At 40.6% G+C, this 207,981-nt stretch overlaps 5 protein-coding genes across 5 annotated transcripts; 2 read left to right on the plus strand and 3 right to left on the minus strand.

The window, feature by feature from the left end:
• The first annotated feature begins 8,084 nt into the window (after positions 1 to 8,084).
• CFH (complement factor H) lies at positions 8,085 to 36,420 on the plus strand. Its single transcript, XM_054285840.1, has 24 exons — positions 8,085 to 8,246; positions 12,038 to 12,223; positions 13,962 to 14,067; positions 14,776 to 14,852; positions 16,437 to 16,631; positions 18,852 to 19,022; positions 20,442 to 20,621; positions 22,064 to 22,264; positions 23,515 to 23,685; positions 24,029 to 24,205; positions 25,082 to 25,258; positions 25,416 to 25,589; positions 26,767 to 26,949; positions 27,560 to 27,742; positions 28,258 to 28,440; positions 29,636 to 29,815; positions 30,213 to 30,419; positions 31,038 to 31,223; positions 31,904 to 32,080; positions 33,045 to 33,221; positions 33,694 to 33,876; positions 34,463 to 34,663; positions 34,932 to 35,126; positions 35,269 to 36,420. Coding segments are annotated over exons 1-24 (3,933 nt in total). The 5' UTR covers positions 8,085 to 8,185; the 3' UTR covers positions 35,271 to 36,420.
• A 457-nt stretch (positions 36,421 to 36,877) lies between these two features.
• On the minus strand, positions 36,878 to 46,548 carry LOC128943071 (coagulation factor XIII B chain-like). Its single transcript, XM_054285844.1, has 11 exons — positions 46,467 to 46,548; positions 45,202 to 45,402; positions 44,547 to 44,732; positions 43,533 to 43,709; positions 43,263 to 43,439; positions 41,918 to 42,088; positions 41,491 to 41,586; positions 40,656 to 40,838; positions 38,989 to 39,192; positions 38,445 to 38,627; positions 36,878 to 37,727 (listed from the first exon to the last, which is right to left on the minus strand). Exons 1-11 carry the CDS (start codon positions 46,546 to 46,548, stop codon positions 37,504 to 37,506), a joined length of 1,884 nt encoding a protein of 627 aa, XP_054141819.1. The 3' UTR covers positions 36,878 to 37,503.
• Positions 46,549 to 47,919: 1,371 nt separating this feature from the next.
• Positions 47,920 to 74,963, minus strand: ASPM (assembly factor for spindle microtubules). The gene is made up of 29 exons (XM_054285838.1): positions 74,658 to 74,963; positions 73,369 to 73,512; positions 71,629 to 72,985; positions 69,732 to 69,833; positions 68,846 to 68,992; positions 67,983 to 68,228; positions 67,779 to 67,846; positions 67,101 to 67,242; positions 66,893 to 67,023; positions 66,462 to 66,637; positions 66,216 to 66,361; positions 66,052 to 66,137; positions 64,517 to 64,732; positions 63,863 to 64,073; positions 63,634 to 63,779; positions 63,398 to 63,526; positions 62,322 to 62,516; positions 56,469 to 61,094; positions 55,398 to 55,547; positions 54,929 to 55,095; positions 53,953 to 54,112; positions 53,240 to 53,449; positions 52,578 to 52,727; positions 50,932 to 51,123; positions 49,893 to 50,085; positions 49,248 to 49,402; positions 48,536 to 48,712; positions 48,121 to 48,293; positions 47,920 to 48,042 (listed from the first exon to the last, which is right to left on the minus strand). Exons 1-29 carry the CDS (start codon positions 74,961 to 74,963, stop codon positions 47,937 to 47,939), a joined length of 10,407 nt encoding a protein of 3,468 aa, XP_054141813.1. The 3' UTR covers positions 47,920 to 47,936.
• Positions 74,964 to 75,537: 574 nt separating this feature from the next.
• Positions 75,538 to 92,818, minus strand: ZBTB41 (zinc finger and BTB domain containing 41). Its single transcript, XM_054285845.1, has 11 exons — positions 92,752 to 92,818; positions 90,861 to 92,064; positions 89,475 to 89,682; positions 88,690 to 88,759; positions 86,167 to 86,314; positions 85,350 to 85,479; positions 84,662 to 84,757; positions 84,045 to 84,151; positions 82,509 to 82,614; positions 81,400 to 81,488; positions 75,538 to 80,656 (listed from the first exon to the last, which is right to left on the minus strand). Exons 2-11 carry the CDS (start codon positions 91,981 to 91,983, stop codon positions 80,013 to 80,015), a joined length of 2,721 nt encoding a protein of 906 aa, XP_054141820.1. The 5' UTR covers positions 91,984 to 92,064; positions 92,752 to 92,818; the 3' UTR covers positions 75,538 to 80,012.
• A 15,115-nt stretch (positions 92,819 to 107,933) lies between these two features.
• Positions 107,934 to 204,409, plus strand: CRB1 (crumbs cell polarity complex component 1). The gene is made up of 12 exons (XM_054285839.1): positions 107,934 to 108,303; positions 135,023 to 135,607; positions 141,612 to 141,807; positions 146,097 to 146,236; positions 147,653 to 147,835; positions 169,117 to 170,064; positions 173,490 to 174,040; positions 174,431 to 174,596; positions 176,718 to 177,624; positions 178,887 to 179,015; positions 181,963 to 182,089; positions 203,895 to 204,409. Exons 1-12 carry the CDS (start codon positions 108,228 to 108,230, stop codon positions 204,108 to 204,110), a joined length of 4,224 nt encoding a protein of 1,407 aa, XP_054141814.1. The 5' UTR covers positions 107,934 to 108,227; the 3' UTR covers positions 204,111 to 204,409.
• Positions 204,410 to 207,981: the final 3,572 nt, after the last annotated feature.

Consider the following 207,981-nt stretch of genomic DNA (forward strand, 5'->3'; position numbering starts at 1 on the left):
TTAACATGTGTTTTCATACTTGAGGAGCTAAGTAGCAGGAGAAGCTTTTGCTCTTTTTCTACCATGGAAATGCACTTCAGACAGGTAATAGCTGACTGGGAAATGAGCAACCTGGTGAGCAGTTGAGCAGAGCTAATAGAAAACAAACTCATTACTGAGGCTATAGTCATGCAATTTATACAGATGCTTAATTCTGTGCTCCCAAGTAATAGAAACTCTTTGCAATGTAAAATGTGTTTTTACATGTCTGACAGTCCGATGCCTGATCCCTCTGAAAAGCCCTAAGTGTATAAAATTGGGCAGAAAGGGGGTTTTAGTCTGCTAAATCCAGTATTTTGATTAGTAACTCAAAACACTTGGGCAACTTTTGTCTTCAAGCAGAGGAGACACTGAGTCATCTGCTTGGAGACAGGTGCTGCTTATGAGCCATTATACTGGGTCACCGTGCTCAAGCCAGGTGTTCCTTGTTAGGTGTTTGTGTTAAAGAAAAGCTGTGAGCCACACTCAGGAGCAAATGTAGGTTTGTGCTTTTGGGATGGTTCTGGCCCTGAGAAGTGTCAGGGGCATCTGTGACCCTGACTTAGGGACTGAAAATAGACTTTAATCGATCCGTTCTTTTTTGTCAGAGTGGGTATAGCTGGGTAGCTCTCAGTATTTGACTGAAGTCTGAGAAAGAGAGGGCATTTAAGAACTGTGTATCTGAGTTTACTGCTAGTGACTGGATTTAGATCCTGGATCATACTTAGGTACAGAAAGAACAAAAAAAAATTACTTGTTTTTTCTTTTTAGGTTACCATATTATTGATGGCATATAGGTAAAACAGACAGAAGCAATGCAAATGGCTTCTGCACTTTTTGAACTTTTTGAAGTGTATATGGAAGGAAACACAGGTTATTCTTACTGTTCTTAATTCAAGATGTTCTACCCTGCTATCTGAATTATGCAATCTTCTGTAATAACGTAAATCAGATTATCAGGTTAGGTTTTGATATTTTGCTCAAAATGCTTTCAAGGTTCTCTTTAATCAGTTTGATTATTGACACTTACTGGGAAATTCTTTAGTGATGGTATTGATACCTAAAATTATTCAAAATTTATTGAAGGGAGTTGGAGAAGCATCTTGGCCATGATAAGCTGCTCATTTTCAACTTGTGAATGTGTTGCTGGTCCTCAGCATTGAGGTGCTGAAATAGTCCTGTCCTGCTAGACAGCGTTCTGCCCTGTTCCCTCCATTGATGCTCAAATATCTACCGTGGCTCAGAGACTCGTCCTCCCCAGCTGATAAGCTTATCATTCCAACCATTGTTTTTGTTCTGCTAAATAATAATCTGAGGTTGGGGGAAGAAACAACACCAGTAAATACAAATTTTTTTTGACAAAAGGGTGAAGAAGGATGAGGTGTTAATGCACAGTAACTTGTCTTTATTGTCCTTTCAAGGAAAATAGTCTGGTATTGTCTGGGTGGCATTCAGGTAACTCATGCACAAGGCACTGTAAGGTGTAGTCTGGGCAGAAGTGGAAAATGGTCAGTGGAAATTCCCTCTCTGCAGAGTTTGTGTGGTTATTTTTGATTTGTCTGTTGGTATTACTAAAGGGTTAGGCAGGCTGAAAAATTGGTTGGCTAAAATAAAAATAAATCAAGCTCATTTTGAGTTTTTTTCCCAAGTCTCTTTTTTTAATTTTTTTATTTTTCTTCCCCATAATTAAGAAGCATCTGGATGTTTGTGTTGCTGTTGGGAACTTTGGAAGTCTCCCATTTCTGCCAGGTGATCAGTTCTCACTCAAGTATGTGTGGCTTTGGGTTTAAGGCTAGAATAGGGAACTAGAGTACTGACAGTTCGGCAGCCCTTAGAACAGTTCTGCACCTTTGGGAGCTGAATAGAATATTTAGGAACTCAGCATTCAGAGTTCAAAAATTATTTGGGGTTTAGATTAGTAAACTGTACTTCATTAATCTTTTATTTACTTAGGCTGCAGTTTCATTTCCAAAATAGTCTGTAGGAAAAATCATCATGACTATATCTGTTAAAATGTACCTAGATGGAAGTCTGAAGAGTCCTTGCTGATAAATACTCCTTACAACAGAAAACTGAATTTCAGCATTAAGAAAGGCATACTTCTCAGTTTAAAAACAACATTGTTTACTTTTTAAATAAATTTGTTACCATCTTTTTTCTTTCCTGGGGCTTTCAGACCATCAACTGCAAAAGCAATCTCAAATCTGAAGTACAGGTGCCTTATTGGACTAAAACTGGCTGTGCTAGGCTGAGTTTCAGCATCCTGGAATCTGAATGAATCTGAGAGATTAAATCAAATCAGGAGCAAAAACTGGTGAGAGCTGTATTTTGAGGACACTCCCTATTTACCTACCTTGGTACAGGATTGTTATTTAATGATGTGGAGTGTAGGACTAAAGAATACATCAGTGAATGTCTGGATGGGTTTAAACTCATTGACTGCAATTTTGAATTTTTAAAATACTGCCCACTGATAATCCTGGCTAATGGACCTTGGCCAGGATGCCAAAGAGGATTTTGAGTTGGAGGAGGGTAAAATGACCTGGAAGTTCTATATCCTTTGGTTTATCTTCACCCAGTATTTGTGCTTCTTGAGGCTGATGGAAAGCTAAGGGATGTTGCTGAGCACTGCAACATTTGTAGAGCTCACAGCACTTTGAGATTGTACTTTTAGATCCTTACCTCCACAGTATCTCATTCTTGCACATTTTCTTCATGTAATCTAAAATAAAATCTCTTAGGCCTATTTTCTGTGTCAGTTACTGCTGGATGAGGGCAGCCTGTTTTATCTTCTCCATTTTTGTGACCATAACACCAAACTGTTTATTTCCATTTCAGCTCCAACTACTGCATGGACTCTGTCTCATTCTTTTGTGTCATTTCCTATTCAAATGATTACTTGTCTTACATCTTTTCCTAACAGCCTCTGTTCACACACATTATAATGTGAAAGCATCATCATTTTCTTACTTCTCCCTTGCTGCAAAGGAATTGTCACTGCAATCCCACTCTTCTCTTTCACATCCCTTTCTTTAAAAGGACTTCCTAGGGAGTTAGGGCAATGTTAGCTTATTGGGTTTGTCCTTTTTTGTTTGCTTTTACACAAATGGGATTTTTGGCTTTTGGAAATAAGGCCCATTTTTGCTTTACAGTACAGTCTGGGGGTGGGGTCTGAGTATTACCATAGCATAAAAATGACAGTGTAGCCCAGTAAGTTTCTGCAGAAAGAAATGCTTGTGTCACCCCCTTGCTGGGTAGCTGGGTCATGTGCTGAGCTAGTAACAGGGAGAGTTGATGGTAACTTTAATTGTCCTTTAGGAAAGTGCAACCACTGGGGGAGTATTACTGATATGTAATAAAACTTTGAAAAAAAAAAATCATCATTTTTTGCAATCTCCAGAACTGCTCCATGCTGGCTTTTGTTGTTTGTTTTTTTTTTTTTTTTTAATGACTATTTATTTCTAAGCAAGTCTTGCTATTCTTATAAACCTTTAAATCTTTATTTATACCATTTACTTTTTATTGACCATTTTGCACATCTCTTTATTTTATTGTCTGATATATCTTCCAGAGTGCAATGCTGCAATGTTTGGAATGGTTTAAACTTCAGGGGAAAAAATGTTCTTGGAGTCCTCCTATCTTTCCACTTGATGCCTGTTTTTTTAAATGGCTGTGCAGTAGCAGACTGTTCTGCTGGCATGAAAGGTTTGATAGTGATTCAGAAACAGTAACAGACTGAAATAGCCTAAAGTGAGAACAGAGTTTTAAGGTCACTGTAAAGCTCCAAAGCTAGGGCACAAAGTGAAATGAGAGATTTCAAATTTGATGATTCCTCTGAAAGCACTACCAAAAAAAAAAAAAAAAAAAGGAGGTGGTTTGGTGGTTTCATGTATCTAATTAAACTGCAGTGTTAGTAGGTAGAAGGCATGTTTTCCACAGCCCAGTGAGCAGGACTCTGCACTGCAAGCACGATCTGTAGAGAGCTGTTTGAGACAGGGCATCCAATATGACCTGATCCTTTTAGTGTTCTGTGCTAAGGCATCAGAGAAGAGATCTGAAAGGGACAGTGCACACTTCAGGGCCATCTGGGGCCTGGTGCACTCCAGCCCTGTGGCATCTGTGTGACCTGGAAAGGAGCTGCAGGACCATGAGAGCAGCACACTGCGTCACGGGAGAGCAGAGCAAGCTGCTGGGAAGTGGTGATAACCTGGGAATTGCCTTCCAGTCAATCCTCACTTGGCTGCGAGTAGGAGGACTAACTTCATTTCAAAGTAGGGTTACTGACAGCTGCTTTTATATAGGAGGAGAACATCTTTTTTTGCAAAGAACACCCTTTCAAGTAATTTTCACTTCACTTTTGAGTATAGAGCACCAAGGCAGGGGAATGAGGTGGTAGTTAAACACAAGTAATCAGAAGTGGGTTTATATTACTTTTAGAATTGGACATGCTATATATATTAGACAGGAGTGTCTAAGCACGTGCTGTTATCTAATTTACTTTAGAAGAAGCTGAAGGAATGTTCCTAAAGAATTCCTAAAGGAATATCCTAAAAAATAATATTGTGTTTCTGTTTGCAAGGATGCTCCCACAGCCCATTCTTGGTAAAATGGCCTGAAGAGCAACAGCTGTTAAGACAGGAATGCAAGTTCAAGCATCCTAATCTGTCTGAGAGTGCCTGTAGCACAGCTGATCCTGTTAAAGGGGATGACGAACTGCTAGAGAGTTACCAAGTGAGTTCTGAAATAAGGGAAGGGCCAATTTGGAAAGAAATGTATGGGCCAAATTGTAACAGGAGGGAAAACAGTAGGAATGGAGCAAGTGGTCAAAACCAGAGGAGGTGGGTTTGACACTGTTTGTTGTATGTTCAGCCCCTGCCGTCGCAAACTCCATGGGGACATGCCAGCAGCCTTTGTCCCGCTCGGGCAGTGACCGGGCAGCTGGCACAGGTCGGGACTGGCAGCTGGGGGTGTGGTGCCTCTCCCTGCTGTGTGCATCAGCAGTGGTGAGGAGCAGCCAAGTGCGCAGCAGTAAGTGCCCACATCTGCAGGGGTACCTGTGAGAGGGAAACTGTGTCTATAGCTGTGGGCGGGTGGGTGCACAGCTTTGTGTGCATGATTAGAACTTTGGGGGATTAGTGAAGAAAGGTTCTTTATTTGTGGGGTGTTTATTGACATTTTGTTTAACAGTGTATTGCCCATACTGGATCTGAAAGTGTATTCCACTGATTGCCAGTTAATTGTGTTCTATTTATAAATCAATAAACCAGTTTGGTTATGATTTGCTTTAAATGAAATAAAGTGAGCAGTTTTTCCCTGTCACACCCTTAGGTTGTGATTGTAGCAGTTATGTGATGTGTTAATATAATTATGAGTCACAGAAGTCGTGTGCTAGTGGGAGGAGAGACAAATGTTGAGGTTGCAAAGACAATCTCACTATTAATACAGTGGGATAGGACATTTTCATGGCAATTGTTGGACAGAGCAGTGGCTGATGCTTCTGTGTGCTCTAATGAGGTCATTAAACTCAAGTGTGACAGCAAGCATGCTGTTGGAACATGCTGAAATTATGCTGGCCAGAGATGCTATTTCAGCTGTGGCTAATTAAGCTTCTATTACCAGTTATCATTAGTCCCCTATGGAATACATTGACTTCCTGAGATCTGTGTTCCTAACACAAAATGGCTTCCAAACACTGGTCTGAAAATTATTCTGGTTTGGGCAAACACTCTGAACTTTGATGTTAAGCCTCCATGTTGAGTAAGGAACTAATAAAAACCTGAGTGCCTTATTCTGACCTCACACTGACTCTGCTTTGTGAAGGAGTTTTGGGTCAGATAACTTCCAACCTGTACTTTCCTGTGATCTCACACCTTGACATGCAGTACAGGGAATATGTGGTGACATTGTGGCTGTCTGGCTGTGTCCACAGCAGTATTTTGAGTGCAGTCACACCAGCTCTCAAAGCAGCAGCTCTGCTTCCTTAGATGAAATCCAGCTGCTCTTGGTTGCATAACTACTTTGATGTTTCTGCTTTTCTCATGAGTAGGAGGTAAACTCCAAAGATGAGGTTTTTTTCTCCTTGCCTTAGAGGTCCTGAGGCATGGTTTGTCTGTGTGCTATGTTTTGGTAGACACTGGAGGTGGCTGAACAAAGTGAGAACCGATTAAAGACAATAGATCTTGAACTGATAGCCCATGGAAGAGGTGAGGAAGGAAAGACAGTTTAAGCTCCTAATTCTATTTCCATTTGCCTAGTGTAAGTTTAGTAAATGACCTAAGATCACAAACCCAGGACTGGAAAGGACTGAGTCTGGTCCCTCACTTTGTGATTGAAGATGTTTTTTTTGTATAGGCCTATGTTATGTGTATACAAATATTGCTTCAAAGTTCAAATATTGCTACAAATATTCCTTCAAGTATTTACCAACAAATATTCCTTCAAATATTTACCAACTAAGTCTTCTATTTTCAGTTTAAATCTATTCATAGACATTGTATATCTGGTTTTGTGTCCTTATCTTTTAGCTTAAATAGTTTTAGCAATGCCTGTATTTATAGAGAGCAGTCAGGAAATTTGTGATACCACTTCCAGTTCTGGTTCAGCTATACCTGAAAGTATCTTTGACTGTATTTCAAGCCCATAATTATTTGACAAGTAGTTTAATAACTCAAAAGCAGTTTGATAAAACCTGAACCAATTTGATGGCATCAAACTTCATGGCATCACACTATTTAATACTTAAAACTGGAGAAATTGCAACTTCAACAGGTGCATGAAATATCCATTTACTGATAAGGTGTGCCCCAGTAACTGCAAGCTGGATGCCGATCGATCATCACAGGGTCATGGAGCACGGTGAGAGTTCATTCTCCACAGGAGTCATTTGTCAAGGGGAAGGGAAAGGAGGAGACATTTTGCTCTCTGAAGTCATTTCTGTAGGAGAAACAGCTGAGTGCCAGTTTTACTGAGACCATTTCTTAGAACTGGTGACTGAAAACACAGCCCAAAGTTAAAAAATAAATATTCCACCTGCATTTTAAGAAGAGAAAAAGTTTTAACTGCTGTAAATGCTGTGGAATTCAGGTTTGATTTGAGATCTGATCTGTAGACACTCGTTTTTATCCTATAGCAGCACAGTAACTAAGCTAGTGATTGTTAAGGATATGTTATGTGGGTTTTTGGGAGCATGCACAAGATGGATCTCTGTGTACTTCATCCAGTCAGACATCACCACTGTGGGGCATCTGGCCTGTGGCTGTTTTATGTTCATCTCCTGTGAGCACTTTGTACTATTACTTTTTTTTCTCCCTAATTCTCAGTCTCAAACAATTCTCTTCATAAGATCTACATTTCCACTGGAGAGCACTTGTAAAGCCAAGACATTTCATGAAACTGTTGATAAGACTATTGCTTACATAAACCCATGGGTAGTTCCTTTGCTAGGCATAAATATATATCTGTTCCTTTTTGCATAGTTTTATATTTTTCTTTGGAAGGTTCATTATCTGTGCTATACTCCATTCAAATCTTCTTGTCATTTCTCATGTTCTACTGAAGTGCTTCATCACCTGGGTTTATTTAATGAGGAATATGACCAAATGCATTTCCTTTGCTGTGGGTAGTGGGTGATCTTCTATAGAAACCAGTGAGTGACCCCTTAGTCCCTCTGTACTTTTGCCTGCTTTTTATTTTGATTGTTTGCAACCTATGTTTGGAATTGTATGTGTAGAGAAGTTCATTTTTACACACAGTTCACATGAATTTGTTTTCTAACTAAGCATATAACACACAAGGAATTGCAAAATAATTTATTTGTACAGCTTTTAGATATCAAAAGACATAACCTTATATGATCGTGGAAGGGATAAATATGGGAAAAAATGTGTGATGTAAAAATAAGCAGACCACAGGGAAAGGAGTGTGTCGACCTAAATTGCCAGGCATTTGTTTATTCATTTAGCAAGGTTCAGAGAGGGGGTAAAAAAAAGAAACACTTGTGTGTTGCAAGAGGTTTAGGGGAAGTGACTGCTGAAATCAGAGTATAAATGTTTTGCAAGGTCGGTCCATGGACCAGTTAAGTAAAAAAGCAGTGGAAATAGCACAAAGTAATGAATAAAAAAGTAGGCTGCAATACTGGATGTGTTTGCTGAGGGTTTGAATCTCTAGAATGTCGTTCCTGGGCTATGCAGCTCTGCTCGTGTGTTGGATGCATTGTGCTGCACAAAGAGGTAAGCTTTAACTGCTCTCTTAGAGTGTGTGTGAAGGTGGTAACTAAAGCAATATGCAAAGGCTTTGTAGGTTTTTTTCATGAACTTCTGACAATAATTGACATTTCTTCTGGCAGCTTTTAGTACCTTTAGTATTTAGTGTCCTGTCATAGGATTTTTTTCACCTATTTATTTTGCTGTTATTAATCTGTTGCCCAACTTTTCAAATGCTTTATGTCACTATAAACTGGAGCCAGACAACTGATTTTCTGTTAATTATGTTTGCTAATTGTTTTAATATCTAAAACCAGGAAGCAACTGGTAGATTAAAGTAGAAATGCACATTTATAGAATATTATTTTCTGTCTGGAATAACCTGTAAGATGATCTGAGGAGGATGAATGATTACTACATTGACTGAAAAACTTCTAATATATCTATTGACCGACTGGTTTTAGTCTAGGAGATAAATATATCCAGGTATGCTTTTTTCATGTTTGAAGAGGTAGCTAGTATTCTATGCATCTTTTCAGAAACATCTGGTGTTTTCTGTTTCTCTCTTCAGTGTATTTTTCTTCATTTGTTTTTATATTTTTTTATCCTTAGTTATTTAATTTGTTTGCTTTATGTCTGAGTTTCTTGGCATAGAGTGTTGTGCAAAGAGTGCTGTGTGGTTTTGAGCTGGAATGTCTTTGCTCAGTTCAGGTTGGTTTTCATTTCAGTTGAAAGTTATGAAGACCTTATTAATCACAAAGATCCAATGGATTTTACTTTGAAAAACTGAAAAATCAGAAAATTAAAACAATGTCCTATCTTAATTAAATATAAATAAATATTGCCTCAAAGCAACTAATAGTCTCATTTTTTTGCAAAGAAGTGCAGAAAAGTCCTGGAATTTGAAACTAAAGTTTGCCTGAATTTGCACTTTGTTTTCACAATGCTTTATTTAGGTCAGGGAGATTGGAAAAAAAATATGAATGCAGCAAAATTTGATTTACCCAGGACAGCTATTACCAGGGGTCATGCAGGATTCTTGTTTAAGCTTCATGCTGAAAGTCTGTGAGAGTTGTGGAAAGTCTTCTGAGAGCTGGGTTTTGCACAAGGAGTGGAAGCCATTTGCACCTGGATTTGTAATTCTGCTTGCACTTTGTAGAAGCTGCTACAGAATATTGTTGGCAAAAAAGCAGCTTGAGCTATTTCTAACTGAGGTCAAGTCACATGTAAATACTGAATGAGTAATTCCAGCTCTCCTGTCTGTCAGTAAGGAATTTGAAGGTATCCATTCTGTGCATGCTTTTTAATATAGAAATAAACCCCTCTGGTATTGGTGAGTGCATGGTGGAATTAATATAGGAAGTACAACCTGCCGGCAGATTTCTTCACCTCAAGCCTCTAAGAAACTGCATACACAGATACATATATATAGACTCACATACACATACTCTGACACTTGATGGTCACTCATAGTTTAACATCAGGGCAGGAGTGGGGAAGAGTTGAGATAAAACCCAGCGAGATCCAGCAAATCTTAGTAATGGTGAAGAGACTAAAGAGATTATCTTAAACTGGGGGCAGGGGGGTTTAATGTAAGCAAGGAAGAGTTAAGAGGCTGCATTCTGCACAGCAGGCAATAAATGTATGATATAATTCAGAGGGAGGAATAGAGAAGCTCTCACTGTACTCAATAACCTGTTTTTTTAAATTATGGATTTCAGTGTGCGCTCTCAGCTTGCAAACTGAACGTGCTAATTCAAACAAGGTATAATTAGAAATATGTGGAGTTAGAAACATTCTTTTTCTTGCCATTGAAAAGAACTTTTTGGGTAAACTAACAATTTTTAACGCATTTGAAAGAACCAGCTAGAGGATTCCTGTTCATTTTGCTTATTCCTACATTTTGCAAAAAATGTTGTTAGAATTTGAGTCTGTCTTTTCTTGCTAAAAAAAGCCTCTCCTACGTTTTTTAGAGTAGCCTAGTACCCTCTAGTGCACAGAAACAATAATTTTTATTCAGATGTAATCATTCATAGGAGGGAGAATATTTATCAAAGCAATTGGAAAAAATGGGTGTGGGCACACTCTTCATTTAGCACATCAGCAGTATTGTCAAAGCTTGTCTAATTCTTCTGGCTACTTAAAAGAGCCAAACTAAAGTTATTAAAGCTCAAAATTACCATTCTTTTCAAACTATACAGTTTCAAATAATGTGTTTTTTTCTTTGCAACAAATCTTTTTTTCCCCATTTTTAAAACCATTTTATAAAATTATGCCTCTAATTTGGTTGGTACTCCCCTGACTGAAATACAGCAAATGAGTTCTCAAGGGTGTGTCTTTGTAAACTCAAGTAAAACTCACTTTCCACTCTTTGGGATTTCTAACACAAAATGAGAAGATAAAATACACCTTCTTCCACATCAGCTGCTTAATGTGTGGTGTCATCTCTGCAGTGCAGTTCAGTGAGCTTTAACTCCACATCCCTCACACGAGGTAAGATCCCAAAGATTTTTTTTCCCCCAGTCCTATTTCCAGGCAGCACCTGGGTAACCCATAGGAAGGTTTCAATGAGGATGCTGCTGCTTTCTGAAACCCATGAACTTACAGCTGAACTGGGGAGAGGACACCTGTGCCAGGTCTCTGCTGAGTAATGCATCTACTCACCAAAGGATTTCCTTCCCTCATGGACATTTCTTCTCCCATTTACTTTCTATACAGAGATTTCATTCCTTTTCCAAGGCTTTATTCCTCAGGGCTTGTTTTATTTATTCCTGATGAATGCTCACCTTTCCATCATGTTCAGATGGAAAAAAAGAGTTCATTACATTTAATTAGCTAGGCTGTTCAGAGACTGTTACTCTGGGTGAAACTTCATCTTCCAAAATGTGTACATTTCAGTCACCCAAGCCCTGTAAATTAGTCACTGAAATTAGGGCAATTATTTCTTGACAAAATCCTTTAATTTTTCGTTAACAGTTTCCCAACATTTGCTTCTTTTCTCTTTGGTCCGACTTTGCTCATTCTCAAGCTGTTGAGGAACTTCTTAATAAAATAAATTCAGGTTCGTTTGTTGTGGTTCATATGGGCATGGCTGTACATTTCATGTGCACTGAAGGAGGCCCAGAAAGGAGCTTTTGGGCAAGGACTGTATAATACTGAGCTAATAAGAAATACCAGACACCACCATCCACTCCCCAAACTATGCTTGGAAGCTAAAGGTCAGAGTGAATACCCAGAATTAATTATATTGTGTAACAAGGAACTTGTAAGTAAGGAACAAGAGGAAATAAGTTTTGGAATATCAGGTGATCTGAGCCTGGAGAGAAAGTTTAGGCAATGTAAAGGTGAGTGAAGGTTTGGCAGAACGTAATCAATGACGTGTGAAATAATGTCAGTAAAGGTGGTGGTGGGTGGAGAAGAAAATAGTTTGAAAGGAGACTGCAGAGTGCCCAGAGTTGTTCTCTGTGGCAGTGGGAGGACAGGCCTGGAGCAGCTGCTGCAGATGGAAGGGCAGGAGGTGTCTGCAGTCAGAGCCAGGGCACTGATCTCCCTGCAGGCTGTGTAACTAAAATCTGTTTCATGAACCATCACTGTCCTGGATGGTTCCTTGGCACCTGGCTATTCCTGTGTCCTCCTAAATGTCTAGTCACATTCCTACAAAATGTGCATCCTTGTCACTTTCCTATTTTGTGCTGATTCAATAGCAAACACTCATCACAAATGGCCCCAGGATTTCTTGCTACATTTCCTATTGCAAGATTGTTTTGGTGTTTGTAGCACGTACTTCAGTCACCAATGTTTTTATTTCAAATTTCTAGCTTGTGAAGGACCTCCTCCTAGGAGAGTAAAAGAAGTGCCTACTAAAACCTGGGACAAGCCTCCCTATCCCCATGGGACCCAAGCAATTTACAATTGTCGGCCTGGATATGTAAAAGTTGGGCGAGTTGGGTTTCGGTGCATTGATGGAGTGTGGAAGGAGCTGAGTCCAGGGACAGAATGCAAAAGTAAGTATTTGTGCAAAACATCTGCAAACATTTGATCTGGCAGACCATATGCCTTGCCAGTGATGTCAATGTGAAATTGTACCTTTACTCATAAATTACTTGTTGCTGCACTCTTTAAAATATTACCTTAAAAAGGATATGTGCATAAGGGAACTTCTTTTAAGTTCCTTTTCTCCAGATCAAAGGATTTATTTTTTTTCTTTACAGAAGATCTTATTCTAGACCAGACTTACTAACCCAATTTACATTATTAAAATCAATTATTCAGTTCTTAGAAGCTTGCTTTCAAAAATTTTTAGTCTAAGCAGGATAAAGCACAAACCTGGCTTCTGAATGTGAGTCAAGAGACAGATTATTCAACTATTTCTCTGAAAGATATCATTTCTTGTAAGTGGGAAATTATTTTTCCCTGCCTTTTCTTTTAAGCTGTAATTCACAATTAGGATGAGAGCTGCTATTTATTATCTCTAGCGTACTGTGCTGAGAGTTTTCAAGTATCACACACTCTCATACAGAATTCATTATTGAAGAAATTGAAGTTTTTTATCATTAGCGAGTAGGTACTTCTTTTCTGTAATAAATGAGCTTTGAACACAAAGGAATTTTAGAAACAAGGGGTTATGATTGTGTATCTAACATACAACATTTTTACTAGTACAATATAAATATTTGGTTTGAGAACATAAGTCCTGGGTGTTCAGAGAGAGATTAATACACACCATGAGTAAGAATTATTAAGTCACTAATAGGTTTTTTTACATTTTTGACTGAGTGTCTGTCTCAGTGTTCAGATTTCATTGTGTAAGCAGTGAGTGAGCAGAGCCCTTCCAGAATTTGGTTTGCAGGATGTTTTAGCAAATGCTGCCACCCAGTGAGCAGGGCTGCCACCGGCACGGAGAGCATGGGGAGAGGAGGGGATGCTCTGCTCATCCTGGGGGTCCCTCGGCAGGACAGGGACACAAACACTAATCAGGAGCTGCCATTTCCTCTGAATCCCCCTGCAGCAGCTTTGGGGCCTGCTCAAACACATCTTCGTTGGTAAAAACGGAGGATGTTGGTAGGCCCCAAGAATTAAATTGCCTTGCTTGACAAGAATCAGGAAAGATTTCTGCTGAGGAGGGGTAATAGGTTTCAGCTATGCAGTTTATTTTGCAGTCCATGTTATGAGATCAAAAGAGGATGAGTGAGAGTGTTCATCTTTTCCACTCTTTTGGGAATCCAAAGCAAAGAGCTAGGGCCAGGCCATAAGGAAAGTCCGGTGGGGAGCTTTGAGCAGCAGGCACTAAGGACCAAAAATAACTCCTGTGCCTTTGGTCACCCTACTTCCCTCAGCACAGTCCTCAACAGAATTCAGGAAATTTCATTTCTGATTTGGATTCTCTACTGGAGGCTTTGGTGTTACAAATTGTATGAAAATTGCCATAAATTTGTCATAAAAATGAATATGAGTTCAGCCTTTTTAAAGGAATAAAACATCCTGATTTGTGGTTTGGGGTTTGTTGCAGGTAGGTTGGTTTTGTTTCTTTTTTTGAATAAGCATACTCTAGTATGTTATCATTGAAAACTATGAAAATAGTGATAAAAAAGAGATGTTAATCAAACTTATGCTGAACATTTCTGAATTTTTGAAACCCCTAAAGACCATACTCACTACTAATCACTGGAAAAATGCTGTCTTTCTCATTTTCACTTTTCTATGTAAGTAAGGCTTTTTCCCTTTTTTTTTTTTTTCAACCAGATAAGCCCTGTGGACATCCTGGAGACACTGACTTTGGTTTCTTTGAACTTACCAGTGGAACTGAATTTGTTTTTGGTGCCAGAGTTGAGTACAGATGTAACGATGGGTAATACTCATTTAATTCAATGTATGAGAATTAACATAAGGTGTTAATTATACTGTCAGTTATACATTTATTCTCTGTAATACAGTTTATTAATATTTAATGCTTGCTTACATGTTGTAAAAATGTTTGAAGGAAGATATTTCTGGCAGACTCACGTGTCTTCACTAAATGCTTGAAAGAAATTCTCTATCTATCTTCTCCACTGAAAACTGCAGCAAGTCAAATACATGGTATTATTGTGCTTGTGTCTGGGTATTTTCCTCCTGAAAAGCAAATCAGCTTTGGTACAGTGCTTTAGCCATGCTTTTGCAGTTGTTATGTTACTGGAATCTAGCCCGAGTTCCACAAGAGAGTTCCAAAAATCAATATTCTCCTTAATCCCTTCAGTTCCTCACTGTCTTTTCAGAGTAGCTGTCCTTCCTCTGAGTGCATTTGTTATGTAGCCAAAGCTTACTATCTCTGTAATGAAGAAGCCTTCTTCCTTATTCCTTCCTACTCTCTGATTTGATTCGATATTTTTTCCATGTGCAAACAAAAGACAGTACATAGGGAAAATGCAGGTAAAAAGCTGCTCAGTGCTGTCACATTTTGGTTATTCTATGCTGGAACACCTGAAGCCATCTTCCTCTGCTTCAAAAACAGCAGCACTGTTGTTTCTGTCACATAATGCAAGTGTATTTTAGTATTTTTTGCCTTTTATTTGGTAAGGTACCAGATGCTCAGCCAAAGGAATTACCGTGAGTGTCAGGCAGATGGATGGAGCAATGACATCCCTCACTGTGAAGGTAAATGGAGTTTGACATTAAATTCTCTGTTAAATTGTCTTTATATCTGTCTGATGCTATCTAAAATAGTCTGTGATTGCTTTACTAGTATTAATTCACCTATGTTTAAAGTCAAGTTAGGCAGCAGAGAAGCTCTTGCAGTGACTTCTCAGCTCTTTTAGTCTTTAGCTCTTTTTAGCTTTTGTTAAAAACCCTTCCCAAAGTGGAGTCCTGTCACTTCCAGACAGGCCTAAAGCTCTCCCCCAAAAGCCCTGACAGAGTAGCTGCCTACAAAACATGGTTGCCAATGGCATTTGGGATGATGAGTTTCAAGCCAGCGTGAAGGCTTTTGTGTTTTTTAGCTACTTTCCTCCTCCAACCTTGTGAACATCCTAAGCATTAAGATTTTGTTAAGGTCTCCCTATTAGCATACTAATAAGGAAGACATTCAGTAAGCAAGAGTGAGAGCAAGGGGGACACAGACATCAAGACTTAATAGACTGGATGGCTCCGATTATGGTTTTAGAAACCTTTTCACCAGTCTCAAGCCTGTATGATCATGAAAATAATGTTCCTGCTCTTCACAAGGATAATTTTTAACTGCTTTATTTTAACATATGTGGGCAGCAGTGACATTTTTGTTTGGGTTAAGCATCTGATGTCAGGAAAGGGTCTCTAAGAGCAAATAAAAGTAGATATCTTGACAAGAGCTTGTTGTCTGTGGTTTAATATTTCTGTGGATTTAGATACTTTGCGTTTAGTTTACTGGATTTTGAGGGCACTCACACTTAGGTATTGAGGTCTGTCTGCACCAAATGGAGCAAGGGTTTCCAACATTTTTGTCATGTCTCATCAAGATACTTCAGTTTCAAAGTCCTCCTAAGTTATTTCTGTCCTGGTTGAGTTTTCACTGAATTAAAGAAAGAAAGAATTTGTACAGTGCCCTAAATGTGAAGAACCTATGAGACAGAATATGAGCTCATGGAAAAGGCAGATGACTTCTAAGATGGCAAATGTAAGAGAGAAGCAGCTTTGGTAAACAATACAAAATCCACTTTTGTACCTGCTCAGTGATATCCATATCCATCTAAGAATGAGCTTTGATAGTCATTTCCCCCCTTAATAAGACATATCTGATGAGATAAGTTAATTCTTTTTTTTTCTACAGGTACATAATTGGGAGATACAAGAGCTCTAATTAATGTCTGCCAATGTGTTTGTTTACTTTAGTAACATAATTGCTCTGATATCCTTAATGAGAATTTATAACGGAACTGAATTAGAATTTTAGCTAATTACACACTGTTGTAGGCAGTGTGTAATTCAGCACTGTTCCAGATAGCAAACTGTCCTTAGCAAACTCAGTTTGGCACAACTCTAAGCAAAGTCAACTGATTTTGGCAAATTTTAATGGTGTCAGTCAAGGCTCAGCTAACCATAATTTAGGTTGGGTGAGATCATCTAATTCAGTGGATGCTCTGTCTTATTTTTTTTATATGTGTAAAATATTTTCTGTATTTTAACTTTTTTGTGTGACAGCTTATTTTACAGACCTCAAAATTACTTTTTTCCCTTTCTTTGTTTGTTTTTTTTTTTTTTTTCCAGTGATAAAGTGTTTACCTGTACAAGAACCTGAAAATGGAAGGATAATTATGACTGGTGCATTTGAGCTAGGCCAAGAATATTCCTTTGGCCAGGTTGTAAATTTTGAATGTAATGCAAAATACAAGCTTGTTGGAGCTAAAGAAATTGTTTGCTCTGCTAATGGAGAATGGAGCAGCGATGTGCCTCAGTGCAAAGGTAAAAAGGACACTATTGACTGTGTGTCATTAAGATGCTTTGTTCTCACAGACTCCTAAATCATGGCCACCGTATGGGAAGCCACAAAGTTTTCACTTTCTCTCACAGCAACTAAGCTTGGTGTGTCTATAAACAAGCTCCAGTGCATATATGAAAAAGTAGGATAAGAAAGAGAAATATAATAGTATTGGATACTAAGATAAGGATAATAGAGCATCTGTTTGTTCCATATTTTTCCCACAAGCTGTATATTTTGCCAGGCTGCACTCTAATTCTTTGGTATATCTGCATAAGAGTCAACCAGTTCAGTGTTGATTTAACTAAAGTAATCAGAAACAACTTTGAATCTGTGTAAAACAAGTTTAGTTAACAAGTAGGACTTTAATTCTTAGGGTACGTAGAATTAAAAAAAAAGTTAGATTTTTCTTTCCTCACACTAATGTGTTTGGAAAAGTTGGAAGGTTTGTGTTTAGTTTTTGCAGAACCCCAGAATCAGTGAGGTAGTGTGGTACTTCTGAAGGTCCCTCAAAGCAATTAGCTGGGGCAAGTTGCTCAAAAAAATGTTCAGTCTGCTTTGGATATCTCCAAGGATGGAGATGCACAGTTTCCCTGGGTAACCCGCTGCAGTGGTTGAACTATCTTTAGTGAAAACTTAGCAGTGGCATTTCCTGTGTTTCATTTGGTGCCCATTGCTTCTCACTGTATGGCTGGTGGCCAGTGAGGAAGGTCCAGTTCCATCACCTTTGCTTCTGCCTGCCCCACTGAAGCCAGGAATTTACTCATGTAAAACAGATTGCCCTCCTCCCCCGAGCTTTCCTTACTCCAGACTCTCTTAAACCTCTCTCTCTACCTGTCAGTTTTTCCAACTCCTTAATTATCCTCCTGTCCCTGACTGGATCTGCTCCACTATGTCCTGATCTTTCCTCTGCTGGGAGTTCTGCCCTGCAGAGATGTGGAGGGGCAGCATCACCCCCTTTGGCCTGCTGGCAGCACTTTTCCCAGTGGAGCCAAGAGTGTTTTCTTTGCTGCAAGGGCCCATTGCTGGCCCCTGTCCAACCTGTCCATCAGGACCACCAGCTTTTTTTTTTCTGCAAAACTGCTTTTCAGCCAGTCAATCCCACACTGCCCTGCCTGCAGCTGGCACCGGTGGATGGGATTATTTCTCCCAGTTTCTGAAAAAAGAATGGATGGGATTGGATTGTCAGGGTATGAGAATGAGTCCCAGGAAGATTATGGCAACCAACACTTAAATATTCAGAACATCAAGTTTCTTAGATTATTTCTATGTTATTTGATCATGAAGTATGTGTTTAGAAGAGCAGAATACACGTCAGGATGGCAAATATATTTATGGCTTATTCACAATTCCAGTACTGCTTTTTGCTGCTTAGAAACCCCCCTTTACTGTTTTTTGTACAGCCTGAAGTGGAATTAAACATTTATGCTTGTAACATTTTCAGAATATAGTGAATTTCATGAAACAATGACCGTTCTCATGAGCAATATTTCATTTTAAACACAAAGTAAATTTTGTAAAAGAATCCAAGAGAACTCTTTGGTGTCCTGTTCTGTGACCTCAGAAACAAAACATTGAATATCTTCTGGCTTTATGAATGCATTTTTAGGAAACTGCAAGATCATGGTGGTTTTATTTGGTTTGGCAAGGAACTGGGAACATTGATGTTTTCTTATAGATATCAAGCATTCTAGTGTCAATTTCCAGATACTTTAAATTCTTTTCTCCTTTTGATGTCTTGATTTAACTAATAGCCTACTGGCTCTGAGAGCACAATAGGTCTGTTGGAAATTACAAAAAAATTATCTGAAAAATAGAAAATCCTAAATTTCAGCTACCCTGATATCTTATTTTGGAATGTCTTCTGCCTTATCTCTTGATTCTAAATCCATTAAAGTACAAATCAAAGCCCTGAAATCTGTCTCATGAACCAATTTGCAATTGAAGCTGTGCTACACCACATGTTCCACCTGGAACTCAGAATCAAATAAATGCTCAAATAAGTTCCAAATGGCTTCCAAATGCAAAAGTTTTTGTGCATTGAAATTAACCCCTGTACACCCCCCCCCCCCCAAAAAAACCCCAAAAAACCAAACCAAAACAAACCAAACAAAAAAAAACCAACCTAAATTTTATTTTAATAGAAATTTATCCTGAGCAACTAAAAATTAAAATATGTGAATTTTTGTCTGTTTCAATTTCAGAAATTAACTGTGATGTGCCAGAAATCCTTCATGGATATGTCCGTTCTCCAAGGAAGTCTTACAAGGAAAATGAGCTGCTGCAGTTTTTCTGTAAAGAAGGATATAAATATGGGAACAAAGCAGATGCACTGTGCACTGCATCAGGATGGAATCCACCTCCCTATTGCACTGGTCAGTCTTCCCTAAAGTAGTTTTGCACTTTAGTTGGGTTTGGAAGTAATTTTAGAGATTAAAAAGTTCATTCATGACAAAATAATCCATCCACATCCAATATCCATGAAAACTGGAAGGATTAAGTGCTGAGGGGCCCAAAGAACTGGATAAGAGTTTTCCATGAAGAGCAGGAGCAAAACCAGAATCTTGTGAATCTCTACAAATTCATATATTTACAATGCTAAAGGCCCCTATTGTTTTTTAACTCTCAAATGCCTTCATGTGACAAATCCATAATTCCTGAGGCTAGTCCTGTTTGATATCAGCCCTATGGGTTATGGATTTTGCTTCAATTACAGCACTTAAAGGCTGTATTTAAATCTCTGAATATGCTTGTCATATCCCAACTGAAATAGTTTCATAAAATTTTGGAGAATTTATCAGTGCCTTGAATTTTCTTCAAGAATTTGCCAAAATCTTGAAACTGGGAAAAAAATGTTGGCAACAGGGCAACATGATAGGATTTTATGCACCACCCACCTTCCTGGGACTTCTTCCAGAAAGACTCCTTTAGAAATAAAGACTTGTTGTCAGTCTTGGAACCCAATCAGTTTTTGACCTTTCTGATTCAAGATTAGTAATGTCATTAATTAATATGCATTGCCAACAGTTTGACAACATACTGCTTTTAAGGAGTGCCAAACAAAAGGACACTCATATGCTGGGCTCTGTTACTTGAGGTGTACTCAGACAATGGTTCTGGATCCTACTGGGTTTATCTCTGGACCTAGAGATTCAACAGGGCGTGCATGAAAACTGATTCACCCACCCCCACAGCACAGCAGCACCAACCTGTGGTTGCCTTACAGTCATCCCCTCCCAGCCCTCGGGGTGCTGGTGATATTTTCTGAACTCGAAGAAGACACAAAACCCCCAAAAGACAGGAGTTTATAAATCTGTTAGCCTGACTTCTTTGAGCATGAAGGTATCTTGAGTTTTTAGAATAATATTCTTGACCTTTTTCAGTACTTCCAGTGTCACTGAAGGACACTAATCTTAATCACACAACCTTTGAATGATCAGTTCCTAGTCAAGTATAATTATTTCTGCATTTAGGACTTGCCAGTGAAATTGTCCTCCTTTGGGACAGTGTCCGTAAACAAGCCCAGCAAAACCCAGCTGCAGATCTAAAGGAAAAAATTAGGTTTGGTTTGATGGCTTCCAGTTCTTTCTCTAACCATTCTGTTTGCAATTAAGTTTTAATCTTCTAATTAACATGACATCAGTAACAGCTATCACTCTTCTCTTACAGAACCACACGCTTCTAAGAAACATCTTTTTAAACAATTTTATACAGTTATGGCCAATATAGTATGGAAACAAGAACTTATGCAATACATTTAAACATATTCTTATTTTTTTCCTGTTTTTATTTAGAAATTGTATGCTCTCCTCCAGTAATTTCCTCTGGGAACTTTATACCTCAAAAAGACAAGTACACAGTGGGTAATACAATCACAGTAGAGTGTGATGATGGGTTTCATTTTAAAGCAATAACTGGCAGAAGCACAGCTGAATGCACCAAGAATGGCTGGGTGCCTGAACCAGCTTGTGTCCGTAAGTAGCTCTCATCAGTAAAGTTACAATGTGGAATTGTTGGAAGTATCTCAGAGAAAATAAGTTAAGAGCAAAATTTGAGGAGCATTAAATATGATAGTTGCTTATTTTTTTCTTTGTACTGTAAAGCTTAATTTGATGGTTTAGAAAAATCACCTGTAAAAACAATGGTGTAATCCAGATTTACATTGTGTTTATTAACACACATATTACCTCTTACTTTATTTGTAAATCTGTTAAAATGGGCTACAGTCAGCTCACTGTCAGGAAGGTTTGTGCTCCACCTGAGGAATAGCATCCCAGTCAGGGTTAGAGGACGTGGGGAGTTTAAAGTAGCCAAACCACAGGTAATGATTGGAAAATACCTTTCCTTCTAGTATCACAGCTCTAGATTTTTACTTGTAATTTGATGTTATGGACAGTCACAGGATTTTATCTATTTTATAGCCTGTCAGATAACGAAGCAAGGGATTCTTGATGGTTGATGAGTTATTTCTTGGGTTAAACTTCCCATAACTGCAATTAAAGTTTTGCCCAGTAGGCACAGTATAAAAAAACCAAATATATAAATTAGCGGCTAGTGTCAAAATTTAACACTCTTTCATCTTTGGCCACTGAAAATAAAACTTCAAATGTGAGAGAAGCCCTGATGAAATCAGTCTTGTAAAGGAACCTTTGGATAAGATGATTAGAGCTATTTCTGAAACATGTTCTTTTAGTATCTGGGTTTTCTCTTATCAGTCGGGTTCTAAAATTCAGGTGTCATTCTGAGCCCACTTCACTCATAATTGAATGGTCTGCTCTGCCCTGGCATGTAGACTCTGGGTCAGAACATTTGGGAGGAGCATGGGTAAACTTGAATGGAAGTTTCTGAGAATCTCCTCCTTCTATCCTGGACTTTTCCCTGGAAAGGATCAGTTATTTTGTGGAACCAAGAGAATAAAATTAAAATGCTGCAGCTTTAAAATAAAAATGAAAAGAGTCAGGAAGAGCCTTAGGTGCAGGAGCCCAAAAGTTATAAATGGAGGTGGCAGGAGTCATCTCAGTGTTAAGAGTCCACAGTTCAGTTTCTATATCTGAGCCAGATGACTGGGCTCCCTCTGTGGTCAGAGTAGTAAATTTAATCAAGACCCTCTCCAGTGCCATCTCACTGTACAATGAATACTAACCTTTGGTCTCACAAATCACCCTCAGGATTCTGCAGAGAGTGCTGGCTGGATTTCTGCTGGTTGCAATGGAATGGAGGGAAGTAACACAGCTGTAGGCAAAGACCCCAGGAGCAGAGTGTGGTTGTTCCTGCACTCCTTACCATCTTCCAGGGTGTGCAGTCCTGGTTCTGTGCATTTCTGAAAATACTCAGATGATGAAGCTGAATCTGAGTTGTGTCCTGAGCTTTTTATTGTGCATGTGTTGATATTGTTGCTGTTCCATTCTGTTTCAAGGGAAGCCGTGTGAATACCCACCTATAGAAAATGGCCAATTAACTTATTCGCATGAGCACTATAGAGACTATTACTTTCCAAAAAGATTTGGACAGACTGTAGATTACCGCTGCCTCAATGGCTATTCAACCCCCACTGGACATGGCTGGGTTCGAATTACCTGTACTGAAAGGGGCTGGGTTCCAGAGCCAAAATGTCTGAGTAAGTACATTTCCACTATATACTCAATTCTGGGTTAATTATCAAAGATCTTTGCAGCAGAACTTTTTCTGATGGAATACAAGACAAAACAGTTGCTGAAAGTCAAATTGCTTTAGGTGACCCCTGGAACTGTACCCAGACTGTCTTCCTATCTGCAGAGCATAAAATGTCACCTGGGGACACTCAGATATCATGCTTTTGGATTTTGAAGATTGCTTACTCCTGAAGATATTCATAAGACTAAGAAATATATATAAACCTTCCTCTTCTCTGGCTTCTGGTAATATGAAAGTATATACTTTCATCTGCACCACTGCTGCACACACAAAGTTTCTACTCTATGTAAATATATTCTCCCTTCTGTGGCTTGGGCACTTTGGCGCTTAGTCTTCATCTTCTCTGAAAAGCATTGCCTGGTTCCTTTGGAAAACTGAATTTTAGAGCTGAAAAGGTGTCACATTTTGCAATAAGCTGAAATGGATTATGGTAACAGCAAGAGAACCAGATACACTGACTCAGATTTAAAATTAATTTGACTTAAAATTAATCTAAAGCAGCGAGATGAGATCTCCTCTCACACATCTTCAGTCACAGCAAAGTACCTACCTACTGGTAGGGCACAAAAGTGGACTGCAAAAGGTTGCTCTTTCCTCATTGCCCTCAGTAGAGTGGTGCTCATTGCAGGAGGTGAGTGGAGCCCTGCCTGGAGGAAAGGAGCAGGCACTCAGATAACACAGTTTAACATCTCTTCAGCCATCTGCCATATGTCTGGATTCTTGGGGACAGGAGGCCTTAGAGCCAGCGTGCTAAGCTGTTGCTAAAATCTCTAGAGCTGGTTTGAGAGGCTGCTACACTTCCACAGAATGATAAAATCTCCTGGAGGCAAATGCTGGAGTTCACTCTGGGCATGCACTAACATTTTAGAGATGAACGAGAGCAAACCGATGTGAGAGGCACTGAAGTGAGCCAAGCTTGCTTGTGAACAACGAGTAAGAGATTTTTGGTTACTAGGCCACCTCTTATTACTTTAAGTAGTGACTTCCAGTTCTGATCTTGTGGTCCATTAACCACAAGGCACTGAAACAAAACACTCTTTCATTCAGATTTGCACACGAGTGTCTTTTTGTGATACAAGGCTACAGAAAAGTGCTTGGAGACCTGTTTGTTAGTAACAGTTCTTAAGGATTTATTTCCCTCAGTTCTTGCTGTAGAAACTTCTGTGGTTAAATGTACTTTCCTTCCTCCTTTAGAACAATGTTTCACCGGACAGCTGGCGGGCGGTTATTTCCTATACGGGAACAATTATTTCGTGGAAGGTGACAGAGTCAGATACACCTGCCACCCTGACTTCCAGGCTCAGCACAACGAGGTCACATGCACCAGGAATGGCTGGGCACCTCCTCCCAGGTGTACCCGTAAAAGTGAGTGTGCTTGCATTTTGGTGAGGTTTCTAGCTAAAACTATTTGCTGTAGCAGTAATTTCTGAAAATGAAGACTCTCCTTCACAAAATGATTTAACATACTACAGAAGTTTTCTCTCAGAATATAGGTCTGAAACATCCAACCAAGACTTCCATTCATTTAAATAACATATTAAGCATTATGTATTAGCAATGTATGGAATTAAAAATGTATTCAGTTGACCATGTATTAAACAATTTTCTCAATCCTACTGCTGCTTCTCCTGTCATCCTTCTGCTCTGATTTTTATGCATGTAGCTTGGCAGTGCTTTACTTGGAAGAAATCTTGTCTCTTTCTTTCAGAAAAGTGCCAGGATATCATTGTTGAGAATGGCTATTTGAACTCGGATAGGAGAACATTCAATTTAAAGGAGAAGATCCCGTATGTATGTCATGCTGGGTTTGTGACTCCAGAAGGACAAGAATTAGGATACACACAGTGCAAAGAGGGTGGCTGGACTCCACCTCCAAAGTGCATCAGTGAGTAGCTAAAGGTTTCAGGGCTCCCTGTCATTGTCACCAGTATGTCCTGTGGGCATGGTGTTCTGTGATGTTCTCTGGCCTCACAGATTTGTCACTTTGACTTGTAGAGGTTTCTTAATGGGCAGAGGGACACTCAGATAGAGGGCTGATTCTCCAGAGATTAACCTCTCTCAGACTCCAAGAAATAGAGAGAAAATGTAAAGGATCTTCTTGGATTTCTTTAGCACTGAGTAAATGGTAATCACTGACCTCTTCAGTGGTTCTTCCCTGATACAAGGTACATTTGCCCAAATTTACTCCCAGTTTATGAAGCAACATCTGTGAACCAAGGCATTCCACCAAGAACTTTATTTAAATGTGACAAAACTAGAGACAAAGAGAATTAATAATTTCAAAGTTCCTTCCTCTCCTGAACGCAGCTGTCGTACAGTTGGAGACTTAATCTTGTATTGTTATATGTTGGTCATAATATTGACCAACTTTAGCTACTGTTTTATCTTGTCCTTTTATTTCAGACTGCCTTTACCTAGGATTTTGTGGCTTTTTTCTGACTCACAACTGACCATGGGAACAGCAGTACAAACTATTTGCTATGACACCTAAACTTATATTAATGATAATACAGATAATGATAATAATATGTAGCTAAAGGAAATAATTGAATCTAAGGATGAAATATTTACCCTAAAAATTACTTCTAGACAAATTCTGGAAGATTAATACAATAGATAATATGTGAATATGCCGCATGTTCTACAATAATATTCAGACAATGTAGAATTACTGATGTTTCAAATATACCTACAGGGATGATACTTCCAAAGAGCAGTGTTTCTGGGTAACTAAATTCACTAACTGTGTTTTATTCTACAGAATCATGTAAAGCACCAGAGGACATTTTGATTCGCCCCACAAACAAAACTGTGTTCCTGCCTGAAGATACAATTGAGTATTCATGTTTGGAGGGATACAGGACTACAAATAACATGCCAACTGATACCACAACATGTGGCAAAAATGGAGAATGGAGTCCAGAACCTGAGTGTCGTGGTGAATATTTTTGTGTTTGCTAATCACTGTCACTCTCTGTATATACTCTGTGAACCTTTTTTTCTTTAAGCCTTCCTTTGGTTTTGTTCTAACCAGTAGCATTTAATGTACTTTCTGTAGGTTGTCCACTATATGTTAAAATATTTTTTCTCTACAGAAATCGAATGTATGCTGCTGCCATTGAGAAATGGGAATTTCTCTCCCAAAGAGGGTAAATACCACAGTGGAGCTGTTGTGACATTTACCTGTGCAAAAAACTACATAAGGGTGGGACCTGCCTCTGCTCAGTGCTACCACTTTGGATGGTTTCCATCACCACCAGTGTGTCAAGGTAATTCTGCAATACTGAAACTGAGCTGGTAAATTACTTGCACAAAATATTAATCAGGTTATTGACTTTAATGTTGAAAACTTGTTCACAACTTCATAAATAATGTGCAGTATAGGAATGATTAATTTGAGTAGTGTCCTCTCTTACTGTATTCCAAAGGTCCTGGTTTTGGCATTTTAATATTGATACTTATCAGATAATGCACCCTGTGCTCTTTTTTTTCTGATCATATAAAATTGAGGGAAAAAAATGGTTTTGGAGGTGACACAGAGCTGGACCCAAAAAAGAAAAAAGAAACCCGGTGAAGGATTTTCCCATGAAATTCTTAGTTTCATATAGTAGGATGAGTACATTCATACAGCAGGAAAATATGTATCCCTTTACTTAGTGTTCTTAATTTAGTACACAACTTCCTGGCATCTGAGAAGAGCTTTTTGTGCTGGTGCTGAGCCCTTTCATGAGATGCATCAGCTTTCACAAAGCTTAAAAGAAAAAAGGGACCTCCCACTCAATCACTTTTTTGGTGACTTTTACTCTGTCATCCTTTTTGCTCACACTCTTTTGCATTTAAAAGCAAGTCTGTTTCATATATTTGGCTCTTTAACTCAGGAACATTTTAAGCTCCCTTAATAGGAGTTCTACTCACTGCATCAAAAGTGAATTCCTTTAATATACAGTGTGTATGGAGGGCTTTGTTTGGGTTTGTTTGTCTGTTTGTTTTGTTTTGTGTGTGTTTGTTGTTGTTGTGGTGGTGTTTGTTTTGGGTTTGTTTTTTTGGGTTTTTTTCTGGGTGATTTTTAGGACATAGGTTATTCCCTGCAGAATTATCAATTTTCTTATTTTCTTTCAAGAATACTGAAGTTACCATTCTTGTTACACTTTTTTTTACTTTTCCCTTAAAACGGGGTTGGTTTTATCAAACATTTTTCTCAGAGCAGGCATTGACAGTGCATGGAAGTGAGAGACAAGAGTGAGCCTGGTCACATGTATCTGTTTGTGATCTCCAGCCCAGCACAAATCCAGACATTCAAAGGCATAAATCAATCACCTGTTGAACCTGTTTCTCTGATTTTCCTTCACTTTAACTGATACATTCAATATGGTTTATGTTGCACTTAACATATAATTGTGGTGAAAGTACTGAGTTCAGAGCATAGACTTGATCTCTTGATTTCAGTGAGTGTCAAAGGCTGTGGAGCTCCCCCTGAAATTCCCAGTGGGGGAATTGTTGGTGGCTCTGTGGAACAGTACCAGCATGGGGCCACAAAGCAATATGAATGTAACAGCGAATTTAAGTTGGTTGGATCAAAGGAAATAGAATGTGTTGATGGACAGTGGTCACCTCCTCCCTCTTGCATTGGTAAGCTACACGGCTCTTACTTCTGACAAGTCTGTAATTCTCTGCAGTCTATTACCTCATAGATATTTTCACAATTAAAAATATGTATTAGCAGATGTAATGTTCTGTTCAAAGTAAGAAAATAATAAAATAAAATTGCATGACAAGCCATTACCTTGTGCTGTCACTACTGCTGTAGCAGAACTGCAGATCTCATGGAGAGGTGACAGCTCTGCAGTCCTGTAAGAGACCTTACAATGGTTTCAGTTCTTGTAATAATTCTGACTGAAACATTATGAATGTGCAGGTGTATGATCAATTATAATTTTGACTGATCACAGCCAGTGATTTAGGTGACTTCAATTAATTGAAGTTTTCCTTACTCTGTAGTGTGAACTGGAACTACCTGTGGATCATGCCAGTGTTGGAAAAAGAAGGGAAAAGGCAGGAAATCAATTTAGCAAACTGGCTAAAAGATATACATACCCCAGCTGTGTTGAAATTTAGTTGCTACAATTAGTGGGTGTAGGTTTGGTTCACCAAATGCAAATATGGTTATTTTAAGGGTTTTTTTCAGCTATTGATATGTGATTCCTGTATTATTATGGAATACTTTTTCTCTTTTCAACAGAAGACAAAATGCCCTGTGACTCACCTTCCTCTATCCCGAATGTTGTTCTGCATCAGGCAGACCAGGCCCAGTATTCACATGGGGATGAAGTAACTTGTACATGTAAACCAGGCTCTGACAATACTGAGCAAATGAAAATAAAATGTCTTAATGGAGAATGGAAGCCTTTACCTGTTTGTGCTGGTAATCTGTTTCCATAATATTTCCGATGTGAGTGTAATATAGTTGCATACCAAATTTGACTACAAAATGGACTTCAGCCATCTGTATGTAGCCAGACATGCTAGAGTTTAATGCATCAAAACTGAGTGGTTTTAATTTACTCCTTTTAAATGGAAGCAAGTCCTTCATCCTGGAAAGACTCTGCACCTACAGCTTTGTAAAGGGAAAGAAATAGACATTTGCCCAGTGGTTAAAGTCAATTATTAAAAGGAATTAAAAGTTATGTTAATAGCCACAACTTTTTAAGCTTGTCCCACCATAACCACTTTTATGTGGATTAGTCCTCACAGTGACAGAATGAGTAAGGTTGGAAGGGCCCCAGTGGGTCAGCTGGTCCAACCTCCCTGCTCAAGCACCCACCCAGTAAAGTTCTTCCTCAAGTTCACATGGAACTTCTGTACAAATGATGACATCTTCATCATTATATATATTGTTGGATCTAAATCTATTTTTAAGCTCTTTTTATTTTTTTTCAGATGCATTCCCTCAATGTGTAATTCCAGAGGATGTTTTGCTGGTGTACTCTGGCCACTATTCCATGTCAAGAAGGAAGACTGGGTTCCAAAAAGTTATACATTATAAATGTCCATTAAATGATGAAAATGTTAAACAGGCAACTTGTGTGTCTGGGAGATGGACACCAGAGATTGCATGTACAGGTGTGTTCTTACATTTGGACCATTTCTTTTGATGCCAGCATGATAAATGCTCATTATGAAGGATTCTTAGCACTGCTGTATCCTTAGGCTGAAATAGAAAGGTTTACTTGATTATATCAAGGGTAATTGTGGCCATCATTGGAGCAGGTAACTAGGTTTAGAGATGCACCACTTTAGTAAGGCAGACATAATGCTCTCTACTCTGACAATTGGAATGGTTGTTGCTGGCACTTCTGATGTGAGAAAAGATGCAATGATAAGTTTAAGCTTAATTCTTCAAAAGGCTTTACCCCGATGCAAAACAGAGAGCACGTAGCTCAAGCTCCAGTCAAAGTTCCTTTATTTCCTCTAAACCTTCAAAATTTTTCTTTTCTATTTTTTCCCTCCATTTTCCAACTCCCTCCTAGTGAAACTATGAGAAAAAAGCTGAGTTGGCCAGTGAAAAAGCACAGACCCAGAGGAGGCTGCCCATATGTCACACACCAGAGGTCAATGTCTTCAGGGCTGCCTTTATGCATGGCAGAACAGGATATTGTCTGTAGAAAGCGTGATTGTTAAACAACCATTACCTCATTTCTCACTTTGGTTATACCACATTTAAAGTGGGAAAAGTATGGCAATCACTGTCCCTTCCTCAGTTTTCTGGAACCACTAGAAGCAAGAAACCAAGCACTGAAAGACTCCTCAGATCTCTGTCCTACATCTACCTCATTCTCTCCCTTTTTCTTTCCTTTGGCAGAAAGAATCCTTCATTCTTGGAGTGGAAAAAATTTAGCCTATTTTTTTCTTTTCTTTTAACTTTCTCATTTAGCTCTATCAGCTTAGTCTGAAGAAAAAACAAAACTCCAGACTTTGGTTCAATTTTCCTAAAGGAGTTCATTATAGAGAGAGGAACAGAAGAAGCACACAAGAGTGTGCAGCTGTGTGAGAAAGAAAGGAACAACTACAAGAAACTCCGTCTTAGCTTGGTGTAGACAGCTGTGACTGTCTTTTCTATGACTCTGAAAGCATATGAGCAGCTGAAGGCAACTCTGCTGTTTCTGAAGCAGAGCCAAATGATCATAGTATTAATCAAAGCTTGAGATAGCTATTGGAGTTATCTAGCACCAGTGTTGGTTTAGTTGTTTGTGTTGTAATCTCTGCTGAACTGCTACACTTTCTTTTGTTCTATTGTAACATGAATATGTGTCCTCAGCTGAGAAGAATGCGTGCCCACCTCCACCTCAGGTCCCTGGAACTCAGCAGACAACAGCAGGAAGAAACTTCAGGATTGGGAGTAAAGCATTTTTTTCATGTCCCGTCGGTTTCCAGCTCGTCGGTACAAAGGACATAACCTGTATAGACGGGAAATGGCAATCACCACCTCACTGTGAGGGTCAGTACTGGCACATTTCTTTTCCATCATTTGTTATGAATGTCTGTGTTACTCATCTGCAGTCATCAAGAGCAAGAGAGGCTGCTGTAACTTACCTAAGATTTCCATGGACAGGGAACTGCAGGAAAGCAGTAGAACATAAGTTGCTAAAAAGGTGCAAACAACTGCAGTTTTTTCATTTACACAGACTTATCTGAGATGGCATATACAATTTTCAGGTAGTCCCTCAAGAGCTGTGTGCTTATTTTTTTGTTTAGTATATTGCCTAACAGAGTCTCAGTTTTGACTGGAGGCCTTAAATAATGTCCTCGATTCTGTAAATTATTTATTACTTAGTTACAGTTGCAATATTGATTTACTTGCATTATTGTTTTTCTGTGTTGTCTGTGTTTTTTAGAAAAACCATGTTTGCCACCAGAATCTGTAGAATATGCTGATGCTCCCAGGCTTGAAAATCCAAACTTAAGAATTGAAAGAGAAGGGAAAACAATGTATCTGGCTGGTGCTAGACTTAAGTATGTTTGTCGTTCTGGATACATGTTAAATGGATCCACAGAGAGAAGTTGCTCTATGGGAAACTGGACTGCAGCTCCTTCATGTTTGGGTAATATCAAAAATTACTTTTTTTTTTAAGTACATTTCGCAATTAACTGGAAAAAATTGTAAACTGGAGATTGATCATTAAAAGTGCATTTTTCTACTTTATATTTTGCTGTGGAATCTTCCATCATGGATGTCTTCAGAAAAATCCTGATTGGATGCAAAACTGACATCCTTTATGCAGCTTACTTTTTAAGTATTCCTTCATATTCTTGTAGTCTTTTCTCAGTTCATACCCCTCAGATGAGTCCTAGGCATATCCTCCTGATCCAAAGATCTCTTTTCCAGAGTCCACTGGTGACTAAAAGTGGCTGTGGTGCCTCAGGGCTGGAAATCGCATCAGGGTAGCAAGGGACAAAGGCCTCCGGTAAAACTTTCTGGCATGTTTAGAAACAGAATTGGAGTGTTTCAGCAGCTGAAGTCTGTATATTTGGGGGAATGATTTCTTTAATCTTCTGTATGCTACCTTTTATACATTTATTAACTAATTATAATTATACAATCCACTGTTAGCAGATGACTGTGCTGATGTTAGAAATAGCTCTCTAAAGCACCTGTTCGATGCAGTAAGTACACTTCTTCAATGTGTATCACACACATCAGATTTCTGTTATCTTTTCAGAAATGCCATGTGGAAGTGTTCCAAAAGTTGCCAATGCTCAGTTTGAAGGCAGAAAGAAAGAATCTTATGAGCCTGGTGAAACAGTTCGCTACCAGTGTGGTCCAGGGTTCCAGATTGTTGGTTCCCCTGAAATTTTCTGCAGGAAGGGAAATTGGACATCACCTTCCACTTCACCCTTCTGTAGAGGTATGGGTTCTACTTCTAAGTAATCCATGATCCTTCTTAGCATTTCATGTTGTGAATTAAGATAATTTTTACTTGGGCATGCAGGTGAGTCAGGCCAATAGAGCCAACAGGTGACTTGCTTTGAATGGGCTGCTACCACACCTATTTTTCTGGCTTCTGGAAAACAACATGCAAGGTAGATCAGCAAAGCAACCATCTCCCCATGGGCTGGAGCTGGTAGCTGAATCCTGGCTCTCTTGAAGTCAAGCAGGCAGACATTAGGGAAGAATCCAGCATCCTGGCTGCAAAGGAGCAGATAGCTCTGGGGCAATGGATCTTATTTTCACGTCACTAGCATGTCAGTTGCTGACAAGCACCTTCAAATAGTAAATAAATTGTGTCTTTCCAAACTAGTGGCACACGATGCTGTGCAGCACAGCTGGCTGATCTCTGTGACCTCTCTTTTTAGTTTTTATAGGCAAACAATACTGGGTGCTGAAGCATTGCAGAATAAACCATATAATATATCAGAATAAACCTTTTTCTACCTTTAGAAAATGGTGTGCATTCCTCAAAGTGCTTTTTGCTCACCAGGAGCTCTGGAATGCAGTGCTGTGTGAGTTTTGTGTTGCCCACCAGGAGCTCTGGAATGCCGTGCTGTGTGGGTTTTGTGTCTCTCACTGCAATTCCTCTCTCTGCAGATGTCAGCTGTGGAGCTGCGCTGGAGATCCCCGACGCGCGCATGGCAGACGCTCCTCAGGAGAGGTACCTGCCCGGGGCCAGGGTGCACTATCAGTGTGAAAGGAACTTCCAGATGATGGGTGCAAATTACATCCTTTGCTCAAATGGTCAATGGTCAGAAGCCCCAGTTTGCAGAGGTAGGAATCTGTGCTTTCACCTTGCCTGTTAGCGTAGAGGCAACCCGTTCTCTATTGAAATACTCTGAAGACTTTGCCTTTTTTACTTGTTTTCTTTGACTACCCCAGCTTTGAACTCGCTATTGCTTCCTTGCACAGAAATTTAATTAAATTTGTTGCTTCTAGAGATACTGGGAATATTTTCTTCAATAGCAAAAATGTTCCTGAAGCAGCAGGGCCTAAGACGTGCTGCTCTGTCATTCTCCTGTATGCTGTTGGTATTTCCCCAGTGCCCGCCACTTCAGTGGCTTTCAGTGGACACACACCTAAGGGCTTCTCTCTTGTGTTTGAAGCTGAATGGAAGCAGCAGTAGGACAGAGAAGCAGCTCTGCTTCTGCAGTGCTCCACTCTGGCCAATGCAGAACCTAGCAGAGCCCCAGATCTAAACCATGTAAGATCTGCTAGGGCCATGGAAGTGGAAAGATTGTTCCTGTGACAAGAAACATTCAGGAATGCTCCAGAGTCCCCCATTCCAATCTGTGGCTGCAGGGTGAGCACAGCTCCGTGGAGCTGGCTGTGCTTACCCAGCCCTGAGCAGCACAGGCTGACAAGCTCCTGCAGCACGGCCAGCCCTCCACTGGAGAGCTCTGCACTCCAGCAGGGAATCTGTTTGGCTGCTACCCCTGTGGTTTCCAGGAAGGCCAGGGCTCCCCAGGGAAAGACAAGGCTGGTGTGGTTCTTGTATATAAGTACAGAAACACTGGCTTTCTCTAGAAGCTCTCATTGACCCTGACATCTCCTGAGAGTCCCAGTGTTCTGCTGCCACTGCCACATCTCATTGCTTTCCCCATGGTGAATTCCTCTGACCCACCTGAGGCAGAAAATCTGTACAGAAATTGTAACAAGGCTAATTCCTTTCACTTGTGGTTGTATAGATGAACATCTTAATAACTGGAAAGGTGACTGCAGCCGTGGTTTTTTTCAGATGTGAGATGTGATCCTCCTCCACAAATTGCTGGTGGTAGCATTGAAGGTATTAGAAAGTCAAAGTATATGCCTGGAGAGAGTGCAAATTATCAGTGCTGGAAAAATTTTAAGATGACCGGGCCTTCTACTGTAGTGTGCAAAAATGGGTCCTGGACAGAGCTGCCAACATGCAAAGGTAACTTCTCTCTGTCTCTCTCTCTCCATTCAGCCTCCTGTCAGTGATAGCATCATGAAGCTGCCTCATTGTCATTTAGCATCTCAGTGCCCTCACGGTGCACAGCTGCCATGGATCTGGCACACTCAGGACAAGGCAGGCCATTCCCCAGGTCTCTGTTCAGATGGGGTGAATTTACCAAGCTGAGGTACCCAGGTGGCTTCACTCAAGAGGGCCAAGTGCCACACCTTATGCGGGACAAGATGAAACCCTGCAGACAGCTGCAAGCACTTAAACTGTGCTCAGAGGGGGTGAGCTGGCAGTTGTCAGCCTGAACTTTGGAGAAATGAGAAACTCTTGCTCCTGCCAGCTGTTTGGTTCTCTCTCTGTTTTACTCCGCTTCTCTAAGTAGTGCCAAGATAGTGTGGGTGTTATTTCTGACCAAACCTTCTCTGCAGCTGAACTTCCTCTCTGATTGGGAAATTTCTTTCAGGACAAGCTGGGAGATGTGGCACACCTCCAGCTATTCAAAGTGGAGAGCTTCTTCACTTCCCCTTGCTAGAATATCAAGAAGGTAATACTGTGGAGTATAAATGCCCAGATTTCTATATCCTGGAAGGATCTCCGACAATCACCTGTCGCAATGGGCAGTGGACAGACCCCCCAGTTTGCCTGGGTAGGTTGAAGCATGTGCTGGGTGGCCAAAGGCTGTGTGACTGCTCCTCTTGTCTTCTTCTGAGACCCTGAGGGCAGCACTGGTGCTGGGACCGAAATGCTGGCAGGGCAAATTGGCAGCGCATCCTCCTTTTGTCTCAAAGGAATTTCTGCCAAAATTGGGCTTGTGGGCTTGGGTCACAGCTCCACCCAGCAGGCTGTGAGCCAGGAGGATGGGTCTGAATGAGTGTCAGTGCTGGGGAAAGTCAGGAGTGCATCTGTGATGAGAAAACAAATTTAGAGAAGTACAGAGCAGAAGGGAAGGAGGGATCTCTCAAAAATATATATGGGGAAGTTCATTGGTGTTTGGTGTCTTCCCCACCTGTGCTTCATTCTTGCCCTGCATGACTGACAGTGTGACAAGGCTTCTCCCAAGGCTTTTTTTTCCCCTTTAGCTTGGATGTGAATGTCTTTTCTGTTGCAAGTAACAGAGGGTCAGAGCACACTTGGAAGCGTCTTTGATGTGAAGGACTTCTGTAGGCTCTAGGGGCAAAGCATGTGGTGTGTCTGTATGAAGTACTGACAACTCTTTGCTTGACTTTTTCAAGTGGCCTGTACAGCATCAAAGGAAGATATGGACAGAAACAATATTGAGCTGAAATGGCGTGGCCAAGCCAAGCTGTACTCCACATCGGGTGACTTTATCGAGTTCCGCTGTAAACCAGGATATTTGGAACATCCAAGTAGTCCCAACTTCAGAGTCCAGTGTGTGGAGGGGACATTGAACTACCCATTTTGCACACTGGGAAGTAAGTAATCCCCTCTTTGCCTTTGCTGCTCTGTTGTTGCATTTTTAGTGCTGAAGGTAAGCAGAAAGCCCTTGGCTTTCCTGGCTGTGAGCCAGGGTGTGGGAGCTGCAGGAATAGAGGGGCAGTGCCCCCAGGAAGTCATTGCCCAGCACATTTTCCCCACCTGAGCTGGGGAAAGGGCACCTGGGGTACTCACAGGGGGTGCCAACAGAGCATCAGTTGTTTGGTGTGAGATTTACAGGCAAGTAACAGAATTATTTTTCTGCAGGCAACTGTATTCTGGATAGGAGCACCATGGAAGAGAACAACATTCAGTTGCAGTCACCCAGGCAGTCAAGCCCTCACTATGGCTCAGGGGACCCTGTTGTGTTTGAGTGCAAGCCCTACTTCCGGCCGGTTTCCCAGAGGGAGAGATTCAACACCCAGTGCCTGGATGGAGTGATTCCATATCCTCTGTGTCAGTGTAAGTGCTTGCTGCCAAAGACATGGGGCACAGGCTGTAGGAGGCAGTTCTGCTCAAATTTCCTGTTCACTGCTCTGAGGAGCCCCTGGGGTCTGTCAGGATTGGTATTGATGCCTTTTCCCCTTTTTTTCTCTTTACACAGAATTGTTGTTGTTTGGGTAAAAGGAAATGACGTGAGAGAGCCCAGCTGCAGCAATGACAGAGCCCTCAACCAATCTCCTGACTTGAGCTCAACTTTTCCTGGCGTTTCCCATTTTGCTGTGCTTTGTTTGCAGCTTAGCCAATGTTCTGTCTTGGAATTTGTTCTTGTTTTTATTACTGGATGGTTGTCTTTGCATATTATCCACATTAGATCTAGTTTTGTAAATGTATTTACATTTTATGCAGACAAAAGGTTGTGCTTACATTTTATCCATTCTATCCTGATCTCACTGTTATTTTATTAACAATTGTGGCCTGTAAACAGGCTGGCTTTGGTGGCATACTGAGACAAGAATTAAAGATGACAGTTAATTTGATTATCAGCACACAAAGCATATTTGGCCTTGTATATTCCTACTTTCTTCTCTATGCACTTGCTTGGAAATGAGTCTGGGGTGAGTGTCCTGAGTGCCTGAGCAGAAAGAGCAAGTAATGGAGTCTCCTTTGAACAGCTTGAGGCAGTCTCTAGCCAGAACCAGTTTTTCTGGGAGATTTGCCTGCAAAGGCAAGATGTTGGGGAGCAAGTGATTGGGATTTCTAGGGGAAGGTGTAGACAAATTCCTGCTCCAGGTCCTGGATGGGCCAGTCTGTGCCACCCCCAGCCTATCTGCCCTTCACAAACAAGGAGAAAGGGGCTTGTGGAAATCAGTGGCAGCCTGGCTGTGGCAGCTATGTGCTAATGCACTCCTTGATACAGAAGAGAGAAAAAAGCAAGTACCAGAGTACAAATCCTACACCTTAGAGGAGCAGACTTCTACTTATTTAGGAAAATAGGAGTCCAGAAAAGCTTATAGGTCTTGAAGCACAGAATCCTGCAAGCACAAGATTATTCAGTTCTCATCTTCAGGAGGAAAAACACATCTACCTAGACCGACTTATCTCATCAGAGACTGCACAGAGGTCTCTGAAGCAGAAAAAAAATCAATGTACAGGGGATTGCGGCAAAAACAAGCTCCAAGGTGAGCTATCCATGGCATTGATGTGGCATGTATGGATGTTAGAAAAGCTGAAGCTCAGAGTGGCACTTACAAGGGACATTAAGGGTCACAAGAAGGGATTCTGTTGCTACACGAGGATTAAAACAATCAGTAAGAAAATGTGGCATGTCACTAAAGCAGGTAGGTGGGGCAGCAGCCCCACAGGAAGCTTGAGTATTTGATATGTTCTTTGCCTCCAAGTTCATCAACAAGATGCTGCCTTCATGTCTGCAATGCCCCTCATCCTGCCCTGTGGTTACCGCCACACAGGGCACGATGTGTGTGTACATCCAGAGCAAGTGATGGGGGTGAATGAATTCTACTTCCAACAGCTGTTCCAGCAAGGGCCTTTTAATCCCTTTTGCTCCAGTTTGCTCTGTAAGAGGAAGGGTATTGCTGTATACGCACTGTGTAAAGTATTTTTATCAACCTTTTTTTCCACCTGTTGGTTGGCTGGACTCTGACTAAAGAAGCAGAATTTGTCTATTCCTGAATGCTTTCATTTCTTTTTCTGTCTTATTAATTCATGTAACTCTTGCAAAAGCTTTGGAAACCATACAGAGCACCATACATGCTATGATTTCACAGACAGATGAGTTTAGACATGAAAGACAGAAGACACCCTTAGAGTGGCTTTTTTATTAAACCAGACTAAAATGGATGCAAGGCAAACTTTGTCCACATTCCTGGATTTTCTTCATAGTTGTAGTCACACTTGTTCTCAGGCAGACCCTCAAGAGTATCAATATTTAAGTATATAGGAAATCATACCAGGTACTTGCATTTTAATATTCTTAAAATAGTTTAAAAAAAAACCACCAAACTTTTCAGTCAATTTGTATACTTCTAGGTGTTAAGTAGTTTTACAGATCCCTTAAAAACTTTTTTATATTTGCTCTTTTATATTGTTCCTCAAGGTCAGTCCTTTAGAGGCTCCTTACCTGTGAAGGGAGAATGAGTGCTGTTAAGGTGTACAAATCCTTCCTCCAGCTTTTTCAATGTGTATGCCAATATTGCATCCCTGTGCTGCACTGCTCATCCTCATCCCATAAAGGCCTTTCCCTTCCATCCCCCTGCAGCTCAATCTCAACACTCAATTCCCAAAGCTGAGTGGAGCAGCCTGGAGAACACGAGGCCACCCTAATTCACCTGCTAATAAGAGATAAAGAACACATACATACCTTTCCTATGGCCTTTCCTCAAGTCCATACTTGCTTTTCTCTTTCAACACACCTTGGATATGCCAGCTGTCCTCTCTCACACTGTACTTGAAATAAAGTTGTGCCAGATTCTGCTCCAAAATGGTTCTGTTTGCAGTAAAATCCAACATAATCCCCATGGTAAAAGTAAACTTGGTCTGCATAGAATGCTTGTAGCAGCACATTATTTTTTTCCATTTCAGTTTTTGACAAAGTACATGGCTCTAAAAAAGAGAGACTTGATCACTGCTAATAAATTGATTCTTTTCCACTGCTAATAAATTGATTATTTTTGGAACAGACTATTTTGACCAGGCTACACTAAAACTGCTAATTATTTCCTATTGTCTTATTATACTACAGGCACATCATAGTTAAGGAAATAAAAAAACCCCACCATTTAAGCTTAACTTGCTTCTTTGTAAACTTTTATATGTCATTCGAAGACACTGAAATTGAGACTTAAAAGTTCTAGCTGACAAGACTCATAAATTATAAGGATCTGATTTTAGAGACAATTGGGGTTTTCAGCCTGGCAAAAAGAAGGATGCAGGGAGACCTCATTGCACCTTTCCAGAGCCTAAAAGGGTTTATAAGAAAGAAGAAGACAGAGTTTTTAGTAGGGCCTGGAGCAATAGGACAAGGGGTTGTGGTTTTAAACTATAAGAGGGTAGATTCAGCCTAGACATAGGGAAGTCATTACCACCAGTGAGAAGGGGAAAACACTGGAACAATTTTCTCTATTTTCCCTTCTCCCAGAAAGGCAGTGGTTGCCCATTTCCTGGGAAAGGCCAAGGTCAGGCTGGGGAGGGCTCTGAGCAGCCCTGCTCACTGCAGGGGATTGGACCAGATGGCCCTTCCAGGTCACTCCCAGGCTGTTCCTTGAGGCTTTGAATTCTATATAGAAATAAGTGGTTTTTTATCTTGTTTATCACACCTACCTATACAAACTGGAGGTGAGGTCCATTGTCCTTCAGAGCAGTAGATTCTCTCAGAGCCTTGCAAAAAATGATACTCAGAGCAAATATACTGAACTGAAGAGCCACTGTCATACTGGGGCAGTGCTGGGACAGTCAGAGCTCCATTTGCAATAGAGGGTGGAGAGCCACATTTTTCTGTAGCAGCTGCAACAACAATAAAAACATTTAAGAATATGAAACTAAAAAATTGACTGCTTTATCATAAATTAAATGAACATGAAGGTTTTCTTTTTACAGCTCTCTTTCTACAGAGCTTTCAGTTTCCTGGGCTCAGAGCAGAGCTTCCCCCTCCCTTCTACAGCCTTGCACAGCAAAGGGAGGTGTATCACTTTTCCAAGCTTGGCTATATTCAACAATAGAGGTGCCTTGTGCATCTCTATTGCTGAAGCCTAAACACTGATTATTTACAGCAGGCTCCAGGCCCACACTAAAAGCAAAGCAAATAATTTCTAAATAGGTCTAAGATGGAGTAATTAAAAATGCAATAAAAAAATTATTGCTTTACCTTGAATAACACATTTTGGATAATTCAGTCTGCCTTGGTCACACTGTGTCCTCCCAGGAGATGGAATGGCAGTCTGGAGAAAACTAAATCCCTGTTTACATTCAAACTCTATGAGATCTCCATGGAGGAAAACTAATTCTTCCCGTCTCCATTTCAGTGTTAAGTTGTTGCTGTCCATATCAGTTACATTCAGAGTACATGGTTCTAAGAAATAAAAATGTATTTTAATAAGGAGACACCTTAACTGGTTTCTTAGCTCCCTTTTGTAGGAGTGAAGAAAGAGAACTCCATGTCAGTCAATAATTCTAAAATGCTTCTGAATTTTGCAAGACAAAGAACTACAGATGCATTAAAAAAGTGCAAATGGAAAGAAGTTGTCTGAAGCGACAGCAAAAATCAAATACATGCAAAAGGAATGACTGCTTTCTGACAAGTTCTTAAAACCCAGTGCCAGGATCACATCAGGGAGTGTAGCTTTCCATTAGATGATTAACCTCATTAACTACTGAAACCACTGTTCACCATCAATAAAGCCTACAAAAATAGATTTCTACAGGTTCCATGAGAATCACTGGGTGATAAAGGCCCTTACTGATGTTTTGCTGAGGGAAAGGCAAGGAGAACTCAGTTATTGGCAGTCTGGTGATAGTGGGGTAACACCAAATTCACATGGAATTTTCCTGAAGCTCAGTGTAACACCAAATTCCCCTGGAATTTTCCTGAAGTTAACATCAGCATGGTGTTTGTTTGTTTAGGTGAGTGTGTAAAAGAAATCTCAGAGAACATGCAAAGGATGATGGGCTAATTGAGATGTTAACGAGATAAACAACGCTCACAGGAAGTGAGATTTCATTATTTCACAGGATTTGTTAAATTTGAGTACTCAGATCCAAAATTGCTGACCTGGACCTTTCGGTCTAGATGAGGTAACTTCTGTTCATTTAGAAATATGCAATTAAAACTGAACTGATTGTGTATTTTTATTTTCACAGTAGATTACAAACTGAAAGGTGAGTCAATTTAACACAGGATGTTAGTAAAATTTAATTATTTTATTAGAGGAAGGAAGGAAAGATAAACAAAAAACTCTTGTTTGTATTCCTGCTAGCGCTTTTCTACTGGGAGTTCTATACATTGTTTTGAGCAGCATACATAAAAGCAGCACAGAAAAATTTGGAAGTCCACACCAGCATGAAACAACAGATATAAAGACGCGTAATTAAAAAAAAAAAGCCTGAAAGTTTAAAAACAAAAGTCCAAGAAGCCATTGCTAATTCTTTGTTAATTGTATCTAAAAGCCATTTTGGGAATGGCTACACCATTCCTTCTAATCATCTACTGAAAGACAGGAAGAAATTATCTGAATGGACAATATGGAGGAAAGAAATTGGAGAATCCTCCCAGGAAACAGGAATAGCTAGATACTAGAATAGCTCACTCAGGAAACAGAGGAATCTATTTAATTGGCTGGTTTTAAGAACAGGCCAGAGGATACCCAGCAGAAGAGGCCTGCTAAAAATTTGATTGTGGTTCATCCTCCTAATTCTGGAATCTTTATTAACTCCAATGAAAGAAAATATGGTGATGAAAAGATTATTTAGAAGTTCCTGCCGATTTTCCCTTTTTATATTAAATATGAAATTTGTTGTTTTCCTTCCAAGACTCACCTAAGCAGGCTGGTTGTTCTGTCCAGTTTCCTTGGTGACAATAAACAGTACTGGGACCATCCAAAATGTGGTAATACTGACAAACATATTCTACCCAGGAACCATTTTTGTAACTTGCCAGTACTGGGCCCAGGACAGCACCATTTTTAACCACAGGTGGAGAGGCACAGTCTTGCTGCATTTCTGATATGGGATAGAGAGAGAGGCAATTAAATCTAGATTAGATTACAACATTGTTAACACTGGTGAAAGTATTAAACCAATACTAGGCTGAGCAAGAAAATTTGCAAACAAAGAATCCAAACCAATACAATTCCTTTTCCAGGTTTCAGTTTTGGAAACTCTACCCTTGCCTTTCTGAATTTTAGACATGCATTTTATTTCCCTCCATACTTTACATCTATGCCTACTTTTGACTCTTGCTAGTTTACACTCAATACAGATTAATTATTTTTATGTGATGTAGACCATCTTATTTGTTACTTTATATGTTTCATCTATATGTGGCTCAAAAAAACTCTCATTGTAAGTATTAATCAAAGGAACAACAAAATACTCATGGAGCTGCATGTCCAAATAATACTAAAGGGTATAAAATGACTGAGTGTAAACGCTCTGCATGAAATAAAATTACAAATACAGAGCAGGCTTATTGGTGTAATTTAGAAAAAAGTAGCAATAGCCTTTTATTTATTGGCTACATTGACATCTGTAGCCCATGCAAGCATTTTCAAGAATAAGGAACTGTCCTATAACAAAAGAATAAAAGTAGTCATAAAATGCCTATAATTGGATTAGAGAGTCCCTTTTAAATAGAAGAACAATGTTCACCTACTCAAATCTTCATTGTGATGTGTTTGGTTTGCCCTTGTTTCTGCATCTCCCTCGAATAATGGTGGTGCTGTCCCAGATTCCTGGTTATCCACAGCTCCTGTAACCGTAGCAGAGACTCAGAACCAGTTTGCACAGAAACAACTCATTCTAAAGTACCAAAACAGGCAGATATGATGCGCTGCAAAATGTAATAATCCCAGTTTTCCAGGGAAGGTGTTACAGGTGGCAGATGAATTCACCTAGCTCATCCTTTTTAATCTGGGAACCACAGATTGCCTGTAAAATATGCAGCACTTTGCCTCTCAAGCCTTTTAAGAGAGGAAGGATAACAGTTTTGCAGATAGAGAAACTGAGACTCTCCAGAAAATTAAGGCATGGGTTGAAGAATCATTTCAGTTCAGTTGTCAGCCTTCACAGAAGTAACTCACCAATACAGATAGAGGGTGATGTCCATTTTCCTCCTTCACACTGGATTTCCTCAGATCCTCTCCTTCCCAAGGTGCACTGTACATTAACTTTGTCTCCATTATGATATGTTCTTCTGGCTGCGCTGATATGGCCATGAGGGAGTGGTGGTGGAGGACATTTATTTTTTACGTCTGAAAATAAAAATTGCAGATTGTTTTCTGTCTTACCAAAACCATGTGCACAATTAAGCTCACCATACACAAAGCAGGCCTATCATTCAAAAGGCTTTTTTTGGCTAAGCCGGAGTAATTTCTTAATCAAATTTTCTTAATTTTCTTAATACAATTGGAGACCCAAACAAACAAGTGATTTTGCATTCCACAAATACAAAATAAAAGTACTATGTCATTGTAGTGCTATAAACAAATTTGTAATTTCTCCACAGAGACTTAATAAAATGTCCTCTGTAGGACTCCAGGAAATAGAGATTTCCCTTACCCTCCATTCATATACTATTTAAAGCAGATTATGTATTAATTCTAATGCTACAGAAGAAGCAATGAGCATAGCCCATTTCCTATCTCCAAATTAAATTTGTGATTACTGTACCCTCAAAAGTAGATTTAGACCTTGTTTTAATCCTCCTGAGCATCTCCACCTTCTCTGCACTCACTCAAGGAAAGTTTCTGCTGTGTCATGAGAATAAACACAGGGCTGGAGTCTAAGCTGTAGTAAAGGCTGTTTTGTGCTGCTTCCTGCTCTACTCTATATCTCTATAGCTTCACCTTCCATTCTTTTGGAACTTTCTTTACTGAGACTCTCCATTATTCCCCAGTGACTGGGGAAGTGATAGCAATTGCTAAAGGTGTGTTTCTGTCCTCAGGACAACCTTTTATTTTATATGTTCAGAACAAGTAAAGTTTGGGGAGGCTGTACAACTCTGAAAAGTACCACAAGCTAAGGAGAACCTTGCTACAAATTTTATTTTTAATGCCTCTTAAGAGGTACATCCCCGGACCACAAGGCAGGATTAAGCAGGCCTGGTTAACCCTTCATGTATTCTGAACAGTTTATTGAGCTTCAGGGTCTAAAAAATTCCCTGTAACTGTTGATTTCTGCTTCTGTGGGATACAACTCGGACAGACAACAGTATGAGACAGTATCTGTCCTGCTGTTAGAGTTCACTGAAATGTAGTTCCAATTACCATTGCCTCCCTTCCGGCTGTCCTGGCTCCTTGCCCTTTGACTAGCACTTGATTTACATTTAGGCTGTATTTTTATTTTGTATTCATAAAGCATTTCTTGAAAGAAGGTGTGAGCTTTTCTCTAAGAATTTGACACAGTAAAACTATAAAAGCAAGGTACCTTCACACACTGGAGGGTCTGGATACCACCCAAAATTGTAGCACTGAATTAAATCAAATCCAGTGACAGAATAATGTTTGTCACAGAAAAAGTGAACTACATCTCCTTCTTCATAGCTTTTCTTCACAGGATAGAAACCTCCATGAGCTACTTCGCTCAAAGCGGAGCAGGTTATCCCTGGGAAGAAAAGACAGCAGTGAAACCCCGGCAGGCTCCCTCCAGGGGGTGATTTATGTGTCAGTGGATGAGCTTGCAGGGCTGCGGACGTACTGGTGCAGCGTGGGGGCAGATCCCAGCCGTGGGGCAGGCACAGCGCGGTGGCGGCGGCGCTCCCGGTGGCGGAGCGGAATCCCGGCCGGCAGCGGTAGCGCAGCGTCCCGTTCTGCCGCACCTCCCGCGCCGTGTCTGCATAGCTGCCGTGCTCTAGCCGCGGCACCTGGCACCGCCCTGGGGGAGATAAAACACAGGCATGAGCATGGCATGCTCTTCTTGGGGAGTGTTCCAAAGCTTCCCTTACATACACCTTAAAAGTGGCCAGAGCCCAGGCAAAATAATGAATAACTACAAACGCAGCTGTTGGCACGAGTGTTTTGTCATTTGGAACAGAAAGTTTGTATGGGAATGGATTTATTTGAAACAGCGTGATTCAATCTCTACTGATTCCTTTTACATCTATTGTCACAGACATGTTTTATGAAAAATCCTTTCCTTAGGATTTTTTCTCCTGAGAAGCCGAGAGGCCTCAGGAACAAAATGTAACCAATGGTTATCTGCTGCTGTGGAATGCAACAGGTGCATCTGTGATTGGTCTCATGTGCTTGTTTCTAATTAATGGCCAAACACAGTCAGCTGGCTTGGACTCCCTGTCCGAGACACAAGCTTTTGTTATCATTCCATTCCTGTTCTACTCTTAGCTAGCCTTCTGATTAAATCCTTTCTTCTATTCTTTTAGTATAGTTTTAATATAATATATATTATAAAATAAGAAATCAAGCCTTCTGAAACAGAGTCAACATCCTCGTCTCTTTCCCTCATCCTGAGACCCTGCGAACACCACCACAATCTTTTTACATCTATAATTTTACAGCTATCATTTTACATGTAATCTTTACAAAATCAGCAGCATGTGAAACCTGACAAGCTTTTTCCCAGAGGTACAGCTGAGAACCTGCTTTAGGATCACTCAAATGACAGCCCATCATAGGCAGTTTGGCCCTACAGCAAAGACAGTGGAATTCCAGACTTCTGCAAGAGATTAGAAAGGAGAGAAGTGCACAACACTACCAAGTGTTTTAGTACAGCTTGGCTGGGAGGACCATCCTTGTGGCTGACACTGCACTGTATCTTCAGCAGCACCACCTGGGGTGAGGTAGCCTGGATTACATTTGTATTGCAGTTTCTCATGGATTTTGAAGTCCATTTCTGTGCTGTAAAAAGAGCCATTTTCCAAAAGAGGCTTGGTGCATTTTCCTGAAGGATAGAAGACAGCTTGGTTAGAAAGAAAGAATGGAATATTTTTTTTTCCTGCAAGCAAAAGGGGTTTGTAGCAATACTGATCTGATTGTCTCAATTTATTGAAGAAACTCTGCTCCAGTCATCAAACTATAAATCAAACCACCACATGGAATACAGCCAAGAGATCTAGAGCTAGGGAGACTCAAGAAGTTATACATCTAAGGGAAAACTAATAGTTTTCCCAGACTAAGAAAACTGGAAAACTTTATGTTCTTATATAAAAATATAAATGGGTAAATTCCCTTAAAATATGTATTGGTGTAAAAATATTCCATATATAAACCTAAGTAGTCTCGACATAAATAATTGATTGCACCTTGGACATTTTATCCCTTCTGCTCTGCAGCTTCTTTTCCTCCATGCCCCAGGAAAACCAGCCAGGAAATGCCCCTGCTGGAAGCAATGATGAATAAAGCTAACTCACTGTAGCATCGAGGCACTGGAGACCATCCTTTTGCTGTACAAGTTATTCTTCCATCTTGAGTCCCACTTTCAGTTGTGTAACCAACCACACAAGAATAGGAGAGCTTTTTTCCTTTATGCATAGGGAAATAGTAACTTTTGAAACTGTAATAGTACTGGGGAAGGTTTCCATTTTCTATCTGTGGCAAATCACAAGGTGCATCTGTAAAAAGATCAATATATTTCCCACTAAAAAATTCCAGCCCAGATATGAATGGTTTTGCAATAATTTATCTAATATGAGCTTGACTGATTCAGGCTTTCAAACAAGAACAAAATTCTGAATACTTACAAACATGAAGGGCCTTTTGAGACCTGCTGAAACGAAGACATACTACAATTTTATCAGCTTTTGCTCTTGGGGTTTCATAAGAATATCAGCTGTAGAATAAAGCCTCCTAATGTGAACTGTGGCAAACTGATGCAGGACACCTTAATTTTACCCTATTTTGCCCAGAAGCACGAGAACCCTTTGCTGCACAAACTTACCAATGCCTACTGTAAAATTCAGTGACAAGTGTCAGGATTAGCAGTGATTCAGCTCCCTAATTCAGAAGATGCTACCAGAAAAGTAGGATAAGCTGCTAGGAGGCAATATAGGAGTTAGGCTTGCTTAAGAAAGGAATTTAAGAACAGTCAATAGAAAAGAAACAAGAAATGGAGATGAAAGAAATAACAAGGAGAATGGCAATTAAAAAAAAAACAAAACAATTCCCAATAATAGGAGAAAACATTTATAAAGAATAGTGCTGAATATGACATTAGGTTACTTAAAGAAACACCAAAATAACAAAACCAAAACAAACAAAAAATCCAAAAACAACAACCAAAATAAATCAGTGCTGAAAATAGGGACAGAAAAATGCAGGACCACTCCACATTAACTTCTGCAGGTTCCATTTAACTTCCACTATTTTGCTTTGTAACAAAGTGAAAAACACTTCAATCCCCAAGACACTTCAAGACATGAAATGCTTTAATAGTACAAAATTTCAAATAGTATATATTGTAATAGTAAAACATTCCTAAAGAAATTTCTTCTGAACTAAAGGCTGAACATTTCAATATGACAGTTTTGAGGCTTAGACAGGAATCAGCCATGTCACAACAGAATTGTATTTAAATTTTAAAAACAGTTTACTCAGTAAAGAGATGAAAGACATTGCACTTAAGTTACCAAGACTGCATAATCTAGATTCAATGTACAATAGAATTCAGTGTATTTACCTTCTGCAAAGAGTTTCCTTGAGCACACCATAACTAGGAAGATAAAATAGCTTTTAAATCTCATCTTCTTTACTGTCTCCATTTACAGTTTCCACCAGCTGTGAAAACTCCCTAAGTATTACTTTTGTAAATAATTAACTGAATTTTCAAAGGTATTCAACAAATGCCTTAATGTCTATGGTATTTTGTAACAAGTTAATTCACTGGAAAAACTATTTTCATTTGTATTAGTTCTCCAAATAACTTGGCTCCAGACTGGCAGGATTCTACTTCCATTTGGCAGACTTTGCCACCTGTAAATTATCATTTTACAGTGAAATCAGGCAAAGAGCTTATGGAACAATTTGAGCTTGCTGATTACTGTTCCCCTCACAACCTCCAGAGTCCCAAGTTTAAAGGGCATTCTGTTATCAGATTATTTACCTTGGCTGAAATTAGAGAAAATAGACAATTCCCCCATCCTCCAGCCTATCTCCTGAGTAAACCAGGCAGTTGCATACTATAGATATTCATAATTTTGGAATTTCTTACATGAACAACATAGCCACTATTATTATCTGTTTTAGTTGTGTTGAATACAGCAAGTCTTTTCCAAGTATTTTTTTAAACAAAACAAGACAAAAAAATGAACCTAATTTACAGTCACCTCACTGACTAATAGCTATCAGTTGATTTAACATCATTAGAGCTATAAGGCTTAAATTTGGAAATAGAAGGGTATAATTTTACAGTTTGCATTATCTTGGCCTTTCTCTGAGAAAATTCTGCAATTCTGAGAATGCAGAAGAGAACAGAATGAACAGGGATGCTGTGATGAACACAATCTCTTCAGCCAGAAGAGATGCATGCTTGTATGTATTGCTCACTTGATAGGAAACTCACAGATCACCTCCCTTGAAGTGTCAGGTCAGAATTTGTAAATTCACCCTTACAACATATCTTGTTGTTCCATCACTATCTTGCAATGTTTACAAAACAGAGAAATTATATTTTCTTTTCTTGCTGCCATACATGATCCCTCAAGACATTACTAAAGTGGACTCAAGCTCCCCAAAACCAGCCAGTTTTGAAATCCACAGCCCAAGCCTCCCTTTCTACACCTCTCTAGATCAGACATTACTGTCCCCCACAATCAACTGCTTTTAATAGAATTCTACAATATCTAATCAGAGTGAAGAATGCCATGCTATTTTAATAGTCACAGTTGTGGGACAACAATATATTACTGCACCAGTGAGATTTCCAGTAAAATCCAGTTAAATGATTTTATTGTACAATTGCTTTTGATAGTAGTACAAAATAGGGTTTCAAAACTGTATGCAATACAAGATGTTTTACCAAAATGTTAATGTTAATCTTAAAAAACATTTCCAATGGTAGTTTAACATTATTTGCTTTTTAAAAAAAATCATTTATCCATTTACTACATACATATAGTACAAATATATCTTCCTATACATCATTTACATTTCAGTAGTAGGCAATACCAAGTGTGTCCATCACCATCACAATTGCTTGCAGAGGATCCACGACTTCTTGCATGTTATCTTTCCTCAAGACCCAGTCTGGTTTAATCCTGTGAAAAGATCAGTGGCTTGCATGAAAATATTTCAATGTCACAGCAGAAATACAAGACCAATTTTTAAGCACTTACCTTGAAACTGTTTTTATTCTCAGAGGAGTTACTGGAACACAGGAGCTCCCAGCTAAGGCGGGGTTTGTTTTGTGCTTCACAAGTGTTCTCTCTGCATCCATCCTGTGTTTCCGAGCCGTGAGCTTGTAGAGGCTCTGGATGCAAGGAACAGTTCTTGGCATGCCTCGGATTTCCTGAGGAAAGAAAGGGGAAAACAGCACACAGTCAATACTGCAAGTCCAAAAGCAGCCTAAATCAAGAAAATATGAGTGTGTTCACCTTCTTGGAAATGCTTTTTTTTAAACTAGAGTTTAGTTGAAATTAATACCACAGCCATAACAGGTACGAGAGAGAAAAAAAAATTTCAAACACCACCAAAACATGCAAGAAAAGTATGTTAAATGAAACCACTAAACCCAAAACATTTAGGTCTTACCAAAGCTCTTTTAGAGTCCTTTGAAAGGATGGCCAGCAAACAACAGGTCTTTGTGAAAATGCTTCCTCCTTTCTCTGAAACTTTGTCCCCAGCTTTGCCTCTGTACATTTGCAGTAGGTCTAGTAAAGTATCTACAGAATTTTCAGCTTCATAAACTGCTCGAGTAGTTCTTTCATACTGTTAAATGAGAAAGAGACAAGAGAGCTTCTATAGACAGATCTTTAAAGCATCCTTAGTTTACAGGTTATTAATTAGAGGTTAGAGGAAAAAGTAAAGCTCATATTCTCATATATAGAATAAATTTGTAGATGAACTGGTGTCCAAGCAATACAAATCACTTCTGTATTTACACAATTGTAACAGATTATAAAAAGGTGCCTTTTGTGCTTCCTCCCTTGTTTAGAAACCCATAGAATCTGATTCTATATTTATAATAAATAAATAAATTAGAAGAATTTCAGACAAATTTAAAAAATTGTGATAACTTGCAATGCCTTGAGGCCATGAAATCGTTTTTTCACCAAAAACCTTAATATAAATATTACAAAGTAAATAACTGGTTTCAAAACAACAGTGAAAATTCAGAACCTATTTTTATTCAAAAGAACTATTCTTGTTGCTCCAGATTTATTGAGAAATTTTGTGGATAAACAAGTACTACAATAAAGTAGCTAACTGCTTATAAACCTGCAAAAGAAAAAATTCAAGTTACCTTTGAAACATTGAGCAGAACCTGAACTGAGTATCTGATCACCTCCATGCACGGAACACTCCGGTTGCAGCTTCGAATCAGAAGGAAAACACTGAAGATTGCTCTGCTCTGGGCCATATTTTCACAACACAGTGGGGACAGCCTGGTAGCCACCTCTAAAACAATTAAAGAAAACAAATAGAGAAAAGAAAATTCTGAACGTCAAGCAAAATAATTACAAACTAGGATTTCTCCATTTTTAACTAAAAGTGCAAAGTAAAAACTGCAATTATTGATTTAAGAAAGTGTTTTTAAAGCAAGTTTAAATACTCTAGACTAAACATTAAGAAGACAAAATGATCACAGAGAACATATACTGCTAGTAAAAATGATAATAAACTTATGTTAGGTATAGCACTACTAGGACTGACAGAAAATTTTAGAGCAATCATACAGGTGTTCCTTTCTCCACATAACCATTTAAATATTATTCTTAAATCAATAATCTAATTTTAGTCTGGAAAACCCTCCATTATACCCTCTAACATTCACATTTTATAATCATGCAGAAAGCCTAAATATCATTATGAACTCTCCTCAGCTGAAAAAAAATCCAGTTTTTATCCTTCTGAAAATCCATGAGTTAAAATAAAACAAAATACTGACCAAGATGCTTTAGTGCTGCAAGAATGTAGGAGAGATGTTTGTATTTTAGAAGGTGATCAATTGCAATTGCAGTTCTGTTGCCCAGCTTATTTTCTTCTCTGCTCTTTTCATTGGCCTTTATTAAACTGCACCTTAAAGATCTGGTTTTTGCTGTGTCAGTCATCTTTCTCCAAGAATATCCCCTCCACAATGCCTACAGAAAGGGAATTCCATAAAGAGAAAAAGTGGCAAAGGAGAGAAGACAACTGAACTTTCATCACCATTCCAAATCAGTTTTACACAAGTCTGACAAAGTATTGAATGACCTTAGCTATTCAGTTTTAAGTCATTAACACTCAAGTGTTTATTTGTTTAACTTTTGTTACCATTAGATTGGATGTGACATACACATGTGATCAGGGTCTAAGAAGAAAAAAGTTTTTTAATCTGTGTGTTCTTTACCTTGTATACTCTTAACAAAACGTGATCTCAAGTTATTAACTACATCACAATAACTTATTCTATTCATTGGTGCAAAGCAATTAATGTCAATATAATTGGTAAAAGTTTTACAGAAATTTAACAAGACATGTATACACATCTACTTATGCACACAGTCTAGCTTTCCAAAATTTTCACGTATCTTTTCTGATCAGTTTCTATGCTGATGGCTTTGTCTTCTTTTTTGCTATGGATACACTCGAAAATCATCAATTGTTATTTTTTCTATTAACTCAGCTTTGCTTGCAGGCTAGCTGTCAAGCCCCTTTATACTTTTTATCTTCAAATACTGGACTTTCAAGACAAAAGGCAAAAAAATCCACGCACATTCAGTCTACACAGTGAGTCATCTCAAACATTATCTGCTTAGTATTCCTACATGATCTGTTTGCCTTCAGCCTTCATGGCTAAATCACAGCTGACTTGGCTTGTAATTTCACTGATAAAGTCATTGGAAAGAGGAAAGATATTTTCTTTGGTCAAAAACCTATGAGGAAAAAAAACAGCAGACAGAAATAACCAACCCCAAAGCTGCTATTTCCTCACAAGAGACGCTCACCTGAAATTTCACTATCCCCACGGCCAGCCTCCTCCTGCGCCGGCGGGCGAGGAAGGCGCGGGCGCTCCTCTGGATGACGGCGGCGGCGCGGTGCCTGCGGCTCAGCCAGGCTCGCACGGCGCGCTGCAGCCACACCACCCTGCCGCGGTCCCGCACGAACCGCCGGCGCTGCGCCCGCGCCCGGAACCAGCTCTGTGCCAAATAAAAACACCCTTTTGGTTACTCAGGTTCCCTTTTCACACCCTAATGAGCGCTGATAAAATGTGAGTGTTTTAACATGAGCTTTGATAGATATAGGCACTATAAACTTCATCAGTCATAAATAACCTCCATGACTCTGATTGGGCTTGGGTAGCTGAAATGCAAGACTGCAAAATGCAAGACAAAATCTTAACTGCGAGCCACTAATTCACAGAATTCAGAGGTTGACCAGGTTGGCAGAGACCTTCAAGATCACTGAGTCCAACCCATGCCCCAACACCTCAACTAGACCATGGCACTGAGTGCCACATCCAATCTTGTTTTAAACATATCCAGAGATGGTGCCTCCACCACCTCCCCAGGCAGCCATTCCAGAACTTTATCACCCTTTCTGTAAAAAACCTTTTCCTAATATCCAACCTATATTTCCCTTGACACACTAGGGAAGCATTCTGAGGAGAGAAGGGTAGAGGAGGGGATAGATATAATGGCTTTCAGTTAGAAGGAACCTACAATGATCATCCAGACCAACTGTCTGACCAAAAGATAAAATATGTAACTCTCCCAATTTACACTTTTGTCCAGCACTACTATGCCCTAGGAGTTCTCTCTTGGTTGGCTTTTAAGGAGAACCACTTTTCTCATTTCCCAGCTCTGTTTCTTCCCTTCTATAAACAAAGAAGGGAGATAAGGTGTGCCAAATCAGAGCAAAAAACCCCTTTTCCATCCATTTTCTCTTGCCTTAAAGAGAAAATCTAACTTATGGGGAGAAATAACAGATTTTTATAAATGGAGAATTAGTAGGGCAAAGTTTGCCATGGCAGCCATGACCAGAGAACAGCTATTTCAGAGCTCCCATTTCAGCCTCTCCATTTATCTAGTCCTGGCTTCCCATACTGGAACTAAGCTAATGGTCAATTTGGAGACCTGCAAATAATTTTTACAATTTTGTAGTGTTGCAATACAGACCTGATTTTGATATTGTTTTTAGATAAGTAAAACCTGGTTTCATTGAAATGCTGGAACCTACACAGGCTTTGATATCACTGGCAGATCAGAAGCATCCAACCAAATAAATCACAGTATCCCCAGGGATTGTTCATGTAAGGAGATGCTCTACATTTCAGAAACTTTACAGGTTGTTATGTCTGATCTTTTCTACTTCCAGTAGGACATAAAGAAATAGGCCAAGACAGCACTCAGATTTCTTTAGCAAGCTTGATGGTCTGAAGGAAACAAACTTTCCTGTCCATTCTCAGCTTTAAAATGCTTAATCCTCCAGAACTTGTTCAGGTGTGTATAAGCAGCATTATTTAACAAATCACAGTCTCCCTAATTTAGCTTTATTTTCACATGTAAAGGAACTACATTGTCTTAATGATACAGCTTAGCTCATAGAAAACAAGTCAGACTATTACAAATCATTCAGCCTTAATCAGACCAACCTGTATTATAAGAACAGATGAGATTTGGGTTTGTGCAAGTTTTAAGGTGAGGTGTAGCCTGAAGGCCCTTTGAATTTTAATTGCTGAGATGTGATGATATACTGCGGCTGTAAAATAAAGAAGTCTCTTCTTTTGTTTCTGTTCTGAAATCTGTTGAAGGAAAACAAAATGGGGAACATTATTAATTTTCATACTCTGAGGTAGTTGGATATCCACATAAAGAACATAGTCCACAACAATACACTATTAGATACTGAAAATCACCTCAGAACTAAAGTAAGCTACCACTCTGCAGCACTAGGTCTCTAATTTAAATGGTAAGACAGAGAAGTGATTGTAAGAAATATTATCAATACATGGCAGAGAACAATTTCACTGCAAGCCTATGTGTGCAGAATTATCAATTACAGGTAAGCCACAAAGATCTCAGAAGCTAAAACAGCACCCAACAGTGAAAATTTACTTTAGTTCTAAAGAATTGTAAGAAAAGGCTCTAACTGTGATCTATTCTGACCCCAACCAACACTCAAAGCAGCCAACAAGAACTTAATTTCAACACCAAGAAATCAATTTTTCCTCTCCTTGCCAGTCAGAATTAATGGTAAAACAGCTCTAGAGATACTTTACATCCAAAGCAAAGTTTTAATTTGAATTATACCAACCTTTTTCCTGACTAAATAACCCCGGATAAATGCTTGCAGTTTAATGACAGCTCTTCTAGTCTTATTGTATTTCATAAATTGAAGCCTGCCTTCCTGCCAAGCCCGCAGATGTTTTTGGATAATTACAGCAGCAGCTTTTTGTTGAACAAATTTCCTTCTTGCCTTGAAACCTCTATATGCACTTTGGATCAGACATGCAGCCTGGTGCTTCTGAAAAAGATACTAAAAGAATACACTGATAATTAAAATTTGTTCATTCATGTCAGGATCAATATACATTTATTTTTAGTTCTAGGGTTTTTTTCCATCATAAGAACAAAAATGGAATGAGAAGTACAAGTAAACTCATACAGTAGCAGTTTATATAAAACGCACTTTCACAGTCTGGAAGGTCTTTTCATAAATGGGGTCAAAATATGGGCTTAATCTTTTGCAAACAATAAAGCCAGCAGAAAATTTGGCATTTTATTTTGGTATCTGTATATAGAGGGATAATTCAACAATTGGAACTGTTCAAAATCAAGAATCAATCCTGTTGCTTAAAGCAAAAGAAGGGTATTTAATATTTTGGAGATTGAACACCTTCGATTTGAACAATCTTCACCCAGGTTCCACCTTTTCTACGCTTCTGCACATTCATGACAAAAATCACTCAAATACACTGAAAACTTTTCAAGTAACCATGACACATCAGAGTGCAAGTGAAAACACACCTCTCTTAGAAGTCTCCTGGCCCTGTACTGCCTGTATGCCAGCTGGATCTTAACTGCAGCACTCCTGGTTGCCAGAAATTGCTGCCGGAGCCTTCGTGCAGCGCGGGTCGCTCTCCAGACTCTTTGGATGGTAAGGGCACAGGACTTCATTTGCAAAAACCTAACATGGAAATGCAGTTTTAAGTAAGAAAACAGTGATGGTTTATGAAATCATTAACATAGATATTGGGAAAGCACAGTTGTTCTCAACCAGATCTTGTAACACCAGAAAACAGGAATAGCCAGCAGCATTGGCAGAAAGACTGATTTTAAACAAAGACACTTTCTGGTTTCCCACAGGAGGTGTTTCCCTAACTTACTGCCAAAGGATGCTGGATAGGGACACAGCAGTTTGAAAGGCATTGGACAGACTGACATGCAACAGGTCCATAAAAGGATATTAACAGGAATAGACAGGGATGTTTAAAAAGCAGGGATGCTGAGGGAGGACCTTGTATCACTGAACAGCATCCCCAACTGCTACTGGCATGGGACAGTTCAGAAGCAGATGAGCTACCAGGCTGATCTCATAGCAAAATAAACATAAACCAGTTTAACTATTCCATTGTGGATGAAAATGAAATAGTTTTTCCACCTACAAGTTGTATGCTGGAATTTTAACAATATCCAGAACATTTTTCTTGCAAAAGAGAGAAGTGAAAAAGAGATCAAAGCTTACTCTTACTAGAGCCCCAGTATAAAAATTAAATTTGTGAAGGAGCTTCCATTCCAGGAAAACAATTAAATGTAACAAAAATCTTGTGCAAAAGAGCAACCCCACCTGCACCAATAGGGTTATATTGGTGCACACATTACAAGGATGCTGCAGGGGCAGAACCTGAGAACCTGAAGAGTTCTACAGAGTGCAGTGCAGCACTAAATAATTACATAACAAAAGCTTTAAAAGTGGAATGATGCATCTCAGATGGGGTATTACCGAGTCTGCAGCTGTCTGGCTCTGAAGTGCCTCTGGATAACCAGGGTAGCTCTGAGGACAGACATGTATTCCTTCCGAGCCTTGTGACCTCGGAACCAGGCTTGGATGACTCGTGCTGCTCTCATTTTGCTAACCCACTGCCTGGCTTTATAACCTCTGTATGCGGCCTATTAGAGAAATAAAAATTAAAAAAATAAATTCAGAAGTGTTAACGGAATGAACAAAATTAAAAAGAAAAATATCACATCAACAGGAACAATTTTTGGCATTTCTATCTCTAAAATTCTACAAATATTTAAGTTCTCACAGCTAGAAGATGTTTTCAAAAACACATGAAACATATTCAGGGAAATACCACAAATGCCACTCTTTAATATTAGTCTGCAAAAATAACTATACTGCAAAGAAACAAATACAAAAGATTAAAAAACCCAAACAAACACTCAACAAAAACCACTTTAATCATTACCTGAATTGTAATGGCAGCTTTTTTCATTTGATGGAATCTGTGTTGATCAATATTTCGCATCCGATGGGCTCTGTAGTGCTGCTGTATTAACACAGCAGAAGATTTGCACAGAAGATATTTCTGTCTCTGAATAAATCCACGGAAAGAGGCCTTCAAAGAAAAAGACAAACTTGGAATATTTCACCACTTGCATCATATAGGCTGGGAATGTTTGTGTATTTCTATGCACAGCTGTACTCACTGGCTTGTTATAAAAACAACAATTAAATAAACATATTTGCAATGTCAAAAGTAATTCTTTTTTTCTACCTTTTAAGGAAAGCAACTATCCTTATATTGTTCAGGATGTATAAGTTAAACATTGAGAAAAAAACTAGCAGCTACCAATCCCCCCAAAACATGGAGGTGAGGAAAGCACATCTGATTTCTGTTAAGTAGAGCATGTGGTCTCCAAAAACAGAGCAGAACCAACCTAAGACATTCTCATAGAATGCTAGAATGGTTTGGGTTGGAACGGACTTTTAAAGATAATCTAGCTCCAACCCACCCAACATGGGCAGGGATACCCATTAGATCAGGGTTCTAAGGGCCACAAATCATTATGGAGAGTTTATTTATTTCCCTTCCTTGATTTAGGGGAATTTCCCTCCTTACATTCCTCTTCAAAATGTCAGTTATGCACTTTGATTAGTCTAGGGTCAATTAGTGAACCTAGGAAGACTAAAATGATTGATTTACTCACAGCTTCTTAAACCTGAGTTCTTAGGAATGTAGCAATCATGGTTTTTGCCATCCATGGCACTTTATACCCACTACCAGTGCCCTTCTCATGAAAAGATCTTTCATTCATATTCCCATCAAAGAAAACATTCATAAAGCCATTAATACTTAAGAGGTAAAATTCAGTTGTCTTAAAGAACCTTATTTGTGTGTGCTGTGGTACTAAGCTTTATACATCTGCCTTGTAGTACACTTCAGAAACTGATTCTACTGTGGTTTTCAAGAATCTTTATAACACCTACAAATGAAAAACAAAACACCCAAATCCCAGTACTAATCATTTAGAAGTACCTGAATTTTAATGGTGTTTTCTTTCATTTTGTGAAACCTCTTCCTTTGGATGTATCCTCTGACTGTGGCCTGCACAAGGACAATGTTCCTGCGGGTTTGTAGGTAAGTCATTCTCTGGTGCTTCACAGTCAGGTGGGATCGGTAGTGTCGCTGCAGGACAACTGCTGCTCTTTTATAGCTCATGTACTGTGACTGACATTTATGCATTAAGTAATAGGATTGCAATGTAACAGCTGCTGCTCTGAGCTGGATGTATTTTCTACGCTGCAGAGCCATCTGAAGAAAAGACTGAATCTTCCTTGCGGCTCGTAGCTGCTTTGCTGTTTTTCTTGCTTTCGTGGCTCGGAAGGCACACTGAATTACCACTATGGCTTGTCTTTGAGCCAAGTACTGTGCTCTCTGTGCACGAGCCCTGAGACACGATCGGTACCACCTCTGAACAGCCACTGCTGAGCTCCGGAGCAGTGCATAGCGGGTCCGGGCTCTCCGGCCTCGGAACACGGACTGGATCGTCACTGCTGCTGACTTCTGGGCAAGAAAGCGTCTCCTCTCCACGCACATTCGTAGGAACGACTGAATGCGCCGTGCAGCCACATTGGCTTTATACAACTGCCTGGCTTTCCTAGCACGAAAAGCAGTTTGGAGGCAAATGACAGCCTTTCTTATTTCTGCAAAATTTCTCATAGCAGCTTCTCTTGCCATTTTGGCTCTGAACCTCTGCTGCGTGACTGTGGCAGCCCAGCACAGCTGTTTGTAACACCTACGCTGTACATACATGCGATAGCTGGACTGTATTACAACTGCTGAACCGTGCAGGAGTTTCAGTTCCTGCTGTGCCCTCATGCCCCTGTATGCTGCCTGAATAACAAGAACGGAATTCTTCATTGTCAGATACATCTCGCGCTGGTTCTTTCCTTTCAAATAGCATCGGTAGTAGTTCTGTATAAGCACAGCTGCAACTCTCATATTCTGATAGGCCCTTCTGTCCCTGAGCATTCTGTAGGCTGCCTGTATTGTACTGGCAGCTGAATGCATGTGCTTGAGACTCCTCCTCACCCTGACACCTCTGTACACAGCCTGGATGTGAATAGCTGCTCTGCGGAGACAGTGGTATTCCAAAGCATGCTGTCTTGCCAGAACTAAAGCTCGGTACCTTCTCTGAAAGACAAGAGTAGCTGCTTTAAGGGAGAGGTATCTCTGACGTTCTCTGAAGGCTTTGAAGGTTTTCTGAAGCACAGTTGCAGCACGGTGCATTTCTCGCTGTTGTTTTCTCACTCGCATGTCTCGAAAAGCCCTCTGGATACAAGTTGCTGCTTTCTTCAATGAAGTGTAATGCTCTACAGCAATTTTCCTCAGCCTGTGGGCTCTGTACCTCCTCTGTATGAGCTGAGCTGCCCACTGAACTCTTCTGTAATGACAGCGCTGCCTATACATTCGGTAGTTTCTCTGTATTGCAAGTGCTGCCTCATGTTGTCTCTTCAGGAAGCATCTTGTTTTCATTCCTCTGTAGGCAGCTTGAAGAAGTAAAACAGAATTGTACAGTTTTAAGTACTTTTCTCTCTCACGCTTCCCTTCTCTGTAAGCTCGATAACGTTGCTGTATGATTACTGAAGCAAGCCTGAGTGCTTGATAAGAAGTGTACATTTTATGCATTCTTACCATTGCTTGAATAACTGTAGCAGCTTGATGCATTTGCTGCATTTTTTTCCTTACCACAAACCCTCTATAAGCAGACTGTATGATAACAGTGGCATTAAGGAGAGAGAGATATTTTTGACGCTGAATATTTGCTAGTTTTGTGGCTCTGTATTTTCTCTGAATTACAATGGCAGCTGACTTAATAGAAAGAAAATGTTTTCTTTCAAGGATAGCTCTAAACCTTCTTTGAATAATCACAGCCGATTCATTCATGGTTCTGATAAGCCTTCTTGTTTTCATACCACGGAATGCAGCCTGGATGTGCAGTACAGCATTTTTTATAATCATGTAGTTCTGAACTTGTGCATCTCTCTCCTTACAAGCACGGAACCACTGCTGAATCTGCCTCGTTGCAAGCAACAACTTTCTGAAATCCCTCTGTTGTTTGTGCATCCGATAATAGGACTGGATTATTGTTGCTGACTGGTGCATAGTTTTTAAGTCTTGTCGGACTTTCATGCCTCTGCAAGCAGCCTGGAGGATGATAACAGACTTCTTTAGTTCCAAGTACTCTTTGTGTTGTACTTTACCTAAACAAAATGCTCTGTATTGCCTTTGGATTCTTATTGCTGCCATTCGCATTGACTGATACTTTCTGCTCATGCAATACATCTTAAACGTGGCTTGGATACAAACAGCTGCTTGGTGCATACACTGAACCTGTCGCCTCACTCTTACACCTCTGTAAATCGCCTGCACTTGGACTGTGACTCTTTTTAAAGACAAATACCTCTGCCTTTCACATTTAGCATGAGTAACTGCACGGTAACGCCTTTGAACGGCTACAGCTGCAGATCTAAGTCTTTCGTATTCCTTCTTGACCAGGTAAGATTTGAAGGCAGCTTGTATAATTGTAGCAGCTTTGTTTAGTTTGTTCAATTGTCTCCTCACACTCATCCCACGGTAAGCAGACTGCAAGACTAATGCAGCTGCCTGGGTTTTTAGATAAACTGCACGTTGGGTTTTTTTCATACAGTAGGCTGTGTAGTATTTCTGAATCACCAAAGTGGCTTGTCTTAGTTTCTTGTATTTTAGTTGATTTATGTGCATTCTGTAATAGGATTGAATAACTGTTGCAAGATGATGTTGCTTCTGAATGGTTTTTCTCACAGCTTTCCCCCTCCATAGTGCCTGAACACACACTGCAGCATTTCGCAGCTGAAGGTATTCTTGCCGTTGTCTCTGGCCTAGAACCTTGGCTCTGTAATGCCTTTGGATGGTTAGCACAGCGTGCTTCACAAGCTTGAATTTCTTCACAGCCATGAATTTTCTGAAGGTAGACTGTATCTTAGTAGCAGCAACATGCTGTCTTTGAATCTGCTTTTGCACCCTCCAGCCACGAAAAGCTGCTTGTAAAGAAAGCACTGCTGCTCTTGTCATTAAGAAGTTCAGTCTTTGCCTCTTACCACCCTTACAATTTCTGTACCACCTCTGAATCACAATGGAGGCCTGAACCATTGCCTTGTGTTTCACTCGTGCAGCATGAGCTCTAAAAGCAGCCTGAATTTTAATAGCAGCTCTGCATTCAAGTTTGAGCTTTTTGCGTGTTTTATAGCCCCTGTAGGCTGCCTGTAAGCACACAGCTGCTTTTCTAACTTGCAAGAACTCCTGCCTGTGACACCGGGTCTTTCTGCAGGCACGGTAACGTTGTTGAATGACAGTGGCAGCACTACAGATGCTTAAGTACCGTTGCCGGTCCCTTTTCATTCTGTAGCAGGCCTGAAGTAATACTGCAGCCTCCCTCCACCTTTGTATTTGTTTCCTGACAAGACAGCCTCGAACTAGAGCCTGAATTCTTATGCAACCTCTCTTCAATTTCTTGTAATCTTCTTTAAACTGAAGAGCATGTCTCCGAGAGCGATACCTTCGCTGGACGTAAAGCGCTGCTTCCCTCAGCGCACAGTAACGCTTACGGACCTGCCTCATCTTTGCCAGAGCTTGGATCTTCACCGTGGCCTCTCTCAAGGTTTTAAATCTCTTCCGGGCAACATAAGCACGGAAAGTGGACTGGATTTTGATTACAGATCTCAGGATACAAGCCTGTCTCCTGGCCTGCATCCCTCTGTAGGCAGACTGGAGAACAATTGCAGCCAGGCGCACCCTCTGGAAAGCGGCAGCTGCTTTTTTAGCAGCCACGTGTGCCCTATACCGGGTTTGAATTACAGAAGCAGCATTTTTAACCTCTTTGTATCTTTTTACTTGTTGGTATTTTCTCACGTGAGACTGCAATGTAGTAACAGATTTTTTTAACTGCAGGAATCTTTGTTTCTCCCGTTTCATTCTCCACAGTGATTGAATAACACACGCTGCTTTTGTTTGTCTGTACAGCTCTCGTGCCTTCATGCCTCTGAAAGCAGCTTGGAGAACTATCACTGCTGCACGCGTTTGCAAGTAGGACCCTCTCTCACCTTTGCCCAGTTTGTAAGCTCTGTAATACTGCTGAATTGTCACTATTTTTGCTCTGCGCTCCTGGTAAACACGTCTGGCCAGCTGACTCCTGTACCAAGCCTGAATCTTGATAACATTTTGCTTAACATGTAGATACTGCTTCAGGTCTCTGTGCATCCTGTACCAAGACTGTATGACAAGGGCAGCCCTCTTTCTCTTAGCCAGTTTTGAAGATTGCCATTTTCGGAAATAACTCTGAATCACCAAAGCTGCTTTAATTTTCTGCTGAATTTTGTATTTTCTCCATCTTCTGAATGCAGACTGAATAGTAAGTGCTGAAGACTTTAGGATTTGGTATCTTTGTCGATCTATTTTTGCCAACTTAGCTGCACGCAGATGTCTCTGAATTGTCACAGTAGCCCAAACAATTTGTTTATATGCAGCAACAGACTTCACCATCCTTATCCTTGCTTGTACAAAAATAACACAGTGTCTTAGCTGTAAGTATCTTCTCCTTGCAGAGTATCTCCTCCAATAAGTCTGCAGGTTAAAAAAGAAAAAAAATTAGTATTTTATTCACAGTATGTTGAGTTAAGCATAAATGAGGACTGTCATCTTCAGACTTTATAGGATTTCTTACTCCTATACTTATCAGAACCACAGAGTATTTGGAGCTGGAAGATGTGACAGCTAACAGCTGTCCTGGAGCCCTCACAGTCATAGACAACAGTAATTGGAACTGGACCAGTCTATGCCCTTAGGGCAAAGAAGCAAACACACCTAGGAAAAGGCACTGAGAACCAGGAGATTCAAATTCCAACAACAGACACCAAGCCAATCCCTGATGAGCACAGACACAGGCAGCCATTGGCCAGTGACCTGGGTGTAACCAAATTCAGCCAATTAGGACCAACCATGAGGGTGTTTGAAAGCCATACAAAAGGGAACTGTACTCAAGGAAATTGGCTATTGCTGCAGGAAATTTGGTGTGTTGAGTCACATCCATCTCAACAAGGATTGAGTCCTAGACTTGACTGAATGGCCCAGACCAGGATCAAACCCATGACTTTGGTGTTATTGGTGCCATGCTTTAACCAAATGAGCTTATCTCTGGCTCTTAATCCCTAGGAAGTCAAATCCAGAAATCTATTTTAAAAAAAGAAAAAAAGGAAAAGCTAGATGTTTTTTCAGCATTTTCAATTCTAGCAACAGCAGATTCCCTTTTACACAATCTGATAAATCAGCAATTCTTTAAAATCCAGTCTGAAAAGTCTTAGGACTGAAATATTTATCTTTGGGTAATGGTGCTGAAAGTATCTTGAGAAACTGAATTATCTGCCCAAACTACCATTGCCATGTCTGCCACTTTGAATGTGCCCACTGCAGGTGACATAACACTAGGAGAGTAATTTTATTTTCTTTTTAAAGCTTCTTTAAGTAATACTCAGCAGCTGCAAAGAAGAAAACCAACACAATCTCATGAGTCCTTACATTAATGTTTAATGTCCTGTGTTTTAATGCCTATGGTACTCCAAAATATTCACCCAGAAGGAATAATTGTTAATTTAACAGCACATTACCATCCCTCCCTAGAGAGAAAAACTTACTAAACCTCTCAAAAGCAGAGGGGGGAAAAAATTTGAAAAAGTATTACATTTCATGAAAGCATTAATTGCTGCAGGCAGCACAAATGGACCTTAGCAAGGCTCTTTCTTAGAGGTTTCAAGGGGTTTCCTTGCTGTGTAATCTTGCTTTAGGTTGTATTACCTGAATGATTGTGGCAGATTTATTTCTGGCTTCCTCCAGTTTTGCCTTTTTCAGATTGAAGAGAGTCCTCCTGGCCAAGTATCCTCTCCAGTGTTTCTGGATGAAAATGGCTGCATTCTCTCTCCTCAGGATGCGCCGGTGAGCCAAAAAGTTCATTGCAGATTTCTGAATTATCCGAGCAGCTCTGTCTCTTTCCTACAAAGAGTAAATTTCCACTGAATATTACCTATGGAATTTTCACTCAATTTTTTTATTTGAATAACTATCCACATCAATTTCATAAAATTATACTACATATACATACATTATAAGATTAATTAATAAAAATAATGCCTGCAATGTTTAAAGCGTTTTGGTTTTGATTCCTTCTTCCCTACCAGCATCTTTACTATTATTTCAAAAGAGTTGTAAAGGGAGAGTTTTGTCATCATTGTTAAGGTTGGGTAGATTTTATACAGTAAAGAAACTGGAGATGAAAAAGCCTAAATAGAACCTCTGTCCCTTTCCACACCACAGATTCTCAGAATATTTCACTCGAATACTGTTTCAACATCAATATGTAACCCAGTACAACACAGACAACCTTAAGGTGCCATAGTTTTAAAACCTTCACTAAATCTGGTATAACCATCACAAAATCAAGATACAGAACATAAGAACTCATGAAATTCAATTCAAAAGACTGGTGAAACTTGGCTCCTTAACAAAAATAGTAAATCCATGCAGAAGTTTAATTTCTCTTCTCATCTTATAGACATTAATAGGGATTAACTATTCCTCTAGTTTTAAGGAAGCAGTGCAACTATTTTATCTTTGAAATAGCGGGAGAAGAGCTTAAGGGGTGACACACAAAAAATAACAGTAGCCTCTAAACACCTGTAGGTACTTCAGAAGCCTAAAAGAAAAGCGGAGTTTAGTAGATTACACCACCAAGCAGGCCACATATTTTTATAATACAAATGGCACTCATTAGTTTAAATGCCAATATAAGTCCAACAGAACTGTATTTTCTATTGAATTTATATTATCTTTTTTTTTAATGTAGAAGCTGTGGATATTGCACAAGCAAAGAGTACCTGAGAGAGTTTCAGTTCCCTTTTCAGCCTGTACTTCCTCCAAGCAGCCTGAATTAAACGAGCAGCTCGGGTTTCTTGGCGAAGATCGAGGAGCCGTGAACACAGAAATGACAGGTAGGTGATAACAACCTGCAGAAACACACAACACAGCAGCCTTTTGTAAGGCTATACAAAAGAGCAGGACACATTCACTTGAGGGCAGAACACGTTTATACCAACTCTGAAGGCATTTTTACCTTCTCATCAGGAATTGTATTTGACATGTCTGCGTGATGAATCATTGCTGGTATCCCGCCTAGATCAGAAACTGCAGCATTGATCAGCTGGAAGTTTTGCTTTTCATTGTCCAGAAGTTCCTTGTATAGGACTGAAGGAGCTACAGCTTTGTAAAGATAAAACATTAGTCAAATCCAATTGTGCAAAGAAATAGATTTAATATGAACTTCTGTACATCAAATAACTCACTTTGATCAAATGTTTCTTCCACAGCATTTAGAGAAGTGTCAGACTCAGATGAGGAGGAAGAGTTTAGTCCCGCTGTAACAGTTCTTGAACATTCTACAGTTTGAGTTGTTCGTTGGCACACAGCTTCCAAAGGTATGTAACAGGGGTGATAGTGATGAATCAAATAACATAATACTCTGCCATCTGAGAAACACACTGTGAAATTTTCCACCTGTTAAATAAAATACAAATTCCCTGAATTTTTTGTACTAGTCAATTGGTATAAACTGGCTATAGAATTCTTCTCTTGTACCTTTAAATGTAACCAAGTGCAAATTATTTTCTAACAAAAAAATTTTAAATAGCTAGTAAAAGGCTCAGTAAAATTCCACAAACAATTCCCATTCCAGCAAAAAATGTTCAATTTTTAAAAAGTATTTTTATGCACAAGACTAATTAGAAGGGGAAAATTTTTTCACAGGTTTAAAAAGAGAGGTGCAGCTAAACTCACAGAACAATGGTTACTTCAAATCAGATTAAACAGAGTGCAGAAGAATATTTACAAATAATTTCCATTGACTTCTACTACATATTTAATGGTTTGAAGAACTCTGCTCTGTAAAGGATTACAACAGCACAGGGTGTACTTGTGGAAGTGTACACAAAACTATTTACCTTGATATTGTAAAATCTACAAACAGCATTAACCCATGCCATCAGCAGCTTCACATTTTCACTGTAAGTCTGAGATGAGAAGTTACTACTGTCTTGCTGTACTCTAAAAGAATTTTGAGATGTCTTCATAGCACCCAATAGTGCTTTTGTCTTGTGTGTGTTCTTCAAAAACTCAATTTCTTCTTTTAAATGTTCCACATTCAGAAAAACATCCACCTGTTAGGAAGAAAAACAAAAAATGGACATCTCAACAGTCTGACATGTCCTGCATTACAGCTGCTAGATACAGTGCTTTAGACATGGCATTTTAAAGAGAATCTACACTCACTTCTTAGCAGCACCTGTCTCACAATCAGTAGTGGATAATCTGGACTTGCCAGCATAGATGGCAGATAAAAACCTCTAAATCTACCCTTTCCACTGTTCTGTGTAAAAGAGTTACTGCACTAGTTAATAGTTGGGAGAAGCAGGGCAATTCCCTGTGTAATTTCAATGTGCTCTCAGAGGAAACAAAAATTTCAGTGTCCTGCCTGCAGTTCCCCTGAACCCATGTAACAATCCTCCTCCTTTAAGGGATTCCAGAAGGACTCGAGCTGGTTGGAGAACAAGCAGCATAGCCACAGGGCTTGGATAAAGCCACTACTCACTCAAGTTACTTCTCTGATCAAAAGCAATGCAACTGTGACACATGCATCAGAAGAACTAACTGAAGGAAGTTAACTACTTAATAGTGCAACAGTACTCAAGAAAGAAAATAATTACATTTGACTTTTATTGTATTGTCTATCTTAGTTATAGTTCTGTGGCAGAAGTCTTTAATAGTCAGAAGTCTTTAATATTCTTGCTTTACATATACTTAATTGCACTTACATTCCTGACTACTTAGTGAAATTCCACCTCAACTTTTATCCTATTCTGCCTTTCATAATGTTATGTTCCTTCCAACTGGATTTGTCAGTTGGACACTTATTTTTAAAATACCCTCTGACTCAAGTTAACTCTTAAAACAAATTAAGAAAACTATTTTGACTTCCTCTACTAACTTTTGAAATGTCATTGTAGTAATGCCTAAGAAATCTTCATTCTTATTTCAAGGATGCTTCATCAACAGTTTCAGATAAAAGTAAGAAAAGCAGAAGAGCTATAGCTTCAGAGTTTATATTGCCTAGCAGTGTAACCTCAAAATGTCCTTTTCAGTTATTAAGAGTCTACCTGCAGTTTGCAATCAACATTATTTTACTTTTGAGTATAAATTCTGCTACTCTACAGCATAAACTCACTTTTTTCCAAAAATCTGAACGAATGTGTAAGAAAAAGCACAGTTAAAACATTATCCAAGCTGTATTGTTAAGGAATAATTAGCAGTTTACTAAAGTTCACATGGAGCTTTGAATGCACAAAGCAAATAATTTCAGTCTAAAATGTGATTAGTAGAGGCTTTCACAGACATCAAATAGTCCTGAAAGAGTGGTGTTTTTCATTATTACTCCTTTGTAACTAGCAAAAACCAAACAAAATAATCAATTGAATAGTACCTGGAAGGCAAAGACAATTTTCCACAGCAGTGCTAACGTTCGTTCCCTGTGTCTATCCACAATATCCCTGGAGTCAATTGAAGCACCTATCAAATAAAACAAGGGATTAAAGTGTGCACTAGTTATCTGATGCACTTACAATAACCCTGATTTCTAGGCCTTACCAGTTTCATCTTTCAAGTGCACTCCTCGCTCTTTAAGGACATTGAGAGCAATATCCACATTATGCATCTTCTGTAGCCGACTGATTGCAGGAACTCTCAGTTGTTTTGAAAGACTCCAGTTTTTGGTCAGAAGCTCCACTGTTCTCCTAACAAAGGTAATTGCATGGTTTAATACCTCTGATGAGCTCACATTAAATATGATATAAAAGAAAATAAATATTTCAATAGAATTCTGTATCAACGCACACAAGACGAATGCCACATTGTAAGTCCACAGCCAGGTTTGTTACAGCAAAATCAAATTCATCCAGTGGAGTCTGAACATGACTGACAGGCAGTCCTAGGAAACCCAGATGGCGGGAAAGGTCACCCTCACCACTCAGGAAGTCCCGGGAAAATGCAAGCAAAAGGTCTTTGCTAGCCTAAAGTAAAAACAAACGAAAAAAAGAAATCTTAACACTACAGTAGTTGTCAATCCGAATACAATTTTCATCCCTTGTACCTCCCAAATTACATTTCATATTTCCTTGTATAATTCTTAAAATTATGTGGGTTTTTTAAAAATTATTTATAGCAAGTCACCTAACTTTAACTTTTGTCAGATTAAAAACAATAAAAAAATTATACACTGAGTCTTAGGACAACAATGGAGGAAGACATCAAATCCCAGCTCTCACCTTGAACTCTGCATCCTTACAAAAGAGGCAGGGGTCATGGTCAATCATCCTGGACCGTTTGGCACAATCCAGAAAACAAACCAACAGCAGCAATTTTTTCAGTGTGAATTTTGACAAAGCTTCTTCATGACCTGAAATGATAGAACTCAGTAAGTGATAGTTTAAAAATGAGGTGCTACAAATAAATTGTTTTGGAAGCAGTTGTTACCTTCCCGGTAAAGGTGGGGCACAACAGGATGTCTGTATTCAGCTGCAATGTCAGGGTTCCACAGCAAGCGGTTAAGGATAAATATTGCTAAACCCATAACATCACTGTTACTCTCCAAAGCTATCAGTTCTCCATAAATAGTCTAATATGAAAGAAAGGGAAAAAAGTGTTAAAAGTTACCTTAAATACTATGTGATTTTGTGAACAAAATACATTATTGAATCTCTAAAATAATGAATGGAAATTGATCTCTAAATATCAAACAGTTTTCAAGTTAGTCCCAGAAAGGTAAAGCCAAAGGAAATTTCAGAAGATCTAATTTCATTCCAAAACATGTATGGTCATCCATGTCTGAGAAACCAATCAAGAATTTCTTTAAGATGGCCACATTTTTGTCCAGTTTAGTAAAGTGAAACTGACAGGAAATGCTTTTGTGTTATTGGCCATGGAATTAACTTCCACCATTCTTGATTAAATATTTTACTTCTTAATAAGGTAATCACTTTTTTAAAGCAAGTATTTTGTAGCAATTTAAAACATATGCATCATGCTGTAACTGAATTGAACCAACCTGAATTAGTATGATAGACAATATAAAGAAACCCAAAACAACCTCTACTAAAAAAATTGCTAAATGTCCTTTGAACTTAGATTATAGACTTTACACAGTGAACTTACCTCCAGACCTATACGCAGCCATAAAGGGTTGTAAGATAAAAGCCAATTAAGGACTTTCTGCCTCTCTCCTGCAAGACAGCATTTTTTAATATTAGATCCTGCAAACATTTCAGATTAATGCAAAAATTTCTATTAACCGATTTCAGATTAAAAAAGTCAGTGTGTGAATAGCCCTTTTGCCACTCCGGGTGTCAGTCTCTTTACCTATGTCTTTCCAGAGGTGCCTGTCCCTGCGGACCAGCAGGCGCCGGCTCTCGATCTCCCCCTCGAGCCTCTGGATGGCCCTGACCATGGTTTCGCAGGTGAACAGGCGGCAGGCCTCGCGCCGCAGCCGGTTCAGCTTGCGCCGGGCTGTGTACGCTTTCAGCGACGCCTCGTCCTTCGTGGGTGCCTTAGGAAGGCTCCTTTTGTGATGGGTCTCTTCCCCCAGGATAAGAGCAGCTGCATTTACTGTTTAAACATGCACAAAGAGCAAGCACTTACATCTCAAATAAAGGTAGCTTTGCACACCTCATTGATTTTTTCTCCTCTTGAAGCTGAAGTTTTGTTGTCTTTATTCTGACTGATGATTTATCCTTCAGGAAGCCTGTCAGCTGTTGCACTATACATATGTTGCCAAGTACGAGAATACTAGTCTACTATTAAATATAAGAACACTCATGAAATAAGTGAGCAGTGCTAGGAATTCAGTTTTAAGATTAATGGTTCCATCTTTGGTTTTTCCAAATGAAGCCAAGGACAGAGCAAAAAGCAGGCTATCCTTTTAGTAAAGTGCCAGCTATAATATTTTCCAGCAGGTGGGTATTCCCCACTCACCACCCACTGAGAAGTGCCACAGCCACACATTCCAGTATATTCTTGGTGCAGTGCACCCTCCCCATGCAGGGGTGTGTTGCGCTGAGCTTGCCATGAGCTGGTGAGCCATCCACACTGATCAGAAGGGGGAAAATATGACAATATGATTCTGAAAAGGTTTAGTGTGAAATGAGTACTACTACTTGTTACTGTTAATAAGTGTATTACATAAAGCTTGAGAAAATGAGAAGACAAAACTATTGTACTCTTACCTTGTGAGGTATTTGTTTTTACATTGAAGTCATCGGGGGTAAGTACAAAATTTAACCACCAGGTGAAACCTCGCTGCTGCTTCTCCTTCCAACGTTCATCATAAAACATGTTTTTAGCAGCAAAAGGCATTGGGTGCCTAGGGATGACTAAAAAAAAAAGTAAAACAACAAAAAACTTTCGTTTTTGCAGTTCTTGAAATGTTAGATAACCAATATGCATTTAATTCTGGAAAGGATTACTGCTTGACACTCCATTTAGCACAACAGCCAAAAAGGCAAATTGTTAAAATCTTCAGTGACTTGCAGATCAGGGATTATTAATACACTTCAGCCACAAAAAATGGCTTGAGTTGTTACAGCCCTAGAACTAAGACAAGATACCTAGAACCCAGGCCATTTGCAGTGAGGTAAATTCAAACAGAACTGGATTACATCCAGGAAGAACCATTTTTCTGGTTAGATCAACTTAGTATTGTTAACTCTGCAAAATTTTTATCTTGTTGGGATGAAAATTTCTCTTCTGCGGTATTCTGTTGTTGCCTTGAAATGTTATCAGATATGGAAGAGGCATTTAACTGATAGCCATCAGTTAAATCTGTTAAAGCTGGGAGCTTTATAAGTCTAAAAGCTCTAATACAGCTTTTAGATTTATAGGCCAATCTGGAAAAAAGTAACATCTACTTTTAGCTGACCATGTGCTGCAACCAATTTTCTTATAAGTAGTCAAAACAGATCACAAAAGGTTACATACATTGTTCCACTTAGGTATTGATTCATTTCAGATACCATCTTCCATTTCAGTTCTAAGCAGTTAGGTCTTACCTGACACCAGCAGTACAATTGTGACACTGTTCAGTGTTGTACCAAACACCGGGAGTCTGCCTACCTGTTTTCAGTGGTTTCACAAATGTCAGGTGGGACTGGGCCAATCCAGGGACAGGTTTACTAATTCTCCTGCTAGCTTTAGGTGCCTTCTGAAGTGAAGAACCTACAAGCATTAACACACAATTATCAACAGCAAATATGTCAGTGAAAGTTAACATATTGAAGTTTGTATCACTTCTAAATTACAGAACTAGAGTAATTCCCCATGAACCATTCAAAAGATACTGATGATTTAAAAAGGGGAGGAAGGAAGGTGTGTGGATGCAGGGAACTGGTGAGCCCCACTTCTGTGCCTGGGAATATCATGGAACAGATCCTCATGGAAGTGATGTTGAAGCACATATAAGACAAGGAGGTGATTGAAGACAGTGAGCATGGCTTTACTAAGGGCAGATTGTCCCTGCCCTGTGGGGTGGTCCTCTGTAGTGGAGTGGCTGACACAGTCAACAAGGGAAACCAGCTGATGTCATCTACCTAGAGTTCTGTAAACCCTTCCACATGGACCCACCTGGCATCCTCATCTCCACATTGGAGAGATGTGGATTTGGAGGGTGTACCATTGGGTTGATAAGGAATTGCAGCCTGAGGGTTGTGGTCCATGGCTGTAATGCCCAGGTGAAGGCTGGTGATGAGCAGTGGCCCTCAGGGACCTGCCTTGGGACTGGTGCTTTTTAATGCTTTATCAATGACAGAGAGATTGAGCACATCTGCAGGTGACACAACAGACTAGGAGAAGAACCCAGAGAGAGAAGCCCTGCAGAGGAAGAATCAGGGGTTCTGGTGGATGAAAAGCTGGACATGAGCCAAGAGTGTGCACTCAAAGCCCAGAAGGCAAACTGAATCCTGGGCTGCCCTTGTCCAGCCCATCTAGCTTTATCCTGATGGATTATTAGAAATAACCTGATAGATAACACACCTTTTCCTGCTGCATATCAATACTTCAGCACACTGTTTTTACACAACACATCTTAAAAAGCCTGACATTGAATGCACTACTGAAAGCCCCAAATCAAATCCAGATCACAGAACAGATCACTTAACTGAAGAAAGCAGTATGTGCTATTTTGATCTGAAAGCTATGATTAATTTTTCCTGGTAGTTAAATTTTGCAAATTAAATGCATCTTTAAGTCCCAGGCCCTCATTCCTTTCACATTCCAGAGCACATTTGGGGTTAGAACAGTTAGAAAACCAAAAATAAACTGAAATGCAAGTGTCAGCATTTTCTGATCTCCAAGCAATAAACTATTGGCAAACAATAAGGCAGAGACAACTACACAAGACTGACTAATCACAGACAGTAAAACGCAGGCAGAATGAAAAAGACAGAGGAACTTCTTCACTGGAAGGGTGGTTAGGAATTATCACAGGCTGCCCAGGAAAGGGGTGGAATCACCATCCCTTAAGTGTTGAAAAGGTGCATGGATGTGGCACCTAGGGTTACAGTTTAGTGGTGAACACAGTGGTGCCAAATTAATGGTTGGATTCAATGTTCCAAGGGATCTTTTCCAACCTTCATGATACTACTTTGAAAATATGTGACAACAGCAATGGAGGCAAACACAACGGTAAATGTACAAGTGACAAATCTTGTGCAGTATCTTTCCAGAAAATGTGATCTATGTAACAAGGTCTCTGCTCAAGAGCTTTTAGATACTTTATCTATTAATGTCCTTAACAAATTTACACAGGAATAAAGTAAATTTGAAGCCAATTACATAACCAAAACTCCAACCTAGTTTTCAGTTTTTTCAAACATAGATACCTAACAAATTGCAAAAGCCCACATTTCAGAGATATAAAACATTGCTGGCTGTTGCTACACAGTTTAGTTTGCTATATACATTTCCTAATCAAAGGATCTTTAAGAAAATGGTAAAAGAAGGAAACACTGCTCACCAGCTTTCTTCCTCTGCCCTACTCTCTCTCCACTGCTGGGTTTGAAGGCCGATGGTCCTCTAGTTGTATGTGTTTGATTGTCCATCCTAGAGGTAAGAGCTCTTTTTCTCTCCACTTCTTCCACAAGCACTGGAGCTGTAACTTTACCATTTCCTACAAATGCTTCACTCTTCCTCTTACGACACAAAGAAGTTGATCCAGTAGGAGATGAATTTACCTTGTCAGTGTGACACTTATTTTCAGATGAAATGGGAGCTGTGACTGGCAGCTGTTTAGATCTTTCTGCTTCCATTTGTCCAGGCACCACATCAGCACATCCTGTTATTGCTTTATTAAGGCATTTTTTAGATTTTGGCTGGCGTGTTTCTGTTCTTGTTTGTTCAGCAGCACCACGCTTACTTTTTATGACAGTGGCAGAAAGAACTGGACGCTTCTTTGGTCGCTCTCTCTGAGAGGGATTGTCAGTCTGAAGTTCCTCTGCAGAAGGAAAACTGCACTGATCTTCCTTGGGTTTATCACAACCAAATCTCTGTGATTTCACATTATGCAACACAGAGACTTCATTTAAGCCGTGTTCTATGTGAACATGTGTGTCTGTTACTACACCTCCATCTTTTTTCCATTTTGCAGGTAGACATCTCTTAATAACATAAGTCTCTGTGGTGGATGATATTAATGCTGCCTCAGGTTTAGGAGTCTTTGATGGTTTATTTGACAAATTGTCCTTCACAAATTGATCAGGTGACAGAATTGAAATAGGCAGTTCTATTACATCAATATCCCCTTGATAATTGTCATTTACAAAAGCATCTGGACTTAAAATTCTCCTTGTACTTAAAACAGGCATGGAGGCTGAGTGTTCTGGAGTGGAAACTGGTGAGAGTGTGAAATTAAGAACCCTTCCATCATCTGAAATTGGCAATTGTGCTAATCCAGCAGAACTGGAGGCACTCTCAGGTTGCAATTGGTTGTGCTCAGTAAGACATTTATTGATGTAGCAGGTGTCTGTCTCAGGCAACAGCTCCTTATTTCCAGAGGCAGCAATATCCCCAAATGCAGTAGACCTTCTCAGGGCAAGTGGTGTGTGAACAGTATTGCTGTGCTCCTCTGGCCCGGGGGCAATGGGAGATGGAGGCAGCTGATTCTCAGAGCCAGCGAGAGAGCCATTTCCCTGGGATGCACCATTCTGCTCTGTGCTCTGATTCTCACATGACTGAAGGGGACTTCTAAGTCTAGCCATCTTCTGAGAAACTTGAAATGTTTTATTAACATTTTTTATTTCTACAGTACTCTTCTTAGCTTTTATTGCAGATGTTCCTGAAGAGTTCTTCTTTTTTAATGTTTCCCAAAGACTCTTCTGAAAAAGAACCATACATAAAAGTTAGTGTGCTGGCTTTCTAAATTCTTCAACATGTAAAAGTAAACATTACTAGCATACCCATAGCTTTATAGTTTTAAGAAAACTATAAAAAGAATTCTTGATCAAAAACTCACAATACCTTTTTTGCAGGCTTGAAAACCATCTTTTTGGTCGTGTTTCAATTTTATTATTTAAGCTGTAGTTTATCAGTACCTACTTTCCAACCCAGCCAAAAAAAGTTGAAGACAATGCACAGCATCATTTCCACAGCATCACTTATAATTTTATAGTCCTCCTTCACTAAATTTTCTAGTGATAAAAGCAATATTTGCATCAGAGATGCCAAAGTAACAGAATAGATACAATAAACACACACTCACCTTTTTCTTCGGGGGCTGTTCAGCAGCACCAAGGAGCACGGCCTGATGTTTTACAACATCATTAACAACAAAAGTCACCAGTTCTCTGATTTTTCCTTCTTCTAATGGTGTCCACATGATAGAAACAAATATTCTTTGTCCTGACTATTGGAAAAAAAAAAATTAATATTTAGCATTTAGGTACACTTTGGCAACACTGAAGAGCAAGTAATCAACCAAACAATGAGCAGTATATAGAATATATATTATGACAACATTAAATGATAAAAAATTGTTAAATGTTTAAATGTCAATTTTCCCTCCTTGGCATGTAAATTTAAGAAACCCCTATCAAAAATGTTGTCTTACTGAAAGGATTTCTGAATCAAACTACAGTGGAAAACAAGAAAGAATACACATAACTATAACACACAGGAGAAGGTTCGAGTAAAGGTGAGAACAAGAAATTACATAATTTTTGCACGTATTAACGAAATAAGTCCTCCAGAGTAACTTTGAGAGAATTATGGTGGGACAAATAATCAGAGGTTGATTAACTCAGGACCTTAGCTAGCCCTAAGTGTAAATGTTTTTAGTCAAATTTGACATACAAGTCTTTCAACAAAAAGTAAGACACTGCAAATTATCAAGGAAGTAATGAAGCTTTCTATTCATTAATTCCTAGAGGAACATATCATTCGAGCACTTTGCAGTGAGACTTCACACTGGTTTTATAAGCCTATTGGTGCAAGAGATGTCCAGAGCGTTTCTTCCTCTCTCACAAACACTCTGGACAGTCTAGACAATTGTAGATATATGCTCGTCTTCAAAACTGGCATTGATTGGACTAGCCACAGTTTGCATTTCCTGAAGCATCGTAAATGTTTAATCCTATTTTAAGCACGCCTTGCCCTCCGTTGTGCCAGCTAATGAACGTGCAGAACAGTGAACCAGCATCCTCTTCCCTCAGCTTCTCCTAAACATACGCCCTGAAACTTTTTGACAGCTCTCTGTCTTTAGAACAACATTCCCGAAGAGCAGTTCGTTTCATTTCATTGTTTATCCTCACAGCAAACACCTCTCTATTGGAGCAGGTTGCAGCGCCCTTGCACAGCTGACAGCCCCCCCTACCCTGAGGGCCCCAGCCCCGGCCCCGGCATGCCCGGCTGCCGCCGCCCTCGGGCCGAACCGAACAGCGGCCCACACCGCCCTCCGCAGCTCTGGGCCCGCGGCCGCCCCACGTCTCCTCCCGAGCCCCGGCCCTGCGGCCGCCAGAGCTCCCGCCCGTCTCCTGGCGGGTCCCCCCGTACCTCCACAAAGAAGCGGCGGCGCTCGATGCTGAAGCCGCGGGCAGCGGCGGGAAAGCGCTCGATGACCACCTCGGCATCATCCTCGTTGGGGTTGTCGATGCCCAGCAGGCGCGTGCGGGAGGTGCCCACACGCAGCCGGCCGAAGCTGAGGAAGGGCGGCCGGGAAAAGTAGCTCAGGACCAGCACGGCGGGCTCCTCATCCGCGTCCTCCTCCTCGCCGCCCCGCGGGGCCCAGCGCCGCCGGCCGGGCTTGCTGGCGGGGCTGCTGTCCCCCCGCACCGCTGCGGCGACGGAGCCCGCGGCCATGGCCGGACAGGCGCGGAGCAGCGGCTCCTCACGGCAGCGCTGTGCCAACCGCCGCTCGCGCGTTCAAACCCACGGCTCCGCCAATCCCCGCGCGGACCGGGCAGGATAGCCCCGCCTCCTCGCTTCTCAGCCAATCGCAGCGCGGCTCGCTCCTTTTTCCAACCCGCCCCCTCGCCCGTCCGCCAATCAGCTCCCGGCGCTTCATTTAAACAGCACGAGTTCGCGGGGCCGCGAGCGCAGCGCGTGAGGGTTCCGAGGGTTCGAAATGGAAACAAAACAAGGGCGAGAGCAACGGCCGTGAGGGGACAGCGCTCCGAACCGCGCCCGGAACACACCCACAGCCACGCTAAACCCACGGCGGCTGTAAAGAGATTTAATTCACAAAATACTTTAAAATCAAAAGTAGAATGAGACACACGCAATACTGATGAGAACACCGGCCTCATCTGCTTCCGCTTTATAAATGTTGAAAGACACCCAAATGCTGTATTTTCATGCTGCTGGAAAACAAAAAGGGGCAGAAATCAAAGCTAACACAAGCACCCCTGCAAGAAATCCTGTGAAGCACACAACGTTAAGACAAAAGAACTTTACTTTTCCATAGCAAACAAAATTACACATAGGACTGAGTACTTCCACATTTACAGTACACTTCCTAACTTTTCCTTACAGCAAAGGATTTCCCCTAAAAAGACAACTTTCAAGACTTTCATCTAAAATACCGGCCTGTACAGATCACATTTAAAACACATTATCTCAATATATGAGTGACAAAATACTGAGTTCTTTTCACCCTATTCTTTCATATAAAAGGACCAACATTTAACATGATCAAAATTATTATGGGGGATTAAAAAAAAAAAAAAATTGTCATTTTTTACCTTTAATCCATCAAAACGTTTTAAACAAAAACATTTCTAATGAACCATGAAAAACACCCTTTTGGCCTTAAGCAAGGTGACCGCCCTGCATTACATTCTGCCAGTGAGATTGCTGGAAGCACAGGATGAAATATCCAAATTGTTGTGAGACTGCTGTAGAGCAAGATCCCCCAGGACAACAAGGACCTACAGATAAATGCATTCTGCTTCCCTTCAGCCTCTGGCACATGGGGAACATACAGACTGTATCAGGTGTGCTTGTGCGTTCCACACAGAGAAAATTCACATCTTTTTTATTGTTATCAGGGAAAAAAAAAACCCTATTTCATTTACAACAGACTTCATTCATAATGCTACATTCATGAACTCCTACAGAGAAGTTATTTTAAATTTTAAAATTAGGGGTCATTTATTCCTTAGCAGTCCATAGCAAGTTTCCTGTTCAATCAAGCACATTGCGAGGCGACTCCTTGGAAGTGTTCTTCAGCTCTGGAGACTCTTCCACATTTGTTACAGGGAAATAAGCTCAGGTCTTTGATGACACCAAACACATCTTTTGTCATTGTGGTCTGGCATGACCCTTCTTTAGGAACAACTCCTGGAAATTATAATCCAGATAATAGTAGCACTATATTTTTAAGGAAACCATTGCCTTACAGAAAAATATCTGAACCATTACAATGACTGATGTTCAGCATGAAAAGAACCCATGAGGAATATACCTCTCTAAGAAAAATGTCAGTGCTCAAAGAGGAAATTGCAGTACAAATAAATAAACTGAACATAAGACCCACTGAAAGAATTAAAGGCAGAAGACCAGTCTACAACCAGAAATTTGTATAGCAAAAAAATACAGAATTTAATGTTTGAACAGAACAAGTGCACTAAGTTCTCAGATCTCAGAATCACACAGCAGTCTGGAGTACCAGCACAGACTCCACTTTTCTTCCCCAAAGGTCAGCATGTGGAAAACATCAACTTTTTGCAATGTGCCACTAAACACTCTACAGATCTTTTTAAGAGACACCTGCTTCTTCCTTCTTTAGCAATAAACACTCAACTAATCTAGGGACTGCCTGGTAAAACATTTATTGTAAATGCCCCCTCCACATCAACAGCACCCACACTCTCTGATGAGCACATACTGATTGGGGGGAGCAGACACTGAGGAGTTCCAGCCCATGAGCTGTGAGGTGCAGAACTCTGCCCTTCCACCCAGTCCTCCTACCAGGGACTACCTTCTATCAAGCAGAAACCAGATACTTTCACCTACCAAACAAAGTACCAGCCCACGAAAATTTACTTTGCTCATATATGAACTTTAAGTAGATGTAAAGCCATATGAATTATAGCTCATGATATTAAATAAAAATAAAAACTATGCATCTAGCACATAAGCTTTCCTATTGTCTTTCACTGTCAACTGGTAATGATCCAGCCTGACCAGCAGGAACAAACATTGACTAGTAGGGTTATCTGCAAACAAAAGAACACCAAAGAACTAGCAGGTAATTTTTTCCAGGAATGACTAGTAATTCTGGTCACCCAAATAGCAAAGACCACACTCGTTTTTCTCAAAAACGAGTCCTTTCATAGTCCATTTCTTGTTGGGCATGCACAAACATGGAGCCCTTTGAAAGTTACGGACCTTAATGTTTTCTGAGTAACAACTCAACTAGACAAAAAAGCCATTCTTTAGAATAGACATAAAAGGCACAATCATGAAAGAATTTTTAAAAGGACATTATCAAGTAAATACTCCAAATTCCATTTCAGTGTTTTCCTAGAGTGCCTTCCAAACAGACTGGACTTTAAAAGAAACAATTATGAACCAACCACTTGGAAGCTACTGTTTTGTCAAAAGCCCACAATACTTATTTCTACTGTAGGACAGAAAAGACAAGAAATAACAAAGAATTAGGCTTTTAGTCTGAGCACTGCACTGACACCATTGATGTTGGGTTACTTTCAACAGTACAATTACAAATGCAGTAGAAATCATGTTCCATGTGCACATGAATAGTATAATTATGATACACACATGTAGACTTGAAAAGTACACATAAACCAGCCATTTTAAAGCCATGGAGTGTGAAGATGACAGAAACAGTTTTATTTTGAAAGGAGATGAAAGGTGGAGTTAGAAAGCAGAAAGGGTAGTACTTGATAGTGTCCTTTAAAAGGTGGCATTCAATGGCCTTGTTATTGCTGAGTATTTGCTAGTCTTCAGCTTCTTCCCAGATCTATTTACAGCATGTCAGTCTGAACATTCCCAGAGCACAGCTCTAAATTTTACTTTAGAGATACAAACATAGAACAGTTAAACATATGTAGTCCTGTTTTAGAAACTGAACTTTTAAAGTTTAGGACTTCTATTGTGCTTCTTTGGCTAAGTCCTATTTAAATATTGGTAACACAATTCTATAACTCTGCCACTATTTAACAGCTAACAGAAATCTTTGGTGTGTTTAGGTTAAGAATCCATTAGGGTACAAGCTTTAAAATATGAACATTCAGGCAGTTCTGGCCCCTCTCCTGCAAACTGCTCAACACTGAAGTAGATGATTAATAGAATCTAACACCAAAGTATCTGAATACAATCTCAAATGATCTGTGCCACTTGAGAGTTTGTAGAACTGTGATAAGAGAATCATCTTATCACCACAACTCCCTTGTGCTCAGCTCATTGAATAAATTTAACAGTTATAACAATACACATAAATCCAGTTTCCCATTTTAAAGATTCTTTCAGATAATAATTTAAGAATACAGAAAAGTGGAGGGAAATTTCAATCTTAATTCTCATCTTAGTAAGATGGAAATCTTATTATACAATTCTTGTGAGGAATTATGAAGATGATAAAGTTACTTCAGATACTTTCTTTGGCATCATATTCACCAAACAAACACAGAATAATTATTTTTAAAGTACACTTAAAAGAGAAAGCTTGATGAAGTTAAACTATACTAGATTTCATGGTGACACCAGACTTGTAGTTCTAGATGGGTTTTTTTGAAAAAAACCCCTTATGTCTAGTAAAGAAAGAGCTAAAAATAATTAGACATAAAATACTCTCAAGAGTTTAACTTTGGTTTATAAACACAGTACAAGAAAGTGAGAAACAAAACAATTTAATTAGCAACTCACAAGAGATTTAGCATTACTGATTTTCTTTTTTTTTTAAATAGAAATTAAATACTGTTCTGGAACAGTCTTTAAATTTCTCCTCTATCACAGATAACCTGAAAATGGGCACATTAATGTCGGACCCTGATATCATTTCTGCTTTAGCAAGGGTCAACCATGCCAACCCTTTGTGACTATTCATGTTTTAAAATGACCTTGCAAATACTGCCATTCTTTCAAAGTTAGAGTGCGGGGTACACTTTAGAAGACAAAGAAGATTGAAAAAGCAAGAAAAAATGCGCCTTAAAATTACATAGAACTAAGTGTAGAAACTTGACAATACCATTGTCTAGCTCTTCCCAAATTATTCAACATTAGAGATCAAAGAAGAGCTAAGAGGCCAAATTTAGGCAGCCTAATTGTACTCAGGGGGATCACTGAACACCTTGTTTAGTGTCTTCATAAAGTATCATAAATCACTTTTCAGAAGAACCTAGTGCCTGTGTTCACTGGCTAGGCTCTACAGTCCAGCCACCTTTAAAACCCTCCAAAAATGCCTCATGTTCAAGAAAATTATATATTAATTTCTGTGTGAAACATAATTCAAAGTTTGTGTTTCACAGCCCTGCCTGCCCTTAGAAACTTTTATGAATTTTAAATACTCCTTATTCTTTTAGAATGCTTTCCATTCCACTTAAAACATTAACTCAAAGTGAGATGCAGAAAGGCAAACAATTTTTATAAATTAATAGCCAGATATGTAATTACATTTTCAGCCACTATCCTTAAAAGATATTTCTGAGCATTACTTTTAAAAGACCATCTATAAGATTTTTAAAAACTCTTAAAATCACAAGAAACACTCTTCCGTATGCATCAAATTGCGCCTAAATGTTCAAATATTATGTAAACAAATTGTTTTCCCAAAACTATGCAGGAGACTTGATGAGTCCAAATAAAATATAAAATATAAATCTCACTGCCATATCAGCCTTCTGGTGGCCGACGGCTTAGTAAATTCGGTGGAATGTTAGGGTCTGATCACGAATGTTCGTTGTTTGAAATATTCTGTACAGTGGGAGTTGTATCCAGCCCCAGTAAAGTCCCAAGATATGACTGGTCTCTGGGATCCAGCATCTGCTCAGGCCTCACAGGATGAACAATGTTTGCAGGCTGTGGAGTCAGGGTGTATTTCTCCAAGAAGGAGAGCTCCGTGGCGCGCTGATAATCCGGCTGCTCGGGCTGCGGGGGCAGCATGCCGTGGGGCTGAGCGCCGTGCTGCACCAGCTCTGCCTGGGGCTCTGCCATGGGCACAGGGACCAGAGTCACAGGCACACAAACTTCTGGGGATACATTCTGCAGCAAACTTTTGGCTTCTGATTGATATGCTTTGGACTGTTCCACATATTGTTTAGCCTCCGTTTGGTAAACTTTGTCATCAGAGGTGTACTGCACAGGTAAGGACACTAGCTTTTCCTCTGGAGAAGATGCCAATGCCTCTTCTGCAGCCTTAGACCCATGAACGTGATCAATGTGATACTTCAGCTTGTCTTTTCGTTTAAATGTTGCATTGCAGTGCTGGCAGTTAAAGGGTCGAGCATCTGAATGAATAACCATGTGTTTTGTTAATGTCTTCTTAATTCTGAAAGACTGATTACAGATCTGACATTTGTAGGGCTTCTCACCTGCAAAGACAGGGAAGTAACCATTAGATACTCTGAGTAACATCAAATCACACATAAATATGGAAATACTTTCCGTGAATTATGGCATCAAGACTTACAGTGAAACAATTTTACTGAAGACAAACTGTAAGTTCAGCATCAATTTCAGAATCAAGAGAGTCATCAGGAATTTGTTTAGAAGTTATATTGGCATACTCTTCTCCTTACATACAAGTCTCTCATTACTCTGGACTTATGTTAGACTACAAACTAAATATAAAAGAACAGTCTTTTAACAATTATGATGCTGGGATTAAGTGAGCTCTATACATTTCAAAAGACAATGATTTTCCTAAACACAAGGCAGGAAAAACAAAGTCAAAGAGGAAGGACACAGCCCTTTCCAAAGGGAGTTCACTCCTTGTTTAGATTAGCACTTGAAATGCAGTAATCTCTGGAGCACAGAAACATTTAGAAGGTGTGGGTAAATTTGGCAAGAACACACATACCAGTGAACTGAAGGAGGAGGTGCAAAAAGTGCCCCACAAACCTGAGCTGAGATTATCAGTACTCCAGCTAAACAATCATAAAACAGTATTCAGGAATGGCCAGTATATGAGAATGAATAAAATCTTGCTGCTTTCTCCTAATCTCATCCTGAATGCTCAACAACTATCATGAATAAAATCATTGAATCAATATTAATGCATAAAAATACATTCCTACATGTTTTGTGGTTTAGTTTGGGTTTATCTTCTTTTTACCTGAATGTGTCCTAAAATGCATTTCCAAACTGGATTTCCCTTTAAAAACTTTCTTACAGACTTCACACTGGTGAAACGTTGCTTTATATCTTTAAAGAAAAGAAGACATTTCATGTTATTTTTGTTTGTAACCAACTAACAGTAAAGTTATGTCCACAGTCCCTTCTGAAATCTTTAACTGCAAAATAGCTAAATACCAAACTTGCTAAATTTCCTCATTTCTGTTCCTATTTCCTGGCATCCACATACCAGTAAGGTCAATTAGATTCTTTTCAATATTCAATTTTTATTATCTGTTGGGATGGCACTTAAATATTCAAAGAACAAAAGCCACTAAAACTTATTTTTAACCCCACAAATCTTGTTATGCAGCATTTTGTTGCCCAACACTCACAAGAAGGTTTTACTTTGACAGAATCAGGCCATAAATAAGGTTCTAGGAAAGGCAGAATTTCTAGGTAGGCTACTGCCTACAAAGGGAAAAAAACAGAATTAGCAATGTACTGTACTTTTAAGTCAGACATATCTTTAATGGCTTCTACACAACACTAATGAGTACTAACAGCTAGAACACATCATTTGACAAACAACCAGAGCTGTTTATTTCAAAACTCTGAGAGGTTTATTTTTAGAGCTCCAGAGTTTTAAAACCCTGTTGCATTTTTAAGGTAGAGACACAACTTGGGTTTCAAAGTTTTTACCTCCTTTCAGAGCCACTAATCTGCTGCCAGCTTCTAAAATATCTTAAATGTGAGATAATTCTCCCCGTGCTCACATGATGACTAATAATTCAGTTTTAACTAGTCTGCAATGAGAATATTACAGCAAACCATCAAGTAAGAACAAAACTGAGACAGATATGTGACAAATTAAATCTGATCCTTTTTAATGCTTTAATTTACTTAATTGTGCTACAAATGAAATACCTATCTTAAATTGTGGAGGCATTTTTCTGATATTCCCTTCAAACTGTAATAACATCTCTATGAAGCCTGAGGTACAGGCATGACCAACACACAGATAAGCAGAACTCTTTCACACATGCAAGTCCCAACAAAATCAGTTATATTACAGAAGCATTTATGCAGTTGTACAAACCCCACACTTACTTCTGCCAGACTTTTTCTCCTAGATGAACACTTTTATAATGAACAGTGAGGTGATCTCGACGGCCAAAGCATTTTCCACATTCCTCACACTGATGTGCTTTTTCACCTACAAGGGCAAAATTCAATACATTTTGGTTAAATCTTTTTGGAACTTCTTAAATGTCTATGACCTATAATCATGTTCCCAATGTTCAGCCAAGCTCTTCCACACCTCACTTGGAGAAGGATTCTCTCTTATTAAAGAAGAATATTTAGGAAGCATGGTGGTTCTATCAGAGTAATGATGTTAACAGGACTAATCCATGTGATTCCTGCAAAGAACTTTGTGCTCCAATTCAGGAAACACTTCCCCAAACACTCACTGCATGGTAGTACAAGTGAGTGACTAGGAATGTACTCTCTTCATTATGACCTGAAACAGGGTACCTTCAATAACTCAGCTGTTTTAAAGAGAACCTAATTGAAACACACCAATTATTTTCAGCTACTAATTTGTATAACTAAAAATTTCACCTCAGTATTTATCATTTTAATCATCCTGATGTACATAGTTACCTTTTTGTTTTATGCTGCTGTTTAAGAGTATCATGATGCTTTTCAGTCATCTTGAGATCTTCCACAAAGTGGCAGAATATTTCTTCTCATGTAAATAGGGGTGTGGACAGTCAAAGAATGTAACTTTCTAGAGGGGGAAAAGCAAATAGAGCAGAAAAGAGGATTTTTTTGTTTTGTTTTGGCTTTTTTGTTTTGTTTTGGTTTTTTGCACTTGGAGTTTTCAAAGATTTCTTTATTTCATAGCAGACATTATGATTTCAAACACCAGGAAAGAAGCTGTCTTTCACATAAAGACTCAGAAAGTTTAGACTCTGATCACTTTCATACTTCCATGCTGCCTACAAAGTATTTTGCCTCCAAGAATGTTGTATTTCATCTGGATCCTGTTGTGAAAAAGTCACTGGTGAATCTTTGCTTTTCCTATATATTTAGTAACCTTTCTTCTCTCAGAGCAACAGATTTTTTTTCTTCCTCCTGAACATCTCCATCTGTTCATAGGGCTGATTCCCTCAGCCTTCCTTCCCTCTTTCCCACAAGAGAGATTTCAGAAGCACCTCTCTGATGTTCTTTGCAATGAAGTGATCAGTGTACAAACTTTGACAGAGACTCTGACAGCTTCTTCTGTGTTGTGGCAATAATGTTTCACACAATTGCTATTAAAAAAAAGAAATCTGGAATCATTAAAAATCCTCCTTTTTCACTTTTGCTTTTTTGTATTTGTGATTGTTAAAGCAATTCATTGTTACATGTTTTTGACTGTCCCTCAGCCTTCCATGTTATCAGGGAGGAAACATTTGGCTTTCAAACCTTTAAAACATGTAAGACTAACTCTGCTTTAGCAGAACTTAAAAAGAATGGCAGGAACTTTTATAAGGCCTAAAACATTGCATGCACTGAAAAAAAAATTTCCATCATTAACTTTTTATTTGGTTTCATTTCAAAATAGTAATTTTTAAGCCAACTTCCAAAGAAAATACCTACCTGAATGTATTTTTTTGTGTTTTGTCAGATGGTCATGCCGAATAAACGTTTTCCCACATTCTTCACATTCATATCTCTTGTCATCATGATGCACTCTTAGATGAAGTCTGCATATTGAGTCATAAACATGACCATAAAATACAATTCCATTAAAACAATCTGTACTGCTAATTCAATGCAAAATAGCAGAAAATGCAGTCTTTATTGCTTCACATAAGTATCAGGAAGTAACTTCAGCTGAACCACACCTGAATTGTTCTTAGAAAGCAAGAGAGAGCTGAGCTCTCTTATGTGAAATTAATTTAGTGGGATATTTGACTCCTCTGCTTATTTTCTGTTTGAATAACAAAAGCACAAAAGTTTCATATGTGCAAAAATCTCAATTTTGTAGGGGTTTTTTCTGTGTTTAAGCCACTAATGTATTACAAATTAAATTAATTCTGACACATTAGCAATATATTTTTTAAACTGAAAGATGTTTAGAATATTTACTAATGCTCTCAGAGGTGGAGTACATCAAACACATACATTACAAAGAATTATGTCAATAACATGAATGCATATACATTACCAAATAAGCAAAACAGCTTACCAGCTTGTTTAATAAAGATCTATACCTGTAAGAGCTTCCATGACGAAAACTCTGCCCACAAATACTGCAAAGATGAGGCTTCTCTCCACTGTGAATTCTCAGATGTTCTTTCAAAGTTGTTCTGTTTAACAAAGCCAGTAAAATTTAATTTTAAGCAATATCCCTTAGTGAAAAAGTGAAAACATACTATCTTTTTGTCAATTTCTCTTACTGTGATGGATCACAATAGATCTGAATGGCTGTATAAATTCAGATATACACACCAACACATGCATAAAAAACAGTCTGGCAACCTATTTACTGAACCAACTGGGTCCATAAACAATATCAGGAAAGAAAGAAAACACTAAAATTTGGAAATATACATTCAAGAAAACATCTTTCAAAAAAAATTGCAAGATGTTTTTGCACAACAGAGAAACTTAAGTTTCTTAACAGTAAGAAACTTATGTGAAGTGAATGAGAGATAAGATTTTCTTAATATATTTGCACTTCATATTAATTACCCACAGCTGTTACCCTTAATTTTAGAGGTGATCAGAAAAATCCCATGCTACCTGTGGCTCTCACGCTACCTTTTAACACACTAACACTCTGAAATGGTCTCGTTTATGTTAAAAACTCCAAGCGCATTCAACAGCAACCAAAGCATGGTAAATATTGCTGTGCTCTGCTGAAGTTCAAGCAGTTCAAGTAGTCAGCCAAGTCCTTACCGTTCCCTGACGGATTTCCCACAGATGAAACATGTCCATTTCCTCTTTCCCCCATGAGTACATTCGATGTGGCGTTTCAGATTCCCTGTGTCATTAAACTGGCGGCCACAAATATCACAAGGAAAAGGCCCTACAGAGAGAAAGACAGAGCAGGATTGACTGACAGCTAAAATAAACAACAAGCCCAGACTGGTTACTTTTGAAAACCCTCATCAATTTACAAAGCAAAAGTTTTGTCTAATAAATTGTTGATCTTTAGTACAGTCAGCATACTTTAGATTTTGTGAGCTTTCTGCTAAGTTACATCTAAAATCTGGCATTTTGGCAAATTTCATGACAGTAAAGCAAAAATTCAGAATTCACAGTCAAAAGCAATTAAGCCCACTTAGACCACTTGAAATAAAAAATTCTTATTAACCATCTAGTTCCTACCCAGCAGAAATAATCAGTAGTACAAAAAAAGTCTGAAGAATACTTCAGGAGGAAGGAAAAGGTCTTTTGAAAACTTCAGGAAGAATCTGACTCCCTAGCTGTAAATCAATTTTGTGCAAAAAACTTTCAAATCAAACTAACCTTAATTCTTCTTCCTCCCCAAAATTCTGACTTTTTTGGGTACAAGAGAATGCCTCAAAAAGACAGCTGAACACAAAAGTAAAAACTCAATCAACAAAAAACCTTCCCACAACTCTCCCCCAAAAGTGGAAGAGAGAATTGTAAAAGGAGGTGAGGTGGAAACCAGACTGACCAGGACATAAAACGGTGGGGGAATGTTTTACTTTAAATCTAGTGTTTACATGACAGAAGAAGGTTTCTATACCGAGATGGAATTTTTCCTGATGTTTCAGTCTTGCAAACCGGGATTTAAAATGCTCCTCACAGTAGGTACATTTGAAGGGTTTGTCCTGAGAGTGAAGGATCATATGCTCTTCTAAGTGAGGTCTTCGAGTGAAAGATTTCTTACAAATCTGAAATGATACCACACTTTGTCAAAGATACATCCATTATAACCAGATTCTTTTCCTATTCATAAACTCATAATATTTTATTTCATCTGCACTCTGCAGCAATGTAAGATTAAACACACATTCTTCAAAAACCTCTATGTCAGTGTGGAAAGCCTTGCAGTCAACATCAAAACCAACCTGTGCTCTACATAAGCTAGAGTGGACTGTAATGTATAGATTAGGAGGCAGACCCATGGCAGCCTAAATCAAATACTGGAAACTCCTGCACGCAGTCATATGTTCGTCCCCAGTCCTTCTTTCTACTGACTCCAGCACTTCCCAAACTCCCATCCTAGGGTGTTTCAACACTGTAACTCAGCCAAAAATAACCCAGTGGAAAAAAAGCAAATAGCTTTGGCTTGGTTTTGGATGCCGAAACAGTTTAGTTGGACTGTGGTAAAAGTTGTTGCAGTATAAACTACTGTAGAACCAAAGTCATACCTGTTCCATTATTTCCTCTGGGAAATTCCCTGACAACAGGTCTTAAAGAGAAAATGCCAATACCAACAAGGAAAAGTAACTCAAAATACATTTTAGAGTACAGGACCATCACAAGCCTAACATTATGCGTGCTTTTTAGTACTGCTTTCAGATTAACCAAAATGTTCAAGAATTATTAGCAGTGACTTAAATAAGCACACAGTACAATTACAGCATTGAATCCACAGCTCAAATTCAGGCATTTAAACCAGGTATCACAATTTATCATCAGGGTCCAATGCTTCAACACACACAATGCTCATATATTTCCCTGTGAGACTCCTGCTGTTGTTTATGACAGCTCAGCTGAGCACTACAACTCCCACACATTAACTCCTGCAATCAGCTTCACAGAGCACACATGAACAGGAAATCAAAACCAGCAGCTCTATTTGTTTAAAAGCTCATTAATGTTAAATATAGGTAAGAAAATCCATATTTGTACAAAGCGTAATAGCCCTCTTGCTTTTCCATACTATTAATATGTATTGTTTGTGTAAATCTGCTCATTTTCCTCAAGGATTAAAATATGATCAGCCAATCCTGTTGTTCACAGACAGATTACAGCATAAACCAATAACCTTAGTGAATCGTGCAGCTTACATTTGTGGCACCTTTGCCCTCAGAACACACTACATGAACAAACAAAGCCACAGCACAGCACCCAAGGGTGCTGTTCAATGTCCACCTGCTGCAAAAGTTGGAATTCTACCTCCTTTTAATTCAAGTCCATTTTCAATGCACATGAGCTGTACAGGAGCAGCAGCTCACTTCTTTAAAAATTTCTACTTACAACGTTCAATTTAAAAAGTAAACCCACAAACCAGGAAGTGGAGTTTATCAAACCCTCATCTGGTAACACACTTTCCCAGGAACGAATGTCAACAATGTTGCACAATTGATTCTCACCATTAAAATGTTTCTTATCTGGTAACAAACAGAATCTGTAACACATTCACACATTACAGCTTCACCTGGAAGATAACACCCTTTGATGAACCAGGTAATAACCGTCAACCACCATCCCACCAGCTGCACAATGAACAATACAAATTCCTACAGCTGATATCTCCCAGCTTCCTACTGTATGTTTACAACTGAAAGTTCTCAAATAAAGCAAGGTTTATAATTATGTTACAGCCCCTAATATTACAGACATACTGCAGCATACAGCAGCCTGCACAAACAAAACAGCTGCCCTAAAAAACAACAAGAAACCCAATTCCCTTACAAAAATAGCAACAACAAAACCTCACATCTGAAACCTTAAAACATTATTTGGCAGCATACACAAAGAGAATGGAAATTCTACAATTCCTTTTTAGATCAGATGTAGTTTCACACATATACCTCTCAGAGGAAAATCAAGTAAAGTATTCTGTGATTTTACAACTAGAGATAAATTTAGCACAAATTCACAATTCTGTTGACATGCATATGCAGCTAAATGAGAAAATGTTTCATATTTAACGTGTATTTTTCTCACAACTGAAAGATCCTTCCTGTAACAGTATACCTTATGGTCAGTGTTATGTGTAATTAACAGGAGAGCAAATACTGGTTTTAAAGCACTCATAACACTCAAGTCTAATCTGTAAACTGATGTATTTGAAAAGATAATACTGCCTCTAACTATTTTAGAATTCAAATTTGGATTATTTATCTGACCAGAGGCTGTACAAATAGACAAAGTTCAGCCCTTAAATCAGCAGACAGAGGAAATGTATCACTCAGAGGAAAACCATCCTCTAGAAAGCTTTCTGAGATTTCACAGAAACACATACCAGATTTTCATTGAAGTTCACAGAAGGTAAACTCTGTACAGAACAAAAAAAAAGTTCTGAAGGATTACTTACATCACATTTCCAACCTTCACTCTTTGTCTTCTTGATAGAAAGAAATTCTTGCACATTCTCTGGATGAAACCTAGGAGAAAGAAGCTGAAAGTAGTCATAACTATCCAGGATGAAGATAATCTAAATACTAAATATCTATTTCTAAGCTTTATATGTCATGGAAGTTGCTCACCACACTGGCAGAACAGAATACTGATGCTGAAACAATTCTAATGACACAAGTAACTGGAAAGCAGTGCTGACTATGTAGAACCTCATACAGGACTCCTGTAGAACCTCATACAACATTTGATAAGACCGAAATTTCAACTTATGGATATTTACAAAGAAAAAAGGGCAGTATGTAAATATTAATACTTTATAATTAGACCTGCCATAAATTGATTATCTAAAAGCATCTGCTCAGAAATGGTTTAGACAGGTATTATCATCAACAGTAAAGCACTGACATCTAAAACTAAAGAAGGTATTTTACTCTACCTTCAAATTAAAAGCAGTCAGGTAATTTTTAAGTATGATATGTTCTGACTGTGCTAGCTTATCTGAAAGATTCTAAAATTTGTAATAAAAACTTTTGGCAGAACCCCCATAGAAGCACTACTGCTATTTCTTACTGCAGGTTAGGTGATACTGCTAATCCCCAAGTCCTTTGAAAAGGCAGTTATTTGAAGAAATTGTTATAAAATTAATGCAGACCATGCTGTGTTTATATACATGCTTATCTCCACTTTTAAAATGAAAAAAATGCTTCTTCAGAAATGCTAGACACATTATGCCATACTTGCCTCTTCACATGCTTCGCTAAGGTCTTCTTGCTTGCATGGAGCTTATTGCAGTAGGGACATTTGTGCTCCTTCTTATGAAAGTCAGTGTCACTGGAGTGTTTCTTTCTGTGCACGGTCAGGTTGGACTTGGTGGAGTAGCGCTGGTGACAAATATCACATTCAAAAGGCTTCTCACCTGTGTGGACACGGGTGTGGCTCTCATATTTACCTGCACAACAAAGTCAAATCTGTCAGCATGACCTGTAACAAGTATTACCTGCAACAGGCATGTTTGGGGTTGGTTCTGTAATCTCCCTCACGTGCAGTCAAGCTCTAAGTACCCTCCACATCCCTCCAAAGATCCCTACTGGCTTACACCACTGAAAACTGCCCAGTGCTCACCTTTGTGTTTGATCCAAGGTCTCTCCAAACACTTCCATCTTCCTACAAGTTTGTACAAGGGTTACAAGTCACTCTTGTTCAAACCTACAGCATAGTCTGATCTTAAATACTGCAAATTACAGTCCTATTCTTTCACTACACTGATCATGAGTACCTTTGCAGAACGGGGAACGGCCTCCCAACAAACTGGCAATCTTAAGGTACTTTCAAATAGCAGAACACTGAATGAAAGACACAAACCCTTGCACATTATCTGTATTTGTGACCCAAAAAACTACCAGAAACAAAAAAGCTACTCTCTCATTTCTTTCACATGGCTTGTATTCCCTCTTCTGTTTGCCAATGTTTTTTCTGAGGACAAAATTCTGCCCTGTGGATAAATCTACCTCATGTCAATAACAGCCTCTCTGCTTTGTACCAGATTTTACTTTTTTCTCTGTAGAACATACACACATGCTGCTGTATAGTACTGTAAATTTATGAGCTTCTGCAGCTCATAAATTTAACATGTAAGTCAATTGTCCATTGTAATACAAGCTTATAAAGAAATACTTTATGTATCACTTATTTTAATGCATGCTTGTAATGAATTTTTTGAGCACAGAACTAGAATTCTAAGTTATGAAAGTGCAAAGAGAAAAGGGCTTCCAATGCATGCAGAATCAAAATGTACCATTCCAACCCTAAATACTCACAGGCCATTTATTTCTGCACAGTAGCTGTGCTTTTACACACTGTGCTAACAAGAAGAATCCAGAGCAGTGGAAGAGAAATAAATGTAGTATATTTCCAGATTTTTAAAATAATGCGCTCAGATAATTTTTTAAACTATTTAGCACCACAAACGTAATAACTTCATACACTTCAAGAAAATAGCAGCACACTGGATCAATGAGATGATCCAGAAATTCTTATATTCACTCTCCAGGACAGAGAAAAAGAACTTGGTTTATTTCCCACACAAACAGCACCCCCATGAAGCAGATGAACCTAACTTGCTCTTACCTATTCGATCAAACTTTTTGTCACACTTGGGACACTGCAGAAGCTTTTTGCTACTGCTCTGAATGATGACTGGAGCTAAGCCTTCAGGAATATTCCCCATTGAGTCAACTGCCTCAGAACCCTCTTCAGCATCATTCTGTTCCTTTTCGCTTTGTTCTTCAGATTCCGAATCTTCACATGACATTTCCTCTTCCTGCCCATCTTCATCCACGTTGGACTCACTTTCACTGTCTTCAAATTCACTCCTCTCAGATGTGTCCTTGTCAGAACTGACCTTCTCCAAGTTGCTGTCAGAGGCATCACCACTTTCATTGTCACTGATACCGAACTTAGCTGGACACTTACGGCTTCTCGTGGAGCGCCGAGTGGAAAAGCTGGCCTTCTCAACCATTTTTAACCCATGCTTTTGTTCCAGGGAAAGGGGGCGGTGGGCTTTAGCCAAATGATTCTCCAAGGACTTCTTGTAACAGAAACTTCGACCACAAAAAGTGCACTGATGACTACTTAACAGTTTACCTGTCAGTTCACTGAGTGTTTCTACTGGTGTAGGTGCATCAGTAACCACATCAGTCTGTACACTGGAAACATTTTCGTTATTTAGTAACTTCACTGCATCTATGATATCTAAAAATTTTGCTGCTTCCAGCACTAGTGGAATTTCATTTTTATACACAAAAAATTCAGAAGTGTAAAGAAACTCAAGCAAATGTTGAAATACAGAATGAGTTACATGATCTAACGTGACAACGTCGGTGCTCGGATTTTTGCTCAAACAGGCATGAAAATAACTACTCCCAACAGCCACAACAACTTTGTGAGCACTAAATTCTTTTCCTTCTACAATTATGAGTAAATCACAAAACGATGGATGTTTCTGTCTATCATCATTTAAGTATTTCAGTAGATTTTTGTTATATTGCAATGAGCTTAGGAGCTTTCTTTGCTCTGGTGATGGTGAAAGTTCTCGGGAAGATTCGAGCTGATCTGCAGGAGCTACTTCTGCAGACTTGGAGACAATTTCTTGCGCACAGTCCACTACAAGAATCTGTTCTGAAGTATCTTTCTCATGGCCAAGATGAACCTTTTCATTTAGACTTGCAGCGAGCCGTCTCCTTTTCTTCATTGCAAAAGTGCAACTTCAGGATCAGGAGCTTCATAGGTGATTACCAAAGAGTTCCCGTGAAGACTTGGTTCTGCTCCAGACCTTAAGAAAATATGCAACAGTAATTTCATACTCTGCCAAAATAGTTATGATAAAAATTATTCACAGCACTTAAACATTATTTCAATTTTTAATAACGCTTTCTATAATTCACTGTTAGTTTTATGTATTGGTGTAACTGAGGTTTTAATTAAATCACTAAACTCTCCTTGCGTTGCAGACCGCGGCACAACCTGCTGCGAGCCAGGGAGCAGACGCTGCCTATTATTAGCTCTAAGGCGGCGGCCGGGCTGGCTTCGTTCGGCTCCGGCCGCATTTAGCCTGCGCCCCACTCCGGGCCGGGCGTGCACTGGTGTTATTATTACTACACCGAAGCTCCTTCTCTTTCCGTTTCACCCCAACACGGCAAAGCGACCCCAGCTGCTCCCCAGGCCGGGCCGGACCCCCCGGGCCGCCTGGCCCGGCCCTACCGCGCCCGTCCCCGCCGAGCGGCCGCGCTGCCCCTGCCCCGGGGACCCGGGGGCGCTGCCTTTGTCCCCCGCCGAGGGCAGGGCAGGGCCGGGCGGGTCAGAGCCGGCCCGAGCGGGATCAGCGGCACCAAGCGCAGGGGCACCGAGGACGCTGCGGTCCCGCGGCGCTTAAGATGGCCGCGCCCGCCCCCCTGTCCCGCACCGTCCCCGTCCCGTCCCGTTCCCCCGCGCTGCCACGGCGCGGCCCTGTCCATCGCACCTGCGCGGCGCCGGGCGCTCCCGGGGCCGCTCGGCCGCCCAACGCCGCTGCCCCCGGTCCGGCCCCGCGCCCGCCGCTTCCGGGCCCGCCGCCCGCGTCAGCGGGGTCACGGCGGCGCTTCCGAGCGGGGCGGGGCGCGGCGGCTGCGCGGGCGGATCCGGGACCGGGGCCGCGCCCTGACAGGGCCCGGTGCCGGAACGCTGCCCCGAGGGTGAAAGTAGCGGGCAAGAACCAGGAGAGCTCCCTCAAACAGCGGCAGCGACTCGGGATGGCCGAGCTGCCACCGGCTCTGCGCCATGATACCCCTCAGAGACTGACTCCGCTCTGAGGCAGTGCGCGTAGGGGCTTGTGAAATTCCCGAGTTTCCTGCTTCCCCTAGTTCTGTTCAATAATACCAGTTTTAATTTGTTTTCTGCTTGAGTATTTTGAAGCACTTGACATGAAATTGCCACTTTCCGCGCTTCCCGGGCGGCAGGAGGAGCAACCGCAGAGATGCCCTCGGCTGGGTGCCGCTCCTCAGCGTACGGAAGGCGCTGCCCGCTGTTCTCCAGCTCCATCTCTGCCCCAAGATAAACAACTGCCAGGGACAATGTGACACCGAAAATGAGCTTGTTTTCCTGACAGCCTTAAAGAAGGATTAATGGAGGATTAAACTGTATTGTACCACATGCAATCAGTATTTGTGATCTGTAAATGGATACTGAACAAAGTGTGACTCGAAGGTCTTGCCTTTTAAAATAAAAATACAATAAAAATACTGAATGTTCTTAAAGCATTTGTTACCTCCTGAGTGTTGCTGTAGTGCCTGTACTCACAGCCCTGCCGTTTCCTTGAAGTCTACATATATTTAACTTCGACTTTGGGTTTGTTGTTGTTTGGTTTTTTCATTTGTAATAGTACATTACAATCAAATTAATTCAATAGCAAACTGTTTCAAATCATATTCTAAGTAGCATCAGTTCTTTTATTCAGTTATTCTATAGTGAAGCAATAGTGTCAATAAAAATAGAGCAATCAACATTACTTTGGTTTTCTTGCACCGAAGACAAAAATCTACTTACCTCTTAGCCATCTGCTCCTTCAGGATGTTCCTTGTGCATGCCCACCTTTTATTTCTGCAGAATAGTTAAACAGTACATAAAGAAGTTTCTCTGTTTGGTAACTTTCTCAGTTTTGATTTTGCATGGAAAAAGAAAGTTCTGGAGCAAGGCACTTTAGATTTTAAGATGAGCCTTACATTTCACTCTAATCTGAATAGCAAGCACATAAAAACATCATTAGTGGGTAATTGGCTTCTTGGGTCTTACTGTTTCCATAGCAAATCCCTCATTTGCAAAGTATAAAACTAAGTGCTTCATCAGTTTTTATGAAGGAAAATGCAGCCTTGATGAGAACTATTTTACCAGCAAGCAGAACCAAGCTAGGGATGTGCTCCCTGGGATGGGGATAGTTTCTCCTGTGTTGTTGGGGGGAAGGGTTTGGGTTTTATTCCCTAGATAACTACCTGATTTTTTCTTTATTTGCTTCTGCTATTCTTTACTCTGTGTTGAGTACAATGTGGTTTCTTGGCAGTCTACAAAGCATCTACAGCTTATTGCCAAACTGTACAAGTTCAGCAGGCATTTTGACTTAGCACAAGCCTAGGTAACGCTTTTTTTCTCTTGCTATTTTATGATACATGAAGGATTTAGTTCAAAGAAAAATTGTACAGTGCTAAGTGATCCATTACCATGCCTGGCATTGCTGCAGTAATTATGCTCTGGAAACAAAATGTCCTTGAAATCTCAGGTCATTATGGCTCTTTCAGCATTAAGTCTACAGTTGGTAGAAAGTACAAGTGGTACAGACAAAATTTAACTATATTAATCCCTTTTGTTCCAATGCTTATTCATGCTACATTTTCTTGCCAGTTAATAGACTATTCCACATAGGTTAAAAAGCTTACTTTTACTTTCATTAAAGATAACATCAAATACCAAATAAGCACTTGCTCACCTACTGTACAGAACTTGCAAATGCAGCTGCTTTGATTTGTCCAGGAAAACAGTATATTTATCAAATAAATAGTTCTGAATTGTTGGGAATTAAGAAGTATCTTTGTGCAAGAAGGTTTGGTTTTGAAGGAGGTGGTTTCATCTTAAAGTACTTGTTCTCCAGCTCAAAATCTTCCCTTCTGAGATACAGTGGAACTAGAAATGACAGATACTTGAATCAAATACTATTTAAATAATAAGTAGATAGGGAATCAACTCTTAAGTTAAGCAGTCAGCTGCCAACTAACCAGAAATAAACTTACATAAAAATAGCATTCAAGTTTTAATACCTGGTTGGGTTATTTCAGTTTATTGCCAATATATTCCTTAAGAACTGATGACTGTAAGCACCCAGTTATAAATCTAGTAGCACATACATTCACATTCTCCTTCAAACAGCTGCCTTTACTTTGGCCACAACAGTTTTGCTAAGGTAAATGTCTCTCTCTCTAGGAATTTTATTGCTAATTTGCCATGAGTTCATGGTGCATGACACTGCTGAAACCTGACCTGTGCTGTCATTCTTCCTTTTTGTATCCCAGATGTGTCAGTGATGGGTGGGACCTAGGGAAGAAGCCACAAAGCCTATACTTCCTCTAGTCTGAGATTTTTCTGTATTTTATTGCCAATCACCACATACACACAAATGTTTTAAATTAGGCTGTGAAGTGAAAGGGTTATAAGATTGCCTAGAGACTCCAACAAGATTTCTAGCCAACAGTGCTGAATAAAGTCCATTGCTGGAACCATTGCCAAGAAATTCTTTCACATAGGCCATGAAAAGACCACCCCAGTCTCTCAATTCAGCACTCTCTGGGGCACTAATCAGCTGGAGCTCGTTGTACTATTATGGATGCTTGACATGTGAATCATGTTGATCAGGCCTCTGCCTTTGTCTCCTGCCTAAACTGCAGCCAGTGAAATGTGGAGAGAAAGAGGTCAGATCCACTCTGACTCTATCAGCCTGCCTCATTCCATCCAGGAAGTCTAGTGCAGGGAAGGGTGGACACCACCTCTGCTTGGGTTTTGTTCTCTGGAGTGTTGTGTAGGCAGACATGAGTTAATAACCATGATCTGCCATCTTTTTCCAGGGGATTCATACAGTGTGAAGTTGCAGAGAGCTATATGGCTACAGACTCCACAGAACAGAATTCCTCATGGAATGCTAATCCAATGCAGCCCTGAGGTGAAATCAGCAGGGGCCACAAACAAGGCACTCCCTGCTGTCCCTGTAAAACAGAAATGCTAGGTCTGTTAATTCTGAACTCAGTACTAGACCAGATCTACAGGTGCACTGCATTGCCTTCCCACTTTGAAAAAGATGGCAACTGAAGAAATCCTGGCTAGAGGGAAATTGCCCGTGTGAGCTCCTGCCATCCCTGCCTGCTCCACCCGATCCACCCTGGCAGCTCAGGGGAAAGGAGGGTGAGAGGAAAGCTGAACCAGAGAGAATAGCACGGGAGGAAATATCTGTCTGCCCTCTACTGATGCAAGTCTTAAGCAGTGCTACAAAATTGCTGTAAATTGAAGCTGTACCCCTGCCTGAAGCTATGTAAAGAAGAAACAAGGACTTAACATGTTAATTTTCTGTTGTTTTGGGTGACATTTTCAACAGACCACACTAAACCTTTTGCAATAACATGCCACTAGCATCAGAGGTATTTTCCTTTAAACAAGGCAAGAACTGGGGAGAAGTGAAATATCTTTTTTACATCAGCTGGAATATGTCACCATTGGAACTAAAAACAGTGCCCCAGCTCTGGGAGTGTGACCTTGAAAAGACTTCATGTGCCCAAAATCATCTTTATTTTTCCAGCCATATCAGCTGGTTAGTAAAAGGTATTGCCTCTCCCAATAAATCTTGCTTTATTTATTGCCTTAGACTATTGTAACTGCAACAACATTATCAAATTATCAGGTTAAACAAGCATAATCAGACTTTCCTGTACAGAAATAATCTTGGTTCTCAAAAGATTGTGAAAATGTACAGAGTAAACAGCATGAAGTTGTTTCTCTGTGTCTTACATTGCTGCATTTCCATTGCACTGCCCAGTGAGAGACCTGTGAAGCTGCTGGGGCACCCTGAGTGCTGAGGCCCTGGTACGAGACAACAAGAATTTCAGTCATGGAGGGTAGCAGGGAGCTGATGTCACTGTCACTTTTTTCAGTCAACCAGAAACCAATTATCCCTGGCTGACAGGCCAAATTAAATCATTGGGTGGAAGGAGATGCCAGCTATCCTCCCCTAGATTAGGTAATTGGGGCTTTATTACACTCAGACCTGGCGCTGTTTGTTTGGCCACAGAATACACCTAAGAGCCATGCTGGTCTGTCTGTCTCTCTTTCCATCCTTTCCATATGCATTCATATATTTTTAATCCCTGAGAAAATTGTCTGTGTTTTACATTAAAAATGCTAATATTTTCATTTATCTAATATTAATAGATCCTTCTATCTATCCAAGTTTATAGAGAACATGAAGTTAGGAGTTCTGCCATGGAAGGCCTCAGATGGCAGCTTTGTACTGATTTATACTTGAGATCTCAGGTTTTTATCTAGTATTCTTGCAAAGATATAGAAAGTTTTTAGCTTATACTTCTTTGGAACTTAAGATATGTTTGACATAGTATCAGGCTGAATTACTGGATTGTTTGGAGCAGAAGAAGTGAGGCACTAAGGTGTCAAAGTCCCCTCTAGTTCACATTAGCACCTGGTTGTGGCCCTCCAAGGTGTTCACGAACACATTGCTTGCAGTGACACAAGGAAGTGGTACTGAACTAGCTCATTTAAATTACCAAGGTTAAATCTGCCCAGCAGAAAGCAGAATTTGGTACACAGGGTAAAATACAACTATACTGCATGTAAGAACCTGGGTGTACAATGTGCTCAGTAGTTTTTATTGGAGAGGAAAAAAAATACATTTGCTATTGAAGACTTTTCAGAAATAGAGTATAATGCATTGAAGCTTCTGAATGGGATAAAAAATTGGAAAGCTGATGGTGGTAATTCCTTGGAAAGTTAACACATGAGGCTGACAAATTACCAGCAGCTATTAAGCCATTGTGCCTTCAGAAAGTATCTGGTGTGTAATTATAAGGACAGCTAGAAGCACTCAGGCCTATCAGCTCAGTGTTTATCAAGGCTTCCCAGAGCTCTTCTCCTTCCCTTTGTGATGAACCTTGACATGGTTACAGTTGTCAGGGAACCAAACTCCAGCTCTCTGCTAGAGAGGCAGGGTACTTCAAGGTGTAGGAGAGATTAAAATGCTGTTCTGCACCCTCCTGAATCACTAGCCATGTAATCTGTAGAAGCTATTTGTTTTGAATTATGAAGTCAGAAGCGTGTATAATCTACAACACATTTTCCCCAAGAGACACAATTGCAGAAACTCAAGGATGTTTCAGTGTTAAATGAGCTTTCCAACTGCCATTCTTAATTTGTCTGAATTTACATATTCCATGGTGTATTGCCCATTTACTCACAGTCAGGATAAAAGGCTGCAGTTATAAAGTCCTGTGTCACTCTGCCGACTGTTAGAAACAAACATTACATAATGAAAGCATTATATCTGTTTCTGGAGCAGCACTATAGTGTGAGAATTTCAGGACCCTATTTAATTTTAGGTGACATTCATTATCTGTTCTCTTAATTACATTTGAATAGTAATTACAATATTTTCCTAAGAAAGTATAATTAGATTCTGATATCAAGAGGCAGACTACAAGTACATTAATTAGGCTTTGAGACCACTATTAAAAACCTGGAGCAAGATAAAAGTGCTTCCAGTCAAAAAAGCAAGCACACAACACAGAGAAAAATGTTTTAACCAAAAAAATAAGGAAATACAGAATGAATTATGCATTGTTAGCAATCCAATGCACATAAACAGCCAGCTTGTACAACAAACTTGTACAAGAAATGGCTACAGGAAAGTTATTTTTAAGGAATGATACTAACCAATGTAAAAACAGCTAACAATTAAATGACAACTGAGCTAGTAAAATGTCTGTATAAATAAATGCAGTGGCAAGAAAAGAACTTGTAGTCATTCCAAAGTAAGCATAACCCTATGAAATAATCCCATAACAATCCCCTTGTAACAGTGACCTTCCCAAATGAAAAAATGAGCCAAACCCACTTGCTGCCTGGGGTGGCACTGGAGCCAAACCCCTTTCAGTGAATTTGGTACATATTTGATTGTATGTGTCTCTTTGGTGTAGTTTGTTGCTATCCCAAAAGTAATGTTATTTGGAAAGAAGCATTCATTTCCAATAAAAACAGTGGAGGGGGAGACCCAGTTTGTAAATTATTTTCCTTTTATTAGGCAAACTTCATAGAGCACTGTAGCCTTCAAAAGGCTACTTGCTTTCCTTCTGGAGCAGTTATGGCTGCTCATTCTTTTCCGTGGCTGAATTTTATGCCACCCATCCCTTTACCAGCCTCAGCCATAACAACCATGGATGTTTTTAGTGCTGTTGGTTCTGTGGCAAAAGGGCTGACAGGAACTTGGGTGCCTTTTCATGCTAAAGGTCTGATATTGCTTTTCTTCTTCTGAGTGGCTTTTAAATTCTGTTTTCACTAGTGCATGTTACTTGAATCAAGAAATGGAGAAGAAACTTCAAAGTACATCTGGGAGTGAGATTGCTTTCTTCTCCTTCAAAAATATTTTTCTTTTTCTGAACTAAACCACAGATTGAAATCTTTAATTTTTGTTTATTACCTTGAAAATATGTGATATCAGAATTGGCTTGGATTAGTTGAAAGGTTTGATTGGAGGAATCTTAATTTATGTTTCAAACTTTTCAAAATACCTTACTTTACTTGTTCAAAGAGAAAAAAAAGCAAGAAGGTAATAGCTTCTAAAATTGCCAAAACTTCTTTTTCAGCAAATTTTAAATAAAATATGTTTTAAAAGCCTCACAACTACACACACACACAACACAGAGAAAAATAAAGTACAGAAACCTCACCCTCTTCCTTCTCGAAGGCTTCAAAAATTTCTGGCCAGCTTCACTTCAAAGACCTGGTGGTTTAGAGAGACCAGCATCTACCTTTGAATTTCTGCTCAGTATTGGGAAAAGGGCTTTCACATGGTACAAAACAGTACAAAACAATTTTACTTAATCTAGCTCATGGTAAATGTGAGTGGATTAATTCACCTATTATTGCTAGAAAATGTGTCAAATTTGCATCAATTTGGCCAGACAGAAAATTTTTCTTGCCTGTCTTGAATTACAAGTATAACACCTATTCTCAGAATCACTGTGCCTTGAGGCACAAAGACGAATATGGTCCTAAAGAAATGCCAAACTGTTAGAGAGTCACACTAAGTGAGCACAAACCAAGCTGTCTATTAGATTAATTATTTCCACAGCTTCTAGTGGAGGGAAGAGCAAATACAGAACATTCTGCATGCCCAGCCTTCAGAGAGTTCATTCCATTTCTAGAACCCTTGTGATTGCCATGTCAGAATGGAATTTGGTATCATTCTTGTGGGCTATTGGTTTCCCAGCTTATTTAAAGGCTGTTATAGAAGGACATGTTACATTAATCTACTTCACCAAATTAATACTGAAGTCTGACTTTGCTGCTGCAGGAGTCAAGGGGATCAAGGTTAACATGGCTCACGTTTATCCATTCTTCAGTAGTCAGATGCTGCCAGAGACTGTTCCATTCACTCAATTAATCTTATTTTGGACAAGTGAGCTGTATGAGCTGTGTCTTTAGACCACAGTCTATTTAGCAACTTGCAGGGCTACATTTCTGAAAGAGCTCATCATTTGCCATTATTCAGGCATGTGAGTGCCCATAGGTTTAGCTGGGAACTAAAAGTCTTCCAGAAGTGCTGTGGGGTTGTGGAGATTCTCATCACCCTGTCACACCAGTGGCAACATCCTCAATTCTGAGTGCAGCTGAAGCTAATAGGAAATCTTACCCTGCCAGCATGGGGAGCTCCTGCAGCACATACAGGCCATGCTACTGGGGAGGTTTTTTGTTTGCTACTGTGAACACAAGCTACTGAGGATGAAGTTTGACAGCAAAATCTTGTTTCCCTGATAATGCTAATAACATTGGAAGCACTGGCTTAGTTGTTCTTGTACCCCAGAAACTCAGAAACTCTCAGATTTAGAAGTCTCAGTCCCACAAAACTGTATTTGGTGAATGTTGGTGCTAAAGTCAAATCTGGGTGCTAAGACCAGAGGTCTCAGCACCTGCCCATGCACAACAAGCATATTCAGCCAGACTTTTGGTGTATTGGAAGAACTTATTATTAAAATGCCATTAAAAAAAAAGGAGAAAAACCATGAAAAATATTTGATATAAGGAAAATGGAAAGCACTGCATGAAGTTCAACATATGCAAAGATCTCAGCTTGCCCACAGACAAAAATTAAGATGCAGTTCAGCAACAAACCACCTGGTGATTTGAGGGGCTCTCTGGAAGAATGAAAGTCAACTACAGTAGGAATGTCTCCTCCTTCCCCCTCTCACATCCAACACGATGCTTAGAGGTCAAACTGTGCCCCCTCCATCCAGGGGTGTTTTCCTTTCACTGGCATCGGCACATGGTGACATCACATACATCACCATCACTGAGGGGAGCATCATCACCAGTGGCTGAAGTAGGTGTGAAATAATCAAAATCAGCACAAGTTTGGAAGCCAGAGTATTTCATTTTACCTTGTGAACAATGTAATTCAAACTGACAAACTTTCAGGATTTAGTTCAGTACAAAACTGCAGCCTTTGAGAAAGGCATTGGCATTAAGATGAATGCTGTCTTACCCAATCTTAACAGAAACTTGAAATCCCTTTGGGGCACCTACTGCTGCTTATTGTTCCCATAATATTATCTAATACTTAAACACAGAGGCCAACATTTCCAAGAGGAATTTAGTGCTTGCCACGATCCACACCAAGACACTTCAGAGATGCCTACAGGGAAATTTTGCTTTGTGCTTTCTGCAAGTCACATCCTTTAGCTGAAAACCTGCAAATCCAGGAGATCCAGATCGTCAGATGCTTTTCAAAACCTTGTCACACTCAATACACAATGACTGAATACAGAAGAGGGGAAAAAAAGGATATTAGAGATCATAAAAAATTAAGAATCTTCTGTATTTGCCTGTTACAAAAGTTACTTTTCGACTGTTACGATGTTTTTGCATTGCATGTTTAACTACCTCAAAATAATTTATCACTGCTAGTACAGTGAAGAAAACCAGAGTAAGAATTAGTTTTGTGTCCCTCAGCCCAGTGCTTGGCCTGTGAAACTAACTCCCTTGTCACTTTTCTCTATTTGCAAAGACCAAAATTCCTCCCAAGATCTCCTTCCCAGCCTCTCCACTTGACTGTAGTCATCATCCTGCCCTGTCCCCAGGACAACTGCAGAAGTAAAATGTTTACATGCAAAGTGTTAAAATCAAGCATATTTGGTTACTAATTCTGCCTTTCTTTCTCCTTCTCTACACTGTTGCCTGCTGGAATTTCTGGGTCTAAATTCCTTCTAAAACCACTTTGTATTGATCAGATGAAATCATGCTACAAACCTATGTAAATCTTTTCCAAATAGCTTTGAAACTGTGGCTGAACTATACAACTATATCCCCTGAAACAGATGGGATTTTTAATTTAATTCCAATGCTTTCATGTTTAGGTTTTTCTGGTTTGTAGTATGAATTAACTCACTCTGAAGGAAATTAAAAAGGAGAATTAGAAGAGGATTTGTAAGACTGTTAACAAGTCTAGTCTGCTTAAGTGAAAAGCACAGAGGGAAAAATAAATGTACAACCCATTTAGAACTTAATATATCAGTGCTTTTGTAAAAACACAATTTGCCTCATTTTCTCAAGCACTCTATAACCTTGGCACTCACAGGAAGCTTATTGGTACAGACAGAAACTTCCTGATTAGACGGTTCATTAGCAGCAAGGTACAGAATACTAATTGCCAATTTTCATCTGCATTGACAAGGCCTGACCTAGCATTCATCTGATTGAAATTGCTTCCCTGGTGATGCCTCTTGCTTCCCGATTCCACCTTCCCAGCCACACACAATATGATAAAAACATGTTATTTCACAAAAATTCATCAAAGATAAGAATAAGTGAATCACACACTTTATTGACTGCAGGGGAATCCTGTCCTGCCTTGCACAGCCACTTTGTTTTGCCTGCCTATAGGTAAAATACTCAGGAGAGACTTCATATGAAAACCAAAACAGCTTTCCTTGCTCCCACTATTTCTATCACATCCACAATTAGATCTGTCTGAGCAAATCAGCTTGACACTCCTGTAATCTTTGGTTAAATTTGTATTTTAGGTTGGCACATAGAAATCCCTCATTACTCAGTAAGAAAGTGGCTACCATGGGAATCAAAAAAGAAGTCATAATTTCAAAAACTGTTTTACATTTTAAAAAGCAATATGCTTGGCAGGTCTGGCAAGATAATTTTCAGATAAAGCCCTTCAGTTTCATAAAAAAAATTAGTAATCTGAAAATAGGCAGAACTGACAGGTCATGTTCTGGTGCTTTACTCTGGCTGGGAGAGACATAAAAGGAGCACAGCAAGAGTTCAGAACCCCAAACACTTGTACACCCTAATATAAAGGAAAAGGAAGCTCAAAAGAAGTATCATTTATAGACTAAGAAGTTAAATACTGTCATCAAATATTTGTTGCCTCTGGAAAAGTATGGACCAAAGGAAATTCCAGTTCCCTCTTGCCCAATTCTTTTGTGGGTGGTTATCTTCACAAGCATTGCAGGAAATCAATGCAATCAGAGTTGTTCTTGTTGCAAAGAGGCTAATTAAAATGTAAATAGATCTATAGTGGTTTTGTTAATGAGGTAAACAACCTCCTCTTTCAATACAACTCTATCTACAAGACCTTTCAGCCATCCCTTATTCACACCGGTTTATCCATTGCCTTGGTTTGTCCTCTCATAATTACCCAAATGCAACAAGCTGAAGAAAAAAATTATCTATCAGTTGGTCAATGAGGAGGTACATAAAGTACCATAAACAGGAGGATGATCTGGATGACTTGGTCAGGTCCACTGTTCTAGGAAACTCCATCATCCTCAGTTTTCAATAAATACGTCAGAACGTATTTTAATGCCCAAAGCAGGATGTCAGACCAGAGTGACCTCATGCTTGAATGCTCCATAGTTTTTTATAAAGTAAGCTCTCCCATTGGTGAACAGGGAACACCAGTGAAATTTAGAATCCCAGTTTCATCCCTGATGAAATTCAGCAAGAATTGAAGAGAAGATGTTGTATTCTTGTCATATTCATGTTTCTCAAGTCCCATACTGTACCGAGCCATTCTTCTCTGCATCACAGCCCTTCGTGTGTCTTCTCAGGGGCTCCTCCTGGGCTCTCGACCCACCCCTATTTATTCCAGTTGCCTTCACGAGCTACAGCTGCTGCCCAGCTAAGGACTTTGCAGCTGTAGCTCGTTTGGAGCAACTCGGACCCACACAGATCTTACAATACATAGATCTTAACAGGGACTCTCTCCATAACAATACATATATTCAGGCCCCCACAAGAAGATGTACACAAGAAGCACCACTGAATATGAGTAAGAAAATGAAAGATCCTAGGGAAAATCAGGGACTATTTTAAAAACAGAGTCTTTCTGCATTAGCTATGCAGAACTGGGGACTGAGCTAATACAGGCTGGAGCTTGTGCAGGCAATCTAATGCTATAGGAAACCTCTGTTTTAACAGAATCACAGGAATATATGGTGGGAAGGGACCACCTGCTCAAAGCACATCTCATTTGAGCAGGTCACAGAGGGCACTGTCCTGCTGAGTTCTGCATATCCAAAACCTCACCAGGGCAAATGTTATCTTCAGCTCAGTCACTCTTCCACCACCCCATGAAATCACCCACCTGTTCCTGACTATTACCAGTGCCTTACTTGCCAGTGAACAAAGGGATTGTTAATAAAAGCTTCAGGTTAGTCAGCATCAGGCATTTTGTAAAATCACATCTTCCACTTGCAAGATAGGTTTACACTTTACATGAATTACTTAACTATTCTAGTTTCTGTTCATTTTGTAGTTTACTTTAAAAGTACCAAAACATTGGAAAAGAAGTGCCAATTACTTAGGAAAATCACCCGTAAATATATTTGATCAAGAAGGCATAGGATGGCATCAATAAAAATTGCACTTTAAATTGGAGCAACACTGAACAATCAGAAAACATGCCTAGCAGTGAGAAGCAGAAGATACACAATTAATTAGTACTGCTGTCATCTGAAAATTGAAAACACTGCAAGCAAAAGATGTTAGATAATGAAATTAGTTGGACAGAGTTGCATAAAATGTCTTGGAAGAGATGACACTGACTAGTGTAGCCTGATGCCACATCACTCTGTCATTTTTGCATGGAAGCAATCAGAACAGAAAAGGCAGCAGTTAAGTGAAAGCAAATGACAACACAAGCCTCTTTTCTCTGAGAAAATGGCATAGCCTCTGACTTTTGTGACTGCAGAATCTCATCAAAGCTAAGCTGTACTGAGAAAGCATGGAAATTACATTTAGATGTTATGTTTCACTGTGTACAAATGATATGCATGCAGAAATTCAAGCCTCCTCCTGTAGGCAACTTCAAGGAATTAGGGCAGTGATAAGTTAATTTAGTCTATTCCCCATTAAATTCTGGGATACGAATAGCTCACGAAGAAGAAACATTTGAAAAAAGGCATTGGGAAATGCAAAGCTAAGTTTCAAACAGGTTTAAAAAAGCTCTTTTGGTCCTAAAAGTGACTACATTTTAATAACTTTAGAAAGACCTAGGAGGTGTTCATATACTTGCTGTATGTTTTGTAATTACCACAGAGCTACACAGTATTTAATTCCAATATCAACATGTGTTAACACAATACATTTAAGTTCTCAGATTGGTGGCATATCCCCATGTCTGAGAGCTCCTAAGTTTCCTTGGAGTACAGATTTTCCAGGTACTTGTGTATTTTTCAGAAAAAATATCCAGATTTAATAGATGTCACTTTTTTCTTGAAATACTTAACACATATCCCTCAGAATTGAAAACTTTGTATTTGCTTAAATTTGGGGTCTTTCAGAATACTCACAAAATTTCTTTTTCAAATTGACAAGAATATGAATCCAGAAAATACTGTTGTTCTAAGTAAGTTATATGGTGACAAATTTAAATAATAATGTACTTAAAGCAGGCAATCAGCACTGAGTTAAACTGCATAATTTAACCTGACAAAAGAATTCCCTGATGACAGTGGTATTTTCATGCTCACGTTGTAATGATTATATATCTTACTGCATAATTTCAAACAGAAACAAAGTAGACAGATGGCAAGGAGAAGGAAACATCCAAACAACTACAAATGTAAATATAAAAGAAAGGGGATTACAAAAAGTGAAAGAGCTGAGAACTACAATTAGCCATTTAATTATGTTTAACTTGATAGTCATCTAAGTACTTTGCACTAGGACCCCCATTCATCATAATGCTCATAGCCCATGACATTTGGCCAGGAAATCCAGCCTGGGCTGTCATCAGAGAGGTCAGAGCTGGAGAGTGGAGCAGGAGGGCTCAGGGGAGGGTGGAGGCTTCCTGGGGAGCAGATGATGGAGCTGCTTGGACTGCTGGTGCCAGGAGAAGAGAGAGAGGGTCTGGAAAGGTTTGCCACAGGGTCAGCAATGGGTGAGTGCAGCTACACACAAATTAATGAGATGGGAAAGAAGGAGGAGCTTTGCTGCAGGAGAAAATTTTAAATTAATCAGTTTACTGAGCTTAATGAGTGATGTGAAAGTACCTACCTATTAAAAACAGCTTTAGTGAATTCATGTTGGCATCACCAGTCTGCTCCATATACATCTGAGGCCTTCAGCAAATACTTGACTTTCAGCTTGTACTTTGTTAAGTGTACATGTAAAATTAAACTCAGTATCAAAGGCTTCCTGAACTGGGGATTACCATTCCGCTGAAGTGGGGAGGACAAGCACAATACCAAATGTATTGAGTGCTACCTGCTTGACAGTAACATAATGTAGCAATGAGCAAGCAGATTTTTCAGGCTTGGGAATGCCTGTATTTTCAGTGAGGCAAGGAGGGTAAGTGCAAAGAGCCAAAGGAGGATTGCTAGGGGAGAAGGTGGTGGAAAGAGGAGATTCACTGCCAAACAGGCAGCTCATCTCTGTCTTGGCCTCAGAGCCAGACTGGTGCTGTGGCACCCATTGCTGTGGACACCCAGACTGGGTTGTGTGAGGTGCCAGAGTTTGTACTGGATCATAGTATGAGTACAGCCCCCGGGGCTGCTGCTGTGTGCCCTCACTTTCCCTTCTGCTTGAGCAGGACCAGGATTTCATCTGAGAACAAAGCCATGATCCATGGATGAGGCACTGCACAGGGAGTGCTGGGCACAAACAGACACTGCCTGTGCCGTGGGGGCAGCTGGGGAAGGCACTTAGTATCAGCTGTTTAATACCAGCCCTGGCTAAACCAAATGGAGCCCATGCCCTGCTGCCATCCCCTTCTCTTATCGATCCTGCTGTGACACCTCCTGGTTCTGTAAGTGACTGGTTCCTCCATGAGCAGTTCAAGATTGTAACACAAGCTGATGAAGCTCAGAGGTCCTGTGCCAGCTCCTAGGAGTGTGCTTTTTAGCCACTCCAGTGTAAACAATACCAACAAAACAAAAAAAATATAATACTGAGGAAGAGAGCAGACTAACATCTCACTAAATGAAAAGACTGAGAATGTGGATGTTTCACCTTTTCACTTCACGTGCTAACGGTGTAACATAACAGAAAAAATGCAGAAAGCAGAAAGTGTTTGTGAGCTGACTGTGCAAGAAAACGTCAAGTGTTTGCACCGTGGATGAGGAGAGCCGTGTGGTGGGTTTGGTGCAGATAAGGAGCGCCGAGGTTTGGTGCAGATAAAGAGCGCAGGGGTTCGGGCTCTCCGGGCGGCGGTGCCGTGGCTGCGCTGCGGGGCAGGCAGAGCCCAGCAGAGCAGAGCGGGGCAGGCAGAGCTCCGAAGAGCGGAGCGGGGCAGGCAGAGCCCAGCAGAGCAGAGCGGGGCAGGCAGAGCTCCGAAGAGCGGAGCGGGGCAGGCACAGCCCAGCACAGCACAGCCCAGCGGAGCAGAGCGCACCATTCATCCCCAGCACGGCTGGGGACAGACTCCAGTCCAGCTCCCACACAAATCTGCACCAGGTTTGAAAAGCCACTCGGACCTGCCGAAGTAAGACCTTGACAATCACAACACAAAACTGCCTTTTGAATCCGAGTGTGCAGGTTTGCAGGCTGAGGAGGGGCACGGGCAGGGATGGCTCGTAGGGGGCCGGGTGCCCCGGGTGTGCCCTTAGCTTCAGACACCAGCAGAAAGCAGTGAGCATCAGCACCAGCCCTTTGGACAACAGGCAACTCGGCAGAGGATGTCCTATCAAGATGAATATGGCTCATTCAAGAATTAACTCTCTACTCATCTTCTACCTCGGTTTTTTGCTGCTCATCCATTTAAAAAGTAAGATTTGCACTTTTTCTTATTGTTCTGACATGTCCTCTGGGGAGATGGTTAGACATGCACTTCTAGCAGAAAGCTTGTGTTGTCAGAAGGCTTTAAAAATTTGATGGAGATGCCAAAAAAATTTGGTCCATGAAACTAAGTTGTATGAACTCGTTGCTTGATAGCTTTCCTGATCTCCATGCTTTGACTTTTTTTATTTTTAATAAGGAATGAAAGCATTTTGTTGCTTTGCATATTCAAAGTACAGTAATAAATTATTTTGCTAAAACTGTGCCTATACTTTAAAGTTTGCCTTTTGATACCACTCATTCAGTAAATCTAAACTTATTTATCCTTTGCTTAAACTGTTCATGTTATGTTTTTCAGTAGTATTGCTTTATTATATATACTTTCTAAACTACAGTGTCTAGAGAAAGCAGTTATTAACTCTGCTGTATTTGGTGTTGTAAAATATGTCCATTACGAGGGAGCATGACAGTCCAACTACTTTTATAGAGAAAAAATGTTCTCGGCAAACTTCCACATAAACAGAAGTGTGCAAAATAGAGGAAGTCACAATGGGTTTCCTTGATAACTGTGTCAGATGGCTGAGAGTAAATGCAAGCCAAGGAGGCTAAATGGCCTCAGCTGGTGAGGCTGCTGTGTGTGTGTGAAAAGCAGCAGCTCTTGAACATGTTTAAAATGAAGATCTGCAGGATGTGTGCCTGAGGAGGCTGTTTGATTTGTGTCTGTTGCATGTGAATAGCAATAACACAAAGCTTTGAGCAGCTGCCATTAAACAAGAAGACTTGGCATTAGCGTTCGGTGTTGTGTAATCTGGGTCACCTTCTGTTGCTGCATCACTCAAATTGTTACTTGGACAGTTTACAGCCCAACATAAATTAAAGACTAAAAAGCAAACAGATGCAGTTGAATCAACCAGCACTGAAAAAAAAAATCCCACACTTGAAAATATAAGAAAAATACAGAATGTCATAGAAACATCATTTTATGCTAGTAATTTTCTTTTAGGGGATGTACTGATGTGAATCAGGGAAACCAAAGTCCTTTTTTAAAATCAACTCACAACAGGACATATCCTAAAAAAAAAAAAACCAACAACAACAACAACAACAAAAAAAAAACCAACAAAAAAACTCAAAACAACAAAAAACTGGACCTTTAAGTTTCACAAAGTAATTTTCAAAGTTCATCCTGTAGGATGAACAGCCAGAAAGTCTCTAAGAAAGAGTCTGCTATCTAAGTAAAGGAACGTAATAGTAGTTGTGTTAGTTAAGAAAATTCCTTTTTTCCACAAGGCAGGCAAATCAGAACAAAATATAAAAGCTTTGGGAAGGGGAACTAAAAATTAAGTTTTATAAATTAAGAAGATCACAATAAAAACATCATACACAAAGAAAACATCGTTAGAATGAAAACAAGAAAAAAGGCCCCAGGAATCAGTTTAAAGAGAGAAGATAAATACAAGTTTTGGCTTTCACCTCGGGTGAGCTTTGCTCAGTGCAGGATGCCAAAGGCAAGGAAAGTAATTGTGTGTCATTTTATGCCTTTTCCTTAGCCCACTTAACTGGGATGACAGCTCGGATGTGCCATGGGTGTTCGCTGGGTTCTGGCCATATGGCCAGTCTCAAACAAGGGGCTTTTCAGTCTTGGAGAACTTTCTCAGGTAGAACTGTGGCTGTTGTCACAGTGTGACACAAATTGATATTCCAGGATGGAGCAGTTGCCTCAGGAACCAGAATCAGGCTCAGGACCATACCTTCAGCTGCCAGTGCTGTGTATTTAATGATCTGGAGAGGTGTTTTCTCTTTAGAAAGCTTGTACCCCACTTGAAACTTCAAAGTTTCTGTTAATAAAATCATAACTGTGAACAGATGAGACAAAGGTAGAAGCAGAACTGACTGCAATTACTTCCCTACTTAAAAATTAAAGCTGAGAAAGACCAAGACAGAAAAGCTGAGGAAAAAATGGAACAGAGGTGATTGATGATATTATTTATAGAAGTTGTATCTGCCATTATGTTTTTAAAATCAGTTTACTGGATTTGTCTTCCCCCAGAGATTCTAATCTTAAATCCTGCTTAAAGGCAGAATGTTCTTTATAACTATTTACTCTATACAATTTGGAAAATAAATAGTATTTAGGAGCCATGAACTCCGGATGCAAGCATTCAATACAAGTTGGGTTTATATGGCATTTTGTGAACATCATTTGTTTCTATAAATCATACCCAATGAACCACTCACAGAAAATTAATGTGGGGGCATCCAGAGATGCCCAGCTCTGTGTGAGGAGGGACCAAGAATCATTATGTACAACAGGGACAGGAAGCATGTCCCAAGTCCAGAACAACACTGATAACTCATTGCTGCCGTACTATTGTCTAACAGGAATCACAAGCATGAAACTGTGGGCAGGGAGTTGTTTATGAAATAGAGGAAGAGAAATTCTGATAAATACAGGTACATTTACACATCCGTTTTGGAAGTGATTCTATCTGAAGTCAAGTTCAAAATCTTTTCATTCAACATTTAAGTACTGATTTTTTAAACAAGTTTTACAATGGATTGTAAAAATTCAATCAATTCTAAAATTCAATCAAGTATTCTATCAATACTGCAGAATTGTCTTCATTTTGGGAAAAATATAGACAAAGAACATTTAGGGTCAAAATTATTGCCGATACATACTGTGGATGCCCCATCTCTAAAAGGGTTCAAGGCCTGGTCTAGTGGAAGTTGTTCCTGCTCACAGCAGGGGTGTTCAAACTAGATGATCTTTAAGGTCCTTTCTAACCCAAACCATTCTGTAATTCTGTTTTTTTCCATTTTAGTAACCTTCCAGGAGAGCTGAAAAAATGTATTATTTACTTCAAAATCAATGCCTCATAAATTGTTCAAATGTTCATAAATTAAGAATGGAAATTCATTTGGGATTGCTGTTAATGTGAGCAAAATATCTGAGCTTTACTTGCAGCCTTTATCTACCCCTCTGAGATGCTGGCACTATGCAATTTTTCCCCATGGATAAGAACTCTTAATTTCACACAACTATTCCCATTACTCACAAAACTTCTAATTACTGCTTAATTACTGTGTTAGGAATAAAGCTCTGCTTATAAAGAGATTTGTGGTTTTGCTCACACTGCTCATCCCTCATGCACACCCGGCTGATGTAAGGAGCTTTCCAGCAAAGTCTTGTTAGTGTGGTTTGATGAGTTCACAGCCCATTCTGCAGCTCCTCATTAGCCCTCCGTGGAGCTGAGCCTGTCAGAGCTGCACTCAGCAGCCCTGCAGCCCTGCCTCCATCCTGGCTGTCACACATGGCATCTGGAGCACAGCAAAAATGAAACATCCTTCAGATGTCTGCCATCATCTCCAGTAAGTTAAAAGCAACAGCTTCTAGACACAGTTGTGCTGGGTTGGGTTTTTTTTTTTTTCCTTTTCATGTGTATATTTTATTATGGATAGCATCTCCTTCTCTGGAATGAAACTAAATCTTAAGAGTGAAAACTAGTAGCCCTGTAACTTAAGAAAAACGCAGTAACTACTGCAAGATAAATGTGTAAAAGTGACGTTAAGAACATCCCAGCCACAACTGTACTTGAGCCACTCAGTTCAAATTCTTACAAGGCATCCTTAGGGAGCTACACCTACCATTGCAAGAGCAGAGAAGAATACCAGGTTACAGACCCCTCTCTGTCTGTAACCTGGGAACTGTCACCACTGTGAACCTCTGGAGATTAAACATTTCCCCACATCTCATTTTGTCACTCAGAAATTACAGTGCAAGATAGCAGCTTCTTCAAAAATTCACCTCTCAAATGACAGTGATTTTGGCAATACAGGACAAGGCACTGGATGACATATTCACAGTCACACAAGCAAAAGGGAATTCTGCAGCAAGGACAGAGATCAATCTCTGTAAGCAGGTTGTTTGTGACTAATGACCTATTAGGAAAGAGTCTGAGGGGCAAAAAAGGAAGTTGTGCTAAAAGGTGTTTTATCATTCATGCTTAACTAGAAGCAGAGACCTCACACAGATCCTGAAACACTGGTGTATGTTATCCTGTATCCATGATAATGGACTGGAGAAGCTGAGGCTGGAAAGTTAATCTAATACAAGCAGAGGATATAAATCTAATGCTTTAGTATATACATAAACCTTTCAAAGGGGTCCCCACACAAAGTTTGTCTGTCTGTCTGTCTGTCTGTCTGCCTGTCTATCTATCTATCTCCCTCTCTCTCTCCAGTTTTTTGTTCTCCCTGTTACTTTGATAAACCTAAAGCACCTAGGGAGTCTTTTCCTTGTGCAAATCTCTACACCTTTTCCTCTCTGTTAGAGGAAGCTCACAAAAAAACCCAGTGCTGTTTAGAGAGTGCTCAAATTTTGATGGCCGAATTGGGCACTTCCCCTCTGAAAAGTTACAGGGAAAGGCAAATATTTTGCTGTTGTGTGTTGACAGTAAAATGACTTGTAAGACACAGGAGAGCAATCAAACCACTGTTCAGTACTGGCTGTATCCAGTTTTGAGTGCTGCTGTGAGCAAGAGAGAGGTAATTAGGAAAATGCTGGAAAGGGACAGCAAAAATAGAAGACATTTAGAAAGATGTGCCCTCTGAGAAAGGGTCACAGGAAGGGAAGCCTGAGGGAAGACATGATTACAGTCTTACCTCCACAAAAGAGAATGGCAATCAAGGATGGTGATGAGATCAGTTGCTCCCTGTCACCTCCAGAAGGGCAGGCTCTGGAAAATAATAGATTCCATGTACATCAGGGAAGATTTGTGTGAACTTTCCCAACTGAAGGATAATTAAGGCACTATATCAGAACTTTTTAATGAATGGGTTAGATAAATATCTGCCAGAGAGTGTCTAGACTGCCGTCTCACAGCTGGTGTTACACAGACCCCGGGCAGTCAGCACCACCCTGGGGGATCTGTGAAGGTCTCAGGGGACAGAGCCCCAGAGAGGCCCAGGTGGGGACTTGGCCCCAAGGGCTGTGGTGGCACTGAGGCTCCAGGGCAGCTCAGGAACAGCTCTGGGGCAGGCTGAGCAGATGGCTCTCTTCCCTTCTGCACAACTGGGGATTATGTGCTGTGCAAAACAAAGGCAGCCCTGGACTCAGCCCCCTGTGTTGCAGCAAAAACAGAATTGTTGTCTAAATTTCAGTGAGAAAATAGTTTACTCTCATTCTTTGAGACATCAAGACTTATCTTTTGGCTACTGAAGGCACTGATTACAATGAGAACAGAAAGTACCCCCATGCTAGAGATAATGTTGTTTGATTTCTGGGTTTTGGAGTGAAATCACTTACATTTTTACTTGCATTTTGAGTACACTTGATATGTTGACAATATAATGCATGAAAATATAATTAATGCATGGATTATCAATATCAAAATTTTCATGGTCAGAAACCTGAAAAGGAATGGAAAACAGAGATTGCCTGCTGAACCTGCCAGCTTCTCACTTCATAGAAAAAAGCAATGCAAGACTGGAACTTAATGCACAAAAACAATTAGCAGTAAATTCCTAGGAAACTGTTCCAACTGGCCATTCTGGATACAGTGCAACAAATTTACATTGGAGTAGGAGTTCTGCTTTATCTAAGAGAAGTTTAACGTTTTATTTTGATGGCAGCAAAAATTGCTCATTTATTAAATATCAAGGTTTAAATATATATATATATATATATATATATATATATATATATATATATACATATATATATAGCCAGCTACAAAGCAATAAATAAATATGTCTTAGTCCATGTCACTTAACTCTCTCTAATAAGTAAATCAGAGAAACAGCAGCCTAAGTGCCTTTGATACTGCCTATAGGAGTTTGCAGCCAAAGACCTCCCAGGGATACTTCTACTTTTGGGTTTGTTTTTATAATTCACATTCCAACATTAAGAAAATCTTTTAGACAATGCCTCAATCTCTAGGCAAACTTGAGTATTCCCTTTACTCTTTGTGGTGGCCCAAAAATGGACAAAAGGCCCATTTTCTAAGGGAAGCTTTTAAAACTAATTGACTCATCTGGAGCAAGGAGATAAGTGATACATATTGCTTTCCAGATTGATTTCACAGATTAATTTGTTGGTTTTAGGGACTGACATGTTTTGTCAGTTCTCACTGTACTTCTCTGTTTCCTCAGCCATTACCAGTGCTGTATTGTGTGGAAGCCCTCTCACACCAGCAAACAGCAAAAAAACCCAACAACCCAGATAAACCCTTTTCCAATGGGATTCTTATCTTTACTTCATATTGATTATATCTTACTCACCCATAAAATGGCTCAGGAGGAAGCCGCTTCCATCTTTTGACAAAGACTGCAGCTGACAGGGCCTCTGGGCGGGCACCACGCAGCTGCCACTGCAGCTCTGCAGGGCTCCTCCAGGCCCAGCAAAACGTCCCTCTCCAGGCATCAACAAAGCAGGGCTGCTGCAACTTCAGGGTTAGGCAGCTTCTGCCTGCCTGGAATCTTATCAGCGGGGACAGAAATCAGAATATTTCAAGGGCTAAATATTTCTGTGGGTAGAAAAGGGGCATGGGCTGCTAACCCGTCACTGTGTCCCCTCTCCAGCAGCTGAGGATCAGGGCACTTGCCTGGTGCATCCTTCTGTACTGGGAAATTCTGTGCCTGAATAATTGTGGCCTGGGTGGATGCTGGCAGGCAAGGGGAGAAACTCCTTGCTTCTTTTTACTGTTGCTGCTTGCCTGCCCAAGGCTGAGCATACTGGCAGCCTAGTGCCTTAAACTTTTCCTTGAATAATGAGACAGACAAAGCATCTTTATCTGCATTAGCCAGGGGCTTTGCAGACAGGACACATTCCTTCAAAGTGCACTCAATCACACTGATTGAGATCAAGGCTGTGAGTAAACAAACAAAACTTTGTACCCCTCCCTTAGAGCCCAGCCATGGACACAATGGCCTGACAGCTCCTTTGCTGGGCTTTCTGAGAGGTACAACTATGCTGTTGTATACTGTGGTGCTACCAAAGGCTGACTGTCCTCTGAAACAAAGGCCAGGGATGCTCTAATTCACATCCAGACTGCCAGGGAGGCTACAGACAGCATGAGAGGCAGTGGACACTGGCCACACTCTTCCCTTGACAGTTCCCGTCTCCCTTGCTGGGGTTTCCATCAGGAAGATACAGAACACTTCATTAGCTCCTTCTTCCACAAGAAGGGCCCTAGCTCTGAATTTGACTGTGACACATTTCTTTGCGTCTTTGAATGTGAGCTAGAGGACTTTGAAAACAACACAATTTGACAGGAAGCCAAAGCAAGGACACAGAATGACAGACAGTCATCAGTCTGCAAGGATCCAAGCAACTGCAATTTAGGTAACCTGCACTGACAGATTACTCACAGCAGGGAACCCAAAACCCTCACTGTAATCATGCAGCCTTGAAAAGATATCTCTATACAGCAGTACTTCTGAGGTGTTTAGCCAAGCTTTGTGGCAATTTGTAGGTGCTTCCAAAGCAGCTGTGCTACCACTCCTGCTATGGCAAACCATCCCTGAGTGTCCACACAGCTGGAAGAAGAGATCAGGCTCTGTCATCTGCAGAGAACAGCCTGCAGTGTAACTCACCACCCTCCCAACAGCTGGAAAGAGAGCCCCTGAGAGTGTGTCTGAACTAATATACATCACCTTGCTGCTCCTTGGGCATCAGCTCCTTCCTGCTGCAGGAAGAGTGCAGCTGTGCTGGCTGTAAGGAAGGCAAAACACTACAGAAGTCTGACATGGTGTAAAGAAATAAAAACTGTGCCCGCTCTTCTCCAACAGCCCCGTAATTTCCTTTGATAACCCCATAAATAAAATACAGAGAGAGGAGGCACCAATCTTGTGAAATAAGCAATCAGAGGCTGCATAACAAAAGAAATGTGCAATGCCAGTGAGGAGAGGCCAAGGAATGACACTGATGTATCAGAGATTGCATCAGAGCTATTAAATGGGATGAAAATATGCAAGGCCCTTGTGAGCTCTTCTTTTCTCTGTTCAATCTTAAAAGAATTCTGGAAGTAAGCCTCCACTGATTCCTACCATAAAATGTGGGAAAATATGTGTTTGTGGAATGATAACCCAAGCCTTTTTGATCCCCATCTGTATATGTATTTGGAGCAAAATGCAAGTAGGTGCCTCTGCAATGCAGCTGCAAAAAGCAAATGTCTGCCCATCATTTCGTAGGACTCACCAACTCAGTTTTTCTAACTAAACCCATCCCTTCTCTCTTATTAAATACAGCTGACATTTGTAATTCAAGTTGTAATACTAATGGTACTGAACATTTTGCAAGCCTCAACCCATGTAAAAATGCCCTCAGTTTGATATAACAAGAACTATCCGTTCTGTTTTCTCATGAGTATGTCTTAAATGTCTGATTCAATTTAAGTCTAACATCTTCCCATTTTGGAGCTCGTGGAAAAGTGCAAGAAGATTAAAGTTACTAAAATCAATTGCCATTTTCACATTCCAAAGGCTATTTCCAAAGAATATTGTGTTTTCTAAAAAACAAGTGGGCAACTTGGGATTGCCACCATTTTCCAGAGTAGTGAAGTGACAAGACTGAGAGGGGTTTGGAGCAAACCTCTAATGGAGCTAAAGAGCAGAAGGCAGGATTGACACTGAACACCTTTGAAGGATATGGATATAAAAATCTTTCCAGCAAACAGTCTGACCTAATGATCTGACAAATCATAGAAAGGAATTAAAAAAGGGAGAAATGTAGCTCTCTGCAGACAGCACAACAAAATCAGATCTATTTTTACAGTGCTTCTACTACAGCCTTAAAGCCATAAACACTCCATTCTTCATTTTGTTTGGGGAATTGCCTACAGAGTCATGCAGGCACTCTGTGTTCCCAGAGGTCTCTGTCAGTGTTCTCTCTGCCCAGGGACCAGGGAAAATACCCTAGAGTGGCCCTCCTGTATCCCCAGCCAGCAACTCTGAGCTGGCAATGGGTTGCTGCAGTCACACAGGCATCTGTTGCCTGGAATTCTGCTATTCCACAAGGAACCTTGAGCAGAGTTTATTTCAGGGGTTTTTTTCTGGTTTAACTTCCTAAGTCCTTTCATTTTGTGTTATGTCCAGCCAGGACCAGCATGGCTTTGCTTATGAAACCAGAAGTCAGAGGTTGTAATCAAGAGTGATTTCTTCTCAAGGAGATGGAGAATTATGTCTTTTGAGATGTTTAATTGACTGCAATCAATTACTCTGCTAGTTGTATTCCAGCTCTTAAACTAAACTTTGAGGGAACTGCATTCTTCAATACTATTAGAAGCAAATGGAGACTCTTATTACACTTACTGAGATTTTTGTACAAGAGATAAGCAGCATCACAAATGTGCTTGCATCTTGAATTGCACAATTTCTTCTTTGGGCTAAGATAAAAACATGTTCTAGAGGGGACTCAAACAACAACTGCCAACGCTATTTAATTGTGCTTCAGTTTCAGACAGATTGTGTCAACATTTCTACAGACACGGGAACCCTTTCCTTACTTTTATTAGCATAATTGCAAACACCCAGAGAGCTGAGAGATGGATTTTCCTGTCTTTTAAACCTGCTCATCTTTTATGCAAGGGCTCTGAATCAGTCTGAAGAATTCTGGGTCTTCATGGGTGACTGCTTCTTTTCTGCAATCCCTGATGAGCACCAACACTTTCATTAACCACAGGCATGTGGTTACACATGCTTACAGTAAACCTGGCTTCCCAAAAATAAGAAATTTGTACTAAATCATTAGAGAAAGTTCCGAGAAGTAGTCACATCATAGGCAAAGGGTGCTGAGCTTTCTGCTCTAGTTGATGCAAGGCCTTGGACTAGATGATCACCATTAGTCCCTTCCAATGCTTTCTGTTCCATGTGAACCACTTGGGTTTTAGCTGAGCCCATTACTACAATGCTGACAAAGCAATCACTTCAGGGAGTGTATCAGAAGTGCTGTCTCACCAATTCTGACACATTTTTTACCATTCAGTAATTAAAGGTCTTCAGAGTTTTCTGGATGCTGGTTAGTGACAGAAAAAAATTGCAAAGTGGAAAGTATGAGGGAAGAAACTACAACATATGTTTCAGACTCTTTTGGAGGGAAAAAAAACCCAACAAACAAAAAAATCTGTTTATAGATTCATTGGAAAAAAAATCAACAAAGAAGAAGTCTCCACTGTGTTACCACTGTAACCACTGAGGTGCAGACTCACCTACTAGGTGAGGACTTAGTCCTCACTTCAGGACTCCCTGCAAAGCAGTAGGAATGTGAATGTGGCCCTGAATAAGACCCCATGCTCAGAAATGTACCTAGATATTAAGGATGAAAACAGTCTTAACAGAAAGGAAACTCCTATGTGCAGAGTTTGAATTCTATAATGAATGTTCAGCTACCACAGGGACATCTGTAAAACTTGCCTCTTGCCTTTAAAAAAGGTCTAGTGTTCTTAAAATCTTGACCTCAGTGAGAGGTCCAGTGATTCAGCCTTTCAAACTGCAGTCATGCCCTATTCCAGCTATTACATGCCTCATTTCTGTTAATCTTCTCTAATTAGTTCTGCTTCTCGTCTTAGAATCTAACATTTTCTTGTGATAATACCAAGGGCTCTGCTTTCATGTTCAAGGTCAGTCCAGCATTTCACCTTGTAAAACTCATTTGTCCTCCCTGCACTTACACGTGTACCTTGAGTTGAGAAAGACATCAGTTTAGACTCTCTCAAAGATATTTACTGGCTTTAAAGTTATCCTTAAAGCTGTGGTCATGCCCAGCAGAGTCATACAAGTGTGAAGGAACAGACTTCTTTCAGATTCTTTCTCTTCCCTGCAAATATGCAGAGAAAATTTCTCCCATTAATATAATTTCAGCTTTTCCCTTGTGAGTTATTTTGCATGTTTTACAGCACATCAGCAGATTGGGCCTCAGAGCCTGCAAGGAGGCACCTGACAGTTGTGCAGGTGAGAATGCTGAGCTGAGAAGGGCAAGGTGAATACCTTGCTTGCAGTGAGAGTGCTGTGAACGCAATCCAAGTGATCTCCCTGTTCAAATCACTAAATTTGGATCTTGTGTTTCTCCCTTCATATGCTATACACACACATTAATATAGATATGTATTAGCAGGAGGACACACATAGAGTTTTCCAGATTCTTCTTGCGCCTGAGAGATCTGTAATATGGCAAGCATTTCTTTTGTAATAATGGCATTATTGTTTACTCACTCTTATAAGAAATGGAGGCACTTTTCATATGTGCAATTTCCATTGCTGACTGTAAGAATTTACCTATCACTCCTTCCATTGATCACTCTTAGCTGCCTCTTTTGAAGGGCCCAGGTCACTCACCTGCCATCCCACAGCCCTTCCTGTGTGAGGGCTGCAGAGACCCAGCATTACTGGAGCCACATGATGGCTGAGGTGTGAACACTAATGGGAGGAGGCATCTGAGCCCCAGGCAAGGATCACACTCTTCTCCAGCTGATGCTCAATCCAAAATGGCAGACTATTTTCAGGTTAAAAAACCTTAACTGGGCAAGGGGGAAAAGTCAGCCTTCAGTGATACATAACCTAGGCTACAATCAGTTTAGGCAGCTTCCTTTGAGCATTGCTGCTGCAGCTGGGGATAAAATTTGCCAGGTCACCCAGGCTTGATGCTTTTATACTTAATAAAAAAATGCTGTCATGAATTACAAATAAGCATAAACCAGCAATAGGATAACTGCAGAAAAGCAAGCATTTTTATGGTTCAGTTATTTCATATGCAAGAAATAAAAAATTGTTAACTTTTCAACCTACCTCCTTAAAATAAATTATAATAAATACATAAATACAATATATGGAAAATACTTGGCCTTTTAAATTTTGAATAGTTAACACTTAATTCTTGTATCTGAAAATATAATCCCTGAAGTATTTGGTGGAGTTTATGGAACTGTTTATGATTTGACTTTTCTTAAACCTCTCGAGTGGGATTTATAATGTTATTAGAAATCATTGACAACAGGGTGTCTGTTTTTTCCAGAACTGCAATATATTGGCAAATATCCAACGAAACCCTCTTACATTCAATTATCCTGATGTCCAGGAAAAGGACAGAAATTGTAGAAAACCCTTTCGTTCTCCCCATCTCTAAGGCAGAAGAGGAAGGAACAGCACACACACAATGACCAAATTCACAGATTTTCTGCAAGACCAGTACCTAATTTTAAAACCTGAAAACTGTTAAGCACTTCACACTGCACAAGCCTTCAGTAGAGATGTACTGTAGTACAGGGCTTTGGTACCAGAATTCAGCCCCAGATGAGCTGCACTTCTGTACTTTGTTCATCCTTGTGACAATGTGTCACCTTTCCAAGGATATTTCAGAACAAAAATACACTGTGGAGGTAAGTTAAGTTGTGCCTTAAGGAGGTTAAGTTGTGCCTTAACCCTGAACTGATTTGGGAACAGGACACTCAGCACCTTTCAGTGCTGACTATCCACAAGCAGAGGTCTTGTCTCATGACACCTAGTAAAGTGTCTGGTAATCACATCAAGTGGGAAAACCCTTCACCTTCCCCTCAGTGGGCAAGGCAACATCTTTCCTCCCTGAGGTACACAGCTTAGAAAGAGAAAAGAAGTGTTAGGGAGCATCATTGAGGAGGTGACATGGGACAAGAAAAATGGACAATAGACATCCTCACAAACTGCTCTCCTAAGTTTTTCTTTACCTCCAAGTTGTCATCCAGACATGTTCCTAAGCAGTAACTTAATTACCTCCACTTTATTCTCTCTTGCTCAGCGCATGGTGACAATGGTTTTATCGTGGAAGTATTTTCTCTAGAGAGCACTCTGAGTACTGACAGCTCTTTCCTCTTTCTCTCCTTCACACTGTCACCCTTCTATATTTGCCTTGACACTGTCTTCACATTGTCTTGACATTGTTCTGACAGTTAAGAAAACTCAATCACTGCAGCAAACAGCCATGACAATGCAGAGAAGAAAGAAGAAAAGTGTTATGAAAATTGTTGAGGAACTGTGAAGGTTTACAGGCTAGTGAAAACAGGATTTTGCTTTTTCTAAACTCCATTCCTAGTGAGTTTTCAATAAAAGGCTGATTTAAGAAAGTCTTCAGCCAAGGCTGGCAAAAGTCATCTCAAAGGCAATTGGCAGTTATGGATTCTGTATCTGAAATTCAGATTTCCTAGATAACAATCCCTCTTACTGCCATCAGGTTAGGTACATTGTGGGAGATACTTCAGCCCAAATCCTGGGGAGAAGGGATGCTGCATTACTGTGAAATGCTGCCTTGGGACCCTCCAACTACACTTTCTCCCTAGTATGCTGTTCAATCTGGGATCCCCTTTGAGGGCAACCAGAAAAGAAAGGTGGCCACAGGAAAAAAAAAAATCAGGGTAGCTGGAGCTTTAGTTCCCTTTGCTAATAATAAAATCAAATTTTGATCTATTGGCTCACAAATTAGAAGAGGAGCCTAGAAAGGATTGCAATCAGTCTGACAAATGCCAAATGTTGTGGTAACAGGTAAAAAACCCAGCACAAGTAGCCTAAGTTTAGTATCTATTTCTCTACTTGAATTAAACTTCTGAGCAACTCCTTAACTGGGTATAGTATGGACATACTAAAGTGCTGTACTTGACAAGTTAAGCTTTGTGATTCAACAATTTGACAAAATCACGGTTGATTTGAATAGGAATTCTGATCATCAGGAACCATGTGGGGAAGGTTGATGGGTTTTATTTTGTGGTTTGTTCATTTGATTTAGAAAAGCACATATAGTTTTGATACTAGTTCAAATTCTTAGTAGCTACAAGAACACCTAGGTAATAAAAAAATTACCTAAAAATTTACTTTATACTATCTTGGCATGCATACAATCCACATTTTACCTGAAAAATGCAGTTAAAGCTCATCCCTTGCAAAGCAGAAGCTCATCAACACCGCTCTGTAGGGCACCTGCAGTGCTCCCTGCAGGTCACACAAGCTTCTCCAGGAGGAGCATTTTCTCCCCTCTCAGACTGCTGTCTTCTCCCTAAAGAACTTAGGGAGAGAAGTCATCTGAAGCTTACTCCCTTTTCCTCAGAGCCCTGGGGGCAGCAGGGCTGGTGGCCAGGCACTGCCCCTCTCCTCACAGAGAGGCTCTTCTCCAACACCTCCCAAACTGCAGGGCCATCCTGGCATCCAAGAGCCAAATGAGGTGGCACAGGCTGCAGGGCTCCATGACACCTGAGCCCAGCCCCCCTCCAGGTCCCTGAGGCAGGAGGAGCAGAGCCCTGCAGGTGCTGATTTGTAACCTGCTGACAGACCTGCCTCTACCTCTGCACACTCAACCCAACAGGAATGGCACCCACATGGCTGGGGAGAGGAACCCTCTGCTTCCTGAGTACAAGTCAGGAAATCCTGGATGTATCTCTGTCACACATTGCAGATTGCAGTGTGAGGAAAATGTTAGTGAAAGCTTCTTATGAGACCAGAACGTACAGAAATAAACCTATCCCAGCCCATTAATACAACTTTTTGATTACAAGGATGAATCAACACATGCTAAGAGTAAAGTGAACAAGCACATATGCAGACTGATGCTCACCTGGTTAATTTTATGGCTAACTTCATATGTTTAATCATGATGACCAAAGCACAGGTAAGACAAAAGCAGAGCAGAGGCAAAATTAGCCTAAAGAGTCAAGGCAGAAACAATATGCTTCCATTTATCCAGAGAGAAAATTAAGCTTCAAATGCTTCTGCCTGAACTCACTTGATGAAGCATGGTCTTGATACAATTAAGAAAATAGCACAAAGGAAAGGTTTCCACATAAGTGCAGACACTTCTGAACCATATAAGTAATATAATATTTATTCTCATATAGCATTTATTCTAAATCCTATATTGGGTGGTTATACTGCAACTGCTCTGGCAGGCTGAATGACAAACATTTTGGTGCTTCCTTCCTACACTTTTATGTCTACATGCTCCCTTTATTATTAATGGCATAATATTTGCTACAGTTGGTTATCATGGTCAAATCAATACCAAAGTGCCTTGAAAAGACACCAGAGCTGAGCCCCTAATTAAGTACAATATTTTGTTCCTTTTAAATGAGACACTGTTTGAGGAGTGCAGTAAGAGTGCCTTGTTCTGTTCAAGGTATCTATAATTAATAACCCCAATGATCAAAGGAAGTGTGATCCTAAGAGGAAATGGCTTTTGAGGATCCCTAGGTATTAAGTACTGAGAACTACTTCCCAATCTGTTCTGCAGCCTCTCAGCACACTATGATGTGTGATGCCCTTTGGGATCATAAAACAAGCCCCATCATAGATCTCTCTGAAAAAAACTGCTCCCAGCAAGATAGTCACCAGATATTATTAATCACTTATTCATTATAGCCATGAAATCTTACTTAATTTTTTTCCTGCCCAGACCCTTACTGTCACACAGATCTCCTTTATTTATTTAGCATAATTTGATATAAAGCAAGGCAGGACACTGCCCTATAATTTACCCTGCACTGGCAGGTCTGGACTAGTATTGTGAGGAAGGCCTCTTCCCCCCAAACTGGGTATTCCTTTTGTTTTATCATTATTGTATGGCACCAAAGTTTATTGAGGTACAGTAAGCACCTGGATGTCAAGCTGTGGAGACTTTATTCTCCTGCTCACTGATCTTATTTTCCACTCCCCAGCCACCACACCACCAACAGCCAGAGCTCTCCCTGCATCCTTAGAGCAGATTTGTGTGAATCAAAAAAAACCTGTCACTGCAGCAGAATGGCTGAATGTCATATCCAGGGGAATAGCAGGCCAGAGCAGCATCACTGTCCTCTGGATCATCCTGAGGAGTGTGAGCACTTCAGCAGAGCACAGCGGCATCAGTGCTGCCCCGTGGAGCCACCGCCGGCATCATGTCCTGGGGCTACAATTACTGCAGGCTCACTCACCAGCCACACCAACTTACTGTAATCTCCCGTCCCTGCCCTGGAAACACAAGTCTGCTTTGGATCAGGCCTCAGAGGAAGAATAGGAGAATGCATGGAAAAAAAAATATAAGACGGGAAGGGAGAACTGGGAAAGGAACGAGAGATGAGGAGTTAGATCTACCTCCTCCACACATTAAATAGACAGAGAAAACAAAGGAGACTATTAATGGGGAAATAGAAATTTTAAAAGCCTTCAAGAAATTACTCTACTGATTGCTAATGGTGAATAAACATTCATTCATTTATTCATAGTTTAAAATTTTTCATCATTTTACTGGCAAAAATGGTAATGATCTAATTTTGATAAATGATTGCTGGACATCTCTTCACTTATAGCAGATATTTAATGCCCTGGTGGCAGGTGGTTTTATTCTAAAGCATGCCATTACATTAAGCTTTAGCAATTTGACTTTTAGTGATATTCTTCTAATATGGAAGGCTTATTTCTTAGCATATTCCCCAAGGAAGGCTCCTGGGAATACACTGATGCTGGTGAATATTCTGGTTTTGTTTTACTTCTACAGTGAAGCATCTTAAAAATGTTTAAGGGAAAGGTATCCCTAATTATACAGTGGGTTTTCAATACCTACTTTTCCTTTGGGTCAGTCACTCCTCCTCAGTGCTTCTGAGCCTGCTCTGGAACTAAAAAGTGGTAAAACCATGAAACAAATTCATTCTTGTTCTGTTGCAAGACAGTAGAGTTTTTAGGGTGCTACAATACAGTCTGCAGGCCAGGAAAGCTGCCACAGATTTTGTGTCAGAGCCATGACTGTATTCAGTTTCATGGGTCACTGGAACTAGTGTTCCAAAGGCCAGCCCTCTGCAGAAGTTCACATGATAATATCCTTCTGCTGGGCCTGGGACTGGTTTCTGTCTGTGTGAAGTTGGTGAGGGCAACTTGTGCAGCTCACAGTCACATCACAATTATGTGTATTGGCCTTGGCTCTGAGGGGAAGCTGCCCTCAGCAGAGGGGCTCAGCAGGAGAGATGAGGAAATTCAGGCTGTGCCAGTTCCCCCTGACACTCCATCCTGTCCCAAAACACAGGAGCTGCAGCTTTCCCCAAGCAGTCTTGAAAACCCAGTTGGTAATTAGTTCACGCAGAGCTAATTGTAGGTGATTTCTATTGAAAATAATTTAGCACGTAAGAGAAAGGGCTGGAATGTGAACTCTTCTACAAAGTTCATGCTGGAAAAGCATGGCCTTGCTTTCTCTGTACTTACTGCCCATTGTAGCCACATTGAAGCTTTCTTTGGAGTCCTGTGGCATTTAAAGCACAGTGCACTGCATCTCCAGCCACATAATGCTGATCTGTCCCAGGGCTGATTACTTTTTTTAAGTCTGAGGAGACAGAAAAAGCAGCATCATGATTTTGATATGCTGCAGTTTGATGTCATCAGGAACATCTTGTCCTCATTTGTGTTATTAAGAACCTACTGCAGGCAATCTCAACATCTGCACACATCAGGACTTGGCTCTCCCTGTGTTACAGGCTGCTATGATACATTTCTAACAATCAGGGCTTTAAGCTTATGCAGTTATGACTCACAGAAAGGAATCATACCTGGGCCAGCATTACAGACATTTGAGGTTACATTTTAAAATCACAGCACCTTTATGTGCCACTGTACTAGCAGAATCACTGCTTCATGCTCTTTTCATATTAAAAAAAGGAAAGAAGCAACGAATGGCAGAACCTCAACTAAAGAAGACTGAAGAGGATGTCTTATAATGCCTTTCAAATGCAAACAACACATTGACTCAGAATTTGGACATGAAATCAATTTTGTACTCAGTTTTCAGCCCCTCTACTGGAGGGACTCTTAGCAGCATTTCTGAGTGCCTCTTCTGTGCTGTGCTAGTGGTTGAGCACAGAGGGAGCTCAGCTGCTTGCATGTTCCCACCTAAAGCAAAGCTCAGCCCTGCGAGTCAGCAGTAGCTGGTCTGTTTGAGGGGCAGCATCCCCAGCTCAGCCAAGCCCTCAGCTCCTTCCTGAGGCTGAATTCAGGAGGAGCCAGAGGCTCAGCGGCAGCTGGAATCCTCTGTCTTTAAAAAATGCCTTAAACTCTTTCCAGACTCCAGAGAAGCTGTGAGACCTTGTGTCTCTCAAGGTGAGATTTGGCCTTTTCAAGAGACAAACTGCTCCTTTGCTCTGTATTTTCCACTATTTGGAATTCATACAGAAGCAGGAGCAACTGGATTTTACCCAAACTCACAAACTAACAGTTTTATGCTGTGTTCCTGAAAATCCCCCCCCTGATGCAGAGAAGGAGACCATGCTTTGGTCTTTCTGCAACCTTTTCTAGCTCTGGCACCAATTCCCTTGCTATTTTGCCAGGCATCCACTTCATCCTTCCTTCCTAGCACAGCTGCAAATACAGCTGGTATCTTCCCAACTGCAAGCACTCTTTCATCTTTCCTCTTCCCCGGCAGCACTTGCACCCTCAGAGTGTTCTGATACTGGGTTTACAAATAGCAGCTTGCACAAAGAGCAGAAGCATCTACATCAAGTTTTACAACACTTTGGCTTTAGGGACCAAGTCAGCAGCAACACTTTGCATAATGGCACCACAAATCCACCCATCCAAACAAGTTCATCTAGGCATGCCAAGAAACCTCACCAAAGGCAATCCAGGATAAGATTTTAAAGTGTAAGGCATAATTCAATGCCTAACTAAACCACTAAGGTTTTCTCTCTTTATTTCTGGCAAGACCTTTCACCTCACAGGAGAGAACTTTACACCTGTGGTTCTGTATCCTGAGTTACATGCTGAGGATGTCCCCAGCTTTAATGAAGCCTTAAGAGAAGTTCAGGCAGGAAAGGTATTGATTGAATCCTTGGGACAAAGACATTTAATCCACAAAATCACCAATCTTTCCTATAAGAAATCAAGCTTATTACCTAAATAGAATTGCTTCAGATTTTGAGCAAAATTGATTTTCTATGTTCTTTACCTCTGAAGAACTGAAAGAAAGGCAAGTTTGAAGCTGGGCCACTACCATGTACTGCAGTTGCTGCTCACCTGTCTATTTATCTCCCACGTCACTGTGTGGATAAGTCCTCTTCTGTACTATTAAGAATAAATTCTGCTGTGTGATCTCAACTTTAAAAAAAAAAAATTCAGCACTTCTAGAGGGACAAAGAATACCTCATTATACTCACTATACTTCTCTTCTGCAGACTTAGAAGATAAAAATGAGGACAAATATAATGAAACTCTTAAAGGGGAGAGTTACATTCAGAGAGAGTGTGTACAAGGATTGCACAGCAGAAATCAGTTCAGTTTCTACATCTGTGTCCACACCGTTTACTGCAATGGATATCAGCTGCCTCCTGGCCTGATCACCCACTGCTCTACACCTTACACAAACAAGAGTATCTGTGCACAGTAAAAGCAGGATGATCACTGTACACTACCACCTTAAACTGCAGTGCTGTGTGCTAAACATAAAGGGAAAGAAGCAGAGCATCAAATCTTTCATTCTCATTAGAAACCAGTCTACTTGCATTGCTAGTAGCACTGTGCCTTGATGTCCAACTGAACCAAAAATCCTCCAAATTCAATGCACAGGAGCCCTGTTGAGCTCCTGGGCCTGATTCCCCTCCTGTTCCCAGCACAAACACTAGGTATGATCCCAAGTAAAGTGAAAGCCGAAAATTATTTACACTTAGAAGAAGGTATTTACCTCATTTTTGTTTGTTTGTTTGGGACAGCTGGTGGCATTGCTGTGGTGCTCAGTGCAGGCATGGGGGCAGCTGTAAGGGCTGCTGCAGTGCTCACGGGTAAGGGAGTCTGGGGTGGCACAAATGGTAAAAGGCAGAGAAGGACAATGACAGCCAGCACTAACTGCCTTTATTCTCAGCAAGTCAGAGTGAACAGAAAAGTTTAGGAAAGACTGAAATTAAGACATTGGTTTAATAACCAGTTCTGTAATTTCAATCACAAACAGTGTTGCCTAAACAACATTTTAAAATTTTAATGCCATTCCACTGTTATTCTTACACTAATATACCATACTTTTTATTCAGAAAATAAGTTAATTTACTTTCCTTGATTTTGCTGATACAAATGTACCTAAAACCAAATTTGGCTTTTTTGATAGCAATGGAATATTTGTGTAACCACCTTTTTTCTTTCCTGCCTGTGTGTGGTGCTGGTTACTATGGTAATAAACGTGACTCAAGATTTAAAGCCTGAAAGTGGTTTCTATAACAACATGCTAGGATGTTTTGGACACACAATTGAAATTAAAGATTCAGGATTAACTCTTTATGACCACAGTATTTGCAGACACAAGTGCTTGTTTGTTTGGCAAAAGTTTGGTCATCCCTTCCCAAAGCAGGATTTTCCATGGAGCAGATTGAGTAATAATGACTCCAGCTGTGGATAGAGCAGGTAGGGGCTGGGGGCTTGTGATTTCCTCACAGGGGAAACATGCAAAGCACAAATGGCACCACAGTAACTACAAGCTGCCCATCACAGTGAATAATTAAGATGGTAATACAAATGTACTGGGAGATTGGAAGGGTTAAAATGGTATTAGTGCAATACTTAGAAAGTTTGAGACTGTGCAAAAAACAAAATTATTTGTTTACATGGAAAAGCTATTTTGAGGGCTTAGACAGCCCCTTACCTGGCTCTGTTTTATCCAGAACATGGTTTCCTGTCCTTTCCTTCCCCATCTGCCAAATGCAGGAGTGACATCTCTGCCTTTCAGTCCATGGTAAAGGCACCTGCTTCCAATCTCTGTCCCTGCTGATTATGCAGCTGTGCTTATCTCTTCCCCAGTTCTTCATGATACATCAAGACTGAACATCTATCTGCACACCCACAACTTTCTAAGGCTGTCTTTGCAGGGAAGTTATTGTCAGAGTGATGAACTGTATTTTTTGTGTCATGGTGCACTGCAGATAAATGGAGAGAGGATTAGTTACACCAAAGCCACGGCTCCTCAATGCAGCAGTAAATGCCTTGGGCGATATTTTAATATTTCCAGTTAAATGATAATTATTTCAAGATCTCAGTACAGTAACAGAGCTTGATATTTCAGTGACACAGATTCACACTCTTGTTTTAAAATCCCAAGGGCAGGTTTCAAACAAGTAATGAGCATGAGCATTGAAGGTTTATGTTTCTGACTCCAGCCACTGGGCTATCTAAATCCTTGCTACCATCATGTTATCCTGTGACTTTTTTAGTGAGCTGATTTGATCACAATGTAAGCCTTTAGCTGTGAACAAATGCTGTATGCTGGTTTTTATTCATCAGAACCCAGACTGAAGTAACAGCACTAAGAGAAGCAGTGGTTGCTTCATTTGTGATCTAATTTTCTTTCTAGTGACTGACCACCACGAGGATGTCAATTATAGATGCCATTCCAACAAATTTTAAAAAACAAAACCAAAAAGAACAACCCCCCCCCCCCATCCTCCCCCCAAAAAAAACCAAACACAAAACGAAACTCACAGGTAACACATTTTCTGATGTTGAAGTTGGGGGTTTTTTCTAGAGCCAAACATGTCACTATTGCAATTCAATCCTTCTTTCCTAAAGAGTGTTTTTTAAATTTAATCTCTCAATCCATAGACCAGAGGTTTTTTGCTATCCATTTTTTTTCTCCAAAATGTATAGCTTAGTACATAGTCAGGTTTTGTTGTGAACTGCTTTATCTGCCCTGGCTGGTGTAGCTTCCTAGTTTTAATTTCAAATGTATAAAGTAATAACTCTTTGTTTAAAAAAAAGGAAAGGAAAAAAGTCCTCAAAGCACAGCAAAATCATCAGTGATGGTGAATATATGGGCATTAAGAAGTTCTCTATATTATAATGTATTTTTTCCCCTTAGAAAATAGACTGGCTCTGTTAAGAAGGTCAGAAAATCTTGCAGCATACGTAAAAGATTCTGAAGTTGTTAGTGTTGAGAGGTTCCGTGAAGCTCAGAGTCCTCCTTCAGGGGCAGAAGGCACATCTGAAGAACAGCACTGCAAATTACAAGCAGCCTTCAGGCACGATGAGATGATTAGCAAAGTGCAGGCATGGCCACAGCCATGTGAACTCTGGTTCAGAACAGTGTGATTAGCACTGATTGAAATCTGATTTTAAATGCTGCCACTGATTATGATATTTCACTAACTCATACAAAGAGTTGGGTTCTGAAAGAACAAGTCTGTGCTGAAAGATATTTCTGATACAAAGAGCCCAAAACAGATTGCAAAAGATTTATCTGGGGGCTTTGAGTGGCTGAGATTGCTAATTGTGAGAACTTAGAAGAATATTTTGAAAAATGGACATGAACCCACTAAATCTCTGATTCAAACAGGATCTACGAAAAAAACCCTCAAAATTGTCAGGGAAGATATGCAGATGAGCTTTTCAAAATTATCTGCTTTACTGAGGAACAATAATCAGATTATCTCTGCCAAAATGCTTTGGCCATTTCAAAATCCCTGCCCTGTTTATGACAGCTTTTCCCTAATTCAATTTTGGCCTTCTATCCTCATTGACATGCATTTCTAACATCATAAAAATTATTTTGTATCACTACAGCAGTTTCTGATAATTCAGAAGCCTTTACCAGCCAAAATCATGCATTTTTAGTGCTTATTAGCTCAAGTATTCATACACTAACACGATCACTTCAATGAATTTAAATAATCTTGTGCAAGAGCAAAAAACCAAAGCTAAAACTGTCTTTTTCTTGGCATTTCTTATATTAAGAGTGCCAGTTCCTGCAATAGCTGCAGGTATGGCCATGTTTCTGGTAGTATGGATGCTGTGCCAGTAGATGGCAAGCTTTACTGCAAAGAATTTCACTGCCAACCATCTCATCTGCATCTCAAGGATTTAACCATGGGGCAAAACGCTTGGCACTAAATCCTCTTGTAATTAGATTAAAGTACCACTGTTTATAAAGAGACTGATAATTACCTCAAGTGTCAGTCAATGTAAATCCAAAGCAATCAGCATTTTGTTTCCATTTTTCCTAAGTTACATACGAGTTTTAAGACTCTGTCAGAACAAGTCACTGCTGAAGTGACCTTAATTGCTTAGGAATGAAAAACAGCTCCTCTGCACATCTGAGGTAGAGCATGAGGCTTTTCCTGGTTATCCTTCTGCAACCTGGCCAAAACCCAAGCTCCACTGAAACATTTCTGTCCCTTTGCAGCTCTTTCTTTGAATGCAGAAGAGAATATTTTTAAAGCATCTGCCCAAACTGAGACAGTCTTTGCATCAATCATCACATTGCATCACAGGGCATGCAGGAGCTTCTACCTGCCATACTCTTCATCCTCCTTCCATGCAGCTCTCAGCTCAGGAGGTTCCCAAATCCCTCCTTCCACATCACTCCAGGGCAGCAAGGAAACTCAGTTTCCACAGGGTAGCAAGGGAGGTAGTGCAAATAACTTATCTGAAACAGGTGGGAAATGGTGTTAGAACTAGCAGTCCAGAATCCAAGGATTAGCTGAAGCACTCACATCACTCAGGAATATGACTTTTTAAAATAAAGACATCATGGATATGTCCAGGTGAACTGCCTACCACTTGATAACCCTCTGATGATCACATTTCTGAGATGCAGTTTTGCTGCTGAGACAAACTGCTAAAGAGTACCCTTAAAATCTTGGTCTCTGCCTTTAAACTACAACCAAGCTAAAACTCAGCATGGTTACATCTCTGCTAAGAACTTCAAAATTCCTGAGTTCCTCAAGAACTACACAAATCATCAAAACCATGGCACAGTGCATTAGAATAAAGCCAGAACACCAAAAATGCTGCTCTTTCACTATCAACTTGTCATACAAATAAGACAAGAGTATCTTCTAGGGAGTATTGGATTTAATGAATTGTCTGTTGGCAATTTCTGGCAATTCGAGATTAATTTTATAAAAGCTACAAAATTTGAAATTAAAACACTGCTTAAAAAAATCCAGGAAAGGTTTTCTGTGTCTTTCCCATAGTGATGCCACCCTGCAGACAAATTGGCTGCCTTCACTCCATACAGACAGTGCTTTTAGGGCTGTCTTTCCCCTTCTCTCATTTTCCCTCCACTCTTACTGCCTCAGAAAGCGATGAAGCTTTTTAACCAGTGCTCACTCTTGCTATCAAAACTGCAGAATGGCAAACACATCATGCACTCACACAGTCATTATAACAAACTCAGCCTGTTGCATGCAAATTATCTCTGGAAAAGCAGTAATAATTAACTAAATTGCTTCTCATGTCACTGTGGTCCTGTGTAAGAAAGCACTCGAATGATTGACCTCACCTCTTGTAGCTTACACAGTACAACAGTCAGACAACATTATAACTTGATCATAATTAATTTATTCAAATTTGCAATGTTTCCCCAAACATACACTTTAATGAATTTTAAATAGGTACACAGACTGAAAAGAAAGCTCTCTAAAGTAGTGCAAAAAAAAATGCAGGATGCAGAAGTTCCTAAGGATCACAGTTTTGCTCATTTTAACTGTAATTAATAGATTGCAGTAAGCTCTGTATAATCCAGGCTAAAGAAAAAAACCTAAATGCATGGGCAAAGCACAAAATTATGTAAACCAGGACATAAGAACATACATGAGAGTATGCTGACGAAGAGAAAGGTCTGAGTTACTGCTGACAGTGGTGCAGATCAGTACATTTGACCAATGTCTTGAATTTTTGCATTCAGTGAGAGCTCTGAGCTGGAGCAAGTGCAACCATCACTGCATAAGGATGAAATACCTGCTCCCAAAACTGATTATTAACAGGTTTGGGGAGGGTCATTTTAAAGGCAGGCTAATCCAAAAGTACTATTTTGTTCTGTTTTCCTTCAGAGAACATGAGGTAACACTCCAGTTCTCCTGCTAATCAATGTTTCGTTTGCTTTCTATGTAATCCTTAAGACCACTCTTGGTTTTAAATCACAGCGTCACTGCTGCTATCAATGTTACTACATAAATCTCTGTTCTCCTTGCTCAAACAAGTATTAATTACTTATCTGGCTCACAAAATGTACCTATTCATGAACATCAAGTTCATTCAGACTGGTGCTTCTAATTCTCAGAGGCACTGCTGCTCCTGTGTACACCTCAAGTCAGAAAGCACAACAGTCATGCACAGATAATTTTTAAGCCTTTCCATTGATTATCTTAGTGTCAAACCTACACAAGCAGTCTTTCCTAAGTAGTTAAGCCTTCTGATACTTTCTTTCCCCACTTCCCCCTCCTAGGAGAAAAACAGATTAAATTGTATTATATACTAATATTATACACTATATATATATATATACATATATATATATAGATAGATAGATAGATATAGATATATATATATACACACTAATATTATACACTAAAATGCACACCATGGAAACACACCATGACCAGTCAGTTTGTATTCTCTGACACCCCCCTGGATGGTTTGTTGGTATCCTAGGGTGACCAACCCTAGCCTCTCCCTTTTCCAGGAATCTGTCCCAGGCCTTTATCAGCATTGGTTTAACTCCAGTCACTGAAGTCTCCATCTCTGCTCACCTCTTCTCTTTCAGTGCCCCATCTCCATCTCTACTGTGTCTGCTCTCCCGAATCTCAGTTCAAGAACTGGGAAGAAATTAGAGACTGATGGTAAAGGTGTCTGAATTCCTCTGAGGGGCTCAGCTCCTCCACAACACCCTGCTTGCAGAAACACACACTGTTCTGCTGCTGTAGAAGACACATACCCTTCATATATCCAAACAATACTCCAGAATAAAAGTATAAAACAAATATTAAAAAAAATGTTTACAGTACTTACATTTAAATAATTTAATGCAACTTTTGTGCTCCAGCTCATGAGTCTTTCTCTTACAAATTGCCTTCTCTCCTAAAGAAACATTCAGCTTAATTTCAGAGTCTTGGCCCAGATACAGCTGCTTCAGTGTATCCCAGAGGTGGATTCTGAACAATGCTGGTAACAGCTCACCCTCCTTGACTGGGAAGTGGGAAGTAGATCTTGCTATTGTTATTCCTTACAGCTGCAAGGCAACTCCAAGTGGCCGTTAATTACTGACAGAACCTCAGTTCCCAGAGGGTAAGCAAGTAAAGGAACATCTTTGCACCATGTTCACCGTGTCCTTCCAGCCTGGGAGGCTGGATGGCTCTCACAGGGCTGTTTTGCATCTCAGGTGTTTGGTAGATTCTTTGTGGTGGAGATGCTGTACACCTGTGAAATTACTACTTATAATCAGCAAATCAAAATCAAGGTGTCTGATGGTTTGAACTGTTTATTTGAGCTGTAACTGCATCTGAGTAATATAGCTTGCGAAACCCAATGCAAAAAATCATCCACTACAAAAGAATGGTACCACCACAGAAGTGATATTGAACTAAAAAAAGGTGGTCCATCTCCTTTCTCTAGTAACAAAAACATAAACCTTAAATATACCTGAATGATGTGTTCCATATTGTTGGATATCCATTGACAACAACTGATATTGTCTCAACTATACTATTAATAAAGTGTTAAACAATCCTGACACTCCAGACCATGGTTGTTGAAAGAGGCAAGAACAGGAAATTACAACTTACTCAAGTTTTCATAATTGTTTTCATTTTACATTCATTAGTCTACTAAGGCATCACACAGTTGCCAGTCCCATTTTCTTCTCAATAGCCAGCAATTGGTGCTGTGGGTTTTGAAGCACAGTTGTGTTAAGAACCACACTTCTTTCACTGTTGGTTAGTCCCAGTGCTGTGAATTCCTCAGGATTTTTTGTATTTCTCTCCTAGAATCCCTCTGCATGAGGAATGATTCCAGGTGCCTGTCAAACTCTTGCCAAAAGAACTCTACGTGTGTCGATGGTCATGAAGATGACCCTTGCCTTTGTGCAGACCCATCAGTGGACAGTGTGGAGGAACTCTGCAACAAAACCTCCAACCCTTGCTCCTCCAACCCTTGTCTCCAAAACTCTACCTGCCTGGGCTCTGCTGGGAACCTCAGCCTGCCCTGCAAGTGCCCCGCTGGGTCCGACGGCCCTGCCTGTCAGCGAGCTGCCAGTGAGTGTGACAGCAACCCGTGTGAGCACGGGGGCACGTGCCAGAGCAGCCTGGAGGGGCCCACGTGCCTGTGCAGCGCTGGCTACACGGGCAGGCTGTGCGAGAGGGACGTGGACGAGTGCAGCTCCGAGCCGTGCCGCAACGGGGCCCTGTGCCGGGACGGCGTGGGCCACTACTCCTGCTACTGCGTGCCGGGCTACCAGGGCAGGCACTGCGACCTGGAAGTGAACGAGTGTGCCTCGGAGCCCTGCCTCAACGGGGCCACCTGCCTCAACCAGATCGGGCACTACGACTGCATCTGCCCCCCTGGCTACACCGGTAAGTGAGCCCTTTTCATTACAACAACTTCTCCTCTGGGTCCTGTGGAACCATCATAACTCATGTTTCAGGTTCAACTCCCTCGCCCACACGTGAATTTAGCTGCCACATTCACATTCTCTGAAAAATCCCTTCGCCCAGGATTTTTCTCCTGGGAAACTGAGAAGCCTCAGAGAAAAAGGAAAACAATTTTTATCTCATTTGCTTCTCTTGTGTTGTGCTTACATGCGGAAAGTGTTTGGAGATTGTTTACCCACACGTGATTGTTTCACTGGATTCTGGTGCGAGTTATTTTGACTCAATGGCCAATTAGTGCCAAGCTGTGTCGAGACTCTGGAGAGAGTCACGAGTTTTCATTATTATCCTTTTAGCATTGTGTAAATATCCTTTCTGTATTCTTTAGTACAGTTTAGTTCAGTACTCTTTAATATAAAATAGTAGCATAAAATAATAAATTAGCCTTCTGAGAACAGGTGAGTCAGATTCATCATCCCTTCCTTTGTCAGGGATCCCTGCAAATACAATATTTAGCCATATCTGCATTACCACCTTGCCTTCAGCTTCAGCACCAGTGGCTGTTGATACATTATGGATAACCACATCACTGTGAACTACTGACAACAGAAAGAGAAGGGTTAAAGAAATCTCACATCCACCAAAATCTACACAGCAGTTTTGTGAACACCAAGCTATGTCGGGGGCTAGGTGGACTTTGCTTTTAAAAGAAACATTCTCAAAATGCTCTCTTCAAAGTGCTATATCTAGTTTTTTTCTGAGGATCAAAACCTGTGTTTGACAGATTTAAAAATTAGATCAAAGTAGACAAATGCTACTTCAAACTTAGACATTTCATATTAAATTTATCTCATCTGCCCTTCTCAGAAACAAAGGACTCATTTGCAACTAGAACATTATGTAAGTTACATGGACAAGTGTTATGTTCCCAAACTGCCCATTTTTTGATAATCCCATTTTATATAGCTCCATTTTTAAGGTACAGGTGTGATTTTTCTTCCCTACTTCCTCTACTGGAAACCATATAATTCTTGTTGGAAGACAGGTCCCTTCAAATTTCAAAGCTGTATTCAGGGCTAGGACTGTGAAAGGTAGCACACTGAATCATTAAAAGGAGAAAAGGGAAGGCATTTTAGTGATAGACTGCCAGTCAGGTAAGCAAAGGAAAAGAAATAGTCATACAGCAGAAAGGGGAGAAAAAACAGCTATTGCTTCAAGTGATTCAAATGAATAAGAAATAAGAGATGTGGTTTACAGCTCCGTCCCCAAATCCCCATGCAGGAGGGGAAGTCAGAGGTAAAAAGCAGCTTTCCTGTGTCTAACACAGCGCTCGTTGGAAGGCAGCCCTTGGTTAATATCCCTTATGAGCACAGAGAATGTTATTTGAAGGAAGCTTGTTACCTTCCTGCCACCCCGCTGCTGCCAGGGGGTGTCGGAGCCCGGGCCAGCTGAGGAGAAAACTGCACAACTGAGGGATAGCCAAAGAGCAGAAGGAAGGAAAAACCTATTAACAACCAGCATGGTTACTCTGCAATGATCACACTCAGCCCAGACCTCCTGTTGTATTCAGGAAACTGTATTTGTTTAACTGGCGCTGTTAGTGGGGTCCAGGCCTGGATCCACAGCCCAGAAACTTGGGTTTGAAAGAGCTGGAATATACACCTTAGAGACAAAGGGAGAGAAAACATATTGAAATAGTAAAGCCCAAACAAAAAGAAACAAAAATTTAGGTCAACACAAACTGCTGATGGAAACTCACTCTGCCGGAGTTGCTCCACTTTCATCATGAAATTCTGCTGTTTCCCAAGCTGATGCTCTCTTCTCTCACCAAAAAAAAGTCACCAAAGCTCCACACTTTGCACAAGCAGAGTTAAGAAATGAGGAGAGAACCAAGGAAGGAGAAAAGGTCTAAAATACACAGCAGAAGAGGCTGCAGTGTTTTGACATACAGCTCCAACACTGCTTCCAGCAGCAAAAGAGACTAACCATAGGAATTCTGTAGAGAAGTAGCAGACCATTCCTCCAGCAGTAAAACATCAGCTTTTAAAAGCTACTTAACAAAATGATTTTTCAGAAGCATTCTTTTCTGTTGTTTTTTTGCACCTTGCTGTGAGTTGTGCTAAATGCACAAGCCAGAGGGACTACAGGATGAAAGCCTTGAGGTGTCCCCAGTGGTAATAAAATCCCTCATTTACCCCGTCAGGGGATCTTGCCAACCATTATTATCCTGGCCTGACATCATGAATTACTGTGGGAAGTCATCCAGCCTCATCTCATTTCCCTAAGTTGTGAAAACAGGTTGTATCTCTTGATATGCAGGTAAAGAAGGTACAGTAAATCTATAGCTGCAATATTAACCAAATGCATGAGTTACTGGCTGCTGTTGCTACTTGTTTCATGGACTATGACTGCTATTTTTTGTGATTGGTATGCTGCAGCACTTCTTAAAATAGCTGAGAAATGTCACACATAATTCTTACACAAATGGAGGTGGTTAGAATGCACCAAGAGCCAAAGACTGGAAAATTCAGCATGAAATCTGCAGTTTCTATGATAATGTTCTGCATGTGTGAAATTATTTACAAGACATGTGTCACACAGCTGTTAAATAACGAAGTTCAATTGGTTTGTTGAAGTTTTGCTGGCTACCCTAATCAATTGCATTTTCTCCTCCATTGGACTAATTGCACTTGCTTTTAATTCACCCCAACAGAGCACGGTGTAAGAGCCTGTTACTACCCACAGCTACATGCATTAATTACCTTGCTGAAGCCAGTCCTCTACTGCCAGTGAACATTCCAGTGAACTCTCAGGAGTGCGTGGCAGTTCCAAAACCCATTCTCAGCCTAAGACAGCAAGAGAAAGCATTTCAGTTGCAGACAAAGTAGGTGCAGGGAGCTGGATTTGTTCTTTGTGCAATACCGTTCACGATGAGGTAACCATCGCTGCAATGACGTCTTACAATTTGAGGAAATTACTCCTGATAGATCTCCAAGCTTTCATTCAGGATTCTCATCAATACTGTATGTGCTATGCAAATATTAAGAACAGATGCATCATAAATAAGTCTTAGGCACTTAAAGGCAAGCAGAGGCACAGCAGCTCTACCATGGGATGGAAAACCTCAAGTAGAGATCTCACTTCCCAACAAGCTCATGTCCCTGTCATTGTGGATGTAATGGCAAACCACACGGTCCATCCAGCAGCAACTGCCAGCAGTGCAAAGCCTGTTTCCTTCCCCAGCTTCCCAGTTTCAAACCAGCACTCCCCACCTAGCGTCCTAGCCAGCCCAGGTATTCAGCACTGCTCAGATGCCCAAGCTCAAAAGGGACAAGCCTTGATCAAAGAAACACAACCTCTCCCTCTGTCTAATTTTGGATGTAACACTCTTCCTGCGGCTTCAAGCCTGGTGCCTATAAATTAGTCATGTGACACAATCCATCCAAATAATGGCACACAAGATTACTTTTTACAGAATGAGGAATTTGGGGACAGCCCTCTGGACCTGCTGCACAGCATCTTAGTGCAGAATAGCAGAAAGGGTGACCTGCTTACCAATTCCCAGCCATATTAAGAATGTGCAGGTCCTCATGGAAGTACAGTGAGCCTGCAAACCCCTAGTATCTTTGAGCAGAAAGTGATTTTACACTCTATCTGTTGGCATGCAAGTTTGCAAACATTGCCTGTGTGTCCTTCATCCTCACTTGTGTTTTATTCACTGGGGATGTAGAAAGAAGTGCACAGTAGGACTCAGCGGAGAAGCAAGCAGTATAAGAAACAAGCCTGATTCTTCAGAGAAACTGCAAATGTTACAAATGTGACTTCTCCCCACCTTCCCAGCATTTCAATTCAAACCATTTGTGTGGTCTGGTGCATGCAGGGATGCTCAGCCTGCTCCAGGACACCCAGGGAGCCTCAGCTCATGGTGGTGCAGCCCTGTGCAATAACTGTGGCGGGGCTCCTTGGCACTCTCCTTCCCGCCTGGCATATGATATTTGGCATACAGCATATTTGTGACAGAATGTTAGACTGAGGTGAAAATGCAGATCTAATCTTTTCATCTCTCTTCTACACATCTAAGAAAGCCTGACAGCAGACTCAGCGGAGGCTAGGAAGGGATTCCCCCTGTCTGCATGGCAGATCGCATTGGCTGGATGCATTATACAGGGAGAAGTTTTCTTCTGAGGCAACATTGCCGAAGGCAGGTTACTGGGCTTGATAGATTAAAGACATGAACCAAAACAACAACGCTATGTTCTCATGTTAATTGTCAGGCTGTTCTCAGGCCTGTAGTTTTAAATTTGGCTGAGCTGAGGATCAGTTGAACAGGGCTTGTTTTGTCACATGATTTTTAGTGTTCGCAGTGAGCTGTTAACAAGCTCTGGCAGATTTACGGTCACTAGACACACTTCTGCAAACACATTGTTTATAATTACAGTGAATTCACAGGGCAATGACCACAGAGGGACTGCTTGCTATATCTGGCTGCAATGTACATTACCATAAAGCCGTCAGAGAGCGTTCCTGGGCTGGGCTCTCCTGGCAGGCTCCCGCTGAAAGTAGTGGTTAGCTGAGCAGTGAACCTTGAACTGGGGGCATGCCACTGGCAGCTTCCCCATCCACTCTGTGGTCTCAAGCAACTATTTCTCAACTGCTGAAAATAGGAACTTGCACTTTAATGTTCAAAGACAACGAAAAATAGTTATGAGTCAACATCTGCAATTTTTGGGTTGGCATTTTAAGATCTTGCCCAGTACTTATCCATAGTACAAATTTATTCTTTTAAAACAAAGATGCTCACAAGCATCAAAATTAATTATTCATGAAGTGACAGTGCTAAATATTATCAATCTCTATGTTTTAAGAAAGATGCTCAAAGTTATAATGTACAAATTTCATAGCAGTAGAGAGCTGACAAAAGGAGCATAAAGAGTTAGAGATGAGTTTCTAAATAAATTGCAAGAGTGATACTATCATCAAGCATGCCTGTTCCCTCTGTTCAAAGAGTACCCTATCATCTTTTACTGAAAACTTCACTTTTACCAAAAAAGAAAAAAAAAAAAGAACCCATTCTCAGGGCTGCAGTTTTCTTTCAAGTAGGAAATTCCCCTGGAAACTTTTCAATACTGCAGCTACTTCGACAAGCCAAATAAAAAATAAGGAAATTTGCTTCAAAGCAGCTTCTTCATTATAATTTGCCACTTTGCATCTGTTTTGTGGCTGATACTGTAGCTGCTGAAAAAACCTGACTTGGCAGTTGAAAATTATTTGAAAATGTTACTTTATTGCTCCAAACACTAAGTGCATAACCATACAAAACCCTTAAATAATCAAAGCTGCAAGGCACTAGTTATTAAATTTTCTTAGTGTCTCCTGGTCTGCGCTAGAGATAAGAAAAGGAGCGTATATGTAACCTGCCAACTATCACAAATAGCTGTGAAGTCACATTAGAACTGATTTATTTCTAGCAATTATCTCTGAAGAGCAGCTCCAAGATTCTGACCTGCTGCAAATACAGCACCACAGACCCATTTACCTGCACATTGATAAGCCTTAAAAAAAATTAAGCACTGCTAAACAAGACACTTCCCAATGAATTAAAAAAACTGGGAATTGTCCATCTAAAGGCCAATTTTAAATGGACTCTTATGACATCAATAAACTGCTGGTCTCTTCTGTATAAAGTAAATAGGACAGTAGCATTGTTTGAATGAACTGAAAATTAGTTTGTCCTGTCTCCGTGTTCAAGCTAACAGACAAAGTTATTTTACATGTTCTTGTGAAAACAATTGGCTTGTTCTTTTGTAAATTCTGCCAAGCCTTGAAAAAAACTAGTTGTGCAAAGCACATTGAGGAGGAAATGTCTTTAAAAATCAGGCAACTGCATAAAGAAAAAAAATATTATGTGACTATTGTACTTCAGGCAGTCCTTGCTGAGATTTCCAAAGCTGTCTCCTAAGCCTGGAGTTTATTTTCTCTGCTTCTGAAGGTACGAACTGTGAGGTGGAAATCGACGAGTGCTTGTCCCAGCCTTGCCTGAACGGGGGGACCTGCCACGATTCCCTGGGGAGCTTCTCCTGCTCGTGCCCGCAGGGCTTCCTCGGGGACCTCTGCGGCACCGACATCGACGAGTGCTCCAGCCAGCCCTGCCTGCACGGGGGACAGTGCACGGACATGGCCAATGGGTAGGTGTGCCAGCCCTGCCTGCACGGGGGACACTGCATGGATGGCACCAACGGGTAGGTGTGCCAGCCCTGCCTGCACAGGGGACACTGCATGGATGGCACCAACGGGTAGGTGTGCCAGCCCTGCCTGCACAGGGGACGCTGCATGGATGGCACCAACGGGTAGGTGTGCCAGCCCTGCCTGCACAGGGGACGCTGCATGGATGGCACCAATGGGTAGGTGTGCCAGCCCTGCCTGCACAGGGGACGCTGCATGGATGGCACCAACGGGTAGGTGTGCCAGCCCTGCCTGCACAAGGGACAGTGCATGGATGGCACCAACGGGTAGGTGTGCCAGCCCTGCCTGCACAGGGGACGCTGCATGGATGGCACCAATGGGTAGGTGTGCCAGCCCTGCCTGCACAGGGGACGCTGCATGGATGGCACCAATGGGTAGGTGTGCCAGCCCTGCCTGCACAAGGGACAGTGCATGGATGGCACCAATGGGTAGGTGTGCCAGCCCTGCCTGCACAAGGGACAGTGCATGGATGGCACCAACGGGTAGGTGTGCCAGCCCTGCCTGCACAGGGGACAGTGCATGGATGGCACCAATGGGTAGGTGTGCCAGCCCTGCCTGCACAGGGGACACTGCATGGATGGCACCAATGGGTAGGTGTGCCAGCCCTGCCTGCACAGGGGACAGTGCATGGATGGCACCAATGGGTAGGTGTGCCAGCCCTGCCTGCACAAGGGACACTGCATGGATGGCACCAATGGGTAGGTGTGCCAGCCCTGCCTGCACAGGGGACGCTGCACGGGTGGCACCAATGGGTAGGTGTGCCAGCCCTGCCTGCACGGGGGACAGTGCATGGATGGCACCAATGGGTAGGTGTGCCAGCCCTGCCTGCACAGGGGACGCTGCACGGGTGGCACCAATGGGTAGGTGTGCCAGCCCTGGCAGGGCTCAGCCAGGTGCCCCTGGGGTGGGAATGCTACAGGAGCCTGCCAGGCCTGGTAGTTCATTCTCCTTCCCCATTCTAGATTTCACTCCTTGGCCCTGCACTATTCTCAGTTTTGATTTGAAAACGATCAAAGAATGCCAGTCTGGTGTCAGAGCCAATAGGACAACAAAACATTTATGGCAAAGACTGACCGAGAAGTGTATTTTTCATATTTGTACTTTAAATATTTACAACGCACTGTTTTCCTGACTGTTAGTACTGTCGTTTAGATATGAATTCTGTTTCTAATGCTTACCAAACTTTAGTTTCCAAGAAATACGTGAGACTGTATAAAACTGAATTTGCTGACAGCAGCTGCCCACACTGACAGACAGAAGGACTACAAGAGAAAAACTGTAATAACTGTAACCATAGTAATAGATATCATTAGCAAAAGTGTCAGAAACTTTACAGGTATAGAGTACAACAGCTACTTGTTCAAAACAACCTGCAGTCCATGGGCAAAAAAATAACAGTAGTAATTCAAAAAAAAAAGAAAAAGAGAATACAAGGCAAAGGAAAAGTGAGATTCTCCCCCTACTGTTACTGGCCCCACACAGAGGTCCAAGCAGAGCTCTGGCATTCAATCACCAAAACTGGATTTCTGGCTCAGCATGAGCTTCCCAACCTGAACACACATATGTATATTAGCCCAGTCTGGAAGTTCCCCAGTGTATTCATGCAGGTGCTCCTCTTGCCAGTACAGGATTTTTCCTTTATTGTGTATTTTCCAGTTTTTATAAAGCAGATTTGAAGACTCTGGTGCCCCAAAAATCAGTCCAGAAGTCATGTCAGCAAAAGGCATGCTTGCCTTGAGTGAGGGGGTAAGAGATCCTGTTCTGGGAATGAGTTTTTGTGCAGTGTGTTGACATGGCACCAGCCCTGTGGAGCTTCTTGTCAGCACTGAATGGCTCTGAGCAGGACAAAGCAATTTATTATTTCCCAGTGTAGCTAAAGCACCATAGCAGTGAGAGGGGGTCACCTTGGACCTGAATCACTCAGACCTGTCTGGTAACCTGGAAGCCTTTTGAGAATACACGTGTGAGGTGAGCAACTGGGATGCTCATTCAGGCCAGACTTAATCCTGCTCATTTTTCTCCTGGCTTTTAAATCTGAGGTACATGCAAGACCAATTTTAATTGGCTTGTAATACTGCGGGATATCTGGAGCACAATTGGAGCTCTTTCTGTATTTGTTATGTGATGGAAAGGAACGGACAACAAAGCAACTCAAAACAGAAGGGTGTCCAGCAACTTCCTTTCTTTTATGTATTTTTGGGGATAAATGAAGAATTGGGGTATTTAAGCAGGAGTTTTTCTTTTCTGACTAATCTACAGTACAGCTGAGGCTTCGGTGTCTGCCATCAGCTCTCACAGAAACGTGTACGAGGCAATGGATCTAGCACAAAAAGCTGTAAATACAAACATCAAACCAAATTCTCTCACAAATTTCAGACTGACCTTCCAGTGATGTCTCATGAATGCAACAAAGTACAAGCTGATCTCTAAAAAAAACCAAACCATTTTCACATAAGTAAACATTCTTATTTAAACTCAACAGCTTACAGACTTAGCTGGACTACAAAACCTAGTGTGCCTAGGCATAGAGGATATTCTGCATGATCCATGTCTTTTTTCCATAGGAAATATTCCCAGGAAATCCCATAGGAGATTCCATAGGAAAGAATGCCTACAGGTACTGCTTTTTGCATATTGTGAGAACATCAAACAAGAATTCAAAAAAAATGCTAGGTATCTAAATTATCACTCTTACTGTAAAAAACCATCTGCCTGCTCAGTCGTAGCCTGCTCACAAGCAGGGCACCATCCAGAACGCCTAAAGGTCAACAGCAATCTCAAATGCCAAAAGATATCCAAGAAAAAAGCAGGTGGGGCTGCACATTAAGCAATGAGTTCTGGATATTCCTCCATGACGCTGAACCATAGGGAAAAGCAGCTGGGACATAGGCAGAAAAAAAAAGCTTTCACCAAAGCTGAACAGCACCAAACTGAAGGTGCATGGGAGAAATGTGTGAAAAACTCAGCAGAAGAAGACCTCAGATTTGAGAACATACCTCAGAATGAAAATTACTTTTCTGATTCACATCTTCCTCATTACTTTTTATATCTGAAATTCAAATGCCACCTGGTGCAAGTCACCTCTGGTTTTGATTTAATCCATACACCAGTAATAAACTGGCCAGCCAGAAGTTTCTGCTTATGCACACACTTAAACAGTGTAGTAAAAAGTTTACACTTTTTGGTCTGTTAGACTGCAGGAGCCAGTTGTTCTCTGATGTTGCTTTATGTTCAACAATTTCACTTTCTCTTCATATGTTTACTTCAAGTCTAAGACTTGGATATTAAGCACAGAAATTATCAAATAAGTATACTTACATCTTGCTCAGCAAGATGCCCTAGGAATGCAATTGTCCAATAATGGTGTATCACTTTAATGTAAAAGAAAATAGAAGAAGAAATTTTTGTTTCCTATAATTTTTTTAGGTCAAGATCATACAAGCCTGCACAGTCAACTTGTATCTTGCAAAAGCCTTTATTTTCATACGACATGTACATGTTAACTTTACACTTGATGACCAAAGAACAGGAATGATGTTTTTTATAGCACTCAGCTCTCCAGAAGAAAAAAAGGCAAACAAAACTTCCCAGACATTACTGACATCGGCATGTTGCTAATTTCTATATGTAAACTAGTTTGTTTACTTATGTTGCAGTCACACTGCTGTCAAAAGGGAGCTGTATTACTGTTGTTACTGGAACTAAGCAAGCAATTGACATTTTTGTTCTAACCTAACAATAAAAGGCTGGTTTGCAGGGGGAAAAAATTCATTTAGTTGAGGAAAAAAAAATTCCTGTTTTTTCTGCCAATGCAATTTCAACTAGTCCAAGAGGAAGGGATACTAACACACTTACTTTCTCCTTTTCATTTTGTGAATAATGTTAATCATACAAAATAAAATTTTTCTAAAAGCATTGGAAATGCCACAGACTTTTTTTTCTCCCAAAAATTAAAAGAAGAAAAAAGAAGGATCAACAATTCCTAGGGTTGTGTCAAAACCAACTCACAAGCAGTTCTTTTTCCCCACACAAAACCACATACTTCAGGGAACAGCTCATTGTTGGTTCCCAATTGCTGTGGTTTCTCCTAAAGCACCAGATGGTGGTCTCAAGCTGGACTCAACCCTGTAAGCTGCAAGCCAAGGCTACACAAGAAGCCTGTGCATGTTTGGGAACAAAGCCCAGACCTCTTGACTTCTAGCCTGAGTGAACATTGCATTCTGTGTTGCAGGTACAGCTGCAACTGCACCGGGACTGGATTTATGGGCTCGCACTGTGAGACCCTCCCTCCCTTGTGCTGGTCACAGCCATGCTACAACAACGCCACCTGTGAGGACCATGCTGACAATTACACGTGCCACTGTTGGCCAGGTAAGCTCCAAGTTCTCCTATGCATGTGCCTTGAAAAGTAGTAGAGACGCTTCCCCTCCCCACCCCTTCCCCCGATATAATAAAAGGTTGAAGCTCCACAACCTCAAAAGTCCTCTATGGCCTTGTGTTTACATGGGCTTCACTCATCATAAGCAGAGCCCTTTGGGTAAGTTGCTTGCTTTTCCAGCTGAGAATTGATTCTCCTGTACAGCAGAAGTGGGCAAAACAAAAGGCACCAGCATTGTGGTGCCAAGACAGGAGATAAGTCAAAGCTGGGAGCTGTCTCCCAGTTACTTAATCCTTCAAACCGTATGACACATGCATCACTACTGCAGCTGATACTGGTTTTAGTCTTCATTAACCCAACCTTTAAACCAGTCTAAAGACTTCTGTCTGGCAGTGGAACCCACAGGCTGTGCTCCCTACCAGCTGTTTGCAAATAGGCTCCACACCCTGGTGGGGACACAGACCCTGTGCTCCTGAGAGACCACACAACTCTATGAGCACACAAACTACAAGAAGCCTCTCTAAGGAGTTTATATCTGAGGAAGTTTATGAACTTACTGAGGATGCAGGAGCACAGACACACTGTGAGCCCTAAATGCCTCAATGCTGTTGCACTACACAAGTCTTGGTGCAACAGATTAGGAAAAATTAGGCAGAACCCTTTGCATTTTCCAGAATTCAGGCATCATTGTAGCACTTAAACGTCCAGATGAACCACTTTAAAAACACCAAATTATTTATACTCTCTGCCCTCCTCCACCTTCCCACAACCTGAGAGCACACTACACCACAATGCAGTGCCTTATTACCCACACAAATCTCCACGTTACTGCCTAAAAAACACCCAAACAAACCCTTTATGGCACAGCTCAGCTCACTGATGTGGAGTGGCCACAGCAATGTCCTGCTGCCAAGGCCTGGCAGGGACCTGCAGGAGATCACTCACAGCTTCAAGGAGCTGCGGCAAACTGCAGCCATGTGCAGCTGCTATTCACAGGGTGTATGCTGGGTCTGGAAGAGAAGAACAGCACACGGAGTGACAGAAGTGTAGAACAGTGGAAGAGGAGAACAGTACATGGAATGACAGAACTGTAGAACAGTTTGGGTTGCAAGGGACCTTAAAGACCATCTAGCCTTCCTGCTCCTAAAAGGCACCTACAAGAAATATGAAGGGGGAAGGGGAAATGGCTTCAAACTGAGTAGGCTTAAATTAGATATTAGGAAAAAATTCTTTCCCGTGAGGTTGGTGAGGCACAGGGTGCCCAGAGAGGCTGTGGCCGCCCCACGCCTGGCAGTGTTTAAGGCCAGGCTGGAGGGCGTTCTGAGCCCGCTGCCCTATGATGAGGGATGGGGGGCTGGAGGGCTGGAGCCCCAGAGTCACACCCTGACCTTGTGGCCGTGTCTCCGCAGGCTACGCGGGCTCCCGCTGCGAGGAGGACATCGCCGAGTGCCGCAGCAGCCCCTGCCTCTCCGGCGGCGACTGCGTGGAGCGCTCCTGGGCCGGCCTCTACGGGCTCGTCCCGGGGCTGCCGCCGGCCTTCCGCTACGACCGAGCCGAGGGCTACATCTGCCGCTGCCCGCCGGGCTTCGCCGGTAAGGGCCGGGACCGGGGCCGGGGCCGGGGCCAGGGCCGGGACTGGGGCCCGCCGGGCAGGGCCGAGCGCGGCCCAGCGGAGCGGCATCGCTCCATCGCCCGCGGGAAAACAACCAACACTCGGGAGCACAGCTCTGTCCTTACAGGGCAAACACTCAAATGTACAGCTAGCCGTGATGCTGACAGAGGCACGTCCAGACCTGCCTTTATTGCACCGCAGCCCGCACTGTTCAGGACAGCCGCAAACCGCTCGGGTTTGGATTCTGTGCTGCTGGGGCTGCAGTACTGTTCTAACACCACCCGCTTGTTCCCTCTGAAGGAAAAAAATAGTTAAAAGCTATATTATTTTATCCAGCCGTCAGTTTCTCATTCCATTCATCTTCCGAGAAACTTACAAACTTCATGTCACGTGAAATGTATGACTGCTGTCTCCAACTTAACAAGCACAAAAGCTTACAAGAGACCACAGCTTTCACTCTGAATCCTCTACTTATTTTTCTTTCAAGTGGCATCGCGACTTGTTTTTGTTCCAGGCCTTCCCCGTAAGTGTCCTTCCCTGTGCTGTCACTAAGTGTTGCTGTTGTTCTTCTGTTCTGCTGATCACAGTCTGAGGCCTCAGCCAGGCTTTCAGCGTCCCCCGCTGTCCCAAGCACGCTCACCTCTGCTCATGCCGCTGCTTTCTCTTCACCTCCTGTCAGCGATGTCCAGAGCTCCAGCTTCTTTTCCTTCTCTCTTGTCCTAATGTGGAAACTTCTAAGCTCTGTGAGAGAGAAACAGAAAGGAGTGTTTTGTTGATTAACTACCCTTGGTAATTTCCTTAGTAATTGCCTTCACCTGGCTTGTTTGCCTGATTTGGGTCATGATTCTATGGGGTTTTGTTCATATGGAGTCTGAAACTCTTAACTAGTCTGAAAAAAAATGTGTCAGAATGTATGTAAATATATCGATCTTGAATCAATTTTTCAATCTATAATCACACCATTCACAATGCAGAAGTCTCCAAAGAATGAGGGAGAGAAAGTATTGGAGACCCTGAAATTTCTACTGACTCGGTATGCAAATTAAATTAAATTTTTAGAAACCATAAGTAAATTTAGTTACGTACATACCTGTTGGATGCTATCTACATAGCTTTCATGAGAAAAAAAAACAAAACAGTTATTCTTACTAAACAGTTTGTCCACACTTTGGCAGGAAGACCATAATCTTTAACAGACACTTTTTCACAGTAGCACTGCCCATTTCTCTCTGGTCTTTCTTCTTCTCCCATGTAGCCTGAAAATAAAAAGTGCTCAAAAAGAGCCTCAGCCTCCTTGGATGTCAGAAGCTTCAGCACAAAAAGTCCTTTAGGCAGGACTGGAAATGTTCACCTCCATTGCTGGACAAGCAATTTCTCCAATTATAGCCAAATAATAAATAAGACCCTAGTTTTAAATTAGAATTAAAGAAGATTTAAGATTGGAGTTGATAGCAGTAGTGTGATTCATGGTAGCAGGTGAGTCCTTGATCAAGACCATTTACTATATTATCTAATGGAGATGAACTAACAGCCACCTGGAAAAATGGTCAGATCCTTGCATCTGGATATCAGCATATTTCACTGGCACCCCAAATCCTACATTTCTGCAGCTGTAACTCAGGGGTTTTTCCAGCCTTAACACCTCAATTTTTGTGTGTGCTTCAGATATAACCCCTCAGATTCATATTGCAACAGGACAGAGATTTTATTTAATAAACCACATTCATTTTATTATGCCTCTATTCTCAGTAAAGTACTCATAATAACATTATAATTATACTTCACCAAAGCAGGCTATATGCAGTAATAATAGTCCACATACTTGCATTGCAAGGGCCTGATCCAAAAGCCATTGAAATCAGTGGAAAGATCTAATCAAATTTAGGATTGATATCAATATGTAACAAGCATCTTTGAACTTTCTGGATGAGATTACAAACAAATTAGTGTAATTCAACTGAAAAACTGAGAATATCTACCTTTTGGACTACAGTGTTAAATCTAAGGGCGGAGATAATGGAACTTAAACACAAGTCTATGTCAGGATAAAATATTTTCCTCACAAACTGGGAGAAAGGAATAAATATTACCTGGCAGTATCTTGTTACAGATAGTGATTTTTCAGGTGACTTGAAAAATAGTCAGTAGTCCTACTGAAAGTCTTAAAAGGATCAAATCTGCAACAGAAATTATTTAGACAATTTGATTCTTAAAAATAAATACATAAATCCCAGTCTGGAGACTTTATCCCTGCTAGAAACTCTTTGAGGACATTAGATATTCCTTATCCAGATATAAGATAGGAAATTTTAGCACAGGTTCTGCAAAGGGTTAAACTTCTCCCATTCCCTTTTAAATCAGTGTTTGTGGATACTCAGATTTCAAGAGGTCTCAGTAGCAAGCCCTAGCTTTTTTTATATTACCTTGGCATGCTGGCCCCCTAGCACAACAGTACTTTTAATAAATTGGGCTTTCATTTAAAGGTCTTGTGATTTGTTGCTGCGTGGTAAAGGCAATAGTTACCCTAGAACTGTGTCCTTTCATACTGTGGATATATTGTATTGCTCTAGCACTGCCCCTTTGTTAAAAAGGCTGTTATTTGAAAGGTGAAACTTTTCACTCTGCTCATGAAAACCTGTGAGAAAGGAGAAAGGCACAGCTATGGATTTGGTAGTGACTCATTTCACCAGGTTGTAATAAACTTAACACCATGTCAAAATTAGAGAGCTCCTGAACTTGCAAGGTCTACCAAGTGACACATTCCAGAGTGGAGTAACCCAAGGAGCAGGGGGTGTTCCAGGCAGGCAGGTCCTGCTCCTGTGCCTAAAAATCCGTGCTGCCCATGGTCCCCAGGCTGGGGAACAGTGCTGGGAGCAGGGATGAAGTCCATGCATTTTCCTTCAGCTCAGCGAGGATGAGAGCAGCAGAGCCCTCTCCCCTGGCTGCAGGCAGGGTGCCTGCTGTCACACACAGTGCTGGCTGCTCAGGGCCTGGCCACTGCTGCTGTCTTGTTCTCTGCTGGGTGCCAGCTGTGCCACCAGCACTGCTGCTTGCTTTGGCATCAGGAATTCCTAAATGGTTTTTGGCCTTTTCGTTTGTCTTGTTCTCTGTTTTTCCCTTTTAAATTTCCTTGGCCATTTTCCCAGCTTGTTGGACTACTGCAAGAGAAAATGATATGATCAGACTGGTGTCGTATGCATATTGAATTCCTGCCATATGCATGGAGGAAAGAAACTGTCTCCCAGAGCCAGAAGATGAGGCAGATAAATGGCCAGTATGGGAGAGTGCTGAATCCTCAGCTGAGTACAGAAAACCTCGGGCCAGACACTGAACTGGGAACATGATGGGACCAGTATTAGAAACTGAATTGTGGATTATTTGGGCTCTCACTCTGCACTTAAGGCAGGGTGACAGACCCACAGAGCACGCAGAGCTTCCATCTCCCTACATGTCTGTAGGTGCTGCTGTGGGCAGAGCACCACCAGACAGCAGGGCAGGCTGAGCCAGCCATCCTCCTCTGCCCTGGCCTCTCACAGTGTGGGACAGACATAAATATTATTTATACCCATAAATAGTGGGTAGGACCCTAGACATATTACCACTAACTTGGGAGGCTTAGAATACATACATATATTTTCTTAACTATAAAAAAAATCATGCATCATCTTTACTTTTTAAACCTTAACCATCAGCACAATGATCACAAAGCTGCCATCCTCAGCTACATAAAGCAATATGACTTACAAAAATTAAATCAAGCAGATGAATAATAAAGATCTCATCTCCAAAATCCAAATTTTATATTTTCATTTATTTCCTTATCTGTCCTTCAGCTGTTCACACCATGGTAGTCAACCATTCTTCCATTATACCAAGTTAATTCACTTTATGTCATGGCCTGTCATCACAGTTTAAAAGGTTCTTTTCTCTTGATTCCGAGACTTTAGAATAAGACAAAGTTAATCAAGGAAAGAATGAGGATAAAAAAGGAGAAAATACAGAGAGAAAAAGCAATTTTCAAGTTAAGAACCTTTCAAAAGCACCACTCCTCTTTTCTGTGGGACTCAGGCTTCTCCCACAGGGAAGACAGGCACTCAAAATTAACAGGTCCAGAGGTACTGTTGGCTAATGATTATTCCCATGCAAGCAAAGTTTGAAGAAAGAAATGTCTATACCTTGAAATATCCATCAAAGTTAGCTGGTTTAAGGAAAAATTCCAAGTGCATTTGTGTGCACTACAGTCATGAATTATAAATTAAAAAAATAAAATTAGGGCTTGAGATCTCTCTGTCTGGACTTCTTACCACTGTGGGACCACAGAGAGGCATGTAGACACATTTCTTCACTGCCCAAACTGCATTGACAGTCAGTGTGGGATCCCCTTTTCACTGCTGGGCTGCTGTGAAATGTTCCCTTACAGAACCGGCTCGGTGGTGTGGGGCAGATGTGCAGCGCAACATGGACAATGTGGCTGTTCCCCGAGCGTGGCAGTCGCTGCTGTCCTGGAGAGATTGCTACAGCGCTGCCCCACCTCTGTCCCGGCCCCTGTGATCTCCAAGTGCCCCTGGGTTCAGAAGCACAGGGAGAAGGAGGAGGAGCAGCTCCTGTCCCTGCTCCCAGCCAGTCTCCAGCGGCTCCAGCATTCCATGGGCATGGGCTGGACCAGCACAGGATACCCTCAGGGCCTGGCAGGCACCTACTGCCTGTAAAAACCCTACACCAAACAGACAATTAGCACTTTAAAGTGCTTTCCCCACTCTGCTAAAGTCTCTGATCTTGAAAGAGCATTTGGACAAGCTTTTAATGATTCTACTCACCAACACTAATTAACATTTCTTCAGTTAGTAGCATCCTTGTAAGGAGATGTTCACATTGTCATCAGAATTGATTCCTTCTCAGTTGGCTCCTCCTCTATTTCTGCTACAGAGTTCTTCCTTCTCTCCTTTTTTCCTAATTTTTTGAAATGAGCAGAATATTCTCTTAGACAGACAAAGGGTGTCCTTTACCACTGGTCTGTGGTCTATTCCAGTGGGCAGAAAATGCTGTCAGGCCCCAAGAATGAGGCATGCTCCCTGGCTTCTTGCTTGTCTCTTCATTCACGATCTAACTGCTTTCTTTGCAAAAAGGACTAATGATTTGTCACATGCTTAGCTCCCAGGCCAAGCACATTGTTAGTAAGCACAGTGTGATTACTCTTTCTGGATAGTTCTCCAGAAGGAAAGCCAAGGCTGAGCTCACAATTCACACACTCTGTAAGGTAATGGCCATGCAAGGGCAGCAATACCTCAGAACACCGAGGGCAGCACTGAAATTGGGTTGTAGCTGGAAGAATTTATGAATCTGTCATTCCTTTATCAGTTACCATTACAGAGCTAGTGGGGACATTTCAATTTCATTTCTACTGCAGGTAGTGTTCCTCTTGAACAATTTTAAGAAATACCATTTAGTAAAAGAAAGTGTAATTTTTACATTCTTTCACCATATAAATCACCACAGCAACTAAGACTGACTTGTGTTTTTCATGACAGCTCTTTCCTTAGCAGCCCATATCTTGAGACACTTTATGAAAGCCTAATAGCTTTTTTTTTTTGCAAAAATTAATCTTCTTATGACTTAACTTGCCCCCTGCATGGCAGCAGACTGTGAGAGCTATTGCTTGAAGGCAATTGATTCTATCTGTAATGGTTACCTAGTGTTTACCACTGGTTAAAGAATCCTGATTTGGTGGAAGATACTTCAGAAAAGAGTAGCATATGTCCCTAAGTGTTACCAATAACACCTGAAAACATTTCTGTGGTTAGAATATTCTGCAGCTTGGGTTTCACTCACTAGAATTGGAATGTTTGGGTATTATCTGCACTTCAGAAAAATAGAATAAGGTGCAATAGGATCATAGTGGATGACATTACTTCAATGAATAGTGGAATCTCAGAGCTCATGAAGGATGTGTTTGTACATAATTATCAGATCCACTTACCACAATTAATGTGCTCCAAGTAGAGACTGAAATAGTTTCAGATCCTAGAAAAAAATATTGCACCTAGTGTGGGCATTGACTATGCAGAGGACTCCTTGTAGTGAAATAAAATTTGGCTTTATTGAGAATTTCAGCTTGGCCCTGTTATGTCTTTTATACAGGGGAAGTTTTTGACAGAAAAGTATTTTTACTGGTAATGCTGCTCTATGTTGAAATTTAGTAAAAGCTGAACCATGATTATTAGGAAATGAGCTCTCGAGCTTTTCATGACAACTCTTTGCAGAATCAGCTCCCAAACCTGGTTCGTAGCACTGGGACTGATACTTAGAGCCCTGATATACCTATGTGTATTTTTATGAGAAATATGTATTACAATCTCTCTTTGCAAGTTGCAACTAGGAATGCAAAGACATGTCAGCCATCACTTCTGCATTATTCAGCACCAAAGGAGTGCACAAAGGTCAGATGCTTTGGATTTGGTTTTTTTTAGGTAGAAATATATGCTATTCAAACATTAGGAAGCATCTAGCTTCTATTATTATTTTCAGAACATGTATAGAGTTTTATGCTTTAAAATTTGACAGCTGACCCATCATTACTACGATCTATTTTCTCTAGTTGCACTGATATGTTAAGTTGTATAATGTAGTCCAGTGTGATTGACAGAGCCTGGAAGCAGTGGATATTTTGAATCTGGCACATCTCTCTGTGTTAAACAGTGTTGCACATAAACACTTTTTAGCATGAAAAGCTTTTTCCTTGAAGGGAAGGAGGAGGGGATGAATGGCTTTTAATCCATCAACTCCTAGATCTTGCAACACACAGACAGATAATGTCCTTAGATTTAATGAATTCGTGTGCCCAGTACCTGGAAGAAAATGCTTAAAGAAAAAAAAATTAAAAAATAAGGCAGTTGGATATTGTTTGGCATCAGGAATAATGCTTTTTAAGCACCTGTTATTTTCCAGACACTCATTCTTGGTGGGTCATTCCATCGTATGATTGACTACTTGTTAAATCAAGTCTATCCAGTAAGAATTTTCCTCCTGGGGCCTTCTTCAAGCACTGCCTACTTACCTTTTCGATTTCTTTCTTAAATCTCTGGATAAACCTTTCCTAGCCTTTTTAATTGGCATAACTCCTGTATTTATAGCCTCTCTACAATCCAATTTTGTCACCTCTTGACTGAGCTTATGAACCTGCTTAGTTCTGTCTTTCTCTATTGAAGAATCTCTCTGGCCTTTTTGTTTCTTTCTTGCTTTTTCCCCTGATGGCACAGGCTACCACTAATGAGAGTTGAATTTAAAGTGTGGTCTAAGTGATAACCATGCACAAACCCATGTGAAATCAAAGGTACTGCACACACCAAACTGACAGCAGAACTTGGCTCATCTCCTTCAGAATTGGGTTGTCCATCTCAGGAGTTACTTTACAGAATATGCTTTCTAACACTGCTTTGTGTAAGATTGCATTGTTCTGGTTCAGTTACAGGCAAATTGCAAAGTTAAGCAGATGCACAATTTCTGCCCAAACAGAAAGGAACTTTCTTTAAATCTACACATCCAGCTTTCACTGCTCTGGAGAAAGTGCTTGGCAAGTAGACAGTAAAAAGAAGACCTGTGCTATAGGATTAATATATTTTACTTTCTTAATACTTTTAAATTTATGGCATATTTAAGGTCAAATGTCAAGTGATAAACAAAATGACCTGATTTAATAGTTCAGTGTTTTGTTCAACAGATGATTTCAAAACAAGCCTTGAGAATGTCACCATTGTGAACCCTATTAAAATCCAGTTTATTGGAAATACACTAAATTATACAGCCAAAGATTTAGGAGGCATTACTTCTCTTTCCCTACATAGCAGAGGAACTCATGACTGGCATGGGAGAAGTTGGTAAAGTTCAGTCAGGAAAAAACATATGGCCTGGTAGTTCTGAACCATGTGCATGTAGAATAAATGTGTCTTCACACATATGTGCTGATACACAAAGAAATATACACATGTGTAAACACATCCATAACAGCTAATTCAGAGTACTTGCTCTGCTTATAGAAAGCCTTACTAGTTAAAAAGGTCCCCGACTTTCATTTTTTGCTGTTTGAAGGGCACAGTTTTCTGGCTGGATTGTTTTGAGGTGACAGTCAAGGATTTGTCTTCATTCCTTCTGCAAAGGAAGGAAGACAAATCCTTGACCATGCTGGCTAATAAGGAGAGTTGCTGTTGGTCTTCACTACTAAATAATTATTTTGCATGCCTGGCCTCTGACAGTGGGAAATGCATGATCCTTGCATATATTTATTATGAGACAATATTGACCTAGATTGAGATTAATTTTGCAGGCTGCTGTTGGTTTGGAATCAGGATTTTGGTATCAGCAGAGCTCTGTCTGTACCCCTTCTATACCTGTGAGCCAGCAGAGGGAGCGAGAAATGCTGTCCATGTCCAGTGTCCGTGAGACATTCCTGAGCCCTGGCTAGAGCTGCCTGTCCTTGCACTCTGATCTGGGAGCTGCTGCTTCCCAAGGACTTTGTGATGAGCCCTGTTTGCTGCTCCAGATTCTTAGTGGCAGTTTTCAGCTTTTGCACCTTGCGGTTTGGTTAGCTGGATCTTCCATGGGAAGTGCAGGGATACCGGTCTGCAGCCAGACATGCAGAGTCCACCCAGGGCTGTAAAAGTTAAGGAGAAAACAGGCACCATGGTTTTGAGTGAAAAAAAGTAATTTGATGATCCAAACAGGGCTATTCCTAGTTAAAATTTCATAGCACATTGTAGGCTTGGCTTTCACACAAGAACACAAATTAAGAATTTTACTATTATGCCAGTAGTCTTGCTCACAGACTATTGGGCTGAAGGGAGGTACCCACAAAGAATTTTGCACCCCTTCTTGACAAAAAAAAAGTGTTTGACCCAGGAATTGTGCAAAATGTTCATGTTTTCCTCTTTGTACTTAAAATATCAGCAAAGGACTATTTCAGACCCTTACATAAGGTTCCCATAATGCCAGTGGCAGGAATGACATCAGTTTTTAAAGCATAAAAGGCACCTCATCTAGGCTCAGAAATGTCAGTAGTAATTACAAACTTTGTTTTCAAGTATAATCAATTCTTTATTTATGGTGTGAAATGTTTTTTACCCTTTTGAACTTTCACCATTCTAAGCCAAGCAATATTGTTGGCATGTTCCTTTAAAAATAATTGCTTCTGGACTGAGAAATTGAATGTCAAGTTCCAAGTTGATGTAAATTAAATGGGTTGCATTAATAGTCTGGCCTGTGGTAGGAGTGAGTGTTTGGATTCTGGGTTTGACTTCAGGACATGACCTCTTGATCACACAGGTCAGCACAGATGGGAAATATTGAAGAGGTACCCCAGGTTGACATGGGGAAGAAAGTGTCTAGAGCTGATGGATCACAAACTGTCTGATCCATTAAACAGAAGCAATGTCAGGCTCCTCAGAGAATAAAGCTTAGTTGTCATAGGTCATTATACTCTTCAAAAAAAGAGTTGGAAGGAAAATCACGATGATGGAAATCCTCAGGGCTGTCATGTACACATAATCTTCTAAACCTTCCTGGATTAACACTGCCAAGCCTGTGTACAGGGGAATGGAGTAAGGAACCCTAATATTAACTCTTAGCTTCTGCAGTACAATTATGTGACAGATTTCCCACCTGTGGCTGTTAAAAAGAATTATTTTACACGATACAGCATTTTGAAATTGAAAGCAGGACATCTACACAGCCGAGAGTCACACTTCTGTGACCATGTCTTGAGAAGAATTCCATCCATGAGAGCAGCTACATTCACAAGGTCAGGCAATACACAGCTCTTCAAAGGGAAGGAATGGGTGAATTGGAGTGAAGTTTATATATCATATTTAATTGAAGGCTATCTCCTGCCTTTACAACTGGCTTTCCTTTCAACTTCTGAGCAACCCCAGCTCTCTCAGTCTCTCCTCCTGACAGATTTTCCAATTCCTTAGCTCCTTCAGGGCCCTTGGCCAGACCTGCCCCAGTATCACTGCTCCTTTTTTGCAGCTGAGGAGAGCAGAGCTGGGCTTGGCAGGGTCTCCCTGGTGCTGAGCACAGGTGAAGAGTCACCTCCCTTGACCTGGTGGCAGCACAGTTCCCAACACAGAGCATGAATGTGCTGGTCCTCTCTGTTGCCAGGCCCATGTCTGCCTCGTGCCCAGCTTGCTCAGAGCATGGCAGAGCTGCTTTCCTGCCAGCTGGCTCCAGCTTCTCCTGCTGGATGGGCTTTTTGTTCCCAGGTACAGGACTTAGAGGGAGAATCCCTTTGCACAATTTCATGTGTGTCCTGAAGATTACCTATCTCCCCAGCACAAACTCTCAGGTGCATAAAAACTCTTTCTGATTTTGTATCCACAAATATACATATATATATATAAATGTTTATATATATAGTTCCCATTTTATTTGTTAATAAGTAAAAAAATTGCTTTAATGCTTTTGTTGGATTGGACTCAGGAGTTTTGCAGTTTGCTGGCAATTAATTAGCACTGATGAGTCCCAGGTCTAAGGTCTTCTCAAGGACATAAAGAATATGTTGGGATTTTGAGTAATAAAAATAAGCTGATAAAGTGAGCGCTGAAACTAATTTTATGTGATATACTACATAAAAGCTCTTACATTAATTGTTCCCTGTAGCATCTAGCTCTTAATTATACAGTGTTGGCTAATAAGAGGAACAGGTGATAAAGCCCAGTATTTTTATGTCTGTTCATTGGTGCTGTTTGAAATAAACTCAGAGATGACTCTAGTAAGGCACAACCTGCTTCTGTTTAGGGGCCTGGGCTGACTTTTTCAGGTACAAGGAGAACTTCAAAGAAGTTAAGCTATCCTTTTACTGATGACCTGGATGCTGATCCCTTTAAAAATATTTGAATTAACTTAGAAAAGGACTTCTGTTGATTGTGTAAGGAAAACACAATCCTTCCCTGGCTGACAATGAACTTTGCACTTTCAATAAACAGCCTTGGAGAGAGGAAAAAAACCGTGGTATAGACAGCTAATTTATGCTGATAATTAACTGCTAGCAGTAGATTTCGTGGATCTGATTCAGATTGCTCTCCCACTGCTGTAATTCTTCGAATCTGGCTGTGCTAACCACATGACACTAATACAGAGAATTATAATGATCAATACAATTATGGCTTAGTTTCTGTCCTGTGGGCACTATTTTTTCTTAACAAAGAGGGTTCAGAATCTGTTATTAGAGCTGTTTGTGAGGCTAGAACATCATGGTAAATCACTGCCTGTAGTACCAAATAAAGAAAACTATTTAAATGGTGTACTGTAAAAAAGTCTGCCCACTACAGAAGAGAACTGTAGAACATAAAGACATAGAAAAACTAGATTTAATCTAGCTAAATCTCATACCTCTAATATGCTCCAGGAAATCCCCCAGCAGGCAGCCAGGACTCCATGGCAAGCACTCGCAGTGCTAGCTGAGGTCCATGCTGTCCCGCTGCCATTGGGACTGAAATGTGACCAGGCTAAAATGAAGCCAGCTTGGGTCTCAATCTTCCAGCCTCGAGAGGAGTTAAGCATATGAAACCTAGGATGAACAAAGGCACCATTTAGATGAGTTTTCTCACTAACACTGCAGGGAATGAGGGGAATGAACACTGCTGCTGAAGTGAAAAGATGTTCAATCCTCTGCCCTGCACTGGCACGGAGCAGGACTGAAAGATCACAGCCCAAAATCTCAGGTCTTCTGCATCTACATCTGCTCTAGAGCAGCTCACAGCTTACCCAGGAAAGAGTTACACAGAAAACACACATAAAATATTAAAAAGTGGATAATTCAACATAAAAAGCTGGATTTTTTTTTCTATATTCAAAGTGATAGTAAATAATGTAAATCTATATACTCTAGGAAAAAAGAAATGTGATTATACACACCATGCTCTTTATACTGTGATGCTGTGCACAGCTCAAAATACAGCATAAACATTACGTGCACTCACCCATTCATATTTTATATTTTTCTATTCTCATATCTCCATTATCAATTAAACTCTATAGGCCCTATTAAAATTATGATTTTCTGGCCTTCTGGCTGTTTCAGTTTGTTTCAATAAGGACTGACAATGAAGTTATGTAAACACAGTCACTTTTGCATGTTGTGGAAATTCACATTAGTTATAACAAAATGAGAAAATCCTGCAAATGACTGAAATTTTCCAGAGTGTCATTTCCAGGGCAGAAGCCGTTTCACACTAGACAGCACAGTGGCTGTGCTTGCCTAACTCAGTTAAAACAAATAGGAAACAGCCAGCAAGAGACAAGGTAGAAAATCCCTTTTAGGGGAGACAAGACACTGAGTACATTTCTCAATGGGTCTGTACATGAACAGCCAGCACTCTTTTAAAGCCCTAAAGTGTTTGTAGGACAGAAAATTAATTTGTTTCCTAATTCCAACGTGAATCATATGCTCCAAACAGATTTTCAAGTCAATGAAACATGACCTTGTATGATCCAATTAAACAACTCAAAGGTATTGGTTGTTTTAAGATCCCTCTGGATATACTTCAGTTCAAATGCACACGCATCATCTCAATGTACAAGCTCATAAATCTACAGAAAATGCAAATCAGATCATTAATGCTTTGAATTTGACAGTCTTGCCACTGTTTCCTAAAGGGTAATACATGAAAAATTCCTGGATTATACATACTCTTTTTTCCAATTTACAGAGCATACTAGAAAAACGCCATACTGGAAAGCAGAACACCAAATATCTTTGTTTGGCTTCTACATATCTGGTCCAGAATCAGGTATAAAATAACAAATTCTCTGAAACCTGCTATTACAATTTCTTCTCTGGGTGTCCTGACCCTTTGAGTGGTGCACTGGAGCAGATGATGACCTTTGAAGGTCCCTTTCAATGTAATTTTTTCTATAAGTCTGTCCTAATTCTCTTGGTATTTTGTGAATTGACTTCTCTGCTCCAGTTCACATGGCTCTTTGATTACAAAAAAAAATTCTATGGCTGTTTTTTTCCTAAATTTTTAGTCTCTAATATTACTCCCACAGTCTCCTTTTCCCACTCTCAGTTTTAGCCAAGATCTGTGTGTAGACTTCTCTATGATCTGCAGTCTACACATCCTATATAGATGGATGGCCTTACACAGATACTCTGTTCTCTTACTACTCCTGAATGTCCATGTGTCTGACCAGAATTCTGTCTCAAATGTCAACACAAGTATCTTCAGGGTTACCACTGATTTCCATATTTTAATTTCCTTTTCCACAGTCACATCTTTCACTACTTTTTCATCACTTTAGTCTCCAAAATCTTACCTATTTTTTTTTTCCATCACTTTTCTCTACTCTAACTTGTCACACCCTGTAGCTGCCCTGTCACTCCTCTTTTCTCCCTTTCCTATCTCTTGCCATCAGCATGGCCATAGCTACAACACATTTGTGCAGCCAGAAAACCCACTCCAGAAGGATGCTGCCTGGGAAAACTGCGCTGCCACCATTTGATTTCCTTCCTTGCCTCCATCACTCAAAATGAGTGCCACGCAGGGACATATTTCTTCAACGCATTTTTCTTTACTCCAGATTCAGCCCCTAATCCCACAATTGGATCCACATGGCTGGCTGTGCAAATTGAAAAGGGAGCTGGAGGGGTGGGCTGCAGGCAGCAGAGGCTGTGCTGCCCCTGCAGGACACGGGGCTGGCCCTTGCCAGGCAGTGTCCCCTGACCTGGCCGTGCTGCGCGCGTGGCCCTGCGGCTGCCCCGTCCGCCCCGGAGCTGCAGCCAGCGCCAGCCCAGACGGCTGCTTCCAATATTCCTGAAATAAAGTCAACACACCAGATCTCACTAAACGACTAATCACCTATGGCATGTACATGATTTTCTTCTTCTCTGGTTTGTTTTTTTTTCCTTTTCAAATGAAAATTATTTTAGGTGCGACAAAACACGTGAAACAAGTGGAAAAACACTTCCAAGTACTTTTGCTCTGAGAAACCTTTACTGATTGAAGAGATTAAGGGATTGGGGGTTTTTACTGCTTAAAAAAAATCAATTTTTACTGAAAATTCAAACTAGTCTATGAAGCTTCGGGCCAGCAACATTTAAAAAGATTGAATTACAGCATGCCATTCTGAATGTAGCACATGATGAATTCCATATCCCTCAGCTAGAGTGACATATTTAATGATTAAGCCAAGCCACTCAACTCTATTTCTATTTTAATTTTTTTCCTAGTCAGTATTAACTTTATACATACATTTCAAATGGCATGGGGAAAAATAGCAGAATAGTGAATTTGTCTGCAATAAAGGAATAACTAGCAAGGTCTTACGACTTTAAGGAATTAGAGTTCAGTGTGAAAGGTATCATGTGCAAATTAGCCCAATGTTAACAAATGCTTATTATCCTACCATTTTAAAAAATCCTGTTTTCCATGTGCTCCAGCTCTACTCTGTGTTCTGTCCTTCATTTTACACTAGCTTTTCTTTTCCTGCCAGGAGAGAAACACAAATGGCCATGCAAGATCAGAGCACTGGTCACATGAAGTTCAGTATCAAACGTGAGCCAGTTCTTTACTGAAGAAAAATAGGTGAAAGAAGAAAATCCATTTAAATACCCTTCCCTTGCTCTCCACTGATGTACATAAAACTTCCTTCCTGACCTGCATGGTGACTGATTTATACCCACAAGCATGGGGTTTAATTACAGTGACACAGGGATGGTCAATTTATTTCCTTGTGCTTACTCACTCATGAATGTGCACTTCCTCCTGCCAGCAAAAAGTAATTATCTCTTTGCAATTATCTGCACAGATATGGCAAAGTTGGAATTTTCATGATTGTCTGCTAAAACCTGGGGCCCTGAAGAATATGTGCTCTGCCAGATCTTTCTGTAGGCCTCAGGATTAATGAGTCCCTTGAAGAGAGACTGGTTTGCACCTGGGGTAGGATTTTATAACAAGTATTTCCAAAAGTCTAAAATACAGGTGGAGGAAGTGCTATTGCAAACTCTTGTCTTTCATAAAGTATACTCTAAGGGGGATGCTAAATTCTGAGTTTCTCCAACGTTTACTCCTGCTTGCATTTGATACCTGTATGTCTAGAGATAACCTGTACGTGCATGTATAGTTTGACACACCTATAGCTCAATTGCTGGGAATTATTTCATTCTAAGAAGGAACAAAACCATGGAAAAATAGATGTGCAAGGGACAGGCATGCAGGTATCATTTGGGCTGTCTGTGGGTCTAAGGTAGCATCTGCTGGCTTGTGTCTCACTGCCATTTTTGTCTCTAACCAATGTTTAAGGATCCACAATAGAGTTTATGGCTCCCAGAGGGCATCATATGCAAAGGCTTTGTCATCTTATTATCATTAGAAATATTTTCTTGGAGTGTGACCTGGATGTTCCTTGTGCAGGCCAACCTGTGACTTATTCACCTGTTTACTGTGGTCTCATGGCACAGAGTGCTCTCTTTTCTATACTGAAAACTTACCATGTCCCAAATCCTCTGCTTGTATTTTGACTGAACAGCCCCACTTTTTTAACCTTTTCTCATAAGCCATTTGTTGTTTACCTGTGGTCATTCTCGTTGCTTTCCTTGAATTCTTCCTAATTGATCCAAATCTTCCTTGCAGTGCAGAACTAAAACTGGACTCAGTGAAACGGAAGCATTGTAGACAGAAACTATTGTTCCACCTGATTGCTAATTATTCTGGCCTGAGACGATGGAAACTGAGTGAGCTCCTCCAGAATTGAATACAATCTTTTTCAGACCATTTCTCTAATTTCTTATGTTCAGCTATAAAGGTCACTTTATCTGTAAAAAATCCAAAGTTTCACTTGACCCTCTTTCATCAGACAACTTACTAGGCGAGCTTTCTGAGCCAACATCCACATCTTTTATGAAAACACCAGCCAGAGCAAAGCCAGGACAATCCCAAACCATAAGCAAATCCCAGTTCGACAGGGAACCTCTGACAATTATTTTCTGGGCAGGATTACACAAGTTTTATACCTGCTTTATGGTGGTTTCACATGGAATTTTCTCTTTGGTTTGTATATGAAAATGTTATTAAACACGACATTTGACTGTATTAGAGTCTCTGCTCCTGGCAGGTTTGTTCAAACTCCCACCAGTGGTTCTGGCACAGCTTTGGGCCATTTGCTGCACACCCTGTCTCAGTGTGCCACCAGCCCCATGGTGTCACTGAGCTGTAAGAGCAGATGTCTGTCCCCACCTGTTGTCCCCTCTGTGTCTGCTCATAACCTTCCCTCAGATTCCTGTTGTCACAGGACTGCAAAAGGAATGACAGCTACTGAGAGCCTTCAGCTTCTTCGTGCAATATTCAAAATAAAGTGCACATTAAATATCAAACTGCAGCATGAGATGTCCAATAAGCACCACTAATTAGGTGCATTCACACTAACTTATCAAAATGAACTTTTTTTTGTTTTTAAGCTGCCTTACTCACCTTTCCAAGAGCTTGGGTGAAATTTTTACCCTTTAGTATTTAAATGTATTATAGGAAAACTCACTTGAGGCCTGTGTCAGAGGATGGAAGAAGCAGCAGCTTTCTGAGCATCTCCATAAAAGCAATTGTGAACTGTAGATTAAGTTAATCCAAAATTGTGTTCTGTGTATGAGTCTTTTGGTGAACCTAAACCCAAATGTGACGCAAGGTCAGGAATTTCTTAATTAGTGAATAAATTAGTTAGAAGAAGAAATTGATAAACATAAGTGACAAAAATAATGTCTGCTGCTAAAATTATCACAGAAATAAGTAGTTATATCTCCTGAACTCGATTTTCCCCTCATTAAATTTAGTCTAAATCAAAATGTGCTGCTCAAGAGCTCAAGAAAAAAATGTTTTAGTAAATTATTTTTTACATGTCTTTAGCACACTCAAAAATTTAGAGACACAGACTTCCATTAAGTAGAGAGAGCAAGTGGAACAAAAGTACTTTTATAAATAAAAAAACAGGATCAAATTTTAGATCCTTTCTATCTGCTTATTGAGATGTACAGTTTCTCTGAATGACAATGACCATGACAGAGTTGATCTGGATTAACAAACCTGTTGAAAGGGAAAAAAAAGGCTTAAAAAACAATACCAAAACAACAACAAAAAAAGTCACCAATCAGTTTTGAATGGATAATAATATGCATTTCTGTGAAACACAGACAATGTTCAGTGTGAGCACAAAGTGATCACTTGGAGAAAAAAAGAATTTAAATAGGATACATATCTATTGTGTAAGCAGTTTAATGGGTCTTACTTTAAGCCATCTTGATCTGGCTTGGGCAAAATACACCATCAGACTACATCAGCAGGTACAGAAGTGGAGCAAGCTAATCCTGGAAAGGAAGCCTTTATAGTAAGAACTGTTGTGAATTTTACAGAAATTTACTCTGTCAACTGCTTAAGTGCTAAACAATCTTTTTCCTTCGGAAATTTTCCTGCGGAAAAAGATGGTTGCAACTAGGATACAAGTTTACATCATTGTAATGACAGTGTTTACAGGTAAATATTTTCTTTTCATGAATTTCAGTGTGTCCTTAGACTGTATTGAATGTGTAGAATCCTATCCAGGTTGCTTGCATGTAGTTTCTTGATATTTATTTAGTCAGGGGACTGGAAAGGCAAAAGGTTGTGAGAAGATTTCTAACCAAATGAGTGTATCAAAAGTGTCATTTGGATAATACTTTTATAATTGTTTAATCCAAAGGAAAATCGGTGGCATTCAGCAGAATTGTGCTTGAATAATTGCTTTTGTCATCCTGCTTCTGCAGGAAATCTTTGCAGCTAAATTTGAAAAAGAGAGTTTAATTAAGAGGTTAACAGTTAGAAAATAGCCACCATATAGTAATAATGTGTAAGTGAAAAAAGGAGACAGATGAGTGATGCTATCAAACTGAATCAAAGGAACTGTTTCATCTCTGTTTTGAAAAAGAAACTGCACAGGTGGGAAAAGTAATCATCTTTAAAAATATTCACATTATCTGAAATTTTATCTCAGGGTGTAATATATTTAGAAGAGAAAACGCTGTATGATTCTAATTTACTGTTTCCTTTAAAAACATGAATATGCTTAGCTGAGTTAATGCATGTACCCACTGAAACAAAAATGGTTGCCTTTGCACTTGTTTTGGTATGCCTTACATCTTTTGAGAATACCTTTTTACATGCTAATGTCTCCAACCTGAGCTATTTGAACTGCTTATACAGTTCTATAAATATTGACTAATCCTTTTATCTAGAGTGCTTTTATCTTGACTGACAGTGGTCTTTGCTTGCATAGCAATTGGCAGATAACAAGCAGTATCAACACCACTTGCATGAACAGCTGATTTATTTATTCTTGATATGAAAAAAAATGACTTAATATTTGTCTTTTGGTGTGACCTATATTTGTGCTTGTGTAATCTTGTTATGAAATATTAGGCCTATATATAACTGCATGCACATGTATGTATGCACAACCTGATAAAATAATTATTTTGCAATGCATTTTTAATATCATTACTTAAAAAATAAGCATTGTGTTGAGACACCGAAATGACTATGAAATCTATATATTTAAGTTGCTCTATAAGAGTCATATATATATGACTCTTATAATAATAATAATGACTCAAAATAATAATGATAATGATAATAATAATAATAACTCCTCATAAAACTAATTTTATTTCTTTGTTGGACATTTATGATTTATTTCATCAAATTTCTTATCTAAATTTAAAGATAGAAATAGATGATAAAAAAAACCAACTTCAGCGTTCTCATTCAATAATTGTGTTAATTTTATGTCTTATCTGATGAAGTAGAGAACAACATAGACACTAAAGATTATTGTAAAGGTAAATGCATCTGTATCATCCTTTCCACACGCAAGTCACTATTGCAAAGTGTGACTTGGACCACAAGCTACAAGGCAAAGGGAATGTCTGGCAGGTGCTGTGGGATAATAAAGTAGCACACAGAGACTCACCACACATTGCTGAAAATGCAACAACTAAGGATCTAGCCATTCACAATGCTGATTTTTTAATGAAATGTTTCACAGGAGCTCCCAGTCTCTAAATCCTTGAGCACAGTCTGTCCACTCAGAAGGCAGACAAGGCTAAGCACAACCTGATCCAACTGCTTGTGAGCTAGACTAATTTTTATTTTTGACACAAAAACTTCCCAGGGACCTTCATTTCCACAGCCATCATATTAAAACTGAGTTGTGTAAAAGACCTGAGGACACATTGTTCTCAGTGTCAGAGCAGGGAAGGGAGCAGTATCAGGCGGGGGATGTACTAAAACATTGACCAAAACAGGAAACAGCTCACAGTAACTTCACTTTTCATATACAGGAATAGCAAAAGCAGGACAAGTTGCTAACACTGAAATTGTCACAAACTGGACAAAGCAGACATGGCTCTGGCCTCAGTCAGGAATGGTTTGGGAGCTGCACTTCACTTGCAGAAAGTCAGCCCCAATGAGTCGCAGTTCTGCCAGAAGCCACTGCACATTAAGGTATACACAGACACCTCTCACTGGAATAAAGATGAGCCTGGCTGGAAAGCAGAGAGAGACTGCTGCAGCACAGCCCCACTGCCAGGCCAGGGAGATGGCACTAGCTGTGCTCCACAGCCTGAAGCCTCAGGGGGAAAGTCAGTGTATGCTTTAATTGAGGACTGATGAGTGACTTGGATCGCTGCAGAGAGTCTTTAGTGTACTTGCTATGATCACTTCACTATGGCTAATCTTTTAAACAAATCTCTCCCAATTCTCAGTTCCCTTCTGGCTCTCCTGTACTTACCACTCTCCCAGATGGGCCCAGTTACAGCTGTGACTGAATGAAGTGGGCAAGCAAAGAATAAGCCTGAGCAACTACACTTATCTGCTGCCATTTAGGCATTTCATTGTGGCTGAATGCTGCTCTGTAATTATCCATGAGGAATGGAAATGTGCTTTGTTATAGAAACAAATCCTGATGTGAATTTGTCCATAGAGCTAGGTGTGGAGCCTGGTGCACCCAGCTGCCACTCCATGAGCCTCAGCACATCTCACTATCTGATTTACAGGCAGCAGTGGGGATATTTAATTTGTGCTGGTGATACTAGTTTGAAAACTATCTGCTAAGTGTTTCTCATTTTTCTCTAAGATAACTATGAAGGGAAGTGGACATATTAAGAGTTACACTTAGCATGAGTTATCAAAAAAGTATTTGGATATTTTGACTGCTTCCAAGGGAGATGAGAAACAGATTTTCCCTGGTCCACTGCATGCATATCAGTCACTTGATTGCTCAAGGGAGAGGTTACTGTGATTACTGCTTTATAGATGAACAGCAGTGCAGAGGGGTAAATAGATTAGTTTTACAAGAGGAACAGATTTGGTTTTGTTTGTGAAGTGTGATCCAGCAGACCCGCTTAGACCACATCAATCCAATTACAATGGGGTTGAGATGAGGAGTTCTCCTTTTACCAGCTGTATCAGAAGCCAAGCATTGTATAGAAGAGAGACTGTATTGACAATCTCCTGCAGAAACTCTCTCATCACCAATCAACTTCTGAGATATTTGAGAGAATATTCCCTTCATCTTTTCTTGCTTTATATTTTGTAAGAGGAGAGGTTAAAATTTCCTCTGTAGTACATACTTTTTGCAGTACATACATTTTGCAGGCATGTTCACCCACTTGTCAGCCTGACCCACCATGTCAAATATCACTTGTAAGTCCTGTGACTGTCACTTGAAGAGTTTTGCTCCAAGATGTTTCCAATGGGACCAGGAATAATGGTCTGTAGTTCTTACACTGTTTGAATGAACATGTAAAAGGAGGAATGACCAGCAGATCATCCTCCAGCTCATCCCCATACCATATTATGGATAGGAATTTAGCAACAGCTCTTGGGCTTTTTTTATGTGATAATGCAGTTCCTTACAAAGCATTTTAAACTGCTACCATAGGATAAGTGGGAAACAATTTCTTGGCCCCATCTGATGACATTTATCTTAATTTCATCACATTATCTATATCAAAAGTGTGAATTTGCTTGGTTCTTTTCTCCAAAATGTGGCTATCACTTAGGTGTTTACATAATGCTTTGCACAAGGAAACCATGACGATTGAATGGCCTTTTATATCTAAAGTATATTTTTTTACTTGTCCATCATCTGTTTATCTAATAAAAGATAATTTAATGAAACACATTATTAAAAGTGTTATTTTGGGCTCCAGTTGTTCAAACCAGAATGCCTAATTCTTTGTTTATTCTTTAGGTACTCACTGTGATGAGGACATCAACGAATGTTACGCGAACCCTTGCCAAAACGGTGGGATCTGTGAGAATTTTCCTGGAAATTACACTTGCCATTGCCCACCTGCAGACAAAGAAGGAATTTTTTATGGTGGCTGGAACTGTACAGAAGTTCTGCATGGCTGTACTGATCATCAATGCCAAAACAATGGAATATGTATCCCACATTTAAAAAACGGCCAACATGGATTCAGCTGCATATGTTCACCTGGGTATACTGGAATACACTGTGAAACCATAACCACATTTTCTTTTCAAGGAAACAGTTTCCTTTTGTTGAAGAATCCCCAGACCCATAAAAAGGATTTTTTCTATAATATAAACCTGAGGTTTCAAACTGTGCAACCCACAGCTTTTCTGTTTCACCGAGGGGAGAAAAACACCTTTGCAAAGTTGGAATTACTGAACGGCTACTTACACTTATCCGTGCAAGTCAATAATCAGCCACAGGCTCTTTTGCATATCCCACATAATGTCAGTGATGGAGAATGGCATTCAGTGGAGGTAACCTTAGCAAGAGCTGTTATTCTTAATTTGCTTGACAGCTCTTGTGTAGAATCCTGTCTCAATAAAACGTCTGCTAAGATAGATAACGAGCTGGTGATGTTTGCGTTTCAGAGCACCTTTTTGGGCGGCTTACCAGTGGGGAACAGCAACTCTCTACAGAACACCTTTAATACACATTCTGCACCTTCATTTGTAGGCTGTCTTCAGGACATTGAGATAGACTTGAATGTTATTACTCCAGAGAATGTGTCATCTGGGTCATCTTTAAATGTCAGGACAGGATGTGCTAAAAGGGACTGGTGTGACCCCCACCCGTGCCAGAACAGGGGACGCTGCATCAACCTGTGGCTGAGCTACCACTGCGACTGCTACCGGCCCTACACGGGGCCAGAGTGTGCAGCAGGTAAGGGAGCCCTGCTGGGGCCTGGGTGTGCTGTGCCTGCTGAAAGCATGGCCACCAACCATCCCGGTTAGCTGGCCATGAAACTGCGTCACCCTCAGCATCTCTGGGGCTCAATACTGAGTGGTAAGCCAGTGCAAGAGGTTAGTAGTGGCACACCTTTGTTATTTTCCAGTTACTTTCCCAGGAAGGCTGCTTTTCAGCCTGACCAAAAAGAAAAAAGTCAGGCTAAATTGGTGGATTCCACTCCTCTTGTTTTAAAGTCTTCTCAGTGCTTTTGCATTCCATAAACTCTGAAAAACTGTAGTTCTCTGGATGCTGAGTAAAATTTAGAAAGCAAGCAAGTCACCTGGAGTTTGACTTATTTTCAAAGCATTCTTTGAAAATTTTATCCTCAAGCTCTCTAGGCTTTTTTAAAGAGATTCATTTAAGGCAATGAAAGGCAAGCAAAAGTACTGTAAGCTAAAAAAAGACAGATTCCAATTTAAAAGAAATGAATGAGATTATACTCTTAGCTTAATCTGATTAGCCCAAGGAACAGGCAGGGCTTCAGCAGCTGGAAGCAGGGCCCATTCATCCCTCAGCTGGTCCCAAGGTGGGGCTGGACAATCCCCAGTGCAGGCTGCTGTTCCCAGAGAGCTCCTTGGGGACCAGAGGGAAACATGGCCCTGTCTGGGTGAGCAGAGGAGCTCATCTCAGCAAGCAGCTTCCATGGCAGTGGTGAGCAGGAGCACAAAACTGCAGATGCCTGCAGCACCTTCCCTGCTACAAATGATCATCGCAGTGCAGGCAGGGGCCAAGTGGAAGGACAACAGGAGGTGCCTGTCCAGCTGCATCTGCTGGGCGATCCCCTAGAGCTGTAAATACAGCAGCCCTTGGAATGCTTTGGGGTGAGCTGTGTAATCCTTCCCCAGGCAAAGTTTTAGGGATTTCAACAAGCAGTTTTGTTTAAGAAAATTGCACAGGACTAAGTCTTCACACCATGCCCTTCCCTCTGCCTCCCTCATCCACACACAGTCAGCAAAGCAAGTTTTAGGGAGCAAGAAATACATCTATAAATATGTATGTATACATGTATACACACATAAGTATATTTATGTAGATATATTTACCAAGTGGACTGGAAAAAATTAAACACAACAGCAGAGCCATGCTGAGGTTGGAATGGACAGATCCTAAACTGGTGCAAACTGGCGTGGCTGCAGTGCTGCCAGTGAAGCTACATTGATTCACATCAGCTGAACAACTGGCCTCAGGGCTTATTGAATGCATTGCTGCAGAAAGCTGGGCCTTCAAATACATTTCAAATGTTTGAATATAACTTCATTTTGCATGCTCTACCTCATACTTATCAATACCTTTCAATAGTTTTTCCTTTTGGTTTTATTGCAAAATGACAAAGTCTGAGAGCTAATTGTAACAGACTTCTTTGAAGTGTAGCTGTAATTTATCCAAAGATTTGGAAGGCAACTTTTGAATATAGGACAACATCTGGGAAATAAGTCTGCCTTCTTATATGAAGCAAAATTAAAACCATTCAGGGCCAGGAGCAGCTTATACTGGCATTAGAACTGTTGAGAATGATTAGAAAGCATGCTTCTTTTCTTTCCTGCTGACCACAATATTCCTTGCTAATCGTGGCACCGTGCCATTTTGGTACATAGGTTCTAGATATATGTCACATGTAAAAGACTGTGGCAGGTTTCTAAAGAGGCAGAGTGGGGGAGGCTTGTGGTAAAGGATGACATAAGAAATGCTGGTGTCTTTCTGAAGAAAAGTTGCTGCCAAGTGTTTAATTGACAAGACGCAATATTTTCTCTACATATACAAAATAACAAACAGATGTTGACTCATTTTGATCAACATCCAGATGTTGTGACCCAAGAGGTTAATATTGACCAAGGTGATGCTAGTCATCTCATCAAACAGATCAGGCTGATGATAAATGTGTGTGTTTATAAATAGAGAGAAATGGGACAAGGTAATTGTAAACATGAAATACCTTTTTGGAGATCAAGGCTTCTTTCAAATACTGCAGTTGTGGAACTCTCAGTTCAGCAGAATTCTTCTTTTTACTCTCATGAAAAAAGTGTCTCAGTCTCCAGTTCCACCTTAAGAGAAGATATAACTTAAAACTCTTGTATGTAGAAATAATTATTTGTTGAAATTGGTGTTTTGAGGCATTAAGTCTGTTTAATGAGTAGATGTAGATATATAGGCAATCTTATTCATAGAAATAAACTATTCCCAACTAAATTAAGAAATTGTCTGTTTAGGAACAAGTATGGGATTTATTCCTGTCGCTAAACAATATGACCATACCCCATAGCAGTGCAGTGTGGTTCTTAATGGGCTGTTGGGGCTTCATGGTCAGTCCCTTATTTTCATCATTTTTTTTTAATTCAGTCATAACAAAAGGTGGTTCTGCAGGTAGAAAGTTGCCCCATGACATTCTGCTCCAGGAGTTTTACTGCACAACAGACAACTGAATCTTCAGCTGTGTGAGCATTTTAAAAAGGCTCAGTTTATTTTTTCTAAGAATTTGATATGTGAAAAATAACTTCTGAAACTGTTTAGGCAGGAAGTCTGTAATATTGAGGACAAGATCATAAAACTTATAGTGTAAAAATAGAAACACTGTTGTTCTTTAAAGAGATGATTCATTAGAATTAAATACAGTTTTGGCTACATATTTTGTATCCTTAAAAGACTGAAAATCATTACTGAAAATAAGAGGTAAAGGATAGACAGATGGGTTTGGTTTAATAATTTTAATTGATAAGCACAAAGAAAAGAAAACTTACTCAATCCTGGATCATGTTTCTCCCATGGCTCTGTGGGCACTTGGGGGCTGAGCAGGATTCATGGCTGGATACAAGTTGATGTAGGTGAGCATATGTTGAGCCCCAGCAACAGGTGATCTATTCACACAAAAGGGCTTTGCCCAGCAGCTTTCTGTGATTGGAATCTGTGCAAAAAATATCACAAAATCCCAGAACTGCATTAACTTCCATGGTCATCAGAGGATCAAAGCAGGTAGGTTCTTTCCAAAATGATCTTTCTGAGGACCAGTTCAGGAAACTGTAGAAATCTGTCCTTGTTTAACTACTTGAAAACACAGAATTACACAGAGCATGATAAAGAGGAAAAATGTGCCCAATTGTATAACATATGGTCCTACAATGGAGCTTAGTGCTACAGCCATGGAAGCCAAGAGGAATTTTGAAACAGAAGCTATTTACAGCTGGACCAAGTCTTTGTTAATCCATAAATAGAAGCATATCTTACTACCATACACGAATATCACCAGAACTAGTTATTTAATCATTGCATTGGCTCCTTTGTCATTTAACCCTAACTATTTTATTTTTCTTCCTTCTCTTCTTCTTTTTGTTTTTTTTACCTTTTCCCCTATCTCTAACCTCAAGAGTACATCCCAGGCCGGTTTGGATCCGAGGACTCCTCAGGGTATGCTGCTTTTCCTGTTGGTTCCACCCAGAATGAGAACTTCATCATATCAATGTTTGTCCGAACACGCAAACCTTCTGGCTTGTTACTGGCTCTGAGAAACAGCACTCACCTCTACATAAGAGTCTATTTGGAAGGTGGGAAACTCACCATGCTGGCTCTAAATTCCATGAAGTTGTTAGGGAAGCACTCAGTGAACGATGGAAACTTTTACTTAATAACCTTAAAAATAGAACTAAATAAGGTGGAGTTATTCCAGTCCTCTCACTACCTAGGCTTTATTTCTGCTCCAGCACTAACCATCCAAAGTAATGATATTATTTACATTGGAGGCCTACCAGATAACAGAGAAACTGACAGAAATGGCAGGTATTTCAAGGGCTGTATCCAAGATGTAAGAGTGAATAACCAGCTGCTGGAATTCTTCCCAATCAGCAATCCACCAAATTCTCTTATCAATCCAACTCTGATCAATGTCACCCAAGGCTGTGCTGGTGACAACCTCTGCAAGGTAAGAATGACATTTTTCAGAACATTTTCACATGCTTATAATGGGGAATTTTTAAAAATGTTTTTAATACGTTCCCACACATTATTTGATTATAATGTCACATTAGGAAAACATGCAAAAATGCTAGAAAGAGCAGGTTTTGTTAAGCTATGCTACATATGATGAATATCAGGAGCAAAATGTATTTGCATAGGGGAGAAGGAAACTGTTTTGAGATTGGAATACTGTTTTTCACTAATTATTGAACATGCTGTACTGTCACAATATTGGTCTTTCTAATTTTCCATCTGAAATAGAAAGAAAACTTTTTGCCAGACAGTCCCCCATGCCTAGAGTTGGGTGTCCAACAGCCTTGACTCATACTGAGGTTCTCTCTTCTCTTTCCCATAGTCCAACCCCTGCCACAACGGCGGTGTGTGCTATTCCATCTGGGATGACTTCACTTGCACCTGCCCCCCTAACACAGTGGGGAAGGCATGTGAGGAAGTTAAGTGGTGTGAGCTTGGGCCCTGTCCTCATGAAGCACAATGCCAGCTGGTGCACCAAGGATTTGAATGTAGGTACATTTCAGTTGTTCCAATCATCTTTGGAGATCAGCAGCAATAGGTATTTTCAGCAGCATTTCCTTGAAACAAAGTATTCACTGCCTTTAAAGTTCATTAAAATTATACTTCTGTATTAAAATAATAGTCATGTCAATTTTAAGTAATGTTAATGGGAAGAGTCTGCCCTACCAAACCCAGAAAATGTCCCCCAGACCCCTGAGTCAGGCACTGATGTTCATAGGAACTTTGATCTTGGCTTACTCAGCCCAGCTGGTCAAGGTTGTCCCATAGATCAGTGCATTGCCTCACACTTCCACTGCAAAGAGATAAGAGGATATCCAGTCTTGGATTAACCCTAGAGTGTTCTCCATCTTCCTGAAAAGCTAAGCTACAAAACTTCCATTGCATCATTTGATTTTCTTAAATCTTGAATAGCTTTGGAGAAAGTCACCTCAGTACCTGCAGTGCAGTTGCTCAAGCAGTGCCTTCGTAAGAAGCACCTGCATGCCAAGCAATCCACTTGAAAACTGATCACCATTAGCTGCCTTAGCATCATTAGCCACCCTGCAGATCTCTTTCCTTCTCCACTTTCCTTCTCCTTCCCATCCTAGAGTTGAATTGAAAAGAGCAAGTAGGGATTTTAAGAAATATTTCTTCATTTTGCTACCAAATAAAGCCCTAATAAAAAACTGTAAAAAAAAACTGTGAGGGAAGGTAAATACCCACTCAGTCTGATGGAAGCTATCAGAATGGCTGACTCTTAGGAACAGGAAGGCTGGTCAACAAAAGATCTCTGTCATAGACAGACCAATATGATACTATTTTTATGCAGACTGTTAGGATCACCATTGCAGGATACCTTAAAATCGTAACTCAAATAAAAATAATTGCTCCTTCTCTCAGAGATGTCTTTAATGATAACATCAAAATACATTCTCTCATAAAATTTAGTATTGCATATTAGGGTAGAACAGAAATGCTTAGTGACAGTGAAGTGAAAAGTACATGAACTGTTTCCTTCTGCTAAACTCAAGTTCATTTATACTTTCAATGATTCAAGGTCACCCCCTATAGATTTCTGTGCTGGTTTATGTGGCAACAGTAGGGAGCTTCCCTAATGGTAATTCAAAAATTCCTGCACTACAGAACTGCGTTTTAAACTAGTTTTATTCTTAGCTACAGGATAAACTTCTTCTTGTTCGACAGAGGATAACAAAATAAAAGCTTTCCTGGGCAGTGAGTTCTCTGCCTTGTGTCTTCTGCTAAAAAAACAAGCACCTCAGAAACCCATCTGATCTCAGATCTTTCAAAGCTATTTTTTTCTGAAGTACAGACAGAAGACATTCCTTCCTGTCCCTCCTCCCTGTCTAAAATCCTCAGAAACCTCAGAACATTTAAATTTACAGCCCAGTGAGTAAGTGCATTTTAGTAGAAACCATGCAAATGAAAGGTGTCAAATACCTTTGTGAAGATGTCCATAAAGCTGCCACAACGTTGCCCATCAATTTTCACTCACAGCACAGTGAGCTGAGTCCTGCTGCCCTCCCAGTCCCACGTGCACAGGGCTGGGGCAGTGCCTGCCCACCAGGAGAAGCTGGATCTGAATGTGACAGGCACAACTGCTCACAGGGATTTTGAAGGGGCTTTCCATCAACTGACTTCCATTAAATTCATCCTTTTGCATCAGTGAGATGAAACTGGGATCCAATCAAATACTTCATAAAACATCTTAAGACTCACCCAAGAAAAACGGAATTGGGAGAAATGTTCACCCCATCCAGATCTGTCATGGGGAATAACTAGGCTGCCTGTACTTAGGAAACAATCATAAAGTGACAAATGTATGTCTTTTTTTGAAATAGAGAGATAACAGTAATGGAGAATTGTATGTTAGAGTGGTAACCTGAGATGATGCAAAGCAGTACGCTTTGGATTCGATTTTGGCTGATGCTGGCACTGCCCTGTAAATTCCACAGCCACGAGGGGCAGACCAGGATAACTGAAACACGGTGGAATTTGACTGTCTCCCAGCAAACCCAAAAGCAGTTACATGGCATGTGCACTGGAGAGACATCTTTCCAGGTGTATTGGTGTAAAACTGGCCTGGTTTCTCACTTGCTGTCTTTGCACAGGTCTCGCTAACGCAGTGTTCAGCGGCCGGAGCAGCGCGATATTCTACAGAAGCAACGGGAAGATCAGCAGGGACCTCACCAATATCATCTTTGGCTTTCGGACCAGGGACACTGACGTGATCCTGCTCTATGCAGAGAGGGAGCCTGAGTTTGTCATCATCAGCATCCACAACTCCAAACTCCTGTTTCAGTTACAAAGTGGCAACAGCTTCTACAGGCTGACCCTGGCGAGTTCAGAGTCTGTGAGCGATGGCAAATGGCACCGAGTGATGGTCTCTATGGTGGAGCCCCTGTCCCAGTCCTCCAGATGGCACATGGATATAGACAACAAGAAAGACACGGCAACCAGCACAGCTGCTGCAGGAAACCTCAACTTTTTAAGAGAAGAGACAGACATCTACGTGGCTGACAAGGCTTTTGACAGCCTGGATGGCCTGCGAGGGTGCATGAGCACCATAGAAATCAGTGGCATTTATCTCTCCTACTTTGAAAATGCTGACATCCCTACTAAAAAACCTCAAGAGGAGCAATTTCTCAAAATATCTGCAAACCCTGCTCTTACTGGCTGTTTGCAGGCAGATTTCTGCAGCTCTGACCCCTGTATGCATGGGGGGATATGTGAAGACTTCTACACTTCCTATCGCTGTGTGTGTCCTGACGGATGGACTGGCACCTACTGTGAAGTCAACATTGATGAGTGCTCTTCAAACCCCTGCGTCCATGGGAACTGCTCAGATGGGATTGCCTCCTATGAGTGCATCTGTGAGCCCGGATACACTGGGGACAACTGTGAGGAGGACATAGATGACTGCCATGGCCACCAGTGCGTGAATGGGGCCACCTGTGTTGATGGAATTAATGGGTACTCCTGCCTGTGTGCTGCTAACTTCACTGGGCGGTTTTGCAGGTACCATAAACAAGGCTGATCTGTAAGGTTTTGTCAAGGCTCTTCTGAAGGGCTTTTACATCCCTGATGTCTTTGTTTTAAACACAGATGTTTTGCATCTGTCTCTGTATTAATCATGGCTGCAGAGTCGAGGTATGAAGGGTACAGAAAGTTGTACAGATCAATTAGATGTGGACTGAGACAGTGGAGAGCTGCCAGCTCAGACAGAGACTGGCAGATAAGGACTGAAGGAACAAGGCACAGCTCTGTTGCCCTGTTCTGCTGTCAGCATTGGTCCTGTGAGCTCTCTGATGACAAGATTACAAGTCTTCCAGAGCTTGCAAATACATGTGCTACATCTTCTTTTCTGAAAAAAAATCTTAAGGTTTTTAAATCTCTAAAACTATATTTTATTACAGTAATATGGCTCTATAGCTATAAATGCAGGAATTCAGAGTTGGTAGGAGAAAATACCAATAGGAAAATAAGTTGCTTTTCTCCCCACTCACAGCATCTTTTCTGGGTTGGTCTTTTCCTCCCAGCTTATTCTCAGTCCTGGTGGTTGCAAACACCACAAAACCCACTTTTGCCATTGCTTCTGACACTGCTTACATGCTATTTCCTATTTCTCCCCTCCAGACTCTCCTCTAGAAAGGCTGCGAGCTTTTCCCTTTAATTGCCCTTCTCTGCATACCCATAAAACTCTGCCCTCTAAGCGTGTCCAATTCCTCTCCAAGAAGGCAAAATCCTTCTCCTTCCTTCAGAAGACTCCAACAAATCCAGTATGCTGCAACCCAAAGGATGCAGACAATCTTCTTCACGTTATCCAATTACAGGATATAATTACTCTATCTTTTAGGATATAATTACTAAAACTGACAGGTTTTGTTGACTTTTTCTGAGAAGTGAGGACATCCTCAGATTTGAAGATGCCTTATGGTGGCCCAATAATTTTTATCTTGTATGTTATGTCTGTCTCTTTTGAACTCTTATACTAAGCTATCCAGGTATCACAGAGAACCACATTAGTAATGTAAGTAGAGTGATGTCCTTTTTTTTTATGATAAATGAATCATTATCTTGCCAGTAAATATTCGAAAAAGAAAAATTAAATCTGTCAAATTAAAAAAGTTAGGCAAAACACGTTCTGGGAGTCTCAAATGTGAGTTCCAGCTGTCATTCCTTTGGGCAATACCCTGCTCCCCTGCTTCAGCTGAGAGAGCAGGAGACATCCAGAAACAAGGACAGTGCCAATAACTGCTGCTGCCTCCTTGTGTGCCCAGGTACAGAAGATTACCTTACACCGTGTGTGGGAATGAAGAGAGGAACCTCACGTGCTTCAACTACGGCAACTGCAGCGACCTGGGCGGGGAGCTGAGCTGTGCGTGCCTGCCAGGCTTCGTGGGAGAACGGTGAGAGCCTTTGTCCTGCCCATCCCTGGGGAGCACCACTCCCAAAAGCTGCTCCAAAAGGGTCCAGAGGGTAACAGCCAGCCCTCTGGCAGAAATACAGACAAAGCAGCTGATTTATAATGCAGGAGTTCCTTGCTAGAGTGATTCTGAGGGTCTGGAGTATTGTGGTTTTGGACAAAAATCACAAATGAATGCAGCAAGGTTTAGTCCAATGTAGCACTAGTAATCCAGCCCAAGATATTAATTCTTAAACAGCACTGCAGGCTTGCTTCTCTGTGCCTTTTTTTTTTTTTTGCTTCTGTGCCAAATTTTCATATGACAAGTTAGAATTTCCATAGGTGGGGACACAAACACACATATCCTGCTCATATACCTAAACCAGCTGCATGCTCTGGCACATGAATATGCAAAGCTGTTCCATTTTCACATGTCTGTGCTGTGAAGATACAATCTATTCTATCCCAGGGATGGTAAGAGGTGGCACACCTGGTGGCTCGGTATACCACACTTTCTTATCGAATGCTGAAGTGTGAGAACAGAATGATTACTTTTAGAAGAGATTAAGGAACACTTTGTGCATGTTATTGTTTAGCTTGGATCAGAGGGACCTTCTTCACAGCGAAATTTGTATCTTGTAGCCCAGTTCACACTTAATACTGGCCTTCAAAGAGCTCTGGAGCAGGGAGGGCTGAGAGCCTCAGGGCAGGCATCAGGTGCTGCAGAAACCTAGAGAGGCATTGTCCCAGTCATAGCCTGAACAGGTAAGGGCATTTTGGATAGAGAGACAGGAAAATCTGTACATACTTCTGGTGAAACTAGCAGTATGTCAGAGTATAATATCCAAAAGTTCAACAGGACCAAGCTGTAACGCAGAGAAGTTTCCAACAAAAGGTTTTCATTCTCTCAAAAACTTATGAGCCCACTGATTTTGTGGAAAGAGTACAGTAGGCTATAAAAGACATGAAATGAAGATTTCCACCCACTCAATGCACAGTGTGGTTGGCAGACACACTTGAATTGCACTGTTAACAGCCAGGTCACCTGTGTACCACCTCACAATATTCAACAAGGGGGAAAGGATACAATAAAATAAAATTTTAAGACGTAAAAGCATATTCATAGCCACTTCTGCACTGCATGTATTCCTTGGGACTTTAGGGCAGCAGGAAAGCCCTTTTTCCTTCTCCCTCCCCTGCCAGCCTACCTGCTAACTGCAGCTTTGGGAGTGAGCCTTCCTTCCCTCCATCCCAGTGGCTGGCAGTAATCTCTCTTTTACAGCTCCCAAGGTTCTCGTGTGCAGCCTGTGCCCGGCGAGCTGCAGGGAGCTGCCTGTGGCAGCCAGGCTCTCTCCTGCAGCCTCTCAAATGCAGCATTTGGCCTCTGCTCCTCCAGGCTGCCAAGCCATAAACCAGCAGTGCTTCCGTGCTTGGGGGTCTCACTAGATCAAATGAGAACATTTCATCCCTTTTTTTTTTTGCTTTTTTTCCAGAACAAATTCAAATATATCTGTTAATAAGAATATCAAAACCAAACCCCTTTGTATATTTATGTATTAGACTGATAAAGCAGACATTTTCCTTTAAGACAATATTTCAGCCCTCAGAAAGCCACTGGTGCACAGTGTAGAGAAATTCTATCAATTGGCTTGGGATCACATTAAAAAAATCCCAATGGGCTTAATAGCAGGTGGAAAGGGAAATGTATAAAGATTAATCTCCATTAAAGATGATAGAGCTCTCTCTCAAAAACAAATTTGTTATGTAATTCAGGCTGGAACTTTGAAAATTACTTAAAGGGAGTCAGGTTTTTAAGTGTTCCTGAAAATCAGTTGGATTAAGGTACCTGATTCCCCAGAAGACTTGAGAGGTTTTTGGCTTTTTTTTAAATTTGCATAGGTAATTTCATAGCTATACAATTTTTATACATTGGATAAATAACTTAGGTCTTTGAAGTATATTAATATAATTTAATATTTAAGGAAACTATTGAAAGAAGTTTAGATTAGAATAGAGTAAGAGTGTTTAATATAAAAATGCTCTTCTCTGATGTACGATTAATATGTTTATTGCTTGGTTATGAATATGACTGAACAAAGCAATTCCTTATAAATTCAGAGAGAATTTCTCACATTCTTCTCCAAGTACAAACCTGCATTTTTACCTGGAAAAAATAGGATTAACTTTTAGCATTATTTGATAAAAAGGAGCAGGGAATTAAAAGGGAACATTTTCAGAGCAAAAATCACCAAATCAGTAGTTTTCAAACAGTCTTACATATCCCTCATTATCCTTCCATTGTCTGCCTTGAGAAATTATAACTCAAATTTCTTGTATCACCAGAATTAGCTCAAAACCATTTAATGATACATATTAAGGCTTATGAAACCTGTCATGCACCATTCTTACCTTTTTTTGGGGCCCAGCTCAGAGCAACTGGATGGGAAATTGTGCTGGGATCTATCGGTGTACCAAATTGAGGGAAGAAATAAAAAGGTTAAAAAAACCCATTCAAAAAACAGATTAATATTTCTAGGAGCAGTCAGCTGGCAAAAGCACACATTTTTTTGACTTATATCCAGATTACTGAGAAGGAAGCTGTGCCCTCAGCTCCTGGAACAATGACAAGGACAAGCAGGCTGTCAGCAGGACTTGCACCAGAGCTGGCTCTGAGCTCACACAAGAACTTGCACTGCACCTTGCTGAGCATCAGCAACCATGAAGTGCTTTACAGGGATGAAATTACCTGATCAACTGTCTGTGTTTGGAAACCATGAAGGAGGTTCAGGGTTTGAGTGGGGCTCATCAGCTAGTTAATAAAACCATAAACACGTGTGGAAACACACCCCAGAGCATCTCCATCCCCCCAAAGCTGCTGAATTAAACACTTGCCTGTTGGAAGCACTGGATGCCTGGTTCCTGAGGCTGACTGTCTGCAGTCTCTCCTGCAGGTGTGAGAAGGACATTGATGAGTGCAGCTCTGACCCATGTCTGAACGGGGGCCTGTGCCAGAACCTGCTCAACAAGTTCCACTGCCTGTGCGACGTGAACTTCGCCGGGGACCGCTGTGAGATCGATGTAAGCGACCTCTCCTTCTTTGTCTCTTTGCTCTTGTGGCAGAACCTCTTTCAGCTCCTCTCCTATCTCATTCTGCGAATGGATGATGAGCCAGCAGTCGAGTGGGGTGATCAGGAAGACTATTGAGCTGTCTTTAAACTTTTGTGTTTTACTGCAGCAGAAGATGCCTTGACTAAGCAGCTTAGCAAAGCAATACAAATATCAGAGTTTTAAAACTTGTTTTATATTTCTTTGAATGGTTTTTCTATGAATCCTTTCAGATCTGGTTTAGTTAATCAATTTAGATTTAGAACAATGCTAGCAGATGTTAGAGTTCACCCCACCTTCACCAGAGCATTTCACCACATGGACACTGCCAGTGGGTGACAGTGGGACAACTAACAGTCACATGTACTGAGGGTGGCATCCAAAACCTACTGCAATGAGTGACAGACTCACTGCCTTCAATAATTCTAATCTTAAACAAAATCTTGCAGGTGGTCACTATTTTTACATCACATCCCATGTTTATTGCTGTTCCTTTGGCAGTTAGGCCTCACACCTGTGAAATCAGGAGGGATATTTTTGGATAATTAGGTAATGGTTTGGATTAGCAATTGACAACCTGCTGAGGAGACTCCCACATCCATCTGAATTAGTGTCAATCCTGCACTGATATCACTAATCCTGATCCTCTGCTCCATTAGCCTCTACAGATACAATGTACTATACTGAGATAAAATACAGCCATCTTAGTCTTTACCAACATTTCCCCTTTCAAGAAAGGCCCATTAAGTGTCTCAGACTTGAAATCACAGATTTGTTGCTTGTTTAAAGATTTCTATAACTTTAAGTAAATCTGTTTTACTTATTAGTAGATCAGTGTCATCAGTCAAAAAAAAGATGGGATTTTTCCTTCTTAAAAGCAAGCAAAGTAATTGGGTTGGTTGTCCATGGATTCTTAAAAGAATGGAAAAAAGGACCTGAAAATTATGAGCGCCAGGAGATGTAGCAAAAATATTATAGCAAAATATCTTTGTAGTGTCCTTTGACAGTGCAGACACAACTGAAATACATTGTTAAATGCTAAACATTTGTAAAAAGTGAGTTTTTTTCTTTTTTAACCATTGTTTAAGACAAAAACCTCATTTATGAAGGGTGAAATAATTTATTTGGACATGCATTATTATATTGCAGAGATTCTCTATCCCTTTTAGTCATTTGAATAGTGTCCTTGAGAGAGGATTCAAAAGAACAAGTGTGTATAGGGTGGTGTTTTGTTATCAGCTGTATGGCAGGGAGCAGAGTTTTAAAGACTAACACCATACTGGGAGGTTTTCTGACTCCAGAGGGAACAATTGATCTTTTGGAGAAGTCCTTGAAATCCCTGATATCAGTTTCCTGCACTCCAAACCTGCCCCTGTCCTCCCTAACTCGCTGCAGGTTGGACCTGGTGCATCCAGGAAAAGCAAATCCCCCTTTTAAATCTCCACTGACATTAGGACACCCTGAAATGTGTCTGAGTGAGATTTTAGGGTTTCTGTTTTGCCACAGCAGGATATGGATCAGACAGTGAATCAAGAGTATTTTTTATTTTCCACCTTTCGTAAATGCCCCCAGGTCTGTCATTTCTCTGAGTACCACTCAGCACACGAATGCAGCAACATTTCTGCTGTTAAAAACCCTACTCCTATTTTAGGGGGGAGGAAAAAAACCAAACAAACTTTTGCACATCTGTGGAAAAAAAATTGTGATTCATCCCTGTCACATATTCTTAGCATCTGCCTTAGTATGAAAATAAAGTACAGTGTACTTACCTATAAGAATTGTACACAAGGATAATTTCTTTGCTGGCTTTATCATACCTGAAAAAGATTAGGGAAACTTTTTTGTTAAACTCTTAGTAAAAATAATTATAAATAATTTTGTATTATATATAAAAATTTATTTTAAAAATCCTTTCCTCTTTGTAAGCAATCAATAAACACTAGATGGGAAGGCACTGGAGATGAAATTAATGTAGCAGTGTAAGAAAGAAAACTATATATACTATCAGATACAGGTTTACTTATCTTACTGGCAATCACATGTAATATTAGGAATTACAGAACACAGGCAAAGAGAAAAAAAACGAAACCAGACTGCATTTTGGATTTTTTTATTCCAGTGAAAATATAGTTTTGGAAAATTGCTTTCATATGGGGAAATTTAAAATAATAGCATCTTATGTTGGGAATTTCATTCCAAACTGTAGCTTTCATTTAATTGTAGCTAAAAATGTTTCTCAGTTTAGTATTATTGAAAAGAAAAATGAAAAACTAATCAGAAATAACTTGAAATAAAAACTGTCCTATTTCAGAATGCTAACTAAGGACAAAGAAAAAAGAAAATTTAAAAATTCAAATGACAAAAGTGCTGCTACATGTCAAAGCTGTTCAAGCTTTTTTTTAATAACTATAATTAAGAAAATAAGGAAGTTTCATTTGGTTTTATTTTCTCACTGGTTTTAGTTCAGTTTCCACATAACTAAATTGAACCATTATGTACTTTATAGAATATACACAACAGGACACACTACATTAAGCAAAAATTTCATCATGGTCTTAATGATGAAGAAAGGTAAAAAAAAAATAAATGTAATAACAGTATGTCTGCATTAGACCTATATGCAAAATGTGAAAACAATAAGAAACCATTTGTGTAGAGATTCCAATACTCTTTCTATTCAATACTAGACACTTAAAATGAGTGTTTATGCAATATTAAACACAGGTTTCATATTAATTTACAGCAATATGCAAGTTATTATTCTAAACTCAATTAGCAGGGCATCAATTCTCTCTTTCTTTTACTGAAAACACTAACTTGTAATTGAATTCTTTCCTTCCTCTAATGCCTTGTCATCATGAAACATCCCCTGGCCTCAGAAATGCTGCTCTCTTCCTCTTTGTACTTCTGTATCCTCAACTGCATTGTGCACGTGTACATAAATTTCCTACCTTTATACACCAAATAAACCTTCTGCCTTTGTCTCTTTATGTCTGCTCCTCATTTCCTGCTGATGGCTCTGTCCATTTGCTTTCAGTGTGCCATGTTTTCTGAACTCTTCACAGGAACACCACACGCCAACCAAGGCTGCTTCATCCCGGGGTTTTCCAGGAATTCTGGAAGGGCAGGGTCAGGCAGGTGCTTCCCACTGAAGCTCTTCAGCCACTCCAACCACCCCAGCTGTAGACTTGGTATTTCTAGTTTTAAAAGTCAAAAAAAAAAAAAATAAACAAGTGCCAGGTTAAGTGAAATAATTCTCTATATTTTTTAAGAGATGCAGGTGTCAGACAAAAAAAAGGAAACAGGTATAAAAGCAAACATGAAAAAAATAGCTGGATGAATAATGACACTGGATACTAACCTTTCTGGAAAAACATCCAATTGCTAAGATTTTTTTAGAATTCAAGGAGCTGAAAAGGCCATTATTCAGGTTTAATATTAAGATGTAATAACAAGATCTTCATACATCTCCAGTGTTGCAGTTGTACTTCAAATCTTTTGATAGTTTATTTTTTTTTAAATTAAGAACACAAACTCCCTGCTGAGTTCATGCTTTTGTAGAAAATCAGTATTTATAAAAAAAAAGAAATATCAAAACACACTCCTACTATTTTGGGCATTGAAAAGAAGTTGGGAAAACATCATCTCAATATATTCAGAATTAGAGGAGGGATACAAGACATGCAAATGAAAGAAAGCCAAAAAACAAGATCATGATTTTTGGAGGCATGGCTGTTGATGTTCCATGTTGGTAATATCTGTAATGGATCCCTCTGTGGTACTGAGACTCAGACTGGTTTTCAGATGCCAGTGACTGTCATTCATAAAGCTGGGTAATGAGAACTAACAGTGTTTGGGCTTGAGGCAGAATTTAGATTTCTGAAAAGAGGGGGAAGGCAGCACTGCTGGAGACACTGGAAGAGAGAGCAAAGGGATTTGCATCAGCTGCGGGATGAATGAAAGCATATTCCTCACTGTGCTTGGAAAATACACAAGGGGTTTTCACTGAGTAGGTGTCTCCAGGGAGTGGCAGATTGTCTTTACTGACCATTGTTCTTACTTCTGGCTCTTAAAAATCCAGGCTCTGACTGAGCCCTCTCCGCAGCTGTATCTTATGACAGTTTTAACTACAAAGAGCCGAGGCCATGTGTTTGTGAATTTGAAAATAGCCTTGATATATGCTTATTTAGATTTTCTTACTCCCAGATTACTGAGGAAGCTAGATCCAATAATCATTTACTCACTGCGCATGACTGCAGTACATTGGTGAACCTAAAAATAGGAAAAAATCTGCTTCAAACTAACAGTGATGAAATAAGATTTCATTCTTTCTTTGCAAATATTTTTTCTGCCCTGACAGCCAAAAGTTCAGCCAAGAGGGCATTTTACTTGTTTATATTAACTTTCAGCACTTGAACTTACATATTTATATCTTGAGTTAGTGATTCTCCCTAAAATAATGAAACTCTTGTTTGCAATAAATTATTCAAAATTTCTACTTCAAAACCCACAAGGCCTGGTTCAGAGAGCTATAACCCTAAAAAGGCAGTGAAATAAAAGCTGCAGCAAATCTTCTTTCTGTGGTACTGAGATTACCATTAGTTGAAATGGATCCCCAGGGAGTAAAGACAAAACCCAGGGTTGGGTTGTTCATTTTACTTCGTGTTTCAGGGGTGCCCTGAGCCCCATTAGACTGGGAGCACATCCTGCCAGGGCTGGGTCCTGCTGGTGCTGGCAAACAGCTCCAGCTGAGCTTTGGAATTGTTCCTTGAACATTGTCACCAGCAGCACCTTTGGGATAGCACTCCCTCACAAAACACACCCCCTCTCCCATTGTACATGTGAATATACATGAGACTTGAAAGTGGAGGTGGATTTCATGTCCCAGAATTGAAGTTGTCCTTGGTGCACAGAGCTGCTGCCGTGTGCTGCACCACTGCTCTTCCACGTTCCCTTCCAGCTGGTACCACTCCATCCTCCTGGGCACAAGGACAAGCATCATGCACTGGAGGTTATGATTCACACTTAATGTCATTAAAAATACACTGATAAGCATGTTGGATATGTTCAATATTGAATCTAAATTCAATAAAACTCTCCCAGGTTTCCATAGCACAGACACAGGGAATTTTGATTGAATCTGCTCTACAGTGATTAGTTAATGTATTCATTAACTGGAAGGGTTAGTAATATGAACGTAGCAAATGATACTTAATTACAATAATTAATGCCTGGTGATTCATGAATAATGCATCCCATAGCTATTTACATATTCATACTTATGAGGCTATTAATGGATAATTACCATTTGACTAAAAGACATGGACATCAGGAATGTAACAATCAGACTGTTTTCCCCTAGTCTCACTGTGGCTTTACCTGCATGCCTTGCTCTTGTACACCCCTACCTTGTGCACAGAAACATCAGCAGTATTTTGGTTTTAAGGCCTACAGAGTGATCTAATGGCATTTACAGCCCATGCAGGTTAAGTTTCCACTCTGCACCAGTTCTCAGCCAGTACTCCCATCAGTTTCTGTCTTGAGATTGCAAAACTCTGAAAGTATTTTGTTCTCTTCACCATCAGTACAGATTTGTTCTTGCTCTTTCCTACTTCAGATGGTCAGGACACTTTCATACTTTAGAATTTTTTAATTTATGAAATTGGGTAGAAATATTGGAAAAAATAGGGAAATTGGAAAATTAGGTTAGCTATATTGGAAGCACCTTCAAACTGAAAAATTTTGCCCTAGCTATGTGGTATTTCTGCTCCTGTACATGTATTTCAGCCTCCACATAAGCAGATACTTTGCTAGACCTCCCAAGACCTTGAGAGCAACAGAAGAACGAAAATAAACCACAAAATTTAACAAAAAATTCTTACTAAAATATATTTTAAGGCAATAAGATAATTTTTATTCTTACCCTGAGATTGAATGCCCAATGTTGACAACACCAAGACAGTGATTTTCAGCTGTCAGCCTCAGGAGTGTGGTAAAATGAACAAGTAAAGCTGGGAAAGTCAACTGAAAAGTGCTGCCAGCCTGAGTTTCAGACAGGCCACTCACGTGCTGCTCATCCCCAGCAGGAGCTGAGGAGCTGTGGGTGCCCAGGTCCCAGAGAAGCTCCTTGCAGCTGTCACAGCCTGCAGGAGGGAGCAGAGACTGTCCCCACGTGGGCTCAGCTCCAGGCTCTCCTGGACGGTCCCAGAGCAGCCCAGGGCTTGGGGAGCAAGGTCAGGCTGAGCTCCTGGGGAGCAGCAGGCTGGGCCCTAATGAGGAGCATGTTTGTACCTGCTGGGACTTCTGTCTTCTCCAGAGCTCTGGCAGCCTCTTGGAAAAGTCTGGTATGGATGGACAGTGTAACATTTCCAAAATGACACCATTCTCTCAAGGGCCCTGTCCTATTTCCCCTGTGGGTGAGGTGATAGGTTCTAATGATAGAACCTCAGGAAATCAGAGGGGTTTAAAACCACTCACCAGCATGTTCTGACATCCCAGTGAACCCAGCAGTGCCTGAGGAGCAGTGGAGAGAGGACTGAATCCCTGCTCAGAACTGATGCCCTCTGCCTGCAGCACCCACAGTGCCATGACATTGCAGCTGGCACTGCTGCCCAAGCAGGGAGCAAGCCCTGGGTCAGCAGAGCTATCAATGAGCAGAAGCCAACTCTCACCTGTCAGCTTTCCTGAGGCTCCAGGACCTGTGAGAGGGAAATAAACACTCTGGGCTGTGTAACTTACATCCTGCAAGGCTGCTCCTGGAAGCATAAAGGGCATTTCCTGGTGCTTCTGATTTACTCTCTGTAGTACCTTACTAGATTTGAGAACACCCTCATCAGGGCAACTGTTTGTGCAGCACAGGTAAACTTTTACAGTCTGATGGTAGTCTATTGAAATAAAATTATTTCAATGACTGAAATAAATTTGTACTTTTATTAGCCCAGCAGAACCAGCATAACTGAGCTGGGAAGAAGCTGGAGTTTATTTGTTTCACATCATTTGTGTGGTTGCAGATCACCCACCATGGCAGTATCCTTACCATTGATGGTACGAGCCAGGGAGGGCTCAGCTTTATTCCAGTGCCAGGTCAAATGTGGGGTAAGAAGAAACATCTCTACATTTATAAAATGAGCAGCTCTGCTCTGGAAGTCACTGGAAATGTCACAATGCCATTTTTGCACTTGTTTTTCAGAGCAGAACAATGCCTTAATACCCTTTGCTATTTTGTATTAGTCTGCATTCAGAACAGAGGATTTAACTAAAACTTCTAAAAGGATATTGGATGAAACACATTTAATGTGTGTCATAACATAAGGTACAAAGCATTAGGATGCAAAGACAATAAGGGTATCTAATGCGTCCTAGCTGGGAAAGACAAGAAAGCTCTTCACAGGGCCAGGATTACTGCATGCATCAGTGAAAAGCAGTTGAATATTTAATGTGCATGGTAAATATAAGCAGAAAAGGGAGCCCAGATGACACATGACAGCATAGCACTCTGCAGTACAGAATCAGCTCCAGCACAGTGCTCACATAACACTTTAGTATTCAGACTAACACATTTTGTCTGTACACCATCCTTTCTGTTGCAATGGCATTGTCTTCCCTATTCTCACCTTCTGATGTTTTCCCTGTGGACCCACATCCACATCACATGGGTATTTACTTCAGTCATTGCTCACTTTATAACACATTCATGCAGTCTGTGCCTGCATTGTTCAGATACTAAATTTTATGTCATATTTTTTTCTTATATGCTTCATGAGACCTAATGTTCTCTTCTATTTTTCACTTCTTGATATGAAACTACATTCCTAATAACATCTGAAAAAAATTACACACTTTACTAGGCTTATGGAATATTACTCCACTGAAAAGGAATAAAAATAATTCCCGTTCTGAGAATCTGAAAAAAAATTTTGGTTTCAAATGATCAAGAACATTTATCTATTTTGATACAGAGAACTTTTTAAATAAGAGGCAGAGCTTGTTAGACAAATATCTGAATATTCAACCAATCTAAACATGCAGCAAACACAACAGTCCTTGAATTTATTCAAATCATATTTGGTAGAAGAAATTATTTGGTTTTCAAAAAAAATCAGTGCACTGAAGTAAAAAATGTGGTATTGCTGTAATTCAAAGGACAAGGAAATCAGCAGCTTTACAAATCTTTGTAATTATTCAGAATGAACAGATTTTGCACCAGTAGAGACAGCTTTGATTGTTGGTGGTCCCTGTGAAATGGTAGGGTAGGGTAGGGATCCTGGGGATTCTCAAGCACATTAATACGTTGGGGTCTAATTTATCCATTACAGAAATAAATGGAAATACTTCTCTTTCTGTCTGGGGGAGCACAGGTAACGTCAAAAGCTGTCCTCTTCTTCTCTCCAAAGGGACAGGACCCTCTGTTCCCTCTTCTCCAAGCAGTCACCATTTGTGGGGGAATTAAAGGTGCAGTTGTTTCCCAGATCAGCCTGTAACAAGACCCTTTCTCCCCTTTGGCTTTGTATCAGTTATGCAGGAGCAGGATGCATGCAGTGAGCACAGCCTGCCTGGCACCTGGGAGCTGATAATCTTGGAACACCACCAATGAAAAAACACAACAAAAAAACACAACCAACCAAAAAAACCCCCAACAACATAAAACAAATGGGCACACACACAAAAAACTGCACACCCAAAAATACCCCAAGCCAAAATAAACTCCAAAGAAAAGCCCAAACCTGCTCCCAATTAAAATCAATGACAAACTAGAGAGAGCTCTGGGAGGGCCTGGCAACACCACCTCTTCTGCAAGGCTAATTTCGCTTGGTGTTCACCAATGCTAATGCACATGTCTGGTATTATCTAGGCTCACTCTGAGCCCTCAGTCAAATGGCAGCACAGGCACAGATTTTACACAGGGATTTCACTCTTGCCTTTTTCATCCCAAATGCTGCCATTTTGTGAACTAACCAGAATATTGTACACGGGAATCAGGCAGGACACTGCTGTGTCTCATGGAAAATTGCACTTGGTCCTTTCTTATTTTGTTTCCTTTAATCAAACACAAACCTCATCCAGGCTGAAAGAAAATGCTTGGTTTCTGTACATGTGAAAATGTAACCCATCCTTCAAGATAGACCTAATGCCAGTAGTAGAGTCTCTGTCACTTTCTACAGGTTTGGAAGTCATTATCCCACCCAAATTTTCACCTGCGCTTTCAGTAGGTGTAAAAGTCAAACAGCACTGAATACTGGGGCTCCATCTGAACACAGGAAAAATTATTCATTATTTCAAGTGAATGCTTGGGGCACCTCTGTAAGGTGCCCATGTGTTATTATCTTGTTCTTCACTAGGAAGTGGACAGAGAGACAGACAGACACAGAGAGAGCACAGTCTTCCCCAGGATGCTTTAAACACTTTAAATCTACTAAAGCATTATTGGTAGAACCTGCTGCTAAGCAATAATCTCCAAAGCAGTGAAGTTCTCTAGATGGAGTAGGCAGGAAAGGTAAATTTCCCTTCAGTATCAGCTCCCCACTCTGCCTTGGAGGAGCACTCAGGCTGCTCAGACTGCAACTGGCCTGGACCCAGAGACCTGAAACAACTTAATTCACTTCCAGAAAATTTAGAGTCAAAGATTCTTAGCTTCTGATAATTTCTTTCCATCCTCTCCAAAAACTACTGATGAAGGAGGAATCAGAAGTATTCTTCCAGGAGAAGACACTAATGTATGAAACTTCTGCCAAAACAGAGATAACTTGCCTGATTTTTTGATTACTTTGCTAATGCATATGAGCTTGGGAATATTTTGAGGAAGGATGCAAGTATCAATCAGAAGAGAGTTACTCAGAGCCATACAAAAAAGCATTTTGGAAATCACTGATCACACTTTCACTTGAACTAAATGACCTATTTTGTGGTATGAAAAATACAGATTTCCAGCAAGCAAAGTGTCAGGTCTGTGAGACTTCAGAGTGGAACTTTGACAGAGGATGAACAATCTTGAACACTGCAACATGACCAGAGCCAGGTGCTTTAACAAAAAGGGTCATCACTGGCTTGAGGCTGTTAGCACTAGTCTGTTAGCTGGTGGAACCACATCCTTCCAATACCTGAAAATAGATAAAACCAGAGCAGGCTTGAATCTGTAATAGTGCCATGGGGCAGGGAGTTGAGCCTCAGGAAGAGAGGAGTGAGGACTGCACTCCAGGGTGTTTGCCTGAGAGGAGTCCTGCCTGGCCATCCTGGCAAAGAGCATAGGTCCTGGTGCTCAGGCAATAAATAACCACAGGACAGTTGATGTGGAAGTGTGAGTTTAGTCCAAGTGCAGACTGTAAACTTGTAGTAGGCACATATAAGGGATTTATTACCAGTGTAAATGCAGTATTGCAGTTTGAACAACAGAGAATACCAAACTTCTCTCCAAAAAAATGTCACACATCAAAAATGTCTGATGGCAACAGCTCCATGAAAAATCACCTGCCAGGCCCAGGTTCTTTGCTCAGGGCTTCCTGCATTCCTGCCCCAGCAGCTGCACAGACACCCAGCAAGGCAGAGCCTGGAGGGCACCCCCTGGGCCAGACCTCGGCAGTGCCACTGGCAGGGGCAGTGACGGGAGGAGCTTGGGCAGAGGGAAGGGATTAGATTCAACCACTGTTTCCACCATGGGCTGCCTGACTGGTCATGGGCTAAATGTGCTTCTATTTCATGCCTCAGTTGCCCTCTCTGGCCAAAGGCTGCTTTGAAGGCAGGCATTCTCCAAACTGAAAACTACTGAATGAGAGACAAGGCACCAGGGTGGTGCTGAGGAGGAGGAGCCACTCAGGCTGCCTGTTCAACAGCAGCCACTCACATCTGAGACAGGAGGAATCCAAGAGGGGCTCAGCCAGAAATGCCTTACACCTGCATGCAGAGGTGACCTGACCCCATGCCCTGCAGAAATGCTACTTTCAGCCTGTACTGAGGAGATCTGAGTTAATCGTCTGAGCTCAACAGACCTGGCCAGGAACAGGGTGAGGTGGCCTCACAGTCAGCACACCTTGCCATGGGGAACCAGAGGTAAACTCAGTGAGCTGAGTCAGCAGATTTCCTTCCTATTCCCAAGAAGTATGATCTTGAAGAAAATCTGAAAGTGTAGAAATTCTTCTTAAAAGAAAGACATTGATAGGGTTACCATTCCTTCCCAGCATATCAGGATAAAATTATCTAATCTGTACTCTTATCTCAGTACAATGTATTTTCTGTTAGTTATCTTTAGGTGGCAGTAAGGTAAAAGCGTGGAGTAGAAAGTTAAAAGAAATTTCTACTGCATTTTCAGAGACCTTTCTCTCATGTGCTCTGCTGGCTATAACACAGAAAGACACTTTCTAAAACATTTGCATCTTCAGCAGATCTCCGAAAAGCAATTATCAGAGTTGGCTTCATCCAGTTCACATTCAGATGCAAACCTGTTGAATGCCACAATACCAATCCAGTGATATCAATACATTGATACAATGATAGGTCCCATATTAGGTATGCAGTCCTTGATCCAAGAATCCCTGAGGACAGTGGTGAGATTCAGAGGTAGACACACAGTCACACAATTCTGTCAACAAGACAACACTTTAAAAAAAAAGATAAAAATTAACTCTGCTAACAAATGGAAGGTCTAAATCAAGTTTGAATAATTATTAACATAGCAGTTTTTAGATTTTTTTTCGTTTACACTTTACCTACATGCACCTCTTCCAAAGTCTCTCCTGAAGCTAAACCATAAATTATTTTTGTTGTCTCAAATCAGCTTTCTACTAGAAAAAAAAAAAACAAAACAGCCAGTGGGATAAAAACACACTGAAAGTTTTTATCAAGGAATATAATTAGCAAAGTAACGTGACAGTGTCACATAGCATGCTAAGGCAGTATTCTGTAGCCAGTGAAGGTCTATCTTATACTATTAATATTTACAGTTGGAAGCAGGAGATGGCTGCAATCAAAGTGCTGCTCCCAGCAAAGGCTCGCTGCTGACTCGATACCTTGCTGTCTGACAGTGTGAAACAGTCACAGGCTCCTCACTGCAGCACCACTTGACAGCATCCTATTAATGCTAGGTAGCAACACATGGCTGGTTTGCAGGAGCTCAGCACCAGGAAGGGAGAAGAATTTCATGGAACAGTTTTGAGATCGTTGCCTTCACTTATTAGCAGAGAAGCAGGGGTGGAAAGGGTCTGGCAGTTACAAAATTGGGCAGGAATTGTAACAGCCTGTGCTGTGCCATACACAGCTGACCCACCTGTTTATTGTGCAGCACTGGACAGAGAAGTTTCTCACTCCCACAGAAAGCAGGGAGAGGCAGGGCTCTCAATTTCAGCACCGAGTTTCAGCAAGAAAACCAGGACCTGGGGGAAGAGAACCAGAGCCTGCTAGCCATGGTCACAGGCAGGGAGCCCAGCCCTCTCAGCTCAGGAGATGGATGCTCCCTTTGTGAGGCTGGGCATTAATAGGTCCTTGGGGCTGTTCTCTTCTCTGAACACCTACCACTAACATCACTGATTAATAACAGATCTTTAACCTCAGCTGCTGTGTGCTGAAAAGTGGAGTTTTGAGCAACTCCACATTGTGCACAAGTCAGGTTGTGCAAATCCATTACAGTTAATTAGACTGATAATTCCTAACACAGGCAAATCCTGTCTGGTGAAAACAATGTGCAAGGAAACACATTAGTGAGGAGAAACAACAAGCAGATATTCACTCAGACAGAACTTCCACATTGCAAATACCTCAGCAAAATTCTCTCTTGTTTTTTTTTTCCCCCCTGTACAGAAGAGATTGGAATCTAGAATGACAGATAAAACATACATGGAAAAAATCAGAAAAGCAGAGGTTTGGAATAAGAATGGTTTAGGTGCTTCCTTGGCTCAGCTGTTGATAGCCTACATTACCCTTCCCTGTCCCATTCTCTTCTCCAAATGCTGTCATTACCATCAGCCCCATCTTGGGTGTCACAACATCATCATGCACATGCTGCTCTGACCAACACCTGTGCAATCAGTGAAGAAAACAGTTTTGAAATTCATTCTTCTTACCTATAATTTGAACTATTTCACTCTGTCTACTGAACCTCTCTCCATCTCTTTTCCTTGGAAACTGTCCTGCCCTCATCTTCAGCACTGTGGCATCTTTTCTTAGTCTTTTCCTGTTTGGGGGTTTAACCTCCTGATCCCTGCACACCAATTCACTCTCCCGTGACAGCAGGCTTCCTCAAAAGGCCTGTGTATTTTTCCAAATCCCTCTTCTTGTGTCACTTCTACTGTGGTAGCTCCAGGGATGCAGTAAACTCAACCTGGCCACGTGCAGGGAAAACAGAAAGCCAGCCTTTTCAGTGATAGTCTTGAGTTTAAATATCTCCCATTTCTTCCTGCAAGATGCTTGCCTGATGAGGCTTTTATCCACCACCAGGATGTACTCACACAGAATCTGCTGTCTCAAAGCTGCAAAGCAGTTATGCCCTGTGAAGAAACACCACCTGATACACTGTGCTGGCAGCCACGCACAAAAATAATTCTGTATGATGCCCCAAAGCATTTCCCAAACTGGAAAAGGATGTTGCACCCCAGAGACTGACACCTTTACTAAAACATTTGTCTAGTCTGTGATATAGCAGCTATGGGACAAACTCCTCCTCAGCATGGTTTGCCTGGATTTGCACCAGCTATAGATTTTTCCCTCTTATCCTTTCAGATTGCAGCAGATGGTGAAGTTCCTACACCAGAGGCTGTCGATAGAATTTTAAAAGGCATCTCATAACAACACATTGGAGCTGCACATTTAATCTGTGCTGCACCACTCAGATGATCTTAAAAAGAGCTGGAACACTGACAAAATTAGCACTGGCAGTTGCTGCAGGAGCACTATCAAGGAGCCTTCTCAAAGCCCCCAGCTCAATGAGAGCTGCCCTCCCAAACTGGCACCCAAATCACTGCTCCCTGTGCAACCAACACTGCTGCCTAAAAGGCATTCAGCAATCTGGGACATACTGATCCAGCAAAACAGCTGATGCAGATTTTAAGGGGCTGCTTGTGTACTTCTGGCTCTTTTGGGTGCATGGCTGAGCACAGTGTGGTGGCCAAAGCCAGGACTATTGTTCCTTCTGCCTGACAGACCGTCCCAGACATACTGAACTCCTCTGTTTCTATGCCTGGACTGCTTGCATTAAACAGTTAATACAAACCAGATATCAATACTACAAGTAATTAAAGGAATTATAGTTACTGTAGGTAGCCTGTTCTTTAAAGGTTAATTCCTAAAAGTGAGCCTTCCAAGCTGGGAAAGCTTTGTGGCCAAAAGGCTGATACTGCCAATAGAAGGCCACCTAAGCCCTGTATTGCTGCATGTACCAGCACTGAGGAGGGGGCAAACTGCTCTGATTTAAACACAGCCCTGGTTTAGGTGATCTGGGAATGGTCCTGCAGCCCAGTGTGGGGAGGAGGAGGTCTGGGTGAGCTGGTCCGATTGGGAGATCAGGATTAATGTGAACAACACCCTTGTTCCACTGAAGTCTGCTTTACAATTTAGCTGCAACGCTTCAGAGAGCTCAGTCTCCAGTCTCCAATTTCTTGCTCCACTATAATTAGAACAAACCTCCTCATTAACTTCTGTAGTGTCACAACAGTGCAACTTCACGTGCCAGGAGGGAGGCTGACAGAATTTCTTAATGAGGTGCTTTCTCTGCAAGCCCAGCTAAATCCTAGACTTCAATCATCTCCATCTTCTTCATTTTCTCACAGACTGCCACAGACATAATTCTTCCTCCATAGTAAAGATTGCATTTTTCTGATCTATAGCTGGTCAAGCCAGATGACCAATTTATCATTATAGCAACTAACATGAATTCTCTCTATGCTTTTTCCTTGATTTCAAGAACTGTCAGAAAGCTGAAAGTTGACATTTTTCAGGAAGAAATCAGTTTAAACTGTCAGGTGTCAGCTAAGACAAACTATTCAAACTACATTATATAAAAACATATACTATAAAGAGGTTGTAGTGAACATAATTTCTTCAGAGACATTTCAAGAAAATATTCAGACAATAACACCCACAAGAAAACAAAAAAGAAATCTAAAAGATTACTTAAAATCTTTATCCTTCAAGATTAACTGCCCAAGTACTGTGGATATTCTGCACACATCAGAATTAGTCACCTAAGTTTTTTCTTCAGCAATGTCCACAGGGGCAGGTACAGGACTCAAGAGTCTCGTTCAGGCCCTCCAGGCAGTGGGATTGTATTTCCCTGCACCTATCAGAAAAAAAAATCGGGGGCTGATGGCAGCAACAGCAATGCTGGAAATTCAAGATGATCTACAGCTCTTGAGATACTGAGGTTCAGAGATATTTTCAGAGGGCTACAGAGGGAGGTGAGGGACAACAGGATAGCCTCCTCCCAGTGAACACGGGGCCAGCAGGAGAAGTTCCTAAGATGCAGAGGAAAAAGCAGTGATGGAGTGTTTCCCTGCATAAAGAAGGCACCAGAGCCAGTTTGTGGCACCTGCAGACCACCCTGATCTGGAGCTCTGGGCTGGCTGCTTGCAAGGGGAGGCAGCCTCACCTCAGGCACTGAGATCTTCTTCAGGTGTTCAAAGCTCCACAGCTGAATCTGGTCCTACAGACTGTCCTTTTCTTACTCATAAAGGATGCTGAACTAGAGAAAAGCCCTGCAATGGTCTTCCTAGGTCTGTTTTAGACTGTTGCTTTCTGTTTCTCAATCTGAGAGAATTCAAACACTTTTCTTACCAGATAATCCCGAAACTTGTTAGGCAACAGGTTCATAGTACAGCAAATACTGCACCTTTCAGGAATCCCTTCAGGGGACAAGAGGAATGTCTGTACAATACAACTGGTGCTTCTGAAGCCCACAAGATGAACTGAAGAGTTCTGAGGTGTGCAGAAGGAAAAGGAGTGTGGTCTCACTCATGATAAACGGTGGAAAATCAGCTAAAGCACACGAAGTGCTGCTTCCTTTGTTGCCACAGGTACCAAAACAGAAAGGAGTAAACTATTCAAGGATGTGAAAAATAACTGTTTATAGATACATTCAAAGATCAGTGCCCACATGGACAACAGCATGAAGCAGGAAACCAGAATAAACCTTTAAAGGATACAGCAGTTAAATAAAATAGGTGATGTTTATAACATCTTAAAAATAGTTTGCCTTTTCCAGTGGCCTGTGCAGTGTTTGGCTTCACATGAATCTGTGCTCCTTAAATGAGTCCCAAACAGATGATGATGATGATGATTATTACTACTACTGCTTGAACTCAACAGCCCAACAGCTCTTGGAGCATGGTGTTTAGCACAAACAGAGCAGCTACATTTTGCAGGTGATGCGAGGAAGAGCAATAGGTCACAGTTTGCCAAGGTGAGAAAAGAAAAGCACAGAAAAAGGGACTTCTTGTGCCTTCATTTAATGTACTTTTATTAGAACAAAGTCAATCTATAGATTTATGGCCACTTCATTGCTGTTGAAAATAAACTGTAGCCTCACAGGCTGGGGTTATCAATGCGCCTCATGATAACAGATTTGTGTGTGCCTGACTGGATTTCTCCTTGAACTACACAAATTCTTATTTGAATTCAGCCTGTAAGAGAAAAAAGTTCCAATAGGATGGCTGTAAATCCTCTGTGAAATGAACTCAGCATATCTGTGGGCCTTTTAATCAAGTAAATGGCTTTTCTCTGGCTGCTCACTAATATCCCTGTATGCCCCCAACTCTTTCAAAGCAACTCTGCCGTGGATTAGGACCACTCAGGCCAGTTGTTACCACAGCAAATGGCTGTGATTTGGGGGCAGTAAATCTGGGCAGCAGGGATCAGATGTTCTTACCAGGAATGAGCTGATAACCTTGTGAGTGGTGTCAGGACTCAGGATCTGAGACTTGCCCAGCAAAAGCTCCAATGCACATGAGCAGCTGCAGAAATCCCCAAAAGCCCCACACGTGGCAGGGAAGGGAAGTCTCTGGCGTGTGTCAGTCCCTGTGTTTTAGAGCCTGCCTTGATGTCTCTGTCTGGGGATGCATCCAGAACCAGGCACGTTCTGAGGGATCCTGAAATGAAGGTGGGTTAATCCCTCATGCCCAGGCACAGAGGCAGGCAGGTGCTGCCTCCAGAGCACGTCACACACCCCACAGACACCTCCAGGGAGCACCCACCATGCAGCAGCACCCCAAGGAAGCTCTCACTGCCCCTTTCACAGCTGCTGCCTTCTCTGTCGGCACCACAGCTGCATCCTCCTGCTCTCTCCTGCTCTGGCTCAGCCCTGAGTGGACACAAGGCTCAGCTCAGCTGTGCTGATGTGACACTCACAGGAGGAGCAGCCCTGTGCCCTTGGCTGGGCTCCCTCGTGCTGTTCCACCTGCCTTTGACACTTGGCACACGTGGAAATGTTCACTACAGCAAATCCCTAATGTTCCCTCTTATAAAATAACCATTTGGGAGATGGTTTCCTTAAAGGTAAGCAAACATGCACTGGGTTGAAAAATGCCTCTAAACTGTGACTTCTGAACTCGGCCCTTCTTATTCAAAAAGTGGATCAAGGAACCAGAGCAGAACAATAAATCTATTTCCATAACCAAATGAAAAGCAAAACCCAGAGCTATAATGAAATGTCACTCTATTCAATAATTTATTTTATGCAATCTAAGTATTTAAAAAAATAAATTTAATAATTAAAATAACCCTAGGAAAAAAAAAATCAATTTTTATGTGAAACTACTAGTGAAAATCCAAAAGACTTGATTTTAGAAAAAGATAAAGATTTTTTACCTGCATATTCTCCTGGCTTTGCAGATGAAGCCATCCACTACATGAAAACTAAATTCAACCATGCTTTTTCTTTCCTTTTTTTAAATTTTTGCCAAAATAAACTTATGTTGCTCCAGCTGACATTCAAAGGTATATAAATAGAACATCCTAAAAAAAAACAACTTAGTGAGAAGCAGATAGGCTTTCCAATGGTAGCAAACCCCATTTTGTTGGTGCCATCAACATCCATTTCCACCAAGGATGCAGCTTTTACTGGCAGCTCCTCTATATTAGGGCCTCTTAAAACTGTTCTGTCACCAAATACCTTCTGAACAGGCTCATAAGATAATTCAGGTTGGAAGAGCCCTCAGGAGGTCTTTCAGTCCAGCCTCAAACTGTAATGAGAATCTCTGAGGTATTGCCCAGTCAGTTAATTAGCCCTCCTTCATTTACCTTGCATATATTTCGTTATTCATAAGCAGTGCTGAAGTTACATTCAGAAATAGCTGTGATCACAAAAACTGTGTTATTTATTAGCAAGGATTCTTTCTGACAGACAATCACAAAGTATGGGGGTCGGGGTGTTGCATAGGCTTCCCTAATAACAAAGATTTTCAACAAAAAAATTCAGGAACTTGTTTCTCTTCCCAAGCTCCCAGGTGTCCTGTGGTGGGGTTTTTTTGTGCCAAGACAAAATGAAGTTTGTCTTGCTCTGTCCATTCCTTTCCAGAGCTTTCCACTTCTGCCTTTGAAGCTCTGGGCCAAAGAGCACATCTTGCTGGGTACTCTGTAACAGCCTTGTGACAAACACACCAAAATCTGTCCATTGCCATCTCAGCACTCAGCTCAGCTGCCAGGCCTTCACCAGTTAACTTGGGAGAGGAAGGATGATATGAAGCTGAATTGTGATATATTAGAGTGTGTCCTAGTCCCTTAGGATGCCCCAGACCCACAGCCAGGGGATCTGGGACATGGACGGAGCACTGAGGTGAGCAACTACACACGAGAGCAGCCCCAGGACACTGCTCTGAAACATCCCAGAGGTTCACAGCTCAGACCCATCCATGGTGAAGCACCAGCAAGGACTGGCCACAAAAGCCTGAAGCACTGATATGGGACCTTTCCTTTCAAACGGCATTTTTAGTGACCACTCCCTTCTATTATGCAAAGTACAAGTCTGGTCAGTGACAGAAAACCTCTTTTCCGCTCTTTCAGCAGCACTAATGTTACTAAAAATGCTGCTCAACCCTTTTATTTTTGGAATCACTAGTTACAATTATTTCAGTCTATCATCATCACCGAACACGCAGTGAACAGACTCGGAGATGACAGGGGACAGAGCTTTTCAGATATTTTTTCCAGATCAGCCAGCTGATTTTCCAAATTAATTTAACAATTCAGCCATTAATTACTAAAGAAGCAGTTGATTTTGATGGGACCAGACTGCAGAGCCTTCTGGCAGCTTTTGTTACCATTTCAGTGCAACTGCTAAGGGGGTACCTCCTATGGGAAACTTCAGCAGGGAGCTGTGGGGTGATAAACCAGGGCACAGCACTGGAACATCAGGGGGGGTTTGATCAATAGAATCCACCTTAAAAGATGAAGTAAAGGACTTTTTTTTTTTTCACATTTAGAAATAAGAAGCAATATAGACAAAGAAATAAAGTTCGCTTAAGTATCTTACCATGGTAAACTCCCAGCTCTCCAGACACTGATCAGTGGGGTAACTTCTTTTACATATTGGCTCAGGATGGTAAGTTACTTCTCTAATAAGTAACTATTGCAAAAATTTAAAAATGCCTGTTGTGATGATTTTAATTTGAGAATGACATTTACATGTGTGACTCCATTTTAGCAAGTCACAAGCTTTTTCTTCACCCCAATTCTTTGCAAAAAAGTTCTTCTTTAAGAAATCAAATTAATTCGAAGGTTATAATAAACGAAAAGATACAGAGAGACAGGCTTGTAACAGGAATGGAAAGAGTATGGACTGGAAAAGTGGAGACTGAATTCAGAAATTTCACATATCAGAGGTGAGGCCATATCATCCATTTGCCTGTGGTAGTGAATTTCTCTTGCAAATGCCCTGTTCAACCCCAGGATCAGAGCTAAACTGGAATATCTTAGTCCTTATTTTCCCAGAACAGGCAGTGAAAATAAAAGAGAGCTTCTGAGAACAAAAATTCCATTAAAAATTTGCTACCTCTCTGAGACAAGAGGAACAAGGGTCATATAGTCCAACAGAGTACAGAGCAAAACTAGGATCTCAAATATGTGTGTAACACCATCCAAAGATGAAATAACCTTCCCAATTCAATACAATTTAATAGACCAACATGCTTCATGCCACCTTGTTTTAGAGTAGCAATCATTTGGTCTGACACCTGCATTATATTATTCCTATTGGGAAAAATGTATTTAAAATCCCAGGAATCATATATTTAACCATCAAGGACAGAGGAAAATATCCTAGTCGATCATTTATCCCCTGGAGAGAACCCCTGAGCCAAACTTGCTTTTACTATTATAGCAGGACCTTTTCCATCAGTGTGGAATTGGAGAGGAGAAGAAAAGAGGCAGGATTGGTTTAATGTTTTCCCTCTGGCATTGCTGCTCTCTGGCAAAGGCAAAAGTCAGGGGATGCACACACAGAGCACTGCATCCATTGCACTGCATCCATTGCTGAGTGCAAAATCATCCTCATGCTCTGCACTGGGATTGCCCTTCCTTAGAAATGACGAGTAAGCAGGTCACTAAAACATCCTGAACATGGAGCAGCTAACTGGGAAACAGGCTCTGACCTGCTGTTTTCTGTTTCTAAATAGTTGGGGATTTGAAAGTTCAGCCTCAAGCGCGCATCCATCTCAGGCAGTTCAGCTGTCACTTGTAATACAAATCAGAAGATGATGGATGGCACAATCTGCCCAGAAGTTCAATTCCTGCTAGGGTCATTCTGTCCATAGTGACCACTTTTCCACACTAACAACATCACTTCATTGCTCTCCTCACCATGAGCATTTTTTACACATGAAAGTGCATACAGAGATGTGTACAAAACGTTCATCTACCAACTATAAAATTTCCCTGGTCTGAAACTTTCCAGCTGACAGATTGGTTTATGTGGACTCTGCCTTCTGACATTATTACATTTCCCACTGCCACATGAAAACAGAAAAAAAACCACCAAAAAATCAGAGTTCATCCTGTATTGTACTGCTCATGTTTCTGTAGATGAACCTATGAAGTCTGTATGTGGAAGAGCTGCATGAATATTTTAAAACTTACTTGTGAAAATATACTGATTATGCACTATTGTGCAGCCTCTAAATGCTTATTTCATGCAAAAATGCTGGTAGAAAAGTTTACTGGTAGGAGTGTCTGTAGAAATACTACATTTCACAATATTTAATGTAAGCAAAATTTCTATATATGTAAGTGTATATATATATATATATGTGTGTGTGTATATATATATATATATATATATATGTAAAAATATTCATATAAATTTCACTCCTCCAGCAAGAAATGTAACTCAATATATGTTCAAATAAGCTCATAGGAATAATAGGAATAGTGAACTTTTAGGAATTTGTGAATTTAGGAAATATGAAGGAAATATAGGAATTTAGGAAATACAATAATACAGGAAATTTTTAGGAATGATGAATTTTTATTGAAGTGGTTAAATAATTGCTGAATTACTTGTGCAGCCCACAGACATATTAACTTGCAGGTTATTTTCAAGGTAAGGAAGCTGTTAAGAGAAATGGGTCCTTACAGGAAATTAATCTGCCCTCAGCACGAAACATGCAGTCACACTCTAGGAGTCCAAAGGATGAGATGGAGGGGTTGGTGTAGTTAACATGTAAATTCCCTACAGTGAATGGTGCCCCAGCAGTAACTCACCCACATGAAGCCCCGGCCATAGAACGGTTTCTGTTCTCCCTCTGGGGCAGCCCAGTGTGTCTCAGTGTCCCTTGTGGCAGTGACCTGGCAGTGGTTTCCATCCTTGCAGCTGGCAGGGGACGTGCTGTCGAGCGTGTTTGCGGCCGTGGGCTCGGTGACGCTGGCGCTGCTGGTGCTGCTGTCCCTGGCCATGGCGGTGTCGGCCGTGACTGCCACCAAACGCGCCACACAGGGCACCTACAGCCCCAGCCGCCAGGAGAAGGACGGCTCCCGCCTGGAGATGTGGGACATGCTGCAGCCACCACCCATGGAGAGGCTCATCTAGGAGAGGGCAAAGCTGCTGCTCCGTCCTCAGACCTGGCTGAAAGGGGACACTGTACATATGTTAGATACGTTCATCTTCCTTCTGATAAACATGACAATGATTTTTTCACTGCTTTCCTTTTAAGTTCAATAGTGAACCAAGGACATTTATCATTGCTTTGGACCATCCACGGACAATTTTTATTTGCACTGGAAACTCCAGCCTTGATAATCAGCAGTAGGCATTATGGACAGTAATGACTCCTGGGATAAATGGAACTGCCTGTCCTGAACACCACACAGAAAACAGCTTCTCCTCTACACTCTGCCTGGCAATCACTGCTGCAGAAGATGATGCAGACAAATCAACTAAGCCCGTACAATAAAGACATTGTAATTCTCTTATCAAAGGGTTTAGTACTAGAGCTGTGTCTCAGTGTATCTTCTTTCATCTGTTAATCAGGGATTAAAAGGAAGCTGTGTGAAAACTCTCCAAAATAAGTGCTTCAAATTTGTTTTTCTTCCTTCTGGTTCTTTCATTTTACTTGCTGCCCCTCTCCCTTCTACTAAAATGAAGGTGAAATGAATTTCAGTTTCCAAAAAAGCATATATGTCTCTTAGGATAAAAGACTGCATCTTAAAATACCCAGTGGGCACAACCTGACCTGTTAGGAGACATGAAATCTAAATATCCTAAACAAATTGCGTGCATCCACACTACTGCCTTTTTCCTATTACAATATTACCCAATGGTCCCTTTTAGAAAATTATTGCTTCTCACAGTGCAAACGTACATTGGCTGCCCAAAAGCATGCTCAGAAATGTTTCCTAAAGCTCATGGAAAATACCAGGGAAGAGGCAGAAGTGGCCTACAGGTAGAACGTTGGCTTGAAAATAACTAGGACAAACTTGGTCCTTCTCCTGGAACTCAGATTTCTCATAAGATCACGGGCAAATAATTTTTTATTCCTCAATTTTCCTCTTTTAAAACAGGAATAATCCTATTTAACTACCTCATAAACCTCAGCAGAAAAAGGGTTGCTTTGTGGAAAAAGAAACAAATGCATGAAATGTAATGGAGAAGCTTGGAAGAAATCTTGTTAATGAAACAGACAATTACATAGATGTAATAAAAATCACATTGACACATAATGCAATGAAACAAATATTTGATACAAAGACATCTTGTAATGAAGTAGACATTTGAAAATGTAAATTAACAGTTAGACTCAATGATCTTAAAGGTATTTTTCAGCCTTAACAAATGTGTGATTCTATGTACCAAAATGCTCCCAGGTGAAAGGGGTTTTTGGAATGTAGAGGCAAAATTTAACTATAACTCATGCAGTCAATTTTCAGTTGTAGTCAAGTAATTAAATCACAAACATTTCTCCCACACAAACTGAACCCGCAATAAGGAGGCAACAGAGTGGAAAGTCCATGCAGGCATTTCTTTCTGCACTTCAGCTCACATGTGCCCACAGTGGTGAAACATCCCAGACAAACACATCAACCCCCAGATGATTATTCCAGGAGTGGCATAACAGAGTAGGCAACTCAGTATCCTAGAGTTTAACTCATTTTTTCAATTAATGATCAATTCCTAATTGAGTTTGGATGACCCCTTAAGGGATTACTGAAGATCAATGCCACTCACATTGATTTTTGTATGAGAAGATTAGCAGTAACTATGATGGTAAGCACATTCAGGACTTTTTGCAGTCCTCATCAATATCTTTCAAAACAAGGCTCTACAGAAAATGTGAGTGGATAGTTGGATTCAAGCTGAGTTAGAGAAGCAGAATGTAGTCACAGCAAAAATGCATGACAGATTTTATTCCAGCCAAATTTACAGCTTTACTTTTGAAACTTATTATTTTGAATGCAATCACTGTTGTACAGCTGCAGTCTACATTCAGAGAGTTCAAAAGACAACTGAGGAAAGAGTGGAAAAAGAAGTTACTAAAATTATGATAAAAGACAGCAGAAATTCTTTTCTCTGAATCTTTTCAAATCATGACTTTATGTAATTACAGAAGCAGTAGCCTTTAATTGAAACATGCTTTAGCCCAGCTTTTTCCCCATGAGACACTGCTGAGGCATAATAAAGCACCCTGTAAAGTTTGTTAGGTGTGATAATTTCTAGAGAGATACATAAACACTGTGGGGGAGAAAAGGAAGCAACTGATTCAGCAGAGAACAGGAGCACATGGAGATGAGAGACCCCAAGGGAAGCAGAGGTTATTCCTGTGGATTCCTACCCATGGGTTTTGCCTCACTCACAAAAAAGCTGTGAGACACCCAAAGACAAGCCATGCCAAGAAAGTGGCCAAGAGGGCAAAGACATGGGAGGCTGTGATGACAAGGGGGCAAGCAGTGAGTGAGTGAGTGAGTGAGGAAGAGGAGGCTGGGAAAAGCTTGGGGACAGCAAACCCTGCACACCAGGGCAAATCTGGAAGAATGAATTGGGCCCAGGCAGCAGAAGCAGCACTGGACTAACAAAGTGGATGCAAAGAAGATGCTTCCACACACCTGCTTTATGCTCTTGGTTTTCTGGTCAATGAGCTCATCTGAGAAAATTGATAGAGATCTCAGGGAACAGCAGAGATAGAGAAAGAAAAAGAGAATTTAGGTCATATCAGAAATAGCAGTAGAATGGTTATAATAAAGATCTAACTTTGAACTCTGCCCTTATTTGAGCAGGAGGTTGAACTAGATGCCATCAGCAGGTCCCTTCCAGGCTTAATTATCACCTTATCCAAAGAAAAATGGCAAAAGGGAGAAAGCAGCTGAAGATGGAGGCAGTTTGCCAGGAGAACTATCTTGAAGAAAAGCACAAGGAAAGACAGAACAAGAATAAGGAAGTAGCTGAAGAGTAAATCTGCTCTTCTCTGTGGTTTGACTTCCTGGATGAAATTTGGGAGACAGCTGAAAAACAATCTGCAGAGATGTAATAAAATATTCCAGAAAGTGTTGCCACAGAGAGAATCTTTAGGGCTGAGCAAGATACCCAGGAGCGTGTACAGAGGAAGGAAGAGGCAGAGAAGATGAAAGCCTGAAGACTTTTCATACACACCAAAGAGAGTTCAGGAGGAATATGCTCCTAGAGAATTAAAAAGACACCCATAAAAGCACAACAAAGAGAAAAATCTCACAGTGAAATATGAATGTGGTTTGTAGAAAGTAAGTCAAGGAGACAGAAGGCAGGGGAAAAAACCTTTAAACTAAGATTAGAGTAAGTTGTGATTGCTGTCAGCCTCGGTGGAGAGGAAGTGATAAAAGTAAGATGGTGGAAATTCACAGAAAAATGAGAGAAGAAAAGGAAATGAAAGCAAATGGCACTTGAGGGAGGTGGAGGCAAAAGCTGGATCGCAGCAAGGGTGAAGCTGGACTTTCACAGCAGTGAGGCCAAAGGAACAGTGGGAGGATGATGGTGAGTCAGGAATGAGAAGTACCTATTGAAGCAGGTCTGTGTAGGGGAACTCACAGGGAGCATGTTTTACTTCAAAGAGGGATTAAAATGTGAAATATTCAAAACTCTATGATCTTATAAGCAACAAACAAAAAAAGGCCCAGAAGGCAACAAATGTCACTTCCAAACACACTTCCTGAAAATCTGAATTAATGAAGCCACATCCAAAGGCAGCAGGAAGGTAGATGCTGCAGCTGGAAATGCTCAATGGCAGCCTGGGGAAGCACAAAAAGTCCCCAAGCTGTTGTATCATGAACATGCTATACTGACGACAATATACATGGTTAGGAAGACTGACCCTTCTGGGCCATGTCTCAACCAGGGAACAACAGCTAAAACAAAAGAGAATACATTTTAAAGAGTGTCTAATAACATCCCTGATTAAATATAACCCACAGATTAAGACAGAGATAGCAGATGC

This window comes from Melozone crissalis, unplaced genomic scaffold (assembly GCF_028551555.1).
Source record: "Melozone crissalis strain CALT ecotype California unplaced genomic scaffold, PUWL_Pcris_2 ptg000045l_1, whole genome shotgun sequence".
In the NCBI taxonomy this organism is placed as follows: domain Eukaryota; kingdom Metazoa; phylum Chordata; class Aves; order Passeriformes; family Passerellidae; genus Melozone; species Melozone crissalis.

Excerpts from the sequence above, each read along its gene's own strand:
- CRB1 (XM_054285839.1), top strand. The coding sequence starts at position 108,228 with ATGAATATGGCTCATTCAAGAATTAACTCTCTACTCATCTTCTACCTC. Across the intron at positions 141,808-146,096 it reads TGCACGGACATGGCCAATGG|GTACAGCTGCAACTGCACCG; the intron begins GTAGGTGTGCCA and ends TCTGTGTTGCAG. Across the intron at positions 170,065-173,489 it reads GGGGCCAGAGTGTGCAGCAG|AGTACATCCCAGGCCGGTTT; the intron begins GTAAGGGAGCCC and ends TCTAACCTCAAG.
- ZBTB41 (XM_054285845.1), bottom strand. The coding sequence starts at position 91,983 with ATGAAGAAAAGGAGACGGCTCGCTGCAAGTCTAAATGAAAAGGTTCAT. Across the intron at positions 88,760-89,474 it reads TTAGCGAAGCATGTGAAGAG|GTTTCATCCAGAGAATGTGC; the intron begins GCAAGTATGGCA and ends TCTTTCTCCTAG. Across the intron at positions 86,315-88,689 it reads GTGAAGGTTGGAAATGTGAT|ATTTGTAAGAAATCTTTCAC; the intron begins GTAAGTAATCCT and ends GTATCATTTCAG.
- ASPM (XM_054285838.1), bottom strand. The coding sequence starts at position 74,963 with ATGGCCGCGGGCTCCGTCGCCGCAGCGGTGCGGGGGGACAGCAGCCCC. Across the intron at positions 66,138-66,215 it reads GCACTTGAAAGATGAAACTG|GTGCTTCAATTGACTCCAGG; the intron begins GTAAGGCCTAGA and ends TTTATTTGATAG. Across the intron at positions 48,713-49,247 it reads TTCTGCTCAATGTTTCAAAG|TATGAAAGAACTACTCGAGC; the intron begins GTAACTTGAATT and ends CTCATTTAACAG.
- CFH (XM_054285840.1), top strand. The coding sequence starts at position 8,186 with ATGTCGTTCCTGGGCTATGCAGCTCTGCTCGTGTGTTGGATGCATTGT. Across the intron at positions 22,265-23,514 it reads TCCAGAGCCAAAATGTCTGA|AACAATGTTTCACCGGACAG; the intron begins GTAAGTACATTT and ends TTCCTCCTTTAG. Across the intron at positions 33,877-34,462 it reads AGACCCCCCAGTTTGCCTGG|TGGCCTGTACAGCATCAAAG; the intron begins GTAGGTTGAAGC and ends GACTTTTTCAAG.
- LOC128943071 (XM_054285844.1), bottom strand. The coding sequence starts at position 46,548 with ATGGAGACAGTAAAGAAGATGAGATTTAAAAGCTATTTTATCTTCCTA. Across the intron at positions 41,587-41,917 it reads ATCACCCTCTATCTGTATTG|GAGCTGTGGATAACCAGGAA; the intron begins GTGAGTTACTTC and ends CTACGGTTACAG. Across the intron at positions 40,839-41,490 it reads ACATCACAATGAAGATTTGA|AAATGCAGCAAGACTGTGCC; the intron begins GTAGGTGAACAT and ends ATCCCATATCAG.